This window comes from Archocentrus centrarchus, chromosome 4 (assembly GCF_007364275.1).
Source record: "Archocentrus centrarchus isolate MPI-CPG fArcCen1 chromosome 4, fArcCen1, whole genome shotgun sequence".
In the NCBI taxonomy this organism is placed as follows: domain Eukaryota; kingdom Metazoa; phylum Chordata; class Actinopteri; order Cichliformes; family Cichlidae; genus Archocentrus; species Archocentrus centrarchus.
The window spans coordinates 591,095-838,235 of NC_044349.1; the positions used below are offsets into that span (position 1 = coordinate 591,095).

At 43.6% G+C, this 247,141-nt stretch overlaps 7 protein-coding genes across 14 annotated transcripts; 4 read left to right on the top strand and 3 right to left on the bottom strand.

The window, feature by feature from the left end:
* Positions 1–31,585: 31,585 nt before the first annotated feature.
* On the bottom strand, positions 31,586–40,832 carry znf644b (zinc finger protein 644b). The gene is given in 8 exon segments (XM_030727136.1): positions 31,586–31,763; positions 33,093–33,189; positions 33,354–33,476; positions 35,000–35,332; positions 35,438–35,563; positions 36,363–37,892; positions 37,895–38,962; positions 40,784–40,832. Coding segments are annotated over 8 exon segments (3,504 nt in total).
* A 38,991-nt stretch (positions 40,833–79,823) lies between these two features.
* Positions 79,824–147,249, bottom strand: tgfbr3 (transforming growth factor, beta receptor III). The gene is made up of 17 exons (XM_030727166.1): positions 147,004–147,249; positions 140,205–140,382; positions 120,845–121,026; positions 108,628–108,765; positions 100,309–100,492; positions 98,468–98,630; positions 97,881–98,028; positions 95,338–95,515; positions 95,022–95,254; positions 94,131–94,286; positions 92,352–92,531; positions 91,701–91,886; positions 89,948–90,241; positions 89,374–89,500; positions 86,585–86,623; positions 86,083–86,190; positions 79,824–82,363 (listed from the first exon to the last, which is right to left on the bottom strand). Exons 2-17 carry the CDS (start codon positions 140,263–140,265, stop codon positions 82,245–82,247), a joined length of 2,496 nt encoding a protein of 831 aa, XP_030583026.1. The 5' UTR covers positions 140,266–140,382; positions 147,004–147,249; the 3' UTR covers positions 79,824–82,244.
* A 7,836-nt stretch (positions 147,250–155,085) lies between these two features.
* brdt (bromodomain, testis-specific) lies at positions 155,086–175,780 on the top strand. Of its 5 annotated transcripts, none has more exons than XR_004019908.1 (20): positions 155,086–155,391; positions 159,763–160,033; positions 160,135–160,272; positions 160,519–160,654; positions 160,807–160,928; positions 161,199–161,540; positions 161,626–161,754; positions 164,802–164,987; positions 165,085–165,266; positions 165,339–165,628; positions 166,255–166,365; positions 166,439–166,555; positions 170,614–170,669; positions 170,764–170,914; positions 171,149–171,219; positions 173,350–173,401; positions 173,482–173,588; positions 173,986–174,196; positions 174,410–174,620; positions 174,712–175,780. XR_004019908.1 is itself a non-coding variant. In XM_030728396.1 (20 exons), exons 2-20 carry the CDS (start codon positions 159,842–159,844, stop codon positions 174,775–174,777), a joined length of 2,853 nt encoding a protein of 950 aa, XP_030584256.1. In that variant the 5' UTR covers positions 155,086–155,391; positions 159,763–159,841; the 3' UTR covers positions 174,778–175,779. The 5 variants fall into 5 exon arrangements, 4 of the variants coding, with proteins under 4 accessions (XP_030584256.1, XP_030584258.1, XP_030584259.1 ...); XM_030728396.1 differs by having other exon boundaries at positions 173,986–174,179; positions 174,712–175,779; XM_030728397.1 differs by lacking the exon at positions 155,086–155,391 and adding an exon at positions 155,416–155,573 and having other exon boundaries at positions 173,986–174,179; positions 174,712–175,779.
* A 2,183-nt stretch (positions 175,781–177,963) lies between these two features.
* Positions 177,964–192,900, top strand: ephx4 (epoxide hydrolase 4). The gene is made up of 7 exons (XM_030727807.1): positions 177,964–178,587; positions 182,339–182,424; positions 184,329–184,486; positions 187,536–187,664; positions 188,261–188,364; positions 189,552–189,700; positions 192,012–192,900. Exons 1-7 carry the CDS (start codon positions 178,345–178,347, stop codon positions 192,250–192,252), a joined length of 1,110 nt encoding a protein of 369 aa, XP_030583667.1. The 5' UTR covers positions 177,964–178,344; the 3' UTR covers positions 192,253–192,900.
* Positions 192,901–195,821: 2,921 nt separating this feature from the next.
* On the top strand, positions 195,822–222,110 carry btbd8 (BTB domain containing 8). 3 transcript variants are annotated; one of them, XM_030726829.1, is made up of 19 exons: positions 195,822–195,956; positions 196,650–196,771; positions 197,995–198,174; positions 201,817–201,941; positions 202,301–202,418; positions 204,652–204,741; positions 205,409–205,489; positions 205,571–205,667; positions 206,461–206,549; positions 208,535–208,637; positions 209,127–209,309; positions 209,414–209,584; positions 211,521–211,650; positions 212,507–212,568; positions 213,041–213,581; positions 214,160–214,247; positions 216,085–216,209; positions 216,304–218,268; positions 221,280–222,110. In XM_030726829.1, exons 2-19 carry the CDS (start codon positions 196,665–196,667, stop codon positions 221,771–221,773), a joined length of 4,749 nt encoding a protein of 1,582 aa, XP_030582689.1. In that variant the 5' UTR covers positions 195,822–195,956; positions 196,650–196,664; the 3' UTR covers positions 221,774–222,110. The 3 variants fall into 3 exon arrangements, with proteins under 3 accessions (XP_030582689.1, XP_030582691.1, XP_030582690.1); XM_030726830.1 differs by lacking the exon at positions 195,822–195,956 and adding an exon at positions 196,057–196,202; XM_030726831.1 differs by lacking the exons at positions 211,521–211,650; positions 212,507–212,568.
* A 689-nt stretch (positions 222,111–222,799) lies between these two features.
* On the top strand, positions 222,800–224,598 carry c4h1orf146 (chromosome 4 C1orf146 homolog). Its single transcript, XM_030728281.1, has 5 exons — positions 222,800–222,971; positions 223,157–223,250; positions 223,407–223,578; positions 224,184–224,262; positions 224,361–224,598. The coding sequence occupies exons 1-5, from the start codon at positions 222,906–222,908 to the stop codon at positions 224,499–224,501; spliced, it is 552 nt and encodes a 183-aa protein (XP_030584141.1). The 5' UTR covers positions 222,800–222,905; the 3' UTR covers positions 224,502–224,598.
* Positions 224,480–232,052, bottom strand: LOC115779554 (glomulin-like). 2 transcript variants are annotated; one of them, XM_030728279.1, is made up of 18 exons: positions 231,872–232,052; positions 231,380–231,505; positions 230,407–230,517; positions 230,215–230,323; positions 229,166–229,409; positions 228,888–228,978; positions 228,643–228,809; positions 228,509–228,562; positions 228,404–228,434; positions 228,236–228,325; positions 227,422–227,463; positions 227,265–227,338; positions 227,072–227,156; positions 226,883–226,989; positions 225,219–225,282; positions 224,990–225,125; positions 224,786–224,880; positions 224,480–224,704 (listed from the first exon to the last, which is right to left on the bottom strand). In XM_030728279.1, the coding sequence occupies exons 1-18, from the start codon at positions 231,911–231,913 to the stop codon at positions 224,609–224,611; spliced, it is 1,764 nt and encodes a 587-aa protein (XP_030584139.1). In that variant the 5' UTR covers positions 231,914–232,052; the 3' UTR covers positions 224,480–224,608. The 2 variants fall into 2 exon arrangements, with proteins under 2 accessions (XP_030584139.1, XP_030584140.1); XM_030728280.1 differs by lacking the exons at positions 224,990–225,125; positions 225,219–225,282 and having other exon boundaries at positions 224,517–224,704.
* Positions 232,053–247,141: the final 15,089 nt, after the last annotated feature.

The window sequence follows — 247,141 nt, forward strand, 5'->3', positions numbered from 1 at the left end:
TCTCGTCTCCAATAGGGAATCAGATGTGACCCCGTATGCCGTGTTTGCCTGTTTCGCCCATGGTGAAGAGCAGACAAATGAACCAGAATCGCAGAAACCGACACAAATCTCTCCCCGCTGTGTTCGCCTCCCTTTGCTTTTGAAAAGCCATTTAGAGATTGGTGCTGAAACCAAACTGCTACTTGTCCCTGTCTTTGGAGAGCAGCGAGGATGCACTCGTCTCCTTCCTTTCCAACTGCAGCGCTGGCCTCAGCCCTCGGGGAAATGATATAATGAGGATCTCTATGCCTGCTCTCTGCCTCATTTCAATTGTAAACGCTACACACACCCTGCACTTTGGGCCAGTGATGGCTGCATTATGGGCCTCGGACAGCATCTGACAGTCCATCATGTACACAGAGCGCTCCTTCACGTTTCACTGCTGTTCTTTGCAGCTCATCTTCAAATATGTCTCTTTCATTGTTGCTGCTCCCAGAAAGTTTGAAACGATGCAATAAAATCGTGTTGTGTTCAATAATTACCAAAGCGCTGAAAACACGAGCATCCTCGTTGCGCTGGTGTTAGCACATAAGAAACCTCGTTAGAACTGCTCAGTATGTTTTGCATGGCTGAATAATTGAACATTACTGGCGAGGCTGAATTCAGCAATTAGTAGAAACGAGGTTAGTGAATGAGTGACACGGCGGGTTAAAGGTCAGCTCACAGCCGAGGCAAGCAAATCCACCAAACTCCCAATTTACACACACTGGCCCAACCTCTTAGCCTTAATATTGACAAATGCATAACAGCAATGTCAAGTGCTCAAGGGTGATCTACTTTTTTCCTGATGTGGGGCTCCCTGGAGTACGGTGCAGAAACATATTCTCTTCAAACAATCCCAATGACAGCCAAATAGCCTGCTTGTCGCTTGTAAAAAACCTTCTAATGATGCGTGTCGAGGGAGCGCCCTGCCTTCTTGTAGCAGACGACTCCCCTGTGTACGAGGAAAAGCAGAGGGAAAAAATAATCATGTTTCCCCCAAATCATTCCTCCTCATGAAATCCAACGACACTCGAGCATCTAAACAAACCTCTCCTCTCAGGTTCGCTCGCATTTCTTCCCCTCCTGCCTTTCTGATCTGTTGAGTCAACATTCATTACAATAACCATTAAATTTCCATTTTCAAACAGTATTTGCACATATGCAAAGACTGGAATATCTGCTGGAAAAAAAATTGGACATGATAGGTACACGAGTGGAAGCACAGGCTCTTCATGCTGCTGTTGCATCAGTGCAACATGGATCCATCCAGGGTTCCCCGCTTCACCTTTCATATGAAAATTAGAACAAAAATCATGGGAAGCTGGATGTTTGCTGTCTGGGGCTTAATGTTTCCGTATGAAACCCTGGTGGAAAGATCATATCCATGTAGCTCTAATATGATTTCTTGTTAGAGGTTGTAGGCTAAGCCACGAGGGGCTTCTCATTTTAGGTCTGAAATTCTACCAGAGCATTGGTATTTTTAAAGAAGTGATTGCTTTCATATGTTAAAATAGCACAGTGTGTGTGTGTGTGTGTTGTGTGTGTGTGTGTGTGTGTGTGTGTGTGTTTACATGATTGTTTACTTCATCAGAATAGTTGCTGATTGAATTTATGCTAATCTATCATTTCTTTGACTTTAATGCAGTTAGTAACAGTTTATTCAGACCAACGTTAAATCTGCTAAAACAATAAATATCAGTAAGTTTGAGGGTTAATCTGAGAAGCAGCAGAGTTTTGATCTTTGGGGAGCAGACTGGTTCATTGTAAGATCACAGCCTCTGTTAAAAACATCTTTTTCATGTTCACTGAGCACATGACAGGGCGGCCAATGAGAGAGCAGGAGGCTCCATGTCTTAATGCCAAGAAAGTGGGAGTGCTAACGGGCTCTGATTAGCTCCGTTTATCTCTAATTAATTACCTTTACCTAATTAGATGCTCTGTTTCAGCCAGACACGGAGTCAAGTAGACTAGATTATTAGTGTGCTCATCGGGCCTTCATAAAGGGCTGAAATTAATGTTACGTGCAAAAGAATCCGCTGCTTTAATTGCACAGGTGTTGCCTTATGGCAACACTTCATCATCCGCTGGCTCCCCAAGATTATTAGCAAGGATTCATACAAAGGGACTATTCTGTGAACTGCACCCTCACAACAGCTCATTAGTTAGGCTTGTTATTGTATTATTTATTACATTTGGCCTTCCCCCATTGCCCATATTGATTCATAAGCCCCATTTTTTTAACTCCTCTTCTTCTTGACTGTCTCTTATTTCATTGCCAGTTAGTGAGTCTAATTTCAAAGCCTGTTTTCACAGATCACCGGAAGCCATAAAGACAGAAAAAGTGTGTTTTCACACTTGCATCTCTTTTATGAAAAAAATACCTTTTCAAATAGCTTCCTTTGATAAACAAGAAAAACACAATGCAAAGTCTGCAGAAGGGGAGGCAAATTAATTTGATAATTAGCATTAATAAATTCCTCATGTGGGTTTTATTTGAGAGTGTACACAGATTTGTGAAGCGATGCAGAAAAAAGGTTCATTCTATTTTTATGAGGCAAGTGAGCAGTGCTTTACATATGCAGTATGTAATGTAGTATTTATAGTACTTATAGCTGCAACCAACGGCTGACAGGCCCTCACTCTTGTTGGGCACACAGGTGTTCGGACGCTTGTTTATCGGGCCAAGACTTTGCAGCCACTTAGCTTAGCTTAGCTCAGACACTTGACAGAGATCACAGAGCGAGCCGAGGTCTGTCCAGCTGTAACAAATCCCTCCACCCGCACCTCTAAAGCTCAATAACTGACATATTATCTCTGGCTGTCGGGCCAAGGAAAGCCATTTCTTCATGATAAGCTGAGCTAGCCAGCTGTTAGGTAGAGCTACATGTTTACAGTTTAGATACAAGAGCAAATAAGAGTATTTATCGATTTATGCATTCAAAGCTTCCATATGTACAGAGCAAGTCCCGGCCAATTCAGTCCACATGTGAGAATTTATCAATGAGAGAAAAATGATCTTTGGACTTATACGACAGTCGTTTCCGAAGTAAAACGTCCTCGAACATCAGCTGATTGCGGGCGATCGTGATGGCCTTTAATTGGCCTTTAATTGGCCGTGGCAGCGGCTGAAGCTAAAACAGACCGGAGCTTTTTCCAACAATATTCCTCTGCAGCTTCAACAGCAGTTTTTTTTCTCTCCTCCAGTCTCACATTGTGTTGTTCTGGGGAAAAGCAAAGCTGACAGCTTGAGGAAGTCTGATGTCCTGGCACTTATATAGCCCTGGCAAAGGAGTGGATACTGCAGTGAAGTGAGGGATGTGGGGGAGAGAGAGCCAAGGAGAGCCTGAGGGAAGCAGTCCACTGGACATGCATATGGTCTTCTCCTGGTTAGCTTCTCCGCTGCTTCCTCCTCACCACTTATGGCACCTTTGCCAATAGGAACGGGCAAGGCAGCTGTAACCAAGCATGCTCAAGGCCACTGACCTGGAAATGTGGCTCAACCTAGCAAGCCCACTCACTAGCCTCTACTGGATTTGTATGGCCGGGAGAATGCACCCCCCTCGCCCCCCACCTCCCCTCCCCCCCCCCCCCCCCCCCCCCCCCTTCACCCTACACACACTTGATATCACACTGCTCACAACACTCAGCTTACTGGCAGTGTTATTATTGTCCTACAATACATTTGCAAACGCTCAGTCTAAATATGTATACTAGCATGACAGCGCAGATCAGACCGTCAGCGTCCTCCAACACATTTTGTCATGTTAGCATCATAGCGTTACGTGAACGCTTCAGAAGCTTAGCAAGTCAAGAGTCTGCGTCTGAGGGTTTTCTTTAAAGTGCTCAATTATGACTGTCTTTAGTCGGCTGTGATGGATATATTAAGATCAATTTCACTGCGCCCACCCCCGTCTTTACTTTATTTCATCACATGTCTGATAGATATCACAGAGTGACAATCTCCTAAGAAGAGCTTCAGATTTATGCAACAATAGTCGATCATTTCTGAAATTTCCCTCAGAGAAAGAAAGTAAAAACCAAACAGCACGCCATGTTTGTTCAGTGGCTCCGAATGAGTGAAATTAACAAAGATGATGTGACACCATCTGTCATCAGCCATTACTAATCAATGGGCTCTCCATTCACTCGGGCATATTCCCAGTGGTCTTACTTCCTTAAAAGTACAGCAGGTATTTTAATACGTGATGAAAGGCTCGTTTCATAGCCGAGCATGAAATATGAGGGACATGTGACGACTGGGATGCGACCTCCTGTCTCAGAAGCTGCTCGCGGAGACGAGACGAGGAATCAAGCATCACTTTGAGATGTGATGGCGGGCTTTAAACTGAAGCATCTTAACTTGTGTCACGTTTAGAAACAATTAGAGCCCATTTGATGTTTGATAGTAGTGTGTGTGTGGTGTGTGTGTGTGTGTGTGGGGCTCATTTCAGACACTTAGCACTTCAAGTATGCTGACATATTCGACTCAAGACAAAAGACTGTATTCCACTGATAGTGTAATGACAGACATTGCTTTAGCTTGTCTTACACCTGCGCCGTAATCAACCTACTTCAGCATAAAACAAGTGATGCTGACCTAAATTGGCTCCATATCGATGTTCCTCCTTTCATTCTATTATGATACATATACATATGACAACGTGGCACTGATTTGAAGTAGGATGTTCACAGCACTGTTCTTTGCTTGATCATTTATTTCTGAACTTCTTTCGAGCCAGTGAAAAGTTGGAGAAAGGCCCTCTGCCAGACAAAGGTCACTCCGCCAAGAGCACAGAGAACACTCTCCTGCTTCTCATCCTATTTTTTAGGCGTGTGGGTGGAGCGTAGGGGTGTCTCTCACACTCTCTCTCCCTGACACACTCCAGCCGCACTGCTGTCCTCAGCATCTCCGTGGGGCGGTGACTAATTGCCCCCGTAAATCACTGTGCGGGCCGCGCAATCCTCCGTTTATTTTTCCTGACAGTAATTTAGTGCTTGCTCTTTTACACACTTGTCATCGCGTGTTTTTCCTCACATTAGAGGCTGGTGGAAAAAGGACTGTAATTAACGGTGCGACGCGCGCTCGCCACGGCTCTTTCATCATGGTGTGATAATTGTGCTCCTTGTCTGTCACAGTAACCTCTCAGTTTCCCCTGGAACTTCCTCCGTGCTATTTGTCAACCCCGAGAAATGGGAAGGATTCTTGTGGCCTGGCTGTGCGTCGGCTCGCCTCGCTACCAGTTTTCCTATTTGTATCAAGACTGAGTCATTTATATTTCATACAAAGCTTGTCACAAATATTAGCCCTATCCTGCACAGGAACATAAAAGATATATGGTAAACACACCTGAGCGCTTGATAGTTGAGGAGTTCTACGCCCTCCTTTGCTTCTTACTTCCTTACTCTTTTTTACTCCTGAAGGGAGGGGAGGTCGCAGAGGAGCTGGCAGGGACAGGCTAATAAACAGTCCATGCATTCATAGTGCTAGGATGCAAAAGCCAGAGCAGTGGGGATGCACAGAACAGCTGAGCCCATAGAAAACCCATTCAATGAGCTAATCTATTTACAGGAAAGCCCAGTTCACTCATCTCTTTAGAATTTACAGTGGAATAATGCAGTGGATACGCTGCAGAGCGTGTCATATTCTATTTTTATCAGCTGGAGGCAGGTGATTCACTGTCTACCTTGTTATCCTCTGCTGTTCCATGCTGGGGATGCATAGTATCCATCACCCATAACCTGCACCCCAGAGGTTAAGTCATCAATAACTTTGCTGCTGAAAATATTGCAGAGGACTTGGAGGTTTGCGTAAGGTCCTTTGACTGGCTGTCCACATCCCGCTCCAAGTCCCCCTGCACCCCTTTCTCTCAACTTCGCCTGGATTTTTTAATATCTTTATTCTCCTGTCACAGACAGGGGCTAATGGGATGTGTGGTCAAGATTTCAGGATCCATCACTGGCTTGCTGAAGAATTAGCATGGGCCCCATGCATCACCTGCCAGAGCTGTCAGGCCTGCTGTCTCCCGCGCTTCATTATAGCGCTGGCACTGTGCTGCCTGTCTCCCCTCTGCGTTTGCTTCTCCCCAGCCAGAAAGCGTGGCCGGGAGGAAGGAAAAAAAGGCCCTGCCACGCCCCTCAATGTCAGCCCCGGTCACCAGCCACTGAATTAGGATACACTGTCGCGCTTTTAGAAATTAGGAAGAGGAAGAGACGGAGCTTCTGCCTGCTGAGGATGCTCTCAGAGACAAGCGATCCCCCCTCCCTCCTCTTACCCCCTTCACTCCTCCTCCTCTCTGTGACATAGCTTTAAGTGCCCCCCCCCCCCCTTTTTTTTTTATCAAGAGTAAAAAGTCTTTAAAACTATTAGGGTAATTAGGAAGTATTTGTCCCTTGTCATGCTGAAGGAACTATTTGATTACTCATGTCCCTGTGGTTGGGAGTGGGGGGGGGGCTCTCACTTTTGGCGGCTAACCCCTTGTGCCTCATTCAGAGCCTGGACCCAGAAAACCCCCACGAGAGCCATTCTTTATGTCTTCTCTGCAGCACAGATTAGAGCAGCAGTGCTAAGAAGGTCACAGTGAAAATGAAGAGAGCAAAGCAGGACTACAGCTGGGGACCCTGCCCCGGTCCTTTCCCTCTCCCTCTTATTAGCAAATCAAAGCTGCCTCCAGAAAGATTCACACTCCTCACCTGATTTTGTCCTTTTCCGTTAATCACATAGCCACTTTGCCTTGACTGACAGTTTTCTTTATAATTGGCCCATGATCTGGCAAGGATCTAATAACCAGAAAATCCCCTCTGAGGGTCCGCCAGGCTTGGGCGACCTGTCTACACACACAGGAACACACGCACACACGCCTCCACCATCCCCCTAACACCATCTGCAAAGGGCCGTTGCCATGCCACACTGTTTGTGCATGACAGCGGCAAGCTAATCTTAACGTTCAATAATGGTGTGAATATTCAATGAGCAGCTCAGGCAGAGGATCCACAGTAGCACACTCTAATTACTGTTCATTTGCCAGAGTATCAAAGCCTAATTACTGTTCATTTTAATGCTCCCGAGAAAAGGGAGGAGAGTCAAGGCAGGGTTAGAGGAAGATGCCCTCGAGAGATCAGTCAGTCAGTCTTTATCCGTCTCCTCCGCCGCCTCTCTGCTTACAGCCAGTTCATTGTCTCTGTGCGTGTGAGCGCGCGTGCACGTCCTGCGTGTTTGTGCGTCCGTGGTGCTTCATCGTGCAAGCAAACATTCAGAATTTCTTCAAACAAACACGTTAATCATCACAGAGACAGCTTAGAGGAGAGAAAAAAGGAAGACATGAGAGCACAAGACGAAGGCAAAGAGACAGGGTCCATAATCCCGAGCTTATTGTTTCTTTTCTCTTCTTTATCTGTTTAATGTGTTTTGGGTAAATATCAGACAAGAGAAGGGAGGGGACCGCCGTCATATTGTCTTTGCCTTCACCAGAAGAAAGCTCCTTTTTCTTCCCTCTCACCTAATCCTGACAGAAGCCACCACAATCCCTATCTGCCACCCGTTTGACAGCTTCTGTCACCAATTAGCAGCTAAATCAGCATGTCCCCAAACAGGAAAACGAAGCAATTTATATGTCTATTATTTAGCGCTTGTCTAAGCGGGTATTCTTCTCTTTTCATTCACACTCGCACTCCTTCACATTAGAAAACAGACAACTGCAATGCAGGCGGCGGCTCGCTGGTCCTCTCAGATCCCGCGGCTCCCTGCGACGGTACGGGGGGCCCCGGTGGGTGGGGAATAAACCCCGTCTTACCCTATCAGGAAGTTTGTCCTGTGAATTTTCAACCCCGCGCTCCGCAAAATTTACAAGGCATCAACAACCCCTTTAATGAGCCACACCAAGCTGTTCGCCGGCTTTCCCCATGATAGGATGTTAAATGAAAAGCTGCGTGCAACACGCGAGGTTTGTTATCATTCAATCATATCATATCAATCTGCTTGGGACCGCAAACTGGTCATTATCCAGCCATTATTTCCTTGATTTACAATCGTAGGGGGAGGAGGCGATTGCTGTGGCTTGTTCTCCCCTCAGTGGGACGGAGAGGAACCAGCTTGAAAATTTGCATTTACATGATCCGGCTGAGCAGCTTATTAGATCTGGATATTTATTTTCCACTTAAACCGATGTTTGATTACACTTTAATAAAGAACAGGAAAACCACAGAGCTGGCTGGGACTAACTGATCCTGCCCAGTGGTTTCTTTGGGATTTTGTGTAGTGAAATGAGAGGGAGAGAAGAGGAGCGAGCTTAGCTAGTTTATAACAGATGAAGATGAACTGCAGGACAAGAACAAGAAGATGCAGCGCGTAGAATCATATGAATTCCCCGAGTGTAGCTAAACTGTTATTGTCACAGAAAGCATAATCATACAGGATAACAAAGAGATTCAGGAATAACACTGAGATCATACAAAGATACTTGAGGCAAACTGAGCTGTTAGGAAGAACAACACCAAACATCCACCCTATAAAATAGTCCTGATCTACAACAGTGGCACCAAACAGCGGTGCAAAGGTGGAGCTACAAAGCGAGACTCGACAGAAAGACGACATGTAGGCAAGCCAAAAAAGAAAGGGTGTCAGCCGAGCAGTTTAATTGTGCTGAGATTAAAACACAGTGATGCTCTAAAATAAACTGCACCAGCTAAAAGAGCGCCGTGAGCTCAAAGGCAGAAACTAAAGATTAGTTTGATTAGCTGCTAATCCACAGAGATTTGCTCCATTTATCAATGCTTTGCAGCATTAAATGTAAAAACAGTCATGTATTCCTATTTTTTATGTTTAATGCAACAAAGCATTGATAAATGTGATGAATCACTGTCAGATTAGTAGCATTTTATACACGTGTAAAATCAAAAAGCTGAGCGTTTGAGCCCACGTGGACCTAAATAAGAAGATGGAATAAGAGTGGAAGATGACCAGATACCTGCAGCCTGCAGGGTGACTGTGACACTCCACGAGTGGATTTACACGTTTTTACGTCTCTTATTCAAAGATCCAGAAAACACCGAACCATAAGAAACACTTGAGCCTGATATGGTTTTTCCCACAAAGCCCTTCAACTGCTTTGTCATATTATATCATTAAAAATATTTCATCTCGGGGCGCTCGGGTGGCTTAGTGGTGAAGCCAGCGACCACATACACATGCCGCGGGTTCGAGTCCTGGTCTGTCGCCAGTTTGCCCGCGTGTCTTCCCCTGTATCTTTCCCCCATTTCCTGTCTCCCTCCACTGCCGATAAAAACCACTGTGGCCAAAAATTTAAAAAAAGTATTTCACCTCTCTTACCAAAATTAATGAATGTGCAGTCAGTCTAAATGCTACACACAAAACTTCACCACAAAGTTTATTTAAAGTTTAAGGTTTCCTTCCTGGTGAATACTGCACCGTGATTGGCTAGAGCCTAGCTGTGAAGTCATAATTAGATACTGGTTATAAGTGCAGTAGATAAACGTAAACAGGTTCCTAAAATCACGTGGTTCTGTAAATGAAGGCAGGCACATTTTTGAGAGGACTTCTCATAAAATACACAACAATCCAAGTAATACGAGATGTTTGTGATCATGAACGTATTTTCTTCCACAAATCTTTGTTTTCAAGAAAACTGTAATACTGCGAACATGCCTTTGGGGAAACTTCAGGGTCACTGAAGAACCGTTGACTGTACAGAGAAGGAATGCCGTCCCCCTGACAGCACATTTGGAATATAAAACAGATGAGCATGTCAGCCAAGGCAAAAATGGAAAAGAGACGATGAGCTATAATTGCTTATGGACATTTGCTTTAAGCCAAGTGATGTTGCACTTGACTTAATCAATATTTGCCTTAAAAAGCCATTTATAACCGAGTCACAGTTGATGAATAAGTCACAATAGCAGCACGTATCTCTAGTGTAAAGCGAGAGGTCATGATCTGTGGAGGGGCGGCGCAGGCTGGCTCACTGAGGCCTTCCAGGTGCACGTGACTGAAACAATGAGCTCGACGGCCGACGTGAAAACAAAGGTCGACATCATCATATACGTGATGCTGGAGCTGTCCGTCTCTCACACACAACAACAAGCCTTCCCCATGCATTAACATAAAAACATACATAATTCCCACCTCCCATAACCTCTGCATGTTGTCCACCACACAGCAGACGCACAGAGAAAATGCAGAGGTGAGCCCTTGGCCTGGAGTGCCCCTCATTTAAGACGATCGACAAAATCAATAAAGTGAAGTATGTTTCCTCACTCTTCTGGCTCTGTTCCCGCTCCTGAAGCATTCCCTCAAGTAACCTACTCCAGCTGAGTTCTATTACTGCAGCTCTTCCCCAGTGTATACATCTCTACTGCTCTGTCTTCCCCTCAGCAAAACAAACTCCAGCAGCACAAACCAGAGTTTAGTCTTGATGGCTAACGTGGAAACAAGGCGAGCTTTGACACAAGTACCAGAGAACAACCCTTAAAGACCAAAATAAAATGTGAAATTGTTGCGTGATGTACTTCAGTGAGTCAGACAGAAGAGTTTCTATGTGTTGACGATTAGCTATTGATTTCCTTTCAGGGTGTTGTTGAAACACACAGTAGCCAATTTCATACATAAGCACATGATGATAAAATAAGCAATGTTAATGGAACAGTTTGACATTTTTGAAAAATTCACTTTCCTCTGAAGAGTCAAGATGGGAGGACTGATGCTAGCTTAGCTTAGCTTAGCATTAATGCTGCATTCAAACAGGAGAGAGGTTAGGAATGCAACCATAATCCTAACCTTTACTGTGTGTCGAAAACAGATCAGGGGTATGCTTTTATAATCATCTCACAAAATATCAGTGTCATGGTACACATTATAGCACATTTATTATTATCAGTTATAATGACCCTAAAAGGAACTCTCTCCTGTTTCCAGCCCTTATGCTAAGCTAAACTAAGTTGAGCTAGGCTAAGTTAAGCTAAGCTAAGCAGCGTTACATGACAAATTTGAAGTATTTCAATGCAAATGCTCGAGAAAGTTCAACTATCTGCTCCTAAATGTTTCCCTGGATGTCACTTTATGGAACTCTGCATTTAATTCAAAGTGAACTGAGAAAGTAATAAATCCAAACTGGGTTTTAAGAAAGCAGCATTTTTGTTGGAGCTTAATTTGGAGTCCCATGAGTTTGCATGGCAAATCCTTTCTCCCTGCTCGCTCTCTTATACCTCTGTGCTGCAGAACTAAAACACAATAAACTGAAAGGAAAAAAAGGACACAAAAATTATCTCCTAAAACAGATGATGCTTCACTACAAAGCTCTTCTCACACAGCCTAAAGAAAGCTTTGTGCTGATCCATCAGCTCTTTCAATAAATGTCACATAAGACAAGAAGGTGCTTATTTTCTTCTGTTTTCTATTCTCAGTATGCCCAATTAGCTAGCACCTTGCTGGGTGTGTACTCTCTCCATTGGTTACTGTACAGATGGGGGGGGACTGAATAAATCTTGGGATTTGAAATCTTTGATTGACACAGAGGCATCTCCAGGCTGTGCACCCATAAACATTAAAGTAAATCAACCGCAGACCATATAACACTAAAAACTGATGTTCAGTTTTGATACATTTTTGAGCTTGAAACATTTGTTTCTGGTTAGTAGCTCATTACCTATAACACAGTCATTCATCACCGGCTGCCTTTGTTCTTCTATAAAATATACAGCAGTTACCTGCTTAGCAGATGATGGAGTGCAGCTCAGTGAGCCTCAGGGGGGCATCTTTCATGAATGGTTTCTGCTGGCATGCACAACCTGCCAAAACACAAGTGTGAATCAAAGTTATTATAATTAACTATAAGCTCAACTTAAAACTAAAACTACATTTTAGTTTATGAAATGAAAATGAAGTTGTGTAGTTATAAAATCTGTCAGTGGAACAAGCGTGCAGAGGCGTTGGTGTTCAATGAGAGGGAAATATCTACGTAACAACTGCCTTCAATATTATAACTAAAACACCACTGACGATGATAAACAGCAATAAACCCCACTCCAAAATTCAAATCAAACTAAAGTGAATCAAAAAATACATTTAATGAAAACTGTTCAAAAAGAACTCGAGCGTCTACTGCGATTTTCTCAGTGACAGAGTCACAATACTTCAGAAATACTAAGAAAATTAATATGGTTCCCAGTCCGGTCTGTAAGTTACAGTGTGTAGCTTAGCTTAGCTTAGCATAAAAATAGAAGAACAGCACCTCGCTCTCTGTTAGGAGAGCTCCTGTTGAAGGCTGCTCTCTGCAGCATCACCTGCTGGGGAGTGAAGCCTGCTGTAAAGGCTCAGCTATGAAAATAAACAGTTTGAACTTCTTTTTAACTCAAATATGGACACAATTAACAAAATGAATATCATGTTGTATTCAATAAAACACTGAACTACTGTTTCAGCCTATGAACTCACCAGGAAAGCGTCTGCAGTGGTCGCAGATTAAAGATCTTCCAACAGACTTCTATACAAGCGGACATCTTTGCAGCAGTGGTGTCGCCCCCTTCTGGCCATTAGAAAGAATGCAGGTTTAGGGCACTTGGCTTCATTTTTCAGCCCCAAAAGTTTTTTCATCTTTTATGCTCAGTTTATCACCACACACCCAACAGCCAGTTAGCTTAGCATAAAGACTGGAAACAGTGTGGCAGCAACTCCACGCTAAACAAACTAGTTAAATATTTATTGAATGTGCATGAGAACAGCTCGAATCTCATCTTCTAGCTGTCTACAAGAAACAGGAAAAGCATTTTCCCCAACATCTATTATTTTAAGCATCTGATTTTAATAACGAAATAAAACAGAGTTCCATTCCAGGAAATAAATTGGGCACTAAAATGTTGTTTCTCATTCAAAATTGAGACGACTAGAAAGTCAGATTAATTCACCTGCTGAGCGAACCCCGACCTGCTGCATAAAAGCCCATTTCAAACTACCTTTCCTTTGCTTTATAATAAGAACTCTTTGAGGTGTGAGAGATGAGGGAGGAAACAAAGCTGGAGACTGCAAGGTCAAATCTTTGGGTTCATAGACCCCGAGGAGGTAAATTGATTGTTGAGTGTTAGGGGAGGGGTAGGCAAGCATTTAACTGCTGACAGACAAACTCTGGCCCTTCAGGGCAAAGTAGGCAACACATTGCTTGACATCATTTCCACAGGTCTGTGCTCCTCAATCCTCTTCTGTTCAATGGGGCAAGACCCTGTGCTTTTGTTGCAATTAACCCATTAGGAGAGGCCTTTCATTCACAGGTGATTCCATATTCCCCTGCGCTCCTCAATAACACGACTGATCTGAGGCACTGCGGCCTGCAGACGTGTGCCAGATAAACTCCTGAAAAGTGGATGATGTCTCATCAATAACACTAGCTCATGACCAGCACCACCCTATCACAACTTTACCGCATTTTGTTGAAAAGAACAACATTAAACACACTTTGCATCCCTTGGTTGGAATAAATGTGTTGTTTCTGCAGTGTACATGTTGTATATAGCCTGCAATAAAAACAGATGACTCTTACCCTTGGTGAAAAACATAAAAGTATTTAAAAATTGACCCCTAGGGTCTGCTTTGTCCGTAGCTGCAGGCATTATTATACCCTGGTTGTCACAAAGTACCCCCTCAGGTCATTACTCCCGGGCAGCTACGGACCCTTTGGCAGACAGAAGCTGAGCTCCATTATCTGGGACGCAGAGAGAGGCTGAGCGTAGCAAAGAGGAGGCAGGGATGGGGGGACACACTGGCCACGGATCAGAGGGATCGGCGAGATGGCACCATTCTGATGTGATGTTTTTTGGGGCCTCGCCCGGCCCTGGAAGCAGACCATTTGGGAAAGGTTCTAGTGGTAGCTGGCATGTGCTGGCAGGGAAATACTTAAACCAATCAGGAACATAATTGCATATTTTTTCATCTGCTTTTCATTTGATGCATATATTCTCTTTAGTTAAATAGCCTCCTTCCTGCCAGCTCCGGCCCATTGGAGTGCAGATGAGAGTGGGCTGCTTTTTGGTGTTTTAAATCAAAGCAAAGCTCCATTGTAAAATACATCAGCATTATCATTCTGAGGCCAAAGGAGTACATGTCAAAGCACACAGCATCACAATCAGTCTACATTAACTCACTGCAGTCCAAACTAAGGTAACTGCAATCTGCACAGGACTTTCTGATTTTTATTCATATCCATCAAAAACAGGCAGTTCATGGATGGAGTGCTTCTACTTCAAAATGCAGCCAAAGATTTTTGCCTAAAAGGCTCCAGGTCTAATCAGACTGAAACAATGATGCAATATAATCATCAAAATCTTAGAATTAATGTGCAATAATCAAATCTATTTGATTAAAATACAGCAAATACATGAATATATTAAACCCATCCACCTTCATAACTGCTTATCCAACCAGAGTGGTGGGAGGGCTGGAGCCTATCCCAGCCTTCAGTGGGTGAAAGGGTACACCCCCGAGAAGGTCGCCAGTCTGTCACAGTGCCAACACATAGAGACAAACAACGGTTCACCCTCCACACCCCGAACCTTCTTCCTGTGACAGCGCTGACGCCTGCACCACTGAGGCTGCTGTGAGCTTCGTCTCCTAAAGTCAGCAGATGACCTGGAAGGAGGCGCCCTGCAGTCCTTACCTTGGTAAGATTGTTTTTCTTGTTCGTATCAGTTTAGATTGTGTTTAATAACCGAGCTTTACAACAAACTGTGATGTGCGAAAGAAAGAAAGAAACTCCACAATGTTTTCCTTCATGAAAACCCACCAAAGTCTGATTCATATTCATACACATTTTCATGGACCTGATGAGACCGTTTCACTGCAAACTATCAAGCAGCAGCACCCAGGAAACGTGCTCAGGTGGCCGAGGCCAGCAGGCTGCATCCTCTGAGGACCATCAATGTGCCATTTTGAACATTTTAAAGTAATTCATGTTGAATACAATCCAAAAAGTCTTCAAGTAGATTATTCTGAATCCAGTCCTACTCAGACCCCTACCTATCGGGTGCCTATCAATAACCTCCCTGATTATGAGTCTAGCATGAAACGCAGCACATAATTCAGCATTATTGTAAACCTGTTCTCTCTATAGACAGAATTATTTACTGAAAGATCACCACCACAGAATTTAGTGATGTAAACATGCTGAATATTCCTGGGTATATAACAAAGTTGGCAATTATGATAAGCAACTTTAAGTCTAATTGTGCTCCAGGGGCTCTACAGGCTGTAATATGCAGATTCCAATAAAAGCATTTTTAAATTTCTGTTTAGATCTGAAGCCGTTGTGAATCAGCCTGGACTCAGTCTCAGGAATCTGTGAACCTGCTTTGGAATTTATGCAAATTCTTCCACATGAACTCTGAGAAATCACATTTGACAAAATGTAGAACACAGATTTTTGTGCAATTACTCATTCATTACCTCTTTAGTTTACAGACAGAGCAGCCATCATGCACTGTGTCCTCACTGAATTTCTTCCCCTCTTCCAGGGCATCACGTGCACGTCAAACCGCCAATCAAACATGACAGCTATTTACACTCACTGGGTGAGATGAAAGGTTCTCGCTCCATCACTCAGGCCCCCATTCACCTAAGAGAATGGGAAAGAAGACAGACAAAGCAGGAAAAAGGCCTGTAAATTTTTATATTCTGGGCTGTCTCGGATGCTTTCCTTTGGAAGGCGAGCAGACGTGCACGCAGACTCACACATGCCTTTATCCGTGTGTGTGAGCGTGTGCAGCGTTACAGCAGAAACACAGACACACTGTTACTAATGCTGCAGCAGCGCTCTTTGATGTTCAAGGTGCTGTATCTGTTGTGCATGTCTGTCCTCTCAAATCATTTTCAGCACCGGGAGTAAAACACGGAAACAAAGGCAAACAACATATTCAAAAGTGTCAAACGACACATCTGGTGTTTCATGTTTGCTGGCTGATGGTGACACGGCAGCCGGCTTCACACAGCGAAGATGCAGGACAGGCTAATTGACACCGGCTGCTGAAGAAGGCAAAAGGTTAGAGAGGCAGAGGGCCATCTCTGTCATGAAGCACGCTCCAACTTTCTCCATGTTTCTCCATCAGACCGAGGAGAAACCTTCAATGCACTGAACATGGAGAAATCTAATATCTGACATCTTTGTCATCAGACTGCAGTTTTTACCTTTTTAAGTCATATAGGTAGAAATTAAACTAATTATATAAACCTGTGATACTTTTAGCAGACCAAATAATTACAGGAATAACTTATAAAAATGAATGCAATAGAAAATAAAGGTGCAGTTATAACATAATAAATAATAGCATCAAGTATTTTATTTTAGGTCAAACAGCAGAATTCCTCTGAAGTCTGCAGTTAATCGGCTGTTCAGTTCTTCACATGCAAACAGTAATAATTAGTCCTCCAGTATAATTCCTCTCACCTGTTTATAACATTATTACAGCTGCATTATTTTTGCACTTATTCATCTGTGCATTGATCAGTGGATGCCAGAGTTCTCCTGTTCGCTCTGTTTTGGACTCACCTGACACCCGAGGAGAAGAAAATTAATAAATCTGGTATTTCATCTGCTAAAGTCTCGACTATGCTCACCAGCCTGCAGCTAGATGTCTGTGATGCTCAGCACCGAGCAGGTGCTGTACTGTACTTTTATTTGTCTCCCTGCTGCAAACATGGAGACAAAGTTGATGAGAGCAGTGAGACTCAACCAAAATCCTGCAGCTGTAAAACCCAAACAACAAGCTGAAAGGTGCAAAAACTGCAGTGATGGATGATTGTGGCTCTTACTACTGCACTGTGGTTATGTCCAGTCAATATTATTAGAAACATCAGGACTAAAAGAAGCTTTTATTGAAGACAGATATTTTGCAGTGGCCTCAGCACTCAGGCAACATATTAATAAAGACCACATCATTGACCTGTCTTACTTTCCATGCATCCAGCCCATGTTTTTGTTAGCATTCACCTGAGGTCAAATGGGAGGCTTATACTGCTACGAGCCAGCAGAGGGAGATTGTCTACATGCAGACAGTTATGCAGGTAAATGGTTGAGCCATGGCATGCCACCATAACAACTTCATTCATTCTACAAGTCAGTGGAACTGGATGAAAATCCTTCCTTCAAATACATAAACCCATGTATTCCCATGGTGTTGTGATAAAGAGTGCTGTTAGTCCAAAATCTACCGTTGGTGTTCAGCTGTGATGATAACAAGCAGTTCAGGGGTCATCCTGACAGAGACTACTACTGCAACAGAAATGCACAATAACAGGAACACTTTAGCATACCAGAGACACCAGAGCCTTCACGGTAGGGGTCAAGGGTCGAGATTTTCCTTCAGTTTGTCAACTGTGTGTATAAATATGGTCTGTGGTGTTATAGTAAGCAGGTATGTATCTTCTCTTGAAATGCAAATACAATTACAAAACCATGCCTGTGATTCAGGAATCTGACCACAGCCCAGTCAGGGCAGTGTTGGGAGATGGAGCAGGTCTGAGCCTAAGCAACAGCTCCAGTGATCACTCTTCTGCAGCTCGCGCCGTGTGCTAACACTGCCTCTGATGGAAGGAAAAACTGCTGTGTGCTTTTGGTAAATAATTTTTTCAAAAATAATAATAGATGCAGGAATAAATTTGACTCTTATTGGCTTAGAGGAAACTTCTCAAATAAACAGGTTTATGGTAAGTCATATCACTTGGCAGTCGATCATCATGATCACTCCTGGATCGTCCCACGAGGTGGCATATTTATTAGTATGCAACAGATGTGGAAGCATGCGTTTTCCTTGCTTAGGCTTGTGGAATTGGTCTTTTGGTGGCAGTATAAATATGATGAACTGTAGCCTATAACAGGCACTGGATGCTGCACAAGGACAAAACGTCCAAATGAGCAGCAAAAGTCGCGTTGCAGCTACTTTACAACAGTGCCATCAATGATTGATCTACACCCCGCTGAGCCTCTACAGGAAACAAAGTATAGCGCCTATAATTTAGTTGGAAAACAATGCGCGAGACCGCCGGCTTGTGCATCCATTTCACCACAAGCATTCCCTTGTGCAGATAGATCATTAAACAACCAGGCGCTTTGCAATATGGTGTAGTCAATGTCACTGAAAAGATGGGACAATAAAGTGAGATGGGGGGTTGCAACAGCAGGGAGAGGGAGAGCATGGAGATGTATTAATGTCACATAGGCTTTAGCCTGCCTCCTTAAGCCCTGCAAAGAGTCACCCAAGCCAATTTCCATTATCATATTGATTGAAATAGTTCATCATAGTGTAATTTTAGGTTTATCGCCACCCGGTTGGGAATAAGACCAAAGCATTATCCAACAAAAGCTATTGTTCCAGGGGACATTTCGCTGTTCCAGTTCATTGATGGAGTTGATTAAGTTTAAATGAAGCAGACACTGGATAAAAGTGAGGGTATTGACCAGCGAGCGGTGTGCCGCGCTTGAAAAAGCCTGATACATGCGGAAAAGCAAGATTTGCTAAATGCTCTAATCTTCAATCAAATCTAACATCAATACAGACAAAGTTTGGTAATGAGAGATTCAATGAAGCATGCAGCAGAGAGAATTAATCCCCCTCGCCTAAACTGAGTTCAACTTTGAAGCCTGCTCCTCAGGATAGATAGTTATCTAAATGCTAAATAAGTAACGTATAGTACTTTTCACAGCATACTAATCATTTGTTCATTTTGTCTCCATTATTTGTTCTCTTGTACTTCCCGTTGTTGATCTGCTGATTAGATCAACCTTGGATATTGGAGGAGAACAGAATAATGAGGCTGCTGGGGAGCTTCAATGCACAGCTGCCTGTAATGGCCAGACCTGTGGGGCTGCTGTCACTACATACTGTTACACTTCACAGAGCGGGAAATTGGCCAAGAAAAATGAAAGACATTTAAATAGTAGAATAATGATTTGTTCACACCAGCCTACAAGTTATGAGGACATAATGAATACTCAAATTAGTGGAACCAGCTCCCAGTTTGGATTCGGGAGACAGACACCCTCTCTGTTTTTAACATTAGGCTTCAAACTTTCCTTGTAGTTAGGGCTGGATCAGGTGACCCTGAACCCCCCCCCCTTAGTTATGCTGCTATAGGCCTAGGCTGCTGGGGGGTTCCCATGATGCACTGAGTGTTTCTTCTTTGCTCTGTTTATACTCCACCCTGCATTTAATCATTAGTTATTAATCTCTGTCTCTCTTCCACAGCATGTCTTTGTCCTGTCTCTCCCCCCCTCAGCAGATGACCCCCCCTCCCTGAGCCTGGTTCTGATGGAGGTTTCTTCCTGTTAAAGGAGAGTTTTTCCTTCCCACTGTCACCAAGTTGCTCCCTGTTTGACTGTTGGGTTTCCTCTGTAATATTGTAGGGTCTTTATCTACAGTATAAAGTGCCTTGAGGCGACTGTTTGTTGTGATTTTGTGATTTATAAATAAAATTGAATTGATTTGAATAACTTGGGTGCAAAAAAAGTCTAAATATACAGAATTTGCCGTTCTTACCTCGGTGTCACGTCGGTGGTTCGTTGTCTCATTGTCTCGTTTTTCGGTTTGTGACCTTAAAGACGTCCTCACCAATTCAGGAAACTGATATTTATTTTATCTGCTAGGTTTATTTCACAAACAGGATGAAGTAATGAATTTAAATGAGTATCTTATATCAATCTGGATGAAACTCTGCATGTATAAAGTGTTGAAATGAGATCTGAGGTGAGCCCACAGAAACCTTCCCGTTTCCCGTCCCTCTTAGGTCCATCATAAAATCATCTGATTGAAATGAAGCCCGCTTATTTTGAAAGCTGGAGCTTTCCATTCTTGAATGCAATACCACAAACTCATTATAGAGCACATCAGTGATTTTACTGTGTACTTTTTATTGAGCTGTCTCAGGGATGTTTGTGTGTTCCTAAAAACGTCTGAAGCTGTAGTACGAACTCTTTTTAGCATGTTCTTGCCTTTCTGCTGGAATAGTTAGGATCCACATTTGGTCTATTCATGGTAGACAAGGCCCCCATAAAGGAGGTCACTGAATGATTTAATGAGTGTGAAAATAATGTTAACAATGAGCCTTTACAGTCACCAGATCCCAACCCAACTGAGACCTCTCTAGCAGGTGGAGGTGTCCCAGTAAGTCTTAGTTTTTACTTTGTCACCTCTCTGTATTTAGCAGTCATGCTTTCAGCTCCACGCAGCTGCAAACACACTTTCTAAATGTTTGTAGGTTTTCACAAAGCTCAATATAATCCCCAGAAATAATTGCTAAATCTCTAATAAGGCGGATTTGAGGTGACTGTCATTTTTTTTCTCTTTGCTGTCCTGTTGATCGGTTTGTGACCATCTGGCTGAGACCTGTTGGGTGATGCTCACCTGCAGGTTGGAAACCGCTTGACTTGGTCAGAGGGCCGAAAAATGCGTCAGCTCCAGCCCGCTGATGCTTGTACCAAACCTCAGGGGTACCTGATCTGATGACATCCTTCAGACCGGAACTCTTTCTTGTGCACGTGAATAAATCTTTCTTATAACAACTCAGAACATGTCGCAATTTACCTGAATTTCCGGAATGACCTCATGACCAAATTACGCGTCAGTCGCATGACGTTTGTTCTCAACACGTAATAGTAGCCTATTGGTTAAAGAACATGAACGTAATTTGTCATTAATTTCATTTTTGCTCATCGATTTATTTAATCTAACCGCTTAAATTCCTATTTTATCCCCAAGTTTATGTTATCATTTCCACGAGGTTCAAGTTGAAGGTGAGATTTATTCCAAATGTGAATCATGTATCATCCTGTATCCAGGCAGAAATTCTCTGCGTATAAAATAATTCCTAAATGTAGCTTAGAGTTTTGTTTCTCCTCCAAATGAATCTAAGTTAAATACAGTAAACAAAATCACAGGAGCATCATTCAGATTTTAAAACACTGGGGTGCAAAACTGTGTCTTTTTAAAATAAAATAAAATAACATAAAATGAGCGACAGCATACTCAGAAATATAAGAACAACCAAGAAAGCATGAACGGAAGCTGCAGTGCAGCAGTTGGTTGGTATGGTTTTGGTGCTTTAAATGACGGAATAACCATATAGAACATTTAAAGGAGCAGCACAAATAAACAACAAGAAATCTACAGAATTTTTTATTTTTTAGAAATGTAAACAACTTCAGGCACCATGGGCGGGGATGATTATTAGCGGTGGTGTTTTCACCCCTTTGAAGGTATTTTACTTGGTGTGTTTGGTGTTGAAAGTTATTCACATGTAAGTAGCTGCAGTACAAGTTTTCCCTGTGAAACACAGCCGACAGCACAGTGCAGGCAAAGTGCTTAAGTAAATGTTCTTTCCATTACTGTTGAGACACCGCATATGTCTGGGAGAGATTCACGGTCACGTGTGATCCATGCCGGTCCACTCTGGATAGGAAGGTGTGTAGAAGGTGGCGTGTGTTGCTGCTGGTCGTGGCAGTCCACGGAGGAGCATCCCTGAAGGTGAGTGAGGGCTGCTGCTGCTGCTGACATGTAGCCTGGTACCACATCACAGGTGTCATCTCGCTGCACTTGAAGTAAATGCTGCTCACGCTTTGTGAGGTCCCCGTGTCTGTGTCTCTTTGTGAGAAAGGCTTCCTACTGGCTACGCCCTGATCCACGTGTACGTCAGAGTGTCATTTAAATTTAGATTGTTTTAGAAATAAAAAATAAACGCGTTTGTGTGCCAAATCCATCAAATTCACGTTTATCACATTATAGATTTTTTTTATTATTAGTATTATTATTCAGAAGCATCTATATAAAGCTTTTCAGTGACACCCACTGGGTCTTAAGCGGACTAGACTTGCTATCAGTCTGTCTTGACTTCCTCTATTTATTTCCAGATGCCACCTCATTATTTACATTTACTGTTTGCACAATGACGGTAAGTGTTGTCAAGCGCGCGCTCAGTGGATTTTTCAACCTTTTTTTCCTCATTGTTGAGAGCTGAGCTGTGGGACACGAAGTCTGAGCTGTGTTGTCAGAATCCCATCTAATCTGCATGTTTGTTTCTTAAACAGGGCATGTTCGCTTATCCCCCCTTCTTTTTCTGCAAATCGACAGGAGATGCAACCCGGGAGAAGTGCAATAAAACAAACTCTTGCTCTCAAAGGTGTGCGCGGCTTTGTACCGGCGCGTTTTGCCTGTTAGCTGCACATCCTCTGTCTTTTCATCTGTCAGTTATTCCCCCTCATGTTTTGTCATTTGCTCTGTATATTCATTTGTCGCCTGGTATTTTTTTTTCTCAATGCCTGCATACACCGGAGGTTGTAATTAAATTTCTCCCTCAGTGCGACAAAAGCAAAAAAGGATTTTTTTTTTTTGTTCTGAGAAATGTTTGATTACTGGAGTGATGCTGTGATGTCTGTGCAGCTCCTGGAGACGTGTGCGTCCTGAGAGCAAGGTGGGGATGTGATCTTTCAGTAGCCACAACAGAGTCAGAAAAAATTAAATAATAATGAAAAGTCGCATGCAAAAAAAAATAAATAAATAAATAAATAAATATATATATATATATATATATATATATATATATATATATATATATATATATATATATATATATATATATATATATATATATATATATATATATATATATATATATATATATATATATAATCACTTATTTTTAACAAAAGAAAAAATATTTAAAGGGGGTCTGGAAGTGAAGTTGCTGCTACTCTTCTTTGTCTTTCAAAAGGAAAAAAAAATCCATCAGACTGTAAAAGGCCCGTGAAGCTGTCCCTGACTGATAATCCCGTTATATAAAATCATTATAGCACAGTGAACAGGGACGTTCCTGAGATCTTAAATTATTTAAAATAAAAGAGCCTAATTTTACTGAGATTATGATTTTTCCGTCGGTGAAATTATCTTCTCGGTTTCCTGCTATTATTTTATTTTGGTGTCACCGGTTATTATTGTTGAGCATCAGTTTCAGTGGAGCCACTCTCTGCTTCTCCCGGCTTTCAGAACGAAACGCACAGCGCCCCCTACTGTTCAACGGTGTCGGTGCACCGTGGCGTCAGCACCTAGAGCTCGTGGGCCCAGTGGATTGTAAACAGGTTTAATCTCACAGAGCCGTTTCACACCCCTCAGTGTGATTACAAGGACACAGTCACACCTGTAAATATATTTACTTCCTGTGTTAATGAGTGCCACGCGTTTATTATTATTATTATTATTATTATTATTATTATTATTGTTGTTGTTGTTGTTGTTGAGGTAAAAGTCTAACCCATTAATTAAATAATTAAATAAATAAAATATTGAATCAGCGTGGGTGAAAGTGCACATTTAAGGAGAAAGCAGTTCCAGCAGCCCGGGTGTAATATGATGGATCACTACAGACACTTCCGCCCCAAAACAGAAACGTTAAAGATCAGATTTTTTTTTTTTTCGACAATTTATTCTTTGGCTACACCCGAACTGCTGTCTGAATCGTCATTTCTGGCTCATATTCTACATTTCTCCCCTCATCCAAATCAAAACCTCTGCGCTCCTATAGGGCTTGTCAAGCCTCCAGTTTAGTGATGTAAAAGGAGAAGAGAAAGAAGAAGAAGAAGAGGGGGAGAAAAAAAAGGAGGTCAGGCTGAGCCCGGCGGGATGCAGGGCAGCTGCTCCCAGACCAGTTCCCCGCATCACACCTACTGCAGCTCCAGTTCTAAAGGCATTTGGTTGGCGGAGTAATTAATAGGAAATAATGATGTTGCCTTAGGTGCCGCATCACCTCCGAGGATGACGTGTTGACTGCATTATTAATCTCCTTACTGTAAATGACACATTGATGCTGATGCTTATTTAAATTCATGTGAGACAGGTACCCAACTGAACTAAAAGGTGAAATGAAGGAAGAACAGTTGCAGCGAATTCAGATAATAAAAAGGTGAGGGCTCGCTTCTTCTTCTTTATTTGTATTTTATTTATTTTATAATTGCATTTTTTCTTTTGTTGTTAAACGTTAAATTCTAAAGTAAGAATCGTTCATTTCACAAACAAACATCATCCTTATAAAAAGAAAATCTGAGAATTACTGCAGATATTGTAATCGCGCCATAACGCGCTTGTCTGCCCAATTAGCCGAAACAATTACTGCAACTTTGACTTTAATTACGTCTCAATTTGAAGGCTCGCTGCTGGTCTATAATGCAGTGATTAAAACCCTCTTTGCCTCAGTGCCTTCAGGGCAGCGCATGATTAGGACCTGTCAGCTGCTGGAGTGAACGGAGCCAGCCATGCGTGTTGTGCAACATGACCCGCTGTTGTTAAACCTTGTCAACATATTAACCTGAATTCCCCAGTCATTATGGACTCAACTGCCTGCATATGAAGGAAAACGGACACATATGTAGGTGTGATTGAAAGAAAGAAAGAAAGAAAGAAAGAAAGGACGGTTTTTTTCTCTAACTAGGGGCTTGACGTCACACGGGTCCCAAGGCCTGTTTTAAGACAATAAAAAGGCATGAATGAGAAGTAGCACGTGCAGGCTAACACACCTTCGTTACCTGTGAGCAGACTTCATCCCACAAACGATGAAGCAGTGAATTAACGTGAGTTTGGTTATGCTGGTGAAAATCAGGAGTCATTACAGGCAGGCAAACAAAAATAAAGAGGTCTGACACGAGGAGAAAGACTGCTGTGGGAGGGCAAAAAGGTTCATCTGAAGTACATTTGATCCTTGTCAAAATATATTGATTCATGTTCTTTCAAGAGACAGTTGATGTCTTCCTTAATTTCTGACTGGCCATCTGGACTGACTGATGAAACCAGACTCTTGTGTTCTTTGTAGGTGAAGAGCTAATGCGTCAGTCAAGAAATAGGAAATGATTAATACCTGCAAATACTACGATTTGGCACAGAATTTCCTCGTGAGATGATTCATAAAGGAAAAAAAAAATCACATTTATTCCTATGCACATGTTCAACATAAGCTATATTTATATTGCATGGAGCAGATTTGGAGAAGTTTGCAGGAGTGGCGGGCAGCTGCAGTGGATGCAGACTGGGGCAGAGGTTTTATGAATCTCCCCTCAGCCACAATCAGTGCAAGCCAGTTTCCTTTGGTGTATCCAGGGGTGAATTATTTATAGGAGGATAAAAGCATTTGTGGTTGAGAGCTAGACAGTCAGACAGTAGAAGGAGGCTGGCTGGGAATCACCCCCCCTCCTCCCCAGCACCCCCACCCCCACCTATCAACCCCTACACATCCACCCAAACCCAGCTCACCCCTCTGCCACGCGGTGGCCTTGCACGATACCTCCTCGGACGGCTGCTTGAAGTGCAAATCTGTGTTCCAACTTGTTCCCGGTGCCTGTCAGCATGTTTTCCTCTTGTCAGCAGCGATGGAGTGTGGGCCCGTGTCACCCTTGTACCGCCGCTGTAACAGGATCATTGACAGGCCAGTGACACTGCCCAAGCAGATAATGGAAACCTATTGATTTTTCTTCTCCTTTTTTCCTTTTTTACACAGACAGTATGTGACACTTCTAAATAACTGGCCAAAGGAACAGGTCATGATCAATGCTCCTGACCTTTGATTCACTGCTGCCATCAACACTGAACAACAAAAAAACACAAAAAAGTTCTCGTAGTTGCTGCTCGCTGTCTCAGGACACCACAACACAGAGATATGAACAACACGAGTCACTGAAGGTTTCCTCGTGCCGTCCCTCATTTGAATTTGCTAGATTGATAGAAACTGTTACCTCTGAACTAAATGCATGTTTCGCTCCCTGCACAGGGGTTAGTGCTTGCAGTTTTAATGGTGAAATCTCCAGAGAGGAGGCCCCTTTGATACCCATGGAAATGATCAGCATGCATTGGCTGCCTACCATTGGGCCCAGTTGGCAGATGGTGAGCAGGTCCTGCAACAACACATTTCTTTTTGTCAGCCTTGTCCCCCTCTCTCTCTCTCTCTGCAGCCAGTGGGATAATGAAAAGCCCAATTCTGGTCATGGCTAACTCAATCTCATTATAATCTCTCCTTTTTTATTCATTCAGCCCCTTGGGATGCTGTCTGCCAGCGATGTGGCTTTCAACCTCCAGAGAGAACATCTTTTGAAACAGCCAGGAGACCTAATGAAGTCACAGAGTGGCACAATTATTTCCCAAAGAAGGAGTATTAATGTACTTCAAAATTCCCTCTGGAGGAGCATGATGACAATTGGTTTGTACAGCTTTGATCGCTGCTTTAAATACTGCCCAAGATAAACTGCAGGGTTAGCCCCCTTTGCCACTGGTAAGTAGGAAACCCAGAAGTGGCTATCAAGCATTAGAAACATCAAATACCCAGCCTGTCCTGCTGCAAAGCTCTGCAGTTTAAAATAGCACACAGCCCTAAAATGACTTCTGTTGGGAATAATGGTGCAAAGTGACACTCAAATGTGCATCTTTCACCCAACTGAATTACAACAAATTTTGTTAAACATAACAAATAAAATGTGGTTGTGTGTTGTGGGGCTGATTCATTATCACATGAGACAGCGTTAGACAGCTGAAAGCAGCGGCTCCAGCTGCTGCTGCTAAAAGTTGCATCTGTGCTGTGTAATCACAGGCTTTTCTTTGAAAGGACAATTATGGCATTTTTGTCTAAAAATGACTGCTGATGCCACCACATACAGGGCAGATTATCAGATTAATAAACACCAATCAACCTGAGACTGCATTCCATAAGATCCACTAGAAATTCATCTGTAGCTTTTATTTAGATCAGATCTTTGTTTCCCCCAGAAACAGAAACAGTGACAGCAGTCCTCAGATTTCCTTTCGTCTGAATGTAAATCTGCACTTTAAGTTCTGTAAAATCTGTCACTGTAACATATTTCCCCTCACAGACCTGAAAGGCCCTGGAAGGCTGAAGCAGCAAAGAGAAAGTCGTGTACACTGTTGTTGTATCTCTGCATGGCTGAAGGCAGCAAAATGATCATTTCCTGCCATCAAAACATAAATGACTGTAATACACATACAGCAGAACACGAAGGGGAGAACAGCAGCAGAACTTGAGCGATCTGGAGGGGGCGGAGCCTAAACACCCCCCTTTATGTTTACAGGTAAAACTATAAAAAAACAGTCACTCATGGCACACACAGTCCAGCCTCATCGGTGAAAGTCCAGCGAATGTCTCGGCCGACAGCGACCACCGAACACCCGCTTTGGTTTTTGTACGTTACTCATTTGTGTCGTCTGTGCCGCTCTCACAGTTTAAAGAGGTGATAACGGCCTGCTGGTAAACCAGGAGAAGGAGGAGGGCATCTACGGGTCACATCTACGGGAGTGATAATATTTGCCACTTAATGGGCTGATGGCCTGCAAAGCCAGCGGTGCGTGGCAGCAGTGATTGGCTCCTCTCACCATTGTTTCTACATCGTTTTCCAGACACATAAACCAACAAGTCCGATTAACCGATTGTCATTTTTCAGCTGATCTGGAATCTGCAAAGACATCTGACTCATCTGTTCCTCACAGAGTTACATGTGTACTGAATGCAGTGGGACGTTTAAATGCAGGTAAATGTTCTATGAGCAGAAAGCCTCTTTCAAAAATGCACCACTTTTATTAATGTGATGGCATCTGAACACATTGGCTTCATGTCGCTGCCTCCGCTCAGTCTGCTCATCACGTCTGAAGTGCATGCTGCTGCAATAACAGACATTACTGCTGCACATCTCCTGTGTCTAATCAACTCTGTTTCTAATTTGCAATAAGATTAAGATATTCATTTAGCATGCACCTTCTGCTATTCCCAGACCAGGAGAGAGATCTGTCGGGGGGGGGGGGGGGCTGTAGGCAGCTTTTAGTGACAATGGCACAGGGAAGTAAACATTCAGAGGTGTGGTTACACTTCAGTGCAGTTGGTGCTGACAGCACTCATTTGCACAAGTGCAAAGAAATCTTGCATATACAGCAGAAGGTGAGGAGCATTAAATTAACAGTGACCTCTGACCTCTGCCTGAGTGACAGATCGCTGTCACTGAGGTCAGTGATGTTATGGACCTTTTGTCAGGAGTCTGTGGTTCTTCCAAGCTTTCACAGCAAGACATTCCTTTGCCCTGGATTATGTTTCCCTGCTGAGCCACAGCAGAGGAAAAGAAACACAAAACAGACGTGATGGTAGCTTCAGACAAACTTTGGAATATATTTTTACATTGGAAGTCGAGTATGGATTTCAATCACCCACTGAAACTGCCTCAGGACTTCTTTCAGCCAGCAATGTTGGTTTGAGTGTGCAAATGTGCACCTGCCCGTTCATCTAAGACTCAGCTGAGGTTTATTAATGGTGAATAAACCCTTTCAGCAGCATATTGTGTGATTAATAATACTTTAATCTCACCTCACTGATGTTCGTTAGACCTTTGGCTCAGTCCATCACAACTGCTGCTGTAAATAACGTCCAAATACCATCTGAGTATTAATGCAGAGCAAAACATCACCAACAAACAGGAATTTAATTCAGTACATTTACACCAACTGCTGCACTTCATGCATGCTGAATATTAATGGAACTGATTTCATAACAAACATTTGCATGCAGTTTTCATTAGAATTTTATAAATATTTAATTGTAGAACATACAAAGCAAAACGAATTAGAATTATTTAATGGTTTAACAACAAGTAATAATAAAAATATAAACTGTGAAATATATCAGGAGATATGTTCAAAACAGGGAAGTAAATGCATAAAATCCTTTCATCACATTTAGTTGTAAAACCAGCACAAATATTTGTTTGATTTTCCTCAATGGAAAATTAAACATTATACTTTATTACAGTATTCATCCGCCACAGGAGTGTTTTTAAAAAGGTTCAACCAGGCCAGCTCACACAGACCTTCAGCTGCTCCTGAAAATCTACCTGAATAAAATAATGAGAATATCCTGGAAAAGACTGAAAGACCCCGGCAAGAAATTCTTACTTTCATTCTGGAATACCTGAACATAAAAATACTATACATCATATCTGGATACGGTTCATAACCAGAGGCCCTCTCATGCATAATAATACATATATAACAGGTAATGGGCATGAACAGTTCTTTCAGCGCCTGTTCTCTTTAGACTGTTAAATATGGATGTGAAGTCTCTAATTGCAGGACATTTTCACTGATGTAAGAACCAAAGACAGAACCTTTGGAAACACAGAGCTAATCATAGAAAATGTAACAATGTTTTATTGTTACAACTAAAGAGGCTTTTTCATGAAAAGCTGCTGTTGTACCTATAACGAGAATCCGATTTCAGAAATGAAGCTGGATGCTGAAGGTTAACCAAAGAACAAACAGAACAAACTGTCCCAACATCCCGACTGTCATTTTGATGAAGAGGGATTCTGCCTGTGATGAAGGTGCACCGAGGTGAAATTCTACAAAGCATCCACAAACTAATGACACTCCTGTGTGCAGAGCAACAATTTCACTGAATATTATCTCTAAAAGAAAATGAGACATGAAACTCATTCAAAGTCCAAGTCCTGCCTCTTTTTACGGAGCAGGAGGAGCTTCTAACCTTCTTACAAAAGTCAGACATGATGGTTTTAATCTCATCATGAGAAAAGTTTTCTCACTATAAGAAGTTGCTTTGTTGAATTAACTTTTATATGATGACAAAAATACAAGAAAAGAATCTGCATCACTCACTCGTTTCTGGACTGTTCTCCATAATTCATTTCACACTCAGTGAAGATGAATCCTATTAGTTCTATTAGCTAAGGCAAAGTCTTGCATTAAAATATGCTTATATATATATATATATATATATATATATATATATATATATATATATATATATATATATATATATATATATATATATATATATATACTGCTAATGTATAGAGAAATAATACTACATACTATTACAGCAATAGTCTGGATTACCTATTAAAAACTTCTATACACAGCTATGGGAATAATCCACAGACAGACAGACAGACAGACAGACAGACAGACAGACAGACAGACAGACAGACAGACAGACAGACAGATAGATAGATAGATAGATAGATAGATAGATAGATAGATAGATAGATAGATAGATAGATAGATAGATAGATAGATAGATAGATAGATAGATAGATAGATAGATAGATAGATAGATAGATAGATAAATAACTTTGATGCTTGCTATCTATACTGGGTACTGTGTTAGGAATGAAAGGATGACACATTGTTTGATGGAAATGAAAATTATCAGCCTACAGAGGCTGAATTCAAACGATGCAGCAGGCTGGAACATTTTGCCCAAATTTCATTGCAGCAACTCAAAATGGTCCTCAGTAGTTTGTATGGCCCTCATATCAGGGCTCCTAATGGGATGAAGGATGGTGTCCTGGAAGATCTCCTCCCAGATCTGGACCAGGGCATCACTGAGCTCCTGGACAGTCTGAGGTGCAACCTGGTGGTGTCAGATAGATTGAAACATGATGTCCCAGAGGTGTTCTATTGGATTTAGGTCAGGTGAGCGTGGGGTCAGTCAATGGTATCAATTTCTTCATCCTCCAGGAACTGCCTGCATACTCTCACCACATGAGGCACCAGGAGGAAGCCAGGACCCACTGCAGCAGTGTAGGGTCTGACAGCAGGTCCAAGGATTTCATCTTGTAGAGGTCTGTGTGTCCCTCCATGGACATACCTCCTCAGACCATCACTGACCCACCACCAAACTGGTCATGCTGAACAATGTTACAGGCAGCTTAACGTTCTCCACGGCTTCTCCAGACCCTTTCAGGTCTGTCACATGTGCTCAGGGTGAATCTGCTCAGTGAAAAGCACAGGGCTCCAGTGGTGGACCTGCTGATTCTGGTATTCTATGGCAAATGCTAATCTGGCTCCATGGTGTCGGGCAGTGAGCACAGCGCCCACTAGAGGATGTTGGGCCCTCAGGCCCCCTCACTAAGTCTGTTTCTGATTGTTTGCTCAGAGACATTCACACCAGTGGCTGCTGGAAGTCATGTTGTAGCTCTGCAGTGCTCATCCTGTTCCTCCTGCACAAAGGAGCAGATCCCGGTCCTGCTGATGGGTTAAGGACCTTCTCCTGTCCAGCTCTCCTAGAGTAACTGTCTGTCTCCTGGTACCTCCTCCATGCTCTGAGACTGTGCTGGGAGACACAGCAAACCTTCTGCCATTGATACGTATTGATGTGCCATCCTGGAGGAGTTGGACTACCTGTGCAGCCTCTGTAGGGTCCAGGTATGGCCTCATGCTACCAGCAGTGACTCTGACCCTAGCCAAATGCACAACTAGTGAAAACCAGTCAGAAAAGATGAGGAGGGAAAACTGTGAGTGTCCTCCACCTGTAAAACATTCCTGTTTGGGGGGTGTCTCATTGTTGCCCCTCTAGTGCACCTGTTGGTAATTTCATGAACACCAAAGCAGCTGAAACTGATGAACACCCCCCTCTGATACTTAACTGACCGCATCAATATCACAGAGGTTTCACTAACTTGATGCTGAACTGTGGTTAAAAAAAGTGTTTTTTTAAGCAAAAATATGTATGGAGGGATCTGGAAGTAAAACTCTATTCAGTTTCTGGGTCCTCATGAGACATGCTTATTTTTATTTTGTGATGAAGACCCAAAACCTCTACCATCCCTCTCCCTGAGTGGGGCATGCTGGTGTGTAAAAGGTGCCTCTGTAAATGCCTGATCCAGTCCTCTTGGATGGACAAAGGACCCTGGAAAACGAGGTCACAGAATCTGTAGACATACAGCAAAAGAGACAGTCGGTGCTTCTACTCAATGCAAACTTTATTCTCTACCTTGAAATTGCACTCCCATCTTTTCCAGTCTTTTCCATAACTGTATAAACTTCATTGAGGTTTAAAATGGAATTATTAGAGGCATGTGCATTTTGACACCTCAGCTAATATAAGTCATTGAACCTCTTGGCTGAGTTTGTAAGTTCAGTATCACTGTTATGCAGATGACACTCCATTTTATCTACCTGCCACATTCCTTGATGGCAAAAGCTTCCTTCAACTAAATGAAAGCAAAACTGAACTTCTTTTGTTTGCTGCCTCCTAAACTCTATGAACATCCTAACTAAGGCACTCGGTCCCTTATCCACACATGTTCAAGCTGTAATTAAAGCTGCTGGTGTTTTGTGGATGGTTCCTGGACTTTTAACAATCAAATCAGTCATGTTGTGAAGAGCAGCTATTACCAACTGAGAACCACTGCTAAATTAAAGCTGGTGGTGGTGGTGGTGGGGGCGGAGTGGGGGGTGGGGCACCGGCAGACCAAAAAGAACCCCATCAAGACCCTTTGGAGCAGGTGGTCTCAGTCCAGTTTCAAACAAACTCCAGAGGTGAGAATGTGACTTTAATCCAACAACTAGGTGTATGCTGCCAGTCTGAGCTTAATGTCTTCCTGTAGCCAGGTATGCTTTGCATTCTGGGATGCGGCAGAGTACCACAGATGTGTGGAGAACACAACCTGTAATGCCAACTAGCCCGAAAATGAAGGTAAACTCTCCACGTCAACCACTAGTCCAGAACGCAGCACCTTCTTCCTGTATTTACTCTCGTCCCTCCCACCCCTGACACAGCTGGCCAATAAGCAGACTGAATGTTCTCACATAGTTTGTAGTTTTACAAACTCATCCACTGATTTGTAGCAGGCTGAACAACCTGTAGATGGTAAAACACCCTTAACAATGCCTTTACTGGCTGAACTACTGTAACTCCCTGTATATGTTCAGGTTGTTCAATTCTTAACTTTTGACTGCAGATGTTTCAAAACGTAACTGCTTGACTTCTTCAAAATAACAGATCTCTTTTTTCCTGCACTGAATACCTGTGAAAAAAAAGTTTATTATTGTTTTTAAATCAGCTCCATAACATATCACAAATCTATTAATCCATCCAGGTCACTGAGATCATCCTCCAAACAACTTTTCTTAGTACCCTGTCTTATCACACTTTTTTGGGCAGACAAATTGCTTGCAACCAGCAACTACACAAATGATCCTTTCTGCATCCTCCAGTTTAACCCTTGTTTGCAATGCTTTCCTTCCACTGCTTTTACCTGCAGGTGAGTGTGCATATCTCAGTATTCAGTGGGGGTGAAATATTCTTTTTGAGCCCCGGCCTCGGTCTTGGTTTCTTCTGCTCATAATCATAGCCTAGAAAATAAAACACCAGACATCAGGTTATCACTGAGAGGAAGCAGAACTAAAGTATTTCAAGGACAAAAATCCATTTTTAAATGTACATCACAGTGACTATTTTATAGGTTTGTTTCTAAATACAGCACACGTCATCTTCTCTTTACATCAGCAGAACTTACCTGCTGCTCCATAAATCCTAACCCTCTTCCTGTGTGCATTTGCTGGCATGTGACCAGGAAGCTGGGAAACAGTGGGGAAGCTGTTGTCATACGGAATATAAATCTTTTTTGAATCACATTCCCCTGAAACATAAAACATTGGAAAATGATGAGTCTATTCTGAATTTGTCTAAACTTCAATTCGTATATTTTTATATTTTAATACAATTTAGCTGGCACATATGAAACAAATCCAAGTTTCCAAGCACAGAAGTCGAATCTTTAAGGAGAAATATGGACTAGTGTTTGAGTTCATGCAGTAATTTTATTATCAGGGAAACTGTTAGTCCCAGTGTGCGCTGAAGTCTTCTTCCAGCCTGCTGCAGTCTAAGCATCTTATTTGCACTCTTCTGTTTGCAAAGTGTTACTGGTAAAGTTTAACACAATCTTGTGTCTTCAGGGGGACTTTTTTCACATACAATTCAGCACCTCAGGAGAGTCACGAAGGATTCCTAAACTACACACAGACACACACACACAATCACAGATCTGTCAACAATGCTGCTGCGCACCCCTGCATGCTAACAATTAATGATAACTGGCATCCTTAAGTAGACGCCCCCGATGGTCTTTCAAACATTAAAGAACCACATTTAAATTTTCACTCAGGATTTTTATGTCAAAGAAAAACAAACAAATATCAGCCAAAGACAGATTTCAATTAATGACTCATTTGAGTCATCTTGAATTTGAGGTGAAGATTAGTGGTGGTGTATTTTCATTAATACACAAATGTTGTTCACAAATTGCCATCAAACCCATCTTTAGGACAGAAGACATAGCAGACACTGCAGCTTCCTCCTCACTGCGAGGTGGATTCATGGATGACGGGTTTCATGCAGGATTTCCTGTTTTTGTAACATGAACTTCAAAATCAAATAACTGAACAATTGTGATGTTATTTAGCTGCCTTCAGTGAACATGTACGAGGTAAATTTGTAATAAAATATTATTTAAAATCAGCAGGCTGAGCTTCTGTAGACTTCTCTGCAAACAAAGCTTTAAAAAAAGATTTCATGGTGTCACATGATGTCAAATATGTCAAGTATGGCAATTTAACATTAAAAAAACAATTAAACATAATTGAGGTCACAGTGGCTGTGCCCATCTTTAATATACAGTTAACATATTGATCTTCTTGCTGCAGGTAAAGATGTGGCATCCCATACAACAATATAGGTATAAATAATTATTGTGTTAAAGGCTAACATTAATTTTTCCTTTTATTAAATTAATGAAGTTAACATATAGTAACACCACAGCAGGCTTCACACGGCCCTCAGAAACAGATTTTCATGGGTATAAAGTCAGTGTCAGTATGGAGCAGTTTTATTTCTTCATTACTGATAATTAATGAAGAAATAAAAAGTATCCCAACATGCATGACAATGTGTCAGTCATACCTTTGATTTTTAATGATGTATATTTTATAACCCAACTATGTTCCAGATTTGGAGCTCATGTGGTATGAAAGCAGCACAGAGCGAGTCAGAGCATGCCTAAGACTCTTTGGAAATAATGTTACTGTATGTTAACTGATGCCTGCCTACAAAATGAAAAATATTACCATGAAAAATTATCCAAACCTGGACTAAAAGACTCCATACCATGAGCCCAGTCTGGCTCCAGACTGCTCATCTCTGTTTGCTCCACATAATCTTTGGTCGTGTCACAGATCCTCCCGGGTGCATCGGCTTCCTGCCTACTTCTCCCTGCAGGCTCCACACTTTCCTGTTTGAGGAGTTCAACTAAAGTGCTGGATGAAGCTTCATTGGCTCTTTCTGTTTCTACCTGCAGCTTCTTCCATTCTGAGAGGGCCCTGTGTTTAGGTACAAAACTCTCCAGCACCGGACGCAGGCGCCTTTCACCATGCTGGATCTTCACTGGTATGCACGTGTGCACCAGGAACAGGCCATTGCTGCAGAGGAACCTCTGAGAGGCTGAAGGTTGTGAGGAGATCTGGCTCTTGGGTAGGACCTGAAGGATGTTCCCATGTTCCTTTTTGTTCTGTAGTAAATCATTAAGGATGCACAGTGGGGACTTACTGCTGGTAACACTTCTACCTGCTCGATTCAGATGTCCCCTCACATGGTTGGAAAGGCCAGTTTTGGTATCAAAGCATTCCCAGCACAGGGGACACGCATGCTGTCCTCTGGTTTCTGGCTTAGCAGCTGTAAAATAAACACAATTAAAATGAAAGAAACACAGAGTGGACTGTAAGCAGTATTATGATTTTTATTGTGTCATATAATAGGCCCTACTGCCAGCACAGAAATACCCCAAACATAACCTCTGATGACCCATAATCATAAACTGTGAAATGTAGTGATTAAACACAGAACATGCAGCCTCAGTGATGGAGGTTAGACATGAACATCCCGGCTCCAAATGGCTCCTATTAAAAACGAACCAGCATCTCTCGACTAACACAAACTGATTTTCTCACTAAATGTAGGCTTCTCATTTCTCTGTTAATTTGAGGACATCCACAGGATATCTGCTGTGTGGCTGATAGGTGGCGCTGCTGCTGCCAGCTCCTGAACTCACCCTGTCTCTAACGTCTCGCCTTTCTTTTAAACAATGATTTAAACTCTGATATGAAGTTCAAACTAACACATCACAGTGTTATGCACTGTATTTATAATTGCACTTCCCTGTAAGCAGTTAGTGTGTGCAAAGACCTGCACTCCCTACAAGGTTCTGACTCCAAATGGGAAAGATGGCACTGACCATAAACCCCTCACTGCATCCATTATAAAATGGCTCCTGTTTATTATGTGTGAGGCAGCTTACAGGCAAACACACCGATTATTAATTCCTGAAACCTTTGTTTAAATAGACACCATGCCCACAACTCTGGCATCCACAGGCCTCTAAAAGGTTGCAGGCCCGAGCTTGACTGCTGGGCCATAATGGGACACTGTCACTGTTTGGGATGTCAGCCAGGTTCACTGGTTAAAATAATCCTACCTCTTTTCCTTTTCCTCATAGAGCTCCTTCTGCGGATTCTTGGCTGATGGTCCCACAATGCAACTTGCTCCGGGGAAACCGTGTGCCGAGCATTATAGCTCAGCCCAGCTCTGCGAAGATGTCCTCGCACATGATTGGACAGACCCACTCCAGACTCAAACGTGGCAGGACAGTAAGGACAGGGCTTCCCTGATGGTGAGGGGGAAATATGAGAACTATCACTTGGAGATGTATTAAGCAGTTCTGTGGACTCCTCACTCCCTGTCGTTTCGGTGTGCTCCTCTTTGATTACGAGCTGCTCTATGTCACTGCAGTCTTCATCTCCATCATCTTCAACCTGGAGTGTGTGGGGGTTTTGTTTGGCTGTAAAGCTCTTCCTCTTTCTCAAATACCTCCGAGCATACGACTTCCTTTCATTCTCGCTGCTTTCCAAGAAGCCGCCTGTAGCTTCGCTGGTGTCATCACTGAAGTTATCATCACCCTCACAGCCTTTCTTTAACTCCCTAACTGCACACTGCTTCTTAAGCCTCTGGCTAAGCCCAGGCAACATATTACCATTCATTCTTTCAGCAGTGTTATGCAAAGGTGTAGTCATTTTTCTCATTGATGGAGAATTTTGGCTCACTTGCACTCGTAAACTCCCATTTACGGGGTCATTTTTGCTTCCCTGAGAGAACATCTGGTCCAATTTAAGCTTCCTGGCTGTAAAAGCAGCGGCTGCAGGACAGTTTGCCAGCTTTAAGCTGCCAAAAGCCTTGCGGTCATTGTTTTCAGCATCTTCTTCTACACAGGTGAGATCAGCTTCCACATCCAATTTTTCTGCCGGTTGTAAGAGTAACTTTCCATGCTTGTCCATCCTCCACAAATATGGTGACAGCGTGCTTTCAGTGCAGCTGGCTCTGGCTTTAAGCTGCAGAGAATCTGTGGTCTTTTGGATGTAAATATGCCCGTTTTGACTGGAAGAGCAGGTCACGTTTTTAAAGCTGGTCATTCGAGCTCGGTCAGTCATTTTTCCATATTTATATATTCCAGAATGTTTTTCTACTTTGTCTCTGCTGGTGAAAAAACCCACTTTACACTGAACAGGGCCTGCTCCCCCTGCATCATTAGTATGACTCGCGCTCCGGTACGGAGGCTGGTGTGTGTCGAGGTGTGCGACATGTAAGTGCGCTACAAGTGCCCGCTGTGTGCAGGTGATGTAGTTACACTCCTGGCAGAAGTAGTAGTGCTTCAGATTATCGTGCGTTTTGGTGTCCTGGAAAAGGATTTTGGGGCAGTTAGAGCCAAAGGTGCAGCAGGAGCGCGGCGGCCCTGCGGCGGCCCTGCCTTCAGAGGCGGTCTTTCTGAGACCTTCGAGCTCCTCCGTGAGCTCTTCCAGCCTGTCTTGGTGAATAATGATGTGCCTCATGAGGGAGCTGCTATCACAGAACAAAAGCCCGCACTCTGCGCATCTAAAGGGCTGTGAAACACTGTTCACCTGATTATGCTCGCCTAAATGATACATCATATGTCTATGAAAATGTCTTTTTCCTTGAAATTATCATTGCATATTGTGCATGAAAAGAAAAGTGAATCTTGTTCAAGTTGCTCTGCCTTCAACTGCTCCACTTTTGGACTAGCACAGTTTTCATCTTCAGGGTCATTTTCCTCATTACCGCCTCCCCGCGCGCTGCTATAAATACGGCTCTCAGAGTCTAAAGCTGTGTTCCCAGAAAGGTCTTTGAATGGCAGAACTGAATATTTAATGTCAAATTGTGTACCCAAAAATTCATCTTTGTTGCCAGTGTCAACACTTTCAGCATCATTACCGCTGCAGAAATGTCTGTAGCTGTTGTTAACCTTTTCTAGACAGCCTAACATGCTTTGCGTGTGTGTATTGTGCTTCCTGTCTCTTTGGGGCGTCGCTTCGGTCTCCAGCCTTCTGTCATTGTGCAAAAAGCATTCTCTTGTTGAATCCCACCTGATTACTTCAGTATTATCATAATCATCCAAAGAGACTCCTGACCGCTCCGTGTCCCATGGAGAGCTTGTTTTTATTGTCTGCTTTGGCAAAGGTTGGCTAACGTGCATTTGCTCTGCTCTGTCACCTGACAGTGTGGAACAGGCCAGTTTAGACTCATTCTCCTCCGAGTGAGACAGTGGCGTGTTGACACCTGGCTGTGTGGCCGGTGTTTTTACGTCGGGCCCCACTGTGTTCTTCCGAGCGTCTGATTGAAGCTCACTGGGTGGTGGTAACACCTCGGGGCTCATGTCCTTCTCCGCCTGCCACGCGGCATCCAGGACACTGTTGGATAAAACAGTGCCTTTGTTCAGGACACAGTGTACCTCTGAGTTGGGGTGTGAACCAGGTCCATTAACAAGTGCTCCTGAAGGCAATGAATTGCCTGCATGGGGAACAGCAGGGACACTGCTGTATACAAATGGATTCGGCTGGGTTCCATTTAAAGGGTTTTCGTGTTCATCTGAGGACAGACCTGCAGCATTGTTCTTCAGGGAGAACGTGTGAGTCTGTAATGGCTCCTGAGTCCGACCCGGGCTGTCAGACACCGATTCCACGTCTTTGTCCTCTCGTGCATTCGGCTTCACATCACACAGACTTTCTGAAAGATGAAAAAGAACAAAATTATTAGGTCAACTTCAAGCAAGTCGAATAAAGCAATGACTTAAACACAGTATGCACCATAAGCTGCAAAATATAACACTGATGCACAATTTAATTCTTTTTTTCTCATCGTCACTGACAATGTGCTGTTGTTAAAAACATCTTTTTTTTTCTCCTTGTGGGCTATTCCCACTGCTCCGTAAAATGAGAGTGGTATTATTCTGCGCCGCATTATGATTTTCCAACACCCTCTTTCGCCACCTCTATTCACAACAAACCCTGCTGTTAGCCTTGAATACCCTGGTGAGGATGCTTAATTATGTGAGCGTACCTCTGGGATACAACCTTCCTGCTTCTCCACCTAAAGTTCTCAGTCGCCTGCTAAAATTGACCAATTTCCATGGGAACAAAGTACACCTCCAATGAGATCATATTGCGTCTTATCACTCTGTGATGGTGCCAACACAGATCCCAGCATGAGACTGTTCTTACTTGAATCCTGACAAATTGGCAGGCACACAATCTGTCTCAAATACAAACACAGACTCACACAAAGAAAACATACACTTTGGCACATACACGTGTGCAGGCATACAGATTCATTTAAAACACCATCTTTGTTATTCCGTATTTATGTGGAGAGTATTAAAACAAATAAACACGATTACGTTGGATCTTATTTTGCTGTCCGGAGCAGATTTAGCTGAAAACATATGCTCGGAGGATTTGACATCCAGGGCTGGTCGTTCTCTACAGGAAGCTGCATTGCTAACGAAGTGGTAAATTCAGTGTTAATGAGTGGCTTCACTGTTACCACCTCAGAGGTAAAACCTTCCGAGCTCCATATTCTCCCCATCTGTTGTGGTGTTAAAGGTTCGAAAGGGGAACAGACGCTCTACATTTAAAGCGGGCTTCGCTGTTACCCCCAAACGGCAGGGTGGCAAAACCATCAAAATATCTTGGTGGAAAATGTGCAAGCCTCATTAGCAGCCAACTCACACGACTCGCTTCTATATATAAAGAACTGGGGCTCAACAGAAAAGCACATTTTAAAAATGTATTTGCTTCTATTTACTTCATTTAGTCAATGTTAAAAGGCTGACTTTGCCTTGCCTGAAGATATTTACAGGGATTATGAGCTTTAATGCAGTTAAGCTGCATGCACAGATCAATCTGCTGTGAGCTTTTACTAACCCGTCTGCTATTTTCCCCAAGACTCTCACTTTGTGTTTTCAGTTTGGTAAATGAGATTTAGAAGCAGTGCGGTGATCCCTTTGTGTTCATCATTGTGTTCTGTTAGACAATAGAAAACAATCTAACACCTCTTTTATTGTCAGCCTTTTTTGTTTTGTCTTCCAGCACCTTCATTTTCTATTGTGCATCTCATCATGTGAACAGAACGATGTCTGTCAAACGCACTCCTCTCTCTGCAAACTACACATAAACTTCTAGTGCATCTGTGCAACCACACAATCTAACACAGCAGCCAGCTGCACAATAAATGCAACATTACAGGCATTTTAAGGATAGAATAAAGCAGGAACAAACACTTCATCTGCTAAATACACAATATTCAACATTTTCTATTGTGATTGATTAATGATGGCTGTTTACAAACTGTCACCTACGTGATGCACGTTACTGCAGATGTGTTGCACTGCAGCATTGTGCACGCGTGCCCGATGATCCAGAAAATTAAAGTTCTGATTTTCACTTTACCAACAGTCAAAATAAAATCAGCCTGACTCGAGTTATGCAGTTAATTTGATCTCCTGCAGCATGCGCTGGTATTTGGTGGGCTGGGAAGCATGCCATGTACTCGCATCAGCATAGCTTTGAGTCTGGCTCCCAACCACAGCGCACGTCATGCTCTATTCCCTTTCATCTTCCTGTCATTCTCCACTGTGAACAATCTGAATTCATGAAAATAGCATAACACTCGACTGTAAATGACTCGTTCCGGTACACGAGGTAAGCAGTAATTGTACATGTGTTCTTCTAGACGTGTTCCTGCACTCCTGTAGGAACAGGTAGTCAGAAGCCCGCCTCTATTATAATGACAGAGTGCAAAGGTCAAGCTTTCTTCTGCAAACTGTTAGTTGAATTCTGTCATTATTTTCTCTGCATTTCATGAACCGTCCATGTCACAAAGCTGGGACCTGTAGCGCTGTGATGACAGTCCGGCTTTCTAGACATTTCTGCAGATGTGGACCAAAAGAACAAAAGGTCAAGTGAAGTGTGAAAGTCTGAGGCTAATAAGACAGGAAACCTGGAGGAAGACATACAGTAGACGAAGAAACTCTAAAAATGGTAAATAGTGGAGAGAGGCTACGTGCAAAAGTACGTTACATAATGTTTCTCACAGGGTTTATTTTCCATCAGCGAAATCAGGAAGGATGTGCCGGCTGATGACAGTAGGTGTTGGAGGTGTAGGAGAATGTGCTCGTCCTAGCTCTGTGGAACTGTGCTCGGATACAAATGCTAAAGATCAATATGAGTAATTTGGGAGTTTTATCTTTATCTTACATGTGAAGGCAACATTTTAGATATGGCTGATATATTTGTTTAATACAACAGACTGAGACGATACAGCTGCAGCACAGACAAAACCTGCTGTTTTCATGGATAATGTTGCCATGTTAAACAGGGAGATGCATATTCATACGGTATGATGCAAAAGTCTTGAGCCTCCTCACATTTCTTCATGTTTTGCTCAGAACATTGGATATAAGTGCCATTTGTTGAAAAAATAGATGAAAATGTCATAAATAAGGTAAACACAGCCTGTCAGTCAGTATTTGGTGCTGTGACCTCCTTTATTCTGAACTCTCTGAGCAGCTTCCTGTAGTTTCTTTAAGCAGTCTGCAGGAGCGGTTCTCCGGGCTTCTTGAAGGACATTCAGAGCTCTTCTGTGGATGTTCGTGCCTTCGGTTCCCTGTCAGGATGAGCCCACACTGCTCCAGCTGAGCCCCGGGCTCTGGGGAGGCTGATCCACGACTGTGTTTTTCTGTCCAGGAATGCTTTTACTGCACTGACAACTGAAAGTGGCAGCACCTCCACTGTGTTTTACAGATGCTAGGCAGCGCATGATCAGAACTGTTCATTATTACCAGAATTAGCAAGTAGGGGTGGCTATTAGCATTAGCAAGCAGTTGTCCAATCCTTTGATACCACCGGGCTGTGAATTTTTTCATGCCGGATCCCTGACGCTGTAGTACCTCTTTAAAATTAAAACTGCTTCATTGTCCAGTTTCCTCACATTTTTAAGGACACAGTGTACACCATGCTGAGATAAGTTTTTAACTAATAGCTCTTTGGGTGCATAACTACCATTTTATGTCCATCACACTGTTAACTTTGGTATTTTATGTTTCAACTAAAGAAATGGGAACAGATGATATGTTTTTAGGCCAGCTGTGAGTAACAAAGGTCCTAAAGATACAATTTAAATTTGTGTCTTTGCTAAGTTGTCTGTTATGAGTAGATACAAAACTGAGGGGTGGCTCAAGACTTTTGCACTGTCCTGTAAGTATATATGACATGTGAGTATATGTGAGTATGAGTCTGCTGACAGAAACCTGGTTTAAAATTGATTTAATTTCTATTTGGGTACACCAACCCTGCCACTAACCCTGACCAGCTGGATAATAACAAGTTAATTAAAAAGTAACTAACTAACATGAATTAATACTTTGATGCAGAGTCGTTGCTGAAAAGTCTCTTCATAGTGCTGCTAATGAGGTCTGAAAATATCTATTTAAAGATCACATTTGGTGGAAAAGTGGACGTTTAGTAGACGTCTAGCTCACAGCTCACTGTTATTATTTTCACAGCCAAATGTTAATAAATAAACACACACATGATTTCCAGCCTGTGAATGTAACGCAGTGTGGATGCCTGTAAACTCACCGTGCAGCACAGAATGGGAGGAGTTTCATGTATACAGAGATTAAAGGCATACATATGAATAATATGTAATATAAATATAAAAATCTTTGGAGAGGATGTTGTGTGGTCACCTCAGCACAGAATTTGTCAATTGTCCTGAAAACACACAACTTGTTATTGATAATTATATATGGCCACAGTTAACTGGCTACTTTTAAACCAGCACAATATTTGTTACTTTTTGTTTTGGTGATCCAAATGTTTGGACTGAAACTAGATGTATACGTAGCACTGACACTGAAATGTTATTCATATTATTTTATCATAATAGTGCGAATACATGTTACAGTTGGTTGTTAAATAAACATTAAACTCTCACAGTTGTGTGACGCTACAGCAGCTCACACACAAACTTTGTTTACTGGCTAAATAAATATTTGGTTGTTGAATAAAAGAAACACCAGGAAATATTTTGGACTTTGTGTAATTTTATTACACATAAACTAAATATTTACTTCATGAAATAATATTTATGTTACCTGATAATGAAAATGATTGTACCAGAGTATAATATCTTATACTCTAATAGGAGATGGGGGGGCTTATATTTTTTGGTATATTTGTTGTGATAATTTTTTTTACAGCAGACATTATTAAATAATAAAAAACACACAGCAGAAATTTGTCATGAGGCCCACGGACCGATGGAGCAGGAGGTTGGCGCTGTAAGGCTGCAAATGTCCGAGCACATTCAGTCCTTTGGTTCAGCTGAGGAGCTGGGCTGGCAGCACAGTGGAGACGCCACGAAAGACCAACTGAGACCAGTCAGCCAAACCATTCGTGCTGCTGGAGCTGTCTGCACGGATCAAGAGCCAGCCTAACATTCCTCTGCCTTCACTGGAGAAACGCCTGAATGAGGCTGCGCTACACAACTTCTCAGTTAATGGGATCTATTGATTTGTTTGACACAATGTGAATTTATGAAGCTGCGTCTTTAGTGTGAGAGTATCAAAACAAACAGGCAGAGATTCAGCTGATACTCAGTAATCCCAGGGTGAGCGCGTTCTCAACGAAGGTGCCACCATCACAAAAAGGTCTTCTTCTGCTCTCTGAGCCCTGCAGTTACCCACAGACCCACAACATGATAAATTAGCAATGCTCCTCCAAATCTGCCCCTCAGTCAGACTAACCTGCTCGCTGCACAGAACAGAAAAACAGGACATAAAACACAATTACACATTCATAAAACACCATAATTTCTTAAATTTGCACAAGAGAAAATAAAGAGCAAGTGGCTTCACACGGCCTCTTTGTCAGGATTACATGGTATTCTTTTATCCCCCTGGATTCTTGTCACCCAAAGGTCATTTCCATAATAATGCTCTCCATCCTCCTAATGGGATTTTGCTGTGAGTGCGTCTTGTGCCGACACTATCGGCTCTGTCATCCTGAATTTCACAAATGTAATTACACAAAGCCGTTGATAGCTAAACAATGTAATTTACCTGCTCGACTGAAATTATATATTGGAGTCATACAACTCAAATTATAAACAACGTTATATGAGGAGGGCAGGAGGTACGCTCCAAAGAAACTCACATTCTTACAGAATGAATGCTTTAAAACAGCAGAATAAAGGCTTATGGGAAAGTATTACTCAAGGAATGAGTTAACAAAATGCTCTTATTTTTACTCTCCATGACTCAGATGAGACTCTGGTCCTCCAACGTGTCCACTAAATAAAGTCTCTCAGTCTATCTTAGTACGAAGGAAAGAAAACTGAAGCATTTATGACACAAATGCAGCCTTAGAGCACAGCTACACTACGAAGACGTAACACTGAGACACTGATATCTGTGTTAATAAGATCGAAACACAGCTTTAAAAACAGTTAAAATTCAAAGCTCAAAAAATATATATTAAAAGAAGGAAAAAATAAGTTAGCTGTTGTTTAATTTTTAGTTCTGTAGGGAGGACAGCAGCCTCCTGACCAATCAGCAGCTTCCTGACCAATCAGCAGCTTCCTGACCAATCAGCAGCCTCCTGACCAATCAGCAGCTTCTGACCAATCAGCAGCCTCCTGACCAATCAGCAGCCAGACAGGAAGGTGAATAAGCTGTGATTGGACCGTAATAACTGAGTCCGCCATTTCCTTTGTTTCAAATTATTTTCAAACAAAAATTGAAACTTCTTTACTCGACTTCAATTATTTCAGTGCATCCTCTCTACTCACAATGCACAGTCTGTAAATGAATAATGGCAGCAGCATAAAGTAATAATGAATCAACTGTGTCTCACTAAACTGTTTAAAGGCAGAACGACAGGACGTCACTGTTACGTTCTCACTCAGAGCTGGCTCCCAGTTTGGCTGGACGTGTATTTTACTGGAGTATTTCCAGTTTATTGGGAGTTTATTGGCAGAAAATATTAGACCTTTGAACCCTTTGAAATTAAGAATTAAAATGGATAGAATTAAGATATCTTATGTATTTCTACATTAAACTGTATGTTAAATACTGCTGAAAGACTATAAATATAATGTAATGGTTTCACAACTTTGTGCAGATTTTTAGTAAAAATTATGTATTTTGATTGGACAAAGCAAAGACAGAGTGACTTTTATAAAACAGAGAGCAGCTGGATGTTTGTTAATCACAGTTATAAAATCATAGCTGAGTTTTTGCATCATTAAATTTCTCCAGCTGATCAATCTAGTTCTAACCTTTGTGTAAATACAGTAACTGTGTTACAGTGTATCAGATAGATGAGGGCATGTGATTGAGGCACTAGCTTAGCATAAAGGCTACAAGCATGGAGGAACTGGCTGCCCTTTGATCCTTATATAACTCAGCAGTTTAACTACTTCACAGCAAATATTTCACATTTATTTATGCTGATGAAGGTCAGTGGTAAAACATGTTCCTCCTGTGCTAAGCTAACTGTGCAGAGAAATGTCTCAGTGTTCTTTATTTACTATATTTAGTAATGTATTGTTATTAAATAAGACGTCATGAAATGTGAGGAGGCTTTAGCAAAAAACAAAACAAGCTTCTTATTTGGGGGCCACAGAGTCAAAGAGGAGGAGCTTGCAGTCCGCGTGTAAAAGCACAGATGGGGCTGGGATCTCTGACACCGGCACAGGAAACAGAAAGAAAACCCTCTTGAACCTGTCCACAACAAACTTCTCCTCGGCCCCCTCTCCCGAAAAACGGGAACGAGTGAAATGGTTGTGATGGTAGATTTACTGATGAAGAAAGGTGAAGCGAGAACATTCGGAGTGATAAAAGGGGACAGGGAGCGAGTGACAGTTGGGTTAAGACAGAAGTCATGTTCAATAGCAGGTAGAAACATCAAACAGTGAGTTCACAGGAAACCCGTGCAACCTTGTCTTGAAGGAGGATTTTCTGTTGTGTGGAGTAGATTATATCTGTTCGAGCTGCTGACACGGCCTCATTTGGTGCCCGTAGTGTTGGAGGGGGATTAAACGATATAAACTTTAAAGCTTTAAACAATACCTTTCAAAATTAAATGGATTAAGGGAGGGATGTCTGATGGGGATTTCCCAAGGCTTTGTTAGTTTTAAACTCCACTCCTTTTAAAAGGGGGGAAAAAACACAGCGCTCAGAAATTTCTCAGGCATGTGACTTTTTTAATGAGGCTGCTCTCACGTTGAAGAGGGCAGCGGGCACAGGAGGGCTGCCGAGCAGATGGCTCTCATAAACATCATATCTGCTCTGTTTAGATACACGACTTCATCTCCCAACACGGGGAGGAAAACAAACCCGGCCATCACCGCAAGCACAACCTACTTGGCTGCTTTGGCACGCCGCGCTGGCTCGTTGAAATGGCACATTTCCATTTCCTGCTTTCTCCTTCATAACAATATGCATGAGCTGCACAATTGATATACATAACCTCTAATCTGTTATAAGTATGCAGAGAAGATGCAGCCAGGGTGGTGGTGTGTATTTTTGTTTAGTGGCAGTTAGGATGTTGACTTTTATTAAATGTTATTATTACCATATGACTGAAAGCATATAAATACTAAGCGAGACAGAAGGTGTTGCTATGATTAGGCAGATGCTTTCCACTCCAGCTGAGATGAGAAAAAAAATTAAATATACATATACATCAAACTTTGTTGCTGCTGCCGCAGACATGTGACCATCCAGATGAAAGGGAGTCGGTGTCAAACTGCTCTCCCAGCTGAGGACGGGCTCCACATCGCCGAGCAGACATCAGTGAGCTTAAATTTGGAGGCATGTCAAGCATCGCAGGTATTAGGACGAAATCTCTCATTATCTTTCTTTAACACATAATATGAGCGCGCCGTGGCAGAAAGTGAGGGGGCGGGTGGGTGGGGCAGGTAGCAGGGGCTCAGCACTCATTAATGGCAGCCAAAGTGATCCCTCAGTAGTCACCTTGAATTCTATTATTAGAGCAGGACGAAACATCTCCAAACAGAAACTGGATCGAGTGTGTTGTTGTGCAGCCTCTGATTAGCTGAAGAGTCCTGGAAGATAAGCACCACTGTGATCACATGAGGTCAAAGAGACGGCAAAGAAGCCAAAACGGCGCCTGCTGAAAAGTCTACAAAAGCCTGTTTATCTATCAGGGAGAGTGGACAGCTGCAGACAGCAGAAGGAATCCCTCATCACACACACACACACACACACACACACACACACACACACACACACACACACACACACACACGTCAGGTGATTATTCAGTACTGCTTGTCAATTGTACCTTTTCAGCCCAGATCAATAAGTCGTCTTGCACCAGGACCCTGCATCAGTACCAGTCATTAACATGTGAGTGCCACTCTATCAGCCCCAGCTCCAAATAAATCAAAGGGTCGGCCAAAGAAGAAAAGAGGCTAATATTTCCTCAATAACCCCAGAGAGCCACCATGGAGAGATGCAAATTGCCTCCCAGGAGACCCTGGGGGATGTGAAGGAGAAACTCGCTGGGAGGCAACGGGAAGCTAATGAGTATAATGGTAAATGTATACATGGAGAGGGAGAAAACCCTCTCTATTCATACCAATTAATACAATCTTATCAATGGAGGTGTACCGGGGAAGGAGGGCCCACGTCTAACCCTTGTTCTCCTCCCCACTTGCACCTCGCGAGCATCTGTATTATTCAACACAGGCCGGGCTGCGGTCATTAGCCCTGTGGGAGGCTGGCCAGGCCCGGGGAGTTAAAGAGATTTTAAAAACCACTCACCTCCTCACATCAAAACAAATGGGACCAAATCAAAGGGGCTCAAAATGTCCTTTCTTTGAGGGCTGAGGGAGGTAAGTGCCATTGTTGGGACAGCCTGTTTTCTGCAGCATGCATGGAAAAAAAAAAACACAAGATAGCTAGAAGTGTCTTCATCGATCGTGCTGCTTTTGTGAAAAAGATTACAGATTATTATAAAGTCATGATAGCAAATAAGAAGTTTGTGTTAAATATCCTTGTATAATAACTAGAAAATGATGGCACTGATATATTTAATCACCTTAATGGTGCTTTAAAACTGTGACTGTTGAGCTTTTCATTATTTTCTATATCATTATCAGATTAGAAAGGACGCGTTTCACCAGAGCTGCTGACACCACATCACAGCAGCTCATTTCAGTCGTAAACATAATGTTTCTCAGTTTGGAGTTACACACAACAATAAAACAATATAAATGAAAATATATGCATGAAATTATTTCTTGTTTTTACTAATTAAATGTGTTAAAGCACTAACATAACATGAATCCACTCTGATAACATATACGACCGTTGCACCTGCAGCTACTGACACTTGGCTGAAAACATTAAAAAATAAAATAAAATAATGTTCATGACGCGTTCCTTCTAAGGACAGCCTTAAAGCTGCCCTGAGGAGCCGCCCTGTGAACTCAGCTTATTTCACTCTTTATGCTGCAAACAAAACTGTGAGCGATCAACCAGAACGTTCCTGCACCGCGCTGCTCTGGACTGCTGTCAGAAACTCCACATGAACTCTTTCAGTGAAACCAGGTAAGCCTTACCATGAAGATTTCTGGAGGGAGCTGTAGTTTCAAAATGCAGCTGAGGAACGTGAAAGGGCAAAGAAATGCTTCAAAAACACAAGAAGAAGAAGACCAGCTGCTATCTTCACTCTGAAGGTCATTTACCAGGCTGGAGAATATAACTGAAACAGCTGATTGCAGGAGGATTTGCCTCCTAGAGATGGCAGAGGAGACTGAAATGAAGGTTAATCACTATAACACTTCCTACATGTATTATCCTACACTCCAGATTTCATTGAGCATGTCTGTAAAAGCTCTCTGTCAGCATAATTGCACCTAACCTGTGCCCCACATGCTCAAAATCTGTAAAATATCACATCCAACTCGGAGAATAAATGGGAAATTAATGAGGGAAGTGCTGAGCTCAACCTCAGATGGGTATCACAGGAAGGGTTAGCTGCCTCGCAGCTTATGTACAATGAAAGCTCGCTAATCCGACCCTCAAAGATGGAGGTTGTTTGGACTTGCGAAATGTTCAGAGGGATAAATGCACCACCATACAGATCTGACATTCTTGCAGACGTGTATGCATCGGCTCAGACTTCAAACATAAGACACAAGTTTGTTTTAGGTCGTGGTCACTGGGATGCACTGGTGCAAACACAATGAAGGAGTGCTAAATGATCTTCAGGCACAACTGCATGTAATTGTGATTTTGTAGGATTTTCTTTTATGCTTTGTTACCTGCAGCATTCACACAAAACCCCCACATACCTGCATCACCTCTTCTTCTTCTTTACATTGCTCAGGTAAACCACAGATTAATCACTGTCTGCACAGGCCCTCATTAATGCTGCTGCTCTTCACTGTCTTCCTCCTTAGACTGAGGGCTGAGAGCATCAGCAATCATATTCTGCCCCTTAGTGGAGGAAATGGTCCACAGCCTGAGCAAAACAGGATGAGGGGGCTTGCTCTGCAGACTGGACTGTGGACAGCTCAGTGCTTCAATCAGCCTTTGATGGACTGCAATAATCTCACCTGCCAGTGAATTAAGATTCAAGTAGCTCAAGCCCCTCTTTTCTTTAAAAGGAATTCCTCTCCAAGAACGAGTCGCTCCCATGACTGTTTAAAAGAGAGCAACACTCAATTTATATGTAAATCTAGACTTAGGAAGAGCAACAGTGCCCCAAACTAAACTGAAACAGAAAGTAAATTCATAGTTTGTTTTATACCATCTGAATGTATCAAAGAATCAGAATATAAGCATGAACCCTGAACCCCAGGAATCCATCCAAAATACATCTCTGAGAATCCTTCACAGCAGAGCTGCCGTCACAAATCAAGGAAATGAAAAGCTCTCACATCATCTTCATCCTGTTTGCAGCCGTGAGCGAAGCCGGACAAACAAACAGAAAAATCTAATTCATAACAAATCCTCCTGAAGTGCTTCAAAGCTGATCTCCCCTCATGCTAGAAAAGAGTCATAAAGTATGCAGCCAAAAATCATGTAAAAAGGTGGAATCGTAACAGATTAAATCATCCAAGCCCTTCCTGTACTGGCTTTTAATGGACAGCAGGCTGTTTGCATTACAATACAAAGAAAAGATGCCTATTGATTACTATTATAGTGCATTTGAATGATTTTTAAAGCAACACAACTGTAACTGAATTAAATTGTAACATTTGGAGTGTTTATATTTGATGAAAGCAGATAAAGACTGGACCAACGATGATGCACAGAAACTGTAGAAGTTACTGTATTTTATATTTGTGCATTTATTAAGTAACTCTTTGGTCTCAAAAACAGTAAAATTCACAAGAAGGAATACTGATGAAAATGCTGATATGTTATCATCATCATCATCATCATCAAAGAGCTTCTGCAGCATCTGCACTTCCCTGGATTTTAGCACACTGGTTACTCACGTTTCCTCGTACTAATAAAAATCCACTACTGAGCATTTCCTGATGGTACAATTCCAACATCAGAAATCCCAAAAGTCACTTTGATTTTAAGAAAATTAAACAAAGACTCCGTGACTGTAAACACTCGCTGTGTGTCAGTGATTCTGCTTCACACTGGAAAATAATCAACAGCCAGCCTGTCACTCCTGCAACCTGCCAGGAGTACGAGTGGAAGCACTGACACATGTAACTGACATCTCAGATTTAATTTGACTGGTAATCACACCCAGCTATAGTTTCAGAGCATTTCACACATCTGAGCTACAGTTTCAGGTGTTAAGCTGGTAAGAAGACGCGCAACTGTGCCTCTGCATGATGACACCTTCAGAGACGGTCACATTTTAGCTTTATGCTCCGCCATTATGATTAGAATGATGATAACAGAAGAAAGTTAGACACCACACACACACACGCACACACACACACACACACACACACACAACACACACACACACACACACACACACACACACACACACACACACACCCACACACACGTTTTTGCTTTACAATTAAAAGACATTTTAAGCTCATATTTATCTGCTCAGATACGTTTATTCCAGTTCAGCAGCTCTTTGAAAAGAATCACTGCACGCCTGCTTGTCTGAATCCTGAACCATGAATGGATTATTATGACTTCTAATGAGACGATGATCTATTAACGCTGTCAGTGTTTGTCATGTTTGAATAATCATGCAGGGAGTCAGGATGCCAGTCTGTGTCTGTGTTCTCAGAAAACACCTGTAACAGGCAAAAAGCAGGTAAATATTCAGAAACTTCAGAACTATAAGGCTAACAAGCTGCACACAGTCACATGGGGGAGAAGACCCCCACCCCGAGGATATGTCTCCTTTCTCAGCGAATCATGACTTTCTTGTTGCCTTGGATCCAATAAATTCTGCACTGTCTGTGCAAACTTTAGCTAATTAAAAAATTAACCAACTTTATTTCTATGAGTATTTTTGGTGTTTCAGCTCGATTGTCTGTTTTACTTGGTAACATCATGTATTGTTGTCAAAGTGCATCATTGTGGGTGTAAAAGCAACCAATAATCGCCGGGCTCTGAATGTTCCTGCCGCAGCTTGGCCATATTTGCTCATCAGTGAATTCAGTCCATACAGGCTGAGCACAGGTTGAAACGTCCTAACTGCACCTCTTTCTGCACACTGGACCAAAGCTGCAGGCACTCCCAGTAATAACAGCTTTGTATGGTTCACTGAAATAATCCTACCATATGTTGGCCTTACTGCAGACCCTGTGTGAGAAACAAGCTGTTTTAGCTCCCTACCCCCTCCCTTTAGGCCACTTTTCTTCTGATTGGCTGCCTCTGCCAAACAAAAAGATTTGAAAAGCAGGTGGGTGGGGCTTCTGTTCCCCATATAAGGGTTATTCACCCTCGTTGACATCATAAAGATCCAAGAGTAGAAGAAACTATCTGAAACTGAGAGAACTTGTACATACGCTGAAGCTTTGGCCATGTTTAAACTAAGTAGATAGATAGATTTAGTATTTTATATGTTATAGGTTCTGCATTAACACATTACATATACTACATTGTAACATCATCTCTGTATGATTATAAAATATGAACTCTATTACGTGATTTGTTTTTAAGGCTGTATAACAAGTCATGTCAGGATGTTTCAGAGCTGATTTTCTCGTTCACTAAAAGAACTCGTGTCATTTTTATGTGACTTTAAAAGCAGAACATTAGTTTGAAATCAGATTCATGATCAGTTCTCATTAAATCGGGGCAAAGGTGAGAGCACCAAGGTAATCAATATGAGCATTTGTTTGAAGCTCTTAAAGAGGTTCTTGACTCTCTGGGGCCCTGACAGGAGGAATATTTACTGCATCGAGCACAAATTTGGTTCACCATGCCCCCCCCCCACCAAAAAAAAAGAACACAATCAATATACTGATCAGTAATGAAAATAAGTAGCTGCAACCCTGCAATACTGCCAAGACATGCCGTTGGTATAATTTGTTAGTTTGTAGCTAGAAATCAATCAGTTAAGCAGCACCACAAAAGTTCTCAGGAACAACATCCTGATTATTTATAAACTGCACACAAAAATCAGAAACTTTATCAGAGCGTCTCTAAACTAGAGCTGAAATCACTTTACTCAGTTAAGCAGTCACCAGCTTAACAAAATATTTTGCAACACTTTACATAATATTTTTGACAGGCATGCTTAAAAAACCTCGTTGTGGTTTCTGGCTTTGAATGAACTGCTGTTTCTCTCTGTTCATGCCGCAGCAAACAAACAAGGACTCACTGACATCATCGTGGACTCAGAGAAACGGGGAGGACATTTCCCCCTTTTCCCAACATTTTATGTGGTTTCAAATAATGGAAACTGTCTGTGGTTGCAGCCCCAGTGGAAACTGTCAGAACTGGGCTTAAAATGTTCTCAGCCAGGAGAACCAGTCAATAATGTGGTTCTATGAAAACACACTGCCCTTAATTCTTTGAGTCTGACAGTCCTGCAAACGCGTTCTTGGTCGGTGCATCTGATTACTAAAATATCTCATCTCTGCAGCTGCTTCTCAGCTGACTTGCTAATTCAGGCCAGTGTACTCCCATTTAAGTAGTCCCAGGTGTCTTCATTTATAGCTGTGTAAGCAGCCAGCCAGGCCGACAGAGAGCACGGAGCTGTTTGCTATGCTGAGCATTCAGGGACTTCAGGCATCTTGGTTAAAATATTTGACCTTGTCAAGTGACATATAATCAATTTGTGGATAACATGCCTCAACCATCTGATTTATTTAGTCGAGCAGTTGACTCCTTTACTCTCGGCGGTATACTAATGCGGTAAAACCAACAGTCCTGCCTTCTTTCTAGAGCTGTTTAAGCTCCTCCTCGGACACCTGCAGGGACCCGTGGGCTCTTATGAAGGACCAAACCTCCAGTCCACGGATGAGAACAGGGATCTGACGCACTGTGACCGCAAAAACTCGTCTGTGCAAGAAAGTGAAAATCACCGGAAATGCAGAATTATGAACAGAAATGTGAGCCAGATAAAGTCTCTACAGCAGCGTGTGAGGAAAACCTGCTGAATTTAAGGGTTTCTTACTGAATATGATATTATTGGCTAAGTGCCTCTCAGCCTGTGACAGCTGGGATAGGCTCCAGCTCCACAGTACAGGGATACCGCACTAGTTCCTAAGCACTGCTGCGAGTCAGGGTCAAACACGACCAGCCTCACTGATGAATTCATATATTCATGTCTGTCTCCAAATCACAGCTTGCATTGCAGCCACTGCTCCGCTCAGCCACCAGCATGAACTCCGGGTCCAAACCTGCACTTTGGATCCATTTTAGCCACTTTCACACTTTCAGCGTCACTCTTGAGTTCATGTAAAATTAGCAGTAAAGCTTCCTCCGTGTCTGACAGCTTTATTCTCTCACACTGACAAACTATCCGCGGTGTCGCAACAACGAAGCAACTTCAGTTGTCAAGTCAAACTGCGCAGCTGCCGCCGGGCATCTCTCACTGCGGCGGTTTACCTTCACAGCGACGGAAGTTACACATCACCGGCTAATGACCGCACCTGCTCCGACGTATCCGTGCGCGCGTCGCTGGGACGCGAACCTCAGCGCCGCTCGTGGCTTCAGGTTTGTCAGTGCGCCTGACAGCGGCTCCTTGCTCCGTTACTCTGTCGCCATTTTGCTGTAAAAACGCGCAGGTTGCGCTGTGGGCTGCAGGAGAGAGTGTTCACGGTGGGAGGCAGAGCAGGGAGCGTCACCCAAGCTGCACACCTGCACCGTGTGTCCACCTCAGCCCTGAGAAGCAGCGCTTTGCAGTCTTACATTAACCAACAATTAACCAACTAACCCTCGAATCTGAATCTGACATTTAACCTTTTGTGATGGAGCACGTGACCTTGACCTGATTTCCTGTCCGTGCAGAAATGCTCTTTAATCAAAAGGCTTTCGTCACATTGGGGTTATATTAGATTTTAATGGATGCACAAGTCCTGTGATACAACACTGCAGTGAGGACACAAGGCTTCATTTCTCACACCGAAAGTGACCTTGAACTGAATTTTAAAATGAATATGCTGAAAATATGCTTCTGTTGTATATTTAATGTCCGCTTGGTCTCGTACAAGTGAAGCAGTGAGCTTTAACCCTCATTTAAATTGTAGCATAATGATGCAGAATGCATGCTGAAAATGCATTATTTATACCTTCTGATGTTTTCCACTGGAAAACCATTGAGCTTTCCAAACTTCCTGAGTCAGGGGGCAGGAGATCATGTCCCCATCAGCCTGCTGCAGTGTTGTGTTACTGTTGCCTTTCTGCACATGGTTCCCTTTAAAGCATCCAGGAACCTTTGAGCGTGCTGATTACAGCTGTGATGATCTCACTCTGTGAGGCCACAGTCAGACGCAAACACCGACTGTGTTGTTATTGTGTGTCTGTGAGTGCAGCGAGAGAAGCCCGGTCTGTGCCTGCTGTCGGTAATGTTCACAAACAGATGAAATATTCATTGGATTAAGCAAACAGCTAACAAATCTTTGAGTGTACATTGCTCCAGTGATTGTTATTATCAACAAGAGCGAGTCTGCAGACAACAAAAATTTCTCCAGATCTGCTGAATATTTATAGAGTGGGCAGAATATGACTTATTTATCTTTGCTAAATTATTAAGAGTATGCAATGCAGGTCATTAATCATTAATGCTGATATATTGAGAAAGTGTAAGACATAAATATTTGTGCATAAATATTTATCTACTCCATGCCAGTGTGTATTAACTTTTGGTTTAGTGCCTCATTCAACAGAGATGTGTTTCTTTCAAAGATATTTCCAAGTCACTTACTGTATTTGTGCTCGCCTGGCTGTGATCTGAGCTCATCACTGCACCCACCTAGATGGCAGACAACACAAAGCAGTTGCGGGGAGTGTGTTGTCTTTCTGTGTGAGATATGGGGATTGACACAATCCCTCTGTTTTCAGAGCATGAAGTAATTCTTTTAATGGCCTGCCAACTGCGCACTCCAAAGTTTGATTTTGCTCTGCAAAATGAGAGCAAAAATCTCGAACAATTTATTATGCTGTTTGTGCCTCGCTTCACTAGTTATCGTCTGCAATTTATTTCCTACCTTGGGGTACTGCGAGCCATTTTTCTCCATTTTCAGTGGCTCACTTTTTTTCTTGATCCTGCACGCTGCTGACTAAACTCCTGCCTCCAGCCATGGTGTTGGAACATCACAGAAAACTACATCATTATGCTGAAGCTGGTTAACAAAGAGAGGCAGAGAACCAGTTTAAATCACAGGGCACAAGACAGTATGTGAATTACCAAGTTCACTGCCTCAGATGCAGCGATTCCTGGTTCTCTGTGCAGCCGTGCAGGTGAACTGGCTCGCTAATGAAGACTGCTTCACACCTCAGTCTGAATTCAAGGTCAGCACCTGACCGCTGGGCCGCATCTTAAATTCCATTTTTTCAATTATAAATTAAGCTCGAGCTGAAACGTGAGTCACACGTCTGCATCGGCTCAGAACCAGCGACGACCTTTTCCAGACATATATTAATACATTATTTACACCTGTGCTCATGCCACGTGTCAGAGACGGCAGTATTTTGGGGGAAATTGTGATGTATTAGTGATTCAAATGGACACAGGAGGTCAGAGCGTGTGACACAGGCTGTAGATATTACAGGTGAGAGAGCAGGAACGTCATGAGGTGGGTTTTAAAATGAGACTGACACCGTAAACAGCTGCAGTCTGACGGTAGAAACGGCGTCAGTGTCTTATTGTAAAGCCATAAATACACTTTTGCTGTTTGTATGTGGAACATGGTAACCAGCTCTGTTCACAGCTGCACAGCGCATGAAAGTTCAGAGCATGAAAGGTGGAGGCTGGGCCTCATTTCTCTGAGGGACATTTGAAAATTACAGTCCAGAAGTCAAAGTGAGAGGAGAGGAGAGGAGAGGAGAGGAGAGGAGAGGAGAGGAGAGGAGAGGAGAGGAGAGGAGAGGAGAGGAGAGGAGAGGAGAGGAGAGGAGAGGAGAGGGGAGGGGAGGGGAGGAGAGGAGAGGAGAGGAGAGGGGAGGGAGGGGAGGGGAGGGGAGGAGAGGAGAGGAGAGGAGAGCGGCTCAGCCTTCATCACACTCACAAGTTGCAGCTCAGCGTTTCAGAGCTTCACTTTGCACTGAATCAGTCTGTGATGCTGTCTGTGCGTAAACTCTGCACAAATCCTGAGTTCGTGGTGATCGTCTGTAATTTCCGTGCCTCACCTCTTTAATAACAGCTGAAGCTCACCTGTGTGCATTTCCGGTGCTCAAACATTAGCCATACTGTAAGATAGTAATAATAAATCTCCCTTCCATCCCTGTAGTGATAGAAAATGGCCACAAGGTGGCAGCCATAAACTTGCTGTGTCCATCTGTAATGAGTCTTATTAACTACCATTAAATCACTGCTCACAAATTGTAGTTTGATATGCAAAACGATTTTTAAATGCATATTATATGCTGTTTTAATCTGTAATATCAGTAAATATGGCATATTAGGGCTTTTAGTATTCTTAAGAGATTATCAGGCACTCGTTGCCTGTGTGCTTATGCAGAGTTTGAGCATTATCAAATATTAATTTTTCTAAACTTGCTCTTTTAAGAGTAGCCCTTTGATGTAGATGTAATTTTTCATCTGCTAAGCAGATCTCACACAGCGGTATCTTTTAGAAAGCAGTGGGCCATAATTCATTGATGAGCCATGTGTGGAGTGCAGACACTCGCACCCTGATGCTTATGCAAGATCTTAAACAGTTGTGGGATGGATGGAGGAGAGTGCTGAGCTGCTGGCCTCACACTGATTTAGAGGCTAAGTAGAGGCTGAGGAACTCATCTAAGAATCCAGGAGAGTCATTAAAACGCGTGCATGCGTTTGAAGAAATTAGAAGACGTCACAGCTTCACAGTCAGAGCCGCTTTTCCAAATCTGATAACAGCTGAAGGTCAAAGTGATTATTTTTTTGTCACCGCTGTGAAAAAACAAGCAGAGCGCTTTGATTCCAGTCATGTCTGCTTGGCACACAGAAAATCAGGAAGAGTATTACAGAGGCAATTATGGCAAAAACAGAAAGTTTAAGGTTATCATTATTAAATTATTCATTTCTGACAATGTTGGCCCGTGGAGTTGGGGAATTGATCTCTCTGTAAACACGCTAAAGCAACAGAGATTGACATAAATTGCGCAGACGAAGCCATCTTTGCAGCGCTCCTCTTTCGCTTTCATGTTGCCTCACTTTGGGGCTGAATGTTGCTAATAAAAAGTGGGAAGACCTTGGGCGAGTAACACGGGCTGATTAGTTCTGTACACGGGAGACGAGACGCGCTTTGGAGTCTGCGATGATATTTGTTTTCTCTCCACGAGATATCTGAGGAAGAGAAATAAAGAGAATGCTTAAAGTTTCACCGATGTGTTTGTTCTCTTCAAAGCTGAGAGAAATCTTGTGAGTCTGTGTCAGATGTTGTGTGTGCATGCTCATTATTTCAATAAAGCCCACTTTGCCTCCTGTGATTGCTCCATAAAGAGAATAGCGGATGACCTCGGTTCTGTTGTTAAGTTAATGCTTTTGCACAAAGGAATAAGAGATGCTGGTTTGGATAACAGTGGGGTTACAGCAGGACCCCCCCGGCCCCCCGTCTGCCTTGTTATCTGCCTCAGATGGACTGGATGAGTCCGCGGCCCTCTGCAACATGCTTGAGTTATTAATCAAACAGGACAAACAACGCTCTTCTGTAAAGTTTCCCACTAATGGGATAATTGATTGACAGTCGTTGAGCTTTCATGCAGCTTTATTATTTACTGTTGCTGCAAACTCTTTCAGTTTAATTGAGAAACAACCGGGTATCAGGGCAGCGCTGCCACCGGGGGTATCAGGCGATGGGACCGTTTTAATGACTCCCCCTCCAGGAAAGTTAGATCCACAGTCAGCTGAGCCTCTCTGCCCTCTGATCTCACATCATTGAACACTATACGGATTTTTATTGCTCATCTATTCTGTGAAATGCCATCCCAGCTGAATTCAGTCTAAGTCGCTGGCCACTCTGTGTCAGCTTCAATATTTCTTTCCCAGACAGCAGCAGCCTCAGCGCGGAAGCGCACGCTGTACTCGGTCTGCTCCGAGGCCTCGGCCGGTCCTTCCCCCGAACTTTGGCACGATGAGCGCGCACAATGAGCCGAGCAGCTTCCTGTACATCCGGCTGCTGTAATAAATGTGCTACAGTGTGCTGGTGTGTACTGTACTGCTGCGGAATGCAGACTTTGGCTCAGGGTTGAAGTCTGCACTCCTCCACACACTGCAGAAGTGTCTGTCTGTGCTGGAGGGCTTCACTCAAGTTCAGCTGCATCTCAAAGCATAACTATTTCTGCATTTCAGTCACAGAGGGCTGAGTGTGCTCTGGATTCAAAGAGTATTACTGGTGCAAACACAGGAGGGTCTGCTTGTTCTTGCTGATAAGTACTGCAGCTACCAGCTGATCAGGTTTCAATCCACTTTGTCTTAAATTGGCACAAAAAACTAAAACTCATTCAGGTGTGTGTGTGTGTGTGTGTGTGTGTGTGTGTGTGTGTGTGTGTGTGTGTGTGTGTGTGTGTGTGTGTGTGTGTGTGTGTGTGTGTGTGTTAAGTAAAAGAGTGGATGTGCATCAGTTTACAGAGGAGTTATTATTCTCCATATTGTTCTGATCCAGCAGAAACATCTGCGGCCCAGAAAAAGCGGACTTCCTTTAATACACATACTTTAATGTGAAGGTTTGAAAATTATCACAATATATGGATTTAAATTAAAATAAAACGGTAGCATATAGAAGCAGATACAGCTAGGATGGTGTGTAAGCAGACGGTTGTAGGTGGATCTGTACTGTAGGTGCTGCTGTGTGGGTCCTGCAGCAGTGATGCTTTTAGGTCAGATAATCAGCCTAAAAATAGATAAAAAGCTACAATAGTTTGTGTCTGGATGCCTTCTCATGTCCGTGTGTGTGCTGAGGTTTGGAGATGGGGGTGGGAGTCGTGGCTGTTCTCTCTTTGCTAACGAGTCTCAGTAATTACACACAGATATGATTATGTTACACATTAAAGCTGACTGTGGGTCAGTGGCTTCAAGTTATTATAAAAACTTTAAATCACACATGATTATTTCAACCGTCCATCCCACATCTGCACTGATCCTCACACCAACATTTCTCAGCACTTGAATTAAAACGTGTTTTCACTCTGATATCCGTCTGCACACAAATGACAGTTTATCTCCACCAGAGGGCGCTGCAGGTGAGCAAATGTTGGCGCTACCTTTCCATTTGAGGCCTACCTGAGCACTGAGACAGCCGGGGAGCCTGAAGAGGCCAGGTGTGGGATTGTGTTATTCTTGCCTTTACACTGACACCATGATTGTGGTCTTTAGATGATGAAGAAAACAGCACATCATTTATAACACATGAAAAAATAAGATTCATAACTGTGAATAGGCAGCTTGAAATTGAGGAATAACTGCAAAAACATCCCTGCAGCAGAGAACATGGAGTGCTTCGTCTGAATTTTATGTGTGTGTTTGCGTGCTTCTCATATTGTCTGCAAATGTATGCTTTACAGCGCGCTGTATTCATCTGCTCAGCATGTGTGTCAGTCTGCAAGGATCCGAGTTTACTGAGTTTCTGCCAGTGGGTGTGCAGACATCTGAATCTTGTAGTGATGACACTGTTGGGCAGTAACTTCACTGACCTCAGCCTGCAGTAGAAATGTGATGTTTGGTGTGTTATCTCACTGTAACGCTTACAGTGAGCTCCTGACAGTCGCACTAAAATCCATCGTCTCACATCTGCAGCCTGGCTGAGTCTCAGTGACCGAGTCTGAGTGAAACTCCACTCATCACCTTTTTATTAGAGAGGCCTTCTTCAGCCCCCCACCACCACCACCACCACCACCACCACCACACACACACACACACACACACACACACTGCACAGACTGAGCTCAGGCTGATGTTGTGCAATACGCTCTCTTGGTTCTTATCCAACACAAATATTTTGTGCCTCCTGTGTTACCACGTCCCTCCGCGGTGCCAGTGAACTCAGCAGTTCCTGCCATCCCTGTAATCCTGGGGAGAACCGGGACACTTCACTGCTCCCTCATAATCAACTGATTTCAGTGATCAATAAACAGGACTTTGATTGATACAGTCACTGCCATGGTGTAGTTAAGAATTATTGGACCCTTTATGTGCCCAGGAAGACTGATTTAGTCTTCTTCTTCTTCTAGCAGTCAAACCTGGATATGAATGGACGGCAGAGGAAGAAACAGGTCACCACCACGAGTTTTCAGAGCAGATCAGAGCCTGGCAGAGACTGTCCAGGTCAGTGTGCTGGCAGCCTGGTTTACAATGTGATTCCTGGCTGGCTGCGTAATGTTTCCGGATGGTTTATAAGAACTCCGTGTTGTTTCTCAAAGCTTATTTGAAGTTTTATCATGCTGAAACATCCCTGCCACCAGTCACGTTCTCTAACTCCTCCAGGCAGATCCTAAAGTACTGCGAGGTCACATGGTTCGTACGGTTTCCCTCCTCGAGGGTATCGTACCAGTGGGACATCCAGCAGAGGTTATCCAGAGATGCCTGATCCACTATATTGTCCTGTGAATGTCTAAGCAGCCACCCCTGTGGAGCAAACTCACATGGTGCTGTAGGAGTTAGAATATGTGCTTTTGGTTTACAGAGATACAAACTCCTCACTGTTTGACATAAATGAAGGTCGCTGATAAGATTCAGGACAAGTCAAACCTGATCAGGGTGCTGTAGTGTTGGTTTGTGGGAAAACTAAATGGATGCACAGATGCATGCTTTCAGGGTCTTTGCTGCTGTCTTGATAATTACTGCATATCTGAGCATCAGGCTCACGAGTACGTGTGTTTTCTTCTTAACTAAGAGCATTATGATTATAATATCAAAGGCTGAAGATGATGGAGTTCTTCCTCAGCAGCTAATCCATGTGTAAAACATACATACACAGGTTTTTGTATTGTGCAGAGTCAGTACAGTAACTGCAGCAAGAATAACGAACAACAACATCAGCCTCTTTCTTTCTATGCTTAGCTTACATTATGCTGCTTTTCCTTCATTTCAAACTGTGTGTTTTCACTTTAATATTGATAAAAAGTTCGGAGTCGAGGACGAACTGTTGTGTTTGGCGAAAGCAGAAGTATGGAAGGTAATGCTGGGGAGCGCAAGCCTCCTGAAGGCTGCTGAGATTAGCCTAAAACCTCGATACCCTCCAGGATGGTTTACAGCCAGGAAATAAGAGGCAGTGTGAACACAGAGGGTTTATGCTCTCTGAGGCATCCCCAGTCACACATGCTATAGCTGCAGCATAAATACACGCTTCAATCCTCTCGGAATGGAAAAATACACGATTGGAAGTTTTTCTTTCACGTGTCCCCGTTCTCATCAAATGAGGTGACTGTGGAGGGACGGAGGGGGCGGCCGGGGTCAGCTGAGGTCAGTCAGCAAACATCCACGGCGACCCTTCGGCCTAAACACAGCACAGACGGGAGTCTGGAGCCCTCATGCCAGGATGAGTTACTCCTCTCTGTCCTGTCTGGAGGAGACGCTGCTCTTCTGCCAGGAGCGTCACCCTGGGGAGTCACTTCCTCTGCACATCTGGATCCCTGATCTTTTTAAATTTGTTCTTGCTCGAGGAATATTAGCATTCATCTGCAATTCAACATCTGTGAGTCGATCTTTATTTCTTTTCCCTCTCCCCTCTGCTCACATTCGCTGTCTGCTCACCGGGCTTACAGGAGGCAGCCAACTCTGGCTGCAGATGTTTTTGTCGCTCTGCACAGAAGAGCAGGTGGCCGCCGGACGGCAGGTAGACCACAGCTTCCTGAGGAGGAGAGCTCTGGGAAGACGCCAGGTTCAGAGTTTAACCTGCACCCAGGAATACTTTTCTTTCTTCTTCTTTGGATGTTCATCTTTAAAAGTGTATTATTCACACACACACACACACACACACACACACACACACACACACACACACACACACACACACACACACACACACACACACACACACACACGTCTTTGTGTGGTTTTCAGCAGCTTAGGGATCAGATTTGAATTTGTTGCTCTCTTGCTGGTTCTTGTTTACAGAGTGGAAATGAGGATGCATGTGACAGCAGTCTGTCTGAGACAGCTGATGTCATTTCCTCCATTTAACACCCTCTAAGTCACATGCACAAAACCTGGAAACATCTGGCTCAGAGAAGCTGGACTTCATGTTCAAATCTCAGCCCACAAACAGACTCAACAACAACATTCAGTGTGTGAAGAGGCTGCTTTCCCTGCACCAACATTTCTAGTTTGATGAGGCAGCTCCTTCCTCGCGCCGTGCAAAGATTGTGTTTAAAGTTCGAACAGGGCTCTGGGAGCGCCGGCCCGCAGCCTAATTGTCGGTTGTGGCGAGTCTAATGGTCTAAATATGCTTTATAAGTGCATGGAGAGCTTTTTGTGTGTACGCTGCAGTTTTGATCACAACAGGCCCTGAATTTTAATGCTTGCCCACGTGATTACGTTTACCCCTGGGAACGGAGATTTGGTGCAACCACACAAGCTATATGCTGGCATCATTAACCACGCAGTTTATAGCAGAGAGGGTCCTATCCGCTTTGAGGCCACCGCAAGCATGTGGTCGACATTTTTACACAACACACTACATTTCCTTGGCACCACAGCTTATCAGATGCTGTAATCAGGGTCCAATCTGTGAGGCAGACCTGGGCTAAATGGGCCTAATGTGAGCGTTTTACACTAAATCCTGTTATTGTCATGAACATATATTTTATCAGTGGCTCTTAAATACTGTTTATTTCTGAATCAGACTGCATCATGCAGATAGTATCTTTCCACTATGTTCTTTTCTTGGCTCAATGCTCTGCAGGCATGCAAATAACACCGAAAGCTGGGGATACGATCGTTATCCCGAACAGAAGAAAAACCATCCCAGCTCATTTCTGAAGTCCTTTGGGTGAATTCATCATTTTAATTATGCACAATATACACACCAAAACCTTTTTATAACTGGCCTGCTCAGAGAAGTTTGCGGATTAACACTGAAGCATCTCTGATGAGTTTCAGGTACTGCTCATCTGCTGCAGATCCCGTTTTTCAGGACTTTGCACATCGCAGTGACATTTGCCAAACTTTGAACTAAAGTTTCTTTGGAAATCACCTTATTGGGTCACAAATACTATAAATACAAACTGTCTAATCTTTGGCATTTTTCAGAAATTCACTTAAAGAAATGAGAGCAAATTCTGTGTTTTTGCAACAAGCTGCAGGTGACACAGTTTAATCTTTGTTGGTTCATCCACTGAGTTAGGGGCTTTTTTATGCTTGGATCAAACAAACAAACAAACAAACAAAGAACATTCCTCTGAAAATAGTCAGGTTGGAGGATCGGACTGAACAGGAGTGAAAAAGCAGCCAATGTCCAAAGAAAAGCTGAAGAACTGCAGCTCATCACTAATTTAAAAAACAGAAAGTCTGTCTGAAAATATAAAGAACTGAGGGGTGGCTCAAGACTATTGCACAGGACTGTAACACATTTAACAACAACAGTACAATAACCAAAGTGCAACAAAAGATTCAAAACACAGTCGAGGGAGTCAAAACCCAAAACCAAGAGTGGACTTGATAAGAAGCGGGGGGGGGGGGGGGGGGGGGGGGGGGGGGTTGCTGCATGTTTGATGCTCTCCATGAAAGAGGCCTTCCATCTGTGAACGTGAGGCCACCGATGGACCCACGGCAGTGAGAGACGAGCTGCAGCTCCTGGAGGGCTCCGGTCGATCTTCTGAAGGACTGCAGACACTCAGCAGTGAAATCAAATCAAAGTGGACCAGCCGTGTCTCCAGTGACAGAGACTACAGAGCCCGCTGCACTGCCGCCCCCCATCTGTGGATCACTGAGATGCCTCAAAGGGCTGCTTTCATTCTCGAGTACACATCATGCATACATTTCTGCAGGGGCCCAAAATATTAAAAAAAGCCACAAACTGACGTGTTGGCTCAGACGCTGCTGAATAATAAACCTATTTAGCTGTTAGTTGTATCCAGTTATTTGTGGTTATTTGATTATCAGATATCCCATTTTTACTGCTTAACAACACCATGTGGAGACAGATATTGTAGCAAGTATGGCTCCTGGCTTTTATTGGGCAGCTCCATCCAGCCAACTTCTTCCGCTTATCCGGCACTAATGGCAGTACTAATGGAGGTAATTATTAAATAAACAGTCACGTTACAAATGATCAGATTCAGCTGAGTTTTGCAAAAATAGCACTAAAGGTTTTCAAATCCATTAGATGTCTAAATTAAGACACGCAGTGGCTGTTTTATCCTTGCTGTAGGACAGAGTCCAACAGCTGTCTGGTTCAACACACCTGTACCTGTCGGGGAGTCCTGATACAGCACTGATATACACAGGACTGTCACTGTTCATGCAGCAGGAGCTAGAAGAAGAAAAAGAAATTAAAAATGAAAGAAGTGGCCTTTTTCTTCAGGCTACCACGACCTGGACGACTCTACACAGATTCCTGCTGTAAGGCTGCTCCGTCAGCAGTTCAGCTCTATAGCACCAAATCACAGCAAACTGGGCACTTTATATTGTAAAGAGCCCACAATAATTACACTGCAGAGCAAAGACATCGTTATGAAGAGGCACCAGGCCGTGTGATGGAGATTTCTCTGGAAAGGCAGGAACTGAGTGTCAGACACTAAAACCAGGTGAGTTACCTGTCTGAAGGCAGCAGGTAAGCTTTACCTGTGGGCTCATCGTGGGACAGAAGCATTCATGCAGTCACCTGATATTTTTAGAGACATTTCTTTGCTTGTTGTACATGCCTGAATGACTTTTGAATATTATGGCTCAAATATTACAGTCAATAGTAAATAAGTGAGAGTATTTAGTGATTTTTAGGAAGGCTTCATGAAAGCTTAACCAGCCCTTCCAGGGTAGCTGATTAATGTCTCGTGGGCCTCTTTGACTGAAATGCTCTGATTATAGCTGCAATTTTGATAACTAATGACATAAAATATTCCATTACTTCTGAGGTATGAGATCATCCAGCTGATAAATAGTTTTTGTTTTTAAGCATAGCATTATTCCTTACTCTGCTCCCAGTGAGGTCGATTATCTCGTCAATAGTTTTACATCCTCACTGCGTATAACTTTGGATACTGTGGCTCCTCTGAAAAGGAAAGCTTCAAATCAGAAGTGCCTGACTCCGTGGTATAATTCACAAACGCACAGCTTAAAGCAGATAACCCGAAAGCTGGAGAGGGAATGGCATCTCACTAAATTAGAAGATGCTCATTTAGCCTGGAAAAAGAGTTTGTTGCTCTATAAAAAAGCCCTCCGTAAAGCTAGGACATCTTACTATTCATCATTAATTGAAGAAAATAAGAACAACCCCATGTCACGGCTGGGTGCTGCAGGGAGGACCTCAAAGTCGGATGCGCTGCAATAGCTGAACTATATTATAACTTTATTTAAACAAACACAAAGGACTAAGCTGGACAGGCCAGTTACACAGAAAGACTAGAAAACTAGAAACTCAAAAATACAAAACACTCAGCACAGAACGTTAACTAACGTATAAAGACTCAGGACCCGACCAAGGACAAAGACAAGACCAGACAATAAATACACAAGGGCTAATGCGGGGAGTGACAACAGGTGGGAAAACAGCTGACCATAATTACACAGACGAGACAAGGGGAAGCAAAACTGAATACAACAAAATAAAACAGGAAGTGGAACAAAACACCCAAACCAAACACAATAAAGCGGAATAACAAACAAATAAACTAACAGAAAGCCTAACCAAAACAAACTGAGGATCTAAAGAGTAAACAGCCAGCAGCCGAAAAATTACAACAAAATGGAACTAAACAAAAAGGAACTCAAACCCTGGGCCACCGACCCACAAACATGACACCCCAGGTTTGTTTTCAGCACTGTAGCCAGGCTGAGTCAGAGCTCAGCCTGGCTACAGTGTCCTTTCACTTTAACTAGTAGTGACTTCATGGATTTCTTTACAAATAAAATTTTAGACATTAGAGAAAAAATTATTGGTAACCATCTCAAAGACGGTCCCTGGGTCCAGGACTCGGGTTTTGTAATGTCTTCTTCTTGTTCCTGGTTTGTTTTTTTATATTTATATTTCTGGGGTTTTGGTGCAGCTTCTATTACATTTCCTGAGTCCTGGTGTGTTCCTGCCTCCTTTGTGTCCCCGTGTCTGGTTTGTCTTCCTGTGTCCTGTCCCGTGGTTTTCTGGTTTCCCTGTTTAGTTCCGTCAAGTTTATCTGGTCTTCCATCCAGTTTTATGTCTCTCTGTTTTCTGTGCCTTTAGCTTTCTGCCTGCTTTTGTTGTTAGTTCATTCCTTTAGTCCCTCCCTTCAGGCCTCATCTCATCTCTGTGTTTGGCCCTGTGTTAAATCAGCCATGTCTCTGTGTCAAGTCTGTAAGTCTCAGGACCCGTTTACACCACGCTGGAACTGCTGTGGTATAAATGGGGCCTTAGTCCTGGTCTCAATGTTAGTTACTTCCTGTCTTTATTTTGAAGGTCTCTCGTCTTCAGTGATTAGTCTCAGCTGTGCTCCCTGGTGTGTCTCATCTCCCTGATTACCTCATGTGTGTCTTCTGAGTCTTCCTTTGTTCTTGGTCGTGTCCTCGTCTTTGGCTCCGTCACATTGTGTCTACAAGTTTCTTCCCAGTTTCCTTGTTAGTGTATCTCTGGCTCCTGTCCAGCCCAGTCAGTGTTTACTTTGTTTTCCGTGTGTGATCCAGCAATAAAGCTGCATTTAAGTTCAGTCCTGTGTGAGTCCACACTGGGGTCCTCTTCCTGCCTGCCACACAGCCAAGACAGCTGCTTCCAATACTGCTCATATTTATGTACACTCTTTCTCTCCGATTGATCTTTCTGAGAATCTTGGAGTCATTTTTGACCAGGATATGTCCTTCAATGCACACATTAAACAAATATGTAGGACCGCTTTTTTTTTTTTTTGCATTCGTGCAATATTTCTAAAATTAGAAACATCCTTTCTCAGAGTGATGCTGAAAAGCTAATTCATGCATTTATTACTTCTATGCCGGACTATTGTAGTCAATTCAATTCAAATCAATTCAGTTCAATTCAATTTAATTCAATTCAAAGATCTTTATTGTCCCCAAATGGCAATTATTTCCACAGCCAGTAATACAAAGGAAACACAGTTAAATATAGTTAAATAAACATAGTTAAACATAATTAGTTAAACATAGTTAAATACAGTTATGCCATGACAACATACATAAAATCACAACAGATCATTTAAAAACACAATCGCTGCCAGGACAGAAGAGTCCTTCTCTCTGTTCGTCCTCCATGTGGACACCTGATATCAGCCTAACTCCTGGTGCAGTGGGTGGTCTGAATCTGCCACGATCAGTGGGGCCTTTTTCACTGACCTCACCTTCTGTAAGTCTGTGAGTTTGCTCAGGGCTGTGCACCTTTACGATTCCCAGCAGCTTATTCCTGTTCTTAACATTTAAAAATCCCAACCAGCAGATGAAACTAAAAGTAAGAACAGACTCAACAAACCAAGAAGAAAACATTTTCATAAAAGTAGAGTCCACATTAAAACCACAGCCTGATAATAATTCATTATTATCAGGCTGTCCTAAAAGCTCCCTGAAAAGCCTTCAGCTGATCCAAAATGCTGCAGCTAGAGTACTGACAGGGACTAGAAAGAGAGAGCAGATTTCTCCCATATTGGCTTCTCTTCATTGGCTCCCTGTTAAATCCACAACACTCTGTATTTAATCATTAGTTATTATTAATCTCTGTCTCCCCCCTCCCTCAGCAGATGACCCCCCCTCCCTGAGCCTGGTTCTGATGGAGGTTTCTTCCTGTTAAAGGGAGTTTTTCCTTCCCACTGTCACCAAGTGCTGCTCATAGGGGGTCGTTTTGACTGTTGGGTTTTCTCTGTATTATTGGAGGGTCGTTACTTTACAGTATAAAGCACCTTGAGGTGACTGTTGTGATTTTGCGTTATATAATTGAATTGAATGATTAGGGGCTGTTGTTGTATTTTGTACAGTGTTTCTGGTACTTATAAACACTCTGAAACTGTTCAGTTTCTTTCTTCGTTCACTTTAATTACATTTATTATAAGTCTGGCAGACAAAGTTAGCATCCCATCCTCTATCACTGTGAATATTAAATACGCCGTGCTAACAAGGTTTGTCAGCCAATAATAGTGTTAGCTAACAATTCCTCAGCACCACCCTTTGTCCACACATGGTCACATCCAGCTTTAAAAAAAAAATGTGGCGACAGCCAGAGACTTCAGAACAGTAGATGATGTCACAGCTGATACATCCATCTTTTATATACAGTCTTTGCTCATATATGAAATGTTCCTAATTTAGTGCCACTCAGCACAGGATTTACACACTGGCAGACACATGAATAAGATAAGTGGAAAAAAATGGATGGAAATAACACAGTTTAAAAAAATGATGTGATTGTTTTTGTTTTTGTGATAAGACGGAGATCCAGGACCTCCATAACAGCAGAGGGAGGGAGGATGCAGCTGGTTCATAGATCAACCAGAACACTGTGTGTTCTCTGCCCACCGAGGTCACAGCACTCTGCTCTGCATCATATCCACTCGTGATTTATCCCAGTGCTGAGGTGTTAGCAGGCCAGTAAATTCCCCTCATTATTACAAAATGCTGAACAAATGAAACACATGTGCATGCTTAATGAACCAAACAGCTGAGGGAAACTGATGGAGGGCAACATCTGCTGGCTTGAGGAGGCCGCTTAGATGCAGAGCAACGTGTGGCGTTTTCATGGATGTCAACATTATTCCTGTGTATGTTGAATATGGTTCATAGAGATTTATAACATTGTGTTGCTGAAGTGCAGCATTACAGCAGAGCCTAATGTTTCATTTCCCTGGTTTTTTCATGGTGAAACTTTGTGCAGCTGGGCTGCAGCGCAGGAGAAGAAGCTTCACAAAAATGTGAAACCTAGAGATGTGTGACACTTCCATAAACAGCGGTCCATGTGAATCATTTGTTTTAGGGCCTAACCCTGAGTGTTTTTACTGTGCTGACCATATAGGGTGCAGAGCAGGGTCTCTTCAGGGTAGCAGCGCATGACTGGAGCCTCACAGTTGGGACAGCACTGTTTACATCAGAGCAATCAGGCCATAAGAATCAGTGAGCTTCTTTTAACAAATTAGCTGCTGCCCTTCTGTTCCCGACAGCCTGCAGAGTATAAGGAGCGCACATCTGAGTGAGAAAGGTCTCTGAATCCACAAAGCTCATGATGTGAGCTGGTTAATTAATCACCGCTGTCTACGGGCATTATTGATCTTTAGATGAACTCTAATCAAGGCCAGCGTTCAGAATGTGTGAACTAGCAGATTTGTAATAACTTCAAAAGATCAGGCAACTCTGTGCAAATGCCAGTGATGCAGGACACATTTAAAAGCAGAGTTTAAAACCTGTGAAAGAAGCAAAGGAATCACAGTCACAGGAAGAGGGAAGAAGAGGACAAAGCCAGGTCGAGCATGGTGTCTGTTTTTAAGATTGGAGAAGAGATGAACTCCTCGGGGAGTCTTTCTGGTGATGTGTCTGTGGAATTTAGCTCCATCCAGCCAACAGAGAGGGCCCCAGTATGGGATACCTTCATAATTTTATTCTGCTGCTTTTCTTTGCCAGTAACAAAGAAACCAAACCTCACCTAAGTCAGAGAAAATATTCCACATTTGTCCTTCCCTAAAACAGATGCCAGTTTTCCTCTTTGTGTCATATTTACAGGAATGAGTGGATTCAAGACAAGGAGCCAAAGAGACCAGTGCACAAGGAAGGATGCAGTCAGGTGGCAGTTAAGTAATCCCGGGGGGGGGGGGGGGGGGGGGGGGGGGGCGTTAGTGGTGTTTCCAGTGAACTGGAGGAATGAATATGCACAGAGTGAGCCAGGATCACAGAGCAGGGTGGAACAATCTACCTGAGAGCAGGTGAGTGAGGGAGAAAAGCAGCTGACTGCTGGAACCATGATGCTTTGAGGCTGGTAAGTTTATTAGACACTTATTGTACTCTGATGCCAGCTCGACACGACACCCCTTTACCTCCTTTCTGTGAAACAAACAGAGCCATCAGCAGTTAGCTCATGTTTTCATGTCATTCCGACCCCGGCTGAGGAATAACCTGCATTTCTTTAGGCATAACACGAGGTGCGACTCCCTCTGCTACCACTCCCAAGAAAACAGTTGGTGATGCAGCAGTTTGTTTGTTTCGGCAGTGAGCTGTGCCAAACTAAAGGTTCTAATGTTCCCTCGTCTTCCCGATCCCCAAACTAAAAGGCCAACAGACAGTTCTCCCCCCTCATCTCCCAGCAATAAACAAGACAAAAGAGAGCTTTCAGCAAAAATGGCCTCTCACTCCTGCTGCTGCTGCCGCTCCGCTGAATATATACAGCAGTTTAGTATTTACAACTTTCTATTTACAAACTTGTAGCTTGCAATAACAGGCCGAGGAATACAAATTAGCTCGCTCTATTCACCAGAACTCCCACACAACACTCAGAACCCTGCAAATGGCTGTTTGTTGGGTTTGGAGGAGGCTGGGAGGGGGCGAGCTGGCTGTCCATCCAATCCAACCTTATTCAAACCAGCCAATCAGCAGGCTCCACCTGTCTCAGCCAACACATGCACCCGCACACTCTAGTGGGAGGAGCCAAACATATAAACAGGGCACATGGATAAAGAGCCAAAGCTATTTATTATTATTATTATTTAGTTATCAGACTAAATAATCATCAGTCAGTGTTTGTGTTTATTCTTGAGCCAAAATCTTCCCTTCATGTTACAGGTGTTAATCGTCCATGATAATTCAGTTCTTATTTGATCTTTGGTTCATGTAAACACACCGTTCCGTCGGCACAGTCCGGTGGTTCACTGTGATGTTTCATCCATCCATCCATCATCCTCCAGCCAGCAGCCCAGACCCAGACAGACACCAAAGACACACAGCAGCCAGCCAGCCACGCACGCAGCAGCCACCCACCTACCAGCCAGCCAGGAGCCAGCCCGCCAGACAGACAGACAGAAACACAGACCACAGAAACAACAGCACACACGCAGCCAGCCAGACATCCAGACAGACAGACTCACAGACACACAGCCAGCCAGCCAACGCACCACGCAGCCCCACCCACCCACCCAGCCAGCCAGCCAGCCAGCCAGCGAGCAGCCAGCCAGGACAGATGGTACACAACATACACACATACACAAGCCACCCACTCACCCATCCATCATCATCCATCCACCACCATCAAGCCATCATCCATCCACTCATCACAGTCCATCCAGCCATCCATCACCATCCATCCATCCATCCATCCATCATACACACATCCACCCCATTCATCCATCCACTCACCACCCATCCATCCATCATCCATCCATCCATCCATCCATCCATCCATCCATCCATCCATCCACTCATCCATCCATCCATCATCCATCCATCCATCCATCCACTCATCCATCCATCCATCCACTCATCCATCCATCCACCCAGCCATCCATCAAAATTGTGTTGATGTCCACTTCAGGGTTGTGGGGGGTGGAGCCTATCCCAGCTGCAGGCTTGGATCATGAAACTATGACTGCACACATTCATTTTTCATGTCGTGTTCACAGAAAATGAACCAAAGAGTCTGAGGTTGAAATCATAAGTTGCATAATTTCGTTTTGGTAAAAATTTCAAAGTGGTTCCTTTATTATTTTTAATGACTGGTTTAAAGCGGAAACTTTCCTCAGTGTCTGAAGTGGCAACTGGCAGAAAAAAGCTGGAGCTTCTGCATTATGGCCTTTATGTGAGAACATGTCTCTCAGCCTCAGGGCTGCTCTGGGCTTGGAGACCAGTTTGTGAAACAGACTCCCCTCTGACCCACGCTGCTGCTGTTAGTCTGCTCTGTCAATTATCACAACTCAAAACTCACCTGTCTAAGATAACCTACGCACTTTAGTTCCCAGGTAATTTGAATTTTATTTCTTTGCTGTGCTTTTATGTGATTGTTGTTTTATTTCACTAAAGTGTCCTTGGTGCTTACAAATAAAATGTATTATTATTATTATTATTATCATCATGGTGGGATTGAGGCTTCTTAAATCCTGGTCAGTATGCACTGATCAACCACACGTTATAAGGGCCCGTGTCGGTATCTGTCATGTTGCACTGGCAGCAGGTAATCTTAGATCCTGTGGGTTGAACTGAGGGTCTCCTTGGATCAAACTTGCTCTGGGGCATCCCACAGATGCTCGATGATTGGACGAGGATCTGAGGAGTTCAGAGGTCGGGTCGATGCCTTTGGGCTGTTTGTGATGTTCCTGGAGTTGCTCCTCAGCAGCTTGTGACTTATCAGTGTGTATCTTCTGCAGTAAATAGAAAACTATATTTCCAGTTATGGTCATTTAAAATAGTGGGAATCTGTTTCCATAAAGCATTTGATATTGACCAGGAAAACTGAATGAATTCACTTATGCATGAACATAGTCCGTAGTGCCTAAAATGAAAACAGTTTTCTAATTCCCAGCAGTTTGCTCCACTGAAACCACTGAAAACCTGGTGCTGCAGGTTTCTGCAGAGCAGCTTTGCTCTCATACTGCTGCATACTTTACTGTTCTTTCACTGCACCTCTGCCCCATTCACCTTTGGGTGCCCCCTCAGGCTGCAAACTTCATTTCTATGCAGTCTGCACATCTGTTTTCTGGATGACAGCTTTCACTGATCAGCTGGGGCTTCCACTGAACCAATCACAGGACGGGTGTATGTTCTCCGATTCCTTCAGAAGAGGGCAGGCATCTGGTTGTATTTAGTAGAGGGTACTTGGACCCGGTGCATTTGGTTTGGTTGTAGCACAGAGCTGAACCCTTGAGGCCTGGTGAGGCCGTTTGCAGGATCCTGGATGTAAAAACAGATCTTAATGAAACCTGGCCTTTCCTCCTGCCACTTCTGCTGTGTGTGGCAGTGAGGACAGGAATCAGAGTGTGGAGTTAAAATAAAATGAAGCTGCATGTCTCGTATGTCACGTTTATATTTGTTTCTCTTTTTTTGGAAGATTAAATCTGAATGCTCAAATTATTTTATTTCAGGGATAAACTCAACTTCCCATTAAGTTCAAGGTCAGATCATGAAGCTACAAAATGATGTCATTTAAGGACAACTGCATGTTCAGGATGAGAAGACATCACTTTCTGTTGGGATTCTCCAGCTTCTGCTTTTCTCCTCCAGATCAACAACATGCACACATCTTTAATTTGGCTTTGACAAGAGATACAAATTTAATCTCACAAAGAACAGACTGCGGATCACAGTGATCTGAAGCTTGTCCCCCAGTGAAATGGATACAATAAAATGATCAGATGTGTACAGAAACACTGTGTAAGTGTGACTTTAGTGCAGTGGTAGTTTATTAAAGTTTTGATTAATAAGGTATTTTTTGTAAACTCAACAGCAGGCACCATCTGCTGCATTAATGTCATCTGCTTCACAGATGATGTGCTTGTGTTGGTACCGGTCCAAAGAGAAGGAACAGCAAAGATCCCTCTGCTGAAAATAAACAGCGATCGTCCTGCTCTGAGAGTTTTAGAGAAGAAGAAGAAGAAGAAGAAACAGCCTTTATTGTCCCACAGAGGGGAAATTTGGGTGTAACAGCAGCCGCAGTTATTATAAATATAAGTAAAAATATAATAATTCACACTATTAAGAAAAGAATATAAATATATATAAAATCAACAAACAAGATTAACCTTAATACTACTAATAATAACACTATATACAATGTACATGATGTGCCTGTGTGTTGAACCTTAACAGGCCGGACTATTTACAGTATATTATATATTATCCTACATTGTGTAGGTTATTGTGGTTTTTGTTGGGAGCAGTGATGGTTATACAGTCTTACAGCTGCTGGGAGGAAGGATCTGTGGTAACGCTCCTCTGTGCATTTAGGATGCAGCAGTCTGTCACTGAAGGAGCTCTCCAGCTCAGCAACAGTTTCATGCATGGGATGGGAGACCTTGTCCATCAGTGATGTTATTTTGGTCAGAGACCTTCTGTCTCCCACCACCTGCACTGAGTCGAGAGGACATCCTAGGACAGAGCTGGCTTTCCTGCAACACAAAGGCTGAAAATCCCGTCTGTGAGTCAGTGATAAAACATAAATATATGTATGTATGTTTCTGGAGCCACCTTTTGGATCTCTTAGAAACAACCAACACGTCCTGGACTCTGATCTGTGTGTGTGCTCTCCATTGAAAACCACCTCCCACAGTGGTTTAAGCTGCTTCGGGGCCAAGGCCACAATTTGGTCAAGTGTCAATGAAGGATGTGTCTGCAAGAGCCACGTGTGCTCCTCCTAAAAAGTTACGATTTCAGCCACACCGGCGGAAACATAAACTCCCGCCTGCCTCAGAAATCGATTTATTTTCACAGGAAACTGTTGATGCGATCTGCCTTCCTCTGAGCACGGGACGGTGCTGCCAGGTGTGAGCATAACGCAGACACGTCCTGGTGAAATGAGCAGCAGATGAGGCGTGTGTGATGAGTGTAGCAGGGTTATTTTGTGGTCCCCAGACTCCTTCATTAGAGGAGCATGTGGATAAAGTCAGCAGAGCTCTCAAATCAAACAGTACAGACTTCTGAACTGGAGAGTCCAGGCTCAGGTTTTCCACTTTGTTTTTGTTTTCAGCTTCGATTGTGGTGTGTGTGTGTGTGTGTGTGTGTGTGTGTGTGTGTGTGTGTGTGTGTGTGTGTGTGTGTGTGTGTGTGTGTGTGTGTGTGTGTGTGTCACTGCACACATGCATGCAGAGTTGCAGCTTGAGGATGAGGAAAAATGATGTTACCATTAACTGATTGGAGATGTTTGTGGCATGAAGCTGGCTCTGAGGTTTCTCATCAGGAGGAGGAGGAGTGTGATTTCAGGCTACGGAGCGTTTTCTTCCAGCTGGAATCACTAACATTTTCCAGCAATAAGCACGAGGGCCTCCGATCTGGAAGAAACGCACATGCAGTACCCATGTGCCACAATCAAAACAGAGTTTGCAGTTCAGCAAAATGAGTCTTCTTTTATGGATTCTGGCAGCAAAACGAAACGTAGCCGAGTCATAAGAAGCAGCTGTGATGTGAGGCTAATGCTAGTGGAGCTCAGTCAGGGGCTACAGTCTCAGCATGGCTGAAACAAGGACCCCCCCAACAGGAAAGGTATGCTAACTGGATCAGATAAACACTTTTATTGCCCAATATGTTGAAACTGAATTTTGAGGAATATCTGAGCAGAGACCAGCGGAGGCGTGTGGCTGCAGGGATGTTGAAACTAGCACGGTCTGTGTGTGTGTGTGTGTGTGCGTGAAGTGTGGTTAGCCTCAGGGAAGGATTGTGCGACCCGGGGCCCCCCCACTGACCTCTTGTGGCTGTAGCTCAGTAGGTAGAGCAGGTCACCTACTGATCGGAAGGTCAGCGGTTCGAATCCTGGCTACTCCGGGCTACATGCCAATGTATCCTTGGGCAAGATACTTAACCCCAAGTTGCTCTCCGACCGTTCTGTCGGAGTATGAATGTGTGTGAATGTTAGGTAATTAAAAGCACTTAGCTTCGTAAAAATGGAAGTGCTTGTATGAATGGGAGTGCATGGGTGAATATAAACATGTTGTTTAAGCGCTTTGAGTGCTCATACTGAGTAGAAAAGCGCTATATAAGAACTAGTCCATTTACCATTTGTGAGTGAGACCGCTAAACTGCAGGGCGATGTTTGTGTCTCTGAGGCTGCTTCGTGTCTCTTTGTGTTGATATGACTTTGTTGTGATTTCTTTCATAAGTTTGATCCTTTTGCTGAACATTTTTCTGCTCTCAGTAACTAAAACTCCAACCTTGGATATGAACAGCCTCGGACTCCAACAGGTAAAAAATCTTCTCGTCTCGATCAAAAGGCTGAAGTGATCTTAAATTTGTCAAAGTTAGTAAATAAGACAAATGTGCTGGTAAAAACTGCTTCTGGCTGATGGCCTCCACCTCACCAGCCCTCTGCCTGTCACCTAATCCTTCTACATCCTCCTGTTTTCCTCCTGCCCGGCAGCTCCGTATATCCACCTTCCCTCCTCTGCACGTGTCCAAGTCATCTCAGTCTCACTTCTTTGTCTCCAAACTGCTCAACCTGAGCTGCCGCTCATGTGTAACCCTGTCCCTCCTGCTCACGCCCACTGAAAACCTTAGCCAGTAAACACTGATGCCACTAAACCTGCAATACAACAGAAAGGAGGGGCAGTACTCCTGAATGCTTTAGCTGAGGAAGCAGCAGTATTGAATGTTACTCAGAGTACTGAATGTTGCATTTTAATATTGGACACATCCTGGTCTGAGGACTAAAACTGAAAGCTTGTGCTGATGGAAGCTGCAGCGTGGAGAGGAGTACACTGCTGACGGGGCAAACGGTGCAGTTTGATGATTGGTTGATTGAGACCATATGTGGAAATCAGGAAGCCACGCCCAACACAGAGGCCCAGTCCCAATCCTCCCCGATGTCCTTATCCACATGTATTCATCAGCAGCAGCACTGCTTTGTCATATATGATGTAACGCCCTCATTTTCACTGACAGTCTGGTAAGAAAAGCTGGGGGGGGGGGGGCATTTAGAGTCAGTGAAAGATCATTTCCATCAGTTTTTATCAATAATGCAGAAATAAAGGTCGTTCATTTTAATCCAAATTTAAAGCGTCCCTGAAAACCTTTGCAGCTCGGCCTCGAGTAGCAGGCAGAAGAGACTCGATCTTTATGACTGTATGATGGGTGTAACGGAGTGCAGCAGAGCAGGTACCGGTGGACCAGCTGAGGCTTCATTTATGAACTGTATTTTCACAAATGACATCAGATTTCATCTGACATGCAGGGTTTGCTTTCCTGTGGTTCTCTGTGTGGTCTGTTAGCACACAGGTGAAGCAGCATGTCTGCATTCTGCTTTGAATCGATCAATATTGGCTTCTTCCAGCCACACTGCAGTCTGAGCCCTGAGAAAGGAAGGAGATACTGCAGGTCCTCAGACTGCTAATCTGGTCTCATCCCCCTCTGATGTTGTACAGCAGCCAAAAGTTTCCCAATCTTCTCACTAAACTTGCTTCACATAATCAAGTTTAGGACCAGATGTCTGGTCTAAATTAGTCTGGCCTCCCCAGCGTCAGTGTTTGGAGTCTCCTCAGCTTTAAAAAAAAACACTAGAAAAAAAAGTCTTTTTAATTTGATCCTGTATTTGTCACGCATGACTGTGTGAGCCACATGCAATCAGTGACTAAACGCATTAGCTGCAGAACAACAAATGTGTGTTCCAGGTACCCAGAAAGGGAAAGCTGGAAATGATGACATCACAATCTATGCACTGATGAGGTACGTGAGTATTTGTTGAAAAATTCAATAAATTAGTCATCAGTTGGACAAGAGTCTTGCAGCCTGAGGATGCCTCGGTGAGGCCACTTTGGGGGGGAACACAGAAACCTGAACGGGGGCTGAAGGATTCGGGACGTGTGGTCCCGCTGAGCTGGCACCGGAGCCGCTGCCGTACCGTCGGCCTCTTTGGCTGCTTCCAGCTGTCTCCAAGCAGCTCTAATCAAAAACAACCAGGGGGTAAAGACTCACGCACGGCATTCATCTCAGCGGTCACCCCCAGCCCCCCTCCGAAATCCTCAAGGCAGAGGTCCACATGGTCTACATCACGTTATGAGCTCACCAGAGCCGAGTCATGACTTCACCAGCAAAGAGCCGAGCCTAACACATCATTACCACAGCTCATTGTTCTGAGCCGCATCCACACGCAGCCAGCACAAAGACGCCCAACATGGCAGCGCAGTGACCAGCATTTATTGGTCATAATGGGAGCACAAACATCGTGCATATTTACAGCGTATGAACGGGTTCAACACCCAAAGGAAACAACGAGCGCTGACTGGCACATTTACAAACGCCCATAAAAGGCCATCGTGGCGCTGAGGGGAGGTCACAACTATATTTTCAAACCCACCCAAAACAGCCCAGAGCAGAGCAAACACTCACATACATGCAGACACACAAATGACACATTCATAGAGAAACACAAGGCAGTCACATGGTCAGAAAAAATACAATCAATAAGGAGAATCGATGATATCTGCTCCGATTTCAGCTTTGAGTGACAGCAGATCTGCTGCTTTTACTGTGGCACAAATTATTTCATAAGTTTGACATTAGCCGTACCTGTTCATGAAGCTTTTCCCAGCATGCACTGGGCCAAAACACAGGGAGGAATGTTGGTATTTGAAACATGACTCACAAATTGTACTGAATTGTTAGTTTGAGTGAAAAATATCCCTAAATTATCTCAAATGAGAAGATTAGATCCAGAACATAACTGGAGGCCCGGCCGCTGAGCGGGCGGGTGGGGGGCCAGGGGTAATTATATGCTTAAACCGGCCTCAGCGCGGTCGATAAGAGAAACCACAGGAGTGCAGGAATGCCAAAAGCGTTAATCCTGCTCCGCCTGCTGATTACAGGCCGCGGCACGTTTCCTCTCTGCGCCCTACACAGGGACGCTGTTCCTTACAGCAAAAGGCTGCTGCATAATTCAGCTTCAGCACATAAAGCTTCCTGCTGGCACGAAGCCCCACCAAACAAACTTATTAAAATGATTTCCACATTCAAAATCAGACGTTTTTTTTCCACAAACAAACCGATCATATAGTTACTTTAGTGCCATCAGGGCGGGTGCACGTGTCACTGCTGTGACGACATGCTGCGTATCTGGGCTGTTTAATAAAAAAAATAAATAAATACGACCCCGTCCTTTGATAACTTCCTGTGAAAAAATAGATTTTTGTATCCACAGCTACAGTGAAATAAACTTTATACTGAAGACGTACATCAGATCTCTTTACTTCATATCTGACACATGGTTCATATAAAATGGTGAGAAGACATCAAAAGAACATCATGCTTAAACAAAACGTTTGGATTCCATGTACAGATCTGTTTGTATATCATAATAAAAATAACAACTCTGTATAAAGTATTCATTATGAACTCGATACATTTTTAAGACACATCATTTCATTTAATGACAGAAAGGGAGAAAAAGTAACAGATTAGTCCCCTTCTGACTATAAATATTACTATTTCATTAAAGTGTCCTAAAGCACGGTATAAGGTTTATAAATGAATAGTGTAAATAAATCGGAGTTATGTTTGATCCACAATTCACAGTACGTACACACAGAAGACAATAAATTTCTCTTAGCATATCCCAAAATATAACTTTATACACAAATATATATTTAAACTCTCTATAGAAAGCTTTATACAGGTTTACATAGGAAAGCAAAGAGAAGATACATTCTTGTTACTGCTTACAGAGTTAAATGCTAGCAGAGCAGTTACAGCAATCATTCAGCAATGAGGACGAAAACAATAAGCTTTAGCTGTAGCTTATTCAACACAGTCAGTGCCAAAAGAAACACGCACACACACACACACACACACACACACACACACACACACACACACGCACACACGGGGAAAAAGCAAAGCAAACGATGACAACAAAAAGCTCTGATGAGCAGCTCGATGATGTTGATCCTCGTTTTATCCTCAGATCAAACCACGTGTGTCGTTTTTCATCTGTGAGTTTGGGACTGTTGATGGCGACTGATTATCTGACAGACGGTCACCGCGCGCTCCATTATTAAAACCTCATGTGACCTTTTTTAATGAGAAATCGCATTAATGGACCTTCCACTGATAATCCAGCCAAACCCCAACAAAGAACAACACAACTAGCACACACGTGAGTATATACAATAATATACAAAATTATACAGGCCTTAAATGAAGTCAGCACTTTGACAAATACCCTTCTTCTCCTGCTCGGATCGGTGTGGAGGACGGTGCTGGTGGTTAGTGTCCTGTAGCTCAGCAGAAACACTGCAGAGCAGCACAAAAAGATCCCTTTAAAAATGTCGATTTATCATTTCTGATTATTAATAAACTGAGACGATCTGAAGTAACATTGTTTCTATGTCTGCCTCACAGACACTGGTGATGAGCTGAGCGTCGCTTTGGGTTGGCGGGCGTCTTTCACACAAACACATAAACAGGATAACGAGTTAGTGTTGAAGCTCAGTGCTATCATCGAGTCTGGGCACAATATGAAAATATCTGCATGTTCAATAATATTCTATAGAGGGTCAAAATTTTAAAAATCATTATAAATCAACATTGGTCCTTTTGTGGGGCAGTGAAACAACAATAGTAACATTTGGATAACCTTTGAACACTTTATGGCTGATTTCTCTCATTGAATGATCAGTTATTATTATTGTATCATATATTCACCATGTCTCTTAAACATACTGAGGGGTTTTAGCCCTATTCAGACTGAAAATGACTGACCACGTCTCTGAACTCGGCATTTCCTCCTGGGATGCTAAGTAGGGCTACTCATCACTGAACTGGGCTCCATATTTAACACACAGATATAAACGAGGTTTGATTAAAAGCATCAAATATTCCTCTTAATGCTGAACTCTTCCATTGACAACAGCTAATTAAAGGAACATGGCTCGAAACTCAAACTGCTCATCGATATCCTTTCCCGGCTGTGTCAATCGATCCCTTATTAAGTACAAATGATTAGAAAATGTGGAATTTTATCAGCACATCTTTCACATTTTTCATTCACATTTTTTTGGCATTTACCCTTTTGAATACATTCATACTCAGACGGTCTTGTTAAAGCCTTCGTCTCCGTGTCGAGATGATGACTTGTGTTCACACTGCACATGAACATAGTGGTTTATTTGCTTCCTGGTCACTTTCTGGGTTCCACTGTCATAAAGCAACGTGCTGCGGTCCAGCCATCAACATCTTATTAATACCGACGTCATGCAGCCTTATTGTGGCGGCTCGCTCTCCGAGCACACCTGCTCCATACAACCAGCCCCAATCAAACCATCTAAGGTCAAAACAACAGGCTGCTGTGGTCAGAAAAAAGCAGCGTTTGGATTAGAAAGAAATGTGTGGAATAAACTGTTTCTCGGTCGAGGCTGCCAAGCTGTGTCTCAGAGCTAACACACATCAGCGTGACTGACGGTACGTCGGTCTGCACGGACTTAAGGTGGCACCAATTTAACACGTGGGCTTAAGGTGGTTTTTTTTTTTATAATCATGCTTTTTTCTGTCCTGTCACATCCCCCAAAATAATTCCTTTCATGGAAGGAGATAAACTGGTCCCTGTGAACCGTCAGAGCGTCCTGGCAGCGCGTCCTGCTGGGCGGCGTCCCGGGCTACGCGGTGCTGCTGCTGGAACACGGCGTGCTTTGCATGCTGCCGATACTGTGGCCCGTACTGCTGCTCTCCGAGACCGGCTGGGACTTCTGCACCGGCTGTGCGCCAGCTGTCTCACCTAGATGGCGAGCAGAAGAGGGAGTGGGGCCGCAGGAGGAAGGGGATTGGACAGGAGGGAGAGAGGAAAAATAATTCAGAGAAAGGCAACCATCGGCAGGAACGTTACAAAGTGATTTGGTTAAAGCTACAAACTGAGCTCCTCTAAGCCTCCCTCGTTCTTCTGCACACAGAAAAATGGTGTAAAGCTCTCACTGCAGCCGGTATCAAACCGGAGCATGTTTTTGCACATTCTTACGTAGATTTATGTCATTTTACTCAAGAAAAAACTTCTGAGTATGAAGCACTGTTTCAGTTATAGAAGCATCTGCCCTAACGGTACCATAATCTGCCACAGGTTGTGTTTTTAAGTGCTAATCCTCTGAAGATGCCACCTCAGGAGGACCAGAAACAAACAGTCACGTCCTTCTGAACAAAGACACGAAGACGTCTCTTCGTTCATAGAGTTCATTTCTGTCCTTATCTGGAACCAATTAGCCAGCTTTAGCAGATAAAGCCGAACAAACACAAGGCGGGCCCTGTGACCGGCGCTCAAACAGTGACTGGTTTATTGTTCTATGTCTAAATAAGCATTTCGTTTCATAAACTCTTGGGATCCACTGGTTAAAATGAGGGGAAAATAAAAGTGTTTGAGTTTGTCTCAGACGATGAACGGCTTCTGAAAAAAAGCCAAGTCTGTGTTTCATTTGAGCCCAATTATTACTCTGCTTGTTTTACAGCTTATCTGAACCTGGAGAGAGATTCCTCTATCCATAGTTTGTTCTAGAAGTTGAATATATGCTTGCATATATGACCGGCATATGTATCCACAGGCATCTCTTTCCCTCTTTGGGGCCCCACACTTCTGCTAATGTTTACCAGAACAGGGCTGCCAGCAGGCGTTCCCCCTCAGGACCAACAGCACTACGAAACAAAGGCACTTGGATTCACCTCATCCGTCAGAGGAAATTTAAATTCCCAAGTCTGATATCATCTTTCTAGATAGGAGAGATAAAGGCTGCTTTTATGTGGCTGAAACATACTGTGAATGAAAGCTGTCTGAAGCTGTAGGAACAGATGTGTACTCGGGGACAGTGTGTTTGTGGTGCTGGATAAAGTCATCATATTACATCTTTCTGTACTGCAGTAACACATCACTGTACTAATGAGCTACAACGCTGCTTCAAGTGCACGACTGGTGCACAGAAACAAAAACAATCATCAGCTGATCCCTCCAATCAGCTGATTTCACTTTGAGTGTGTGTGTGTGTGTGTGTGGGGGGGGGGGCTGTCTGCAGCTTTTGTGGGGTGGACACGTTATTTTTCAGCACATAAAGGACAAGCATGTGATGGTGACGGTGAGCTGCATCCAGGACAGCACCTGCTGATCCAGCATCAGCTCTTTGTGAGCATCCGCAGAGAGCGCTCGATCAATACATCGATCTATCGATCCATACTTTATTGATCTTAAAGGAAATGAACGGAATGAGCCAAGAACAGAGGCAAGAATCAGCAAGCACCCCATCATACTGTAAGATATTATCATATCATACATGCAGTAACATATACTGCGATTCATCACTTTGCTCCAAATGATGTCCTCAAAGTTCAACGTTGTCGATATTTGTTTTATACAGCAGGATGAAATTTTTACTGTAAAACGAGACTGTGAAGCAGCACCGTCACTAAAACCTGCCATAAATGTCACCAGGAGTCAGTCTGATCTCAGTCTGTGATCGAATGGGGTCAAGTTGGCACTTAGGTGTTATTTGTTTCTGATAATACAGCATTATCACATATCTGCTGCTCAGCATCCTTCCTGTTCTACAGGAACCAGAAAACATCCAGCTGTGTTCCCCTCCAGCTGTGCTCACTGACAGACTCATTCAGGCATTTAGAAATTAGACAGCATTTATCTGCAGAGTAGCTTTGTGCTCAGTGTGTTTGATGGTTATCTCAGCGGAGGTGCCTGAGAGGAGCCCACATGTTCACAGAAGCCACAGAATATTTTAATGTATTTATTAATATTTGGTGTCCCTGTATTGATACAATATTCCCAACAAAATATTACAATATTATGGCCTATCAGTTTTTCCCCACCCCTATGGAAGAACCCAGAGTGCTGTTAAAGCTGAGCATATGCTGTAGCACTGCAGCCTTCATATCTACAGCAGAGTCATGGTGGACATCTCTGTGAAGGCCTTTGGCTGGTTAATATTCATAATCTCTTTTCCTGTGACAGCCAGGCTCAACCTAGCTTGATTTCCATGGTATTAACCCCTGAGCCACAGACTGAGCAGAAATGTGGACAGCACAAAGCAGCACGGAGCTGGATGATAAGGTGACAAAGCTAATATGCTAATGTTTAACTGGATCTTAATGACCACATCTGCCCAATGAGGGACGTGCTGCAACCGATTCGATCTGAACGGCTCCAACGTTCCACCTGCAGGCTCTGCTGTGGGCATCACACCCACAGGGCACCTCCAGAGTGGACCTGCTCATGTGTGAAGTCTCTCCTCACCTCAGCCTCTTTCAAACGCTGGTTTAATTTTTTCATCCACATTATTTCCCCAACTGAGCAGCGGCGGAGAGCGGCCCTATAAACCGACTGCACGCGCCAAGACAATGAGAAAAAAGTCAGAGGTGAAACTGTGAAGCATTTATATTGCTGACTGCCTTATAGGGAATTAACTGTCTTAGATACAAAAGCCCTAAATATAATTCCAATGACTGAATCTAAGTTTTCTGAGAGCTCCTCAGACCCTGAGCCCAAACACTCACTTTAGTTTTCTTGTTTCATCACTGCTCTAAAAACGCTCTGAGGAGGTATTTACAGTGGTTGTTTTCAGGGATATATTTTCTCGGGTTTACATGGGACACAAAGTGTTGCCATATAAGGTCATTTCACCCAACGCTGCTTAACACACCCGCCTAAAGTAGATGTTCCTAATAAAAGGAAGTCTAACTTGGAGTCTTGGCTGTGCCTGCAGTGCAGTCTTCACACCTGTTCTTCATGCATGTTCGCTGTGATAGGCACGATCAGCCAAATGCAAAGACTGTGTTTCTTTCTTGGTCACTCCATGAATGCTGTGACAAAGATAAACTCTGACAGCTGATCTTTACGGCTAAAAGAAATTCAAAAAGAACTAAACACAGTAAGCCGACGCGCGTCTGTATTATTGTAACTACCTGAGAGGATGATTTACTGCAGCAGCCACTAAACACCGTCAAACTGAAGTGAAACAGCTCCATCAGTCACAAACTCAGGCAGACGAGAACAGGGCAGCTCTATGCAACGCTGGACTCAGCGGGCTGCTGGGAACTCGCTTCCTCTCAGGGGTCAGCTATGGTCAGCGGGCTGGGGATGGAGGGGAAGGTCTTGGCATCTAATGGACAGATTGTGTGTCTTTTCCTGTGAGCGCCCACTAAACCCAACAAGGGGAATTTCCAACTCGTCTCCAGCCATTGTACTGAAACTGCACTGAGAGAGACCACCCCGTGGCCCCCGAAACTTTCAAAGGCAGGAAAGAGAAGAGCTCGTGCTGCTGACCAACAGGATATATTTACAGTAGAGGAGTCAATACGTTATTGTGAACAGGCCTCTGTCAGCAGCAGGATGTTTGGCAATCACAGCGGCACATTTCTGGCACAGAGGCCTTTAAGCATTCCTCTGCGTCTTATCTTCTCATTAACACAGAGAAGCGGGGGGGGGGGGGGGGGGGCAGGTAACGGACCTACCTGTGTGTGCGTAGATGAACCACAGAGCTCCGGTCAAAAGAGCCCCGATCACAAAGGCTGCGAAGGCGATCCCCACCACCACAGGAGTGTCGATCACATACATCACTCCTGCAAAACAAGCCGGCACCGTTTTTAGCATTTTTAGCATGAACGAGAACCAAAATCACCTGAAACGTGTCAAAGAAGAAAACAAATGTTTGGAATTATGAAAGTAATTTCTCAGATAGTCGATCACAGAACAAATGTTTACCCCCCAGTCACACTTAAAGGGACGCTCATTTCTTACTCCAGATGCCATCCACCTAAGATCCAGGCAGATCCAACGCTACAGGCAGCAGCTACACTTGTAATCTAATTACTTCCTTTCAGTGAGAAAGTAAAAAGGCCAACACTGCCCCACTGTGACGTGTCAGTGTGAACTAATAAGTGACCTAAGCTAATGATGATCTGATGCTTTTGGGTTCACAGAAATATGAATGAAAAATAAAAGAATCAGTTTTACCATCAGGAGGACGATTTTCTGGATTTTCAAATGTAGCATCTGCAAAAATAACATAGTAAAATGTAAATGCATGTTGACCATTGTGTGTACAGATGCACAGCACACAGTATGAATTACAGTGCAGTAAAGTGTAAGGGGACTGTGAGCCGGCAGCGTCCTAACCCATGAACCTTTTGACTCTCACCAGTCTTACCCATTTATTTCAAGCCACCTGGAAGGCTTTCAAAAGTGAAATTAGCTGTAATGATGTCTTAACAAACAGCACAAAGCTGCTTGTGTACGAGTGAACTCAAGAGGCAAACCTGGTGCGTGTCCGCACAATGGGCGCTATTCTCGGACAGAACACCTTTACGTTTTCATCTCGCGTAATGGATGATGACAGGTCATCAGAGAAGACTTTAATTGAGAGGGGACGATGGCCAGAGGACGTCCTCTCTGCAGCCCTCCTCCCCTTTAGTCTGTCCTGGGTGACTTGTTACGCTAAAAATGTCAAGAGGCCACGAACACATGCAGACAGAAGCAGCGAAATACCTGCAGTGTGTAACGTTCTCGTGTCAGCTTGACTCAAAGATCTGTTCTGCATGAAGCTGAAAGCTCGCTTTCAAAGACGGCCTTCATGTCTGCAGAGGGAACGTTCTCTGCAGGACATCTGCCTGCTCCTGACTGCTGCTTTAACACAACCAGACATCAAAGTTACACTCGTGATTTGTGTTCTTCCCAAAGCTGAAACAGCACTGATATCTCTACGCACGTCATTTCTTTATGTGTGTTTGTCTGCATAATGACTTGTTTTGGTTCAACTCTGACCTTTCCTCAGAGAAGCGGTTCAAACGTATAAACCCTGAACTTACTGAGCCCAGCTCCGGTCCATTAGCTGGTGTTCAGCTCAGGCAGGAACCCTAACCAGCGCACGCTCTTTGATTTTGAGAGTTCATCATTAAAAATATCATAAAACTCTAAAGTGAGCTTCTTGACATGTGGCCAGTGAATACAGCGAACCGCATGGACAGCCTCATTCAGTCAGTTTATAAAACCAACCATATTTTATGGGAAATCAGCTACTTACAAAGATAAGTGATCTGCAGGATCGACCCATTCATATTTTAGGAAGTGCAGTTTCACCCTAACAGTATGTTTAATACAACGATGCTGACTTTAAAGCTGCCCTCTTCCTTTATGCTCTGCAGACTCCACACTAAATGAGTCCTACTTGTACTGATGTGACGATATAATCAACGCTGCCAGCCTCTCAGACAGATTAACGTTTTCTAAATGTTCCTGAGGACATAAAAAAGGAACACATTTATTGGCGTTGTGAAGCAGTAAATCTAATTTTGATGGCAGAGCTTTGAGGCTGTTTTCCATGTTTTCCAGGCACCAAGTTGGCCACAAGTGGCTCACTTTGATTTGCAGATTGAGCTCAGCTCTCCGGGATGCTGTCCAGTGCAGAGCCACGGCCCCTGAAAAGGCTGCTTATTTTGTTTGCCATCCTAGCATAAGCGATGCCTTTGTGTTCTTTGAATTTGAGGCTTGTTTGTTTTCTTCAGCGTGTTTATGGCATATCTGTGTTTACATACTCCATGGAAAATAAACCCGCTGCATGGCACAGCGGTGCAGGCGGTGCACCCTCCTCGGCTTCGTCGCTCATCAACAGCAACACGTGACTCCATCCACAGAGTGAAAACTGATGGCCAACTTTGACCTCCAGAGGTGGGTGGCTTTACTACAATGTAATAAAGCCACCCACCTCTGGTTGGAGGTACACCCCTGACTCACACTCGAGCTCTGAGTGGTTTTGAGGCTGTTACCAATACTGATGTTCATAAGTGAGACCAAAATCTGGAAACTATCATCTGCAGCTGGGCGCAGCCACAAAATTCATCTATCAGTTCTCATCGTTTGGTCTCATCACGACTGACAGGAGGACAGACGAACCCTTCAAGAGTACGTTCACATTTCTGGCTGTGTTACAGTCTGTAATTAACCCGACATCCATGTCTTTGGATAGTGGGAGCAGAACAGCAGCAGGCACAGAGAGGGCCGCGGGTTCAAACCCACACTGCAGCGGAGGCCCAGAGCCACGCTGACATATCAGCCCGGCTGTATCTTACACCAATTAAAATGATGTCATTTATATCAAATCACAAGCCAATAAAAACGACTCAAGCTGACCCCGGGTCTCCTGGTGATGTCATTGCTCAGAGGGGATGCTAATTTGAAAAATGCTGGCAGCCAGCTAGAGAACAGGCACAGATTATATATCATTTAGCTTTAGGTCATAATAAGCATCGTGTGATGGCGTTACCTCAGGCCTCCACCCCCTGCAGGCTGCTCCCACCCCTCTGAATGCCCTTACTCCCCCCGAGATGCTGCGATAAAGCAAGTGACGATCGAGGGGCCTTCAGGCTCTGACTGGGCTCCCAAAGCCATCCAGAGGAGCACCACTCCTCATTCTCCCCCCTCTGGTGGAAAGCCGAGGCCACAGCGAAGAGCTAAGTGAAAACAACTGGCGCTCAGTGCTGCATGACTCCTCTTTTCCGCCTCACCCTCAGCACGGCCTGGTCCACAGCAGAACTGGGCCTTAGTCTGAGTCTGAGTCATGTGCTAGTTTAAACACACTCCTGTGTACAGATGTAAATGGACACACACGTGCACCTGTGTGCACGATCACACTCACACACAGCAGTAAATGGAGTTCAGGTGTACCGGCTTCATGTGGCCTTCAGAGCCGCTGCTTCCTGTAGTCCAGGTTTATTATCACACTCATACCTGTGGCTCACAGAGCTCACCTGGTGTGCCTGGCTGAGCCGGACCATCCACCACCACCAGCGGCTGAGTCGACACCTTTTGGTTTATCATCATGGCCATGATGTTGTCGCCAGAAACAGAATCACAGTTTGCAGTGGGCGATAAACACTGGAGGAAAGAAAAAGGTTAACTTAATATGAGACATTTTAGAGCGAAGAGCACAAACCGCTCAAACTGAATAAATGCATTCAGTCATATCTGCTCAACTTGGACATCAAAGACACCCCGAGAACCCTCAGAGGGACCCTGATGATGATCGCAGTTAGCTTCACAGCTGTGAGTCCGCCTCAGATCGCTGTGCTAACACTATGCCTGTTTACAGCAGGCTGAACACAGGGAGACAAAGAGAATGATGGCAGAGAGCTGCAGGCTGTACATCGATGCATGCTTCCTGCTTGGCTTTGGGCGCAGAGCTGAGCCTGAATGGCTTCAGCTGAGCCAAAGTAAAGATGGCGCCCTACACCTACACCGCTGATGCTGTACGGCTCTTTAGAGACCAACAGCTTTTACAGTAAACGATTAAACATGCAAAGTAATTTGGAGAAGATTATATACCGGCGGCAGATTTCGGTTCTTCTGAGGTGTCTTGGAGCACAGAGACATCCCACAGTGCAGGAAAAGAAGGGACACTTTGAAGGAGGAGTTAAAGGTGAAGCTGAAGATCTTGTTATCCTTCTTTGCAGGCAGGACGGGGAATTCCCTCTGAGGATGGTACGTGACAGAGACATCTTTGGGGCAAACTGTCTCGATGAGCGTGTAGTCCGAGGGCACGCTGGGATTGGAGTCGGGAGAAATGAAGCACGATATGATGGTGAACCCCAACTCTGGATCTGCTGCAGTCGATGTAACCTGGGGGGGTGGGACAGAATTCAGATGATGTTTGTTGTTTATCATGAAGTGAAACTGCTGAGCGAGACTGCTGCTCTGATCTGAAGCCAGCTTTACAATAAAATCATTTATAAAGGTCCATTTGTGGAAGAAAAACAAATATGCTCCAGTTTTTCTCATAAATATTACTCTGAAGAAAGCTGTAAGAGTTCCAGATAAAACCTTTAGCTTCACTCTACACGTCGTGTTTCCTAAATAACACATTTTTACTGTAATTATTGTCCATCCATCCATCCATCCATCCATCCATCCATCCATCTTCTTCCACTTATCCAGCAGCCTAAAGAGAGAAGCCCAGACCTCTCTCTCCCCAGCCACCTCCTCCAGCTCATTTGGAGGAAGCCGAGGCGTTCCCAGGTCAGCCCAGAGATATAATCTCTCCAGCGTAGGACATACCTGGAACACCTCACCCAAGAGGCGCCCATCCTAATCAGATGCCCGAGCCACCTGGACTGACTCCTCTCGATGTGCGGTGTGTGTTGGGCGGCGGCCAGGGGAGGAGGCCCTGGCAGACTGATCCCCAGCTATTGATTAATTATTGTGATTGTGCTTATTTTTTATTGCCCATCCTTTTATTTGTAGCCAATCAGAATCAGGAGTACCAATAAATACAAATAAATACAGAAGGCCTGATGATTTATTTAAAGCTGAAATGATCCTTATTTTTGTGTTACTGTGACAACCCTGAGCTGTAATTCAGGTTCCCTTTGGTTTCCTGTTGTTTTGGTTTCACTGTTCAGGAAATAACTCAGTACAAATCCCACCTTTTACTAAAGTTTTAAAATTAGCTGAGCCAGATTCTACTCTTCTAATAGAAACTGCATCTATTGCTGCTGCTGTAGAGATATGGAAACCAGAACCAGAACCAGAACCATGCCTCAAAGGTCAGAAACTGAAGTTTCCTTCATTCTCAGAGAGAATAATTCCATATATTTGCTTCCATAATTACAGGACAGCTTCCTTCTCTTTGTGGTTTCCTCATCACACAGTAAAATAACACAAAAACAGATCAAGGTTTATAATGTATGTAAGAGAAAGTTTGGATATACATCATCTAAATGTCCACACCTGAGGGGGAAGATGACCTCTGACCTCTGCTTCAGGTCAGACCTCAGCACAGAGCCTCAGCACAGAGCCGAGGCTCTGTGCTGAGGCTCTGTGCTGTCACTGAAGCATCTCGTGCTGATACCATCGTACAGCATGTCTCTCATATGACCAACATAATTACTGTGGTGAAACACACATTCTTAGCCAGAGAACACACACACACACACACACACACACACACACACACACAGTGACGGGTAGTGTGACACAGTGACCGACTCAGGAGGAGATCAAAGCAGGAAAAGAAGGCGAGCACATTGCTGCCAAATGTTTCCGTGAGCATTCGCTGTAACGTGAGGGATTAGAAACATACCTCCACAAACACTCGCTGACTTTGTGAAACGGTGAAGAAGGACTGCCGTGCCGGTTTGTTGAAAGGCAGCGTTTCGTACAGCTCCATGGTAAACGTCATGTTGGTGACCGGCTGCCTCGCCGGTCCCGGCACAATCCCGGGAGGCGTTTCTGAGCCTTCCTGTTTCTTTCTGTATGTGCAGTTGAACTAGAAGAAGAATAAAACAAAGCCAAAGCAAATATCAGCAGGGATCTGACGCTACATTCCTCTGCTAAGCACTCTCACTCCACATGACTGCGTGTCACTGCTCGACCACATTAAGATGGACCGGGAACCAAAGGGATACTGTATAAACAAGAACAATAAGTGGGAGCTGAGGAATGGATGAGATAAAGGAAAGTAAGCAGCAGAGAAAAGATGGAGAAACTTCCAAATGGAAAATGTCAGGTCAAGTTCATTAAACGGACATCGTGGAAAGATGGGCCGATTGGAGGAGCCAGATGAGCCTTTACTAGCACCGAGGGGCACCGGGAAACCGGGGCTTCTTCCAGCTGTGCATGATTTACTGCACACAGACATACAGATTATCAGCAGTCTTCACTTGTCAGCTTAAACCTTGCAGTAAGGAGCAGCTCAGGCAGAGAAAGGACCAGAACGAGTCCACAGTCTTACCTCTATGAAGGACGGCTCCGGACCGTGCACCGGACCGTGCACTGGACCGTGCACTGGACCGTGCACTGGACCGTGCACCGGAAGTATCCTGTCTAATTCCGCCGGCTCCCTCGTGAACACATCCAGGTCCCGATAACCCATCGGGCCGCCATCTTTAGTCTCAGCATGACTTACAATGACCTGCACACCACAGAAGGGTTAGTTACTGAGCCCAGGCTTACAAACGTAAGCACATCGGTTAGTAAGTGAAGGGAACGTTTACACAAAAACAGTTTCCTTTTTTTCCTTCCTGAGATTTGAATCGTTAGGAGAGGTCGACAAAACATTCTTGCTTAAATCTGGGAATGTCCTGTGGCCTCAGTGAGACATTTCTACATCCACAGAACATATTTCTAATTTCTCAGTGGAGCAGCGGCATGTCGGGGCCTGAGAGGAGCACGCTGCTGTAGAGAGAGGACGGGCTCAATGACACCAGCAGAGCGGTTTGAAGTTAGCTGACCTGCCTTTGGTGCCGCTGCTGAAATAAATCAACGTAGCGCAGCAACGTGGGCACAACAGCCAGAACACATTAGCCCTGATGAGTGAGAGCCCAGACAATGACAATTAATCTCCTTTGACCAGAGGTCAGAGGTCATCTGCGCGTCCAAATGCAAGCACAAAAGATGACCTTGGACTTGTGCCCGGATTTTCAATCTGCACTGGACAGAAAAAGCATTTCTCCAAACTTCCCCCACAAAAGGTTTTAAAAGGCCGGGGTGGAAGTGATTCATCCTCGCTGAGTGAATGCATTCCATAATAATGAAGATAACCGCGGATGTTTAATCACAGAAAGGCGAGTGTTCATTATTAGATACAGAAACACTTTAAAGTCAAACCACTTTTCCTGCATCCTGCAGATATTCTCCATATTTTTACAGTTCCAGTTTATACATAAGAAGAAGAGTGAGGCCTCAGAGTGAGCAGCAGTGCTGACATTTAAGGACTACTAATGCTAAAAAATGCACAATCAACTTTGTGGGCTTCAAATTAGCCTCAAGCTTTTCTGCCAGGCAGCTTTCTGACGTTTCCCACCAGCACAGTGAAACAGCAGCTGCACAGAATCACAGCTCTGTGCCGCCCTCATCGAAGCCCAGTACAGGAATGGTGCTGCACCAGTAAACCCAGGCTAACACACCTCTGTTTGGACGCTAGTAAGCAGAGGGAGGTTTGGCTCTAAGGCTTTATGCAATGTAGGCTTTCTAAGACATGGATAACACTGTTCAAAGGGTGGGCTTCACCAAAAACTGGGATCTTTTCCTAAATCTGACCGATCAATAAATACAGAAAGAAAATAATCTTTCTGACTGAAGGCCTTTCTGGGAGAAAGTCTCTGCACCTGTTGGCCTAATATTGCGGCAACAAGCACCACTAAATGGCAGCTGTTGTTCATGTAACTGTTACTTATTCTAAGCAGCACTGGATGGCGTGCTCTTTGGTGAAGCTGGGCTCGCAGCTCCAGGACCTGGAAAGCTGCAAAAGCAGCAGCTACAGTAACAACGTTTTTATACTTATTTGTTTTTTTCTGTAAGCACGAAGTACCGCAGCAATTTCCTAATGCTGTGAACCTGTTCACCCATATGGCAATAAAAACCTTCTGATTCTGATTCTGATTCTGAAATAACAGCAGTTATTGCAACTTTGGCCAGTTCACAAGTCAAAATACAGCAAGATAACAGTTTTAACAGTTTTCAGGTAAAGCAGCTGTTCTTCCACCAAATTACTCTCAGCTATCATACTCACAGAATTGATGTGGAGGGCCATTTGGCTGCTCTGCATGGGAAATATGGCGGTCTGACAGCCAGTCAGAGGAGTCTCCAGGGTGTAGTGGGTGGCATTGACTGTTGCTTTGCATTGTGGGTCTTGAAGTGTGAGGCTGGCATTTGTGAACCCGTTTGCCTGAAGTAAGAAAAACCATGGACAGAGATCAAAACCCTTTTCCTTTATTAACGTCTCAGAACTGTAAAAGAAGCATAAAAACGGAGCTGTGTGAAACTTTCTCAGGAATAAACAAATCCCACAAGGTGGTCCAGCTCCAGCTCCTAATTACAGTCTATGCCAGTTTCCATTCTGTGATGTGGGCTGATTGAGCTGTCCCTATGTTCGCACGCCAAACGCTCCCAACAGTCCTGCCTGCTTCACTCATTTACGTTTGCTCATTTCACTTCTGCAGAACTGAAACTATCCCCACGCCACTCGTGGGAGGGGTCAGGGCAGCAGATTACACTCACCTCCACATCAGCTGTCTTCACGATTATCTACACGTGACCTTTATCATTATTTGGTAATAGGCTCTGCACACAACTCTGCATCGTGGAGGTTTATGCTGCTATTTTGCAATGACTGCCTGAGACGTTCAGACATTCATTCAGCGTTTTAATTGGTCTAGACGCCGCTGTTGTCTTTGGGTGAGCTCCACTTTGATGTCTTCTGCTCACGCTGTCACATTTTGTCACATTGAGTCTGTGTCGCATGAGAAGAGATGTAAAAATAACAGAACAAAGTGCCGTTCCTGTATTTCAAATCATCGATCACATCTGATTAGAAATAAAATGAAACGCTCAGCCCACAGAAGAGCGAATGATCGAGTACCAACATGAGGAAAATACCGTGTTTGAGTCACTTAAATCTGACCTGCAGGCTCTCTTTGTCGATGCTGACCACCATCCTCTTGTCTTCGCAGCGCACGCTGAGGCCAACATTCAGAACGTCCCGATGCTCCTCGGGCTCTTCAAAGTCCCGGGACGGGTGATAAAGCGGCGGGTAGGGCAGGCCCTCGGTCAGCGGAGGGAACGGAAAAGGCAGACTGGGCTGTCGCAGGATGGCAAGCTCAGGGGGTAATTTGCTCTCCAAAGGATCCACCACATCTGGAAGTCACACATGAGCTCATGTAAACAAATAATTACATTTCTGCTTTATTATGAATGGAGGATTCAGGAGATGGAGCTACCTGGCTCTCTCAGCCGGATATTGAAGTGGTTTGCCACAGGAGTGCTGGTGTAGGATGTGACTGGACCGTGGCCATGCTCCTGTGCCCACTGGATTAAGGCCTGTGGCCCTGATGGCAGGCGCTGCTTCGGGGATTTGACCGCTGATATCTGCGGGCTCACACTCACTGTATCAGAGGCCTGTGGGAAAAAACGCTCATTAGATGCTTTCCATTCAAGATAAACGTGAGTTAGTTCACCTGAGGTCTTCAAACAAACAGAAACATGCTTTTCTGTTCAGCTTTATTACAGATATTCAGCTTCAAGTACAGTCCTGCACTTATTCTGTGTGAATCATGTGTGAATCATGTGAATGAGTGTGAGGTAATGGGCGTGTCGCAGCTCGATCAATGCTCGCAAACCAACATGTTACTTTGCTCCGTGTCCTGCTGCTCCCCACTGAGGGAGGACTCGTGCTTTCTCACAGCCAGTTCCCACACATGCAAGTCTCTTGAGCAACACTGACGAGAAGCTGCTCTCTGACAGATCGAGGCCTCGCTCGCATTTTGGCCATCGTATCACTCGCATAGCTGACGATCTCTCACACGCCGGTTGCACAAGCGCAGTATCATGTGTACCGCTGCTGTCAAGTAAAAGTCAGAGTGAGCAGCGGGGGAGCAGAAAAAGGCCGACCTCTCAGATAAACAGCTTTGAAGGATGTCAGCTGTTTGAAACAGGTTCTGCTTTTAAGATATTTTCATTATTATTGTACTCAAAGGTGACCATTTAGACACACATTGTTGTTACTACACTGTAAAGCTGCACTAGAAAGAATAAAAAAATAGTGGTGATATCACATGATCACAGGTCACATGATCACGGGTTTAGCTGAACAGCTTTTAAGGTGTTACACTTCAGTGAATGAGAACATGCTGCTCATTTAGAACCACTTAAAGATGGTGCATGAAAAATCCAACCTAATTCACCTCAAAGTAAAAAGCTGCTGAACCTCCAACCTCCTGTCACACCAACCTCTGCATGTCCTCCATCACTACATCCTTGACTCCTCTCTGAGGTCTCCCTCTGTTCCTCCTGCCTGCAGCTCCATATTCAACAATCTAATATTTCTAATATATCTGCTATTCCTCCTCTGCACATGCCCAAACTACCTCAGCCTGTCTCCCACCTGCTCCACCTCTGATTTACTCATTTTTAATCTTGTCCATGCTTTGTCACTCCCAACAAAGATCTTAACATCCTCACCTCCAGCTTAGCCACCAACCCAAATGATGCTGTTATTCTCAAAGGATTGTAATTGAAACAAACTCACCAATTTAAGTAAGCCAGGGCTCCATCCACAGTTATCACACTAGTCAAACAAACTGGACTTGGGGGGCTCAAACGTGCTCGGGCACAAATCACCCAGAGTAAATAAACCCTTAGTTGATAGATTTGATTATGAGGGGACCGTGAGAGCCTGCTCAGTCAGAGCCCCACCGCTGGAAGGCCTCTCACAGTACACGGAGGTCCAGTCCTTTATCTTACTAAAAGTTCATTAACACTTAAATCCGATAAATTAACAAAGATAACTCCGTGTATTTGTTTTGTGGACGATGCATGGCTGTTCATTTGTATCCTGGGTTTTGACCTGGCATCACGCTCAAACAGCCTGACTCTGTACAGCAGGCAGCTGCACAAACACAGCACGCCTGGCAAAAGCACAGCGGCACTGCTGCAGTCTCAGCATCAGACAGTGAGGAAACCCAGGATCCCCGCACACCTCAGGGAACAGAAGGCACATGCAGGAAAAATGAAACCGACTCCACCACGCAGTGAACAAAGTGCTGCTGATTCTCTTTCAGTTTAACTGCACGGATGTTTTTTACCCAAGCCAAAGAGGAGGTATAAAATTCCAGCCCTGCAGCCACTGTGGTGGTTGGACAGTGGCCAGCTGTGCATCGACATGATGTACACTTAAAATATTCCTCTCGAGTGTGCATAGGTGTCATATTCTTATGGTTCCCGAGGGCCTTGAGACTTGAGCGGCAGTAATGAAGATTTAATATCAAAACTATATGCTCAAGCTCGGCACTGATGTGCACAAACCCGTATTTCTGAGTAAAGTGTGCCCTGATGTATTGCAGTAATTAGCCAGTGTTTGTGTGTGGCGAAGAGGCCCGAAAGCCTGAATCAGGCATTGCTCGTAATTCAGATTACGCCTGATGGGAAGCAGCTCTGGCGCAGTCCTGCAGTAGGCTTGGTTCTCAATATATATGATGCCCTCTCCACTCCAGCCTCTGGCTTCCTGAATACGATGACAATCCTGGAGCTCCCACAGTGAAATCTCACAGTTCTTCCTAACCCGTTATCCACACCCCGTCCTGCAGCGTGCACCAGGCGCCGAGTCAGCGCACATTTTTGGTGTGACAGTGTTGATGTGTGTGTGCACAACATGACTTGTGTGCCACAGAATTCATGTGATCCAACTCTATAAAATCCTCTGTGGAGTCTGCAGAGCAAGAAAGAGATCATTAAAGGGAAAGCTCTTGAATCACTGGCAACGTACCACAACGTGCAGACTGCCGGTCACATTGTGCACTTTGACGACCCAGTTCACAGACTTCGCACACTTGAGCAGCAAGACAACGTCACGAAATACCAGAGTATCTTCCTTCAGCGGCCGCAAATCCACAATGACATCCACCTGGAAAGCACTGCAGGGAAAGGAGAGCGAAGGAATAAATAATAATAGATGGTCAGGTCAACGTTATTGTGCCGTCTTTGTCTGGCCAACTAATTAAACAGCTGGATGCATTCCCAGAAAAAAAGCAGACATATGCACTACACAGCAGATAACACCAGAGCAAGATCCAGCACAGCTACTAACACATTCCCACATATGCAGTCTTTCGGGTGTCCAGAATAATCTCTCCACTGGGGAGTGAGGACATTATCTGGCAAACTAGACCTTTAGACCAAGTTTTGAAATATCTTCCTAAAAAAAACACCACCAAGTGAACATAACCCCCCCCCCCGGCCTTCATGTTAGTTCCCATCCAAAACAAACTCCGCAGAGATTATTGAGAGCATCCTGACCTCAAAAATAAACCGTGACAACATGTGTTCTTGGCCTCCGCTGCCTCAGCTGCTCACCTGCTGGAGTTCGGCGCTTGCAGCTCAATGATGTGGACTTCTCGGTCTTTACTGGGCACCGAGAGGACGCAACCTTTTGATGTCTGCGGCTCCTCGTAGCTGCCCAGGTAGTTCAAAGACAGGAACTTGGAATCGATCTTGCAGGTGTCAGAAAACAGTGGATCTGAAAGTGCAGAGATGCTTGTGTTACTGTTCAGGGATCTGAGAGACTATTTTGATCCTGCAAAGCAGAACTGCAGCTTTCTGTTACCTCTCCTCCACTGAGAGGTCAGAGCCTGAGGTCAGCAACAGAACAGCACCCCCTGCTCTTGGGAGGAATTCAATATCCTGCTCACCAAACCTTCAGAAGGCTGAGCATTTGCTTTGACCCAGCTGTTCCATCTAAAGAGGAGTTTCTCCCGTAACCCTGCAGCTAGTATTCCCAGCACTGACAAGGCCCTGGCTTGTGCGCCTAATGAAGCTGGGCGTGCCTGGTTGGCATGACCCATCTTCCTATCAACAGGGAAATACCTTATTTGATTTTATGTGGGAAAACTTAGCAAGATATTTTACCAGAATTCTTTTGGAATAACAGGACAATCATATTCAATCCAAACTTCTTCTGTTTTTTCCTTCACTTTCACAACAATTCAAAACTTCATTAACACAAAAAGCTGCGCTCGTTCTCAGCACCACGGGAAAACACCACAGATGCTTCCTTATTTGGCAAACAGAACTTTGGACAGCCTGTAAACTGACGGTTGGCACCTTCCTCTCCAGGAGTCGTTAAAGAGCTGCAGGGAGATCCTGAGCGTGGGCACGCTAGGAAGCAAAGTGAGGATCTGTCCGTCTTCATGAAACACTTCTGAGGGAGTGGAAACCTACAGCTCCTTACTTGAAGTAAACATCGTGGCACTCTGGAGCTGTGCCAAACCACAGCTCCTAATGACACCAGCCAACCGCTCTGCTCTCCGCTAACAAAACACAGAGCGAGCGCGCTCGGTGCAGCCGTCACTCCTCTGTGGACACGTGCTTTATGTTCATGTAGTGAAAGAGTCTCATTAAGAACAACTTATCTCGTCCGAGCGCTGATGAAGTGCAGAGTTGGAGAATCGTAAGTCTGCGTCTTGAACGTGTCTCAGCTGCTCCTGAGACTCCTCCCTCAAACCACAAAGGTGTTCTCTCTCTTTCTAACCTGCCTTCTTTTTACCTGGGCAGATTATCCCCCCACTGCAGGGTGATGTTACAGTTCTGTTGTACCTCATTACAAGCTGTGTGTTTGTGTGGTGAACTCTCCTGTTGTATCTAAGACAAAGTAACTGTTTGTGTTTGTAACCCTAAAAACTCTGTAACTTAGTATCAAAATCACTAGTTTTTACCATTTTGTCATCTATTAACTGCTCTAACTTTGTCCTCTTCACTTACACATTATTCCACAAACAACAAAAGCTAACATGGTCTCAAATGAACTTTCAGTTTGAAATAAGCACACATTAAATGAGATCATTTCTGGCCTTGTAGAAACAGTACTTGTTATATATTTATAAATAATGTATTGATTTATTCTGCACACAATCGTTTTTAAAGATGCTACAATGTTACCAAAATACCACCGTTTTAGTTCTGGGCTCTTCTTCAGGCAGCGAGAGGCAAATCTACCACAGGCGGCCTGTTAAACAGTGTGAAAGGGTGAGCGTCTTTTGAGGGAAGGAAATTCTTTTCCCAGCGTAGTGCACGTAAACCTCGAGCCTGGGCTAAAACACAAAAGCTAAGCAAAGTTATGAAAGCTAAAGGGGAATGGGGTGGAGGCCTGCCTCGGGGCCCAGAACTATGTTTGGGAATTTTGTGAATCTGGTGCACACCTTCTCCGACTTTGATGTAGATGTTTTGAGTCATCCTGAGCTCAGAGAAAGAGGTGACTGCCTTGTACTTCTTCTGGGCCCAGTTGAGGAGGTGCTCATTGCCGTTGGGAAAGGTCTCCTGCTGTATCCGGGTGAAGAGGGAGAAGTTTTCTGGCTTAAAGTGGACCTCTGAGCCCAAAGATACCTTGAGGAGGAGAAAAAAAAAGCAGGAGTGTTAGAGGACAAAGGAGCTGCTGGGAACAGATGTTACCAGCTCTAAATCATGTGTTTTCTTCAGTGTTCAGCTTTACTCACGTCCAACTCGCTTCAGATAAAAAGGTTCAGCTGAAAGTCATCCACTTGTTGAGAATGATATGCACTTAAAAATGAACTCAACTCTGCTCATTTTTATTGCATCACCAAAAATACACAAATAAGTAAACAATGAAAGCAGCAGCTCAAACGCGGCTTTCTCACTTCTTCCCAAAGCATCTACAAATATGCTGAATATATTCTTACACATGTTCCTCTACACAACGAGGTGTCTGGTTCCAGTGTTTATGCAGTGCACCACACTGTAGTGTGTCATCACACATGTGTAGCTGAGCTTTAAAAAGGGGGCGGCAGAGATGGCACATATCTTTGACAGACAGATGAAGTGAGAGACGTTAATATTTACATATTAAAAAGAGAAAATGCAAACTGTTGTAGGAGGGACCGCCGTTCATGTCAAAGACACACACGTCCACATGTGCTGAAAACCTACCAAACATCCAAAGAGTCGCAGCTCACGGCCCAGACGGCCCGCCTCATTTTATTTCCATGATTGTTTTTCTTTCCTGTAAAGTCTATTATCTGTATGCACGAGCTGACACGGTGCTGGCAGGCCCGATTCAAACATTCAGTCCATCTGAATCCCAGAGGAAGACGTAAGAGCGCTTCTTTGCGATGAGTCTACAAAGTTGTCCCTAAATTGCAATCGTGTTTTAATAATAACAGAACCATATCCCCTCTGACTGTTTAGGCTTTTCGGACATAACTGTTCAAACTCCGCATGCACATCTGTCTGACCTCTGGACGCTCCTCTCGCTGTTCCTGGCATTGTCACCACAGGCTGTAAATACTGCTGCCTAGGAGACAGACATCGTCGAAGAATTCAGGTTGACTTTATTTTTAGTGTGTTTACTACAGCAAGAAGCAACGGGGAGAAAGACGCTGCAGAGGAGAGGGGTGGCGCCCTACGCTGCCGGGGAGGGGCCGGGGTATCCTTGCCAAGCTCAGCAGAGTTTATCAGTTTAATTGCGGGAATACGACCATAATTAGTCGCAAAGAATTAGAGGGGGAAAGCCTGAAAGCCAAATTAGCTCCAGGCTTTCCAGAGTACTGCAAACCTCAGGAATTTGAAACGGGGAAGTGAGGCACCCACTCTGGGCTTTAACAAACCCTCTCTCCCCGCTCTGCCTCTCTCTGCACGCCGGGCAGACCAGAAAGTGCAATTTCTTAACTGCCATATATAAATATAAATATACTGTACTGCACACTATTTACATAAGCTGTCATTCAACTCTCTGGTGCTAGTTTTGTTGCTGGTGTCCTTAAATGAAGCAAAAAAAAAGCCATATTAAACTCACAGTGCTGAACAGGGTGCTTTGGTTCAGCTGTTATTCTCACGTCAGGACACTCTGGAAAAAGATCTAAAAGATGATTGGGTCGGACTCATGTCCTTATAGGGCTGTAGCCTAGTCTGTATAAATATTCTGAAGCTCCGCATTAATGATTTGGCTGCAAACATGTTGATTTTTTGGGAGCCAAAAGCGACCTTATTTGGTCGAGTTGGTGAATTGCAAAGTCATCAGTTAATCCTGGTGTGTTTGGTCAGCAAGCTGCATCCATAGACTGTATATGTGCAACACCGAGACACACATACCTGCTAATTAGTGCCAAGTAACCTAAGGCACTTAGTTTCACTCAGCACAGCTGAAGCATAAGCTTCTTGGATGTTCTGCATCACACACCCTGACACATTATCTGTTAAATTATTCCATTAAAAATGCTCCAAAAGACACAATCGCCACCTGTGGAGGCACGGCCACTGATGAAGCACTTCTAAAATAGGGAAACTCTTCATTTCTTATAGCGGACTAAAGCAGCTACTCCAGGACGTGAACCTTTGAGTTCAGCTGTCGCTGAGCTTTAGCATCCCTACTCTTCAACCAATCAGCTGGTCTCAGGTGGACATGTGAACATAGCACAGCCACACTCATGTCTCTGTAACAGTGTTAGTTATTTTCCAAGTAAGTCAGTTACACTAACAGGCTGTGCAGGTCCAAAGCTGTGCATGTTCACGGGAAGTCAGATGCATCATTCCTGCAGGCTATTAATGTACCACTCTTCTCCTGATTACAGTAACGTCTGTGATTGTTCAACCGCTGAGAACTCAGTCTCGTGAAAGCGTATCAATCAATCAACCAACATTTATACCGAGTCCCAAGCACAAGAGAAGCAGTCCAAAAACAACTAACGCATAATTGCATCATGAAAAAAGATTTCACATCTTTTTAGTGCTCACCAAAACCGTCGTACCTGCAGGAAGTTGGTAACGGTACCTTCATTCGACCCTGTGATGTGGAAACCTGCTTATGTTCTCCCTCGGTTTAAGAGAGGCGATCTTTCAGCTGTTGATAACTACAGGCCTAGAACTGCATTATTAGTCATGAAAGAATCTTTGCAGAAAAAGTCTATTTTCCACCATCAGTGTGGCTTTAGAAAACAGCACATCCAAGTGCTGAATGGCATTACTGATGTAATGGCCTGCATGTAATGTGCTGCTCTGTTCTTGATTGGCTGAAGGCTTTGGACACAGGTGACCATGGCACCTTTGGACACAGACTACACAATGTTGGCTTATCTGCAAATGCTCTAAGTTGGTTTTCTTGGCTGGACCTTCTTCTTTTCTGCCACCATCCAAAGGAGTCCATATCAGGACCACTGCTCTTCTTTAAATTTATGATCATTTATTAAATGCTGCGCTACATTTTTATGCAGATGACACACTTTTCTTCAGTAGTACAACTTAAACACTGAAGAACAATGTAACACAACTTCTGCTGGTGTTCAGTGCAGACAGTGCAGCCAAGTTTATGTTCAAAGAGCTGGAAAAGAGTTGTCATCTAAACTTTCTAAAACCAGAGCGACCTCTTGGCCCGGTCGCTCTTTAAAAAAGGATTTTTAAATCTCAGTGAGATTGTTACCTGGAAAAATGAAGGATATTATTATAAGCAGTACACGTTGTCATTATCAAGTGTGATAACACCTGCCAGTGCGGAGCATCCTGCATGATCCCGAACATTAAACAGCAGATTTCCGGCTCTTTCAGCCTATATGGATCCACAAATTATGTCCATACGTGGAGTAAAAGGGAGATGGCACGTCAAATGTTTGAGATCAACTATCACAGAGCTGCGTTCTCACCGAGCAACACCCCAAGCCTGGGAAACTGTGAAAGGCTGTTTGGAAAATAAGAGGTGTTGCAAAAACAGGAGGGTTATGAAAGTGCAGAATGAGCTGATGGATAATATGAGCATGCAGTAACTCTCTGCTGATATTAATGTGATAAATGCTTTGGTGGCTGATTTGATCTTCGCTCTCTTGATGAGATACTGGGAGCTAATCATGCTGCTCGCTGCAGATGTGTTCCTGTGAACTGGCATGCTCTGTGATGGAGAAAACAGTACCATATGTCTCAGCGCCACTCTGGAGCGCTCCTCTGCTCTTTCTGGCTCCAAATAAAAACACTAGTGGCTACCCATGGTTTCCATTAGCCATTACAGCGAGGAGAGAGCGCAAGCCTACAAATAATGAAAGAAATACAGGAGTGAAAAGGCAAAGCTTGGCAAACGGGCAATGGGCAACATACACGCCAACAGCAAAGCTTAATAGTGTTGTTCCATGAAAAGCCATAAAACATTTGCTCCACATCAAGCCTTTCAAGCAGAGATGCAACACAGCTCTCAGCCTCAAACCCACAAAAAGATATATATGCATTTGGCCACAAAGTCAGCAAAGCACACTTTGCAGATGTGTCTCAATTCAAATCACGGTGTCCGCTGGTACAATAAAATCTGGCCTTTATTCCGTGTTCATATTTCATGTCAGTTTAGACCCGCGGTGATTCCTGCCTACTGCTGATTGACAAAAGTACTGTGGAAAGCATGTTTTACAACAAAAGTCTGGCATTTTAAAAGCCATCAGGGTCCAGTGGCCAACAGCAACAGTGTGCTCAGCAGCTCTGAAGCTTTTCCAGGCAGCCCATCTGTGTCCGTGGAGCCCTGAGCACTGGGACCAGGAAACAAGGACTGGCAGGTCTGATTCAGAGTCCCATTAGCCGCAGGAAACAGCCTCTCCGGTGGAAAGGCGAGTGAGGGAGGTCTGGCTTGGGGTTTCTGTTCTGAAGCTGTTCTGGAGTGTTAAGCCCAAAACCAGCTTCACTTGTTGCTCTGCGCTCAAACGTCCCAACTCCTTTCTAAAGCAGAGACACTGGGAACTGGAAAGGTCCATAATGCATTGGCTTTTTCTGAGCTACCAGCTTGGAATGAGTTTTTTCTCCCTCATTATAGGCGTTGATGTCAGAGCTCCCACTCGTCTGAGTTATCCCTGTGATGGACCTTTGCAGGGTGTACAGAAAACAGATGAGAAGCTTGACTAGAGGACCAGCAGCTAAAAAAGGCAGGTTTGAACAAAGGCTCAATTACAATGAATTATGACAGTTATTAGGGATGACAAGAACAAATACCAATTAAAATAATATAAATACTATGTATAAAAATTACATCCTCTTTAAATCAGGCATCTGAAAGTGAGGCCAGCTCAATAAACAAAAGCCTGTTGTTTAAACAGGCTTTTAATACCATGTAATGGAACGAGCTTATTTTTGTCTTCTGTGATGTATTATTATTTATATTTAATGTAAATGATTTAATTTTATTGTATATTTGTAAAGTGCTTTGGTCACCTTGTCGGTTGTGTTAAGCGCTATATAAATGAATAAACTAATGAATGAAATGAATGAATTAACACTTAAGAGGAGCCTTAAGCAAGAGGCTGAGTTGTATTTCAGATTTGTGGCATGTTAAGGAGGTGAAACTGTGGAGAGAACCTGAGAAGAGGAGCAGCATCCGGGTCTCCTCTGGGGAACGTGCAGCCGTCGGGCTGGTGGATAAGACAGCGACAGCTTGCACTGCCAGAGGGCTCAGTGCTGCCACTCAGACACAAATACTCAACATCTAAATGAGCAGGAGCCCCTGCAGTCAGTCAGAGCCATCAGCTGAGCCTAGTCTGCCCACAGGGGCCTTTGCCTCACTCTTTAAATCCTCTTTATCTCTTTTCAGCTCACTCAAAACCTGCTACTGTCATACAAATGCTGTCCTGAACCCTAACCCTAACCCAACAAGTGATCTTGGCCTCACGTCGATGAACACTGCGACTGATGTCAAAGAATTCAGCAAAATATCTTTTTAATTTGAGATTAAGCCGAAGTGAAACATCCTTGCCGACATCGTTAGACTCGCAGCCTCAGCTGGAGTTTTTTTAACGATGGTTTTCAGCTGTTTTCTGTCTGCCATCACTGACAAAGAGAGATATTTACTGTGATGCTGACCTGCTGCTCTTTGCAGAAACAATCATCTCAGACACACATTATCACAGCTTAAGAAAACACAAGCAGGCCAGATGCTCATCCATCTGCATGAAAAGCATCCGTTTCTTCTGACATGAGAACATTTCCATTACTACAGGAAATGATAATTAAAAGGGCTGTTTGGCACTCAGGCCCAGTGTCCTAATGTAGTAAACTTCTCTGAGGATCCCGCTCAGGCACAGACAGATCACACACTGGTTAGTGGATTCTGCAGGAACCTCCAAAATTTCAATGATTTCTTTAAAAAAACTGATTTTCTAAATCTAAGAAGAGCAGAAACCTTTATAGGATGCAGAACGGGTAAAAACCCGTCTGCTAACTGTGAAAACACTTTACTGTACAGGAATCACTCTTGATGGAGAGGTGATGAGTCCCAGTATGACTGTGTGATGAAAGTCCCTGTCAGACGAGCCTATAAGGTTTCATGAGATCTAGCAGAAGCCTATTAATACCCAGTGAATTACTGTTCTAAATGCCATCCAGGCAGGCAACACGTTCCTGGAGCACACGCTTCTTAAAATAATATAGGTGACAAATTAAAGGAAAAAGGTTTCACTTCTAGACGTTATCTGACAGCTGCATGTGAGAATGCAAATGTTTGGCACAGATGAAACCTTTTACCTGTCCAAAGTCTGTGTTCTGTCCACCTGTGACATAGCTGGCACCTCAGCACACGACCACAAGGTAATTAACACACACAACACACACAGCTACACAAGCATAAATGCGGACATGAGGTCGGACACTTCTGTAGGTTGTGCACAGAGGCCGCAAAGACCCTGCAAGTCTAATCAGCGAGCATCTAACCAAGCTAGCTCCAAAACAGAAGCAGCTTCAGGTGGTGAGAACATCAGGATGCAGCTGGATTTGACCTTTGACTCCTTCAAAGAGTTTGTAGCTGTTGTTAATCTGCTGCACTGACACTGGAGTTTATTGGGAGTTTATTGTAGAATTTATTGAGTTTGGGAGTTCATATTTTTCTTTGTTTCTCCCTGTTGATGTTCATGTGTGTCCTAATTATTACACATTTAGCATGTAGTGCTTCTGTCTGTGAACTGTTGGTTGTTGAATATATTTCTTTATGGTATCTTTTGTTGAGTTTTTATTACACAATAGTCACTTTTGCGCATTGAATCTTGCACCCGACAAAGTATGAAAAACTAAAACTAATACTGAAACTAACGAAACTAAACTAAAACTAAGCATTAAACCAAAAATAAAAACTAATAAAACCGAGCAAAACCACTCTGAAAACTAATTAAAACTAACTGAATTAGAGAAACAAAAGTTAAAACTAACTAAAACTAAACTATAATGTAAAATCTAAAACTATTATAACCCTGGTCATAACGTATGATTGACATCATTATCAAACTCTTCAGGGACTGGGGCATCGGGGCATTGCAGGACTGCACTGAATTAAAGTGATGAGCCACTTTTTTAGTAGATCGAAGCGCTGCCAGCAAAATGCTCCCAAATAACATCCACTGGATCCTCATACTGTCCTTTGGATTGTGCCATTTGTGGATACCCTCCTCCGTGTCCCATTGGCTTTCACTGCGAGATGTTTTAGGCTTAAAATTATGAATCTGAAAACCCTTGACCACATATGGAAGTAATCTGTGTACCTGATGCTGCGTTCTTGCACAATGCTTTGGTGTTAACGTAACAATAGAAAATGAATCCTTCTGGGAAGCCAGAAATCCAGAAAATAAGTGCAAAGAAAAAGTTTTCATAGTTCGATAGGACAGTGAAGCCACAGCTGCTCTGATTTTCTCATGTGATACTCGGGCTTTGAACACGAGCACTGAAGCAGTGCATTTTTACATTTTTTATTAAGTTTCCCAGAGAGGCCCCCTGGTACCTTTACTAAATATGGCTGACTCCCCAGGGGACCTGGCTCCAACTTCACTGAGATACCCCTCACTAAATCTTTGCCTCCTCCACCCCCACTTGTACCCTGGTCCTAAGAAAAACTTCAGTCTGTAAAGCAAGAAGAAAAAATCCAGTAACAAATACAAGTTACATTTGTAGGCAGAAAAAGAGCATTTATCAATATTTTTATACTGTTTTACAAACCAGCTACAAACCAAAGATGATTTCAACAAAAACCAGCAGGTCTTATTCTGAGTTGGTGACACCTTCACTGCTCAGAGGGCTTTTGTGGTACCCGGATACACTCAGTGTGATACGAACAACAGCCGAGCAAACAGGACTGTTTGGGGGGGGGGGGGGGGGGGCACGGCTCAGTGTGAGTATGAATAAAGCAGATTTTAGGTGTTCGATACTTTTTGCCCCGTTTATGAGAGTAAAAACAAACTCTTACAGCTGAGTAAGATAATCTGACTCAAACGTCTGCTGAATACTTCCAAAACTGTATTACAGTACTACTAAAGAACCCCAGGACTCTACAGACACTCATACCTCGACACTATGACTGCACGTGCATGCTGGCCTGATCAGCTGCTAAAGATGGGAAGCCTCCCTCTGAAGTGCAGCACAGCCTCCTCTGCAAATTGACATCACTTCAAATATGTTACTCATAGAAGAGGCTACTGAAACGGTAATGCGCTTTAGCCTGTGAGGAAATGAAGACACAGTTTTAGGAAGGAGGACTTTAAGGATTTTTGTGATTCTGGACTCACATGAAAGGTATGCTTGATGCGCAGAGCCAGGTTCTCCGCTCTGACATTCCAGATCAGCGGTTTGGGGGAGTTGAGCACGAAGACCAGGGGCTTCTGGTGGTGCAGTATGGCGTGGATGGGCTTCAGGTGCAACTCAACCTGGCAAGGACAAAAAAAAGGAAAACAAAAAGAGTGAAATCAGCGCCCTGCTACAACATGTATATCAAGGAAGCAAAGAGAGGAAAAAGAGAAATCCTCCAGGATCCCATGTCACATGGCTAAACTGGGCCAATGTCAAAGCTGTGGTTTTCTCATGTTGGTATAATCAGTAATATCAGGCACTGCTCTGTGATGCTGTAGATGCCTTATCTGGCTCCGTGGTTGTTTATGCACTTTGCTGATAAACTCACAAAGACGGCACGCTGTGTTCTCCCTAAAAGGCACTTGCTTAGCATGTAGCCTCAGTGGGATCTGAACTTTCACACAGTGGACTCTTTGTTCACAGGGAAAAACAGTGAGTGGCGGGTCCCTGTAACCATCCCTACAGCGTGCGACTGTGCCTTTCTTTCACACTAACATTAAAACAGTCGGTCAGTGAGACGGTGAAAACAAACCTAACTGATGCTTCTTGTCGAGTCAGGTGGCTGAAGGTGCGAGCGTTCACTGATCCCAAACTCATCATGATCCCAGCTTACTTAAGAGCTGTTTAAAAACTGTACTGCTCTGCTCTCAGGGGGGCAGAGGTCTGTCTGACCCCCCCCCCCCGTACTCTCAGACTAATCACATTAGCCCCATTCTGTGTGTCAGCAGTAAAACGCTGTAAATCACTAAATCAACCCACCAGCATTCATAGTAAATGATCTAAAGCACCCCACAGAGAGTTAATCAGTCACAGCTCACCAAAATACCAGCTTTTTTTCAAAAACACAGCCTTTGTACTTCAGCTGAAACTAATAACAGAGCCAACAATCTGCGATCACAGTGACGTGATTAAAAACCAGGCTGACAGGTTAATATTAGTGAGCAGCATGAAAAACAGGCCGAGCAGTAATTTGTTGGTTACGGGATGCATATTATCAGAGATCTACATGGTATAATTGAAACCATTAACATTTTATGGTGCACTGCACTTCTGTTACACACTGCTGTGCTCATTTAGATGGATTATTAATGGAAACGTAAACAGTTTGTTATAGATTCTGAGCGCAGTACAACATCCTCCATCCCTTTAATATCTTTAGACTCTCTCGTTCCCAGTTTATATTTTACAGCCATCCTCATTCCCAGAGTGTGAAATGCTGCAGAGCTGCTGGCGTTTGTGGCACTTCTGAGACACATCTTCACGTCCTCACCCCGACCGAGCGCGCTATCGCACTTCAGCGTAAACAAGTAGAGCTGGGCGCCTTAATCTAACCAGTGAGAGGAAGTAGAAACCAAAAGAGTCCAAAACTGAAAGAAAACAAATCATTGCTGGGCTGTTATCTTTAGGAAACCAGTACCACTGCAGTCAGTGTGACACTGACACCAAAGGAAACCAGAGGTGTGCATCTGAACACCATCACACTGTGACGTTTTCAGATCTGCTGCATCATGAAGAATTTATGACATCAACACCGGGGAAAGTAATGTATCAACAGTAACTGTGACTGGATATGGTCAACAGCAATGGTGACTGTGGCTCAGGTAGTAGAGCGGGTCATCTAGCAATTCGACGGTCGGTGGATCGATCCCCGAGTCCACGTGCTGAAGGAGCCATGAGCAAGATACTGAAGCCTGATTGGCTCCTGACGCGTCCATCAGAGTGAGAGTCTGTGTACCAGTCCATTTACCAGATGTACTAATACACAATGTGTTTGTTTTTACTGCAGTCTAGTCAGAATGGATGCTGTTTATTAAAACACGAAGCATTAAATGTGTCTTTTTGCTGTTATAAGTGACCAGTGAGTCTTATACACATGAGCGTCGTCAAAGCTCAGAATAAAAAGCTCAGATCTGGGGCACAGGCCACACACAGGCCCAGAGACTGGTGGGCAATCACCTAAGGACCAGTGGACAACTGCAGAGCAACCAGTGCGTTGTTGTGTTGTTGGGGAAAAACAAGTAACACTGAAATCGACTGCTAAGCCCTAGTCACGCATCAGGAGAGCTCTTCCTGATCTTACAGAATTACGATCTCTAAAGGGTCGCTTTCCAAAAACCTTTGAAAACTACACAACACATTTATATAAAGTCTATGGAGCAGCTACAGAGCACAGCTGTCCACATCTGTATCAAAAACTGCAGTTAAAATGTCCTCAGCAGTTTGTCATTGTCTGGTTCCCTGTGTCACAATAATATGCTAAAATTCCATATTATTAAATGTTCATTTTTTACAGTGAAAGTAGAAGTGTTTGCTCAGGAAACGTCACAGGAAACATGGGAGCGCACAAACAACAGGCCCATTGTATCAGAATACTGTCACAAAGAAACAAGATAAGACTGTGAAGCCGACTCTGAGGAAGTCCCCCAACCATGAACATAAAAAAGATTCATAATTTTATTTCAACTAGTAACATTTATTTTTTAATAAACCGCCTCCTCTGGGGCAAACATGTCATTTATACTAACTGCTGTTTGTTATTATGTAGACATGTTTGTTTTCAGTCTTTCCAAAGCTGCCCTCTTAATACAGCTGCCCCACACTACACTAACACCTGTCCCAAATGGTACTAAGGTGGCCACTGTACTGTGCTGCTTTACCATTACCTTTGTGACATTTCTCTTTTCCTGTTGCCTCCATTTGTCCAAGCATGTCACTAAAAACGTGTGCATCATAATCTGTTGTATTTTTGAACTCATACAGTATGCTACACTAACACATACCTCAGCAGAGATGTAATCAACCCAGGAAAGGCTGATTTACTGAGAGATACAAAGATGTGTCACTGTGATCCTTCATGAAGTCATTTAACAAGAGACACCAGCAGAACAAACAGAGTGAGCGTCAAAGTCCAATTATCTCCTCGACAGATGGAAGCCCTCGAGGAGAGTAACGCAAACCAGAACCTTCAGTTATGAGAGCCATGAAAGTGTTGCAAAAATGGTTAAAATGTCCCTATGAGACGAGGAAATGGAAGAAATTACTGAACACTTATATCTATGAGGCAATCTGCATGGTGATCCAAACAAACAGATCAGGGATTCATCGCTCTCTCTGTCTCCCCCTTTTTTCATATTTGCTCCCCTCTCTTAATCCAGACACTGGAAAAAGCGAGTGCATTGCTCCTCTGAGAATAACAACCACCAAGATATAATCATACCTGGCTTGGCTCTAAGCGCTTGGCTTTGATAGATGGAAGAGGGAGGTAGAAAGAAAGCGAGAGTTAGAAGAGTTGTAAAAGATGAGGAATTTTAAACCCAGACAGAAACTTTTCCAGAAGACGTGAGTCACCTGCAAACACAGGCATAAACAGAGCTCCAAAAAGAGGAAGTGCCAAGAGGCGCTAAGGGTCAGAAAGGGTGAAAACTGTGCTGATTATTATCTTTTTTTTTCCAAGGTTAATGCGTAAACAGCAGTAATACCAATCTAAGCCAGGCCTGGGTTGCACAATGTAAGCAGTGATGTGGACTGAACAGCAGCTGGTGTGCATCTCTGCCCACAGAGCTGTGATCATGAGCCCTGGTAAGGCTAGTGGGCATAGCAACAGACCCTGTCAAACAGCCAGGGTGTGGAGAGAAGAGGTGCAGAAACACCAGGCATCAAAGTACCTCTCGTGGTGTTTGTAAGGATCAGGTGGCGCCGAGTTGTCCTTGATGCGGGCGGCTACCTTCGGAGAACCCTGCAGGGTGTGCTAGGGACGGGAGGCCACGGCTGATTGATTATCAGGAGCCCGGCACAAGGATTTAGGGGTCCAGGGTCCGTTACAGTTAAGGGGGCCTCTGCCAGCAGCCACGGATGGAGGCTCGTCTCGGCCTATCACGTTACTGAAATTAAACTCCACACAGGGGACGACAGCTGTAGCAGGATAAGCCGTCACACAGCGTGCCATTAGTGGTGGTAGCATGTGTAAACAATGGAAATGTTTGAAAAACAACAACACAGCATCAACTCTGAGCTCTAAATCAACTCCAACAACAAACACAGCGCCAACTACAACAAAACCAAAAAAATAATAATCACACACAAGCTTTTCTGGTACAGCAAAGCCACATGGTTGGATTTACAGCCCACTGATGCCTGTGACACTGCAATTATAAAGGGTCATGTGTTTGTCATTTTAGGACCTTTCAAGCTTAACTATGTTTCCAGTGTGCTTCATAAAGACTGTGCATCAACACTGTAATGAAATCCTTTCACCATCAAATATTTTGTACAGCCGTGTAAACCTGCACCCTGCAGTCAGAGCACAGCATCACTGCGGCTCGGTGTCCTTGCAGGAAAAGGGAGTTTCCTTTATTGACAGAGCTAATTAAGTGTCTTATGAACCGTAGTGATTCTGAAAGAAGCCCAAAACATCCTTTAATTATGTGAAAAGTAAGACTAATCTGGGAACACACTCTCCCACCCAGGAAACAATCATCAGCTAGAGAAAACACAGCATGTATCACATGACATAAACCACAGTGACTGGACTGCATGTTATATAGACTAACATCCAAGATTATCATACAAAAAAACAAACAGAATAACTCCACACACAAACTGCTAACAAACTGCCACACAGCTATAGCTGAAAACACAAAGAAGTGCCTGGAAGCAATCATGCCGTTATCTGATGTGTGTGTGCGTACGTGCGTGTGTCTTGTCTGTCTGGATCTTGGTTCTTTCTGGATCACTGAGGGTGTACAGAGGGACAGGAAGCTCAGGCACAGGAGCCTAGAGACGGGGGAGAAGCGGACCAAAACCTGCTGACCGCTCTTATCAGCGCCACCCACATATTTGAGAGAGATGGTGATGCTACCTGGAGCCTTCCTCTCTGACTGTGATGCTAATCAGTCTGCACTCAGCTAAATGCAAAGCTCCAAAGGAGGGACTGGAAAGACGTTAAAGTGAGACAGGACATCTGGATAGCAATCTTTTAGTGATCTGGCACAAAGGCAGGAGCACAGCGCTGAGATGGGGGGAGGACGCACAGGGTCAGGAAGAGAAGCTGCCAGATTAGAGATGAACTGGAATCAGAGACAAGTTTAGCCGTCTCCGAATCATTATCTCGTCTTGTTTTTGGTTTGGAGTTTGTTCTTTTTTGGTCACTCACATATTTACTGAAAAACAGAAACCAGCTGTTTGTTTGTTTGCAGTGACAGGATCCTCCCAAAAAGGACAAAAACAACTCGAGAACCAGTCGATTGATCATTCCCGGCAGCTTTTCTGACAGTTTATTTACATAGCACCAAATCACAGCAAACAGTCGTCTCCACTGTGGTGAAAACCACACAGTACGGTATAACCCGTGCAGTGGAGCATTCATACACCTGAGTCCCGTGTTTTTTCCACACTGCATTCAGACAGAGGTACTAACGAGTTATTAACGAGGCTGTTTGCGGGGACCCCGCCTCAAGTGGCCATTAGAGGAATGACAGTTTTTGGCTTTTTCAGCCCAGGAGGGGAATTCAAAATTCAGTTTGACTCTAATGTAGCCCACGCACGGCCCTGCTTTTTTATTTTTATGACACGTATTCAGATTACAAAAAAGTATTACTGAGTAAACACTGTTGCTGATAACAGCAGCAAGTGTCCATTAAAATAACTGCTTGGTCCATGTGTGCAGTTTGTCCTGCGTGCTGACTCGTATCTGACACTGTTTCTGCCTGCTGAGCTCCTCCAGCATCACTCACAGTCTCAGATATCAGCGAATTCCAGGTGATAAAGCAATCATCTGCTCTGCCTCACCCTGATTCACAGCCAGGGCTGTGTTTGATGTTTGCCTTGGGTAAACTGATTAGAGAAAGACGGCTGATCTGAGATACGGCTGACCCCTTTTGTTTATTTTCAACCCTATCACCCATTTTCTGCCCTGACAAGCCTCTTTCTTTGAGTGGCTTATTTTGGCTGTAGCTGGGAACAAAGTGTTTGCAGTAAGGCCTGGCTCATGGGCATTAATGCACAGGCAGCGGTGACTTGTTAGCAGGGTGCAAAAGGCCAATCTGCATGTGACAGAAAAAACATGTGGAAGATTGTTCAAACCTGATACCTACACCTTATAACCAGAGCAAACAGAGGAGAAACCAACACTTTGAGATGAGGTCACTGTTTTTTTAGAGCTTAGGTGGCAAAACACCAACACCTTCAGGTCAACAGTCCCCGAAGGGCCCAAAGGGCTTTCAGCACGTCTCGTCTGCAGCACAGCTCACACTGATGCTGCAAGGTTAGGTTGTTTTTAGAAAATCTAATTCAGTTTTGTGAAAATCTGAAACTCATTGTGACATTACATTTGTGAAACGCGCAGCCTCAGCCTGGCACTGCAGGCTTCACTGTGACGTGCCAGCCCAGCCAAGAGTCACTTTGACTGACCTGTCCAAGAATACTGACTTTCCCCTTCAGCCCGTCTCGCTGCCCACATGGGTAAAAGAGAGGAAAGGGTTTCTGTTACCGTGAGCAGGGCCACTGAAGCTGGAGAAATCATCGCTCTCTATTTCAGACAAATGTGAATAACACGTTACAAGGTTTGAAAAAGAGTCCAGGCGAGCCAGTGTCATAAATGTCATATTTTGAAAGGAGAGCTAAGATTCTCTGAAACAGCCTACTGTTCAGAGAAACACTGAATTAAAAAGCCAGATTATTTGGGGGGAAGAATGTTAGATTTTAAATGCAGATCAAAAATATTAGTTTGAAATTGTAAAGTAGATCAATAAAGCCAGCCTGTAAATGCCCCCCAGTGTGGCCTGGCACTGTGCAGCAACCAAGCTGGTCTGTAATTTTACATTGTTTAAATAATATTAATTAAAAACAGAGCAAAACACAGAGCTGCACATTCTGTGCAAGCTTTGTGATTTTGGCTGGTCCAAAAAACTGATCTGACTTGTGTCCAGTATCGTGAGCCTAATGATTGAAGTCTTCTTCAAACTGCATGATTTGATGTTGACATAAAAGCCTGACAGCTTTTGCCACTTACTGCCAGTAATAAATGCTGCTTTGCTTTTGCATATATCAGTAACTCACTCTGAACACAAAGCTTGTAGATCATTAGAATACCAGTCAAAATATTATTGTATGCATTTCTAGCTTTAGGCTTCCTGAATGAATGATTAGCGCATCGTCAGCCTCTGCCTGTTACTGTACAGTCAAAGCAGTCCCTGCAAATGTCAGGTTATCCCAGCCCTGTTACTACTGAGGTGTTCTGTTGCATTTAATAGCTCAGCTTTAGTGTGAGATTGGCCAGAAGCCAAAGTGTGTATTCTGAGTCAGGTCCAGCTGTGCCTTTTCTTTCAGTGAGTAACAGCTCATAGGCACTGTTTAATACCCATGCAGAATGTTTCACTGGTGCAGGCAGGAAACAATTCATTGCTTTCACGTCTTTACTGAAAATACAGAAAAACTGAGCGCCATGACTTTCACACATGGATGTGAAAGAGATGTGAAGCAGGCCTCACACGCTGCAGCTGCAGGATGTCTGTGCGACTGCACACATGTGTCTGAAACTGACCATGCACTCTCCTTTGTCCATATTAGCCCATGCACACCATGTGCAACAGCAGATTTATTCCACTACCGGGTCGAGCTTTAGCTGTGCAGACACTTAGTAAGAACCACTGGGCAACATCGTGTTCTCCAAAAGCTGCAGACAGCCAAAGCTCAACCACAGGCACCTCTTATGCTGCAGGCCATCATTCAGAACATTCAAACACAGTCTGGTCTGCAGTAACCGCTTCCTCCTCCATCAGCAGAGGTGAGGAGGTCTACAGTACCACACACTGGCCAGGCACCTTCATGTAGGCTTAAAATAAGAAAAGCAGACACATGCCAAAGCATGCACAGGAAACAACCAATAAATTAGAGTGAAATCAATGTGCACACCTCCAAATCTAATGATGAAAAATGAATATACTAAAATTGAATTTAAAATTCAGTCTCATGATAGGACTATTAAAATCTTCTCACTGACAGTAACATTCACTATACTGCCAAAAGTATTCACTCACCATCCAAATCACTGAATCCAGGTGTTCCAGTCACTTCCACAGGTGTATAAACCAGCACCTAGGCATGCAGACTGCTTCTACCAACATCAGTGAAAGAATGGGTCGCTCTCGGGAGCTCAGTGAGTTCCAGCGTGGTACCGTGATAGGATGATACTTGTGCAACAAGTCCAGTCACTGCTAAATATTCCACAGTCAGCTGTTAGTGGGATTATAACAAAGTGGAAGCGATTGGGAACGACAGCAGCTCAGCCATGAAGTGGTAGGCCACGTAAAAGGATGCTGAGGGTCATAGTGCACAGAGGTCACCAACTTTCTGCAGAGTCAGTCACTACAGACCTCCAACCTTCATGTGACCTTCAGATCAGCTCAAGAACAGTGAGAGCTTCATGGATGGGTTTCCATGGCAGCTGCATCCAAGCCTTACATCACCAAGCTCAATGTAAAGTGATGATGCAGTGGTGTAAAGCACGCCGCCACTGGACTCTAGAGCAGTGGAGACGTGTTCTCTGGAGGGATGAATCACACTTCTCCATCTGCCAATCAGATGGAGGAGTCTGGGTTTGGTGGTTGCCAGAGTCCTGACCTCAGCCTGATAGAACACCTTTGGGATGGATTAGAGCGGAGACTGTGAGCCAGGCCTTCTCTCCAACATCAGTGTCTGACCTCACAGATGTGCTTCTGGAAGAATGGTCAGAAATTCCCATAAACACTCCTAAACCTGTGGAAAGACTTCCCAGAAGAGCTGAAGCTGTTATAGCTGCAAAGGGTGGGCCCACATCATATTAAAGCCTCTGGATTAAGAATGGATGTTACTCAGGTTCATGTGTGAGTGAAGGCAGATGAGTGGCAGTGTGGTGTACCTGAAATACTGTACTGTCAGTAAATAATGCTGCTGTATTCAGCCATATTTTCTAAAAAACATGGACAGAGGAGAAACTGATTACTCTGCAAGAGCGGTCTGAGAGGTTTATGTGGGAGTTCTATTTCACCATGAATCTGGAATGTTGCATTGTGTTGGAATCCAACTGTTGGGAAGCTATGGTGACTACAGCTATTTTCCTACATGATTTTCAGATCCACCTCTCAAGCCAAACAGTATCACCACTGAAAACTGTTCTGTGTAGTTTCGAGGTTTGTTTTTAGGAGGTAAGTTTATGAATTTGCACTAGAAACTGTCTTGCTCACTCCTTGTTTTCATGAAGAAGTAATGTGTTTCCTGCTGTAGCAACTCAGTGGTCAAGGATAATTAATGAAGAGCAATAATGTCTTTTCCCAGATGGCCTTCTGAGTAAGAACATCCTTGCCCGAATGCAGCGTAGGATGTTAAGATCCCCTTGTTTCAGTTTTCACTTCCCTTTTCCCGCTGGATTATCACCTCGTCCTGTCACAAAGGATCAGGGGCAGATTGTGTCAGTGAGACCACAGTCTACAGTTTTCTGCCCTCCAATGCAGTCCTGCTGAAGGCTAAGTCAGGAGCTGATTGTATCTGCACAGGCCAATCTGTCCCCACGTCTCAGGTGGAAACAAAATCAAGGACCAGAGTGGGTAGAGGGTCTGAGTGTCCTTCAGGATATCTTATCTAATCATAAGCAGAAACCTCCAGTAACAGAATGAGCTTCTGTAGGGCCACCTAATCTCAACCAGACCTGGCATGACCTTCTGCAGCCAAGGCTGTAGGCAGGGGAACAGACAGCTGGATTTCCTCCTCCGCTTTAGTCCTCAGGTGACCATGGAGGTGATGGGTAACTACATAAAGTGATGTGTTTCACAGACTCTTGAGCTAAGTGCTTTATTGGGTTGTAACGCTGTGGTCTTAAATAAAGGAAATATTAATGACCACTTAAAGAACAACTGAGAACGTATCAGAGCTTCTCCAACTTTAGTGAAGTCAGTAGAAATCCAACACTGGTGAACTTTAATGGTGGGCATATCACTGATCCTGAACTTACAAAAAAATGTAATCAGTCCTACCACACTTTGTCACGTGACTGTATTTATGAGTCATCATTGGGTTGATCAGAGCGTGCAGAAAGCTCTCCTGAGAGCAAGTGAAAACAAGATTTAAGGTCTTTCACAGCAGCTAAAATATGGTTAGGATTGTTTGATTTTCCATACAAGTCTGTTCAAGCTGAAAACAGGAAAGCTCTTTGTCATCTAAGTCTTAAATCTATACTACACACACTGTGACTCGCACTCCATCTATTAAAATGCCAATCAGTTGGTCTGGGAAACACCTAAAGGTGTGGAATGTGCTGAGGCCAACAATCATATCTGACAGCAGGTGAAGACAAAACCCAACTCAGCTTGATGTGTGTGAATATCCATCTGCATGTAATCATAATCCACCCTGACACAGTAAATCTGTAGCTAGATGAAACACAGCAAAGTCTGCACACTTTGCAGGCCGCCTCAGAAGCATCCAAAAAGTGACCTGCACTACTGTACACAGCATCTTCTTATTTTACATTGTATCTGCTGTAATCTGATAAATAAGTGAATTTCAAATGATCGTGATTACAGTGACCCAGTGAAAGCCAGGTGTGCAGGTACTGCCTGAGTAATTTAATTACTGGATATTAATGTTCACCTTTATGACTCCTCATGTAAACTTTACAAGTCACTATCATGCCAGATAAATGCCTTAAATATTGTACCATGTTAGGTTTAATCTGCTATATTACATTACAGTATTCCTTAGAGTTAGCCAAGCCTTTGACCTGTGAAGTGCACACTGATAATGGTGACTAAAAATTCTATAAAAAGCCACAAAGTGTTGAGATGTGCATGAGTTTCCACTCGACAGCTATTCAAATGTTCCTCCGCCTCATCAGTCTGAATAACTGAGACCTGCCCCCAGCAGGACAGCATCGCGTTAGCAGTTCACCTTAAAAGAAGTTCACCTTAAAACTTTGCAAGCAGAAAGTAATAATCAGCTATTTTAATACCAAGCGTGCAATGAAGTACAGTTTTTATGCTTTGATGTTTGTTTTTTTCACACGTTGTTTAAAGTGACATCAAATCAGGATAAAGTGCTTGATTTGAACAGATACACAGGAATGAATATTTGAATCACTGGAGGAAACTCCTGAATCCGATTTGAGCGACAAGCTGCTAATTTACTCTACTCAGCCCTACATTACATCAACGTCTGATGGTCTGACCAAAGTTTGAGAAGACACAGGAAGCTCCTGTGATTACATCATGTGAGTAAAACCAACAGAAGACAAATCTCTGCGTATACCTGACCATTTAAATTCACACAGTACAGCTTTAGATCAAATGCAGCCAATGAAACTGGACAGTTTTTATTTCATTTACCTGCTGATGAAGCATACCCACACACACTGCGCTTCTGTCCATTTGGCCTTGGCAACACTGAAGCTTACATCAGCAACAAAACTGCAATGACATGTCTACACATGCTGCTTTTTACACTTCTGTGACTGAGGGGGATGAAGGTTTAAAACCCAGACGCAGTGGTTTTGAAGGCCGTGGGCTCGTGATTCATCTCCAAACTATGGCTGATGATTAGGAGTTCAGCCACGAGATGTGCTGTTCAACACCCGAAGACAGGGAGTGGTTTTATAATCAACGACAGGAACGCTATCAGGAGACGTACTCACAGTTTGAATGAGTGCGCTAAAGAGATCCGCTCCAAACAAGCCAGCGGTGGGAAAATACCAGGCGCTTAAATGACTTATCACTGTGCTAATTACTCACACTAAATTAATTATTTCTTGGTAAGCTTACCTGATCAAAATGTCTGAAACTGGTTATTTGTTGTTTTTAATGATCAGTGAAAGATATGAAAGGCTTTCACTCTTGCCCAGAAGTTTCCTTGAAGCTGAATGGAAAAGGACTCAGAAGTGAGAAACCGAGGGCAGCGGAAATATCAACCACAGCAGGTGTTACAGTCTTCCTCAGCTTTAAAGTCTCCAGAAGATGAGATGACACAGATGGCAGGCCACCTCCCACTGGACTTTGTTAAATTAAAGAATTAATGTGCATAAATCTATAAATAAAGTTTCTCTGTGTACAAATTTTTTTTTTTTTTATTGAGGAGTTATAGAGTAACTTAAGATGACTTCAGATTCAGCTTCTCTGACTAAGAATGACTCACCTTTGCTGGAGTGTTGTCTGTTATCTCATGTCCTTTCAGGTTGATGATGTGGACCTCCTGGGGCAGGCTGCTGGTGCCCCTGCTCGCACACCCTGACAGGATAGTGAAGCTTTTCAGGACGGCCTGCACCGGGTGTCCCGTCCCCACCGGCAGCAGCTCACAGGGGCTGCGAAACAAAGGTCCTGCAACAGAGAAACAAAGATTCTCACATAAAATAAGCATTATGCTGACTTATTAATGTAAATCCAAGCAGCAATCTCAGGGACTAAAAAAAGAGAAGTTAATTCAAAAACTGCAGTCCCTCACGTGGCCACTTGAGCAGGTCAGTCCTCATAAACATTCATAGTAAAATACACAACAGCAGTTTGTTTTTTGAGTGAATTGCTAGTACATTATTAGTCTGTTACTGAGCATTAATGATTAGATATGTCTGTTTAATACATACATTCAGTCAATGAATGCGCTGTGCTAACCAAGCTTTTTAGTGTTGTTTCATAACTGATCATCTGCAGAGGAACGGTTTATTTGAAGAGTTTCAGTCAGGTTTCAGAATTCATCACAGTACAGAAACAGCATTAGTGAAGGTTACCAATGATCTTCTTACAGCCTCTGACAGTGGACTCATCTCTGTTCTTGTCCTGTTGGACCTCAGTGCAGCTTTGATACTGTTGACCATAACATTTTATTACAGAGATTAGAGCTTGCTATAGGTATTAAAGGTACTGCACTGCAGTGGTTTGAATCATATTTATCTCATAGACTCCAATTTGTTCATGTAAATGGGGAGTCTTCTTCACACACTAAGGTTAATTATGGAGTTCCACAGGGTTCTGTGCTAGGACCAATTTTATTTACATTATACATGCTTCCCTTAGGCAGTATTATTAGAAAGCACTGCATCAATTTTCATTGTTATGCAGATGATACTCAGCTTTATCTATCAATGAAGCCAGATGACACACATCAATGAGTTAAACTGCAGGAATGTCTTAAAGACATTAAGGCCTGGATGACCTCTAATTTCCTGCTTCTAAATTCAGATAAAACTGAAGTTCTTGTACTCGGCCCCACAAATCTTAGAAACATGGTGTCTAACCAGATACTTACTCTGGATGGCATTACTTTGGCCTCCAGTAACACTGTGAGAAATTTTTGACCAGGATATAAGTGATGTCTCCTTTCCATATTGACATACTGAAGAAAATAAGTTATTCTTATGTCTAGTCTGAATATTTCAAATGCTAAAATTGTATTTTATGAGATGAAATTGTTTAATCATCCTCAAATGGTCAAAAAACAACAAAAACCAAGAAAATCTAAATACATGTTATACATATATAAATACGTACATAACAGAATGAGTCAATGTACTTTCTTCAGTCCCCTACAATGCATGTTTTTCCTTAGTCTAAATATATATATGCTGAGTAACAAGAAACACAAAAGCATAATCACCCCCACAGTACTCCAAATATAAATGCCCCAAAGCAACTTCAGTGACCTTCCTGTAATGGTTACATTTGACATTTTTAAGCACTTAGGAGAACCAGGGTTTACACTGTGCATCTTTTAGAGCCTGTAATTCAGCTTTATCTGTGGCCTATTTGGCAGAGAGATGTGACAATCTCTCAGCAAGCTCTCCAAATATCTACTTCCTACTTTCCAACTTTCTATATGTCATCATATACAAAACCTGTGAAGAATACTTTTGAGTGGTGTAACAAACTGCATAAATTAACTGTTGTTAAGGTCAGAGGGCAGGTTTTATCTCTCATGGAGAATATTGTATATTCTTAAAAACTGAAGCCTTATTTTCTTAGATCCATCCATGCGAGTTATGATACTATTTTGTTCTGATGGCCACAGTGCGGTCGGAGCCTTTTCCAGCTGGATGAGACACAGATGTAGAGACAGAACCATTCAGGCTCACGTTCACACAGTGGGCAATTTAAGGTTAGCAGTAAACCCAATCTGCATGTTTTCAGGCTGTGGCAGAAAACCTATGCAGGCACAGGGAGACCATCCAAACCCCACAAAGAAGCCCCCAGCCGACCGGCTTTCTTACTGACTGCAAGCAGATTCTGCTGAGAGCTTTAAGTCTTCAGCGGGATTCACACAACAGTCCACACAGACTTCACTTAGGTGAGCCACCCTGGGATATTAAAGGTTGGCGACTTGGAGACTTATGTTAGCATGTTTTATTTTGTTTTATCCATCTGAGAGAACAGCAGCATCCACAAACCCCATCTATTCTTATTTTAAAAGTTCACCTGGTGATGACCAGCCAGCAACATCTCATGTTTCCCAACCAGCTGGCTCACTTGGCAGGTTTCTATTGTGCTGGTCCTCAATACCAATTAGCTGCTTCCCCAGAGAAGACCTTGTCCCTTCAACTCCACTGTCCTGGCCTGCAGCTGAAATCAGTAGTTCTTGTACTGCTCTGGAGACTAACTGAGAGCTGGAGGGCCACTCTTAGCCAGAACCTGTCTGGATGGACACATGTCTTTAACTTTCCAGTCAGTGAGGCAGAGAGGCTCTCAGGTTTGATGGATCTCTGGCTTTGTCTCCCGCACAGTCAGATACACTGAACAGCACCATCACCTATGAACGTCTGGATGGCTTGACCAACACATAGGTTCACTTGTGTTAGCGTTCACACCAGCTCTCGCATGATGTGTGCAGCTTCCTTTTCATCAAACAGAAGCTTTGAGGTGGTTAAGAAGCCTCACCACAGGCTGACAGTTTCCTATGCTACAAATTTCCTTTACGTTTTAAGTCTTTATGACCCACTTAAAAACAATGAGGGTGCATTTTGCAGATGCACAAGCCTCATGTAGGACACAGGGTGGTGCAACAGTTGTTCTGAATCATTTACATTAGAAAGTCAAGACCACTATGAGAGAGTATGGCCAGGTTTGATTTTCTTGGGGTCAGACCATGCATTTGACCCCACAGGCTAGTGCCAGCCAAGGCCTGCTCACATTTCACACACATCACCCCAAACACGCAAAGGCTGCCAACAGCAATCAGAAGGAACATTTGGAAATAATTAAAGTCGAAGTGAAAGACGGTTTGATAACAACATTAAACTGACTCCAAAAACACAGTGCCTCAGCGGTGGGGCACAGCTAGGGGGAAACGCTGGTTTTTGTGTGTGTGGGGGGGTGGTTGCTCAGAACACATAACTATTGTTTTCTCTCTCTGTGCCGTCCAATAAGCCCATGTTAGATCAGCATAAAGCCAGAGATCATGCATGGCATAGCTCCCCTCTCCTTGTTGTGAGAAAAACTTGAGAGGATTTATTGTTACCATATTTGTCTCAAGAGACATATCCCAACATATCCCAACATATCTCAAACCCATTCTCAACCTGGACTATATTTTCTTGTGACTTTACTACAAACCCAGAGAGATTATCTCCAACTCTTGCTGAGAGAATACATATATTAAAACACGGTGAGGTCCTTCTATAGCGATAAAGCCACCAGACCTAATGGCAAAAACCTGTGGTGCATCAGTATGTCAACCCCCGCCTAACCCCCCCTCCCTTTCCTCCCAAAGGGCCGAGGCCTATTCCCTCCCCGACCACGTCAGCGCGCCTCACTCCCACAAACACGTCCGAGGGCACTTCAACTCACTTTTTCCCCTCACACATGGAGAATAACAAACAACTGCCAGACAAACAAAGAAAAACACACGTCTTTCTGGGAGGCTGCCAAACATTACAACAGCTGCTGGGCAATGATGGGCTTTTCTAATTGTTTAAAAATACAGCAGAACAGAAACTTAGGAGAGAAAAGGGTAACATGGACAGAAAAGCAGCAGTCAGTGCACGAAAGGTACGAAATCTAAACCTCCAGGTCTGTGTGGAACTAGCTAATAAAATGTATTATTCCCAGAAGATGATGATGTCCCTGACCAATCATCACAGGGAAAATGTTCTCATGATAGGATATATCCACAACTAATGCTTTCAATAAAGAAAACACAGTGCGTAGTCATGGTCCCCAGAGATACATGGATAATCACACCAAATTTCCACAGAAAATATTTAAAACATACCGTAAGACTGCACAGAAATAAACTGCCCTATTCACTGAAATAAAAGCCCAGCCCCTAAAATACATGCCGAGCAATAAATTCAATTCAATTCAATTTTATTTATATAGCGCCAAATCACAACAAACTGTCGCCTCAAGGCGCTTTGTATTGTGGGTAAAGACCCTACAATAATACAGAGAAAACCCAACAGTCAAAACGACCCCCTATGAGCAAGCACTTGGCGACAGTGGAAAGGAAAAACTCCCTTTTAACAGGAAGAAACCTCCAGCAGAACCAGGCTCAGGGAGGGGCAGTCATCTGCCGCGACCGGTTGGGCTGAGGGAAGAGAACTGTGGAAGAGAGCCAGAGATTAATATCAATTAATGATTAAATGCAGAGTGGAGTATAAACAAAGTAAATAAGGTGAATGAGAAACAGTGCATTATGTGAACCCCCCCAGCAGACTAGGCCTATAGCAGCATAACTAAGGGATGGTTCAGGGTCACCTGATCCAGCCCTAACTATAAGCTTTATCATAAAGGAAAGTTTTAAGCCTAATCTTAAAAATAGAGAGGGTGTCTGTCTCCCGAATCCAAGCTGGAAGCTGGTTCCACAGAAGAGGGGCCTGAAAGCTGAAAGCTCTGCCTCCCATTCTACTCTTAAGTATCCTAGGAACCACAAGTAAGCCAGCAGTCTGAGAGCGAAGTGCTCTGTTGGGGTGATATGGTACTATGAGGTCTTTGAGATAAGATGGTGCCTGATTATTCAAGACCTTGTATGTGAGGAGAAGAATTTTAAATTCTATTCTAGATTTAACAGGGAGCCAATGAAGAGAAGCCAATATGGGAGAAATATGCTCTCTCTTTCTAGTCCCTGTCAGTACTCTAGCTGCAGCATTTTGGATCAGCTGAAGGCTTTTCAGAAAGCTTTTAGGACAGCCTGATAATAATGAATTACAATAATCCAGCCTAGAAGTAATAAATGCATGAATTAGCTTTTCAGCATCACTCTGAGAAAGGATGTTTCTAATTTTAGAAATATTGCGCAAATGCAAAAAGCGGTCCTACATATTTGTTTAATATGTGCATTGAAGGACATATCCTGGTCAAAAATGACTCCAAGATTTCTCACAGTGTTACTGGAGGCCAAAGTAATGCCATCCAGAGTAAGTATCTGGTTAGACACCGTGTTTCTAAGATTTGTGGGGCCGAGAACAAGAATTTCAGTTTTATCTGAATTTAGAAGCAGGAAATTAGAGGTCATCCAGGCCTTAATATCTTTAAGACATTCCTGCAGTTTAACTAATTGATGTGTGTCATCTGGCTTCATTGATAGGTAAAGCTGAGTATCATCTGCATAACAATGAAAATTGATGCAGTGCTTTCTAATAATACTGCCTAAGGGAAGCATGTATAATGTAAATAAAATTGGTCCTAGCACAGAACCCTGTGGAACTCCATAATTAACCTTACTGTCTGAAGAAGACTCCCCATTTACATGAACAAATTGGAGTCTATGAGATAAATATGATTCAAACCACTGCAGTGCAGTACCTTTAATACCTATAGCAAGCTCTAATCTCTGTAATAAAATGTTATGGTCAACAGTATCAAAAGCTGCACTGAGGTCCAACAGGACAAGAACAGAGATGAGTCCACTGTCAGAGGCTCTAAGAAGATCATTTGTAACCTTCACTAATGCTGTTTCTGTACTGTGATGAATTCTGAAACCTGACTGAAACTCTTCAAATAAACCGTTCCTCTGCAGATGATCAGTTAGCTGTTTTACAACTACTCTTTCAAGAATCTTTGAGAGAAAAGGAAGGTTGGAGATTGGCCTATAATTAGCTAAGACAGCTGGGTCAAGTGATGGCTTTTTAAGCAGAGGTTTAATTACAGCCACCTTGAAGGTCTGTGGTACATAGCCAACTAATAAAGACTGATTGATCATTTTTAAGATTGAAGCATCAATAATTGGAAAGACTTCTTTGAACAGTCTAGTAGGAATGGGATCTAACAAACATGTTGCTGGTTTGGAGGAAGTAACTATTGAAGTTAACTCTGAAAGATCAACTGGAGCAAAAGAGTCTAAACAAATACCAGCAGTGCTGAAAGCAGCCGAACATGAAGAATAATCTTTGAGATGGTTATGAATAATTTTTTCTCGAATGTCTAAAATTTTATTTGTAAAGAAATCCATGAAGTCACTACTAGTTAACGTGAAAGGAATACTCGGCTCTACAGAGCTCTGACTCTTTGTCAGCCTGGCTACAGTGCTGAAAACAAACCTGGGGTTGTTCTTATTTTCTTCAATTAATGATGAATAGTAAGATGTCCTAGCTTTACGGAGGGCTTTTTTATAGAGCAACAAACTCTTTTTCCAGGCTAAATGAGCATCTTCTAATTTAGTGAGACGCCATTCCCTCTCCAGCTTTCGGGTTATCTGCTTTAAGCTGTGCGTTTGTGAATTATACCACGGAGTCAGGCACTTCTGATTTGAAGCTTTCCTTTTCAGAGGAGCCACAGTATCCAAAGTTATACGCAGTGAGGATGTAAAACTATTGACGAGATAATCAACCTCACTGGGAGCAGAGTTTAGGTAGCTGCTCTGCACTGTGTTGGCACATGGCACTGAAGAGCATAACAATGAAGGAATTAGATCCTTAAACTTAGTTACTTAGTTACTTAGTTAATAAAGAAAAACAAAATACCCAAAATCTGCTCTATTAGGGCCTTTCATCTGAAAAAGGATCTGTAAGCTGCATGTTAGCCAGCATGTTATAGATGTCATAAAGAGCTGGAACAATGTTTACAGTTTTTTATGTTGTATTTTAATTATTTTCATATAGCATAAGGAAAGCTGTGGCACCATGAGTGCAGTGGGATTCATTATGATCCCTGTGTTAGCGCAGGTCTGGTCAAGTGATATAAAAATAATGAGCTGTACAGCGATCTGAAAACTACAGATTCCTCTCTAGAATGAGTCCCTCCTGGCCAAACATAAACATCACCAATTACACAGTTCAAACAAAGGGGAGTTATTAATAAAAGGTGTAAATGAAATACATTAAGTGTCAGAGGATAAGCCCCACCTGTTTTTCTGGCACGTCTATTTTAATCTGAACTACCACTGAGAGCGTCGCTGTCCCCAAGAGGAAGCACAGCATGCTGATCTTAATCATATTACAGTCATTCCTCAGAGGTTCCCACAGGACACTTTGGATATTAAAACTGTATTAACAGATTTTCTTCCAATCAGCATTTAAAGGTCATTGAACTGGCCTCGTTTTAGCCTTCCTCTCCCTGAGCCTGCAGATATGCACCATAGTTTCTGAACTGTAACACCTCTCGTGGCTTTTGAAAGGTTTTCGCTTTTCCAAGTTATGTTTAGATTTTCATGAGAACCGCCTCTACTTTAGATCAGGCTGATATAAGAGTGTCACGCAAATAGAGTCAGTTATTTGATCAAACTGTAACCAAGGATTCATATCACATATGTCATTACCATCAGCCTGCAACCACAGTCGACATCAAAAGTTATACAGGAAATAAAAGGAGCATCTGTTGGCCCTGCCACAGCGTGGTGTCTGCTGTCACCTATTCTGTCTGCCTGTCTCCCCCACATCTGTCTCCTTCTCTCCGGCCATCTTTCTTTTCCTTCGGTCTTCGGTGGACAGCACTGTGCGTCCTGTCCAGCTCCTACCAGTGACTTTCAGCTGGTCAGGCCAAACACCCACAGCAGAGGAATGAGAGAAGCTGTTGTTCACTCTGCCTGAAAAACAACCCAGTTTGTGTCCACTCTGCAGACTACATGCAAATATTAATCCAGCAGATGCAGCCAAACCTGAAGGTACATCTCATCCTGCAGCTATAGTACTCTCTAAAATGTTAAAATTCTACAAAATATCAGAAATACTGCAAAATGCATAACCCTCCATTGTTCTGTAACTCAGTCTTATTCCAGTCAGCCATGCCACGCTTCACAAAAGCTGTAACTATTGATGTGAATCCTGACCATCAGCCGAAGGACAGTCCAGTTCTCACAGGCTCACACCAGCAGCAGATGAAATTTCTAAGTCCTGATCAGGGCCCAACATCAACCTAATCTCCCGACCGTCAGGTCACGGCCCGAATTCACAAAAAATCTGACAACGTGTCAACAGGTGAGAGATCGAAGAGCAGACTGAACCAGACAGGAAAGCACCTGCTGACCCTCCAACAGCGCTCGCTCATCTCCAACACGCCAGCAGGAGGTCCTCCTCTGTTGGAGCAGAGCTCAGTGAGGGGGTGTGACAGCTGGCATACCTGAAGCAAACAAAGGCTCAGAAATAGATCGGACTTTATTCAGCCAACAGGGTTCATCAGAAGATGGGCGTTTTCGGCTGCTGACTAGAATCATGTTGATCAACTCTGGAATCTGAGGACAGTCAAACTGATGATGAGTATTAAAATTACTGTTCATCAGAAACCTCTCTGCAGGCAGCTCATTTTAAAGTGGCATGCACACAGACTATTGCAAATGTCACAGGTGTCGTAACCACATGTAATAGTATAAAAAGATTTTGTGGTTTCATTGTGAAAGTATGAAGTTATACACAGACAGCAGCACAAAACTTTCACCGCCACTTCTGTTCCTGTTTGCGTGGGCACAGACACAGGAAGCTGCTATGTTGGATGCGGTTTCTGCTTCAAATGCTTGATGGGTATGAAAATGTGGCCAAAATATAAAGTACAGCAAAAAGGTTCAGCTGGAAGTGTCAGATGAACTTTAATGTGCTGGAAGCAGAAACAAAGAGTTTGTGTTGTTTCAAGTCAACGACAGCTGCTGTGTAACCGGGTCTGCGTAGGTGAGACTGCTGAGGTCGCCGTAGCTTCCTGTGGGTCCGCTGACACAGTTCAAGTTAGTCTGGGCTACAAAGCAGACAATCCCCTGCCCCACTAACAAGAGGAGCCTATAGAGTTTATGGACATCTTGGAAAAGCAAATGTGTTTGGCACAAGAGTGCATTCAGGCTGCCGAACAGGACAGCTTATTTTAAAAAATAAGGTATGGTGACATCACAGCCAGATGTTCAGTTTTTTGGCTTGAGAGGGGTAGCCAATCAGAAGAAGCTGGTATAAAGGGAGGGCAGCCTTAAAGGCTTCAGACACTGCATCAAGTGAGGCCTGCACCAAGGCCCAGTATAACATAAATACGTTTTAACAGTGAATTATGCAAAGCAAGGCTCTGGAGTCCCAGACTAAAAATATGAAGCTGGAAATTAGACCAATATGGTGGTCGGTATCTGCAAGGTTCATGAGCAGGGTTCCCTGCAGGGTGACTGATTCTATATGAGCAAAACACATGGACATGACTGACGTGCCCTTTAACCTCCCACTTTTCTCCTAACCACCCACCGGTTAGTTTATTTCTCTAGTTCTGCCTTTCTGAGGATTAGTGTCAAATATACAGACACTGATTCTAACAGAAACATCGGATATGGTGCCACAAAATCTATTTTCTGTACAAAACTGTGATAGTATCCGAGCTGAGACAGGAAGTGAGAATATAAATCCATATTAAGGAGGGAGCGAATGTGCAAATACTCACTTTGATACATTTAAACAATGTGAAGTCCAAGCAGTGATGTCACCAGACACTTTTCACAGCCCTTGGCGGGCTGCTTTTGGACCTCATTAGTTAAACACTAATATCTATTTCAGATACTTTGTTCAGACTATTACGCGATAACGCTGAAGGCGATTAAAAATCCTGCTCGTGTTTTATTCCCAGACTACAAGTAACGAAAACCAGCCTCTATTTAATTTGACACTGTGCAGAAAACTGGTTGCACTTCTGAAATCTGGCCTGTTACTTTCAATTAACAAAACCAGCCTCATGCTTAAAATAACTACGAAAACAGGGAAACTGGAGGAATTGCAAGAATTTGTAAGAAATGATAAAATAAGATGGGCTGGAGGCAGAAACAACGCTGTAATTAGGCTGCAATGCTCTAAATGTGTTCATAGAGAGAACAAACCTGCACCGGGGCAGCTCGCTCTCTGGGCAGTATTTAAAGGGACTATTACTGTACTTTGTATAATATGTACTTTGTTCTTTTTAAAGGTACTTTAAGAAGTTTGCAGTAAAAACAAGTGCAAAGTTCAGATTTTATTATTTGCCCTGTTCAAAATGTTTGAGTCTAATTATGACCTGTTTTTATGTATGTGGATAGAGTACATGTGTCACATTCACTGCATTGTTTAAATCTTTAGGAACAAATATCAAATCATTCGGGAACGTTGTACACGTATTATTGTCCAGGGCGATGATGTCAAACGTCTTGGTTTGTCCAAACAACCTTAAACTAAAACAGGCCGGCTGCAGATTATTTTTTACTCCTTTAATAACCAATTAATAAATAAACTTGTATGCAGACAAAAGGATTGAGAAACTTGTATTTTTACTTGGAAAAACTGTGCTAGATGCCAGACGTCACCGTACAAAGAGACACACGCCCCTGTATCCACAGAAGGCGCTCTGCTGCTCTCCACAGCGTGGCACTGAGCCAACCACTCGGGTACAGGAAGTGATGTCAGTCTGTGTGCCAGTTAGGGACAAATCTGATATTCCCACAAAGCCATTTCCGAAGATAAACAAACAGAGCCTTTCCCCTGTGTGCGTACACATCCTCACAGTTCCCAGTATTTCTTCAGCAAATCTGACTGCGTTCCTTCAACAATAAGGACAATTTCACACCATAACACACATGAAAGGACAATGGAGCCTCAGAGGCCTGCAGGGCAACCTGATGCTTTCTCAGAATACTTGTCCAATAATGTTATGAAAAAATAAGATCAAGTTCGTCACAATATAAGCATAGAGAAGCACAGAGGTGCATCTTTAAGATACGCCCGAATTCTGTGGCATCTTTGCTTTTTACCGCAGGGATGATTCCCATGGACCACAAACCTAGAAAACATAATATTCTACCCACTCCTGTTTTCCTAAAGGGCTAAAGAATCACTAGCTCTGCAGTGTTGACATAAGCACAGCCCACTCACTCCTGAACCTTGAGCCACTACTACAGGAAGTGAGCACAGCCTTTCATAAGAGTAGTGTAAGTTCACTACACCGGCCCTCCTATGAAGAAGAAGAAGAAGAAGAAACAGCCTTTATTGTCCCACAGAGGGGAAATTTGGGTGTAACAGCAGCCGCAGTTATTATAAATATAAATAAAGATGAAAAGGATTTATCTCTGGACTGTAAAACTCGGAGGAGAGGAGGAGGAAGCTGGAGGGGGATGAAGGGAGGAGGGGCAGGGGTGAGCCCGAACTCCATTAGGGAAGTCGTAAACTTCGCCATCAAAGTGTGAAGTCTGAAGTTAGATATCCCACAAATCTGGCTGTAACTCGATATCACCCAAACAGTCTGTATTGGTAGATAGATCTCAGCAGCTGGCATATAGCAGCAAACACAGCTAAAACAGACAGTCAGTGGGTTAGATTTTATCTGCTGTGAGGGGAGTAAGGATACGCAGTCCCTAAGTATGTTTCCAGGTGTTCAGACAATTAATTACGTCCCTCTGGATGTCAAACTTCAACAAAAATAAAGGCACTAAGTAGAAAACTACCCAAAGCATCCATCATACCTGTGAACGCATGCATTCAAGAACACCTTTCAAACTCAAATCCAATTTTGTTTTAAGTTTATGTGAACAGAAAGTTCAGGATATCTTCAGCAGCACAGCTCAGTGTCGCTGCATCAGTCAGCAGTGAGCTTCATCCACTCGTATCGGGGTCCTTTCACAAGGTTTTACAGCCTCCTCCGGAGTAAACAGATGTGGACACATCACTCCAAACGATTTTTACATGAGTACAAGTTGTTCAGAGGAGGTCTGGAAGAAGACCCAAACTGTCGCCCTCAGATGAGAGGAGATGGATTAAGATGTTCAGGAACAGCTCAGGAACCACGAGGCTCGAGCCTGCCATGAACTGGAAACTGCTGGAACCCTGTCCACACTGAAGCCAGTTTTACACTGGCATGGACTGAGTGGGTGCCCACAAAGACACAAGTCCCTGCTCCAACACTGACATCCACACCCACGATGAGCAGCTTCTTACCAAAGTTATATGTAGCACATAATATACTCATAGGTTGGTAAAACACTCCTCTCTTGCTGACAGTGAGATTGGTTCTTATCCATCAGCCCTGATAGATGAAGGAGGCTCCTGTGATAAGTGATCAAAAAAAACATGGCCACTTACAAGCAGCATATGAAGCCACAGGCAAGAGAGACGCGGGTACATTTCTCCCTACCTCTACATGCAGACATAAATCAGAGGTCTTTGAAGAGATGGATGACAGGGCTAATTCCCAGAGGAACACAGGAGCCACTGTGTAAAGTGAGACAGCTGGGAGAGACCGAGCATGTGTGCATATGACTAAAGACTTTACTGGCTGTGCTGCTGCTGCATGTCTTTACTGATGGGTGCCGACATGTGCTGTCTGGACCTATAATATCAAAGAGCAAAGAAGTCGTCAGCTCAGCCGAGGAACAAGAACCGGCTTATAGTTCTCAGCTGAGAACGAGACACGAAATGATAAAGTATCAGTAAACCACAACAATACTAATGAACTCTCTGAGCTTAAGCAAAACACACCAAGAAACGTCACAATAGCAGCAGAAGAGCTCAGGTGAGACAGTTTCTACCGAGCTCCCGCACGAATGCTGAGATATCAGCAGCCATCGGCCGACCCAGCGCAGTACTGGAAGTACCCGAGCAGAACAGCCTTCACCGTGGGGAGAGAAGTCTGTCCTGCTGCTCCAAGGGCAACTCGCTCATCAATCATAGATGCCTTCAAAAGCCGTATTCTTTGACAACAGCTTGGCAGGGGTTTGGGAGCAGCCACATCGTCTGCATTCACAAAGACTTGGATCCAGTTGTGGAAGCAGAGAGGTGAGCCCTGGGGTCATTCATCTTGTCCCACTAGATATCGGCCTCATTTCATTTGTGCTGGATTATCTGCCTTTGCCAGAACTCTTCAGCGTACAGTATTTAATCCAATCACTCCAGCAGATTTCATAAACAGTAAATCTGGTAGGTGGGCTGGGGATCAGGTACAGATGACATCTTTAAGTTACTGTGATTTCACTCAGTAAATGCAATATCCATGCTGTACAAAGAGACATTCAGTAGAGCCCACAAAATAGTACTGCACTTTATATAAAACAAATAATTTCCGTATCAGAACGACCACAGGCAAAAACACAGGAGGCCGGGATGCTGATCTGGAGATAGTGTTTCTGGGCATCAGGATGAGCCATCCTTAGCTTACTCAATCTGACATCTGCACACACACCCTTACTGACCCAGTAAAACATACTTAGTGAAGGGGAATTTACTAAATCAATAAATAACTGGGAACATTTGAATCAATCATGCAGCACCCCAAAAATGTCTTTGTTCCAGTGATCTTTTAGAAAAGTACCCTCACTCATATGTGATAACGGGGGCCTTTGAGAAGCAGCAGAAAGCTGGAACAACGCTGGGCCTTTGTGCCAGTGAGCCCAGTGCAAAGAGGTGGAAAGGGCATTTTCACACACACTGGAAGAGATTACATTCCTCTGGGCCTCTTCAGCCTCACAAAAGGGAGAGCAAAGAAGAAAAATGGCTTGTCAAGTGCCGTGTTGTCTCATGTATTAACACGTACAAAGGAGGCTTGGGAGGGCCTCTTAACTGGACAGTTACCAAGCAGAAAGTGTGACGAGCGACGGGCCGGTTAGAGAAGACCCCAGACAATGAATAAGCAAAGAGGAGTTTTTCTGCGGAGAAAAAACAAACACACGCATATCGGTGATCATAGATAATATTCATAAAAGGAAAGGCTGTGCGTCCTGGGCAGTTTTTCTTGTTTTTGTTGGACGGATGGTTTAGATGAAAAGAGCCACAAAAACAGGCGATGGCGGTGCTTTTTAAAGTGAATAACACCTCGCTGCACGCTCCTCCACAACTACTTCCTGTGTTAGAAGAAATTCTGAGAATCAAGTGGAAAGCATGTGTGTGTTTGTGATCTACAGCACACAACAAGCTCCGAAGGTCTTTCTGTCATTTTTTGGAAGTTACTCCTGTTTTCCAAGAGATTATTCCAAAACTGCGACACGGTCTTTCATCAGGACTCATCTGGTGGAAAAGGAGTGGGGAAGGTGAGGCCCCAGGAGGGGCGAGTCTGACGAAAGACGCAACCTGGAGGCATATCGGGATTTTTTGAGTCATCGCTGCAAAGCGTTGAAAGTACACTTAATAAAGGAACAGACCTCAAATGATATAATGTGATAGAGCAACATATTTTTTCTGGCTGCTTCTGTAGGTTATCGGAACAGCGGGAGTCCCATTTTTTACTATTACTCTCTCATTCTTCAATGAAGTCACACTCCACATAACTCTTACTCTCTCCAGCTTTTTTTCTTTTTTCCACGGGGCCGTTAAACACAATGGAAAGCGCACGATCACCCCAGCTGTCTCCCATTACTCTGACCAAAATTATTTACACGCCTGCTTACTGGAACTACGGAGAGAGAGGGAAAGGGAGAGTGATGGGGCGGGATCTGGGTGACTCCTTCACATTTACGTAAGCATCCTCTTAACGGGATGCTGATAAGGAACGGCACACATGGAGGATCTTCTGTCTCTACAGATCCATGTGCTTCACTCCTCCCTGTGTAGGTGAGCTTCTGCTTTCAGAACAGTGAGTAAATCTAAATACTCCACCAATCGGTTTACATACTGCTGTTAGTTAAACTGGATAATACTGGGCTTCCCTTCATTCCACAAGCAAAAGCCATAAACAGACAGGGCCAGAATGGCTGCGTCCTACTCCTCAGCACTGTAGAGATAAAGGCTTCACCGTGGGGGAGAGAGGATCTGTAATTAGACAAACTCAGGACTCCCGTTGCTACGTAAACATCCCAACCACTCAGCCCAGCAGCAGCTCTGCCTCTGCAGCGCTGCTGCGGCTCCTCGCATGAATCACAGGGCAACATCTGGTTTAGCGTGCTGGAAGGGACTCTGTCGGTTTGGCACGCCGCGCGTATGCGGAGTGTGTCGATTTGGACCAGACGACCCATGGCTGCGCCTACCTCTCTCCTCCCCCTGGCTACCCCACCTCTCAGATTACAGCGGTTGCACAATGCTTTCTGGCAGCCCCGGCGCTCGCTGGCCCTAAGACAGCGCTGTGGATACACAGACAAACTTTTTGCTCAACTAAGGGCAGAAAAAAGTTACAATCGCTTTTGGCACCACAGTGACTCGTGTCTGCCAAGAGTACACAAAGACGCAGACGGAGAGAAGGGTGTTTACTTTAATGTAAAGCTGAAAGGGAACATATGGACTTGAATATGAGCACAGCTCCAAACCTTCGCCTTGCTTCAACAGCCTACGTGCTTCTACGTTGAATTGCTAGAGACAAATTTGGAGTAGCGGCTTGGTCATCCATCAAGCCACCTCATAAGTGAAATCAGGATAGACAATAAGAGAGGAGAAAGCATTTCTGCACTCAATAATGCTGCTGTGTTTTTCAGTGAGCCAACACCCCGGCCTTGTGCCTCCAGTGTAACCAGCATCCTGCCGGAGCTGTTTTTGGCAAGTGTCTCAAATTAATATCTGGCACGGCTCCTGACAGACTTTATTTCACTGTAAAACCCAAAGTCAGCCCCAATGTCCCTCATATATCCTTCACAGAATCACCATTATGGCACGCTTAGGAGACGCAACCACAGAATGGCAGTAATGATATGGAGGGAAAAACAACTTAAAAACAGCAGAAAGCAGAGCGACGCAGCAGAGCACAGAGTAGAAATATGGACGCCAAGGTGCTCTCAGTCTGACTTTTAAGAGTTATGGGAGGCTCAGAACCTGGATTGCATTACGCCAAAAGGAGACGCACTGCAGACTAATCTAAACATTACGTAAGAGCGCTCCCGACAAGTTTAAGGGCAAATGTGACTGTTTACACAGATGCTGCACGACAGCAGAAATAGACAGTAAAGGAGAGAGAGGTGAAAGAAAGAGGCTGCTCTGAAACTGATCGGCTTATTAATGACAGTTAAAAGCCAAAAGTAGAAAGGATCACGTCTATAACGAAGGGAAAAACACTGAATGTACTGTTTGGTGATCGAAAAGCAAACAAAAAAAAGCAAATAATTTGCCAGTAAATCATTAAGCACAGTGGCTGCCAGCACTCTTTGGAGGAAAGGGCATTTGGTGTCTGACCGTAAATATCTGTCCCCTGTGACATCGCACGACAATGCATCTGACCGTGTGAGGAAGAATTTAGAGGAAAACTTCATACAGGACTTCATTGTGTTGGAGATCCTGGCATTGTGGCAGAAATTATGTTTGCTCTACCCACAACACACACTCACTACGCTGCTATTGTTTGAGTCAAAGTCAGCCCTCTGGAGTGCGGTTCAAGCCCCCCGAGGATAAGAAGAACTTTTACAATGATTACCTGTGGCGGCAATCAGACTGAAACTATGAAAAATGGGAACCACACGTTTCTGGATCACGCTTTCTACCAGCCAGTGATCCCCGTGCAGAAAAGCAAAGTGGGATACTGCAGAGTCATACACCATGAAACTGGTTTCTGTACACAGGCCATCGCACACTGTATAAAAGAGGAAAAAGGCTGTGAAATAAAGAAGATCCTGAATATGGTTTGTGCTACTTTGAAGCCATTGGGTTAAACTGAGGGTTTGGGTCACTTTACCAAGCAAAGAAACCCACAGCTTAACTGTGCGGCTGCTGTAGCTGTAACAGCAGCCAAAGTTCCTCTAATCACCTCTCCTGGCCAACTCCACAACGACTCGAAACATCAACTGCAACTACTCACCCCAAACAAAGCATCAGCAATTTCCCAACAACTTTTGGAGGGGCTGGCAGATTTGACCCATTTCCTGAAGATGACCCAGCTGTCCAGAGGAGGAACCTTAAAGTCGTCTGAGGGTTGGGAGACACAGTTCCATGTTTTCTGGTATCCTGTTATTCATGCCCTGAGAAGATCAATCCTGATGGCTTTGGCACATCAACAGGTTGATATTCTCAGAGTTTGAGTCAAATTTCCAGAAACTCATTTTAGTGTCCAGTTTCTCTACATCTTACAAATTGATTGGCACAAAATGTGTTAAAGATATTCGTGGTCCCCAGAAGAAGGATCATGTCGGATGAGGTGATACTTTGACTTTTTATTTGGTCTATAAAAAGGTTAAAATATTTTGGTTCTTAGTGTGACTGTGTAAACAGTTACTGACTAGATTTCTAGATAACTGGAGTTATTATCAGCTATCAGTTCCAGTTTCTCCACACCTGAGAAACTGTATAATAAGTTCTTCACAGGACCATCATTCATCCTCTTCCGCTTCTCCAGGTCCGGTCCCGGCAGCAGTCTAAGTAAAGATGCCCGGACCACCCTCTCCCAGCTCCTCCTTCAGCTCCTCTGGAGATCCGTACCGCTCCAGCACAGTACAGCCTCCAAGAGCTGCCAGTACGACTGTACAGACTTGACTCTGTGGGTGGCAGGAATGTTTCAGGAAGTTTGAAGGTGCAACTTTTAAAGCTATAATAAAGTGGGTTGAATTGTTATGTAATGGTATTACTTAAAAATAGAGTGAGGAAAAAGGGACGTTAATCTTTCTGAGCATGAATATTTTCCCCGCCTTACATCAGTCAGTCAGTCATTGCCTCCTGCAGCTAGAAAAGGAAGAATCAACAATAGACAACAATAGAGCCGACTGTGAAGGCGTAAAGAGAGGGTTAGAATATAGTCCCAGCATATGGCCTCATGCACGTTCCTCAGTAAGAGAGGTGCAGTATTGTTCATCAGTTAGCTTTGTAGGGCAATAAGTAACTTCAACTTACAGTTTTATAGTGTTTCACATGACACACTCATGGCAGAGAGTGTAAAGGTCGATAATTATCATATCTGATATTCAGCAGTTCTCTTGATTTTTTTACTCATTTTGAAATGCTCTGCTTTGACTGAGGCAGCCTCCTCTGTCTCTCTGTGGTTTTAGGCTCACAGCACTGCCAGGCTGGGCAGTCCAACACTGAAGGTACTGTGACACACACGTGTACACACACGGGTCCACACACGGGTACACACACGGGTCCACACACGGGTACACATACACAGGTGCACACATGGATACACACACGAGTACACACACACGGGTACACACACACGGGTACACACACGGGTACACACATGCGTCCACACACAGGTACACACACACGGGTACACACATGCGTCCACACACGAGTACACACACACGGGTACACACACAGGTACACACACACGGGTACACACACACGGGTACACACACGGGTACACACATGCGTCCACACACAGGTACACCCACGGGTACAGAGGCGAACATCTCCAGACTGAAGCAGCTGTGCTGTGAGTGAGCGGCGCTCTGTTTGAAGGTAGCAGATATTATTGAAGCTGCAAATAAAAACAGCAGTCTTCTGTTTCCATGATCTGTGAGGTCTATGTCACCTTTGGTGATGACCCTGAGCATAACCTCAACACCATGTTTAGGAAAAAAGAATGGTTAGGGTCATCACCGATGATGATGATGATGAACTCTTTGATATAAAAGAGACATCAAATTTTGATACCTTTTTCCTGTAAATCGTTTAATTATATGATCTCCCTGAGTAATAATTGGCTTCCACGTTAAAAATAATTTTCTCTACCTGTGGTGCATATATGCACCTGTGTAGCAGTTTCTCTTTCTTTGCTTTGTCTCTATCACTGCTCTGAATTACTGAGTACTTGGCAGTTTCTGAGTCTCATTCCACCCAATCTGACAGATACATGCATGCCTGCTGAGTGTTTTGTATTGTGAGACTGAACTTGTCAGCACTTTCTTTAGTATAAATCTCCCTTACTCATGACTCTGACAAGCGCTGCCTAGAAAGGCATGCTGGGAGAAAGAGTGGAAAATCCCACAGCATGGGCAACATTTTGACCATGTAACAACATAGCAGTGCAAGGCTTCTATCAAAGTTTATATGGGCGTAACGACTCTGACTAATTCCATCTTCTGAAACCATATTGGAACCGAGTTAAATCGTACCTGCTCAGGTAACAGATAAACAACAAATACTAAGGTACGAACCAAAATCATGGCTCCGAACCTGAAGCATGAACCGAGCCTTGGTTTAGATGTTTTTGCCCTTATTGATTTAACAGGTTATATGCGTCATATACAGTCACATATCCGAGAACAGCTTGTTTCACATGAGCATAAAAAGGGACTTGAAGTGAATGAAACTTACCTGCAGATGCCAGGCAACATATTGCAAGAAGCATCAAGGGAACACGGGACCTTGTAGCCATTTTATTACTCTGCAGGTTCCAGTATGATAAAGAAGGATGAACTGGCCACACTCCAGCGTTTCACAAAGGTTTCCCTCCCTGCAAATGGGTCTGCAGAAAGCCACCTTCAAGTTCCAGCTGCAAAACAAAAATAAAAGCCGTCAGCCAGAAAAAGCAGGTTCAATTAAAGAGTTTCCAAACAGCAGGGGGCCGGGCTCTGCTTAATACACGCCGTGGGAGTGATGAGATGAGACCAGAAGAGAAGCACTTAGGAGACCAGGGGATTAATCTTGGAGGGTTAATTGGAGGTTATGCATGCTTCAAAGGGCCATGCTGCACACACCTTCCCAGCCGCTCAGAGTGTGTGGGATGGATGGATGGCTTGCTGGGTGTTAACACTCCAGAACATGCCACAGGTTATTAACGCACTTTCATTTAAAGAGTCGGGAAACTCTAGTGGGGTCTTGAGTAAGGAGCTTAGTACCACCACACTAATTACCATGACCCTGACTGAAGCTTTAACTTCAGTAATCTAAGTCTACTCACCGCCATGACAGGGAAAAATCATGCTCAGCCACACACAAACATATCCTAATTTTACAGTTCCTCTCACACAAGAAGTTACAGCATTACAGCATACAGACACTGCTACAGCATGTCGCCCTGTTAGTTTGGACCTTATTAATTATTTGGACTGGCTCTTCCACTGAACAGACCTCCACCAGCATTTAAACAAACATTCACAGGAGAAATCAGTTTAAGTGCTGATGAACTTACACATACAGGCCCGTTAATGGGGAAAGGTGTCAAGTTTTAATTATCAAAGTGATTTTTAAACATCTTTTTTTGAGAGAAAAAATAATCTTAAACCCATCTAGAAGACTGAAAAAGATGTCAGCCTCCAATCCTTCCATGTCAAAGCTGGTAGAGTATGTAAGGTGTGTCAGAGTGGTTGAGAGAACAGGAAACCAAAACAAGTTCTAGTCTGAATCAGTCAAAAAGTTACACTGTAAACCCGGATAAGCTGAATCTGCTTAAAAAACCAAAGTAACTCGTTGCCTTAAATTTTTTAAGTAATGAAACAGTTCATTTAACTCAGCCTATTAAGTAAGCACTACTCCATTTCCAGTTGAACTAAATTGTATGTTCTAATTGACCAAAACTTATCTTTTATAGTTCATGAAAAAATAAAATGTCTTTTGATCAATCAATCCCCCCTATCCTTTTCATGGCTGTGTGGGGGGGTGGGGGCTGGAGCCTATCCCAGCTGACAAGGCAGTAAGATGCAGGGTACACCCCGTACAGGTCACCAGCCTGTTGCAGGGCTGACACAGACAACCATTCACACCTGTGGGTAATTTAGAGAGACCAATTAACCTAACCCCAGTAACTGCATGTCTTCAGATTGTGGGGGAAAACCCACACAGACACAGGGAGAACATACATGAGTCCACATAGCAAGAGTCCCAGACTAAGGTGGAACTGAACCCAGACTATCAGATAGCTATTCTAGCTGTGAGGCAGCAGTGCTAACCACCACACCACCATGCTGCCCAGTAACACACATATTTTTACAGTGTTGAACTGTGTCTGTTTAAATTTGGTAAATAAACATGATAAAACTCAGCCCTGCTGAATGCTGGTACATTAACATTTACAAATAACATTTGTCCATGGAACAATAAAAAAACTATACGAGAGAGCGTTGTGAACAAAAACACCAAATGTCTACTATTCCAAACAGCGAGAGGCCTGGGCCAAGCCGGAATTGAACCCAGACCTTCTAGATGGCATTCTACCTGTGAGGTAGGACTGCTAACCATCACACCACCATGCAGCTGCACATTAATCCAGTCTGTTAAAACTGGTATAAAGTAGATCTTTAGCAGGTGCAAAACTAAGTTGTTTGAACTCAAACACATGATTACAATAAGATAGACCATCAAAAAGTACAGTCTACTCAGCATTAACAAGTAATGTTCACATTCTAGGTCATTTTAAGTAATATGAACTCAATATTTTTAAGTGGAATCAAAATCTGGGTTTATAGTGTAACCTTTCTAGGTTTCACTTTCCAGTTTACACAAACTGAACACCAGAACAGCTTCTCCCAAACGCTGCAAAATGGCAGAGGGTTAACATGCCAACAGATAAATAAGCTTATGACAGAAAAGAGGAAAACTATCAGCATTCACAGGCTATATAAGGCTATCACAAAAGCTTCAGCAGCATGCATGTCAGCGTGTCTGTGGGCAAACCCTCCCCACACATGTCAGCTGCTACCTTTGGGAAAAACCCGCTTTAGAGGCCTTTAACTTTTTCACAAACATTTCCAAACACCTTCTGAAATAAGGGCAGATTATAACAACAGCTGCAGAACCATTACAGTTTGGAAATCATTACACAAAAATGAAGAACACCATTTTTTATTGATTTTGATACAACCTTTATTTTAGCAGTATAACATTTACCAAATTTATGGCAAAAAGCGTCATTATTATGGTTAATTGCTATCTTGATTATCTACCACAATTATTCACATTATATTTGAAATGTTTACATTTGTCTTTGTTACAGGAGATTACCTTAAACGTTATAATTTAGATGAAAAACTAAATGGGGGAAACGGGGGTTCAGTCAGGAGTTGGGCCAGCCGCTGTTTTTGACCACGAGGCCCATCTTGCAAAAGCAACAGTGTGATATCAGCCACAGACATGCCTATTACCAGTATTTTTAATGCATTTTATCAAGGTTATAAACTCCAGTATCAGTAGAACACTGCAGTAAATAAAAGAGAAAGGTGCCTTCAAAACATAGCATAATAAGGGTGAGACTAGAGGAGCAGAGCAGATAAGGAACATGTGGCTGTGCTGTTCTTACATTCTGACAAGCATTAATAAAAACAGCACATTTAGAACCTAATATATACCAGTGAAAGCAAGCATGCTTTTCCATTTCCACTAATCCAGGTCATTGTTTTTCAAGGGCTAAATCACGATGAAAAAGTGCACTCCTGAAAGACTTACATGGTGCAAAGTTATTCTGAGGAATCCTCTGAGCTCTGACTGGCTCTCAGTTGGTACTGGCTATGTTCTGCAGCCACAATCAAAACATTTTTTTACAAAGATGTGGTCCACAGAAAAAAGTCATGCAAACTTCTTCTCTGAGTGATGTCTGATTCTTTGCGGCAACAAAAGTGAAACCGTGGTGGAAGTGTTGTAACAAGAATCGCATGTCTTCACACTCTAAAGGTGCTGCATGGAAGAATCTATGTGACCTGTGCTGAACTATAGGGTGAATATGGGAAGTGATGCACAAAGTACTGAGGTGCATCACTGTGCAGTCCAAGCAGCTTGCACAGGACAAAAGGGCCTTTCACTGTGTGGCAGCTGCAGGGGCTGGGAAGTCATTTTGGAAGATCATGACAAATATTACACTTTCAGCTTGTCAGTGAGAGTCAGAGCGCTCTCTCTGATTTATGCTGCTGCTTGACCTTCATCTCCTTGCTGACTAAACAAAGCTAAACTGTGTTGCAATACCTTTTGGGAAGCAAAGACCAAATCAAAGGAGACTTTCTTGACTTAAAACAGTGTGTAACTCTTTTGATGTCTCTGGTTGGACTCACATTTGCAGTGGGGTAGAATAATAAGGAAGCTGTGGTAAAACAGCTTTTAAGACGGCTGTGTGAAAAAGATTTAGACATAGCCTTTTGAAAGCTGTTTTGGGTTGGAGCTAAAGGTTTTACTCCCAAACCTTCATGCTACGCTGATGCTTCTGTTGCAGCAACAACTCAAATCACCTCATGTGACTTCTTCTCAACCCTGACCGTCTAAGCCGAGCAACTATTTCACTCAAAGAGGATCTGGAAAGTACATTAGAGCATGCAGACCCCAGACTGAACGTACCGAGCATCGCTGAAACCAAGATGAATACTTGTGGTCACTTAAGTGTCGAAGGCCCGGCTTATATCTGTGTCATTACATATGCATACGAGACCAGAGGGCATATACACTGTTTCTGTCATCCTGTAATAAAAAGCCACAAAGACAGCAACAGCACAAAAGGCTGAGCCAGTGTCTGTGTTATATGCTGCATGTTGTGGTGTATGAGTAAGCTGTTAGGATTAATACTCATAAGTCATTTTGAAAATCATGCGGTCATAAGATCTGTTCAGTGATCTCCAGAGAGCTCTTCGGCACTTTCGGTGTGTTGTGATACACGATACTAGAATATCAAACTTGATACTGATACCCAGAAAAATACTTGATACCAGCAGTCTATTTTCAACATCATGGGCAGAAAAATGACACAAAACTAAGAAGCATAATTTTTTTAATGAAGATTATCAATGAAAACACTATCTTATATATATATATATATATATATATATATATATATATATATATATATATATATATATATATATATATAATAGCATAAAAAGTAGGAAGCTTTGTGTGTTTGGTTGATTAGTTCTTTGTTGTAACGATGCTTCTCTGCAGTAACTCTTACCTGTTGGAAAGCCTGTTTATTCCCATTCATTGGAGCCATATTCATAAGGAAAATGCATCTGTGGGTTGAGCAGCAGAGTTGAGTATGTGGGCTGTGCCCATGAAAAACTTGCCAAATCTTTTCTGCCAAACAGCTGATTCTGCTACTGACTCTTGTTTTGAGCTTCTGGTATCCCACTCAGGCTTTTCATCATTGGAGGCAATCGCAATGCAGAGATATGGAGATGATATTCTGAAGGCTTTTCATGGGCACAGCCCACATACTCAACTCTGCTGCTCAACCCACAGATGCATTTTCCTTACAAATACGGCTCCAATTAATGGGAATAAACAGGCTTTCCAATGTGTATGATTTATTACAAAGAAGCATCATTACAACAAAGAAATAATCAACCAAACACAAACGTCCTTACTTTCTGTGCTAAGGTTAAATGACAGATATTTTCAGATTCTCTGTCTGAAGCAGTGCCGTGTTTATGGTGACCTGGCACTATATTTTCATTGCTAATCAAATAGAGTTGGTAAGGTCGGCTGCCACTGCCTCTGTCTCGCTGCTGGTAGACTTTCCTCAGCTTCAATCTGGGACTTTAAGAGATACAAATAATGGTGTTATCCTGTTAAATTAACACTGATAACCTTTACTGCCTAGCTCCAACATTTTATTATTAGCCATAATTGCTAGCAGCTACCTTAATGTTAACAGATGGTTAATACTTCAGTGTTGCAGGTGAAAGGCGGGGCGGTGCGCCTGCCTAGCACAACACCAGTGCGGTGGTACTGATACTGTTGCAGATGAGCATCTTATCAGATCATTATTTTTACTATGGATTGGTATCCCAGTATTGATTTTTTGGGACAACCCTAGTATGTGCACATGCTAATGCTGACAAACCACCAAACACTCCATTCATTTCATCACAACTGTGCAGCCAAAGAATTTCTTAATACTCAACAACTCCCACTGCTCACACTTCCTGTTCCAAAGGGGACACCAGCCAGATACAAGAATAAATACAGAATAAACGGGGCTCTATGGAGTTGTAGTCCATAGTTGTAGTTTGGTGGGTGGCATGTAAGCACAGTTGGCTGGCAAACAGTAAAAGCATTGAGTCTGTCTTCATTAATTTTCAGCCATTTGATTAACAAAAAGTTGAATATCCTTGAGTATAAGAAAACCTTTTCAGTACTGGTGATTTTTCTTTGGCTCTAACTTGGCGACAAAAGTTACTCTCTGCAGGGAAAACTTAGAGTAGGTATCTTATCTCGCCAATCCATCACAGAGCTCATACAGAAACACAGACAGAGAGTCATCAACCTAACCTAACAGGCTTTGGACTGTGGGAGGAAAGCAGAGAACCTGGACAGAGCCCACACAGGCAGAGGGCTACCAGAGGGCTCAAACCAGGGACCGTTTTCCTGTGAGGCAACAGTGCTAACCCCTGCACCACTATGCTGCCCAACTAAAATGCAAATAAAATACCTTTTGGATGAGTAACTTGGTGTGCTTTTGATATATTTTTTAAATAAGCGGGTGATTAATCAACAAATTCCTCTGTAATAAATGTATGCAGTAATATCCCTGCACTCGGGCATGTGTGCAGTTGGTACAAATGCAGGCACTGCGCAGATGCAATAAGCTAAAGGAATTTAATTCCTCTCCCAAAACATGACCAAGCATCTTCCCTCCTAACAGCTTTCACACCAGGGCCTGAGAGCCCACCGTGACTCCCGTATCAGTCACAATCATTTTCATTGAGAGCATCAAAAACACGTGTTGACCCCCTGAGTTTGTCTCTGAAATGCTCGCGCTGTCAGTCACGTTTGAGCCCGCAGAGGCGCGTGGACCGTGGAAAGTACACACGTGCGTGCGCGCGCGCACACAGTACCATCCTGTTGTCCCAGTGAAGGGAGCACCTCACTCACTCCGTGTTTACCTGCGGGGGGGTTTAAACCAGCTTACTTATCAAACACAACCAAAGCAGCCATAAAGCGGACGTAAGAGCGAGCGAGTGTGAGCGGTTAGCCCGAAGCTTCAGGGCGGAGAGGCGGCCGGAGAGGCGGCAGGAGGGAGGGCATGTCAGCGCAGTCATGACAGATGTTCTGCTGGAGTTCTGAGCGGCTGAGTACACGGAGCGTTTTTACAGACTCACACAGACACGGTGCTGCATGACATCCTGTAGCTAACCCTCTCTTTGGGACAGAAGCTAAGCGCTATCTAGTCAAAGCTCTTAAAAACAGGCGGACGTACCACTGCAGTCTTCAGAAAATGCCCAAGAAAGCTCGGCTGAAGTTGAGGTCGCTCCGGTGGATGCGGATATCGGAGTCGTTGTTTCGGCCGTACTTTCACACAGCTACAACATTTAGGAAGTAAAAATCACCGGGAACGATGTCGACGTGGTGTTTTATCAGCTTGTGTTCAAACAGCCCCTTGCTCAAAGTTTCTAACAGATTACTACTATCTGTCTGCCTTTTCACTGGGGGCTTCATCTGGGGGCGGGGCCTGGATGAGGGGGCGGAGCTGCTGTTACAGAGCTTCCTAAAGCAGGGTACACGGTCCCCGCTGGAGCCCCCGCAGGAGCATCAAGGTCTTTAAGTGATTTATTCTTACCTACTATACACATCCAAATGTGAGACTTTACCCATGTCTTAGAGGGCCGTGCAGTAAAACATACGGACTGCTACTGTGTAGGCTTGCTGCAGTCAGTCTCATCACATCAGGGCCCTGTGGGGCCTGTTATGCCAGGTTATGAAAATATTGGGTTAATCAAGGGTCTTGTATCTAATGATCACTCAGCACAGCAGTGATGTCCACCTTTTGCTGCTCCAGCAGCATGAGGGCTTCACTTCAAATCATGAAAATAATCATGTTACAAGGTGTTTGGATGAGAGGTGCTTCTACATAATGCAACATGTAATGTTCAGTTTGTTACACAGCTGCATTTACAGGATTCTGTGCAATTACAGTTTTAAAAAGCATCATTAATAATGAACACTGAAAGGTGCTATGTTGCATAATATGACTATTTCATAATTCATATATAAGCTTTAACTAAATAAGCTCAAACTGTGGTATTATGTATTTAACTGAGACAAACATTGTAGGTACACCTTGTTTTAAGTGGCAGCTGTCAGGACCACTGCTGCAGGGACAGCTGTGATAACTGTAAGTTTGTGAGCTGAAAAATGTCTTTTGACAACTTTACTTACTCCCAAAGATAAAAATGTCTAAAGTATCTAATCTGTACTTGATGTGTATGCTTTTGGGGTGCATGTTATCACCAGGGAGACAATGGTACATACACTATATCACCAAAAGTATTCACTCACCATCCAGATCATTGAATCCAGGTGTTCCAGTCACTTCCACAGGTGTATAAACCAGCACCTAGGCATTCAGACTGCTTCTACCAACATCAGTGAAAGAATGGGTCGCTCTCAGGAGCTCAGTGAGTTCCAGCGTGGTACCGTGATAGGATGATACCTGTGCAACAAGTCCAGTCACTGCTAAATATTCCACAGTCAGCTGTTAGTGGGATTATAACAAAGTGGAAGTGATTGGGAACGACAGCAGCTCAGCCATGAAGTGGTAGGCCATGTAAAATCACAGAGTGGGGTCAGAGGATGCTGAGGGTCATAGTGCACAGAGGTCACCAACTTTCTGCAGAGTCAATCACTACAAACCTCCAACCTTCATGTGACCTTCAGATCAGCTCAAGAACAGTGAGAGCTTCATGGATGGGTTTCCATGGCAGCTGCATCCAAGCCTTACATCACCAAGCTCAATGCAAAGCGTCGGATGCAGTGGTGTAAAGCACGCCGCCACTGGACTCTAGAGCAGTGGAGACGTGTTCTCTGGAGGGATAACAAAGCAGCTCCATAAAGACATGGATGAGCCAGTTTGGTGTGGAAGAACGTGACTGGCCTGCACAGAGTCCTGACCTCAGCCTGATAGAACACCTTTGGGATGGATTAGAGTGGAGACTGTGAGCCAGGCCTTCTCTCCAACATCAGTGTCTGACCTCACAGATGTCCTTCTGGAAGAATGGTCAGAAATTCCCATAAACACTCCTAAACCTGTGGAAAGACTTCCCAGAAGAGCTGAAGCTGTTATAGCTGCAAAGGGTGGGCCCACATCATATTAAACCCTCTGGATTAAGGATGGATGTTACTCAGGTTCATGTGTGAGTGAAAGCAGACGAGTGAATACTGTTGGCAGTGTGGTGTACGGACAGAGAAACATTCAGTCATTGCTGCTATGAGAGGAAACATCCTACATTAATAAAAGCAAACATTTCAGAAATACAGTAGAAGCCATTTTTCCTCTGCCCTCAGTGTTTATTGTCAGCAATCAATATTTGTTACTGGCATGTAAATTAGGCCATAGGAAGCAAGCAGGAGTTTATTTGGAGATCTTTATAACTGATTTAATGATCTGTCTCAAATCCCCCGAACGCCTGAGAGTGCTTTAAGCCTGTTATGACAGCTGAATTCTGTTTAAGCTGCTTCAGTTTCAGGACCATTACACATCTGAATACATCAGCACCATCATTAATGTTGAAGTACTCCTGTGCTTTTCCTACTGTTTCCTACAGTGTCTGCTGTGAAAAGGCCACATGCACTCAGTTTGGGTTTATTATTTATATCAGCACTGTGAAAATGCAGTGACATTACCATCAGCACAGAGAGCAGCACTGACTGTGTCTGACAGCCTCACCAGGCTTAACATGCAGTCAACAATTACTTAGTATTATCAGTATTTCCTAGCCTGTACCTCATACCCCTGCTCCCCCCAGATTAGAGGACAGACATGTCATTGTGGAAGACTCCAATACGGACCAAAGTGTTTCATCATAAGCAGCCAAATTTTGTATTGATTTACAATAATCCTCCACAATAAGGGGACCAGTGAAGCTGTTCCAGCAAAAATGCCCCTAGAAGCAGAACAGAGCCATCGAATATGATCAGTGCAGAGGTGAAGGACCGAGGTTTGGCTTTATCCTCTGACTGCAGTGAGTCTGTTGAATGGTGCAGGGGGGCTGTGACGTGATGATGGTCAAAGACCACCACAGGGCCTCAGTACAGTGTGACTGACATACTTCAGATGCTTTTTGTCAGACAACAAGACAACACAAAATACATTTTCCATTCTGTGAAATGAAGCAGCGCAGACAGGAAACAGCCATCCTCAAACAGCATTCAGTAACCATTATGGATTTAAAGTGGCTGTAAATAACAAACAGGAAGGACATCTGGGAATGCTTTTGGAATGATCCACAGACTCTTGTATGATATATATTTTTCAGCTTTACATGTGAAGCTTTTCATCAGGATCCTTTCAGTATAAATAAAGAAATTATCAGTTGCATATTTGGAATCTCAGTCAGTTATATGTTTAAATTCTGAGTGGCTTCTAATATTAGGATGTAATTTCTTTTTTTTGCAGCTCTCACAAGAAATTTTTGTCACATCCTTTTATTCCCCCACCCCTGCACCCCCATCACAATCACTAAACTGTGTGTTCCACAGTGATGGGTGCGTGTGAAAGCTCTCACACGCTGCTAAACAAACACTCTGCTGTGATACCAGCGAAAAGGAGATGCTGTGTGACTGGGTACAGCATAAATGTCAGCTTACCGATTCACCGCTAATGAGACGGCACCTGTGACAAGAGGGAAGGAAACTTTTGTTGTGGAAAACACACAAAAACACACTGATGTGCTGCTTCTGAGAGCTGACAAGGAAACGCTCAAAGGGATCAAATTATTTTACATCTCATACATATGCATGTCTCCCTTAAAGTGTTCCACTTTGTTTATTTACACTGTGTTCGGGCTGTGAGTACAGCTGAGATGAAGGGGAATAGAAAGTGTAACCGTGCATCAAAGATATGAGCAATCTGAAGCTTCTTCACTTTCCATTAATGCAGCTCCTGTTCTCCACTCTTTGTTGACCCAGTTGATTGCACTAGCTGTCGAGTCCAACCACGCTCCGCGCTCATATTGCTCTACTTTGAGTGTTACTGCATGAAATAATAAGGGCTCTTAGCTGAACCGCATTACAGGCAAGAGAAAAACTACAGTTTTAGACAATTTTGCTTAAACGTGTTCATTTTTGTTATTTTCTGTCATTGCTGGATGTGTTTGATGCAGTAAATATAAACTCCAGACACAGATCTGCTGAGTAACCAGAACACGTGAAACTGTTGTGTTCAGCTCCTTTAAATAAAGCTGTGCAGACACGTTCAGTGGCTTTCTTTACTGGAAGGATCGTTTCTCTTCTACAGCACTGTCAGTTTGTGCGTTACACAAAGAGACGCCAAAATGAGGAGGGCCATAAAATACACACAGAATCAAGTTTAGAGCATAAGCTCATCTTCAGTCCTTTACAGGGTGAAATAGGATGAAAACAGTTACACTGCGGTGGGTTTAACAGAACAGTGAATCGTGCAGCATCAATATCACATTTCAAACATCAGTATTCGACAGTATTGTGCTGTTCCACTGATGTGCACGAGTCACAAACAGGAAGAGGTCAACTTGGACCGTTTTCAGCATCAGTGAAACTTTTTATGCTGTCCTGCAGCTCCACAGCCAATCAGAGATCACAGCACAGCCCTGCAGCGAAGACTTCATGACGAGGGCGTTCACCTGATCACACCTGAAAGCCCCTCACAGAACACGCAACACTTTCAAACACACTACAACTAAAAGAATTTTACAGAAGTGGTCGAGATTAAAAGCTTTATTTTAATTTAAATAACTAGTTACAGAATAAACTGTAACTAAGAAGCCTTTTGCTGTGTACACACTGCTTTCAGAGCTGACTGCCTCAGAGGAAAGGTTGTGTTCACCTGCTGCATTATTGTTATTAAGAGATGGAGCATCCATCCATCTAAGTTAAGATGTGTGGAGAGGTCACATGGTCTTTGGATTGGTCTGAAAATGGATTAAAAACAACAGTCCGCACTGAAATAGAAATCAAATGTTTGTGCAGTGATTGGATCCCAGTTTCACCATAAAAGCAGAGCTGTACAGTAATGAAAACCCTCTCATCTCTCCTGTTAGCGATTTGAAATGAAAGTGAGGACATGTGAGGTACCGTGCTGGTCAGCACCCAGAACCAGCAGGAGCTTCAACGCTTTTTTTTTTCTGTTTTTGTTGCCTTTGTGTGTTTGAGAAAATGTGAGGCAGCAAATCCTTCTTCACTCGGGTCATCTGATAAGACCCTGCAGCCGAGCTCAGCACAGTCCAAAAACAACCCTGCCCTGTTCAAGTGTGGCCCACAGATATGGCTGGAGCTCGGACAAAGCAAAGGGGATTATCAGTGCGATAACAAGTTATTGTATTCATTCAGAAAAGATTGTTTCAACCTGATTCAAGACAAAACATGTAATAGATAAAAGTTTGCTCTTACTTACTTACACAAGCAAACATCTGACCGTCTTTAAACCACGGAGACGGTGCTGGTAGAACTTTTCCTTCAATAAAGCTAAAGAAAAATGGTGCTGTATGAGTCTGCTGAGCACAGATAGTTTAAGCTCATATCTGTTATTAAAAGGCAGCTCAGTATCATTTTAAATGTGGCAGAGCTGCATTACTGTAAGGCTGTTATTTACTCTGTAATTTACAGCTTCCTTCAGGGAAGAAAAATGTTGATTTTTGTGGTGATTTCATCACTCAGCCCGTTAGTGATGGAGACTTATTCAGAAGTCCTTCTGGGGGGTTCTTATTTAAATTTGGGAGCTGAAAAATAAGAGATGCCTTTTATTTAGACAGCATAAATGTCGTGTAATAAAAATGTGGATTCTGTTGCCCTCTTATGGATGATCATGTTTCCTCCTCTTCAGTGGAGGACTCAGCAGGAGAGGTGCAGTCCTTTCCTGAACCTGCTCCAGGGTCATAAAACTGATGTAGCATTGTTATGGTGTTCAAACATTCAGAATTATTAGAGCACCTTTAATAGTCACTACTATGACTCCTATGACCTGAGAACCTACACAGACAAACACATTTAACAAGATCACCTTTGCTGCCAGGACGTTATTTATGTGTATGAGTTTTGTACTGCTCATTTTTTTCTTGGATTTTCTTCAGGTCCCACTGGACTTTGGGGAGAAGGACGAATAGAGCCAGATGATATTAGTTATCTTTCTGCTGTGGAGTTGCTGCTGAATTTAGGATCATTTTAGGAATTTTCTAAAGCAAATACAAGTCCAAACACTACAGTTAAAGTGTGAGCTTCAAACTACTTAATGTTTAAATATTGTAAATGATATTAATCATTGTGACTTGCTGTGTTGTTGTTTGAATTAGAGTTCATTCTCACTTTTTAATGTTAGCTTACCTGGTACAGAAAGATGCATCACTGAAGGTTTAAAGGTAAGTCCTTTAAAGCAGCATCAGGGTTTTGTTGGGTTACTGGTTAGCAGCAGCTAAACGTGTGAACGCTGTTTTCTTTATGTTTGTTTGTTCAAAAACAAATACTCGAGGTTTCTCCTCACTTTTGTAACATCGGCAGGGCCGAGCCTCTTCCTTTATGACCTCCTCCCTTCTCAACAAGCTTCCTGTCATTGTCCGGGAACTCACTGTGTCCATATTTATGCTCCGATTCCAGGCTCATTCTGCCTGTTCCTTTCACTTTCTGCACTTCCCTGCATTTGCTCTGGTCACTGTTTGACTCCTTTTCCTGCTCCACAGGTACATTTACTACACTGAAATTTTGTTTCATGCAAAATAAATCACAATAAACATGTAAACACTAGTTTTTCTTTACAGTTCATTCACTGCATTCAAACTTCTCTTTAACATTCAGATGTACAGTTGGGGCTCCTTTAGAAAAGCCTTCAGAAAACAGATTATGTAATGCTGAGAATTTGCTTCCAGGGGTTTAAATGACAGCCAAACAAAACTATGACTATTCCAGTTAAATCATTTACGGGTATGAAGGACATAAAGCATGTCAGCCTACTTTTACACTCATTGCGCCACACAGTTTTGGCCATGGCTCCATCTTGTGGACAAAAGGTGTAAGTGATTAATATTTTTACTCACAAGCTAACAGGCTGTTTAAAAGTGCAATATTTCTCACGTCACCTTAGAAAAAATTAATTGAGCAAGTAAGTTACATATAAAAATATAGACACATGCCCTCCCCGACACACACTCATTTGGTACCCGTGCCAAGTAGTGCAAGTTCCTGCTGGCACCCAGTTTGCTTCATCTGCTTCCTATCAGCTCAAAGCAGTCTGCTCAGTCTCCTCTGGCCTCCAGCATCAAGAAGGTATTTTCTCACAGAGAACACTGCAAACCCCAGAGATGGGTGTGTGGAAATATCCCAGTAGATCAGCAGTCTCTGACCAGCCCGTCCAGCACCAACCACATCATGTTCAAAGTCACTTACACCTTTTTCCCCATTCTGATGCTCACTCTGAACTTCAGCAGGTCGTCTCGGCCACGTCTACAGGTAAATGCACTGAGTTGCTGTTGAACAGGTGCACAATTTAACAAAGTGGCTGGTGTGTGTGTGTGTGTGTGTGTGTGTGTGTGTGTGTGTGTGTGTGTGTGTGTGTGTGAGAGAGAGAGAGAGCGAGAGAGAGAGAGAGAGAGAGAGTTCAGATAATGATAATTAGTGATTATATGTCCACAGTAAGGGCTTTCAGTAAGAGCAATTAGATTTGTCCATGAGTAAACACTGAAAATGCTAAATGCTTTTTATTCACATGCTTTGAGATATTTAAAGAGGTACAAAAAAGAAAAAGAAAAAAGAGGAAAAAATAATTATTAATTCTCCGCGTTTCGTGTTTTATATTTGTTTGCTGTAAAATTGTTAACTGTAGCCTTAAATTTGAGTTGAAGTTGAGCTAAAACATCCACTAATAATAATAAACCCGGTCATATTAAGTACATGAGCCTAGATCATCATTTCCAGGAAGCAAAGTTGTGTCTGCTTCAAGTGATCCTCGTAAAAGTCAACTTCCTATCGAGCCCTCTGTTTTCTACTCTTTCACAGCCAAGCGAAGCCTTCAAACTTTTACTGTTGCTTGGAAATATATTGTCTCGTTGCATTTTCCAGAACAGAAGAACAGAAAATATATATATATATAAGCTGTGTTTATTTAAAGAAGAATGATTTGTGTTGTTTCTTCATAAATATATTTTTCTTTAACACAGAGACGGGGAAGAAAATCATGGTATAAATTAATGCACAACTAACGTGGAGCACGTTCGTGGCTGAGAACAGTTGATTTCTAGCGCTTACCTGTTCAGTGAGGCCATGTTTTCCGCTTCTAGGCTGAGCCCGTGAACTCACCGCTCCGCCCACTTCACGGTGATCCGCGCGTTTCCCTCCCAGTTACCGGCCACATGTCCGCAGCTCGCTGTCCCGGGCGCCCCAAAGCAGGCGAGTGGCGTTAAATCTGCAACTCATCGTTTACAAAGACAAACAGCGAAGCTCTTTGCAGGAGGCTGTGCGGTTTTAAGGCCATTTTATTTCAATCTTTGAGGCAGAAACACGTGTCGGTACAATTTAGACCAATCAAGTCCGGAGCTCTGAGCACAGGGGTATAAATTTGACTTGGTTGCCGTAGAAACGGCTGCCACCGAAGAGCTGAACGCAGGAGTCCGTGAAATCCCGTAAGGTAACGTTAGCACGTCGATGATTAAGTGAACAAACTTATGTTACTCCGGTTGGTGTACTTGTAGAGTACGTGAGACGCTTACAAACTGACAGAGAGGCTCATGACCCCCGGGTCTCAGCAGCTACGCTGGATAACGTTAGCTGGACGTTAGCTCGGTTAGCCGTGCTGAATGTCTGCTAAAGGTGACGCATTCTTTTTTTTTTAAGTATTGTAATTGTTGGGTTGGGGTGTAAGAGCAAAAATATACGAAGTAGTGACTGTTAACCGTGTTAGCTCTGCGGACCAAAGGCTCCCGGTAACAGCGGGTTCAGAACTGTTAGCGCAGACGGTATAAAATGCTGCAGCTCCCGGAGAAATGACTGCTGTTAGCATACCGGAGATACCAACGGCGGGATAACCAGCCGGTGACCGCAGCGTGGGTAACGCTAGCTGCCACACTAACGGGTGGGCGTGGCGGAGACTCCACGTGCTCCAGAGGACTGTCAACAAGGCAGTGCGCAGCCGCCCCGCTTTTTAAACGGTGCTTCCCAAATGGTGTGCCAACCAAACATTGCACAAAAAGTACTGAATACAGTTTAAATGTACCACGTGCTGTGCAAAAGTCTAGAGCCGCCCCGCATTTCCCCCATCACAGGAGCCAGACTTGTAATTTTTAAAGTGGTCTTGAGCAGTCGTTCTCCAGGCTTTCTGAAGGGCTTCCAGTTATTCTTCAGTCCAGTCCCAGTCCAGTTAAACCACTTAACACTGATGTATGCACACATAAAAAGGCATCTAACTCAAGGGTAAACCAGGGCTGTGTCAGCACATGAACTTGGCAAAGAATCAGTTTTAATTGTATCTGCTGGCACTTTGTTACCAGCAGATCATCACAAAAACACATGCACTGTGCCCATTTCATTATTTCAATTCCACAGGGAACAGGTTGACAGGCATAAAATGGTGTTTCCACTAACAAGGTGATTCCCAAAGAGCTGTTGGCTCAAACTTGGCATATCTCAGCTGTGGACAAGTGGAGGACAAATGAAGCGGTCGGCCTAAAAACCATCTGCAGCAGATGAACCGAATCTGAAAGTCATGTCGTTGGGAAATGGAGAAAAAAAATCAGCAGACCTGCGAGATCATCTGGACCTTCAGCTGATCCACCTGCTGCTCACTGAAGCCTCATTAGAAGTAATCTCAGTGGAAGGGCGTTGTTCAAATCATCATCATTATGTGCAGAGGAGGTCAGGAGAGTAATATTTGGCTTGGACATTTAACCCAAAATCCTGAATGCACCATTATATTCAATGCAGTTTTATTTATATAGCACCAAATCACAACAGTCACCTCAAAGTGCTTTATATTAGGTAAAGACCCTACAATAATACAGATGAAACCCAACAGTCAAAACGACCCCCTATGAGCAGCACTTGGTGACAGTGGGAAGGAAAAACTCTTTAACAGGAAGAAACCTCCAGCATTATGTGCCCTCTGAAGCTGTTTACCACATCACGCGTGTGCTGTACAGAGTAGCTTACAATACTGTACATGTAAACCATCACATTTGCTTCTGTGTGCAGTTTGCAACAGTGATGCTGCACATCATCATCATTATTAGTCACCACATTAGGTAATTAGTCTCCCACACAGAGTGAGGGCAAAAAGGTACTTATAGTTTGTACTGGTCGTAGAGATCATTATGACCCTCTTCTTAAGGTTAAATTCAGTGTTGAGCAGCCGCTGCAGGCAGCACGAAAAGGTGACAGAACCACTGAGTGATTAATAATGTTGCCATGATCCAGTATCCATGTTTGACTTTCTATAAAGATCATCCATGTACGAATGGGAAAGGATGGGCAGCAGTAACCACCCTGTCAGAGCCCAGATTAAAAAGGATGCAGATGCACTCCTTCCTGATCTGACTCACTTACGTGAATATCAGTGATGTGAGATCCTTATTAGATATGAGGGGACTCCGTATTCATGTAGCTTTGTATATCATTTACTGTGTCTGGTACAATCAGAAGCTTTTGGAAACCTGAATAAATGTCATGTTTTGTCTGTTGCACTTGGGGAAAACTCCTTCCAGTGCCTCTCTGAACAGAACTGTGGTTACTTCATAAACCAAAGTGATTATCAGTGATCATTATAAACTCTCCAAGGCTGTAAGTTTTCTATATCAAACACAGCCCTTTTTTTAATTTTAACCGCAGAAGTTAAACCTCTGCCTCCATCTTTCCTGTCGCTGAATCCTCTCGTAGATTCAGACTCGGGATTCTCTGAGCGCCACGTTTTTCCACTGAAGTGCTGATGCAGAGACGTTTTTGCCTTTGTGCCTCGGGGAGCCATCGCAGACTTGAACGTAGGTTAAATGAAGTCCATCAGAAGAAAGTCTGCAGGCTGTATTCAGTAGATGCCATGCCTTTGCCACTTTTTCCAGCTCTGGCACCTAATTTTATTTTGGTGGAAATGCACAGAGCCAGTTGCAGGTACGGCATCAGCAGCAGATCTGCAGCGATGTGCTCTGACATACAGACATAAGGTGCACTGGGCTCCAACTGGACCTGTTCTTGTACTGTTTTCCATGTGTTGTCTTTCAAAAATAAATCCCAATAAGATATGAATAGACTTTATTAGTGTTGGATGGAAGAATGGCACCTTTCGTCTTTGGTAGGGACCTTTATTGCTGTCATGGAGCTCAGTTCTTATTTTAACCTTAACTTTCAGGCTGTTTCTAATAGTAAAGTTACCACTTTAAACAATATGAGCATGCTCTATAGATTTTTGTTTTATGTAGCTTTTATATTGTCATATAGTTCATTTTGCAGTGAGTTGTCACACAGAAAAATCCTTCAGAGCTTTGTAACCTCTGACTGGATCTACCTCCATGCATAATGGATCCCAGTGTTTGGGGAGGGTCTGCGGTGCTTTAATACTGCTGAGCTAAAATGTGCACTGATGCAGTTCCTGGGAGATGCTGTTGGTGGCAGTATTACCTGTTTGTAGCATGAAGGAGCCTCTTCTTCAGCGTTAATACCTGACATGTATTGTAGACATGATGTCAGTGTTTTTCTGTGGCATGTTTGGCTTCATGCAGATTATTTATTTAGCCAACAAGATCAATATTTAAATAACTCAGACTGATATATAATGCTTATCATTGAAGTCTCTGTTGGAGTCTGATGTTGGTTTGGGTCAACGGGCTGCTTGTTTTTTAAATCTCCGCCTTTTCTGTTTGACTCTGCTGGAAATCTCAGAGATCCGTAGTTTCACAGCTGTGTTTGAATGGATGAGTAACTTCCTGAAACATTCGGGCGCTGAGAATTGTTGAAGATGTCACGGAAACAGGAGGAAATCGTGAATTTCCTGGAGACTAATTTCATATGTAGATCACTGCACGTATGCTGCTAAAGAGGTCAAGTCAAGTTTATTTATAAAGCACATTTAAAACAACGACGTTGACCAAAGTGCTATACAAGAACTATAACCCCAAGGACTATACTAAATAAAAAAAATAAATAAAAAATAAAAAAAATATATATATAATAATACATAAATAAATAAAAATAAATAAAATAAAGACATTAAAAGACAATAAATAACATAAAACAACTAAAAAACATTTAAAACAAATACCATAAAATACCATGAAGCAATTGTCTAAAAGGAGGTAGCACTGCAGTCAAATGCCAAGGAAAAAAAATGTGTTTTTAATAAAGATTTAAATGTGTGTATCGTCTGAGCTGTGCGGATATGGAGAGGTAGATCATTCCATAGCTTTGCTGCTGCTGCTGCTAAAGCTCCATCACCTCTCTGTTTTAGTCTGGTTTTAGGCCTCTGTAAGAGCAGCTGGGTAGATGACCTCAAAGCTCTTACAGGGGTGTGACAGTGAAGCAGCTCAGACAGATACAAAGGTGCCAGTCCGTTTAAGGCTTTAAAAGTAAGCAATAAAATCTTAAAATTGATTCTTAAATGGACAGGGAGCCAATGAAGGGATGACAGGACCGGGGTAATGTGTTCATGCTTTTTTATACCAGTTAAAAGACGAGCTGCCGCATTCTGGACTACCTGCAGGCGGCGCACAGATGATTGATCTATGCCAAAATACAGAGAATTACAGTAGGTGATAGTTGTTGATGGTATCATGTATTTGTTTCTTTTTTAATCCTGAGAAAAAAGATGAATCCTTAAAGTTTATATTCTCATGTTACATTTAAGGTTTCGTTCTTATATCGGGAATATGAACACCACAGCATTCCCACTAAACAAATGCTCCTTTGTATTTTTTAGGATTTAAGGTCTTGAGTAGTTTGCAGCGTTCTTGCAGTGAAGTGGTTTTGTTATATTGTGGTTCATTTTAACCTGCAGACACTGCTTCCCCTCCTCATTTAGGAAATCGTGCTATGAGCATCAAGTTTCTGCAAAGCAAACTCCAGGCAGCTTCCCCCCTTCGTGGTCTTTGGACATCACGATGTCTGATGTGAAAGTCTGTCCCCCTGTGAGTGGGAATCCCCCTCCGCCAGAAGTCGTAAATCCCAAGAAGCCTGGGCGCGTAACCAATCAGCTGCAGTATCTGGAGAAGGTGGTTCTCAAAGCTTTATGGAGGCATCAGTACTCGTGGCCTTTTCACCAGCCAGTAGATGCGGTGGGACTGTGTCTCCCAGTAAGTAGCAGAGTTGTAGCGCTGCAGTGTGACAGCTGCTGAGTCTTCAGTGTTTGAACCTTAAACTGGCTTCAGTGGATGTCTGTGTATTTGTCTGGCAGGATTATTATACAATCATTACAAATCCTATGGATCTTGGCACTATTAAGAAGCGGCTGAAGAACAGATACTACTGGCAAGCACTTGACTGTGTAAAAGACTTCAATGCTATGTTCACCAACTGCTACGTGTACAACCAGGTAAGACGATACTGTTTGTGTTGCTGCGTAACACCAGAGCTGATTTCGTACCTCCTCACAGAAGACCTAAAGTTCCACAAATGAACACCATTACAATCAGTTCAGGGCTAACACCGACACACAACCATTCACGCTCACACCTGTGGGCGATCAGTTCAGATCCACTGATTTAGAACAGCATCTCAGCACTTTAAATTGTCACGAGTACATTTTCCATTATTTTTATTTAATGCATTTTGTTCTCAGCCTGGGGACGATATCGTGTTTATGGCACAGAGCCTGGAAAGGCTTTTTCTGCAGAAACTTTCTAAAATGCCTAACGAAGAGTTTGTGGTAGTAGCCGCCACAAAGGACCAACAAAAAGGGAAGAAGTCAGCTGCAGGTATGTTGTGTGTCCTTTACCAGTGCAGCATGTTCATTTTGTCCTGTCTTCCAGTTTTTATAACGTTTTAAGCTTTAAAATGAGAGCACCGTGTTAGAGGGAAAATTGCACTTTGCTCACTCTTTAAAATTGTTTCATCGCCTGTGATGCAGGTGCGTTAAAGCCGAGATCGCTCATGTCAGAGGTTGTTCTTCAGCAGACCGTCACAGTCATTCCTCCACATGTCCCTCAGCTGGGCCCCCCCATCCAGCTCCCTGCACAGACTCATGCAGCCGTAAGCACTGAAATGGTTTGCAGGCAGCTTTCATAGTGTGCATACGAATTTAAGTAACAGGGAACATGAACGTCTTACGTACCAGTAATAACTCCTCATGTGGTGGTCTAACTGAAGACCTCAAATACTACATTCATTTAATATAGTGTGTGTGTGTGTGTGTGTTTGTGTGAGATCCCACACAGACAAATTCTGTTATGACATCACTGATACATAACCTGTGTTTGTGCCTGAAAACCAGCTTGTTAATTTTTCTTTCCAAATATCCAGAGCAAAAAAGGTGTCAAGAGGAAAGTAGAACCCTGCACCGCCTCAGCGGTCACGAGCAGTGAAGTCTCCCCTGAGGAACGCTCGCCTCCTTGTACGCTGCTGTCCCGCAGAGGGGTTGGGAGGCCCATCAAACCTCCTAAGAAAAACTTGTCTGCCTGTGAGGGCAAGAAGGTGAGACTGTCTGAGCAGCTCAGGTACTGCAGCGATATCCTGAAGGAGATGCTGTCAAAGAGGCACTCTGCGTACGCGTGGCCGTTTTATGTGCCGGTCGATGCCGCTGCTTTGGGTTTGCATGACTACCATGAAATCATCAAGCATCCCATGGATCTGAGCAGCATCAAGGTAAAATGACTGAGTTGATTAATTAAAGTCGTGCATATAGCGTATGGTCGATCGGTTTTCCCAACCAAAAATGTAATTTCCTCAGAAAAAGATGGATCAACGAGAGTATCCAAATGCAAAGGAGTTCGCTGCTGATGTCCGCCTGATGTTCTCCAACTGTTACAAATACAATCCACCTTCAAACGAGGTGGTGCACATGGCAAGAAAACTTCAGGTAGACTTTATTGATCAGTGAGACCAGATTTAAAGGCAAAAATGTCCTCAAAGCCCCATTCCCACCAGGAACCTTTGATCCTCAGACATCGGTTGGTTGCTGATTGTTGGTCACTAGTGGACATTCAAGGCTGTGGTTTCCTAGGTAACAGTCTAATGCATTTACTGCCCTGTCATAAGTCATGCGGTGGTATCCTGTGCACCAGTGTTAATTTTGACAGCAAATTTTGGTTTAGTTTTAGTCATAATTTAGTCATCTGACTAGTTTTAGTTTTAGTTGACGAAATTATGGTAAGTCAAGTCAAGTCAAGTCAAGTTTATTTATAAAGCACATTTAAAACAACGACGTTGACCAATGTGCTGTACAAGATCTGTAACCCCAAGGACTATACTAAATAAAAATATATAAATAAATAAATAAAATAATAAAATAAAAATAAATAAATAAAAACATTAAGAACAATAAATAACATAAGAAAATTAAAAATTAAAACGTTTAAAACAAGTACCATAAAATACCATAAAACAATCATCTAAAAGGAGGTAGCACTGCAGCCAAATGCCAAGGAAAAGAAATGTGTTTTTAATAGAGATTTAAATGTGTGTATCGTCTGAGCTGTGCGGATATGGAGAGGTAGATCGTTCCATAGCTTTGGTGCTGCTGCTGCAAAAGCTCGATCACCTCTCTGTTTTAGTCTAGTTTTAGGCCTCTGTAAGAGCAGCTGGTTCGATGACCTCAGAGCTCTTACAGGGGTGTGACAGTGAAGCAGCTCAGACAGATACAAAGGTGCCAGTCTGTTTAAGGCTTTAAAAGTAAGCAATAAAATCTTAAAATCGATTCTAAAACGGACAGGGAGCCAGTGAAGGGATGACAGGACTGGGGTAATGTGTTCATGCTTTTTTAAACCGGTTAAAAGACGAGCTGCCGCATTCTGGACTACCTGCAGGCGGCGCACAGATGATTGATCTATGCCAAAGTACAGAGAATTACAGTAGTCCAGGCGGGAAGTAATAAAAGCATGAATAACTTTTTCCAGGTCCTGCTGTGGGAGATAAGGTTTTACCTTGGCAATGACTCTGAGTTGGTAAAAACTGATTTTGGTAACAGCACTTACTTGCTTCTCCATTTTAAAACTACTATCTAAAATGACACCCAGATTTTTCACAGCATCACGACAGTGAGGAGCCAAATGACTCGGAGTGCCAGAGGAGTAGCTTGAGGGGTCAAATTTACCAAAGCATATGACCTCGGTTTTGCTTTCATTAAGATTTAGGAAATTGTTTCTCATCCAGGACTTGATGTCACTGAGACAGTTCAGCAGGGGTTCCCATGGATCTCTGCTGTTCAGTTTGATGGGCATATACACCTGGATGTCGTCAGCAAAACAGTGGAAACAAATATTATGTTTCCTAAAAATCGACCCTAGAGGCAACATATACAATGAGAAAAGAACTGGGCCCAGAATGGACCCCTGAGGCACTCCACAAGAAAGCTTTGCTGTGAACATAGTCGACTAAATCTACAGTCGATTCAGTCGACTAAAATATAAAGGGTGTAAAATGTAAATGCTTTTTCTTCAGTTCCCTTGAATTAGTCATTATACACACTTACACAAAATTAAACATTTATTAAAAGTTATGGAATATTATTAATAATATTAACATTAGTGTTTCACCTGCTTCCCACACACCTGATCATTAACACCATCTCACTGAGATAATCCGAGCGTTTTACAGCAGGACGCTCTGAAAGGTACAGGGCAGTGTTCAGGACTAAGATTATAAAGGCTAATCCACCGCGGTGTGGAGATTTTCTCTAAACACAAACTGGGAAAAACACTTTACCCTGCAGGACATTAAAATGCTGACCTTTGCATGGAGATCTGGGTGACTGGTTTGCAGATGTTTAAGATTTGTTGTGTTTTTACCCGAGATAGTCGCCCCACATGGTTTACACATCGTTTTGTTTGTCACAACGTCAAAGGACAAATGTGTCCATAATCGGCTCTTCTCTTTCTCCCTGCTGACATTGGTTACATCACTTAGTTCTATCGGAAGGAACGACCAATCACAGGCTAGTTTGGTCTTCCCGGGTTTAGAGCAAATTTGCGCAACTGTGCGTTTGATTGGATGTTTTCCTAACTTGTCCCACCCTGTCACAAAATTAATTCAGTTCTGATTGGATGTCGTCCCCACCAAGCATTTTTGTCTCATTTTCATTCATAGACGAAAGTGTCAATTAATTTGGTTATCGTTTTTATCCTTTTAGGTAGTTTTTATTTAGTTATCGTCTCGTTATCGTCATGAAAAAAAGGGCCGTTAACGAAAACTATGACGAAAATATTTCGTTAAAATTAACACTGCTGTGCACTCATTGATAATCACTTCAGTTACTCACCTGTTACTCTGGACCCGCCCACTTCACCTCGATGAAGATCATTGGCTCTCTGTGGTCTCAGTTTGCCACATTGCTGACAGTGACTTCCTGTGGGGAGGGGGCTTTGGACCTGCGAAAATATGTTTTATCTGCTCTTTGCTAATTTCTTAGAGCATTGCCACCAACAAGTGTTATAGAAACTGCATGACACCATCCACAGGACCGGATCATCGTTCACATGCATGAGATGCTAATCCAACAGGAACACCCCCACCAAAACTCCTCATCACACATTAAGATGTAGTCATGATCCTAAAATTCCCTTTTAAGGTGAAGCGTCTCTGCTGCTCTGTATATGCTGTGATTACAGAGATCACTGAGGAAATGTGGCCCCTGGTTTTCATTCAAAGGTCATTTTAGGGGTGGGTTCCAGTTTGTGTGTGTGTGTGTGTGTGTGTGTGTGTGTGTGTGTGCGCGCGCGCGCGCTGTGGAGCATTTTTACCACAACACCCCTAAAAAGCCTCTAATAAACAGTCCCCTTCGTGTACAGAGATGTATGTAGATGAGTTGCTTTGACATGTCCCTGTAGCAGTTGTGTAGTCTAAGCTAGGTCAGTTGAAGGCTTATAATTAGTGTAATCGCTAACAACGCTGCAAAAACACCTTTAACAGGAAGTGTTTGAGGCTCGTTATCTGAAGCTTCCCCAAGAAGCAGAGTGCTTCCATCGGCTGGAAAACGAGGAAAAAGGAAAGCGAACTGGAAGTCTGCCAACTTCAGGAAGTTCTGACAGCAGCAGCTCTTCAGAGGCCGAGCCATCAGAGGAGGTAGCCGTGCAGCTGGCCAGTCTAGAGGAGCAGGTTGGTATTGGACACGGCTGTAACAAGCAAGTGGTTCTGAGAAATGAATCACTTCGGTACTTTTTACTTCACTGTCTTATTAATGGCTGCTTTTCAGTTGAAAACTGTCAGCGATCAGCTGAAGAGGCTTTCCCAAGAGCCCACAAACAAATCCAAGAAGAGAGAAAAGTTGAAAAAGGAAAAAATGGCAAAAGAAAAGGATATCGCTCGACTAAAGAACAAATCCTCGAAATACAAATCTGCTGTAGGCAAAATCACAAACAGCAGGAGCTCTTCCATGTAAGTGAACCCCAGTGAATGTAGTCTGTGTCATACTTACACAAAATGTGCTAAGCATTAATATTTGTATAGGCATGGAACCAGACATCCTAACCTCTGTGAATCCATGAAGAGTGATGGTGAGGCATCATCAGTGCCAATGACTTACAAGGAGAAGAAACAGTTAAAAATGGACATCAGAAAGCTGCCTGGTGACAAACTGGGCAAGCTGGTGGAAATCATCCACAGCAGGGAGTCCTGTCTGCGAGATTCTGCTCTGGAGGAGATCGAAGTTGACTTTGACATGCTCAAGCCTTCCACACTGAGGGCGCTGCAGAGGTTTGTTGGAGAGTGTCTGAGTCGGTCCATCAAGACTGGAACCAGTAAGTACAGCGTGACCTTTGTCCTGCTCGACTTAAATACAATAAGTTAGCTTCTGTCTGCAGTGAAGCTCCATGCTGTTTGTCACGTCAGCCACAGTCGAGCAGCCAAAGCTATGCTTCACTGGAAAAAATGAGTATATGCTGGTGTTTGATTGTTTCTGCAGCTTTTTGTGAAATAGGGTGTAAAATGTTGAAGTATTCAGTTAATAAAAGAGAGATGTACCTGAAGGGAAGCGCTGAGTGTTCTTCCTGTGACAGGATGGTGGGCAGAATTAGCAGCCCTGTAAACTTCTTCTGGAAAATCATTTTTATATACAGATGAATGTCGAGCAGCAGTTTGGATATTATCGTGGGATACTGAAAAAGACGGTCATGTTTTCCAAAAGTCGATGGCTTCACACGTTAACCTGAAGAAAAATGATTACAGTCGAGCTATCGGGAGGAAACCCTTGGACCCACAGTCAGACCCCATGCTGGGTCCTGGGTTCCTCCTGGTGCCTCGTGTGGTGAGAGTATGCAGGCACTTCCTGGAGGATGAAGGCATTGATCCCATTGAGCATTGTGTCGCACAGATAAACCCAGTTTTGCTGTTTGATTTTGGCTGAGCTGTATGTTGTGTTTCTCAGAAAAAAGAGCGAAGCCCACCGGAGGAACGCAGACGGGAAAACTGACCAACGGTGGAACATCTCAGGCTGTCTGCAAAGAACAGCACTTAACTGGAAAAAAGAAGGCGTCAGGTAAGAAACAAATGAGGTGCAGTGATGGTTCCACGTGTGAGGCAGTGTAAAAACTTCACTCTTGTGTCAACAGCTCGAGTCGTGGCCTCTCCCGGCCTCAGCAGCAGCAGCAGCTCCTCATCCAGCTCTGGCAGCAGCAGCAGCTCCAGTAGTCACTCGAGCTCTTCTGATAGCAGTGACACTGAATCAGGTTAGCGGCTCTCTTCAGCTTCTCCCTCTCTGTTTCCCCCTCTTTCCCATACAGGGGCCTTTTTTCATTATAAAATTCTTTTGTTTGAATTTTACACACACTGTTTATGATCAGTCTACATGGAAGAGGCTGCAAGTTTGGGAGAGCTGTAGTGAAGTCTGCTGTTGTAGTACATGCAGAAGTATGCTGCACATGAGCGGAGGAATAACAAAGTCAAACAGCATCCCTGAGGGGTGATTGGTGCAGTCAGACGTGTGTGCTCTGTGATGACAGCATTTTATCATTTTAAGGAAATAATAAATGAGGTTATATCACAAACAACACCAAGATATCAGATATCCTGGTTTACGTGATGTTTGAACAAGAAACACTGATGTGTTTAAAACACTGTAGCCTACATTAAAGAAATCAAATTAGTCACACACCAGCCAATTTTTTAGCTACACCTGTTCAGCTGCTTGTTAATGCGATGATCTAATCAGCCAATCACGGGCAGCAGCATAATGTATGTAGTCATGCAGGTGGAGACAACCTGCTGCAGATCAAAGTGACCATCAGAATGGGGACAGAGGTGGTTTCAGTGACTTGAATGTGGCGTGGTCGTTGGTGCCAGGTGGGCCGTTCTGAGTACGTCCGAAACTTGTTACCTGCTGGGATTGTCCCACACAGAGACGGGTCTGCTCTAAAGAAGAGAAACTGTCCAGTGAGCGGCAGGTTTGTGGCTGAAAATGTCCTGCTGATATCAGCGGAGACAGGCACCAGTAACTCAAATAACCACTTGTTACAACAAGGTAGGCAGGAGAGCATCTCTGAGGCTTGAAGCATGAATGTGTGAATGCAGACGTGTTGTATAAAGTAGAAAAGCACTATATAAGAACCAGTCCATTTATGGTTACAGTGTGCCCATCTGTTGGTGGCTGCTTCCAGCCCAGCAGCTTTGCTCCATGTAGAGGTCAAGTCAAGTCAAGTTTATTTATAAAGCACATTTAAAACAACGACGTTGACCAAAGTGCTGTACAAGATCTGTAACCCCAAGGACTATACTAAATAAAAATAAAAATATATAAATAAATAAATAAAATAATAAAATAAAAATAAATAAATAAAAACATTAAGAACAATAAATAACATAAGAAAATTAAAAATTAAAACGTTTAAAACAAGTACCATAAAATACCATAAAACAATCATCTAAAACGAGGTAGCACTGCAGCCAAATGCCAAGGAAAAGAAATGTGTTTTTAATAGAGATTTAAATGTGTGTATCGTCTGAGCTGTGCGGATATGGAGAGGTAGATCGTTCCATAGCTTTGGTGCTGCTGCTGCAAAAGCTCCATCACCTCTCTGTTTTAGTCTAGTTTTAGGCCTCTGTAAGAGCAGCTGGTTCGATGACCTCAGAGCTCTTACAGGGGTGTGACAGTGAAGCAGCTCAGACAGATACAAAGGTGCCAGTCTGTTTAAGGCTTTAAAAGTAAGCAATAAAATCTTAAAATCGATTCTAAAACGGACAGGGAGCCAGTGAAGGGATGACAGGACTGGGGTAATGTGTTCATGCTTTTTTAAACCGGTTAAAAGACGAGCTGCCGCATTCTGGACTACCTGCAGGCGGCGCACAGATGATTGATCTATGCCAAAGTACAGAGAATTACAGTAGTCCAGGCGGGAAGTAATAAAAGCATGAATAACTTTTTCCAGGTCCTGCTGCGGGAGATAAGGTTTTACCTTGGCAATGACTCTGAGTTGGTAAAAACTGATTTTGGTAACAGCACTTACTTGCTTCTCCATTTTAAAACTACTATCTAAAATGACACCCAGATTTTTCACAGCATCACGACAGTGAGGAGCCAAATGACTCGGAGTGCCAGAGGAGTAGCTTGAGGGGTCAAATTTACCAAAGCATATGACCTCGGTTTTGCTTTCATTAAGATTTAGGAAATTGTTTCTCATCCAGGACTTGATGTCACTTAGACAGTTCAGCAGGGGTTCCCATGGATCTCTGCTGTTCAGTTTGATGGGCATATACACCTGGATGTCGTCAGCAAAACAGTGGAAACAAATATTATGTTTCCTAAAAATCGACCCTAGAGGCAACATATACAATGAGAAAAGAATTGGGCCCAGAATGGACCCCTGAGGCACTCCACAAGAAAGTTTTGCTGTGGTAGAAAAACAGTTTCCTAGATGGACAGAGAAACTTCTATCAGTAAGATAAGATCTGAACCAAGTCAGAACCGTGCCTTTAATGCCAATTTCATGTTCTAGGCGGGATAGAAGGATCTCGTGGTCCACAGTGTCAAAGGCAGCTGACAGATCTAGAAGTACTAAAACTGCAGGACTACCAGAGTCCACAGTTAAAAGCAGATCATTAAAAACTCTTAAAAGAGCCGTCTCTGTGCTGTGACGCATTCTAAAACCTGACTGAAACTTTTCCCACATTCCATGTTCACTTAAAAATGCTTGAAGTTGCTTAAAAACAACTTTTTCAAGAACCTTGGATAAAAATGGTAATTTAGAAATTGGTCTGTAATTTGAAAGAACATCAGGGTCAAGGTTCTTCTTCTTGATTAGAGGCTGTACAACTGCATGTTTAAAGGCAGCTGGAACACAACCAGATGCAAGCGCACTGTTAATCAGAGCGAGGATAGTTGGTCCCACTGAATCAAAAGCCTCTTTAAAAAGGCGAGAGGGAACCGAGTCTGTGGGAGAGTTTACAGATCTCATATTTTGAATCACCTCCTTTAGTGTGGAGAGTGTGACAGGCTCAAACTGCTCAAAGACAGCTCTGCTGGGAGGAGGTGCAGATGAGTCTGTTTCAGCCTGAGGTGATGAAGGCCTGAGGCCAGAAATTTTTTCCACAAAAAATTTCTTAAAGTTTTCGCACAGTGCAGGACAGACCTTGGCTTGGTTCACATTACAGCGAGGATCAGCGAGTGAATTAAAAACACTAAAAAGAAAATGAGGCCTGTGACTGTTACTTGAAACAATGTTAGAGAAATAAGCAGACTTTGCATATTTTACTGCTTTCTGGTATTTCAATAAACAGTTACGCAGGATCTCTAAGGTGATGGGATAAGATTGAGTGTGGATTAGGCCAAACGTCGTGAAAAATAATTTTATTTTGTTTTTGTTCAGCCTGGAAAAGCACAGAAAACAGCTTCTAATGTCTGCATGGAGGCAGGCTGTAGGCTTCAACCACCTAACACTGTGACGTGGGCTGCCTCAGGAAAGGACGGCCAAGAGTTACATTTACAAGCTCCAGAAGTTAACAGCATCTCAGCAGACCAATAAGAAGAAGTGAACGGCTCGGGCCAAGAAGTATAATAGAGATGTCTGTGTGGCTCCCACTGAGTAGCTTGAGGGGGACCGTTTGGATTTCAATAGACCAGTTAGACAAAACACGTCTTCAAGCACTGTGAGGACTTTTGGACCATTAAAGGAACGTGATGGAGTGCTGCAGCAGATAACATGAACCCAGCTGAGTGGGTTTGGGGGTGCAGTGCTGCTGAAGGAGCTCTGAGCTGAATGTTCACGTGAACGCTCCTGCTGAACGTCACTCACCAAAGAAACCTTCAAATACGTGAACCTGCTCTTTCAGTGGCACTAATTTACTGTCACTCCAAATACTCTGACTGTAATATGGATACCACAGAGAGAGAGTACTACGTAAACTATATCAAACTGCTCTTATTTGCACACAGGAGCGTGAAAGAAAGAAAAGCATTCGAAACTCTTGGTCTAAGGCAGTGTTTCTCAAACTGTGGGGTGCACCCCACTGGTGGGGCACAGGGTCCCGACAGGTGGGGCACGAATGACCTGGGAGAAAAATGTGGTTTTAATAGAAAATGGGTTCAAAAGTTCATGTAAAAAGTCTCAAATATTAATTGTTTGTTTTATTGAAAGTTTTAATCCTTACAAACCACACGGTGTCTTTTCTTCCTTTCCTGAGAGATGGTGCTAAACACTAAACATGGCTGTCTCATTAAAATGCTGTGTTTTTGCTTTGTGGAGAGAAGATGCTTGGCTCTAAGGACTGAGTTATTAATGTGGATGTTTTTCAGAGCTGAAGGCAAAGAAGCAGAAATCTAAAGACTGCTGCCAAAAGGTGAACAAAACGGTAAGCACATCCTTTGCTTGCTTTCTTCCAGCTGCTGCTTACAGTGAAACAAGTGTGGTTTGTGTGGAAGGTGATGCATGTTGCTGGTAAACAGATGCTGGGAGCAGAAGATTTGACCAAAGCATCATTTAAGACTGGTCAGCCTCCTGTTAGTGAGCAGTCTGTGAAGGACGCCAAGGGGAAAGGTCAGCGAGCGCACCATGATGCAGTCCCGGCCTGTGACGGGCTCACTCTGTCACCTCCAGGTAATCTTTATGCCTCCTTTTTTGTACTTCTAATAAAGCAAGACTGACGCAGTAACAGTTACAGTAACTAGCAGCTGTTTACTCCTGGTTTGGAGTCATGCTGCTTCATCTCGCCTTTATTTGGTTTCACTGTATAGTAGCACTTGTGTGTTTATGTAAATGCACAGACATTTCTTGGTTCTCATATAGTTGTAGTGAGTTGGTAATAAATGCCTGTAATTTACTGCTTGCCAGACTTGTCTGCCCTTCTGTCCCCGATGGCATCTCCTGGAGTTATGCTGAACTGGGCTGCTGCAAGATTTGAGGTACTTCTGATAAAACAGCAAAGCTTTAGTCCAGTGGTCCCCAACCTTTTTTGAGCCGCGGACCGGTTTAGTGTTAGAAAATATTTCCACGGACCGGCTTTTAAGGTGTGGCGAATAAATACGTCAAAATAAATTATACGACCATAACCAAGTGTGATATTTTCTACGTATAATAATAAAAAACGGGAATCCACTTTGTATTCGTATGCAACTCTATCAGCAGCGTTCTCATAACATCCCGCCTCAACATGAATAACAGGCTCTCTGCCCACAGCGCTCCCTGGTCAGCTGTTAGAGCCATGGTAAAACATGCCTTCAAAATAAGATACACCGCAAAAACAAATACAGTAGAAATCACCTGAGTCGGATTCAAATGGCCCAGTTTGGGGTCTATTATCGAATTTCGCTGCAATGGCTTCTGCTTCATCTATGAATTTGCTTCTGCAAATTTTATAATCTGAAATTTTACTCGTAAGTGCAAGTTTGTAGCTTACACTTGCCACGATTGTCCCCGGTGAAATGAACTGATATAAACACTAAAACAATTTCCAGGCGTTATTAGTGTGTGTGTAGTTGTGCACGAACGAGCCGATGCATGGAAGTGGGCGGACAGGAGCTGAGGAGGGTTTTAGCGCTAAACTCATCCAGTTTATGCGATCACATTTAACTGGAAATTTATTACAATGGGACCAGATTTTTCATCCGAGGTAGGTGAATATCCGACGGATTTATGTGATGATTTTATTGGAATTAATGTTAGGAAAAATCAGGACCTGCAGATGCCATCCAACTAGAGCGAAAACCCGATTTGTGCGACTTCGACTTAGGTGATTTTTACTGTATAAAGCGCATGAAAAATACAACTCACCATAACACTGAATCAGTGTAAGCCCCCTGAGCTTGTTTCTCTGATACTCATTTTTGCTGGCTTCTGGTTTGACTGGGTTCGGCCGATTTCACATGGAGCGTGGCTGCAGAGCCGCGGTGTCAAGCGCTGGAGAGTCAGTTTGATGGCTGGGTCTACCTCACTGCTATCCCCGGTGTTGATAAATAAAAATGGTAAATGGACTAGTTCTTACATAGCGCTTTTCTACTCTTGTTGAGCACTCAAAAATTTAAAGAACCGTTATGTAGGTCATCCAACCGATTTCGTTAGACAGGCCTGAAGCTTCTGGGTTTAATTTTAGCGGTGACGTATCATGTGAGCAGAAACGTCTTGACACGTCAAGAGGAAGTCATGGAGGGAAGTAACGGAGCGAATCCGCCCATTTTTCAAAATAAAATATAGTTTAGGCGCAGATAATAAGTAAAACGGAAATAATTTAAGTTATTTATTCTTTATGTGCGGCCCGGTACCAAATGTCCCACGGCCCGGTACCGGTCCACGGCCCGGGGGTTGGGGACCTCTGCTTTAGTCTATTTAATGAAAGCATGCAAAATCCTGCCTTCCTCCTGTGAACATGTTACACGCTCTCTAAGCAAGAAGGGGTAGGTTGAAGTTTTGTGCCTTTTTTTTTCATAATGTGAGGAGCTGGCCACATCAACACTTTCAGGCTGTTTAAAAACTGTACCCGCCCAGTCCCTGTGTCACAGTCGAAACCCCAAATCTCACTTTTGTTTAGGACAATTTTATTTGTTCTATAAGCAACTTTTAGTCCCAACATTTGATGTAAACCACTGCAGAAAACTTTAAAAAGTGCATTTTGGTTCAACTCTGACGGGTCAGATCACCATGTGGGACAGGTGGCTGCTCAAAACAGATACCAGCCTCATGTTCTACCCATGGGTCTGTTATACAAGGTGAATATGTATCTCCCTCACTGCTGCTGATGCAGCATAATGGAAGCAGAGCAGAAGTGAATTGAACAGACTGGCCCCTATAAATCTGCCCGTGGTTACTAACACCCAGTCCAGCTGTTTGCATCAGATCAGTGTGTGTCTGCTCAGTGATGTCTCTGAAGGCCTTAGCTGGTTATACTCAGAGCAACACAGACCTCTACATTAGGTGTATCATAGCAGTCACATAAATGTAAGCAGACTGAATTAGAAAATCAATGTTCTGTTTCATTTACCTGGTTCCTCCAAGAGCGTCTGTTTGCTTTGGTTTTCAAACTAAATCTCCCCTTGCAGCAGGGTCCAGTGCTGTCCCCTCTCAGAGACAGCCCACTGCAGTCCAAACCCAGTAAGTCACTTTAAACCACTGCCTTTGTAGTGTCATTAGTGCTTTCTTCATATTAGCACATTTTAAAGTGATGATGCCAGTTTTCAGATATGCTGGAGATTTTCCTGACAGCCAGGTGACTAATGTGCCTTACATCGATGCTGCAAGTAGATCTGCTGAGGAGGAAAAACCCCAAATCCCCAAAAAGGTTGGTTTAATATTTCACAACACCGTCATGATCGCTTACATTTGAATAAATTATTCATGATTTTAGGATGCAGAGGATCAAAGTACCAACAAGAGAAAAAATATATGCAGTATGCGCTCGGGTCGTCTGCCAGAGGCCTGGGAGCTTCAGGGTCCTGCACAGTATCTGAGCTGTTCCCAGGACTGCGCTCTTCTGCACAGAGATGTTGTTCCTGGAATCTGCTGGAATGATGTGTTTTTGTTCCGTTTTTAAATGTGTATTATTTCACTAGAACGTGGTTTAGATTTTGGGCATTTAAATGTGCATTAAATTAATAACACCTTTTGGAGTGTTTAGCCTTCCAGTAGCCAAATCCTTAAAGTGACTGCAGGTAATCCTGGTGATGTCTCATGCTTAGGACATTGTGCTGAAAAACACAGAGTCTTGGGCGATGCTGGTGAGACAGTCGGTCACACCAACTGCAATCAAGTCCTCGAAAGAGAGCTTCCAGCACTTCCGTAAGGCTGCCATAGAAAAGGAGGAACGTGAGCGAGCCCTGAAAAAGAAGCTGATGGAGGAAAACAAGGAGAGGGAGGCTGCTGAAAAGAGCAGGTGTCCACACAGAAACAGTAAATGCATTCAATGTGAATTTAAATGGATCATCTGTAATTCATTGTTTTCTAGCATAACATTGTGGCATTTTGGTTTTAAAGATGCCAAAACTAAATGAGTGCCCATACCTCAGTTTTTGGTTGCTGCTCAGCCAAAATATTTTACTCTCAAAGCGTGATCATCGATTCAAAGAGAGTAACGTCCAAATAATTAGAACGTTCTCCTTCTAGCCTGCAAGTGTCCTGTAAAGCAGAACAAAATCCACAGCCTGTTAAAGAGGATTCCGATTTTCCTGAAAGTATTTGCACAGAAGCTCCCCGCGATGCTCTCGAGCACGTCGAGGAGCAAAAGGAAGCGCGACCTCTGACCCCACAGCCCTCTGTCGATAGAGAGAGAGAGCTGGCCCGCAAAAGAGAGCAGGAGCGACGCAGGCGAGAGGCGGTGAGTGTGATTTGTGTCTGTTTCAATGATCCGTTTGTATCATTTCTTTCTTCAGTCCATGTTATAAACTTGCTGTTTCTCTTCTGTACAGATGTCGGCTATCGACATGACCATGCAGCGGGACATCATGACTACATTTGAGCTTAACCTGGACTGAGATTTACCTGCAAAGGGACTTTTGTTCAATAATCAGATCTTTCCTTCAGATGCCTTATGTGTCCTCAAACCTAATAAAATAAAGGCTTCATTGTGTGGTGGGGGGGTCAGAGATGGGATGTGTAACATTGCTGGTTTCATCAGCCTGTTTAAAGTGATGTTCTGTTATTCAGACATGGCTCCGCTGCGTTCATGTTCACAGATTTCAGTCAGACATGCGTATGGCAGCGATGGAGAGAGCCGCTGTATACACACAATATTTGCACTTAAGCCAACGAGCATATTGAGTGAAGTGTTTGCAAACCTTTAAACGTTTGAGTCTCCTCTGCTGTACGGAGCTGCTGAGGGGAAACGAGGAACCTTTTCATCGTGTTGCACGTTATTGCAAAGATGCAGGAACGCTCTGATCGTGTTCATGGCTCGATGTTGGGACGCAGTGAGATCGCTGTCGTAACCGTGGCAGAAAACTGAGCAGGTGCTCCGAGACGTGAAAGGACGTCTGAACGGGGCTTTAAGGACAGCGGGGTCGAGTCCTGAATTTCATTGATGAGCGTCTGCGCTGGTCCACTCTGGGGTTAAAGTGCCTTCATAAAAACCAACGTTTCAGTTTCTCTGCACTGTTCACACACGCACCCATCCGCTGCAGCACAGCGCCACCTCACTGTTGTCTGCTGCAGTGTTGAGTTCTTGTTACATGCTGTCCTGTAAGTGTGCCTTTACCGTGTTTCTGTTAATACTTGAAATGCAAACTGGTTCATGTGTGAGAGCAGCATGAACCAGTGTTTTTCATCAAACATTCTTGGATTTAAAAAAATGGATATTTTGAACAAAAAAACAATAACCTGACCAAAGTTTCCTTTGTGGGAGTGACTTCATCTCCGTTCCTAATTCTCTTGAAGACTTGAAAATATTGTGTTGACTGTACATGCACTGCACTTTGTTGTTCATACAGTTTTGGCTGTTCCAAAGTTAATTTTGGGCATTACCAGCATATTCTGTGTGTTACAGTTTATAAGTTATATTGATAAATCCTTTTTTTATTACTCAATAAAGCTTTTTTCACTAAGTCTGTATCACTTTATCCAAGTATGAAGTAGAAATGCATCATCATGCAGCTTCATCCCCACACGGTCATGTCAGAGCTGAACGCTGGTTTCCAGTATACAGCTGAGTTCTTTCATTCTCAGTTCTGCAGCTTGTAAAAGAAACCGTGACTCCTGATGTGCTTTCACTGAGCTGCAGCTGAGCGGCTGCTCAGGCTCAAACCGGGAGTCTGACTGCAGGTTTACCTGTTTGCTGCTTTTTAACATGATGTGCATGACACAATGTAACTTGAAGGATACCAGTTTGATGCAACTTCTACTGTTTCATAGCTCAGACTGATTTTTTTTTTGGTGCATGCACATTATTTATTTAAACATGTTTCTTTCCACGCTTACAATATCTCCTCACTAATGATTTATTTAACTTGCTGAAATATGAAGGAGCAACAGAGCATGAACTGGATGAACCTGCACAGGTGATGAGGATGAGCTGAGAATAATCAGACTGATTCTTCGTTTGGGACTTGACGTTTCTTCAGTCACTGATAACATGAAGGGATCACACACTTTCCCACTGCCAGCACAGAATATACACCTTGCAGTCTGTTTCTAGAATCACGTCTTCCAATTGAACCGCTTTCTTCGTTAAAGTTGACCAAAGCTAGTTGGAAATATCCAGCATGCCTTTTAGAGCTATGAAAAATGATTGGTATTTCAAATAGCTACAAGCTGGTGCACAGCATTGTTACACTGCATCCACTTTGGGGGCTGGCATTCTTTTTTAAGGCTCCTTTGGATCCCAAAGGATCTGCTACCAATAGGACAGCCGCAGCCCCGTGTCCTGCCTCACAGAGCCAGAGCAGTTTAGCTGCTGTGAGGAGTAAAGCTACACAGTACCAGGCCGGTCATTTTAGTGTCTCAGCTGTGTGTACTGTATGTGTTAACGTGTATGTTGGTATTTGTTCCACTATAAGACAATATGTGACATCAGCAGGAGGCTCGTTATCAGTTACTAAACACAGGGTTCAATATTGCACAAATATAAATAAAATAGTATGTATACATTGAAGAAATGTAAACTTGTATCCAGTATTGGTAACACTCTCTGTGGAACCACTTTTTACCTCATCCTGATTGGTCTTAATTCATGGTAATAATTCAGCAATAGAGATTTATATATTAATTATGTGTGAATACATTTTGGGCTACAATCTCTGGCTTTGGTTTCTTCTATTTGATATGCATTCATGAATATTGATGAGCCATCAATAAATGATTAATGACTTTTTAATAAATCCATTGGATTTAATAATACATGAAGGTACTGAATGCATTAAAATTATAATTGAAATCTGTGTTACAGTAAATATTTTTGATATAAATGAATCTAACTGTAAATATGTTGTAGTGTTCACAAGTGAAACTGCTATAAAAAGACTTGTTTCGAGGATCACGTGATGCTTCGGGCACGTTCAAACAAATATATTCAGTTTATTATGAATCCTGGGTGAGATGGATCAGTTGAATTAATATTTATAAAGTCTTAATCTATTGAGTTAAACAAATAAATGACAGCTTACCATAGTTTAGTCTCCTCGAGTACAAATGTTTACAGAATATTTATTTTTAAATGTATTTTTGAAATATAAATTGTGTTATTTTCCTAGTGTCCCGAGGGGAAGGCATAAAAATGTGCCAAAGAGCAGCCCGCGGTGTGAATAACGCAGCAGCCGAAGGTGTTGTTGCCACGGCCGGGCCTCCATACTCTGGTGTGAGCGTTCAAAGGTCTTAATCAGCCCCACATATCCAGCCACGTGACGGGTTAAGCTGATCCAGAGTCGGTAAACTGGCCTGTGATGTGCGTTATCTTGTCTCCAGTTGGGTTTCTAACAGAATAATTGTCCTGCTCGTGTCTGTGTGTGATTTCCAAGACTTGCCAGTCACACACCTGTGACACCGCATCTCATTAACATATCAATGCGCAGCCACAGTCTACCTGCTAATTACGCCGTGAAGGCGCCACTTACTGTTCATGAACTGCTCGGTGAGATAATTTGAAATAACTGTAATTATTTCACTGATGAACTGAAGTCACGCGGACTGTGTTTTTATCGCAGCCTTGTTGCCATAACAGCGGCGTGAAGCCGTGCTGCTTTGCAGTGATTTTTTTTTTTCCGGGGGGGTTTTGGCCGCCTAACAGCGCCTCTTAGCTGCGCTGAAATCAGCGTAAAGCTCCGCACCGAGCGGCTGGTTTTGCTCGGTTTCGGACCTGCCTTGTATAGTCAACAGCTCGGTCTCCTGCCAAACAGCCACGGCTGTCACACGCACGCGTGAAATCTGACGTGATGCTCTTGCCACCGTCCCATTCAGCCGCTTGCTGGGATCCTCCCTTCAGACAGTCGTGCGTATGCGCTGGTAACGAAGCCTCGGCATTGTCGGAGCAGCGCTTAAACAGAAGCGGCCAGTTAACAGAAAGAAATCGATAGGGGACGCGATCCGGACTGATTTCCTGCGGCAATGTAAAGATGGCGAGAGTGCTCCACAACTTGCTGATGTTTTTAATCAGTGTTGCGCTGAAAATCAGAGTTTTGGGGTACTGGTCATTGATATACGGTTATTGTGCTGTTTGCGCCATCGTAGCCCTGCTGAAACTTTGGTGGAACATCGTCTTAAGGCCGACAACAACCTTCCGATGGCTGATTCGTGAAACTCCCCCGGCTTGTCTGAATGACACGTCCTTGGGAACCCACTGTTATGTTAGGATCAAGGTAAGACACACACACACGCACTTGGACATGAAAGGTGTCTGTAAGGGGAACAGCCGTGTGTGTGTGTGTGTGTGTGTGTGTGTGTGTGTGTGTGTGTGTGTGTGTATGTGTGTGTGCGCGCGCGCGCGCGCGCGCGCGCACGGCGGGGTGTTTAAACGCCTCGACACCTTTCCGCCGTGTCGCGTCGTGAAAAGCCAAACGGGGCCCGATGTTTGAGGCGTCTGTTTATTTCGGTGGAGTCGCGGCTCGCTGGCTGGAGCTCAGGTGGTGCTGAAAGAACAGCTCCTCCGCCTCACGTCTCTGCATGCAGCGAGCTGCCAGCCTCGAACTACCAACCTACAGGACGTGCTCAGGATTATGTAATTAAAATACCAAAGCGTGTCAGCTTCAGAAATCTCCCTCAGCCAAAGTCCCGATGCGTGTGTGAGTGAGTGTGTGTGTGTGTGTGTGTGTGTGTGGGGGGGGGGGGGGGGGGGGGCACATCCTTCACTTTAGAATAAGTAGCAACACTTAGAATATGCAAAAAGTCTCAGAAGTGCAGCAGGATGGTACCTGCCATTGTTAGACTGAGAGATTACTGATGCATTCATATAAGAGGCATTCTGATCAGCTACTTCATAATCTGGTGGACAGTAACAATGTGTTTAAAAATCATAGTTTTTTTTCTGAATGGAAAACCTTAATTCAGACATGATAAATGCACTGCGGTCAAAAATATTTTCACATAAACATGCAGTGAAGTAATGAGGAGAAAAGCAGCTTGATTTGAATACATGTGCACTGTATGCTTCTTAGTCATAAAGCAAAGTTTTTCCATGAGCAAATGAATCTGATCTGCAGCAAACATGATGCATGACGGCAAAAGTTCTCTTGGGTTCGGCTGAAAATGGTAAATGGTAAATGGACTAGTTCTTATATAGCGCTTTTCTACTCAGTATGAGCACTCAAAGCGCTTATACAACCTGTTTGCATTCACCCATGCACTCCCATTCATACAAGCACTTCCATTTTTACGAAGCTAAGTGCTTTTAATTACCTAACATTCACACGCATTCATACTCCGACAGAACGGTCGGAGAGCAACTTGGGGTTAAGTATCTTGCCCAAGGATACATTGGCATGTAGCCCGGAGTAGCCAGGATTCGAACCGCTGACCTTCCGATCAGTAGGTGACCTGCTCTACCTACTGAGCTACAGCACCACATGGTGCAAGAAAAATAAAGTGAACCGAATAAATCTCACAGGAAACAAAGTGTACTGCAAGTACGAGTCCATGGAAGCAGAAGATTACTTCCTAGAACCATAAAATGGTCTTACATCAAAAATGACATCATACAGACCAGATATTACAGTGTATAAAAAAACACATTGAAACCAACTCCATCCAGCCATCCATTTTCCCCCACTTATCTGATTCATGGTCCCAGTTGGGGGTGGAGCCTATCCTAGCTGTCAGAGGGCAGGAAGCAGGGTACACCTGTACAGGTCACCAGTCTGTCACAGGGCTAACACAGAGAGACAGACAACCATACACACTCACATTCACACCTGTGGCTGATTTGGACTCACCAGGTAACCTAACATGTATGTATCATGCAGTTCTGCTCTGTCTATCCAGCTCACTGATGACTTCAACAGACAAATTAATATTTATAACTGTTAGGCATACACAAAGGAAACTTATACGCATACTTTAAACACATTGAAAGATCAGCACAAATCCTGCTGACCTTCCAAACAGCATACTGCTCAGAAATCTGTGCCAATACATGTTAAATCTGCAGAGACTGTAGTTTTCTGATATATTCACAGAAAGAACCTCGAATCCATCCAAACAAAGACAGCTTTCCTATCTGACACCTCCAGGTGGGGACTGGGGGGATTTTCGTTCTCTTCAAATAACCCAATAATATCATCTTCACTGTATTTGATCTGTTTTAGAATAGCTCACCAAAGCACTCCAGTCCCAGCGATAGCATTTTGAAGTGAGATAACAGCCATTTCAACACGACATCAAATTCAACAACACAACTGTGAAACTATTAGAACCAAATCATTCTCTAATAATCCATCCCCTTATCCATCAGTACGCTGTGGCCTGAGCTCTCACACTCTTGGCTTTATGCTGACTGAGAGGCTGTTTATTCCATAGAACAGCAGCAGTATGGACCAGCATTAATATTCAAGAGCATGTTACACATATGATGCAGCTTCTGCTGTTCCCCCCCGAGCCTTATACAAGCAGCTGTCCCACACTTCTGTTTCCTTAATGTAATGTATGTGATGTATGTGATGTATTCATTACTGCAGAGGTGAAGTTTAGCTGCAAAGCCTCTAAATCAAATGAACGCCTAGTTTTGCAAAACAGGAACTTAATGCACTCTCTGCCGCCCCCTGAAAAACAAAAAAAAACCCTCACAGCTTCTTCTTATCTTACTTGAACTTCATCATGTAGCATCGATTCCTTAAGCTTAACTTAAATCTCTCGGGGACTCGTTTGTCCAAGCAGGATTTTTGTGACATCACATCAGTGGAACCACAGTCCAGTATGTAGCTCACACAAATGTAACGTGGGACCTCAAAGCCTCGAGGACTTTACAGTGAAGTCTTTTAATGTGCCCTGAATGTGCAGCTTGCCCCTTTGTTTCTGCTTAACCACATGAACTCTAAACCCCCACAGCTACTTTACCAATTCAGTGCTGGAGCCGATCCCAGCTGCCACAGGGAGAGAGGCAGATTACACCCGGAGCAGGTCAGCAGTCTCTCACGGAGAGGGCAAAGTCACTTTTCCATTTTCTGATGCACCCGGTCGCCTTGTGCAGAGATGCTTCTATAATCTCAGCCCTGTAACTCACTCTGAAACTGTTCACGTCTCTCGTTTTTCAGTGACATTTTTGGCTTTTACACCAAGTCTTTGTAATCATGAGAAAAGAAACACTGTAACACAATTCAACAACTATTTTACTCCTCATTAACAGTCACTTAGAGGTCCTATAAGGCTGTTTGCCATTAATTTTGCTATCAATATGCGAAGCATTAAAAAAGCTGAAGGAGACGTTTCAGTCCACCGGCAAAACATTTAGTGAGCAGTGATGTATGAGAATGAAAAGCAACAAATCGTCATGTTTCAGAGTTTTAATGTGTTTGCTAAAAATCAATCAATGTGAAATCTGTATAAGCTGAAACTATTCAAACACCTTTATATGAACTCAGTCTGCTTTTCTACTTTCTCCATCAGGAACTCACACTGTCTGTATTTACTGTGCCATCATATGGAAATATTCTAGGTGTCTTGTGCATAATTTTATGTATTTTTCACCAGCCTTCATCCTGACATATTGGGGGCATGGCTCCTCTCGCTGTTAAACTTTCAAAATGAAACATTTAGACATTCGTGCCTTCTCCAGAATGATTGCACATAAGTGTGAGATGCAAACATTTGCTGGAGGGCTCTTTAAATGTGCTCGAGCTTTTAGTTAGTATTCTGCAGAAACAGATTCACGAGAGAGTTTCAGGTCCAGCAAGCGTGATATTACAAGCTTGTCATACACCGATTCTTATTTAATGACTCAAAAGAAAATGAGCTGTTCCTGTCTTGCTTCCCTGTAATAATTTTCCCTGCAGCTCCGCATAGTAACAGTCACTCAGGAGCGCTGACTTGTCCCATTGTGATCACTAAGTGGCTTTGGATGGGACTGACAGCTCAGTGTTTATGTGTAACTGTGTTTTTGTGTGTCTTCTTTGTGTGCAGGAGTCTGGCCTCAGGTTCCACTATGTTGCTGCTGGTGAGAGAGGAAAGCCCCTCATGCTGTTTCTGCACGGCTTCCCTGAGTTCTGGTAGGTCAGAGGGAAATCAGAGTCACAGTAAAAGCTCTTCTGCACTCATCCACAAACCACACTGGAAGATGTTGTTTTGTGCAGTTGTAGCTGGTGTTTGTTGCATCAGTCATCGCGCTACTATTTCCATTGACTGTGAGGATCGTACCGTTTCAGCAGCACCGCTAAATCTCTGCGATCTGGGCCTGCAAAAACACGCCAGCAGAGGAGTCCGCATTCACAGGCATGATTTGCCATCGGGGGAAATGGGTCCAAAGCATTCACGATCTCTTCCTCCTGATATGAAATGAAAAATGATGTTGAGTGTTGCGCCTGGATCAGGGCCAAAGAGCTTGTCACAAACTGTAAGCCTGCCCATATCTCTAACATACTATCTAAGCTGTGGACAGGACAGGGATTAATTAACAGTAGACGGGAGCACTTTCTGCTTCACTTGATGGATCCTTCACAGGAATGATGAACCACACTGAGGTGCTTGGAAAAGGCACTTTTTAAAATGTGCTAATTCCCTTTCAGAAATAAGAAAGATGAGAGTTTGTGTTCAGGAGGGAGAGGGAGGGCTGCGAGGGGCTTACTTTGCTTCAAACCTCTTCTATATTCAACGATCTGAGGGTTCAGAGCCGGGATCTTATCCTGACTCATCAGAATCACAGGCAGGGCTCTGCCTTTTGCTTTACCCCATTACTTGGCTGAGGAGGAAGAGGACAAGGAGGAGGAGGGGGCTGACAAGATCTTCAATTAGGAAGTCATCCCAGTCCACATCATCAGAGGGCGGATTTGAATCTAAAACAGCTTCTATTATCCAGAGGTGACCTTCACTCAGCTGGAAAGAAAGCTGAGTGCTAGTTTCTAAAAAAAGAGTTTGGGAAGTTAGTTTGTAACTATCTCAAAATTGGTCAGGCTTTAAAAGGGCACTAATAAGCACTCCACCAATTTTACACATCAGATTCAGGATAGTCGTCACAGGCAGCACCACTCGCTCTGTGAACACACTTTCATAACATGCTGTTTGGACTCAGATCTCCAAATGTTCAACAGAAAGCCTGAGTCACAGACTCTGGGCCTGGAGAGAGAAGACAGACGGGCTCTTCATTATGCTAGCTTATGCTTCCTGGCCTGGAAGTCATTTTCCTTCCGCCATCAGTTCCTTAATTGGACCCGGAGGAGAAAGAAAGCTCGTAGAGGAGCTGAGAGTGAGGAAGCACAGGTGTGTGCTACCCAAAAGTGTTTCATCGAGAGGCGTGATGGATAAATGTCACACGTGAGCATACACGACACACACAGGGTTTACTTTGTGGTGTCGTGTATTCATCTCTTCCATCTCTGTCACATCAACACTGGGAAGAGCCAAGATCCAAGGAAGAGGTGTGAGTGCAGGAAGCCGAGCAACCTGCTAGCATCATGAAAAATCCATCAATCCATCCATCCATCCATCCATCCATCCATCCATCAATCCATCCATCCATCCATCCATCCATCCATCCATCCATCCATCCATCCTGAAGACATAATCTCTCTGTTCTGGAGTCACACCATATTGAATGTTAGAGCAAAAGTAAGATTGTAGAAAGAGTTCATACAGTGTTTTGGGCATAAATTACATACTGCCTGCTGAGCTGTGTAAATGATACAATATCTCCTCCTTAAATACAGATTTTTTTGAAGGTTTGAAGTCTGGCTATTAGATTAATTTTGAAAGCTTTTGATAATTTGATACATAACTATCAATTTTAAATTTAAAACTGAAGATACATGTAATGTAAATTTCAACAAGCTCATTTAAATCTTAAAAATCCCTACTTTATGGAGAAACAGGCATGAACCTGCTTTGTGTTGTAAATAATTTATCTCGTGTGTGTGTGTGTGTGTGTGTGTGTGTGTGTGTGTGTGTGTGTGTGCCTCAGGTTTTCCTGGCGTTACCAGCTGCGTGAGTTTAAGAGTGAATTTCGTGTGGTGGCCATCGACATGCGGGGCTACGGGGAGTCCGACCTGCCGCTCTCCACTGACAGTTACTGCTTTGAATACCTGGTCACTGACGTCAAAGACATTGTGGAGTACTTAGGTGAGGAAACTGCGTGGCTGTGATCTGAGAATCAGTGCAGTGGTCAGTGTGTCTGACAGCTGCACGGGTCAGAAATAAACTTGTTTATCAGTGTTGTGATGTGGACAGGCTTCAGGCCTGCAGCACGGCATGACAAACTTCCTGTGACTCATTCTAAGTGAACACGGGACACTGCAGATACAGAGCCCACAGCCTGCTGACTGTGTGCTAACACTGGCAGGGAGCTTGCCTGAGGCGCTGTGCACCTACCAGCTAATGATTATCTGGCCACAGTGACATTTTTTTGCTCCTTTCCTGGACAACATATCTCAGTTATTTTAGCACGGCTCGCACACTGTATCATTCAGCTAATCTGTCTTAGCCCCAAAATGTCACTGAAGATGCTGTTCAGTAGACGCGAGCTCTTTCTTTCCCCTTCACACCTGTCACCTCCCATCTAAACGTGTTAACACGGCTGTTTCAGAGTCATTACAAGAAAGCTGAAAAGGTCATGTTTTGATTTTTCTGCACAGTCTCTGAGGTGCTTTCTTCACCCTGTCAGCATTAAAGACATTATCTATTGTACTGTAGGTGTTCTGTAGATCTGGAAACACAGAATAAACTCCAACGTGGGCATGAAACCCGAGCAGTCAGTCAGTTGCACACCTCCATGTTAGCCAAACGCTATGAAGCAAGAACAAAGGCAGAGGACCTGTCATCAGCATTTTAGTTTTAAATAACGTGCTTCAACGACATGCTGCTTTCCTCCTCTCTGTTTCTGTTTCTTGTCCTCTTAAACCTTCTTGTAGCCATGTTGAAACTCCCAGGACTCAGGAAGTAATTGGTGATTAAAAGATGAATCAGTTAACTGAAACAAGCATTAATATTGTCACACTGCTCTTTGTTTGATGGAAACACATGAGGTGTGATCATAAAATTCTGCAACCCATGAAAATCAGGAATCATGCATGATTTTAAATTTGCCCGATGTCTCCTTCAAGCCCGTCTCCTCGGGCAGTGACGCGGCTCTACCAGCTCCGCCGTCATTTTCAGATCACGCTGCATAAGCCCCGTTCTGACCACTCACAGGTTTGTCTGCAGCGCAGCTCTTCAGCACCCGTTTGATTTAGGCGAGAGGATGAAACTGATGTGATGAGAGAAGCAAATGTTGAAGCGTCTGACTCTGGGGGATAAATGTGCAGTGCACCACCCTGTGATGCTGGGGACAGTGACCTGCTGCACTGCCTTCATGCTTCAACATCTAGGAAGTGATCTAAAAATAGCAGCCGCACTGGTGCACAAGGAGAGGCCCTTGAAGGGCAGCTAAGGTAAATATGCAGTTTTCAGTTTTTAGTGGGTGGAGTTGGTGAACTTTGTGACCACACCATGCATTATATGCTCGTTTTCATTATAAGAAATCAAAGTGATAGGAACTATCTGCCTCTTTGGCAGTTTATTGCTCTGCTACTCTTAGCACGTAGTTTCAAACTTGGCTTTTTTCTGCAGGCAGAGACAGGAAGAGCAGGACAGGCAAACAGCAGTTTAAACAAAGCTTTCTCCGCCTGCCTGTTGCAGCTGGAAACTGAATCAATGAGAGCGGTGAAACCGAACCACAACAGTAAAGATGTGGCTGGTAACATCAGGACATTAAGCTGAAAGGTTCAGCATCTTCACAGGGCTGGGGGGAACGCTCTAATCTCTGTCATGTTGCACAAATTAAATTAGACCCTTGATGTTTTTTTTTTTAATGTTGAGTAGTATAGCTTTTAAAAAAGCCACAACTGTTCTAACATTTTCCGTTTGTCCATCCCAGCGGCAGCGTAATGGTCTCGAAGCCTTTCCTTATAAAACATTAACATTCGCGTGTTGAAAAGTGCTTTTTAAAATGGTTTAGAGAGGCTGTTTGGCAGCTCGTTACACTGTTCTGGCTGTCCCGGTCAGTTAGCTGACAGGTTTTTGGGAGCTAAGTGCTCAATAATGCATATTACTGCAATGATTCGCTCAATGGTCGATTCAGAGGATGGAGGATTGGACCGACTGTATGATAACTGCTGTTCTCTAATCTGTGATCACCTCTTAGAGCCACTGAGATCCACCGTCTGCATTCTCTCCTCACTCCCATGTTGGTGACACATTTCAGTGTTTTCAGTGGAGGGCTAACACACCAAAGGGCAGGCTGTTGTTTTCCTGATGTAGCTATCAGATAAAGGCTGTGACTGCTCCTCTGTAGGCACGTGTAATGACGATGCCTGCTGGGGTTTCATATTAGCAGGTGTAAATGGTGCTAACTCAGGTGAGGGCATCAGTCTGTGGCAACTGCAGCAGTAATGTGATCAGACTGAAGCCCTGACCTTGGTCAGCGTTTGTCATGAAACCCTTTCGATTAGAGAGAACGCCGGCTGCGACTTCAGGCAGTGGTGGACACGCCCACCATGGGTCACCCCCTGTGGGTCACCCACTATGACCATAAATGAACCACAGGCCTAAGGGTTAAAATAGTAGCTAACACTAGTAAGCTTTCCTCAGCAGGCTGCTTCTGTAGATGGTTGCATCACTCAGATCCCTGCTAGTTAAACATATGAACAGGTAGCTGCTCAACGCTGCCATTTACAAATAAAATACCGAATTTCACTCATTAATCTGGAGCTCAAACTCCCTGAACCGGCTGTACTGCACAGTAAAACACACTGTGTCAAATTACTGCATTAAAATGCTCAAAAAGGCATCAATACCACAGACAGGCTTGAATTAGCTGTGGTGATGCCTATCAGGCAGCCTGCAGATGCAGCCTGCAGATGCAGCCTGCTGTGTTTAAGTCACAGTGTAGTTAAACAGGTGAGTTCAATCAAAATTCAACCTGGTGCAGCTGCTGTGAGGATAAAGTTATAATGACCAAAACTGTGTGTGTACCTGGCCGTGTTTCTGCGTTAAAGTTGAACATTTGAACATATCTGTGGATGTTCTCTAGCAGCCATCAGAGGAGCTGCAGATCAGTCTGAGCCACAGAGACTGCTGCTTGGCTCTGACATCTTTCCTTCATGTTTGATTTCACTGTTTGATTTCTTCCAAGGGTACAACAGATGTTGCCTCGTTGGCCATGACTGGGGTGGGACCGTAGCGTGGCTGTTCGCGATTCATTATCCCGAGATGGTGACAAAACTCATAGTTCTGAACTGCCCACATCCGTCTGTGTTCACAGGTATGATTCCGGTGCGCCGTGCTGGAAAACCCGTTTTCTACTTTCTACACAGAAGCTCTGGTTTGACTCTTGGGTCATTACTGTAATTATTAACATTAATTAGGAAGTGATATTACTCCAATTGCATGTTTGCCTCCATCTGGTAAATCCTCCTTCACTTTAAGAGCAAGATGATGACAGGCTAATTAGAGGAGGCTAATATGCAGCTGGAACAGCTGGTTTAAATGGTGCAGACAGAGATGAACTGAGTTATCATGTTATCCAAAAACCTGCCCTTTAATTATGTCGAGGAACTAAATGTCTCCTCCTCTCTTCCTCTCCTCTCCTGTCCACTCCTCTCCTCTGTTCTCCTCCTCTCCTCTCCTCTCCTCTCCTCGCTTCCTCTCCTCTCCTCTCCTCTCTTCTCCTCTCCTCTCCTCTCCTCTCCTCTCCTCTCCTCTCCTCTCCTCTCCTCTCCTCTCTTCCTCTCCTCTCCTCTCCTCTCCTCTCCTCTCCTCTCCTCTCCTCTCCTCTCCTCTCTTCCTCTCCTCTCCTCTCCTCTCCTCTCCTCTCCTCTCCTCTCTTCCTCTCCTCTCCTCTCCTCTCCTCTCCTCCAGATTATGCTCTGCGTCACCCGAGCCAGCTGCTGAAATCCAGTCATTACTTTTTCTTCCAGCTGCCCCGCTTCCCGGAGCTCATGCTCTCCATCAATGATTTCAAGGTGGTCTGTTGTGTGTGTGGCCTTTCAAGGTCGCGTGTGTGTCTGTGTGTGTGTTTGTGCATGCAAGTGCATTAGTGTACGTTGCACTCACAGGCAGTATCAGTCTATTTTTGGTGTTTGTATCAGTCCAAACTGCAGGAAATGTGTAGATTATAGATTATTGTAAAATCATAGTGAGCTGACCTGCAAATATTGTCAGAAATTAGATGTTGGATTTCTTATTTTCTCAGCTTTATTGTCTCATTCTTCTCAGTTATTTTATTTAATTGTAGTTGCACTAATTGTTTATGTTGTCATCATGCACAGTATGTATATAAACTTATCTGCAGTGCTTATTTTCCATAGTTAGTCAGGCTGCCACTCTTTTCATATCTGTTTATAAAATATGAAGCAACAGCCAGTAGCTTATCTTAGCTTAGCTTATCTTAGCTTAGCATGCAGGCTGGATATTAAGACTAGCCTGACTGTTCATTAGCAGCTAATTAGCACTTTCTGCTGCTCCTCAAGTTCTTTCTTGTAGCTACAATTTACAGATCCGCTCCCAAACGCCTCATATGCAGCCAATCAGTCACACACACACACACACACACACACACACACGGAGATAATGTTGATGTTGAAATGAGGACAGTCAGCTGTGTGTGTGTGTGTGTGTGTGTGTGTGTGTGTTGCTGCTGCTGCTGCTGCTGCTGCTAAAAACAACAACAATCATGCGTGTTGTGGTGATGCTCATTCTTTCTCTAACTGCTCAGATTTCCCTGCAGAGTTTAACTCTCTGCTTATTGTGAGTCCCCAGCAGCACCTGCTGAGCTTGAAGTGGACCTACGTGGATTTATCAATAAGATATTAATCCAAACCTTCAGCATCACAGGCTGCTGGCTGTGGTTTCACTTCAGTATTTTGACTTTTGCTGTAATAGCAAAAACAATTTTCTGTTAAAATTTCTTCCTTTTGAATGATTTAAGCATTTGTAAAACATCAGTGTGTCAGATGTTTGCTAATTAAATGAAAGAATGCTGCCATATGCCGGCGTTGGAGCACAGCGGGGAGTCAGGGAGCCCGAGCTGCGCCTGAAGGTCATCAGAGCCGATCTCTCCACCGTTTCTGACTCGTGTCGCAGCGACACGGATGTCCTTCAGTAAATGCTGTAAACTCACTCTGTGTTTGCTGCTGTGTCTCTGCTGCAGGCTCTGAAGGCTTTGTTCACCAGCCGCAGCACAGGGATCGGCAGGAAGGGCCGGTGGCTCGCCGCAGAGGACCTGGAAGCGTACCTGTACGCGCTCTCGCAGCCAGGAGCTCTGACAGGAGCCCTCAACTATTACAGGAATGTCTTCAGGTGGGGACTCACACACAGACGGATCGTGTAAAAAAGTCTGCATGCAGCAGTAACACAGTACCAGTCAAAGGTTTGGACACACTATAAAAATCTGGATGATTAAAAACAATCTCAAAGTTTAGAAAAATGTTCCAAAACTGTGGCAGAAGAAAGCTGCTGAATTAAGACACACGTGTGCTCTTTGAGTTTTACACGGTGAACTGATCTCTGTAAAAATGGGACTAAAATCCTGAAACTCTGATTTCTATGGAAGCTTGTTTCTGCCACTAAAAGAAAATTGCCACCCGTAACTCGAAACTTCGAGTTCGCTCTGCCAATCAGGAGGCTCCGTGAAGGTACGTCATTTCCTTGTTACCTGGAAGCAGGAGGCTGAAGGCGTCAGCTGTCCAACAGACCAACATGGAAACACTGATTCCTTTTATGCAGCTGTTTTTCACCAGAAGGCAAAAATCTGACGACAGTTTGTTCACGTTTGCTAAACACAGCCAGCTCACTGATACTGTCGCTATCCGACTTTGACTGTGTGTGCGCTGGCGTCATCTGCTTCCAGGTAACAGCGAAATGACCTCTTTCAAGGAGCTTCCTGATCGGCAGTAATAACTGGAAATTTCACATTATTAACGCAAAATTTTGAGATACATAAGTTGAAATTTCAAGTTACGGTGGTGATTTTTTATTTTTAGTGGCACAAACAAGCTTCCATAGATTTATCCAGCATAAAAAAAGTCTCTGTAATGCAGCACATATCAATCTTATATTCTGCTGTGTTGCACTGAAGTAGCAATACTGAAGCTCAGTAATACGCAGGCCTCAGTTCAAAAGGTCAGAGCTCCATGAAGCACTGTAAAAACTCTCACAAATACACAGGCAATAAGATGATATCTAAAATCCATGCTAGATGGGTCACCGTATACTGATACTGACAATAACTTCATGGCTTCATTAAACATATTAAAGTTAGATAAAAAAACAGCTGATTTGGAGGAGGTCAGGTGGGAGGCACTGATTGATTTTTCCTGCTTTTGGCTCTCAGTATTTCTAACACACAATATTATCAACACACACTGAAGTAAAAATATGAAATTGCTGCAAAGACGCTGCTGCACCTGCACAGTTTCTTAACCCCCCAACAAAGGGAGTCACGCTGCTCCAGCCCGGCCCCACGCCGCTCTTATTAAGTCCTTTTCAGTGGTTTCATTTTCAGAAACTTTATGCTCTCCACTCTGTTTTGTGTCCAAACATAAAGAAGGTTTTAATTTCAAATGTATTCAGCAGCACCATCTGCTGTCAGAGCTCTGCGGGGCAGAAGGCGAGCCTCCACCTCTGCCAGCGCTGTCAGGGATTCACCTTCATTCCTGCATTCGTACCGGCAAACAGTGATGGGCATAAACCAGATCAAAGGAAATCTCGGTGCATGCATTTTTGACATGTGACCTGTACATGCATGGCTGAGCGTGCCATCTGCTCCCTTCTCAAGCAATGAGTTATCTCAGAATAGCTTTTGCATGCTTACGTAAAAGGAATCTCACTGCCCCGTGCCCACTTAGTCTCACTCCTCGTGCATGCTGTACCTAAATGCAGAAGGTGCAGGAATAGACGAACACACAGACGACGTCCGGCCTCCTTTTTCATGTATGTCTGCTTTCTTTAGACAGGATGGAGACCAGAGCACATCAGCACGAGCATTTCTGCTCTGCATGTGATTTTACCTCTGATAACAGAACACGATGTGGAAATTAGACCCAGGTGGTGCATCTGAAATTCAGTGTAAAACTTTCCATGCTCAGCTGAGTGAGAAAAGCTGGGAAATGACAAAAACAAGAATGTGCAGTATAAGTACAGTTAGAGCGTGATGTTGCAGCATGTTATTGTTGCTTCCTGCTCATGCTGGAAAGAAGGCTTGTCTGCTCATTTCTATGCAGGTTTCAGTCTTGAAAATAATCCTTATTTGTCTTATACTGCACCTTGCTGCAGTCTTCACGTCCCCCTTTGGTCTGAAACAAGTACTTTTAACTCCCTCCTTCCTCACTTTAAGCCAGCTTTCTCCTGATTGGCTGCCCCTCGCAAACCAAAGGTATGTCAGAGAGAGGTCTTCTGTTAGGATAATGTGGTACTATGAGGTCTTTAAGGCATGATGGGGCCTGTTTGGTCTTTGCATGTGAGGAGGACACAGGAGGAATGTGATGTTCTTCAGGTCCCTGTCAGGAGTGTTTTGGATCAGCTGAAGGCTTCTCAGGACAGCCTGATAATAATGAATTACAATAGTCACAAATGCAGCAGCTGATACTACTTTGCCCCTTTCTCTCCGTAGCTCCCTCCCCCTGAGCCATAACCACGTCAGGTCGCCGGTGCTGCTGCTGTGGGGGGAGCGGGACGCCTTCTTGGAGCAGGAAATGGCCGAGGCTTGCCGCCTCTACATCAGGAATCATTTCCGTCTCAACATCATTTCCGGAGCCAGCCACTGGCTGCAGCAGGACCAGCCCGACATCGTGAACACGCTCATATGGACCTTCCTCAAGGAGAGCGAGGGACGTAAAAGCTACAGGAACTAAACCCACAGCGAGCCCCCCCCCCTCACTCCCTGGAAGCCTGGAACGTGCCTGTGACACCCAGCGACATAGTGATGATGCAATCATTCTTTAAACCTTTCACATGTTTCTGATATTTTTTACAGAAGTCAGCCGTAAAGGAAGCAATCAAAGCACACTTCACCGGAGCGGACGCTGAGCGATACACCTGACTCATTTTTTTGCACATGACATCCGCCTTAAAGTTTGTCGGTTTCAGCATCACGGGTGTGTGGCAGAATCTCCTTCGTGACTTGTATTGTGTGGTGCCTTTTTAACTTTCAAGCTGTCGCAGTGTAACGATGTCCTGCGGGACTGGGGACGTGGCGTCGCCTGCTTACTTGTGCGTTTCACCGGGTCGCTCCACTCCACTTTGGGCACCGTCCTTCGGGAGGCGTAGCCCCCCCCCCCTTCGATCAGGTCGTGTTGCTGAAAGGAGTTTTTTTTCTTTTGTATCTTCTCCACAAAGAGAAATGCTCAAAGGTAGAGAATGTTGTTATCTTCCTGTATAGAAATGTCAGTGATGGTTGACTGTTGTACGATTTTGTATCTCTTCCTACACTGCATTTTGAAATTCACTGAGCCAGGTCTGCACCATTGGATTTTATAAATAAACTGAGTGTCAAACTGTCAGATTTCAGTGCTCTTTGAAAAAGGTAATAATGGGTTTGAACCTGCGGATGCCCCTCAGCGTGCCCGACATGTCTCAGATTAAAAGCAGCAGAAATAGTAACAGATGCTCTGGTAAATATAGCACCGCGCTGAGTGACACGGCACATTATAAATACAGCGAGGCGTATTCATCGCTCACACGTTTGCTGTGCAAAATATTTGATTCACAACAGAACTGAGAAAACACATTAAATATTTAAACCGAGATGTTTGACGAATTCATGAAAAATATCAGTTCAACGTGGAACAGCTGGAAAAGCAAACTGAGCAGGAACAGCTGGAGGAACATCGGGATACAAAGAGCAGCTCCGAGAGGCAGAGTTCCTCAGGAGGATGGGCAGAAGTTCACTCATCATCTACAGACCATAATATGATCAAAAGATTTAGATGAGGCTGAAAATCAGCGCTGGATGGCCGTGAACTTTGACCTTCAGGCAGCACTACACTGAGAACAGGTCTGAAGAAGAGATTTCTTTAATTGCAACAACACACAAAGTGCTGAAATACAGTATAGAAAACATAAGTGGCCATGCACCTGTTACACTAACTGCAGATCTGGGTTATGAACCACTTCTGAAACACTGGAGAATGAACACGTCAGTTCTGTCCAGCAGTAAAAGAAATCTGACAACATTTAAAAATATTTTTTAAAAATAAATAATAATGGTGAAGGGTCAGGGTTACCTGTGGGTGGGAGGGAGGGAGGGATGGCGGTGATACGAAGGAAAATAATAGAAACATCATCAGACCTGAGAGGGAACCGGAGGGGGAAGCTGAAGGTTCTCCGTGCTTCACAAACCGGAGACGGGTAAAAGGACTGGCCCGTTATTAGCATTTCATCTCAGGAAGGCCCAAACAGACAGAATAATTCAACTGTGCTGGCGTAAAGAAGGAAGGATCCAGACAGATGAGCTTTAAATATAAGCATAAAAGAGAATGCAGACTTATATTAATAAATTAATCCAAACAGACCATTCAGGCAGGGAGCAAAAGATATCAGGAGGATATTAAATATAATATCAGGTGCAAAACACAGTTCTCAGTCTTCAGTGTTGTTTAGTTTAGATGCTCAGAAGGTTTTTGATGGAGGTTTTTCTACCAGACACTGAGATCATGTTGCTGTTCGGATTTCTTCCACAGCAGAAAAGGGGCAGGTGAGCTCCTTGCTGTTTCCTCTAAATATTGAACCAGTGCAGGTTCAATAAGAACTAATAATGAGGTCGTGGGTCTAAGGGATGATGGAGGGCTGGGACATAATGTTTCACTGTTTTGGAGCGATGCATTATTATCAGTACCTGCTTTGTGGGGGAACCTTGAAGAATATGGAAGAATCTCAGGATATGATGGTTTCAGGTAAATGTCCAGCTGAAAGAGAAAGTTGATTTCAAATGAACTGATGAATCGTAGGGTGGGGGGGTGACCTCACTCATGTATTTTGGGACTGCACAAAGCTTGTAGATCTTTGGAAAAGTGTGCAAAAGGAAATAAGGGCAGCTTTGGGGATTGGGCTGCATCTGGACCTTCTTCTGTGGTCTCACAAATTGAAATTTGAAACTCTTTTTGGAGAAGATCGAGGCTCCATCAGAGCTGAAAGATGCATGCAGGTTTCAGAGCTCCCATCCAGAAGATGTCTCCTTCAGGGAAGGCCTTCATCTTTCAGCAGGATGATGCTAAACTGCATACTGCATCTATTCCAACAGCACGGCTTCATTGTTGCTGTATTTTTTAGTTCATGATGCTGCAGCTGAAAGCTCTGGACTGCAGGCAGGTCAGCTCCAGAGCTTTCAGCTGCAGCATCATGAACTAAAAAACACAGCAAAGCAGCCCCAGGACTGCTGAGCAGCTAGAATCCTCTATCACACAGAACAGGACAGCATTCCTCTCCCAAAGTCCAGCATCTGCTCTCCTCAGATCCCAGAGGTTTGCAGACTGCTGTTAGAGGAAGATGGGATGCTGGCCCTGCCTCAGGAGGCATGACTGCATCTGTTTCACACCAAGCTTTGTATTATTTTTTATATTTATTCATATAGAAGTTTGAGTAATTGTATAAACTTGCCAGATGGAGCTGCCATTTTTTTTTACATCCTGGATACCCAAATGTTGTCCTCATGAATGATTTGTTTATAGAATTCAATAAACATTATTTATTCACATATAACAAAAACATATGTAGATATCAGAAGGGTTACAGTTTACATTTATTGTCACATATATATATATATATATATATATATATATATATATACCGTTTATACCCAGTCTATGCCCAGAACTACAGTATTCATTTTTCATGTACAGTACTATACAGTGACATCATGAGCTAGGACTTTAAAATGCGGGATGGGACAATGACGTCAGTGCTAGGCAGGTACGCTATTTCCTTTGCTGCCTTCAATGACCGTCAGAAATATAAGAATGAAACGTGATAAAGGAATTTAAGTAACTCCAGCAGAAAACAGGCACATGTTTTTCATCGGATGTTTTAATATTTGAAATAAATAGTTAGCTGTTAAATATTGTTCGGCACTATGAACACAATGAAATATCACCCTTTCTCCTGCCATACGTCCGCGCCACACGTCCGTGGGTTTACTTGTTTGATAGAGTTTTTCAGCATGTGTCCGTTCTCTGTGATGGACTCATCATTACTACTGTATAATACGAATACGAATACCTTTATTAGTCCCACAATGGGGAAATTACAGTTAACAGAACATATATGCTTTAAAATGAAAAACACGCAAGATGTACTCTGCTAACAGCATGAGCCCTGATCCAGCAGTGCAGCAGAGTTATTCGGAGTCTCTCACCCAAACAGACCAAACGGGTTCATATTTATCTGTTTAGAGGACGCCGCACCTGAAGGCATCACACCCTGGATAGCCTGGTAGCTTTGTAGTTGTACTGCGCATGTGTGAAAGCGTCCGTCCTTGTCCGCTCCTTCTTCGTTTGTCAAACCGCGTCACAGAGGGCGGCGAGCAGCGTGCAGCAGTGATGTCAACAACAGCGCTCGGCGGGTCAGCCTCTTCCTTTATTTTATACTTTAGGAGCAGTTACCGAGCCTCGCGCTCACCGTCAGTTAACGGGAGGAGTTAATGTGTGCAGGTTTATTTATTTTACGTGCAGGTAGTTAAAGGTTAAAGAAGGTAACTGACTGTTAACGGCAGCGCATCTTAGCTAGCATGCTAGCTGCGAGAGGAAAATGAGATTGATTTGCTTACAGTGCAGCCTGGAGCCACACCTGAGCCAGAGCAGCAGGGCAGGTGTGACTGTACTCCGTGTGTTTAATTTTAGAGGACTGCTTTATTAAATACTGAACTTCACACAGACAGAGACTGGTTGTGTGGTGCTGTCAGGGGTGTTTTATGCTGGAAACACATGACAGCAGGTCTTTTATTGCGGATGCCGTCATCGTCCTTTTAATGATGAAGCTAAATTGATGTTGAATTTGTCTCGTCGCCGTCACCTTTCCGGGTTTCACTGATTTCGTTAAACTCGGACAACAGCGCCTCTTTGGGTTGAAACGGAAAGTAAACCGACGTTAATGAGTGTGGTGAAAGATGGTATTGCAGCTTATGTTTAGGTAGATATGTCACAGTTTGTGATGACCTGCTTCACTTCCTCATAGTGTTCACACAGCAGGCCCCCGGAAGTTTGGCCGTCATGAACCCACTAGCTGAAGCGTGTCTGCCTTCTTGTCTCTTTTTTAGGGAACATAACAAGCCATGATCACAGGTGAGGCAGCCAGACTCGAAGCCCAGGCCAGAGAGCGCAAATTCAAGGATCAGCTGAAGAGATGTTTATCGTCTGCTTTGTCTGCAGACCTGAACAGGTGAGGCATCTTCACAGTGACCTGCAAAGCTCGAGGTTAAAGGTCGGTCTTTGACGTGTCAGTAAGAAAGCCCTGTATCTTTAAGTTTTCGTACAGCTGTCCAAAACAGTTCATCACGGTGCACCTCTCAGCCATTTACAGTGCTGATGTGATGGAGCCTTAATAATGACATAAGCCGAGCCCAAAAACCTATGATAACTTTAAACATGTTTTTCATGAGTTAATTTTCAGTAAATATTTATTTCTTATTACTTTTGTCAGTTTGGAGTTATTTCAGTGACCACTGAAGGTTTTTCCTTCTTTAAGCGAAGGGCACAAACAGTTTTGTCCACATCTGACATGTTGTTGGTCTTTCCTCGTATGTCCTGTTGGATGAAGGCACCTGGCATTTGTTTTATTTTTAAGAAGCTGCATTATTTTATAAGTTACCTACATTTACTCATCAAACGTTTCGACACAGTCTAACAAATGATCTTGGATCACATCCGGAGCCCTTCTGAAGGTTTCCTCAGAGGAAAAAAAAAGATTGACTTCCAAATATCTCGGAAGCTGGTTTGGCACCGTGGTAGGATCAGCACAGACATGACTGCAGCTGAAACCTGGTGCTTAGCTGTGGTTTGCTCCGGATGACAGAGTGATCTCCTGGCACATTTGGGAGCTGCTGGTATAGACACTAAGGTACACTCTGACTAAACCAACAGCAGGTTCTTGCCTGTTTTTGAAAACCATAATTATTCATGATCTGCTAAAAGAACACAAAGAAGCAGAGGAGATGTGGTGGAGTAAACATAAAATTCTACTCTAGAATTTAGTTTTAGTAAATTTAGTTTCACATGTGGGTGGAGTTTTCCCTCAGATCGCAGGATGTGGTGCAGCAGAGTCACGTTAGGTTTCATGGATGAACGGAAGCTCGGGGATGTGGATCTCCTCGTTACACGAGTGGCACGAATGGACACAGCCCCACAGCTTGAACTCAGTGTCCAGTTGGCCATCAGCTGACTGGTTTCTGGGTCACCAGTTATTGAGACGACACGATATAACGAGACCGCCTCAGGACTCTGCTTGTGCTATTGTGAAGTGGAAAAATGGGCCATCAGATGAGCCTTTAAGGCCTCGAGCCGTTCTTCTTTGTATGAAACAATTTCCCAACCACAGTGGATTTAGTTGTTTGGTTTGGGTTTTGATAACCGTGTCCAGTGAAGTGCTGTGGTGTGTTTCTCCAGGTTACTGCAGGAGGAGCTGGAGGCCGATGTGTCTCTGTACGCTGGCTCGGGCTCGGTCCGAGCGCACAGAGCTGTGCTGTTGGCCAGAGCTCCTCATGTCCTTCAGGGACAGACGCACAAAGATCCCATCATCATCCATCTGCCCGGCTATGAGCTGTCCGGGCTCAAAGATTTCCTTAGGTAGGTCACTTCCTTTCAGCGGGGCATGTTAAGAGACAGCAGCTGTTCCCATGTGTTATCTTTGCAGCTGACAGGGGGCGCCAAATGCTCCATTTGTATTGCATATTTACTCTGAAGGGTTTGCATGTGTCTGTGATTTAGTGAGCTCTGCCAGTGCTGCAGTTATTGAATAATAAATTGCACTGCTCATTTTCAGGTTCGTGCTGAGACGCACAAATACCAGTTTTAACCAAAGCCTCACAGCGCAGTCTTTGATCCACTGAGTGGAGTCTCATTAGCAAATTAAAATTAGAACACGAAGTCATCATCTTATAAATACAGAAACGAGAGCTCAGCTTAAAACTTCTGTCACCACAACACTTCAATGATACAAGCGTGACTAAAACAGGAAACAAAGAAACAAGCAGAGAAAAATAATTGTTAGATTTGAGGAACGCAGACTGAAGCCTCGTTCCTTCCACTGACGAACGCTGTGGATATTTAACGTGAGTGAAACCTGTTAATGTACAGTACCAGTCAAAAGTTTGGACACTGGGTGAGTGCATCCAAACCTTTGACTGTTAATATGCTTGTGAGTAAAAATGTGCATTTAGCTGGAAACACCTGAGCATGGTTATGATGGTTAAAACTAAAATGAGTGTCAAAAACATTAAAACTGGAGCTAACTGAAACAATATTTTAGTCACTGAAACAAAAATGTAGAGGATTGAAACAGTTTGTTCAGATTTGTCGTCGCTGATGAGGCTTCAGCGCTGCGTCCGTATTCTTTCTGAGCTTTAGAGAAGCACGACCCCGACAAATATCCTTTATTCTAATAATTTAGAAAACCAGAACTAAGACGGTAACTATCTAAACCAAAATGAGCAGACCTTCTGGAAACTAACTGAGGCTGAATTGAAAAGTAAAAAGAAAGAAACTGAAAATCCAGAACAGCAACTCTGTTCCTAAAGCCGCTTTTCCACCGCCGGGGTTCCGGTGCCCGTGCTGTTCCCAAAAGAACCAGCGAAAAGCTTAGGAACAGGCCCGCGTTTCCACCGCGCTTGCAAACCGCTCCTTTACGTATGAGCGTGGGCGGGTCCTCGTCTGGACACGAAGCCGAAGCGCACAAACGTGGGAGAACACGCTCCCCTTTCTGTGCTGCAAATATGTTTTAGGGTCCAAACCAAACTACTGCAGCATCTGTGTGCAGCACAGAGGGAAACACAGACAGAGATTAGAGCAAGACGACAAGTACGCACTTTGTGTCCTTTTATCTGTGATATGAACTGATACAAAGCAGCAAGTTCAGCCTTAGAGCCCAACCTAATTCACAGCCGTGAACATCGCTTCGCTTTTCTCATGTAATACACATGTAATATGGTAGAAAACTTGATGTTGAGACGGCAGAGTCACGCCCCTCTGCCGCTTTTGTCACGTGTTCGTGGTTCGAGACCAGCTAGTTTGCGGGGCTGGAGTTGAACCTGTTTTTCGGCTGAGCACTGAGTGCGTTTGTGGTGGAAAAAACGCTGAACGGTTCGAATGCTGGCACCAGCACCGGAACCCTGCAGCTTAAGTCACCAAGGCGGCCTATCATTAATCTCAGTTCAGTTCAGTTTTATTTATAAAGCACCAAATCACAACAACAGTCACCTCAAGGTGCTTTATATTGTAGGTAAAGACCCTACAATAATACAGAGGAAACCCAACAGTCAAAACGACCCCCCTATGAGCAGCACTTGGTGACAGTGGGAAGGAAACACTCCAGCAGAACCAGGCTCAGGGAGGGGCAGCCTATCATTAAACAGGAACGTCACTGATGACGCCTTCAAGTCTTTCCACAGGTGTCGGGTAGACTGCTGCACAGTAAACAAAAGCAGAGGCAGCATTACAAAAATCAGTGATCGGTAATCAATAACTTGCCTCAGACCACAGCACCGGCTGAGCCTGAAAGGCTGTGAGGTTGAAAATGGAAAGAAAAGTAGATCTCAGTTCTTTTTGAGAGCAGCAGACTGAGGTTAAACATAATGGAGGACATGATCAGCACTTCCCTCTCACAGGCCTCAAACACACGCCCTAATCTGCCAGTGGTTCAGTTGCATTGTGGGTAATGCAAAATTAAGATTTTGTATGATATCTCTGGTTCTTCTGCATTTAGTTTTTTTGAACAGTGTAGATCACACTGCTGAAGGTGCACCACGCTGAATCGGTGGAGTACCCTTTTAATGTTAAGACTTCACAGAAATGTTGCACAGACATCAGATTCAACAGCAAAGCTTTGATTTACATTAGGAAACGACTCATCCAAGAATGACACTGACAGTATGTCGAGTTATTCGATGGCAGAGTTCAGTTTTTCCGGCCTGGATTCCACAGAAACGTTTGGGTCGGTGCTCGGAGAGCTGCGGTACGGCAGATTTCTGAAGGTGTCCTTTCTCATCTGGAGCTGATGGTCTGCTTCAGTCTGCGGTCGAGGTGACCGAGGTGTCCGCAGGAGGACTGATGACGCTCGCTCTGTGTCGCTCTCTGGTCTGCACACAGACTCTGAAGACCATTTAATGTCCACTCTGAGTCAGACATTTGTGTTCTTGCATCGACCACCATCAGGAAAGCCTAGAAAAGGTCAGGGCTGCAGTGCGTGAGTGAAAAGGGCTTAAGCTGCAGTTATTATTGTTTTTTGTCTATTTGTCTCACATGCCGTCCTTCAAAAGGCCAACAAGATGTCGCCTGACGCCGATGACGGTTCTTTCATCGTCTCTTACTCTGATTTTCACTTCACCACCAGTGAGATGTTTTCCTGTTAAACCTTTATCTGGTTAGAGCTCAGCCTAAAGACTTTACAGCAGGACAAACATAAACTACCAGGTCTTCCCCTTATTTCTGGCTCTGCCTCCACGTGGCAGCGCACACTGCAGCCTGGAGACGTGAGTCTGCAACGCTCCGTGTGGCATCAGGCAAGAAGCCAACACGAAGTGCCGGAGGTTGCAGTTCCCAGTTGAGTCCCCATAGAGTCCCACGTTAAAACTTCAGAGTATTAAAAAGCACAGTTTTGGCCTCCAGAGATAAATTAGCTCTTTATAACCACTCTAACACGTATCCCGACACCTGTAGCTGATCAGTGCTCGTCACCTTTGCTGATTCCAGTCACCGACCTCGCTCTCTCAACCATGTTTGTGGTTTCATGAAGTTTGTGCTTCAGTATTCTAGTGTTTTACTTGTTACTTGACATGAACTAGCTGATATATGTGTGTCTGTGTGTTGCACCCGTACAGTCTATGGATGCAGCTAGCTGATCAGACTTGCTAGCCTTGGCTTATAACTTAGCACTCCACCCTCTGGGCTCCAAAGACCTGATGCAGTGGCAGCTAAAACACAGACTCTGAGGCCAAAAGCAGTGGGTGATAGCACTGTGGAGTTTCTTGGTTTGGCTGGTTTTGCTCTCCTGCTGTTTTGACTGTGAACATGGTTCAGATTGAGATCCAGGACGGAGCAAACACCAAGCAGCTGGGGCAGAGGTCTGGCCCGCTGGCCTCCTTATTAAATGCTCCACCGAGCAGGAACAGCAAATCCCTCACTCTTTAGATTGTGTGGCTGCATCAGATGAGACTGATATTTAAATATGTATGAAAGATTCCTAATTAAATTTAGTCTGCCCCCCCCCTGCAGGCACGTGTACACCGCAGACCAGAGTATGCGCTCAGCTGCAATAATCCCAGATGTCGAGGGCTCCGTGCCAGAAAGTGCTCTGCCTGTTCCTGACCCAGCAGACCTTTATAGATCCACTGAATCAGGTAAACACATCCACACTCTTTTTCCATGAAGGGTTTATTTCAGGTTATGTGACCACAGCTGCTCAGCAACTCTCCCGCCTCCACTTTCTTCCCATCATGTTATCTCAGCCATAATCCACTTAAGAGCTAATCGCACTGAGATCCCCGTTGTTGGTAATTACGGGATTGGCACGCTGTGGGTAGTTCATGATTTTACTCTGCTCTATATTTAACAGTATTTTTCATAAGGTGGTTTACTGAGAGCTGCCTCTGATACACACTTTCTGTGGCCTGCACAGATTAATATAAGCCTGAAGCTTTCCTCTTTTTCACTCTCCACTTCCTGCCCCTCCTCATTATCCTTCCCAACCCGTGTGCAGACGCTGTTGTTCTCGAGCCGGCCTCTGGCCTCGGAGCTGACCTGCTGGATCTGTACCAAAGGGGAGAGCAGTGTGACATCACCATCCAAGTAGCAGATCAGCTGTTCTCCTGCCACAGGTAGAGCAGCTCGTGGTCACATTTCAGCCGTCTGTATCCACACGTTTGGAATAAAAAGTCTTTATTGTTTAGTTCAATTTATAATTATTATATGCTTAAACAATCAAATACGCAGCTGACATGTTTCCCTATTAAACTGTTAAAATTAAAAATTCAGGTCATTTCACTGAATTAGGCAAACAGCGCTCCAATATTTGGATCATTGGTGCGACTCTGATCTGAGATCAGGCTTCTGTGTTCACTGCAGCACGCCTCAGCAGCAGTGTGAGCTAACATAGCGTGGAGGAAGCTAATGCAATTAGCAGCTCGGCTTCACGTGTTTGCAGCAGTTTGTGGCTGAACTGCAAACTTCAGCCAAGAGACTGAAAAGCTGTGACGGTTCTCAGTCAGCGTCTCTCTTCTTATGTTCGGTTTATCGTATTGGGAAGCTTTTATTCCACTTACAGTAACACGAGCAATATTATTACACATCACCTGTCTCATATCAGCTGCCCTCCGCAGGTAAGGCACGTGCACACTTGCAGGGAGGACAGGAAAAGAAGAAACTGGCGTGACCATAGAGTAGCATGCAGTAAAGACTCTCCCACTGAGCTCAAATAAGACTTGTGCAAATATCTTTGGTGTTTTATTAATAATAACCAATTCAGTACTCTTGTCTGTATTTATTGGTTACATTTTATTTTACTGTGATGTTTAAAAAGTCAGGCCTGATGTTTCCTCACACATAAAGGAATGATTTCTCTTCATCAGAGTGAGGAGCACAACCTCTGAACCCAGTACAGCTGTTAGACTATCAGCAGCGTCCAGCACCAAAGTATTGGGATTAGAACTGGAAGAAGTTGGCTTGATACATCTTTTTATTGACAGCTTATTATTTTCTTTCTTCCCTCTGATATATTTGAAATAACTTCTCCACATATTAAATGTTGATGGGATCGAGTTTAAATCCTAGAAGACAGTTTAGCCCCCCCCCCCCACCCACCTCACAGATTATTTTTAGTTTATAACATGAAACAAGAATATTTTGCTCTGGTTACCAATATGTGTGCCACATTTTCCAACACTTATTGGACTGTTGTTTTAGAGGCTCTTTGACCTTCAGTTGGACTGGAGTTCGTTTTTAGGGGGGCTTCAGTACATACTTTGTGGGTATGGCAGTATTTCACTTTCCCGTCTGGTTTTTGTCTGTAATGTGTTATTGGAGAGCATTTGGTAAAGATGACTTGTTTCCTGTTTCCATCAGTTTTCTGTTGTAACGTCACAGCAGCCTCCTTCGCCTCACACGGCCACATTTACCAGATGTTAAACAAAGCAGAGCTCGCTCGAATGCTGTTGACTCGTGTGACTGTGAAGCGGCGGCGGTGGGCGGTCATTCAGCAGTGCAGAGGTTGCAGCTGCAGATGGTAGCCATGGAGACAGGGTTCTCCCGACTCCTGCTCGGGGGGAAGCATCATCATCGGAGGAGGAGGAGGAGCTGGCCTTTTTTTGGCTCTGCAGATTACCTCTAATCTGAATTCATGTATTAAACTCTCTGAGATTTATTATCCCTTTGCAGAAGAGACAAATAAAGCTGTAACTTATTCATAATCACAAAAACCCAACAACTTTTCTGTGTCATGAGTTGAGCTCCTGCCTTCGCATCAGCCGGCTCTCTGGATACTCCAGCTTCCACTCACGCATCCACAGACCAGCTGGTGATTTTAAACTGGCTGAAGGTGTCTGTTTAAAAGTGGGTGTCTCTGTGTTTGCCCTGTGATGGCGACCCTGCCTCTTTCCTAATGAACACCTGGGACAGGCCCCCCCAAACCCTGGGTTGGATAAGTGGTTAAGAAACTGGATGGATGGGCAGAGCTGAGCTGTACTCTTGCAGTCTGTGACCAGTGGACTGCCACAACACTGCCTTCTAACCACTCATGGACTTTATGGCCCACAGATCTGTGGGAAACGCTGTCATGAGATGTGGCCTCAACAGGAGTTTACAGTAAAATATGTATTGTTTATAATTTACAGAAAATTCTCTCGTCTTGAATGCAGCTCTTCTAGTATTGCATGTTTTACAGTACACCGAGGTTAGAGAATAAAAATAACCTCCAAAGATTCAAGAAAACTATTTTTTGTTCTTCTGTCCCTTCAAAGCCTCTTAACTGCAAACAATTCCAGTTACAAATGACATGAAAAATTCAATGGTAGGTGGATCTCTGACATGCGGCCGTCTGCTTTATTGGGTTTCTAGGGCAATCCTGTGTGCGCGGTCCCAGTACTTCCGAGCAATGCTTAGCGGGAGCTGGATGGAGAGTTCCAGACAGTGCATCACTCTGCAAGGGTAAGACTGGTGCAGCAGCACCACACAGGGATCAATAATCCGCCTCCGCTTCAGGTCTGACATAATAACATCATTTCTGAACAATGTAGCTGCATACACTGCATTAATTATACATGCAGTGCCACAGAGGTTGCTCTGCACTGTATGTGGTTTCACTCATAATGTCATGTTTGACTTCACACACACACACACACACACACACACACACACACACACACACACACAGTGTGCTGTCAGTGAAATCTCTTGTAGCTCGCTCAGATTTCAACCAAGCGAGGCTGGAATGGCTCCTCTGCGCGGTGCATAAATGTCTTATCCTTTTCCTCCACCCGCAGTCTCCCCCTTTCAGACTAACACAGGTAAATGAAGCCCGTTTTTCCCTCCATGAGAGACGTGTCAAAGCTTCAGCGTCACTGATCTGAGGCTGACGGGGAGACGCGGCTGTCAGAACAGGGAGCAGCTGCACTGACGTGTGGGGGGAAACCTGTGAAGTGGCCCCCGTGCTGCACATGGATTGAGCGTTGCATGATGAATGGATTTTGTTTACAGCATTCAGCTTCGTGTCCAAAGAATATGCAGAGATTGAGAATATTGGGGTGAGATCTGGGACAGTTTAGTTTGCTAACCTGATTCACGGCTTGTAAACGCTTTGTTTTAATCTTTGTAGCTTAGGGCCGGATGAGATGGAAATCTTGCTTCAGTTCATGTACGGAGCCATTGTGGATCTGCCCAGCGGAGCCAGCGCCAGGTACTGTATGTGAACAAAACCGGCTGTGCCAAATGAACAGCAGCAGAAGCTGACCTGGATGTGGTGTCTGTTGTCCCGCAGTCAGGTGGTGCTGGCTGCAGACATGTTGGGTTTGGAGGGGCTGAAAGATGTAGTGGAGATGGTTCTGACCCGAGACTACTGCCGCTTCTTCCCCAAGGTCAGCTGTTCACAAGCACAGACTCATGAATGAGGTTCAAGTTTGATTTTTCAAACACACAGAAAAAATATTCCCAGCCTTCACTTATTTTCAGGAGTAGTTTCCCATGTTAGCACAGCGAGGAAAAGTTAAGCTCTGATTATTGATACACGATCAAACGGTCTCCAGCGTCCTGATCAGAGTCCTCGGTCTCACTTCCTGCCTGTTTGCTGCTTAATGTGTTTGTTTCTCTCATTTTACAAACCAATGGAGTTAAAAAGGACCCAAAACAAATGTTAAGAAAAGAAACTGAAATCTGCTTCAAATTTACACATTTTTAAATCAAAAAAAGACAAATTATTAAGCCAGTTTAAAACGATGCGTAAATACAACTGGACCTGAAGCTACCATGTAGCTGCCATGGCCTGTGTGCCTGGGCTTTATACAGATGCAGGGGTTTTGTTGCTTAAGCTAAAGGAGTAGATTTTGTACATGTAGTACATATAGTACTACATTTTTATTGGGGTTGTGGTTACTGTCTCCATACATCTGCATGTCCTCAGCATGCAGCAAAGCTCCTGGACTGCATCTCTGTCTCATAGGTGCAGTTCAAATGTGGGAATTCAGAGCCAGAAAATAAAGAGTGTGATCTAAAAACATCTTTGGTGCTTCGAATAAATGCTTGTGCTTAACACTGTTTGGGTTTGCCGGCGTGCTCAGTGTGCAGCTTTTTGTTAGCCTGTGTCTGTCCTGTGTGCTTGTGTGTGAAAACATTACATGTCCTCTTATTGGTTGTTTTCTTGTGTGCTTGCAGCCGGCCGATGGGGTTCAGAGAACAGTCCTTGAGTGCCTCTCCATCACGCACGCCTTAGGCCTTCAAAACCTCCACATGCAGTGTAAGCGGTAAGTTTCTGCACTCAGTGCTGTTTGGGCAGTTCAACAAGACTCCCACACCTTTGGAAGCTGTCTTGCAAAGACGTATAACATACTCATAAAGATGCAGAAAACGGCACTGCATTTTATTCACGTGGCCTCGAGGTAGAATTTTTGTCAGATTCACTTAAAAATGCCACAAAGAAAAAGTGCAGCACACTCACTGCCTGACAGCATGCAGCCTCCTCGATTCAGGAAGCTCCGCCTCTCGCTGCTCCATAAGCAGCGTGTGGTTCATACTCAGGTGTTAGTAAGTGGGCGTGGCTCGTAATGGAAGCGGCTTTAATTAGAAACAGGTCTTTGAGCATATTGGGATCAGAAAAGGCCAAACGAGAATAAAAGTAATATATGAGTTTATATATTTGATTGATTGCATTCTGCTTCTGTTCAGCATTTATTTAACATTTATTGCACATTTCCATCCGTGATCAGACTGCCATAAAAACATCTTAGAAAAACGACAGCCTGATCGCATCGCTCTAAAAAATGGAGCGCTGCTTCTTCTCGGCCTCGTCTGGGTGTCTAAGTCCAGAGCAGTAAAACACCCGTTTACACTGTGGTCTCATTCCCACTCCTGTTCCTTTTATACAGCCTCTGTTACTGCCCAAACTCTCAAACTTGGACTTTTTTCCATCCACTGTGAAATGCTGCCTCAGCTCAGCACAAGCCTTTAGCTTTGTGCTTTCTCCTGAGACGCTGCTCTGCTGGTTTGAGACGTCTAAATAAAGTCATTCTTTATTTAGCACGTTCTTCTTCTGTGATGTTTATTTTCTGTTTCGATCACCTGATGCCATCTTCACTTTTGGTGTTTCTGACTGAGCTGTGGCTACGACTCATCCAGCTCCTATAATGTCTTTTAGAGCTCCGCCCTCTTCGAACCTTCGCCCAGCCTGATGCTGAGAAAGGCCTTCTTTGCTCAGTGCAGCAGTTTGACATGTTTACAGATGTTATAATTGCTAATGCAGTATTCATCACTCTGCCTTTAGACCTGCAGGATGAGTATTACCTGGGGTAATTTGTAATTATTGTGAGCACCACCTACCATATTTCATCACAGGTATTTTTGATATTAGTGCTGTGTGAACTGACATATGAGGATTTACATTTCTTGTGCCGATGCCGTGTTTCCCGTGTCGGAGCTTCTCGTGCTCGCTCATTCGTTCTTTTCCGATGCCACGGTAAATACGTTTACTCTAACAACCCTCGGATGAGGCGGTCGCATCATCATGAGACCCGAGCGCTGCTGCAGTGGAAGGATGCAGCTCAAAGAGCGTTAGCACAGTCAGGAGCGCTAATTAGTTTGGTTTGACTGCTGACCTACAAACAGTGCAGTCCAAAGTATTTCTTCTTTATCTTGCGTGCCATAGCTTCTTCTGTCATTCACATTTGTGTAAAAATTGCAGCGTTACAGGACAGTGTTACAGATTTATATCCTCCACATGCAAACCTCATCTAAGGCTTCTTTCAGTTTCCTTTTCGGTTCATTTGCATGCACACGACCTCATTTTTCCCCACTTTGAGTTGTCTTGTCGCAGCTGATGCTACTGCACACTGTGGTGCTGCACTCTGCAGTGAGTGGGCAAGAAGTGTGTGAATGTAGGTCAGGGGAATCGGATGTGTTGAGGAAGGCTGTGAGCTGGCTGTGATGGTTCTTATTTGAAGTGGTGAGTGGGTGTGGGTGTGTAGATGTAGGTTGCGGGGAGGGGGGGTGCCCTTGCCCTGTGCTCTCTCCTGAGTCTGATGAGTCACGAGACTGTGATGGTGCAGCGAGCAGCGCCGTTCTGTGCAGCGGTGCATTGCCAAGCTTCTCACGCTCGCTCATTCATTTCTTTGTTACCTCAAGCAAAGTTGTGCCGGCTGATACTCAGAGCCTCGGGGCTTTTTAGTGGGAATAAATGACAAAATTGCTGAACTGAACATTAACCATCCTCTTAATGTCTAATATATATTTTCAGATGGGTTTCAGAGCATTTCGTGAAAGCGTGGTGTGAGAGAAACTTCTCCCTGTTGCCTCCTGAGCTCCACAGAGCCTGCCTAACAGCTGTAACTGAAACAATGGTGAGTCTGTCCCTACCAGAGTCATCAGCTGTAATTATTCATATAATAGCACAAATATCATGAAGATGTTCAACAGTGTTTTTCCACAGGAAGGAAATTTGAGCATGATCTAATTAAAGATGACCTTAATTAAATTCTCAGTTACTAATGGTGGGCTGATTGAGAAATATGATGCAGATGCAGACAGATGGGGAGTGATCCAGCCTTTTTATTGACAGTTGAGTCATGAGCCTGTCTTGCATCGCCCCAAAGGAGGTGGTGTGCATCCTGTGAGAGAAGAAAAACAGTCCAACTATTGCTCACGCTTGCCAAGTACTGAGATTCTGTGCTGGCCAAGAGCGGTTGTACAACGTGGGGGAATCCCTCCATTGATCAATAGGTCCTGGGCAGGAGGAAAAGAGTGGTTTTATATGGAGTTGTACTCATTTGACTTCAATTTGTGTTCTCACGTAGAGAGAGTTTCTTTAGCTGACAGTCGTTTCCATGCAGACTGTGCAGAACGCAGTAACCACGCTCTGTGGCACCGAGCAGCTGATCGGGAGTCTCCCTGAGGTCAAGTGGGCCCAGCAGGTGAGGAGCCTTGCCACAGAGCTGCAGGACGAGAGTCTGCGGGTCATTGTGCAGCACTTTCCCAAAGTCACCCGCACTCAGGCTTTCAAGGACCTTCGCATAGTGAGTCGGTGAAGTCGCCGTGCAAATGCAGTTTGATTTATTGTGATGACCTGGAAATATAATAAGCAGCAGTCCCCATGTTTATCCATGTGTCTGTGTTACAGAGGGAAGAGTTTACTAGAGAGCCCACACTGCTGAGGAAGCTTTGTTCAGCCATCAGGGAAGGTGTGACGGTGGATAACTGCTGTGACCTTTTCACTGCTGTGCACTTCCTGTGTGGAGATGACTTTGAGGAGGATTTTTGCACCGAGCGGCGAGGGCAACAACCAGAGGAGGTGAAATGAAGCAGAATCCTATTATGTCATCATTGTGTGACATCTGTGTAGTGCACTTAAGTTAAACCAGCAACATTATAGGAGGAATTTAGTTCAGCTGAATATTCTAATGTACTCGACTGTTGCTTCTAGTATGTTTCCTAGCCACTCTAGTGGCAGGTAACAGCAACCCTCGTAAGCTAACAAGGTGGAAACTGAGACAGTGAGATGGATCGCAGCCCCACGAGCCCTCGTGTTACTCCAGGATGCTAACGGGAAGTAAACGCACTCAATCAGAGCAGTACTTAAACGCTTTCTGGATGCTAATCTGCAGGTGAAGAAGGCTGCTGTTGATAACACTGCTAATGTTTGCTAACGTGCTGTTATTGGTTGAGTGGTTATCGATGAACGTGATTTATGATTTCAAATAGCTCTTTATTACACCCCCGTCATCAAACTGAGCCGTCTTTTTTCTCCTCTGTTTAATTGGGGATGAAATCAGTTGTCAGAAACATCCCCAGTGTTCACTGTCAGAGAGTCAGTGCTTCAGTCACTAACACCCGCGACCTTTCCTGCTTGGTGAGTGCTGGTGCACGTGCGTGTGCTCCCAGTAGCTCTTGAAGCTGAATTCTGGAGGCCTCTCAGTTGGGGGATAGAAACTGAGGGAGAGACCGGCCTTCTTAGGATTGGTCACTTTGACCCTGATTGACAGCTTCGGTTTAAATCTGGTAACATTTTTATTTTTTTGAAAGCTCCATATCTCTCATTCAGTAGAGAGTATGGACAAACATACAGGCTTATTATCACAGGAACTCTGTCTTTAGCTCTGTCCACACAGGACCGGTATCATCCAGGGACCTGGAAGCAATAATTGACCAAAGACTGACCTCTGCTAATCTTCATCCTATGTGGGGTTTTTTTTTTGCCTTTGCACAGTTTTTGTGTTCTGCACATTTTCTTCTTCTTTTCCCCTGCAGGGTTATATACTACAGCTAAACTATAGGAGCTGCACTGGTGATAACACATGAAACTTTAGTGTTCAAGGAGGACTCATGTTACTACACAGCAGGGAATACAGATGAAATATCTTGAAGCGTGATCAGAGGGAACCTGGAATATTTGGATGTCTTTAAACAGTTATTAAAATTAGCCCAAAGTCTGTGGATAGAGACCACAGATGTCAGTGAGTGTGAGCTAAGCACAGACCTTTGTAGACAGTCTTAATCCTGTGACTCTTGGGCTTTTGGTGAAAAAAAAATGGTACTTTTTACTTACTTTTTAATTATAGACATAACAAATATTCATGGGATTTAGATGCAGATGACCTTCACATCTATTACAAATTACTATAGAGGTCCCCTCGTAATACGGTTTCTCTGCAAAGAGGGCTTAAATGGAAAAAGGTGCTCTGTGATTCTGATAAATATATATGGTGATATGCGATGTGTCGCTATGTTGTTAAACAGACTAATGAAACCGTGCGAGCGGGAAAGTTAAGCCTGTGAGATGACTTTCAGGAGAAAGTGACCTGGCTGCACAAGTTAAAGCACATAACCCCTCTAAATACTGTACAGTATGGCACAATGGATTAAGCCGGGGGAGACTGTGACGTGTAGCCTTCGCTAATCTGCCCGTGTGTCTGCCAGAGAAGGGTGTGTGTTGTGGGTAAGGCGGAAGAGGTGGAGATCGCTCCTCCCTACTTTTCCAGCCTTGTTTTTGAGAATCAGGCGAGGAAACGGGAGTGTCCGCATCAGCCCGTGACATCACAGCTTTCACTCAAGTAGACTCTGCAACAGAGACGGGGGGGGGAAGAGAGAGGGGCAGATACAGCGAGCAAAGGGAGGAGGGAGGGGTATTTGTTGCCATGGAAAAGGGTTCTTGAAGCAGCTGCTGATTCGCTTGTGCTTTAGCGCACCCCTTCCATTCTTCTCCTCCCTCTCCTCTGTATTACCGCCAGCCGTTCAGGCGAGAGATCTGTGCGCTTCGCGGGCGGCTCTGGACCTTCCTGCTTCAGTCCTTTTACGCAGTTCGCCACACGCAGGGATGGGAGGCTCTGTCATCCAAACACAGAGAGAGGATACTGGCAGGTAAAGATTTATGTTCTGTTTATGAGGCCTTTTATTTCCAGTCCCACAGAAGGTATACTGCGGTGTGTGCTTTTTCTCCCCTCTCTCCCTCACCCAGCCGAGTGGTTCTGCATCATTACAGAGGAACCAAAGCCCCGAGGCATATGCTGTTGGCTGGTTTAACACTTCTTTCTGCAGCTGACTTATTTATTGTCTAGCTGGAGCTTTTTTCTACACATTAAGCTGGATTTTAACAGTGTTTGGCAGATGTGTGCACACCAATGTAGTAAAGGCAGCAGATGCGCCATGCTTGTTTTTTAATGGGTGTGAATGAAAGGCTGGATTCCTGTTTTTTTTTTTTCTTTCTCAGTCTGCACTGCTTTGCATGCACTAATAATTCACTGCTTCCTTAGTGTTGCACTGGAAACGTGTTGAAATGCACTGCATGAATAATGTATTTGGCTGCTATCGCTGTGCGCTTATTACCGCTACAGTTCTTGCCAGTGTAATCAGAATCCAGGTCTCTCATGCAAATATAACAAATGCACTTTTAGTTTTAAGTAAATTTCACTGCTTTAACATTTATTATTATTAGAGATGACTATTTTATTGTAAGAAGTAGAGAAATGGCCATGCTGTGTCTGAAAGGGTGCTGACCCATCAGCCCACTGCTTTAATGTGATTCCTTGGTGGTAAACACGGGCTGGAAACAGGAATTTATGAATGAAAAGGACGGCTCTGCTCAGCTAATGAAGGAGACAGCAGCACATAAAATAAAATGAAATCGTTTCCTCTTTTTTCATCTGTTACACTCAGATTTCAGTCATCATGCTGATTGTCTTATTGAAATGATCTCGATTTCATCCTGTTTTGATAGATGCGATTGATAAAGGGGACAGTCGAAGACTTGGAAAAAAGCCTGTGTTCACTAGCTCACAGGTAATATTATTAAACAGTGTTTCCTCATTATTGTTGATTGTATCTGTTATTAATTCAGTTGTGACCTCCGTCAGTCTGTGTCAGATCTCATGAAGACGTTACTGGAAACGAGCACAGGGTGAAATGAGCGCAGAGGTGTAGATGAGATGAGCCTGGGTGAGGGTCGTGATTTTAGGCACGACTGGTTAGAAGTAGTAGAGCTCATTAAGATTATTCAGGAGGTGGTTTGAAGCAGAGGGAACAGCCACTGGGATAAACAGGTTTCACAGGTTAGCTCTGACTGCAGAGTGCTCAGCAGGTTTATAGATCTCAGAGATGATAGATGGCATCATATCTGATGGTATGCTCCAATGGTCTGTAGGAAACTCGTCTAATATGATTCACTTTCTTAAGGCACTGCTCTATTTTGTGGCTTATTATTTCGCTTCAGTAATACTGTTATGTAAGTAATGTGCTTATTTTTTTCCTACAGTCAAGGGCTATAAAATGCCCTTCATCTGCACCTGAGAGTCCCTCTTTTCATAGGACCCAGCGGGTGTCTGCAAGCAGAAATCCTTCCTCTCGTAGCGCTGCATCAGCCATGAAGTCTGATGGACTAGGGGCAGCTAGCAAACCAGGGGATGGTCAAACATCCAAGGTAAAGAATGTGAAGAAACCAGCAGACAGGAGTGTAGCAGCAAAAGCAAAGACCGCATCAGCTGTGGCGCCGGTCGTCAATGGCACGGGAGCTGCAGCCAGACGTGATATATCCAGTGCCAATGGCCCCAGAAGCTCTGCTGGGGCTAAAGAGCACGAAAAGAAGCCAAATCCAGGTGCAAGGCCTAAAAGCTCTCCCCCGAGCGGCTCATCTGCGAGCCAAACGGCAGCAACGAAGCCTCAGAAGAGCTCAGCAGGAAAGGCCGACAACACAGCTGGCACCAGCCAAGCCCAGCCCAACGCTTCATCCACATCAGGCAGCGCCTCGCCGGAGAACGGTGCCAGCAGCCCTCGCAATGACTCCCACTCTGTTCCAGGTTCACACTTTATTACTATGTAGTACACCACGGCAGCCAGGCTGAGGTCTCAGCGAGCCAGCTCCAGGGAAAAAACTGTAGCTGAATTATGAAAGGACCTGGAGACTATTTAGTATGATCAATGTGATGTTGAGGTCAGGAGGGATTTGGTGGAAGACAAGGGCAGTGTCATGTATGAATGTTGATTGGCCAGGAAACAAAGTGCACGTCCTTGGCAACAAAACAGCAGAGGTCAAAGCCCTTTGCAGCTGTCACTCAGGGTGGTGTGACTGATTACTCTGAGCTTTTGTACCGACTGTAGCTTTAGAGACGTGCTGCAAATCCCACATGATATCAGTGTTCACAGCTCAGCTGGTACAAGAGCAGCATGTGTCCCTGTGCTCCACCCTGAAAGCAACTGTCTGTAACGTGAGCTCAAACACTAAGAGGGCAGCACACTAGGCCTCCGTACGATTAATTAACTTGCTCCATTTAAACACATCGATAGAGGGATGAATATGTGGAAATCAGTGTTGTTAAAACTGTCTCAGAAACTTGTTTGCAGCCGTTCTGCATGTGATCCATGTTCTTTGTTTCAGGTGCAAAGCCCAAACATCAGGCCAAGGCAGTGACCAAGTCCCCAGTGACAAAAGCTCCTCAGAAATCAGATGCAACAAAGACCAGCAGGTGGGTTTAACCCTGAGCATCGCAGCACTTACATATTAGTGTATTCAATCAAATCTACCCCTCAGAGTTTCCCATTGGTGGGCTCAGTTTCAAATGAGGTTTTAAAGTGGTTAATGGGCTGCAACTTGTATTTGGCTTTTCTACTATAACTGAGCACTCAGAGCACTTTTTACTACAAGCTTCTTTCACACAGTCACACACATGCATACAACACTTTAATGTGTCTTTACATGCACGTATGGAGCGATTTGGTCCCAAGGACATGTAGGCACGCACACCTAAGAGCTGGGGATTGAACCACCAACCTTACAGCAGATGACCCACTCTACCCCCCTAGCCACAGCCGCCCTTTCTTTCCTTTTGCCTTTTGGTTGCTATTAACAAAAAAGTGTAATAAACAAAACTGTGTAGCTTTAATTTAGAATTGAATAAAAAAACAATTAATAGTGTAATAATAACAAAAATGATTGCTTTAATCTTTAACTAGTATTTCTGGTGCCAGGCAGCACATCAAGGTATAAACGTCTACTCCCTCCACGTCCCCGATTACTAACAATAACGAGTCTGCCGCTGGCAAAGTATCGGAAATATATCAGGAGGACAGAAACAGCCCAAATCCAGAGTGTTGGAATTTTGTGTTTATGAATAATAAAGACAGTAAAATCAAAAATACATCCAGCAGACACTGTTTCATGTTACACTGCAGCAGATTGGAGCTCACTGGTTTAAAGCAGTCAGTGTGTAGGAACCAACATGCGTGAAATGCTTAGTAATGTAAATGTAGGGCAATTAAGACGTGCTGCAGCACACCATCCCCCGATTTATTCTTTTTTTAGGTCACATGTTTCTGTGAGCGGGATAAAAGCAGCTGTGTACTTTATTCTGACAGGCTTATTATGTGTCCTTCAAAGGTGTTAAAAATATCCGTTTCACAGTCAGCATCATCCAAAGTCTGCATCTCAAGGGAGCGCATTAATATTTCACTGTCTCCCCAGAAAGCAACCAATAAATCTTTTTTCTCTTTGCAGCCAGTGAACGTCTGATCAATATCTTTGTTGCATTATCGGGTCAGCTTTTAGAATAGAATAGAATAAAATGCCTTTATTGTCATTATACAGGATGTACAATGAGATTGGAGGGCCACTCCTGTTCAGTGCCATGTAACAGAAAATCAAACTCTCTAAAATAAAAATATTATAAAAATATAATCTAGTATAATCAATATAATCAAGAGATATACAGAAATAAACAATGTGTAAAATATACAAAAAATAGAATGTATAAAAATATATACATACATTGGTGAATCTGTACATTGTAAGAAAAGTAAATATGTGTATACATATAATAATGAAGATGATGAATATTGCACTTGGTGAATTTGTAGTAATTTTGTGTCTGGGTGTGGGGTATGGATAACACTCAGTTCTCCTCTAACATTCATTTTTATGGGAAAACTGATCATTTGTTAATTGTATATATGTTTTATGCTGTCAGCAGTCCTGACCATTGAAAGCAGCTCCTCTAAACCTCTGAGGTGTCAGAAATGTTTGGGCCTGAGTGCGCAGCAGGTCTTAGACTGTGACTGTGTTTGTGTTCCTCTGATTGTAATCCAGGAGAAACGTCCTTCACAACGACACAACTAACCAGTTAATGTTCCTCATATTTATAGTCGGCTCATGTCTCAGAAGCTCGGATCAAATCAGAGAAACAACATTGCTGCCCCCTGCTGGTGTTAAATATGAATTCAGGATTCTCTTCAACCCTTCTTGTAATGTTTTTATGTTTGTCAGAAGTGTTAATTAAAATCATTTGTTGTTTTTATTGCTTTCATCAGTCCATCCAAAAAGGCAAGTGTGAGAGAAACGAGCAAAGTAAAGACCGGTGCCGAAGAGAAAGTGACCACTGCAGTGACAGCAGCCAGAGCAGACACCAAGGGAAGGAGCACACCGGACCGCCACGGTGAAGCTTCAAAAATCCTCTTTATTTGTCTGTCTTACAATAAACTTTGCAGAGCATTAATGTCCTTTTTTTTTTTTTTTTTTTTTACTTTAAGTCTCCAAACATGGATCCTCCATGAAAAAAACTGCTTCTCCCAGGAAAGAAGATAGCAAAGATGCACCAAAACCATCAACATCGGATAAAACAGTTAGTGAAGCTCCTAAAAAGAAGATCGTGAAACCCGTTTCAGCCACTGGAGTCTCGGCTAAATCCAGTGTGAAACCAGCAAAAGCCTCCTCAGCTCCTTCCAGGCAATCCTCAGCAGTAGCTGCCAAGTCTGGATCAAAGCCAAAAAGTAGTACAGAGCTATCTACAGAGAAATCTTCATCAAAAGCTGCAGGAACCTCTAAAACCTCCACCGCTGCTGCTGCTGCTGCCTCCAAGCCATCAGAACCTAAAGGAAAGGAGGCAGTGGATGGTAAAAAGCCAGACTGCGAAACAGAGCTGGGCTCAAACGAGGGCTCTGGAGATGCTGTTGAACAAAAAGGTCTTTCTCGGTTAGTGCCCTGTGTTCAGCCTGCAGCACACAGTCAACAGCCAACAAGCCAGGATGGAGGAGAGCCACTTCATCTAGAATCGAGCCCTAAGCAGAGTCTCCAGAAGACTGAAGTACAGCTGGAAAACACTGCTGGTGCACGAGACAAGACCAGAGATGGACCAGCAGCTAAAAACAGCCCCCATGTCAGTTCTCCTAAAGCAGATGTTTGCAAACAAACTGAAGGGAATAAAGCGAAACAGCCTCAAAGCAATGTCATCCCAGCTCACATCAGCGGGGAAGTTCATGAGGTCAGCTCGCCAAATTCCCCACGAGACACTGAACGCCCCATAGATACCCCCTGCAGCGCGGGAAGCACCGAAACTCCAGTAGAGGATTCTTGGAGCGGCATCCACCATCAGGTCAGCCCAGAATCCGAGACCGGCAGCACGCACACCACTTCTTCTGACGACATCAAGCCCCGCTCGGAGGACTACGATGCGGGGGGGTCACAGGACGATGACTGCTCCAACGATAGAGGCGTGTCCAAGTGCGGCACCATGCGCTGCCATGACTTCTTAGGTCGCAGCAGCAGTGACACCAGCACGCCAGAAGAGTTGAAGATGTATGAAGGTGGGGCGGGGCTGAGAGTGGAGGTCCGCCTGCGTGGGAGAGAAGCTGAGACCACCAGTGAGGAGGAGGGAGTAAGGCAGCGCCCTCGTTCCTGGTTGCAAAGAGATGAGGCGCCAGTGGAGGAGGAGCACTCAGAAGTTGAGGCCACTGTGACTGTAAAAAGCGTCCATGACCACCAGCTCTTCTCCTCTGAGGAGGAAGAGGAAGATGATGACGAAGAGGAAACAGAAGACGAGCGGTCAGAAGTCGAAGTGATTCCGGGTCAGGGTTCGGTGCCGCCGACCGAACCTTCACCACACTTTCAGGGCATCGTCAACTTGGCTTTCGACGATGAAGGTGTGGAGCAGGAGAACGACCAGCCCGACTACCCGTCCACTTCCAACTTCCGCCGGTCGGTGCTGCTTTCTGTCGACGAGTGCGAGGAGTTGGGCTCAGAGGAGGGCGGCCTCCAAACGCCGCCCCAGCATCCAGATGATACGGCGACTCCTTGTGATGTTTTTGAGAATGACACTTCAGCTCCTCAGTTCAGTTGCGCCCCTTCGAGTGACCAACAGAACCACCTGCCACATCGTGGTGAACACACAGGTACGAAGCACAAAAGCCCCGAGGAGGAACGGGAAGAAAAATCTGTATTCCTTACAGAGATCCAGGACACCACGCAGGAGGAGGAAAATCACATCCAGGTGGACAGAGTGAAGTCCAGCGGTCCTCCCCTGGACTCTGACTGCAGAGACATGCCTCCCCAGGAGCGCCCATGCCACCTGGATCTGCGCCACACTGAACAGTACAATGGAGGGATGAGCAAAAATTACACCAATCCTTCAGAAAGCAAGAAAGCTGATTTACATCTAGACTTAAATGAGTCTCAGTTGACAGGGGACTCTCCTGTACATGCTGCACAATCTCCAGCAGGTAATGTATGATCTTTGGACCCTTCCTAGACCCCAAATCCAAACCCATCTTATCCCCCCAATCTCCATCAGTGAAGGTATGTTTTACCCCCACAAGTTTCACTCTTATACTTTGATTTCTTGAGCTTACCTACTTCCAGTATGTACCTTACCCTACCTTCAGAAAAAAAGCATATTACTAGTTTAGTAACTAGTAACAAATAAAAGTTCAAATAAAATCTGTAGTCATAATTCTTCAATAGTTAAAAACTCTCATCTCATCTCAGCCTATTGATTGTACAGCTGTTGTAAATTTGAATTTGCAGCATCAGCATCCTTTTACAGATGGAAATTGGTCTCATCACAACTGTACATCTTTAAACAACTGAACTACCTTTTAGTCTGAGGCGCGTCGGCCCAAACTCAGTTTACACGTCAAAGGGAAAAACAGTGTACATTTCATTTAGATCACAAAATTGTATTTGTCTAAAAAAATCTGCCTTGTTTCTGACGAGGCTTGTGACATAGTTTTATCAATGCACTTTTATGTACATAAAAAAAGATTTTTGATAATTTTTGTCATTTCTTTTATGCAGTGGACGAGTCTTTGGCCATTTTAAGCCATAGATCATTTGAAATAGGTGAAGGTGCTATATACAGCATTTTAATATCAGTGTCTCAGTTCATTTTAGTTTGTTGGTTACTTCTACACTAAAAGCATTGATTTGATCATGCTAGTAATCCAGATTTTTCTCATGAAGCCACTGCCTGAGAGCACAGATACAGGATATAGAAAACATGTGCTGCCACCGTACATGTTTTCCTGTCTTGGTTTTTCTGGCGATGTGTTCTTAGGATAAAGTATGTTTGGCTCTCGAAGCATTTTTGAGAAACACAAATTGCACTGTAGCATGACAGCACACTGCTCAGCTTTGTTTACATGGAGCCTATTCTATATATTTCTATTCTAATATTTTGGCATTTCTCACTCATTTTGGTTCAGCTGGGGAAAAAAACCTTTTCAGAAATCCATCAGAAGAAGAACTGGACCATGTAAACGATTTAACTCCATTACTGTCTTTACGTAAATGTGTGTGAGCCTCCAGGGCTGAAATTTTAAGCCAGTGTGGAAGTGTGTAGTTCCTCTGATAATACCCACCTGAGGCTGGCTCCGAGGTCGGCTCCATCAGCTCCCGTGTGTCACTGCCCGACCTCAGCCATGAAAAGAACACGTTTACAGCCTAGTTTCTATCAGCAGTTTCTGTGTGAGTCCGGTTTCTGTTACTCAGCACTACCAGCAGGTGTCTCTGACTCTGAGCACCTGTACAGCTGCTAACCAAGCTAACTAGCATTAGCTGCTAACTTGGTGCTCCGACTTCTTGTCTAAATATGGTTACATGTGGCTCCAGAAACAATCAACCACAATGCTAATGCTGAGCCTTCAAAATGCAGTAAGTCCATTAACCAACAGGTGGCGTCACAGTGGCTGCAGCCATCTTTTATTACAGTCTATGCTTCCGAGCTCAGCTGTCCCCCTGCAGGGTCATTTTTATATACAATACAAACACTTAGACTCTGTTATTATGTTGCACTAACGAACAGCCAGATTTCCATCTTCAGCGTCAGGATCACGTTTGGAAAGATTCACGTGTTGATTCACGTTTGTGGGTGTCACAAGGTTACCACATGTAAACATCAGACTGTAATAAAACATGCTCCATGTCTTATTACATCTAAACAGATTACCCCCAACCTGCAGGAAAACGTGTGCATGTAACTGCTTTTGTTCACAGTATTTATACTAATAGATGATTTTTTTTGTTGTTGTTGGTGTTAAAATGCTGCATGTAGCACCTTTACAAAACTGTAATCAGGTAAATTACTTGTTTTGTTTTTGTTTTGTTTTTCCTTCCAAATATCTGGAAAGTGACTACCTGACATAAAAAGTCCAAATATAGAAAATGTTTGTACAAAGTAGACGACACCAAACCACCACTGCTGCTCCGAGACGATTGTTATACCGGGAGGCGTTCTCCTCGCTTCTCTGTTTCTCTTGATTTGTATCCAAGATTGTACCACAGTTTGGTTTTTTTTGTTTAATTTTTTTTCATTTTGCACTGCGCACATGCATGCTGTTAAACTTACTTTGTCATTCCCTGACACCATCCTTTATTTATGTGTATGTTTTTATTTTTCCCATTCCCTTCCATCTTGCCCAGTAGACCTGTGTGTAGATGCGTAGGGTCCATCTTTTAAGGGAGCAGTTTTGTTGTCTGTATGCTTCTGTTCAGCAGGTTTTGTGTAGTGTCAGTAGCCTCCTCTGTAACGTATGTGACGTGTGTCTAGAGCAGCCTTCGTGGTTCTGCCATGTCTCTCTTTTTTCACTATCGCAGTCAGAAAACGAAGTCCTGCTGCACCTCTTCACAGGGTCTGTCCTTATGCACACGTGGAATCTTTTGTGATTATTCATCTTTTGCCATTTTGTAATTTGTTAAAAATACAGAAGACAAAGAATGTCTAAAGAAACACGGTGGTGTGCCATCTTTTGTGCTACTAAGTAAAAGCGTTGTTGCTCGCATTTCGGTTTCTGTGACAGTATTTAGGTCTGTTTATTACGTCTGCCTGCACGTGAATCTCAAAGCATATCACTGTTACTTTGTGGCAAACGCACAGCTCACTGGTGCTGGCAGTGCATGGCTTACTTTGTTTGAGCAGGTGGATAAAGAGATGCATCCAGCAAAGCAAACCTCTGTACATTACCTTTAAAGCAGCTGTCTGCCCTGTGACATGCATATCTAACGTGATGTTTTGAACTTAACATCTGCTGATAATCTTATGTGATCATCAGTATCACAGCTTTCCCGCTGTGTTGTCCTCTCCTGACGTCATTATAGACTTTTTTTTCTTTAAAGGGAGCAGTTGCATTAAGGGTAAACCTTCCGTCATGTTTTTTATTTTAGTCTCTGAAATGAGTAAAAAATTGTGCAGGAGTGATTCAGTTTGTCACTGTGCAGTATTGTCAATTGTTTTTAGGGGACATTGGTTGTGACAGATTGGATCAAAGCTGCAAACATGACCGCCGGCCATCCAAAGCCCTCTCTCCCATTTACGAGATGGATGTAGGGGAAGCCTTTGAGCACTTTTCGGACAAGGATAGGAATGTTAAACGGCAAGCAGAGGAAGAAAAGCGAACAGGGGATAAAAGCAGTGATTTTGCCGAGCGGGACTGGAGCCTGCTCAGGCAGCTCCTGTCGGACCACGCGTCTAATCTGGGCGTTATAAACCCCGTACCTGAGGAGCTCAACCTGGCCCAGTATCTTATCAAGCAGACTCTGTCTCTGTCATGTGACTGTCTGGACTCGCAGGCCTTTCTGTCCCCAGAAAAAGAGACCTTCAAACGGTGGGCGGAGCTCATCTCGCCAATGGAGGACTCCTCCACTAGCATCACTGTGACCAGCTTCTCCCCAGAAGATGCTGCTTCTCCACAGGGAGAGTGGACCATCGTGGAACTGGAGACACATCACTGACTTCAGAGGAGACGCTGCCAGATTCGACGCCTTCTGTTTGAGCTGAAAGTCGTTGATTTTGTCTTATTATAATTTATCATCTCGTTCTGTCTCTTTTGTTGCATTCCCCATTATGCCCTCACTGGGCTGACACAAACGGGCCGTTATGCATGCGGACATTTTTGTATGTTTGACTGTTTCATTGGTGTTGCTTCAGAAAATCTAGAAAAGAATAAGGGTCAGAAAAATATTTCCTTTTCAGAAATATCCTTTGTTGACAGTCGTCTATATGGACTGCATTTCTTAAAGAATAATATTAGCCTCCAGGCTTGCATTTAGTGTCATGTTAACAATAAAAGTTTGGGTTTCTGAAAAGATGTGCAGATGATGTCATTTGTTTTGATGTTAAGACCATGTTAACTCGTTTCTGGGGGTTTTCCTCATACCAAAGTCATGAGTGCTTGCACACAACAAACTTTACATTTTATTATTATACACGGTCATGATTTAGGTTTACTCAGGGGTTTATTGACTTTTTCTGATTTATGGAGTGAAACTAAGAGGAAGTGGCCTCTATACAAACATTTATGTATGTCAGCACAATAAAACATTTTGAACTTAAATTTATCAAATTTTAATATTTAAGTTATGGAAATATGTGCAAAATAATGCATATTCTTTAAACTTTAAAAAAGTATGTTAATGCGTGTAATCTGAGAGATTTTAGTGGTAATATGAAGTAGTTTTACCCAAGTCACAAGTACTGATTCACCGGTGAGTCAAACCTTTTGTATAATGGCTTCATACAGATAATTGACAAGCTGATAATACACAGCAAAATACAATACGCAGCTAAAAATACATTTACAAGACAAAACAGTATTTAAAATAGTGTATAATTACACTAACACTATAGCAGAACAAAATGCAGTAATGCTGGTTAGAAAAAATGAAATGTAATTAAAGTTGATTCCAGAAGTTTACCTGAATTTTTGTGTTATTTTGGAAATGTTTTTATGGATTTATATGTAAAAAGGGAGCGTTAGGTTTGCCCGCAGCGCCCTCTGGCGGCGGCTCAATCCTGCAGGAACAGTTTGGCGCCAAAAAGTGTCTCATCGGAAACGCTTCATCCACCTGTCCTAGCAGGTAGGTAATGGCGACGGGCGGAGGAGCAGCTGCTCAGTGGAAAACAACGATTATCGTCAGCGCTTCGCTGCAGGTAACGTTAAACTAACGTTAAACCGTCGAAACGTTTTCCCTGCTCGGCTTCCGGGCAGTTACAAGAATAAAGGCTTTAGCTATGTAGCTAAGGCTCCACCACGATAACAGTAAATATTAGGTATTCACACCTGTCTGACTTTCAGCAAAGGACTGTGACAGCTGTCTTATCTTTTGATTCAACAGAGTCATGAATTAATCAGGATGCTAAACGCTCAGCAGCACCGGATCCGGTTTTCAGACCGTGTTGAGTCCGGAGTCTTTATTTTCCCCCTGTCAGGTAAGCCTGAGTCCTCCAGCACACCTGCCTGCTGTTTAGCTCACTATGAGAGATTAAGCTGCCTTGTTTAATCCCGTTCAGTTTAGTGTTTATTTTGATGGTTTGGCACAAAGAAGACCAGCAACAATAATGAGAAATAGAAATAATTTTTTGCAGGTACTGCATTCCTGTTGGTTGACTCTGAGGACCTCTCAGGGCCCTCTGAGGACTCAGCACTCACTGAGAGAATAGAGAAGTTTGTGCAAGTCCACCGCAACTGCTTTTTACTCCTTCATGCTCCGTTTGACGGGAAAAAGGAGCTGGAGACGTTGGCTGGGATTCAAACCAGGTAGAGACTCTGGTTACATCCAGACTTTAGGCAGGTCAGCTTTGGAACAGCTGAGGAGATGATGATGGAGTACCTCAAAGTTCAACTTTGGGTCCTCTACTGTTTGTATATGAATTATCTGAAATGTGTCCACCTGCTGTAACGTCTACCTGATTATACATTTGTTTACCTACATGCTAAAACCAAGAAGCAGGCTGAAGAAGAATAAATGAAAGACTAAAACATTGCAAAACTATAAATCATATATTGGTAAATTTAAGAGGTGCTGTAGCAGTTGGACACAGACAGGCTGGACCACATGCAGTCAATAGACTGTACGCAGCCTCTGAAAACCTTAGATAAAAGGTCAGGTTCATATCATCCCTTTAACTAAATATTTCTCAGTGAGAAAACAGGATTTAATTTGCAGATATTTAACTCTGTAAAATGTTTCCAGTTGTGTTTTTGATTGTTTTTATTGCTTTTATTGGTGTCTTTCATGTTTTACCTCCCTTAACTTTACCTTTACTTACTCGTACGCATTGATGTTCTGTTTATGTTTATGTTCTGCTTTTTCTTGTCAGAATGATAATGTATTTTCCTGAGTATGTCTTTGTCTCTTTCAGGTTCTTTGGCAGCAGTCTGAGGATCTTGCCTGTGCGAAACGGTGCTGAAATTGTTAAAGGGATGTTGACAATCGCCAAGGTAAAGATGGAGGCAGCAGGTATTTGGTATATTTGGAATATTAATTAGATATATTGATGTGTCCTTGTTGAAGTAAATCAAGGCTCACTTTCCTGCAGGCCACCAGTAAGCCCCATGTAGACACGATCCGGGACCGGATGTCTCTGGCTCGGGCTCACATCATTGAAAGCAGTCCTGTGTGGGAGATGCTAAGAGACGTACTGCAGAGCTCAGCAGGTGATGCGGCAGGTTTTATTTGATGCTAGCACAAGAGCAGAGGCTTCAGCGTGCAGTATCAGGAGCGTACTCGCTTTATTCAGCCACACACAGCAAACCAAATAAAAGCATCAGAAAGAACACTGAGTGGTCAGTTTAGTTTGTTCAGCTTTTCCTCTGTGATCTCTTCGATTCGGACTATGAGACTCTCCATGAGGTCAAATGTCACCAAAGCACTCTGCAGCACCTGAAAAACATGACAGAAGTGCCCTTTCTAAGTCCCAGAGTCCAAAACTGAAATGAGAGTGAAAAGAAAAGTTTTCTTTACCTGCTGCTGGACCTCCGGGGACATGCTGGACACTTTCTCGTGCTTCAGGCTTAAACCTTTGACTGAAGCGAGGGATCGGGCAGCATCTCTGGCTTCTGGGTGAGGACGTAGGAAGAGGTGATGTATGAAATCAGTCTATTAAACCGTTTGTGTGACGGGTATTTCAGTGGAATTTTGTCACACAGATTAGCAGCTAATTCCTACCTCTTGCTTTTAGCTTTTGATCCTCCCTCAGTGCTTTCAGTTCAGATGAATAATACGCTCTTGATATGCCGATGCACACACGCAACATTTTTATGTATTCGTCTTTGAGCCTGCACAGCTCTTCCCACACATCTGCCTGCAGGTAGGCAGAATAGATTGTCAGCTTCCTGCACTAACCAGGCATTAACTGGCAGACGAGCAGTGAAAGCTGTGAACTGAGCTCACTTACGCTGGTTCTCAGCTCTTTGTCTCTGATGAGGACGTATCGTAGGAGATTTAGGGTCTCCATCACCCTGCATACACAGAGAGTGGATGAAGCCTCCCAGCTCACACACTGACAGACCTTTGTCTCTGAATGTCTGCAGGGTAGTCTTTAATAAAGTACTTTAATTTCATAAAATGAAGCTTTGTTTTAGTTGCAGCTATGGTTTCCTGGATATCTTAGAGAGGCCAGACTATCCACGGGTTTCTGTGAGAGCATACGTAGGCTGCCATGACAGACTGCTACTTCCACTGTTCGGTTTTATACTTCCGGTTACCCAAAGTCAGAGCCAGAGTTAATGACAAAATTCGGTTACTTTGTGCTGTAACAGGCGGCTTTATTAGTTGGAACATGAGCTCGGATTAACTTGTGCTGTTGTCAGTTGTCACTACATCAGTCTGTACATTCTTTCAAATTATTTTATTCTGTAAATTTGTTCTTTTTCCCCCAAATTATACTACCCAGTTGCACATCCTATTACTGTATTTTTTCCTTATATTTTAAGTTTTCCTTTAATGTACAGCCTCTTATTTTTTTACGTTATTTTATTTATAGTGTGACACTACAGCATACAGCCTACACAAAGCTTAAACAATGCCTGCCTTCATGTAAACACATAGCAGGATGACAGCTGCGTGTCTCCTCGATCACAGCCTTCAGCCAGTCCAGTGTTTCTGTTTCAGTGATCTGAACACTCTGATATCCAGATCAGTGATTTACCTTCCACAGAATAGCTGCAGCATCACTGCATGATTTCCCTGATCAGCCATACAGGAACAGCTGACTGTCTCCATCGGTCCACTTTCCCTTAATGTTTGTTCAGCATTACTTTATTGATTTTATTGCTTTGAAGGTAATCTGGTGCTCTTATAATTACGTGATTCCTCGCCATCAACACCTTTGGAAAAAACAAGGTAACTGATAATGTGGATGTAGCGACTTCAGGCCATAATTTCATGTCATTTACACAAGTGACGGGTGAGGCACTGTTACCTCGCTGCTTTTTAAAACAGCCTTGCTATGTATCCACCTCTGATGTGGTACCATTTAGGCAGGTAGAAGAAACTGCAGTGTCAAAATGTTTCAATGAACGGCAGGTGTGTAAGCCCGCAACCGTGAACAACAGCGCAAACGGAAGTAAAGTACCGGCTTCCGCTATGAATTATGGGTAATGGCGCGAAGTCAGGAATACTGTGGATAGTTTTATATTTGTGTGTCAACTTTGACCCAGGGCTGTGCACTGACTCTAATTTCAAGGACAATTTTGTCTTCCAAGAGATAATAAATCCAGATCATTTAGATAATTTTGTCTCGATTTGAAGTCCAGATTCACCGTTTTTTTATTGCATTATGACAGTTGAAGGAAATTCACTTAATTAGCCAGACAGGTTTTTGCTTTTTAAATATAAAGCTGCTGTTTGCCCAGAGTCTGAGTAATCGTGTTAACCTAAGATTGATTGTAATTTACTATAATTGAGGAGCCCAGCTTTGGCCAAATTGAAGCTGCGTCTGTGAAGAATTCACTCCAGTTACTTTGTGCCTCAGATTGACAGCATCTCCTCCACCCTGCTGTTATAATGCTAGTTAATGCATCATATGTATGCGCAGGGTCGTGTGTCCTTTAAACTCACCTGTCCATACTGCTGAGCAGGTCTGTGTCAGCACCTTGGGGCAAACACAGCACCAGTCTGAGCAGTGAGATCAGCTCCGCTCCCAAGAACCACTCAGTGTCGTTACCCTGATGCACAAGAGTTACAATACATTTAATAAGAAGCTCAGAAAGGCAGGCCAGAGTAAGGCCACGCCCATCTTTTTCTCACCTTTGTTGAAAATTCAAATTGATTCCTGATGTTCTTGATTATGTAACTTTCTACTCCTGCATGATTGCTGGTTTTTAACATGCACCTGTAACAACAAACAATGATTTAACCAAAAGTGTTAAAGTATTCCACATGAAGCCGTATAACAGACACTAATTTTACACCTGAAACTAAACAGACTCTTTGCTCTCACCTGAAGAATTTGTGCTTGGCTTCTGCTTCTAATTTATTGATGAGTAGCTGGAAAAGCTGCAGTCCCGATTCTCTCTGGAGGAGCACATTCAACAGATTCATAACTTGGGGCAGATGTCGAACACGTTCCTGTAATCGAGCATCGATGGTTCACTCACCAAACGCTGGATGGGACAGTCCGTAAGAACTCGCCGCAGGTTCTGAGAAATGAAGCACAAACGGCTCATTGAGTGCTCGTGGTTGTAGTTATGGTTCAGTTTGTGGCTTTGCTCAAAGATCAGACCCTCTGCTCATTTTGTAGTTTGGAATAACATTTTTGTGGCCACTGGATGGCAGCAGAGAGCTGTGAGCTGCTGATCATCTAGCAGTTTGGGGTTCAGCACAAGCTTCATGTGGACTTTTATTTTGTTATTGAGCCTTTTATGGAAGCAGCTGCTGAGGGAGAAAACAGTGCAGACGGCCAAACAACGAGCTGCTCTCATTCAGCTCAGTCCTCTGTATGTTCTTCACGTCACAACGTCGGCATGTTAGTATCATAAATGTATTAACAGTAGCTGCTTATGGTGCTGCTTTTTATACTGTAAAGCAGAGATTTGGCCCAATGAATATCTTTGCAACATGTAAAAATTGCAATGAAATAGTTTTTTTTTCATTATGTAGCAAAATGTAATGACAGCAGTCTCAATGAATGTGGAAAAACTGACATATTTAAACCTCTCACGTTGTTCATCATCTGCTCTGTAAATGCATCTGTAATTTTTAAGAATTAAAAATAATACCTTCTTTATCTGGGAGTGGGACGAGAGGGCGCTCACTTATGGTTTTAGCTTTTTAAAAATTTCCTTTATGGTCAAGGTGAGTCTATTTATACTTAAAGAAATATATATTTAAAATTATTTTTTTAAATATAGGTTATTATACATTGGCTCTGCTGGTCTGGCCCATTTGACGTCATTCTCCTGCCTGTCTCACCTGTGAGGCTCTACAGAAGCTCCTCAGGTCCAGTAGACTCACTGGGAGGCTGCTGTCCTGCACACGCTTCAAGCTTGTGGTGAAGAGTGCCTGAGTAATCATAGATAAATATGACCATGTGAGCTCTGTTCTCCGCTTTCAGAGATTTTTGCACTGATGGGGTCTTACCAGGCCTTTGAGCACATGTGATTCCTTCGTGCTGCCACAGAAACAAAAGTATGATTGTCTTTGTAACAGAAAACATGCTCGTAGTATTTTGTGTCAGCAGCATACCTACTGAGCAGCTGATTGATGTATTCCATGTTGCACTGCAGAATAAACACATGACTGGAAAAGCAGGAAGAGTTCAGTATTAAAGGTTTTTGGTAAACATGTGTTTACGAATAGATTATGGCTGCTCGTGTCACCTGAACACTGCTGGAAAGCTGTCTATGGTTATGAGCTGGACAAACAGCAGATAAGCCAGACATGCTCTCGCCTCCTTGAACTGGCTGCTGTCCATCGGGGTGTTTTTCCTCAGGGAGCTGAAGAACAGGAGCCCCGAGAGAGGCTCTCTGATTGCAGGTAGTGTGACCTGCAGTGCACACATATATATGACTGAGAGCTAAACAACTGAAACATGTTTTATGAAAAAGGAAGACTTTGGTCTCACCATTATCTCGACTGCAAAGAGCCACAGTGGTGATTTCCTGTCTGGGTTGAGCTCAGCCTCAAGCAAAGGCTCTCTCAGGCTCCTCATGCAGCTGATCACAGAAAGTAATCAGTAAGTTGTTTGAATGCTGTACATGATTTGGCTAAAATATCATCTGCATTTTTAGCTTGAAAGTTTCAGTAACCCTGAAGTTCTCTAAATACACATTCAGGCCTTTTGTATCCACCATTATTAATAATAACTTTTGGATATAAATAAACTTGCAGACAGAAACCTACAACTTCAGAAGCTCAGTCCTCAGCTCCTCATCTTCAGCTGTAGTGTTTCCATCCTTCCTCTTCAGCTCCTCCACGAAAGGCTTTGTGAACGCAGTCAAGGCGGCGCAGCAGCGGCACAGCCCGTGCTCGTCGGCCTCTTCCTGCTGCTCGGTGTAAGGCACGGGCAGGCGGGACAGCTGCTCCTGCAGGGCCCGCAGAGCCGAGCCCACGCAGGCTGCCCTCCCCTCGTCCAGCCGGAGAAGCGCTGTTTAAGAAACACCGTTTGTTAGTTTACATTAGATGCACAGCAGTGGGAGACTTTTTTTAAAGCGTGTTCACCATAAACAGTCCACAGATGCATGCAGAAGCAGGACCTGCAAACACTGCTGCCATGAAGCTTTAAGGTGTTCAGTGTTTGTGGAAGCTGCTGCTGAACTCTGCTGGACTCTAATGTGATTCTAATGTGTTGGTTTTCTGGCCGCTGAGTTTTACTGACAGTGTGTCTTATCTTTGTCACTGCATCAGCCTAAGCAACAGAAGTAACTCTAAACTCATCTGATGTACTAGCAAGCTCACTGACCACTGCATGATTGATGATATAGGAATAATGGGGATTTTTAGTTGTAGGTTTAAAGCACTTGTGTTATATTTTATGTGTCGCCTGTTTCCAAAATGACGGTTGAAGTGAATTTTGACTGTGGCTTTTACCAAACTGACCTCCATAGACTTCAACACTCACACAAAATGAATTATTAGTCATGGCTGTGCAATAAAAACAACTCTGCCATAAATACATTTTTACTCTTGCAAATCTTCAAATGTCAAAAACAGTTGTTAATTGGAGTTAATGAGTTGTGGGCGGCGGCACATCAGGCTGAATTTACAACTTTATACTGTTAAAGTAGAGTTTGTGTGTTTCACTGGTATGCCTAATTAAGTGGCCAGGCTCGTCAACTCATTTTGTTCAATATGCGAGGTCTGTAGATGTAATGGGAAGTGTGGGTGCAGTTTGTGTCTGCAAGTGGACGATGTATGACTCTGTAATGCTATTGATTGATTGGTTCTGTTACCTGTTTGAAGATGGGGAAGCAGGGCTAGGATCGTCTCAGAAATGGCGCCTGGATCGGTGCCTTCAACGAGTTTGAGCATGCTGTGCAGGAGTTCATTTGGCCTGCAAGTCTTAAGGAACAGATGAGACATTTCAGCTGAAGTGCGGGGCGGGGAGCATCGTGTCGTTACTGGAACGAGTTGCTTGCACCTACTTTGGCCAGATGTGTAACGGCAGCCTGGCAGTGATCCAGACTCGCTGTTTTTTTGACTACTTCATTTAGAAGAGGCGCCAAGAGGACACAAGCCAGAGATTTCACCATGGTCTGCAAGTGCAACAATAAACAGTCCATACACATCATCATCAGAAACCATAAAAGCGACCCTGCCGATATATGAAATTGACAGCCCCTTCCTTTCCTTTTGCATGCATCACTGCATAAACTGATGCATGCAAAAGAAGTGTAGTTTCATCTTCACAACTGCTGGTTAAGGTGTGATTACCAGAATAAAGGGCGTGGCAGGAGTTGCAGGTTTGGCCCTCTGAAAATTTGGTTCTTAAATGGAAAAAATATGAATGATATGAAAGGAAAAACAAGGATGTTTCTTGAAAGACGCGCTTTAGAAAACAGGTTTAGACTTTAAAGCTAATCTGTGGAAAAGATTGTCACAAAAAGCCTTTTTGCTGCAGAGCTGCAATCCCACGACTGCCAGCTCATCTAACTCTGTCCTCTGCGATGGCTCTGAAAGTTAAAATCTTTGGATTTCTTGTTTGATAATCAATCATTTGCACCCCTTGAGATTGTTTCAGCCTCAGAAAGCGGAAGGAGCAAAGATGACACATGCTTAAAATGTAGGCTACAAATAACTGCACGAAGCGTGGAGAGATGGGACAACCAAGGGCACTTAGAGGAGCACCGCACTGAAGAGGGTTATCAGTGGAGCGAGAAATCTGACTGAATATCTGCTTGTTTTCCCAGCACACCTCCAGGTCAGGAGGCCAGGAGGCACAGAGTAGTGGCTGCATGCTAATGTTTAGCATAGCTGTGCAGCAGGGCAGAGGCTGCTCGCTTCAGTAGGTGTGATTGTGCTTTTAGTGCCATACGACAGATCAGCACAGCCAATCTGCTCTCACGTCATATCTGAGGTGTAACTGCTGCCCCGTTGTCGGCGGTGGAGGAGGATTACCTGGTGTTTCTCATCTTGTATGAATTTCAGGAGCTGCTCGCTTTCACCCTCAGCGAGGCAGGCAGAGCCCAAGTTCTCAAACTGCTGGTAGTCCTCAGGCTTCAGATCCTGCTCTTCAGTATTTCTCTAAATACAGGATGTAACATATCATGTCACAATGTGTTCTTTTACTCTCGTCTGATAAACAACAATCAGCTCAGTCATGAGTTTCCTCTCAGAAACAGTAGTTAGTGCTAATATATTTGAGCAGATGTCAGGATATCCTCTTCACACTGTCAGCATAAACCCTAAAAAACAAATACATTTATTTAAGATGCAGTTTTTCTTGTTTCTCTGAGTGAGGACGGTTAGGTTGAGTCACATCAGTTCTTGTGTATACTCAGATGCTAGCGGCTGATCTGTCAAAGCTGTTGTGTTGTTGTAGGGTAGGTGATCCAGAGTACAATAACCTCAGCTAGATTGTATTATAGTGGTGAAATATTGTTGACTTACCCATCTCTGGATTATCTTAATCACCTGGTCTTCGTTCATCATCAGTACCTCCTCAGCCCTCACAGTTAATCCTGTTATCAGTATGCCTTTATTTTTTCACCACAACAGATGCTGAGACAGCTCAGAATCAAAATGATCAAATGTATGGCTCTCCTGATGTCTCGAAGGAGAGGGAGAAAGAGAGGGGAGGGATTTGCTCTGTAAGGAACCCCAACATAAACCTCTTATGTCCCTTTGTGCTTGACATGTAATAGGATTAAACCAGAGCAGTTCAGTGCGGTCACAGTAACGGCCGACGTGTCTGGAAGGATCCGGTCGAGTAAAAACTGTGCAGAGGTTGTCGCTGCTTGTTAAGAGTCCAAAATAGGCATTTAAATATGTCACACCTGAAACCCCAGTGTGAAAACTGTGCTCATCATCTATTTACACCTGCCATATTTATCTAATTTCCTGCAGTGTAGGTGGGGATATGCCACTCGAGCATAGTCGGAGACTAAAATAGAAATTAAAGCGCATGCTCAGGGTGCAGTAACTCTACACTGTGAGTACATTTTTAGTGGATTATGTTTTGCAGCTCTGTTACCTGAAAATTAGCTCAGTATTTACAGAAAGGGAAATATAATTTGTGTTAGTATGGCTAGTATTTATCCACCTAGTGGAGTACGCCTAATTCAGTACGCAAGTTAGAATTTATTTTGGATTGTCTCTAATCCACAGGCTCAATATATACATACACTCCCACTATCCATCCATCCACCCATCCATCCACCCATCCATCATTTTCTTCAGCTTATCCTTTTCAGGGTCACGGGGGGGTTGGATATCGGACCGCTCTCCTTGGCAGAGTTTATTTAACTTGGTTGGTTTCCTGGCCTTTAAGTGTAGTCTGTAGGGTTGAGGTCGGGGATTTGGGAGGCCCGTTTCAGTTCTGATGTGTGTCTGAGATTATCATCTGTTGGGGATTTTTTATTACCTTTATACTGATATTTACTGTCACTATTTTTATATCGTGTCAAAGGTATATTAGTCTGACACACTGCAGTAATGAACATTGTATGTTTTAAGGTTACTGGGGTAAAGATGAGGCCTGTGATATCTAATGCTCATATGCACTCATATGCACCTCATGTTGTTTTTTAGGAAGTGTTAGGACAGGTACGCACCAAAAATGATACACACTGAGTTCCTCAGAGCCCCCCCCATCCTTGTGTTTTTGTATCATGAATTAGTGGGGAGATAAAATCGGGTAAGTGTGATGGTACTACCTCTTAGCAGAGGTTTTAATTGAAAGAAGATTCATCATTGTGACATCTGTCAGAACTGTCATAAACCAAGAGGTACCCCGATGACATGTACGCCTTAAACATGTGATTTTAGAGTAGGTGGAGTATAGCCAAAAGGCAATTGGTTGGGGATTAGGTGTTGATGGATGAAACCAATCCAAATTAATTAGGGACATGGGGGGGTGGAGAAAAGTCCTGCAGGGAATAGCTGGGTGTGGCCCTGGGTTACCTTCTTCTTCCTTTTCTTTTCTTTTCTATGCTGACTGCTTAAGGCTACACTCCCGGGGGGGGCAGTCATGCTTCATTATTCCAAACAGCCCCAGAGCATGGCAGTACCACCACCGTGCTCGACAGCTGGTGCAGTGTTCTGAGGTTTGACAGCCTCACCTTCAAACATACCTCTTGTCATTGTGGCTAAATGACTCCATCTTATCTCGTTTGTTTGTACGGCGTTTCTCCAGAGGCCTTTGGTCCACGTGGGCAGCTGCAAGTGTGAAGGTGTCATTTTCAGAGTGGGGGCTTTTGTCATGGCCGGCACCCACTCAGGCCACAGCGATCACTGTGGACAGTGACGCTGCTGTTCCAGAACTTCCCAGTTCATGGCAGGCTTGAGCCTGGGTGGGTCCTGAATATCTTAACCAATTTCTTCTCATCTGAGGGTGACGAGTTGGGTTGTTGGTGTCAACCCGAGTTGGTGACACAGCGTGCAGGGTTAGAGCTTTATTTGGTGTAAATTACAGTGTGAACATGATTTGTAGTGCACTAAAACATCTGCTATATTTCTTTGACATAGATCAGTGGTTCTCAGCTCCAGGCCTCGAGGCCCAGTGTCCTGCAGGTTTTAGATGTGTGTCTGCTTCAACACACCTGAGTCACATATAGAAGCCATTAGCAGGACTCTGGAGAACTTGACTGCATACTGAGGAGGTAATTCAGCCATTTGACTCAGGTGTGTTGGATCAGGGACACATCTAAAACCTGCAGGGCACCGGACCACGAGGCCTGGAGTTGAGGATCATGGACATAGATTTAAGGAGAGGACAATAGCTGAGTGTGAGACCCATTGTGATGTGACAGTATATGGAATAAATCCACCTCTGACACATGCAGCAGACTTTTCTGTGTAATTAAAAGGAAGTGCCAGCTGCACACAGAAGCACGGGGATTACGAATGCCTTTCCATGATTGCTTGATGACAACATATTGCTCTTCTGTGCAAACACAAAGGCCTCAATGGCTCCCCCCCCCCCAGCATGTATGTGTGTGTAATATAATAGAAGTACAATCACTGACTTCCTGCTCCAGCTTCAGCAGAGGAGAAGTTCACGTCCTGATTTTAGATGAATAGGCTTGGAAGCGTGTTTGAACGGTCGGATTTAGCCGACATCTGCCGCTCAGGTTTGCTCTGTGTATTGCTGTGTGATGAAAGCCTTTGACAAAAGCCACAAAGCAAATACAGCGCGCAGACTGCTGCTCAGTCCCTGTTTGTCCCTGATTTTGCTGACATTAATTGCAGGCTGATGAGGTTTTGTTTTGACAGTATGCTCCTGGCTGCAGGAAATATTAAAGTAAATAAGGTCTGGGCTCAGGATCAGTACTGTATGTGTTTATGACTCTTTCTATGCCTACAGGTACATATTTTCTAATGCATTCAGTTTTGCTAGAATAAATTATTTCCACTGCTATCGAATTCCTACTTAAAGATTTCTTCAGCTACTTTGATTCTACTTTGATTCATAGATTTTAAAGCACAGGTAAAGGGATGATGGAGTCAGAGCAGTGGCCACTTTCCAACTCAGGAGGGCACTGTTTGCCTTGGGGGGCTTACCCCTGACAGTGGCATCAGTCTGTGGATTCAGCAGCTTACAGATACGGTCACTCATTTTAAACCTGTGCAAAAGCTCAAATATAAGAATATGAGGTACCATTAAGCTCCTTTAAATCCAGGTAAGGAACTTCATATCCTACAGAGGTCTGAGTAAGCAAAGACCAGAGAACTATCAAAGCTATTAGGAATATAAGGCTTGAATACTTCAGTATGGTTTGTTATATGTGATTCAGATGTCCCTGAACCCACCAACTTTAATATAGAGGACAAAATACTTTCCTGATGACTTTAACTTTTAAATGCAATGTTTTTTAAAAAGTTCCCTTCAGAAAATTTGAGGAAGAAAAATAGAAACAGTTTATTTTGCACATTTCTTCTAAGTATCAAAATAGTTGGCATGTCATAGAAGTTAATTTGTTGCCATTTAATTCAAAAAGGTAAACTTTTCTGTATTCAGTACATGTAGAGTTTATAGAAGCCTTTTTGATGAGTGTGGCTTACAGCTCATAAAAATCTCACATCATTAGAATATTTCAGGTTTGAGTAAATTACTACTCAGACAGTATAAATACTGCGTTTCTCTAGTTCAGTGAGGAAGATGGAAATCAAGATCCCAGATCTGGAGGAAGGATCCAAAGTGTGAAGCTTCCACAGTTTGGGATGATTTTGGGTGCCATGTCATCAGCTGGTGTTGGTGGTGGCGTGTCTGCTGTCCAGAGTTACCTCGGCTGTCTACGAGGAGCCCCGGGAGCTGAGATGGAGACGTGGCGCCGGCCCACAGAGACAAAACGACCAAGTGGTTTGCTGACTAAGTTATTATTCCTGTGCTTGACTGGAGAAGCTGTGGGGTTTCAGGAGGAAGATGAGGAACGTACAGACGAGCTGAAGGCTGCTGTGAAAGCAGCCTGGTGTGCAGTAACCACATACCACTGATGCAGTAATTCATGTTAGTCCCAAACAAGTACCGAGGGTATAAATGCTTTGCAGAAGTTTGATATTTCTATATTGTAAATCGATCTTAGGGAATATTCTAATAATTTGAAATAAACAATTTCTGATTTCCATGAGCTGTAAGTTGAAATCATCAGATTTAAAATCTTTATTTTAGTGCTTCTTTCCTTTTATATTCAAAGTGTAAAATGTCAGCAGTGAAAATGTTTTTCACCTTCTTGGTTTTAAAAATATAACACAACACATTTCATGATGTTACTTTGGATCCAGGAGGCAGTTTTGACAAATATTAATAATCATTAAAAAACAATTAAAGAAAAAATAAAATAAAATGTCTTTATTTGTAGCCCTGGTGTGCATAGTGTATCCATTAATTCTGCTACATGTATCATTGTGTAAAGATACAGTGAAATGTGACACACAGTCTTCAGTTTTACATCTTTGACTAACAGGTGAATTCATTTGGATGTCAGAGGATCCACTTTCATGACGTGCCTCCTGAGCCATCATTAGAGGTGGAGATGCTCTCTGACAGTCTGCAGGCATGTGGGGAGCGGCCTGCAGAGATCACATAGCCATTTATATTTCATTTGCTGGACTACAGCAGCACAGATGCAGAACAGGGTTTAAGGAGCACCATTCCAGCTCCAGCAGATTGTTGTTGTTACTGTCGTTTGATTTGAGGTTACTGTGTGTGTGTGTGTGTGTGTGTGTGTAAAGGCATTGATGAACAAATGAGTAATCTGAAGTGTATCATGTCAGCTGTGGAGCAGATGCGTGCAGTATTTATGGAGCAGCCTAACATACAAACATTCAGCGGTCCTGTGAGAGTGAGCGAGAGCCCCTGTTTTTCCTTCCTTTCCATATTTCCTTGGTGACCTCTTAGAGAGCGAGAGGGTCTAAGTGAACTATTTATCCAGTCGGCCCCCCCCCGGAGGCTTCTGCAAACTGCTTCCAGCTCTCCCGTCTGCCCCAAACCTCCCCAGGCCCTGCTGCGCTTGTCAGGAAAAACTGCCATGTTTAGGGCCTCCCCCCCGGGGTCCTGCATCAGCAGCGCTGCTGCTGCTTTCTGAGGCATGAAAATGAATTTGATTTTGAGATATTTTTTTATAACGTCCAGATTTGCTTTTGTGATTGCTGCGTTACTGTTGTATTTTAATGTTTCCTAATGCGTAAGATCATCTGATCCAAAAGCGTTTCCTCCTTTGCAGCGGTGCAGCTGCAGGCAGGGAGGCGCTCACCAAACGGTAAAAATGTAAATGTGGTGAGCTGAGCAGCATTTAAGAAGAAAAGGCTGAAATACTTTAAACAAGTACAACACACCACCTTATCACAGTAATACACAGAGGAAGTCTTTGTGTCCCATTATAAGGCGTGTATAAGGAGGTATTATACTAATGTTGAATTAGTTTTAGTTTAACTGTGACCAACACTCTTAGACATGAAGCTGGTTGTAAGTAATTATTAGCCAGTGTTTAAGGCTGTAAGTACATCGAGTGAAAGATACTGAAAAATATTTACCATTAAATTTTAATGCAGTTTTCATGCAAAGCAGCAATAAATGGAAATACAAATACCTGTGAATTGAAGTGTGCAGTAGTGCAGCACTCCCATCCTCCTGCCTGTAACCAGCTGTTATATCTCTGAGGACTGTTTCTAATATTGTTCTTTATATTGTGGTTTTAATGCTTTCATTTTTACAGTGTTTGTCTTGGTTTTAGGAGAAATGTTGTTTTGTTAAGGGAATCTAATTTAGATCTAATACTGTATGAGTGAGAGAACTTTGCAATGTGTGCACATCCTACATGTGTTCATATTTGAGTCAGCTGGACTCGACACGGATATTTATAGCATCCATACCTGACTTCTTCTTTTTCTGGGGGCTAGATTTTGATTGATATGTAAAGTGCCAGTTACCTCACCTTTCACACTTCTGCCAGTTTAAGGGTACTGACGCACCCTGCAGACTCATGATAGGGGAGTGAAAAACGGAAAGTGTATTTTTTAAATAAAACATGCTAAGATTGCCCAGGATAATCCGCCTGTGAACACTGTTTCTTTGGTGTAAGTCATTTCCAGTAGAAGCAGTGAAAACATTCAAGAGTGTGAGATATGAAGCGGGGCGTCGATTGGTCGATGTGAGGCTGTTGATGATGGAGGTGAGGTACAAACCCAATTCCAAAAACAGTTGGGATGCTGACAGAAATGCCCCAAAAGAAGAAAGAAGAAATGTGCAGATGCAGGTTCCTTAAAGTGCCTCCATCTGACAATACAATCAAATGATGGATTGATAACATGTAACACGGCACAGAGGCGACTTCTGCACAAATATGAATACATTTTGGCTTCCTTTGGTTCGAGCCACCAGGACACTTTGGCACTGCAAACCAAGCATATGCTTTCTTACTGAAGGTGCAGAATACAGCATACAACAGAAGATAATGTTTTATCTTTAGGAACCACTGCAGTGCTCAGGGAATATATTCATACACTGATTCATATAATTTTTCTTGTCTTTGAGATTCAATTAAAAAGAAATCTATCTAAGTATCTGTGATATGGACGTAGTTCACATTGGTACTCTGGTTCTTTTTTCTTTATCCTCCTGTAAATGGTGCTGTGGAAGCGGAGTCTAGAAGTTGAGTATCTTTGGGGAGAAACGGAGAGCTAATGGAGGCGGTGGTCTCACCAGGGAAAATCTGACCTTGGCCCCTTTTTGTAAAAGCTTTGCCTCTGTAGCAAACAATTGCAGGGAGGGGCTGTGTGGGTGCGGTCTGAATGTGTTTGGTGAACATCTGTCTGTTGCTGTAATGTCGTCCAGGCTTTTTCACGTCTTTCAGCGTGCAGTAAAGCAGCTTTATGTACCCGTGTGCTGCGAGTTGAAAGCTCCTAAGGTGAGACAAAGGCCCGGGCTGGACACCTCTGTGCTTCCTGACCTGCAGCGTCTGACTGGTATGGATCGACGCCGGGGAACCGCATCAACAAATCCATAGCTCGTGGACCGTGCATGCAGACTTCATCGCCGCCTGCTCGGCCTTTTGTAAATCGTCATTTTGATGACAATTCCCAGTGTCGAGTCGTTCCCAATCAATACACACAGAGCGGACACCTTCCTACACACAGATAAATGCTGCTTGTCGGCCGTATCTCTGGGCTGTGGAGACTGACACCCTGTCTGACTCTGATCAATAAGTGGTGCGTGCCCTGGCGCACAAGCTCGGCCCTGCCCGCTCCGCTATCACACGCGGGGCTTGGTTTCCCCCGGCAGCTGGGTAAAACTGCCCGGCAACTCCCCAAGGTGGATGAATCGGAGATGTTACATGTGAACTGGCTGTCAGAATGATTTTGTCATCTCCTCTTCTCTCCGGCGTTTAAAGATGCTGACACACTGTGTTTTGGGTACCGGTGTCTTGTTGAAAGTGATGGAAGCTTTTAGCCTTTTTTTTCTCCAAACTCCCTTTATCCATTTAAGTGTTCACTCAAGTGTTCGAATTTGTGTTTCACCTGCCACAGACGTCTCTTGGCACTTCCTGCATACTCACAGCTCCTTTCAGGTCATCTGATCTGAACCGTTCTTTCGGTTTACAGCTTCATTTAGAATATTTTCTCTCGCTACTTTACAAAGTCCTTTAGATGCTGCATTATTCCTTAGTTTCCTGATTTATTATTTTGGGAAGATTTTACGTCCTGACGTTTCATTAGATTAATCCTGAACATGAAGCAAACGCTGACGTGGGTAATCAGTACTTCTTTTTACTTATCTCAGGCTGCCTGTTATTAGTGGGCAGACAGATGAGAGTGAGGATAAAAGAGTGAGTAAAAAAGACCAGATCAGATTCAGCTTGGGGTCATTAATGTTTCAGAGGATGCCAGAGGGAGAATGGGAGAGTCGCTGCACTGCCGGGATCCATTTCCTTTCACTCTGGCTTTGTCATTTCGGTTCAGTCCCACCATAAACAGGCCTATTGTAAAGTGACTTGCATCTAATACAGTGATTGGCAACATACTGGCATGTGATAAAACAGCTATTAGGCTGACAGTGGGCTTTAGGGGTAAGTAGGCCAATAATGTTATGTCAGGATAAATGCAGCTTTGCAAAAACATTTTCTTCTTGTCAGCAGCAGCTTCATGTTAACGTGTCCTCTCGTTCTCACTCCGTATTCCCCTGAAATGGCCCAGTGGCGATCCCGGGCCCGTGGAAGTACTTACATTTGCTCGTCTGTGCTGCGGTCGTCACAGTGGCATTACTCCGGCTTTGATCCTGCTGCAGTCTGACACATGACCACACAGACCCCTGAATGGGCATTAGTGCAGGCTTCAGCAAACCCAACATCTGTGCCTCCCAGCACTGCCGCTGCTCAAATCATTCATTAAATCAGAACACAAAAAGTAACTTTACTTGAATGCCTCAGCATAAATATTTGATCATGGCTGAGAATAAATCTTTGTCATTTTGTACTCCTTCCTCTGGCTGCGGCCTCCTCTTATAGATCGTCCTCGCCTCGTTCTCTCTTTGCTATTCAGATACGGGCACATGCTTGGCTTGGTCATTTGTGAAATGGATCTTATGAATTTTTTAGAATGATTCATAGCTACAATCAGCCCCGGTTAAAGGGACGACCGTATCACCAAGTAACATCTCGTGCTGCCGTCCTCGCTCACGAATCGTGCTCTGTTTGCATAGATGATGTAAGCTATAAGATATTTTCTGTGTTCCTTTGACACAGATACTAAACTTTCATGCATTATAACAAGTCTTAATACCTTGTTAGCATTTTGCCCATACGTCTGAGGTTTATTCGTGCGTACAGCAGAGTCATAATAAAAGTATTCGATCAGGATCAAGTTTGATTGGTTTGCATCAATTAAAAAAAAAAACACCAGTCAGCAGGAAAAAGAAGGAATTTCCATGGGGGGGGGGGGCGTCCACACAGTCCTGGCTCGTATTTACTCGGTGCATCTTTTAGACGGCGACTCAGAGCGTTTACAGTTTTGAATCTTGTGGCTGCGTCTCTGTCACCTTTACACAGCAGGCCTCAGCAGTGTGTGTTCTTCGTTCTGAGGTCGGACAGGATACACGGGGAACTCGAGTGCATGGCCTTCTTAAGGTCCAGTTACACATAATGACTGCTAACACTCATCCTTTTCAGGATGTTCAATTTTGTTTTCAAGACATTCTCATGCAGTTTTTGAGTACAAGCAGACTTACATACTCAATCTGTTTCTGTTCCATTTTTTTAGTAATTAATTGAACTGGGATATTCAGAAACTAGAAAATGGCTTTGAATCCATCCCATGACCTATGCCTTCCAATCAACTTTGCACAGCGTTGCTTGATGAAGATGCTAACTAAAGCAACACATTTAATTTAGAGCACTTCGCTCTCAGACTGCTGGCTTACTTGTGGTTCCTCGGATACTTAAGAGTAGAATGGGAGGCAGAGCCTTCAGCTTTCAGGCCCCTCTTCTGTGGAACCAGCTCCCAGCTTGGATTCAGGAGACAGACACCCTCTCTATTTTTAAGATTAGGCTTAAAACTTTCCTTTATGATCAAGCTTATAGTTACGGCTGGATCAGGTGACCCTGAACCCTCCCTTAGTTATGCTGCTATAGGCCTAGGCTGCTGAGAGGTTCCCATAATGCACTGAGTGTTTGTTTTCATTCACCTTATTTACTCTGTTTATACCCCACTCTGTATTTAATCATTAGTTATTATTAATCTCTGGCTCTCTTCCACAGTGTGTCTTTTGTCCTGTTCCTTGACATTAAATAAAATATAAAATTTTCTTCAAAAATAACGTCAGGGAAAATGAGAAGATTTCAAGCTGATGAAAATTAGCAATTTTTTCAGGTAAAAACTGTGATGTGAATTTCTTCTGAAGTGAGAAAAACGCTGCTCAGTGTGTCCAGTTTATCAGCAAAAAGCACAGCTGCAAACACAGCGGGGGAGACCTGCTGGAGTAAGTGGCATAAATAAGTGTTGGGAGCGCTGTTTACCTGCGGGCCGTTAATCATAGCTGTATGAAATTATCTCGTGCGCCTTGAGTTTGACACACATGCCTTTGTTGTGATTTGGTGCTATATAAATAAAATTGAATTAATATATCCCAGAACTTGATGTGCATGATTTTTAAATGATTAATGTTTTGCCTCATCAGTCACATTGGCAGCACCCAGCTGATCTCCATTCAGCTAATTGTGTAACTTCTAAAACCAACAAGCTGCACAGCTGATGTAGGTGTGTCTGATTACACAAACCTGTATTTTATGATAACTTTGAGGCGCAGTGATTTTTTTTCCTTTGGCACTGTTGGCACATTGTAATTTAGATCTGCTTTTTGAAGTGGTGCACAGTACTTAACAAAAGCACCACAACCGATTTTTGTATTGTGGGTTCTCTGCAGTGTTTAAGGCCTTCTGTAGATGCTCTTCAGGTGCTTTCAGCACTGAAAAGAAGGCGTCTTCACTTACTTACTAATGGAGCCTGTTTTCCATTTCAAATACGCCACACTTTTCAAAGCTTTGGGTCACATCTATTATGTTTTTATTAAGCGCAGGATGTTTTCTCCATGTTTTGCTTTTTGATTTCCAATATGTGAACAGGTTGTTAAATAACATAAATAAGACCCTGAGGAGGTGGACGGATGTCTATGTGAAAAACTCAGGTGGAAGGATATGACATCGCCTCAGTGCATCTCATTTGCTCCCAGCTAGGGCTGCAGCTAATGACTGTTTTGATAGTTGATTATTCGTTGACTATTGAAACAATTAGTCGACTAGTCGGATTATGAATCACATAATTATGAAATGACACTTATTTAGCGATCAGCTTTTACATTTAGCATAAGGTTATTTAAAATGTGGTAATAAACACACAGAAGATGGATACTTCATTTAGAAATTTTAATCAGGTTTGCTGCTGATATAAATTAATGATCCATTTTTCCAACCATAAAAAAATTTATAGTACTTTTGCTTCCCTGTAAAACAAAGTTGGTACAGTTTCACCAACAAGCCTGCCAGCAGGAAGGGCAGGTTAGACTGCTGCAGGAGGAAATGTAACCTGTGAAAACTTCCTCTGTCACTGGACTGTGAGCTGGGCTTTCAGTCACTGTGTACAGTACAGGTTAACACTGAAAACACTGGGATGTAATCAGAGCTTCTCAGATAAAAATCTGAAGTAGAGCTTTGTGCTCTGTGATATGAACATGTTTTAATCAACCAAAAACACACTTACTGCACAATTAAACACACATCTTCTTCCCATCCTAACTGTGTACCATGGACGGATCTGTGCGTGTTCCTCGCAGCTTTACATTCTGCCCTTCGTCTCAGATTCGCAGCCATGTGAAGCCTTTTATGAGCGATCAAGAATATCGCGTACACATTAAAAGCCTGCACGTCTGTTTCCTGTCACTTGTGTTCAGAAGATTTCTTTTTCACCTGTTCTCTCCAACAATAAGAGAATCTGTTATCAGAACCTTTTAACCAAACCTTTTACTGTCGCCTTCAGGATTCATACGTTAGCAGACGTGACTTCAGATGAGAGACAAAACCAGGCCAGTGAGGAAGAAGGTGGTGTGGCAGCAGATACAGTAGGACTGAACACAGCTTCCTGTGTGTGTGTGTGTGTGTGTGTGTGTGTGCGTGTGCCCGTGCATGTGTGTTGGGGGGGCATGTGACTGAGCTGCTTTGTTGTTCCTGACTGACAGCTCACATCCAAATGGTGTAGTGATATGCAATGCTAAATGAACCAGATAAACATGTCTTTAAATGAGCGGACAGCTTCCCCAACCCGCCGCCTTTCAACAAACCTGTGGGTCCCCCCCCCCACCCACCCCCACGGCCTCATGCTGTTCAGGGCCCCAGACCCTCAACACAGCCCGGCTAATGGAAAGCTTTCAAGGCAGCTGGAGAAAAATGTCGGTTTTCATTTGGCCTCCACCATTTTCAGATGTGAGGAGAGTGTGTGTGTGTGTGTGTGTGTGTGTGTGTATGTGTGTGTGTGTGTGTGTGTGTGTGTGTGTGTGTGTGTGTGTGTGTGTGTGTGTGTGTGTGTGTGTGGTCACGGCTCAGGCATCACGTAAACGCACAGTCACCAGGGACATGCCGTTATAAACAGGCCTGAAAACTGAAAACAACAACACTGTCCACACCCTCCACCCCCCCATCTACACACACACACAAACACACACACCTGCACTGTGTTATTATGGTCGTAAAAAAAAAAGCTGTATAAACAAGCTGGTTACCTGATTATTAATCTAATATTGGTGGTAGCAATAATACTCTTAAACTCAGTTCATAAACATCTGGATACAGTGTAGCAGCTGGGTGCTCTCTCTTTAAACTGAAGTTATTACATTTCTGAATCATTTCTAAAGTGAAGAAGGAGCTGAAAGACGTGTGAACGATCCCATCACCTGTTTTCTACCACATGCAGTCATCATGAGGTGAAAGATTGACTGCAATAATCCAGACAATAAAAAAAATGAAGACATGTATGCATGCTGCAGTAATCTGAACAGATTGTTATGCTGTGAAACAAGCCTGGGCTAGCTTAGTAACATATCGTACTGCACACGTCTTGAGCCGCCCCTCATTTCTTTATATTTTGCCTCCAGGGAGCCAGAGTTTGTTGGTGGTTTGAGCAGCAGTTCTCCCGGCTTCTCCCATTTCAGTCCCGTCCTCGTACCCGACCATTTTCAGAGGGATGCTTTTTTGTTTGTTAAGCCACTTAACACTGAACTATGACTCATTGAAGCATAAAAAGGACCTGACTCGAGGGTTGAACCAGTGTTGTGTCTACACATTACAGACCAGTTGTGTCACTTTGTTACAAGGAAGGAAGGAAGGAAATCCAGAGGGATACCAAACTACACAAACAGGTCTGATGGAGCGATGAATCAAATTTGAAATTTTTGGTTCAGTCTTCAGTATGTACGGAGGAGCTTATTAGAGAGCTGCTGTAGTATTGTCTTCACTGTGGCCAAGAAGGTCGGTGTGGTCCAATCAGAGTGGGCTGCATGTCACAGTTTCAGCGCGGTTCCTCTTATCCACATAAACTGAACATGATCACTTTGGGTCTGAGGGCGGTTTTGAAGGAGGGTTGGCTCCCTCCTGTCACATCTGGGGCCATCCCAGCTCTACCAACAAAAGCACCACAACTGATTTTTGTGGTTTAAAAGATTCAAATAACCTCACCGCTGACCTCTGTGACCTGTAGAGCGACGCTCTGGTTGTGTTTCTGACTCAGTTCTCAATCACACCAGTGCCACTGACTGAACGCAGAAAAGTACCATCAGTTTTTGATCCAGCATCTAAAACCATCTGGAAAGTACCTGACTGGCACCTCCTTCATTGACAGTGATCTGAGACACACTGCCAGTGAGTGAAAGCACAGCCGCATAGGAACACACACCATCAGTGATGGATTGGGCAGGAACAGGAGTCCTAGATCTGACGTGATGGGAAGAGCTGCCATCTTCTTATAGACTTCACTGCACCAACCTATGGAGGTTTTATTGGAAGGTAAAGTTGTGTGGGGCTCAGAGTCAGTGATGCTAGATACTAGATACTCCAGTAATCTGGGATTTTTGTTGGCAGTCATGTTTATTTGTGGTCTCTAATAGAAGCAGTGGTTAGCACTGCTGGTGAACTGGAGTCTTCTCTTTTTCTCTGAGTGCTCTAATTTCCTCCCACAGGCCACAGATGTGCCTGTTGGATTGATTAGAGATTCTGAAATAGCCGTAAGATCATTTGTATAAATGTGGCTGTGAGACTGTGGCTTGCAGTGTAAGAGCGTTATAGACCGTGCCAGTCCATTTGTGTGGAAGCGTGGTGCAGCCAGCGCTGCCATCGAGGAGGAGGAAGCATGTTAGCCCAGAGAGGCCTGCTCTCCCTGCACATGTTCGGCCCGCCAGCCGCCTCGCTGATGTCTCCTGTTATTATTTTCCTCTCATTCTGCTGCCTTTTCTTTGCAGCGTCATGAATAATTTGTGTCTACGCCTTGTTGCTTGATGACAGCTGTGCAGTTGGTTTGCAGTCTGTTTTTCAGATCAGGTGAATAATGAATAAGCCTTTGCAACAAAAGAGCCGTGTTCCATGTGAGCCCTGCCTCTCTTCATCTACTCCAGCTTACTTGGCGTGTCAGCCACAGGGGAGGGGGGGGACAGGTAAGCAGGAGAGTCTCTGATGCAGAAACTTTCCCGAATTAAAAGTGTAAACAGAAGAAAACGGTTTTGTTTTATATCCTTTAATCTCTCGAGAGTTTTCCTGTATACAAACACATTAATCACTGCTTTTCCCCCAAAGCTTTCTGTCTGAAATGCTGCATCTTATCTCACCTTGTAACTCGTCAAACCTGTGTGAAATCTGCTGAACGGCGCACGAAAGCAAATACTGCATTATTATGACAATATACACAACAGGTCTGCACGCCCTCAGGGAAGTAATCACGTTTGTTCTCTCGCGCCCTCCTCCTTCACCCTCATAAAAACTAAAACACCATTCAGCAGATGTTTTTCAGATATTGTCAGCTGCGTGGGTGTGAGCTGTATATTTTTCATCTGTGAGGTGCTTTATGTAAAGCTTTAATCGTTCTTTTCTCTGGGCTGTCAGGTGACAGATCACAGTCGTAAATCAGGAGGCGAGGGTCTGCTGTTAAAGGTGGTTACAGCTCGCTGACCCGGGGCAACGTCGTCTTTCTCTTTTCTCAGGCTTTATTTTGCCACTTTTTGTGTGGAACAAGATTAAAAGAGGTTATAATGAGCAGAGGTTCCCAGTCCTTTGATCCGACCCACCAAAGACGGATGAACACAACTCAAACACGCTCGTTTTAACTCCCTGAAAACAGGATCTGGAAAACTTTGAGCTCGGCATCGTCTCCGAACCCGTTACCGGATTTATTCGGTCCCAGCTTGTAGTGACTCTGGCATTTAACAGCTGTTCATTATGTTTAAAGACTACAACTGTTTATCTGGTTTATTTCATTTTTTTTCATTCATACTTTCCACTCCTTCTGCACATAAATGTATCAGTTTATAGATGCACCCGTCTTTACTTCTAATGTAACCCTGACTGTACCTGATACAGTCGTTCCAACAAACCCAGGCTGGTGCCTCTGTGACGCTCCCTGCACAAACTGTTAAAGCATACATCTGTAAATGTAACCACTTTAGCAGTCACATATTTTATAAAGAATCCACTG

What these genes read in the sequence shown, in the direction of transcription:
- c4h1orf146 (XM_030728281.1), top strand. Translation starts at nt 222,906, where the DNA reads ATGGCGACGGGCGGAGGAGCAGCTGCTCAGTGGAAAACAACGATTATC. An exon ending in TTGGCTGGGATTCAAACCAG is followed by an intron (nt 223,579 to 224,183) that starts GTAGAGACTCTG and finishes TGTCTCTTTCAG; the next exon opens with GTTCTTTGGCAGCAGTCTGA. An exon ending in GGATGTTGACAATCGCCAAG is followed by an intron (nt 224,263 to 224,360) that starts GTAAAGATGGAG and finishes ACTTTCCTGCAG; the next exon opens with GCCACCAGTAAGCCCCATGT.
- LOC115779554 (XM_030728279.1), bottom strand. Translation starts at nt 231,913, where the DNA reads ATGATGAACGAAGACCAGGTGATTAAGATAATCCAGAGATGG. An exon ending in CACATGTGCTCAAAGGCCTG is followed by an intron (nt 228,326 to 228,403) that starts GTAAGACCCCAT and finishes ATGATTACTCAG; the next exon opens with GCACTCTTCACCACAAGCTT. An exon ending in GCCAAGCACAAATTCTTCAG is followed by an intron (nt 227,157 to 227,264) that starts GTGAGAGCAAAG and finishes TTGTTGTTACAG; the next exon opens with GTGCATGTTAAAAACCAGCA.
- tgfbr3 (XM_030727166.1), bottom strand. Translation starts at nt 140,265, where the DNA reads ATGGCTACAAGGTCCCGTGTTCCCTTGATGCTTCTTGCAATATGTTGC. An exon ending in AGAACCGAAATCTGCCGCCG is followed by an intron (nt 89,501 to 89,947) that starts GTATATAATCTT and finishes TCTTTCCTCCAG; the next exon opens with TGTTTATCGCCCACTGCAAA. An exon ending in GGCTCAGCCAGGCACACCAG is followed by an intron (nt 86,624 to 89,373) that starts GTGAGCTCTGTG and finishes TTATTTTTGCAG; the next exon opens with ATGCTACATTTGAAAATCCA.
- btbd8 (XM_030726829.1), top strand. Translation starts at nt 196,665, where the DNA reads ATGATCACAGGTGAGGCAGCCAGACTCGAAGCCCAGGCCAGAGAGCGC. An exon ending in GAGGGCAACAACCAGAGGAG is followed by an intron (nt 209,585 to 211,520) that starts GTGAAATGAAGC and finishes TATTACCGCCAG; the next exon opens with CCGTTCAGGCGAGAGATCTG. An exon ending in TGACTCCCACTCTGTTCCAG is followed by an intron (nt 213,582 to 214,159) that starts GTTCACACTTTA and finishes TCTTTGTTTCAG; the next exon opens with GTGCAAAGCCCAAACATCAG.
- brdt (XM_030728396.1), top strand. Translation starts at nt 159,842, where the DNA reads ATGTCTGATGTGAAAGTCTGTCCCCCTGTGAGTGGGAATCCCCCTCCG. An exon ending in CGGTGGGACTGTGTCTCCCA is followed by an intron (nt 160,034 to 160,134) that starts GTAAGTAGCAGA and finishes TTTGTCTGGCAG; the next exon opens with GATTATTATACAATCATTAC. An exon ending in AGCGACGCAGGCGAGAGGCG is followed by an intron (nt 174,621 to 174,711) that starts GTGAGTGTGATT and finishes TCTTCTGTACAG; the next exon opens with ATGTCGGCTATCGACATGAC.
- ephx4 (XM_030727807.1), top strand. Translation starts at nt 178,345, where the DNA reads ATGGCGAGAGTGCTCCACAACTTGCTGATGTTTTTAATCAGTGTTGCG. An exon ending in ACATCCGTCTGTGTTCACAG is followed by an intron (nt 187,665 to 188,260) that starts GTATGATTCCGG and finishes CCTCTCCTCCAG; the next exon opens with ATTATGCTCTGCGTCACCCG. An exon ending in TCTCCATCAATGATTTCAAG is followed by an intron (nt 188,365 to 189,551) that starts GTGGTCTGTTGT and finishes TCTCTGCTGCAG; the next exon opens with GCTCTGAAGGCTTTGTTCAC.